The sequence below is a fragment of the Gymnodraco acuticeps genome, unplaced genomic scaffold (assembly GCF_902827175.1).
Source record: "Gymnodraco acuticeps unplaced genomic scaffold, fGymAcu1.1, whole genome shotgun sequence".
NCBI lineage: Eukaryota > Metazoa > Chordata > Actinopteri > Perciformes > Bathydraconidae > Gymnodraco > Gymnodraco acuticeps.
This window is the reverse complement of record NW_022990238.1, coordinates 12108162-12396519: the sequence shown is the minus strand read 5'-3', so window position 1 is coordinate 12396519 and position 288358 is coordinate 12108162. Positions and strand designations below refer to the sequence as shown.

At 42.0% G+C, this 288358-nt stretch overlaps 2 protein-coding genes across 2 annotated transcripts; both read left to right on the top strand.

Moving 5' to 3' along the window:
• Positions 1 to 33333: 33333 nt before the first annotated feature.
• LOC117548715 lies at positions 33334 to 47624 on the top strand (the record flags this gene model as incomplete). Its single annotated transcript, XM_034220135.1, has 5 exons — positions 33334 to 33376; positions 34146 to 34372; positions 43556 to 43672; positions 43868 to 44051; positions 47023 to 47624. Coding segments are annotated over exons 1-5 (1173 nt in total), but the record flags the coding sequence as incomplete, so codon positions are not given.
• A 29393-nt stretch (positions 47625 to 77017) lies between these two features.
• hs3st4 (heparan sulfate (glucosamine) 3-O-sulfotransferase 4) lies at positions 77018 to 219986 on the top strand. Its single transcript, XM_034219470.1, has 2 exons — positions 77018 to 78255; positions 217913 to 219986. The coding sequence occupies exons 1-2, from the start codon at positions 77660 to 77662 to the stop codon at positions 218565 to 218567; spliced, it is 1251 nt and encodes a 416-aa protein (XP_034075361.1). The 5' UTR covers positions 77018 to 77659; the 3' UTR covers positions 218568 to 219986.
• The last annotated feature ends 68372 nt before the right edge of the window (positions 219987 to 288358 follow it).

The following is a 288358-nucleotide window of genomic DNA, read 5'->3' as shown; positions in this document are numbered from 1 at the left end:
CCTTAAAACCAGACATGCAAATCTCACACAAGTCTTTATGGGTTCATCCTCTAATAACCACAAATGTAGAACATGATTGAGGAGATATTTGAAATCTAGGGAAAACAATCTGATGGCACTGGATCATAAATCTTTAAGATTCACCCTCGAGGGATCATAAATGTCATTACAGAAATTCACAGCAATCCAATCAGCAATTTAGAAATATTTCAATCTGGACCAAATTACAATTTAGGAGCCATATTGCATTATAATGTTGTAAGATTATTTCAACGTGTTTAAGTCAACATGTTGCAAGTACTTTGTAGGAATGTGTGTCAATAACATTAGCTTGGCTGCACAACAGTCAGGTTGAATGACACTGCATGAAATCATTTGATTTGTATTGGAACCCGAATCCCTCTCATTTTACTGTTATGAGAAAAATAAGCACCCAATAATAAACCTAAATCACTTGACAAGATGGATATTTCAATTCCGGTGTGAGGACTAGTGCACAGAAGCAGAACAATGGCAGCACTCATGGTGGGAAGTCGCTGCAGAGTTCTGACACACCCATCAATCACTATCAAATCATCTGCAGCCTGAATCCTATCTATCAACGGTGACAAGACGCCATTATTCCAAAGTGTGTCCAAAGTGCATAATCTATGGCAACAATGAATAGCTTTTATTTTTCCTATTGTGTCCAAACAGTACAGTATTTTTAAATGTGGATTACAGTATGGTACTGTATTTAAGGTACCTCACTGATCATGCAGCATTTAAGTTTGAATTACATCCAATGTGACCTTTTTGTTTGCCAAAGGCTAGCACACAACGGCTCAATTATCTCTTCTTGTTTACCACAATAGCATTAATTATAATGTGCTGTATTAACATAACCCAGAACAAATAAGCCATTAAGCTAAACCTATTATGTAGCTTCTGTAGAATAATTACACAACCTACTGTTGCCATTGTTATATTGTAAATACATTCTGGGACAATCAGTCACAAGCAAGCCTGCTTATTGATTTAAGCATGAAAATACATTTTGATTCATGTTTTTATTACCAGAGATGTACTCATAATTTAAGTTCAATGTTGCAACACTTCAAATAAAATGAAAGCATTTACCAGTGAAGTTTTCTGATATTTTATTATAAGTTTAAATATCAATAAAAGCATGTATGAAATGTCCAAGTATATTTCTGCATGCACAATACATTTAGATTATATAATACATCTATAATGTATTATATAATCTAAATGAAGGACTGCTTTTATTTTTACTAGGGTTCAGGCCCCTTTAAAAGGTCCCAAGATTACATCTAGGACAGGGGTCGGCAACCCCTGGCATGCGTGCCACCATTGGCACGCGGCACCGTAACCAGTGGCAGACTAGGAATAAGTGGAATAAGTGTGCAAAATATTTACATTTTAACGAGACCGCCGCCAGAGCTCGTCTCCCCGTTATCTACAGAAGGAAGCCATGCACGCAACGCAGCCCTGCTCTCTTTAACTCCAGGCGACTTTCTGCCGCTTTCCTCCGTGGTGCAGTGCTGAGTACAATTCACGATCGTCGGCAAACTGATCAAAACATTTGTTTTTAATGGCACTTCATATCAAAAAGGTTGCCAACCCCTGATCTAGGATATCTTGGTAATACAAAAAAAGGAAATATATTTTTGCTGTAAACATTTGTATTCATTTCAGCACTACTGTAGCTTTTTGTAACAGGTGACTGTCCAAAAACTCTGTTTTGAGTATTCTGAATGCTCAGTTCCTATTTTTTATTATTTAAAAACCTTTATCTAAAAAGTATTTGATGTACTGTAATATAGATTAATTAATTAAATGTCCAGTGGTGGAGAGTAACTACGTACATTTACTCCAATACAATGAGGTACCTGTAGTATTTTCTTTCTGTGGGCCTTCATACTTCTACACCACTACAATTCAAATTGAAATATTGTACTTTTTACTCCAAGTTTATTTTATAGCTTTAGTTACTTGAAAGATTCTGATTTGTGAAAACACAGAACATTTAAAGAACTTTTAACATATATGAGCAGCATGTTGTTTTTCTACAATGAGTACTTTTGCTCCAAAAGTAAATGTTACTGATCCAACTTAATACTTTTACTTTGGTATCACTCTCAAGCAAGTACTTTTACATGTAATGGAGTATTTTTACAGTGTATTTGTAGTACTTTTATTCAAGCAAAGGATCAGAATACTTCTTCCACACCTTGAAATGTAGCTGAGTATGAAGTGGCATAAAATGGAAAAGCTCCAAACTGTTTTCACTTCAGAAAATGAAGTTAGCTTCCATCACTTTATTTATCATGGGATTTCTGAAGGTAAAATGTATGGAGTATGAACGTAGCCTAAAGTGTGTGTCCTTCAAGATTCTTTCAACTTTTTACACGTGATTTTTACTCTTTCACCTGTCTTACAAAAATCACAAAACCCCAGCAGTGTTGCCCTTATGCAGAACGTTCTGTCCTTCAGCGTGAAAGTATTGAATTCAGTCCAAAGCAATGCAAACAAAGTCAGCACGCCGATGTTTCCGCAGAGTGCCTCACTCTATATTTTCAGATTTGGCCTTTAACAATGTATCCCACTCCCACATACAAAGCTAACCCGCCTGAATAACAGTGATTACATTTGGCAGACAGCTTGCTCATTATTATGGCACAAGGAGAGGGCAGTCACAGAATACTTGAAGGTGCTTAACAGTGTCACAGAACACAACATGTTCTCCGCTGATTAGCTTACGTATAGAGAGAAGAGGAGCACAGGTGATGATTATTACTGAAGACGACAGAGAGTACATGTTGAAGCCCTTCTCGCTCTATAAATGTCAGGCCAAGGATGTCATTTGGTGTTTTTAGCACCATTTCTCCTGTTGCATATTCCACCTGAAGTGAATTCACGTTTCAGCTGAAAACACGCTGCCCTTGACCATTATAGGAAATTGAGTGAAGAGTAGACTTGGCAAAGGCACAAGGGCGTCTCTAAGAATGCTAACGGATAAAAACACTATAGTTACAATACTCTGTGTGGTTAACCAGGCTAACACTAAGTCCTGAATATCTAGATTTTTTTCTGGATTAAGTGCGTGTAGCTTGCAACAGAGCTGTCTCAATAGAAAAGTGCCAATTATAATATTAAAGCTGTCTCTACCAGTGACCTTTTTGCATTTGCTCTGTATGCTATTACACTCAATCAAGAAAGGTCAGCGGTGGACGTGGGTCCCATGCAAAAAACATTTTTCTTCATCTGATCTACTGTCTGCAGTTTGTACAATTTGGATTTATATCACTGCCACAAACACATGTGACTTTGCATTCAAATGTGTTGTTTGATATGAATTGAATAATAACATGACTGTACTGTAGTTGGTGTTTTGCAGAAAAGTGTATACAAATATAAACTGCTGAATGTAATTTTGATCTAATGTAAATGTTGTGAGACAGTTATGTTAAATAATAGATGATGGATTTGTATTCAGTTATTAATGTTATGTTGAAATATGACTTGTTGGCACAGTACAAGAAAGCAACAAAACACAGAAACATAAGCTTATACTGTAGGAGGAAAACCATCTCAATAAGCATCATGAGTTTCTTACACTTAAAATGCAATAGAAAATTCAGTAGCATTGATCAAGCAGAAACGTTAAATAACTACAAAATGCATTGTACAGGCATGTTAATATGTGTGAAATGTGCGTATGAAAGCTTGTGTACTTTATTATTTTTTTTTGAACATCGTCAGTTTCAAAGAATCCATGAGTAATAAACATTATTTTAACATAAAATACTATCTTTTCTACTAAGAGAGTTTTATTGACAGAAATACAATTAAAAAATTAAAACTCTATCATACTAAATATCTTGTGTAAAATAACTACACTCATGTAACTGCACTATTTTTGTATTGATGTAATAAATCATTAAAGCCACATTTTGAAAGCTGTTTGTACAGTGTATCTTATCTGTGACTGAACAGCTCCAGAGGATAGCACCTGCTTTGCATAATCATATCAGAGTATGAGAAGGGAGCCCCTTGGTGGGCAAACTCAGAATTTCTCCTGTCAAATAAAATGTGCAGCACTACACATGGTAGATACATCTCATTCTCTCTAATCCCATAATGGCAGTCAGATAGTACAAACATTCACTGAGAACATATGAACCAAAAAAAATCAGATGTTATCATGTCCCAAAAAACTACCAGGCCAATTTTTAAAATCCTTGGCACTGTGGTAAAAAAGTAACCTGTCAGATATAGCACTGATTGGCCATTTGGATTGCCCAAAAAGGCCTCAAATAGAACCGACTAATAGCATAGTCCCGTTAGGTGCGAAGTGTGCCTCTAAAATTTCAAAACAACTACGTGGGGAAATATTATCGTCTCTTTACAATTTATCTTCTTGACTTTAGAATCACATGAAGACAGGTTTTTTTCTGGCCTTTAAAGGGGCCCTATAAAGCCTTTGGGTGGGGGGGGTGGGGTCCCTTTCCTGTAGTGTGTTATATAGATTTTTCGGCATGTACATGGTCTGCAAAGGCTAAAATCCCAAAGTTGGGATACACTCCCCCCCTGCCTGAAACGCCTCCATTGAACTCCTTTGTTTACCTCCGTAACATGGTGACAGCATTACGTAACAATTGCGCTTTTATTGGCCAGAACTCCAACACATTATACCTGATAGGCTAAGGGATGGGACATCTCTAAGTGGTTGTCCAATCACAACAGAGCTGGCCAGCTAACCAATCAGAGCAGACTGGGCTCTGGTTTCAGACTGAGGGTGAAAAGATGTGATGCAGCACAGGCAGTATGATAAAAATAAAGACCTTTATGAACATTAAAGCATGGAATAATAGGGCCCTTTAACTCAAATTAAATGATAGGACTTCTGGCTGGTCCAAAGACACATAAGAAATGTGTGGTTACCATTCAAATAAGTCTATATTTTCTCTTTCCAATGCTCTGTACTATTATCACTGTCAAGCTGGAACATGACACACATACTAATAACTATGTAGATTTATCTCTCTGTAAACATACTGTATGTTAATGTGCAAAATAATAAATATGTCTGCATATCATTTTCCAGTATGTTTGTTTATACGTTGGCATGGATGATTTGAGATTTGCTTTGATGCTTGATTGACATGTGGAAATTACAGTTCATTATTCTTACGTTATTTGTCACACACTGTACAAATGTATAACAAATATAAAGTGGATTTCCAATCTGAACAGCAGAATGGGCCAAGAATATTTCCCACATTTGTATTTTTCAGGTTCAAGTTTCATCATGTCATCTCCATATAGTTTTGGCACAGATACTGCACAGATACTGGTTAAAAAATAGGCGAAGTGATACTGTAGCTGAGTGATTAATATTATGTCCTCCCACTTTAAGTGCCTGAAAGTGATTCCTTGCGCAAGCGTTGTACTTAAATTGTATTCACGTCAATGTTATCTCAGAGATGGCTGCCTGTGGCTGAATGAACAACCCTCCACTATCGGAAAACTCATCTGTGAGCAGTTGGGCTTGTCCCCTCCATTTGTTGCTGGAGGCTATATTATATTCCTCTCTCTCTGAGAATACATTTTGTTGCTCTCTGTTAGCGGAGCACTCACTTACCGTGTCGACAGAGACTGTTCAAATTTGATTCATCATTTTCTGAGGGCGTAGATCTGTCCACTGCCAAGCACAGACTTTCATTTAAATAAAAAAGGGTGAATCTATTGGCCCCAGTGGGAAAGAGATAGCCTCTATTACAGAAATATTTTGTCAGTTAGGCGCAGTGGCGGTTCTAGACCAATTTGACTGCGGGGGCCAGGCTGGGGCCAGTTATTTTCTGAGGGGGGCACAATAAATGCAGGACGAAAAAGACAAAGACAGTATGAAGTAATTGTGCATACACCTAGGAAAACAATGCAATACAGTTATTGGTATTTGTTTCATTACACATTATTATATGCTTACCTTTGTGTACTGTTTGGGTCTGTGGGACCCGTTTTCAGTGTTTACTAAAAGAAAATGTATGCAATTTAATTATTTGAACCTGCTTTATTTGGGGGTGGACCTACAGTAACCTCCTCTAGGAGGGTCCAGGGCATGCAGCCCCGGGAAGATTTTTTTTGAAATGTTGAAGTTAAATGCATCAATCTGGTGCACTTTGAGCACAAAATGAATTTATGGATACAGCTCATATGAAATACTTTTCAATAATCCAAACATCTTTAGAATATGATCACAACCAATAACAAATCATTTATTCTTATCTTATGTTAACAATAGTTAGTATTCTTTCTTTTTATTTAAGCATATTTTACTAATCAAATCCCTTTCTAACTGTTTTTTTTTTTTTTACTGTCCTATAGTACACATTGGAATGATTTCTTAATTTTTACAACACATTAAATAGATAAAGGTGTGCTCTCTCTAGCTCTCTCTCTGTCTCGCTCGCTCACAGAGGCTGTGTGCTCCTCCGTGGCGATGACGGCTTGCGTTAAAAAAAAAAAAAAAACATATTTGTAAAGTGGGGGCTATTGAGGGCTTACGAGATACCGGTAGCTTGTGATCGACGTGTTGGAGACCCCTGCTCTAATTGGTCCGACTAGAATGACAAATATCGTTACTTCCGCCTATTCCGTCAGCCAAGAAATCGTTTAATCATAAACTTTTTTTTTTCATTTTTAGGGGGGCCACAGGGGGGTCCAAAGTCAGTGTTAGGGGGGCACTGGCACCCCTGCCCCCCCTAGAACTGCTTAGGCGGCAAACACAATCATGTTTGAAAAATCTTCTGATGCTCGAGTCAAATGTATGTTGGGTTATAAACAGGAAATCAACGTCTTGAGGGCATTGAATCATAGAGGTGTGCTTTATTTGATCTCAGTTGAGAGATTAAAGACTTAATTCCAGTTCAGTGTTTGCCACCGAGACAGAGTAAGAGGAGAGAAAAACTGAAAGTATTGTGCAGTTGATTTTCTATTTAAGTCTGTTTTTTTCTCAAAAATGAACCCCTTAATAAAGGGGACATTTTGTTTGCTTGCAGCATATATTTATTGACATATAACAATATTTAGTCTGTTACAGGAATCGTTCATTTTTAATCAGCTGATCAACATAAAAAACATGTATATCTAAAACAAACATGTATGCAACATGTATTGTGTCCATCCGTTTAGTTGTGGAAATTAAAAACATAATCAAAAGATTAACGAAACGTGTTGGTTATTAGCATGTTTTTCAAACTCCTGATGAAATCTTATGATAAAGTATTATAGAATGTTTTATTCTGAAATTGGCTTGAATTTATAATAAAATGTTCTCTCAGTTAAAACCTGTTCCTGTTATTATTAATTCATTCATTATTTTAAAAAAGTGCCTTTTATAAATACTTTATTGTGAATAAATACACAAATTATTTTAGTCAACATTTAACAACCAACTCTCGAGCTGCAGCACATTGGCCATTTTTGACCACATACATATTTAATTTCTGGAAGAAAAAAAAGGGTGTAGTTATTTTACACATTGACACGTACATTACACTTGCATTAACCCAAGCTTTTAAGTGGGTCATTAAATGAAATAGTCATCTATGATTAGCTATTACTACTCACATAAAACATGCCCTTTGAGGTACTTTGTGATAATGAACCATTATCAATGTTTCTACAATGTATTACTGGAGTTTTTTCCTCCGATATACACTACCATGAATCCCATTAAACTGTTAATTACATTACTCAGGCCGCCTGTGTTCATTAGCTGCATTTATAAATGTGCACATTCAACATACACATTTAAGTTCTGGCAATAATGTGATTATTATGGTTATTATACATTGCGTCTTTTGTTTAATTACAGCCAAACAACATTCATCATGTTAATGAAAGGAAGTTGCTGTGCTGAGAGAGGTCTGTACAATAGTTAGAAGCGTGGGTGAGAGTGATGGGCTGGAAGTAGGAGCTCAATTGTCCTAGTGTTGATTTCAGTGACCTCTGCAGGGGTTCATTCAGTCTAATCAATTCCCCGATCAGTGCAGGCTGAGCTCAGAATAACCCCTGCAACCACATCCCAGGCCTGGGCAACAAATGCCAATAGAAATAAAAGCTCCCTGACATCTCTCCACACATCAGTGTATGAGACTGCTGCTGACTTTAACACAGCAACTATCTGAGATGCCTGGACTGCTTCATACATGGCTATGTCACACGAAATGAATTGTCTCTACTCCCAATAAGCTTCAGATGAAAATCTATAGCAGACTAAACATCAACATCAATATTTCAACCCACTTCACTATCAGGATAAACAGGAAGGCGCTGCAGACACTCCAGAATGTTAGAAGGAGCCACCACGAGAAAGGAAATATTAAAAAGCCTTTATGGTCACGTCTAAATCAATAAATAGCCAACATGTTTCGACCACAGTCTTCATCAAGGCTAATAAATCAACATGGGTGTGGCCTTACTGTATGTTATCAAATCACAGGCATGAAATGAGAATAGCATGAAAAGTGGAATTCAATACATAGTATAGATTAAAAGTAAAGATAAGATAAGACAAAACATACTGTTGAATACATAATAAATGGACATATGCATATAGACCTACACTACAGTATAGGCTGTGAAAAGAAGTATGCTGAGATAAACTGGGATGCCTAGACACTACAAGAAACAACACAAAACACATTATAAATTATAGAAGAAAAAAAAGGGGGGGAGGCAAAACAATATGGAAAATATTAATGTTATGCTTGTCCCGAAGGCAAGTTTAAAAGAAACAATAGGGGTTTATTAATAACAAATACAATTTAACTAAAATAAAGTAAAATGAAAGAGACTCTGCGTATTTACCAAACCGTTATGATATGAGTGATTGCACATACATTCTCTTCACTATGTATGTGTATGTGTGTTTTGGGTCACCTGTGTGAACAAGCAGGACTGTTCCTCTGTTGATGCAGTGCCACCCATAGACAGGTACACATATTACATCATCATCCTCAGTCTGTCAGTGAAGAAGGTAAAGACATGGATACCAGGTGGAGGAATTAACATCAGCACAATGCAGAATAACTCCAGAGCATTATACAGACACAAGGTAGTAATGCTATATTATGCTATTATTTTTCTGTTTTGTTTTGTTTCTTTTTGGCATTGTCTTTGTTTTGTTTGTCTACCCTCCCTCCCAAATGTAAAGCGTCTTTGGGTTCAAGAAAAGCGCTATAGAAATAAAATATATTATTATTATTATATTAGTGTATATTTAGGTTTTGGATAGATATTTGATACAATGAATGATTGAATACATATTTAGATAGCACGATACAAAAATGAAAATATATTTTAGTAATAAACATGCACATTTTGTTTTATGCTAACACTTGAGGTTTGCAGAGTAGGGACTCCTCTGATAAGGTTAGTTTGGTGAATTGCATCAGCATTAGAACAACATTAGCACACTGAGAAAACAGTATTTAAATGATTTGTGTGCTGCTGTCCCATTCTTCATGTTAGTCTTGTTATATTTTGAACAAATAAAGTAAGACCTTCATGTTATGTGTCACGATCTGTCTTTGTGGTGTTTTGTTTTGTCTATATCTGTTTTTGGTTTTCTGTCTGCGTTGTGTCTTGTTTGGATTTGTCTGTGGTTCCCTGTCGTTAGTTTCCCTGGTGTGTCTGATTACCCGATTGTGTTCACCTGTGGCCCCTGTGTTTTCTCCTCCCTCCTCACCTGTGTCTTGTTTGTGTGATTAGTCTTGTGTGTATTTAAGTTCTGGTTTTTCTGTCTGTCTTTGTCGGTTCGTCTTTTGTCATGACTAGTTCGTCGGTGAGTGTTCTGTTTTGTCTTTGTTGTTCACCTAGCCTTGAAATAAAGGAATTTGCACTTTAATCTGCATTTGGGTCCTACCTGCTTCACACACCGTGACATTATGTTCAGTAACTGCATTCAATTCAGAATCATACGTTTGCTGTATAGGTCTCTGAACAAGTCAACACATCTTGAACTATATGGACGGAGAAGAATAGTGTTATCCTCCAATCTCTGTTCTATAAACTAAACTCCCAAAATGTTGGAGTTTTAAGTTTCGCATTAATTATTTTAATGAAATTCTCACCTAATGAATGAGGTTTTCCTGTTTACGCAATCAAACACAATACCATGTTTAGAATCTTCTAGGCTTCTCATTTTCCAAATGAGCAAACCAGTTTATCGCATTGTCTCTTAAATAAATCTTGTAGGTTTCCCCAAATACTCCTTGTTAGTTTCAAAATGTTGCTTGAGTCAACGATTTATGGAACAAAAATGTAATATGGTTTTGGATTCACCTTACCCCCAAGTCCTACAAAATACATTGTTATCGCTGTGGTTTTTTGGTTTCACTTAAGCATTGAATTGTGGCGTTAAAAAAAGTCACACCATAAGTTTCGACGTAAGTGAGACAAGATGGATGGCTTCATTTTTAAGGTAGCAACACGCAAACCTAAAAACAAGTTGATTTAAATATTGACAAAACACATGTATGCTACTCACTAAGCTTTGATATTGCTAACCACAGCTTGAAAAACACAGTTCATTTGAATGTCAAAATAAAAACTTGATATTTTACCAAATCAACACATTTTTGAGTCTGTTTTAGAGGTAACAGCATTAGAGATTGAAATTCTACTTTATTCATGCCTGTAGAATTCTAGAGAATAAAACATTACATATTACAGTGAAAGCTTCAGTGATTTGGACTTCCTGCCATGCACAGATTCCTCAGGAGAGGCATGTTCCCAGACACATCATGCCCAGAGGGTTATGTTGTTTAGCCATGCATTGTGTTGGACATCATGCCTAAACAAATGTCCACCTGGCAGTATAGTTTCCCCAAAACACATACATATTTATAGTCCATTTTCTGCACTCCCTGCATAGTGGCTATGGATTGATCTGCTCCTGCAGTAATGGGGGGGAGCGTTCACTGTCAGCCTGCAGCCTGTCTGTGGGTTCCACCACATTGGTTTTGCTTGATAGATGTCAGCGAGCCCATAGAACAAAATAGTTTTGAACGAATGCTGGCAAATTGAATTCCATCCCCATTTGTTGGATGCCGCTGTAAATGGATGCTTATTGATTACCTTCAACCAAGATGACCAACCCTCTACATCATAGATCAATATTAACTGAGACGTCTATGTGATTGAGTCTATGTGATTCAACAATAGGAAATATGAAAAAAAAGAGCACATTTCAAAAACGTATTTAACCGAGAAACAGGACGATGTTCCATATGGACTCCATTCGCCATTGGTGTTCTGTCACCTTGTTTAAAACCCTTTGATACACAAGCTATGGAAACCCCCTCTAAGACACAACATGGGTCAAAAATGACCCGTATTGACTTACAGTGTTATTTAATGCATGGTTGAGTGTTTCTTTGCTATATTTTTGGAAATCAACTTATTTCATCATTAAATATTCAAAATATTCATTAAATATCTTGTTTTTGAAAACCTTAAATCATTACTTTTGTTTCTCCTTTGTTAATTACTAAACTAAAATAGTTTTTATAATATTACATCAAGTTTACAGACATGGGTCGAAAATGACCCATGTATGCAAGTGTGGTATTTAAAAAAAAAAAAGACATACTATAATAATGATTTTGTCAAAAAACATTTTAGCAGTGATTTGGACCAAAGAATAACACAATTAATATTTGAAATGTTTATTTGTCACTTTGTCACACTCACACATAGCATACACCGTACAACTGATACAATTAATTTTGAACTTTTTGAACTGTTAGTGAATCTGTATTGTTACTGCAGTGAACTGTGGTGAATGCTGAATGTTTAAAATGAACTCATGACACTCATGAAACAAACTCATGAAATGAACTCATATGAGTAAGTTGCAATCTAGTGCATACATGCCTCACAAATCACAACAACATGTTTGTGCTCCTTGCACACAGGGCTGGTGCACTTGGAACACCAGCTGCTGGCTTTTCGATCTTTGGCAGTTGGGCAGATCTTGCACCTCTTCCTCTTCACTTGGCCCTCCTGTGGCTGGGTGGTGGCTGCGCTTGCTTTTTTTAACCCACATCTTTCCATTGCCTCTGTAATATGGGTTTGGAGGTGGGACGTGCCCTCCATGCGTCTCCTCATGTGTGGCATGACCAGCTCTTTGCCCAGCTCCTTTATGAAGAGCCGCCGTGCATTAGTCACACCACCCTGTAACCAGGGTGTTGTGCAGTGTAGCTGGTGAAGGCGTTGAGGGTGGCAACATCCAGCACATTGTGCCAGAGCACCATGGGCCACCTCCGTGTTCTCCGCTTGCAGGTGTACGTGCGAACCATTTGATCCATTGTGTCCATTCCTGATTTTGTGTGGTTGTAATATTGGATCACTTCTGGCTTCCTCTTAACACTCTGGTCATCCACTGCTGTGTCATCATGCATTGTGCTTAGCAGCACAACAGCCTTCCCCTTTTTCGGGACATAGCTCACCATTGTCATGTTGCCACAGAATCCAAATTTGGAGCTGTACTTCTCTCTCAGTTTGTTTGGCTTCATGACAGGTGGTATGTCTGGCTTGTTCTGGCGAAGAGTCCCCACAAGCGTAAGGTTCTTCTCTAGGAGCTTCTCAGCCAAAGGAATGCTGGTAAAGAAGTTATCCATGGTTATGTTGCGACCTATGAACAGAACAAAAAAAATGAATGGTCAATTTAGTCAACATGTAATTCTCTAAATTCTAACATTAAAATAAACCTGATGGAATATTGATTATTATTATTATGGAGTACTGCATTGTATTTTATTCCATTCTATGCTTATAAATTAATCAATTTCTCACAATGGTAATACAAAATGAAATAGACACTATGAGAGAAGGAAAAGTGATCTAGGTATTGTGCTAGAACTTCAAGAGTATATTCACTGTATGTTACTCTGTATTCTATATTCACCTGTGTGTCTTATTCCGCTGGACAACTCTTGGACAATATTCTCGCCAAGGTTCCTCTGAACATCCTCTCCTGGCTGTCGCCCTGTATAGATCATGCCATTGAATGCATAATGGACCCTTGCATCGCACATCCAAAAGATTTTGATCCCATATTTTGCTGGCTTGCTTGGCATGTATTGTAAGAACTTGCACCTTCCACGGAATGGCACAAGCTGCTCATCTATAGTGACACAATCACTGGGGACGAACACTTTCTTGCAATTGGCCAGGAAACAGTCCCACACATATCTGAATGCAGCCATGTGGTCTGTTTCCAGTCTAACAGCCCTAGTCCTCTTATCATCAAACCGTATGAGGCGGCGGATATCCTCATATCTGTGGAACCCCATGGTGGCCTTATACATCGGATTTTGCAGGGGATCCAGAAAGAGCTCCCGCAAGGCCACATCCCAGCTCTTGTCCCCCCCTGCAAGGAGGGTCAAACCAATAAATGCCATGAATTCCACTTTGTCGAGGCATCTCCACTCTTTTCCTTTTGCTGCTGCGGCTCTGCGTCCCTCTAAGTTAGTGCATCTTAAAACCTCCTCTATGATGTTATCACTAATGAACAACTCCCAGGCATCTTTTGGTGAAATGATTGTTGAACCAGATACGGGTCCTGGACACCTCCTCAGGATGTTATGGGTTCTTGCTCTGCCTTGAGTGGGGGGTTTCTCATTCCAGTAAGACCCCTTTTTACTTAGCCTATTGGCCTGGGTCTGAGTTTCCTCTTCAGAGGACTCATCAGACGAGTCTTCTAGCTCGTCCAAGGAGTCTTCTTCATTACATTACATTACATTGCATTTAGCTGACGCTTTTGTCCAAAGCGACTTACAATAAGTACATTCGACCAGGAAGACACAACCTTGAAGAAAACAGAATCATATAAGTATATCAGGTTTCATAGAGCCAAACATTTCAAGTGCTACTCAACTGGCTTTAGGTAATCCAGTCCTTTATTGGTATAAAAGTGCTTCGTTAATCATTCTAACGCTCGAAGTGGAGTCGAAAGAGATGAGTTTTCAGTTTGCGCCGGAAGATGTGCAAGCTATCTGCCGTCCTGATGTCAATGGGGAGCTCATTCCACCATCTTGGAGCCAGGATAGCAAACCCACGTGTTTTCGCCGATGGGAACTTGGGTCCCCCTCGCAGCGAGGGCGCAACGAGTCGTTTGGCTGATGCAGAGCGTAGTGCACGCGCTGGGGTGTACGGTTTAACCATGTCCTGGATGTAGGAAGGGCCAGATCCATTCGCAGCACGGTAAGCAAGTACCAGTGTCTTGAAGTGGATTCTAGCAGTTACCGGAAGCCAGTGAAGGGAGCGGAGGAGCGGAGTGGTGTGGGAGAATTTAGGAAGGTTGAAAACCAGACGAGCCGCTGCATTCTGGATGAGCTGCAGAGGTCGGATGGCACATGCAGGTAGACCAGCCAGGAGGGAGTTGCAGTAGTCTAGGCGTGAGATGACGAGAGCCTGGACCAGAACCTGAGTCGCTTTCTGAGTCAGCTGGGGACGTATCTTCCTGATGTTGTAAAGCGTGTATCTGCAGCAGCGGGTTGTAGCAGCGATGTTTGCAGTGAAGGACAGGTTGTTATCTAGGGTCACACCCAGATTCCTTGCAGTCTGAGTCGGGGAAACAACTGAGGTGCCGATGTTGATTGTCAGGTCAAGAGTTGGACAATCTTTTCCCGGGAGGAAGAGCAGCTCAGTCTTGTCAAGGTTGAGCTTGAGGTGGTGAGCAGACATCCACTGAGAGATGTCAGCTAGACAAGCAGAGATGCGTGCGACGACCTGGGTCTCTGAGCGGGGAAAGGACATAATTAATTGGGTGTCGTCAGCGTAGCAGTGGTAAGAAAAACCATGCGGGCTAATGACTGATCCGAGCGAGTTTGTGTACAAGGAGAAGAGGAGGGGACCAAGAACAGAGCCCTGAGGGACCCCCGTAGTTAATTGACAAGGGTCGGACTCAGACCCTCTCCAAGTCACCCTGTAGGTACGGTCTTTCAGGTATGAGGTGAGGAGGGAAAGTGCAGAGCCAGAAACTCCAAGTTTTTGGAGAGTGCGAAGGAGGATCTGATGATTCACCGTGTCGAATGCAGCAGACAGGTCCAACAGGATGATGACAGAGGAGAGGGATGCAGTTTTGGCAGTGTGCAGTTCCTCCGTGACAGCAATGAGAGCAGTTTCTGTGGAGTGACCTGCCTTGAAACCAGACTGGTGCGGATCCAGAAGGTTGTTCTGATTGAGATAACAGGAGAGTTGTTTAAAGACAGCGCGTTCAAGTGATTTAGACAGGAACGGGAGGAGAGAGACAGGCCTGTAGTTTATAACATCAGACGGGTTGAGAGTGGGTTTCTTTAGGAGAGGGTTTACTCTTGCCTCCTTGAGACTGTTTGGAAAGTGACCAGAAGTTAGAGAAGTGTTGATGAAATGGGTGAGAAATGGTAGAATATCAGGAGCGATAGTCTGAAGGAGGTTTGAAGGGATAGGGTCCAGAGGACAGGTGGTAGGGCGGGCAGAGGTAATGAGGGTAAGAACCTCACTTGGAGAGAGAGGGGAAAAGGAGGTTAGTGTGTTGGTGGAAGGAAGGTCTGGTGACCCAGCGGTGAGTAAAGGTGAGTCAGAAAAAGAAGAGCGAATATCATTAACCTTTTTTTCAAAGTGGGTAACAAAGTCGCTTGACAGAAGTGAGGAGGGGGGAGGAGCTTTTGGAGGGTTCAAGAGGGTGCACCAGCAACTTCAGCTTGACCCTGTGGCACATAGTCTACGTCATCATCAGAGAGGTCAGACTCAGAGTCAGCATCAAGGATTGCTCCATCTTCCTTATCCTGTTCTTGATGTAACATCTCGATGACCATTTCAGCCGTGAAACGTGAATGAGTGTGACGAGCCATACTCTGGATGAAGAAAATCAAAATAATATTTACAACATCAGTTGATAAATTATACAGTACGCTTTTCTAATTGAAGTTTTATTTTGTTGCCCTAGCTGACATTAGCTTATACCTTTATATGACTGTATTTAAATGTATTTATTTATTATTATGTATGTATTTCCAGATTGACAAATGGGTTGAAAATAGTATAGCGTATTTATTGTGTAAGACATGATTACATTTCATACTTGATCTGGCAAGAGAGTTGGCATGTATGCATTAGCTAATATTAGCGACCGCGATCTAGAATTGACCTAGCTAACACAAGCTAACATTAGCTAGCTAGAATAGAATATGCTAATGTAATGCTAGCTAGAATAGAATATGCTAATGTAATATTTATCTTTCCCAACAGGTAAGGATAATGTTCAAATGTTATGTGCAGTTATCTTAGGTAAAACAATTGTAAAACAAGACTTACATGAATCAGATCTGAAGACGCAGCCTGTTTCCTTCTGACAAGAGTGGAATGTGAAATGTTGTCCAGTTGTTTAGTTCTGACCAGCGTCATATTCTGACAAGTGAAAAGTTGTCCACAGTAAAAATGTTCCTAACTGCACACATTTTATAAATCAAAGGTTCCTATCAAATTCACACTTGCACGGGTCATTTCTAACCCATGTGTGGAAACTTGATGTAGTGATACAAAACCTATTTTAGTTCCAAAATATAGACAGAGAAAATGAAAAAAAAATGATTTATGGTCATCAAAAACAAGATATTTAATGAATACTTTGCAATATTAAATGATGAAATGAATAGATTTTTAAAAGATATAGCAAAGAAACACAGCCATGCATGAAATAACATAGGAAATGAATGCGGGTCATTTTTGACCCATGTTGTGTTTTAGAGGGGTAGTTGTACAAAAATGATTTTTATTAAAAAAAGTAAAAATGAAAATAACAATTTGTGATGATCAAAAACAAGTTACTTGAGGAATTCTGAATGGTGAAATTAATTTATTGCAAAGATATTTACAATTAAAACCCTGTCGGGTCACTTTTGACCCATGTTGTGTATCAAAGGGTTAATAAGTTCTCTTACTTCACCTATTTGTCTTTGTCATCTCAGTGACATTGTCCATCGATCAATAACCACGGAGCAAAGTAGTCAACATGAATAATGTGCTAAATTAGATCTTTAGCACTTATTGATTATGAGTTTGCCCCTGCCCTTGAACTCCCTCGCAGCACTTTGGTTTATATGCATAGAGAGCTTTATGTCCTTTTATCACAACAAGAGGAGCGTACAGTATAGGTCAGGCTATGCGGCGTTCCATCCATTTTCAGTATATTGTGCATGTCCTCACAGTGAGGCATCCTTAAGCACTGCCCTTTCAAAATGGGGAGGTGAGTAAAGCATACAAAGCTGCAGTGATTATCCCTGTCCTTTACCCCGGTGGTGAGTGTGATGCGGCGTGCCAAAGAGAAAGGCCTGATCAGCCCAGAACACTTTGTAGCAAACCGGCTTTGCAGCAATCATGGCATGAAGCTCCGGCGAAATGTGGCCAGAGACATGCAGTCAGAAATCATGTCTCTGTCTCCCAGGGTAAACAAGCCAGCACACATTCATTAAAGAGCTCTCTACTGGACCTCAAATGTGTATTGACCAGCTGGGGACAAATGGGAACCATTTCCCTCTATGAATTGAAGCCATTTGTTACAGTTTAGGATTGATTCTTTGTCATGGCAACCAGAGTATGGTCATGAAATAAGGAATTGCATTATCTCGACTGAAATGGATTTAAGATAAAAGAAAGCGGGTGCGTTTCGACAGAGCGAATGACCTCATCAAGACGTGACCCAGGAAACATTAACGTATGTGTTAGAAACTGAGAAAATGTTGTGATTATCACTCAATGCTAAAGGTTTTATCATCTATCCTGGACCTTCCATTCTTTCTTAGTTATTTCACTTCTCCTACGACATACTGTATTCATTGTATATTCACACAAACTATTTAAAAACATTTGATTATACTGTAAGTGAAAATTGCATATTTTCATAGGGCTCAATAGCAGCAAATAGCACAATTTGCCGACAACTGTCAACAGTCTATTGTGTGTTACACAAAAATAAAGAAAGATAAACATTATTAAAGCAATTCATTTGTGATTAACTCATTTCTAACAGTGTTAGTTAATACATTCCTGCATTTTCTTATTGAAAAGCGGATAAATTAGGTCTATAATAGCATGTTATACCCAGTAAAAGAGGATTGTTTTTAAAGAGAAATCATGTTTCCCTTCCACATTTGCCAAGTGATAGGAATATTCTAATATGTTCATGATACAGTATATGAATAAGAAAATGTATCATTACCTTGTGTTCATATGACTGGATGTACATTAAAAATCAATTTCTGCCAAAAAAAGGCTAATTTCAACCATGATGTCAGATTAAAATAGTACTATCATATCATAACATGCATACATTAATGCATAACTACAACAAACATAAATATGCATACAGTGTTTGATGTCTTCATGAAAGCTGTGACAGAAAACAGATGTCCCCATGCAACCCAATCTCACTGGAACAACATCCCATGATAAATTGAAGAAATAAGCGTTGGTGCTGTTTTTAGAGGGGGTGCGTGGGATGTGGTGGGTTATTCCCCAGCATTTCCAAAAAGGGTGCAACCCATCAGGAGAGGATCCTGGGGAAGAGGTGTTAATCCCTGTCCAAAGATACACCTTCCCTGTGACTGGTGTTTCTTTTTTTCTTTTTGCATCCAAGTTCACATTTTGTTCATGTTTATGACTGTAAATGAGCATTTATGTATGCAAATGGTCTGAGATAGGAAACAACTATAAGAACATTCACAATTTAAAATATAATTGAGAACATGGCAATGACAGAACAAAAACCTATGCAAGTATGATTTTTTTATATTTGAGAAATGCACATTTATGGCAACACATGCCACACATTCATATGTATCTGTTTATTTATTTGTTTCATTATAGACTCAAGACTATCACACTGTATGCTATCATATCTTTCATGATCCCACATTACCGAGGAATATAAGGATTTTTTTTCTAAATTGTGGACAAATATTAAAGTAATGCACAATAAACAGCAGTTATACAAGCTAATGATGTATACAATATATTGCGCAGTGGCGGCTGGTGGAAAATATTTTTGGTGGGGCTGTTGATATAGTGAGTAAAACACATTTTTTGGGGAGAAATTACCCCTTAAATTAGGACTTCTGGTGATGTAATGGCGCGTTCCAGTGCAGCGCGGAGCTCGCTTTAATGCTGCGTTCAGACCGGATGCGATGCCAATATTCGCTTCGCTCTAAACGCTCCTATCGCATCGTTCTAGTTGCTCGAGTTTCACTGCGGCTGCCAACTGTGTTTATTCGCATCATTCAAACAAGACGCGCTCGGGAGCTACAACTACAACAAAATGAACATATTTTACCGTGATTAAATTGTAATGCACGTTTCTAAATGATGCCGAAGTAACAACTAACTGATACCGGTTAGTAAAAACCATGAATTAATGCTTTGACAAGTCTGCAGACAGACGGCAGGCGAAAAACCTTTTAGAATGCTTGTTTTCTGAATGGAGCTTGGCTAAGCTAACGTTATATATGCTCCGACCATCCACACTCACAACAACGGCCTATACAGACATAAATAAACCAGCGACTGTATTCTCCATGACACACACAGTCTGTGGTTTGTACTTGTTTAACTTTTGTCTAGTTTCTGAACAGATCGTATCCCCGGCTGTTTGAAGAGCAAGCATGGGAAACAAAAGACAGCATTTACCTGTTTGCATCCAGCTAGCCATGCCTTTCTGGTGTACCAGCTACGTGAGAAGCCTCGTTGATACGTTTTGTCTTTTTCACGAGCTTGCTGCGATATACATCAGGTTGGTCCGGTCCAAGGTCTTTAAGCAATCTCCCAAACTTCTCCTTTCGAAAGGATTGGAGATTAGCTCTTGAACGGAATTGGGCGGGGACCGATGTCCGGCGACTCCACCTGCACACGAAGCCATTCACATCCAACTCATCCAACACCTTGGTCACTCACGAGTCTAAAAAACAACTCACGTCAACGCACGTAAGCAACGTGGGTGCCAACGTGAGCGCCCTCGTGACCAAAATATTTGACGGCGCTGATTGGCTGAAATTATGTTTCGGCGGCACAGTTTACTATTGAGACTTTTGCAACGTGCTGGTTGCTGCTGTTTGTCTCGGGGGCTCCGCCCGGTAATGATAAACTAATGCCATGGGCAAGGCCAGGCAGGAAACATGTAACTTATCAGTAACTTTAGACATCGTAACACAATTTTAAACGAGATTTTATTGTAGATTATACATTTTACTGATACCAATTGTATGATATTTACCTTGTTCATTAAAAATAAAAATATAAAATATATATATTTTTTAAATATATTTGTTTTAATTTAATATTTTTTTAAAACATTTTTTTTGTATGTGGGAAGAGGTGGGGTGGCACCCCTAGCGCCCATATGGGCCGGCTGCCACTGATATTGGGTAATTATGTATGATGATTAATGATATAGAGGTCTCATAACTCATGTATCAGTTATGAGACATATAGCAGTTCATTTTTAAATCCTTAAAATGTTGCACTATTGTCTATACATAACTTTATGTATAATATTGGATATGTATAAACAAATATACGTACAATCCTGAAATGTGACATATTTCATTGTTAAATGAACAAAATGCTAAAACATGCCAGGAACAATAGAACTCAGATTCCTGCGATATAAATATATATTTTTTTTTTTCTAAATCATTCATGTATGCTCCACACCTTTCTGCTGTTCACAGTCACACCTGAAACTAAAGGATCATCTCTGGGGCCCCTGTAGATCTCAGCTGGAGCTCTATATGCTCCTCCAACACCCCGGACAGAGACATCCAACAAAGCAACACTGACACAGAATCAGTATTACATTTACCTCTGGTTTGAGAAGCCATTACGTTGGCACAGACTAGACAGCTTTATTTAATCTACAAGCTGCCAGCTCTGTCCCCCTTCCCATACTGGCACAGCAGGTGCGTGTTCATTCAATCTGTAAGGCCTGGCATGGGTCTGGGAATTTGATTATATCTGGACGCCTGAAAAACCTGGCGAGGAGCAAAGTTCAAACGGGTGCCTATGTGCACAAGTACAGTGTAATCAGTATTTTGTTTTTTTGATTCGCTGCTTAAATTGAAATTGAGTGTTGAAATTTGTGGTACATTTTGAGCGAAGAGGGAAAGTGAAAGATACATTAACAATTCATCTGTCTTTATTCCCTCTGCATCTTCCTCTCCCTATCAAGCTGTGCAGACTCTAGACATATGTTTTATTCCAGTGTTGACAGGCCTCCACAGCCAATGAATAACATAGATCTTATCTTTGCGGTCACATCTGACCATTCATCTCGTGGACACAAGTGACATTTTTATTTTCAAGTTTAAAATGTGAGAGACCATGTATGGCCGGTCAGAGGTCAGAAAGCTGTGTGTGCAGTCAGGATTGGAGGATAAAATAGCACATCTAGGCTAGAGGGTTTAAAGCTGAACAAAAAGAGGTGCCAGAAATGGCGCGTTGGAGTCAGAGAGCAAGCTGCACTACAGATTAAATGGGATTGTGGTCATGCTGACATGTAAGCCTGCATCCACATAGGCTTACATGTACAGTCAGCGCATTATCCACTGATTTCAACTGATACTCAAAGGCACACCGCTATTAAATATTTTAATGACCCCTTAATCCTCCTGCAAAAGCTTCTATCCTATTTGTTTTCTGAACCCATTTATATTCTAAGTGCAACATGGTTTTACTATTGTATTACCAACAACCAGCCAAGGCATCAAGGTCACTAAATAGATGATATTTTAAGTGGGAGATTTGGCAAAGAGAAAGAGAATCTGCTCATTAGTTTGTGAGCAAGCGATCCATTTAGACACACACACATGCACGGGCAAATGCAATGAATATTTTTCCAGACACTTTTGGTTTTACACATCCAGATATTCTGATTCATGTGTCCTCACAGCCACTTTGCTCCCATTTCTGTGATAGACGGCATATAAATTGAACATTTATATTGTCTTCTGCTTTAAATCCTGATTTGTGAAAGAGGACGTTTCTCTTGAAAAAAAAAAAAGAAGAGGATCTGCTGGTGTCATTTGTCATACCACTTTTTGAATTGCCCCCCCTTGAGTAAACACCTTTAGTCCCCACTGCTCAGCGTTTGTTGGAGGATTTTAGCAGGTGTGAGACAGCAAAGTCAATGCCCAATGAGCTGCCCTTCTTATACCATTACAGGTCACGTCTCTTCTCATTCTGTTCACACTAACAAATTGCACTTGGCCTGACACAGTAAATACTAGACATAATAAGGGGCTGTTTGTTTTTCAGCGACCTCTTTCCAGACAAAGTCACGGCTGTTAAATGTTTGTTGTAGCTATAAGGTATTTCTCTGCTGACTATGCCTGAGGTCTGCTTCGTTTGAGTCGTAATTACTCTGTACCATATTTCATGCTTGTTGGTTCTGCATACAATAAAAGCTGATCACTGGGCCACTGCACATTTCCTGGAGCTGTAATTGAATAGTGAGAGGGAGAGGCAGCGCGCCGGCTGTGACAGTAGTGTGCTGCAGATGGCAGTAGTTGAACAGGCATACACAGGTGAGCCGTGTTCGGATGTTTTCAGTCTAGAACGTTAACTCCTCCACAGGTGACAGATGAGAACATAGAGCTTCCCCAACAGTGTAGTAGTACTTTTAATCTAGTTCAGATTTATGATGTCAACAGAGGGAAAATACTCCCTTGCTTCTTGTCTGAGATGAAATGGAATGTGTGCGCGGATATTAAATAAAGAAGGGGGCTGTTTTGGGTGAGTGATAGAAAAAAGAGGGTTTGCTTCATATTCACCGACGTGTATGCCCCCGTGTGATTCATCCCACAACCTTTTAGAAGTCTGACTGAGGGAAGGCAGGAGGTGAGCTGATAACCAGGCACTACATCAGACAGGGATGAAGTGAAAGACAAAGTGTAAATTGCAGCAACTCCAGGAGAGATGAAAGGCAGAGCTGAAGAAAGTTCAAATTGGAACTTAAAACAGGGCCGGGTAAAAAAAAAAGAAAAAAAGCTGATGATGAACAGCCAATATAGATTGACTCTATCTAGTGCCTCATTCAACATGTACACCCTGTGGCTGGCTTCCTCATTTCCATAAAAGTCTAGGCCTTCATCTGACAAGAGGAGGAAAAAAAACACTTGCTGCTGCTTCAAGAGAACACAAAGCATGAAGAATATTGCATCACGCCGCTATCCTGCAGACTCTCCTATGAGGTTACACATGACATATCCATCCACGCATTCATGTGCTGTATAAGGACGGTTTCTATTAAACATCTAACTGCATGCAGGAAATCACAATGCGGCTGCAGTGCAAGGCAAAGCCAATTACTGTGAAGAAGAAATGAGGAGCCAATCAGCCGAGCCAACGCCGGCCACAAATGAGGGGTCAATCTAAATAAGAAGACACATTCTTAAAAGGGAAGACGGGGCATGAAAGGTTACACGAGGGACTAGAGACGAAGATGAACAGTCCTGTCTCCACTCAAAGTTTGTACATCCTGTCAAATGTGGCAGAGCTAAATCTGTCACGATGAAACATAGCCATATCATACTGCCAAGACCTAGTGTTTGTTGCGTCTCGAAGATCAGAGCATGACCTTAATGATCTGTGCAACATTGAGTGTTGGATTACCGAGTTACTTGAGCACCCCACTGAAAGGCATGCTGCATGTTATATTTTGATTGTGTGGGCAGGAGCTGATACCCCCCTCTGACCCCCCCTCGCCCCCCTTGTGGAACCTGACGCCAGCAGCAGGACACTCTGGGGAGGCTTCGGCAGAACCAGGCATTCAGCCAAATAGCGACACACACAGCTTTGCAATTTGTCTTCCTCCTCCTCTGGACACACCTCATGAAAACAAATGAACTCTCACCTTTGTTGCTACAGCCAGGAAGCACGCAACAATTCAGTTAGAGGCTACAATTCATTTTAGGACGCCTGGGTTGTTATGGGTTGTTGAGCACCACTCCCTCAGGGGGCGGATCCTGACTTATGGACCCTGGTGATTGGATTCTGCTAAAATTGTCCCGGGTGAAAAACACAAACCGAAAAAAAAGCATGAATGAAGTGACCTCTAATGTCCTATGATGTTAGGCCTTCAGGGTTTGTGGACTACATCAAAGACATTAACAGAAAGCACGTGTTGGGAATTCACTTAAGGGTCGGGGGCCAGGTGCTGCATAAGCACTCCTGCTGCACAAAGATCATAAAGCACTGGGTGGCCTATCGATTTCAGAGCCTTTATCAGCGTTTCCATGTGGCCGTTGGCCGAAACACTGTGGGATGGACATGTCCGTCATTTCTATGTGTGCATTAACAGTGCCCGAGAGGAACAATCAGTGTTAGAGCCTCATCTATCTATATCTGTCAAATGTGAAAAGATTTGTCATTTTGCTTGTGTTTTCCTCATTTACGAACAATGATTTAGAAGAGCGTTCTCTCTGTTTACACTGGCAGCGCAATATAGTGGAATCAATAATCTGTGGTGTATTGCTCTAAATCAATTTAGAGCATGCCGTACATGGAACAAGACACAAGTAATGCTGCTAAAGCTCTTTAAGAATAATTCCAGTTCGTAAGTGATTGCTGCTTGACTATGTACAGGAAGTTGAACTAGTCACAGTGACATCAATCATTAGTCTGTGTACTATTGCTTGGAAGCCTTGAGTTTCGGTATAACTAGGACATTGTCATGGGACCAAATGGTAACTGTTAACTTTTATGATCTAAAAAAAAAACACTACGGATGGGATCAAGTTAAACAAACACACGGGGAGCAACAAAACCCTACAACTCCTTGATGGCAAAATCGCAATCATAAGGAAGCCCCCAATCACAAGGAAGCACGGCCCTCAAGCATTCCCTGCTTTGTCGACTATTTAAGGGCAAACATTTTGAAAAGGAACATCATACTGTATTGAAAAATACTTAATACTAGCCGTTGAAACCATAATCTCATTAGAAACACATTTATGAAGGTTATCAATCAAGAGAGAAGTACAGTTTTTTTTTCATAGACCTCTATACAATCAAACTTCATTTTCAACCAGTCAAGGTTGGCTTCACTATTCAGTCGTGAAGGTTGCCATTTGGGTAAAACCTATTAAAATAAGATTGAGATTGGAAATAAAACAGAGTTTTCTTTCGATACTACTGGGCCCTCTGCATTAATCTATTTGTAAGTTGAGGTAAATCAGATGCATTAGTGTGGGACTTTTATTATCTCGTCAACAACTTTAAGGTTAATGATAGGTCAACGCGGTGCTAAGTGAGTCAATATTTCCATCTAGATTTTAGATTAAATGTTGTGACGTGTTTCTATCAGCAAGTCAGTTCACTGAGAAGCCTGAGCTTGTCTTGGCAATGTCTGAAGCCGAATGAGTTCAATAACCCCACTTCATACTCAGGTTAATTATGTCTGGGTCTGTAAATAAATGCAGGTAGTAGCCTCAGTAACCTGCAGCTGCTACACCTACTCTCCCTGATTAACTTCCTCTGTAGGCTTCGGGGATTAGGTTGACCCCGTAGCCCGGTAGATCAGCTGTTCTCATTCATAACACTCCGTTCGATGTCTCACTATGGATGCGCCTCATCGCGGAGCAAACAGAAGCATCAATCTCATTACGCCAATCCTGATTGGCTGGTGATCTTGACGTCAGCGTCAGGGAATTCACCCCCTATAAGTAGCTTGCGCCACGACGCATGCGTCATTCAAACACCTCTTCTCGCTTCAGAGCACATCTCTATAGTAGCCGGACAAGCTTAACGGTCCACAGACTGAACCCAAATATAACCATTTCAGTCGACGGGCGCTCGCCGGCTACTCCTTCTGCTTTGCAGGAAGACGGTAATACTAACGCCAGTTAGTATTGAAATCGGCCTCGCCGTTCTCTTTCCCCGGAAAGTACAGTAGGTCTGATTTTTTCAAGCTAGCAACACACCTGTTGCTAGCTCGCTCCCTCACTATCGACACCACGGTAGCGAGGAAGTTTTTTATTTTCTCTTCCCCACGGAGGAGGAAAGGATTAAAAGGAGCATACTGTCACACCAGTCAGTATTCTCCGGGAATAAAAGACCCACACCGTCCTTTTCTCCGGATTAAGGACAGGGTGGTAACAATTTTTTCTCCCAACTTACCTGTTGAGAGCGGGTCCTCTCCACGCCACGAGGCGAACAAGATGGACGCCTCTCTCCCTCACACCAGAGGAGTCAGGGACTCGGTGGCTCGACTCTGCGGCTGCGGGTTGAAGATCTCGGGCACAGACACACACCAGGTCTGCTCGTCCTGCCTCGGGCTGGAACACGCCCGAGGCGCTATCGACAACCCCGGCTCGTGCGGACATTGTGTCCGCTTCACCATGAAGAGCCTCCGCCGACGGCTAGCACGCCAAGCTAGCCTGTCGGAGCAGGACCCCCCCATGTCCACTGACCTGCCGGTCGGCAGTCAAGACGCGGGGGCGTCCGCCGCAGAGAGTGAACCCCTCTCCGTGTCGGTCTGGGGCTCATTATCTGCGATGGCTGCAGAACCGGAATCCCGCGCCCTGGCAGGCCGGGACCCGGTGACGGCAAGATACGCGGGAACGGGACCCCACGCTTTACCGAGCTGGGGATCCCGGTTAGACCTCACCATGGTCTCACCCGCGGAGGATGTCCTCGAGCTGGACTACGATGAGGACGAAGAGGATGCCTCTGTGTTCCTCCTGTCCGAGTCGGATGAACATGAAGAGGACATCTTCATGTCATCGGCTCAGGATGCCAAGCCTGGAGCGAGGGCTGCTCTCCCGGGCGATAGCACACCAGCTTCGCCCTGTCTGAGCATGGACCTGCAGGCCGTGTGTAAACGCGCCGCGGCCAGACTCGACATCCCGTGGCCTGAAATGGCCAAGGAGACCTCCAGGTCCCTCTACGAAGGGAAACATTTCCCCCAAGCAGCGCGGACGAAGAGGCAACTCCTTCCGGTCTTCCCGGAGATGTTGGATGAGGTGTCGGTCTCGTGGAGAGACCGGCCCTTCAGCAACAAGGTCCCAATCCAGGGTGCCTCCTCCCTAGACTGTGACGGAATGGAGAAGCTCGGCCTGCTCCGCATACCGCCCACGGAACCGCTGGTAGCGGCCCACCTCCTACCGAAGATGGGCCCGTCACCAAGCAGGAACCCCACGCTGCCAGCAAAGTCGGACCGATTTCAGTCGACAATGACTGAACGGTCCTACAAAGCCGCAGCGTTGTCCGCCAGGGCCCTGAATGTGTCCTCGCTGCTAACGGCTTACCAAGCGGAGCTCTGCGAGGACCTGTCGGGTAACCCGGGGGCAGCCACTCTGGACGAGATGGCAGCGGTCACGGACATTTGTCTCTGTGTCCAACGCTGCGCCGTCCAGGCCACGGGCAAGGCAATGGGGATCATGGTGGTGCAGGAAAGAGCGAGATGGCTCAACCTCACCAACCTCCCAGACCGGGAAAAGGAGGATGTGCTGGATATGCCCATCGTTCCCGAGGGAATTTTCGGCTCCGCACTCGCCTCCATGCAAAGGAGGTGTGAGTCGAAAAAGAAGGAAGGACGAGGCACTCCACCTATGCCTCCCTCGAAGGGTCCAGCCGCTGCCTTCGCAGCCGCAGTCCTTCGCCCAAGCTGCCTCGAACCCTGCTCGGTTTAAAACACCGAAGACGCAGAGGTCGTAGCCCGCCCCGAGTCCCCAGCCCAGGCTGGAGACGAGGGCGAGCTGGCCTAGAAAATCTCCGGTTCCGGCTGCAGCTCAGGCGCAGCCAACCCAGAATTTCGGCCAGCAGTCGAGGAAGAAGAAGCGAGCGGCGTGACAGCCCCTCCTTCTCCCCTCTGTGACAGAGCTGGAAGTCCACGGTTCCCCAGCTCTAAATGTGTTCCCGCCGCCTCGAGAGATCCCTCAACACCATCCTCAAGTCCGCACAAACACATGTCACACATTTGTTGATTTTTCTGTCATAAAACATTTGCCGCTAACGCATCCAGGCTTCAGGCCGAGGGCGCAGCTCAAAAAAATGAAAAGAAAAACAATAAAACCAATAAACAGCCCGTCAACTGTTCCCCTTCTGAGAGCAGCTACGGCATCTCGCAAAAGGCGGATTACAGGCGGGTCTGTGAAGGCACCACCGCCACGCGCATGCGCAGTGCCGGCTGGGGCTTTAAAGGCACCACCGTCACGCGCATGCGCAGTGCCGGCTGGGGTTGTGAAGGCACCACCGTCATGCGCATGCGCAGTGTCGGTGGGGATTGTCGAAAAGGGGCACCACTGTGTTCAGACATTAGAGGGCCCCATAACACAACAAATAGAGACTCAGAGGGGAAGAGACGTGACATCTCCTCTGGCTCTAAGGAGCATGCAGTGGAAGATGCTCACATCATCTGCTTGGGTTTTCAAGACAGTAACACGGGGCTACAGACTCCAATTCGCTGTCACCCCCCCCTCGCTTCTCGGGCATTCTGCATTCGCAGGCCCGATGAGAGTCAGCCCATATTCTGGAGAGAGAGATTCTCTCACTCCAAGCCGAGCAGAGTCAGAGCGGCTTCTATTCCAAGTACTTCCTCGTTCCCAAACGGGGAGGTAACGGAATTCGGCCAATACTTGATTTGAGGGCTCTGAACAAATATCTAAAAAGATATAAGTTCAGAATGCTCACTCACACATCTCTGCTGCGGCTCGTGCGACAAGACGACTGGTTTACATCAGTCGACCTGAAAGATGCGTATTTTCACATCCCAGTATATTACCCACACAGGAAATATCTGAAATTCGAATTTCAGGGGATCTGTTATGAATACAGAGTACTCCCCTTCGGTCTGTCTCTCAGTCCAAGGGTGTTTGTACGATGTACGGAAGCCGCGATAGCCCCGTTAAGACAACAGGGTATTCGCCTGGCGACCTACCTGGACGACTGGCTGCTTCTCGCACAGTCGGAGCAGGAGGCTGTTACGCAGACAAATGTCCTCGTAAAGCACCTGCTCAACCTGGGTTTCATAATAAACACAGAGAAGAGCATGTTGTGCCCCGCGCAGACTATACTCTTCCTGGGTTTACACCTGAACTCGGTGCCCTTTTCAGCCCGCCTGTCAGCGGAAAGAGTGAAAGCTTTCAGAGCTTGTCTCGCTCTTTTCCAGCTGCGCAAACATGTTCTCTTCAGATCATGCCTGCGATTGCTGGGGCTCATGGCGTCAGCCATCCTGGTCGTACGACTGGGACGCTTACACATGAGGGGGTTTCAGCGCTGGGTGGCCGCCCTAAAACTAAAGCCATGGCGCGCGGAGAGTGATGGTTACTGTGAAATGCGTAATGGCACTGCGCCACTGGCTGCACCCGACTTTTCTAGTACGAGGTGTGCCTATGGGTGCTGTCCTTTCACGGAAAGTGGTCACCACGGACGCATGTCTGACAGGTTGGGGAGGTATTTATGAAGGTCGCCCGGTGAGGGGTCTCTGGAGCAGAGACCTTCAGCGGGCGCACATAAATTACTTGGAGCTTTTAGCGGTGTTTCTCACCCTAAAACGCTTTCTGCCTTTCCTCAGGGGACATCACCTCCTCGTGAGGACAGACAACACAACCACAATATCGTATATTAACCGCGAAGGGGGTTTGCGTTCTCTCCAGTTACACACACTGGCGCGCAAACTGATCCTATGGAGCGGTAGACGTCTCCTCTCTCTGAGAGCGACGCACGTACCGGGAGTGATGAACCTCGGGGCAGATCTACTGTCCAGAGGTATACCACTTTATGCAGACTGGACTCTACATCCAAGGATTGTGAGCCAGCTGTGGGTGCGTTACGGCAGAGCCGCGGTGGATCTGTTCGCATCGAAAGACAACGCTCAGTGTCAGCTGTTCTTTTCGATGCGCGATCTAAATGCACCGTTAGGCGTGGATGCACTCGCGCACGATTGGCCCCCGGACCTTCTGTACTCGTTCCCACCCCTGGCTCTAATACCCCCAACTCTGGCCAGAGTGAGAGAGCAACGCCACACACTTATCCTGATAGCTCCGCACTGGCCAGCTATGTACTGGCTAGCGGAGATATATCAGCTGCTGTGCGGGCAGCCATGGCAGCTCCCACTACGCAGGGACATACTGTCCCAAGCCGGGGGGGGTCGATCTTTCACCCACACCCAGAGCGCTTGGCTCTATGGGCCTGGCCCGTGAGTGGTACAATCTGAATACAGTGTGACATGAAGCTGACCCTGGCAGCTGCCAAGCGAGCCTGTGGCACTCATGCACTATCTGTACAGTCTTCATGCACTCAGTTAGCCCCAGGGCAAACAGAGTGTGGTTGAAGCACAACCCTGCCTTTATCTTAAGGTGGTTGGTTCAGGTACCACATTTGACATTGAGGCATCCTCCCCGCCACTGTATTCCTCCGGGGAACAGCGGCCGGATTTGCCGTGTCTAGCCCGTGCTGTACGCACGTACAGGGACAGATCAAGGGTGCTTCGTCATAATGACCAACCCCTTGTGTCATGGGCTAACCCTTATAAGGGCAAGCCTGTTACTAAGCAACGGCTCTCCCACTGGTTTGTGGAAGCAATTGCTTTGGGGCCCATACGAGTCAGAGTTCGCAGGCACCCTCGGGTCCTCAAGCTCTTTCGACTCAGGGTCTGGCTGCATCCTGGGCTCTGTCCAGGATGTCTCCCATCCAAGACATTGGTGCAGCGGCGAGCTGGTCCTCGCCGCTCACTTTTGTCCGCCTCTTAACAGGCTGGACGTTCTGCTCCCAGTGTGACTCAAGCAGTGCTGGGCACTTGGTTGAGTCAGAGCTCTACCTGTTAAGTTCTGGTTGGTTTGGTGATTTTCGAGATAAGCTCGTCTGACAATACGGGAGCTACAATTTCCCATAGTGAGACATCGAACGGAGTGTTATGAATGAGAACTATAGGTTACTTACGTAACCCCAGTTCTCAGAGTAACATGAAGTGAGATGTCTCACCAGACGGCCCTCCTTGCTATGGTGAAGCGAGAAGAGGTGCTTATTTTGAATGACGCATGCGTCGTGGCGCAAGCTACTTATAGGGGGTGAATTCCCTGACGCTGACGTCAAGATCACCAGCCAATCAGGATTGGCGTAATGAGATTGATGCTTCTGTTTGCTCCGCGATGATGCGCATCCATAGTGAGACATCTCACTTCATGTTACTCTGAGAACTGGGGTTACATAAGTAACCTATAGTTTCTGTGTACTTCACCGGTGTAATTATCGAGGGAACATCGCAGCTCAATTGATTGAATACCTCACTGCTGTCATAATTGTATGCAGCCATTGAATAGCCTCACTTCCTTTCTCTTGAGCAGCCTGTTTTGTGCTACCAAATTACAATGTCATCGCCATTTTCTACCCACCAATCGCAACTATCGTATTCACTTTTTTATTCATTTCATTTCATTTCAAACCTTTATTTATCCAGGTGTATCCCATTGAGATCATTGATCTCTTTTTCAAGGGAGACCAAATTCATTACAAGCCATCAGAAGTTGTGTCAATGCTACACATGCCATTACAGTGGTTATATTTAGATTACATACCTAAATCCACTCATATTGGTGGACTGTATGTATTGCACATTAAAGTGTATAGCAAGCTTAAAGACTTGGAAATCTACTAGTTATGTTATATAGTAGAAATATACAAATACTTAAACACCCTAACCCTAAATTAGTACTACTTTGTTTTTTACAGTGAAGGTGAATTCTGAGTAATAGTGCAACACAGCTAAACAATTGTGTGGTTTCCGTAGATTCATTACATAGATCCCTCTGATAGTTGTCTCCTTGACCCTTTTGTAATTCTATATAAGTAATGGACATGCTCTCAATCCCATTAAGGCGGTAGATAAGGTACTTAAAGGCCACTGAGTGTCGACTGTTATCAGATTTTAATCCTCTTCCCTGCCTATTGTAAGGTAGCTGCATGCCTGGCTTAGTAGCAGGAGACGAAAGATTAAAGGAAGACAGTAAGTACTTCATACTTTTAATGTATTTCCAGGTGTATTCCAGTGTATTTCCTATTATGTTTTACAACCGTGATTTAAATATATTTGCTTTGTCAAGACTATATTAAATCATAACATGTTTTTACTTTTGGGATATGAGAATGTCAAAATAAGGATTCCAAGGGGACTATTAATATCATTTCCAGGTTCATATTTGTCTTGTTTGCCTCTACTGTGACATTTCTACATGTTACTTCAGCACTGCTGCTCTTTTCACCCTCTTTCTTTAATTGTCGGAAATTCACAAAGGAGCCCAATGGAGGTGTTGCAGGCAGGGGAGAGTGTGTGGGAGTGAACATGAACTTTGGGATTTTAGCCGTTGCAGACCATTAACATGCACAAAAACCTATATAACATCCTACAGGAATAATAAAACCCCAAAATAATAGGGTTTCTTTAATATACTGTATTATCATTATATTTTAGATTGAGGAAGAGATGATTCACTATGAGAACATTGCTTTTTGGAGGAGTTGAAAAACATGAAAGACATGAAAAACCTTCCTAATAGAAAATGAGGAGGAAGAAAAAATACTGTTTTATCTCATCTTTTTATAGAAGTCAAAGGGAAGTTTCAACAACCAATTGTTTATTTTATGAAATCTAAAAAAGAGTCAGGATGTGCTGTTTTCCCTCTCTAAAAACTCAAAAATAGACCCAGTAACATTGAAAACATACAAACTGTGCTCCACCAATATCCTTAACAATGATCTTTAAATATCACTTGCTGGTTGTTTTATTGTTGCCTTAAGGTTAATGTACTTTGGATCAATACTTGCAAGCATGGTATTACAGGCATTATTTGTTTTACCTTAGTCACTCATAGGGCTATAGTATAGTGCTGTTTTTGCTGATGTAGACATCAACAAAACAATAATTTCAGTTTCCTTGACACCAGAAACCGGGAGAAAAACAAGGAAAAACAATGAGAGGCTCCCCAGAGAGAAAAGTCAGTGTACAGCCTTGATTGTAGGAAGAGATACCTTGCAGCGTTCGGATGAAACAAGTCTTTAACCCTGGGGTTTAATCAGCGCATTGACTGAAAAGATGTTATTTAAGTTTCTAAGATTTGCCAGTAAACATCACTCTACAGCCAAGGACTATTCTAAACATCTCTGACAAAAACAATTGAACAATTTTGTTTGGGAGAAACAATCTCATGCTCCTCACAGCGTGAAAGGAGCGCCCATGGTAAACACATTCTAATATTTAGCTTCGCTCCGTCATACCTCGCCTTCGCAATCGGGATGAATGCGGAGGAGTGGAAGGTCAGCAGTTGTGAGTGTGCAGGTGTGCAATGCATGTGTCAGAAGTTAATAGAGGCAACGGTGGCTCTGTAACAGATTACAGCATCTCTGTCAAAGGAAGACGGGAGGCAAGGCCTGCAGCCCATTCATCACCAGGCTGTCTTCTCCTCAGCCTCACTCTCCTTAAGCCATGTGATAAAGGTGCATGTCAGCTCCTCTCTGCTGCTCAACTGCATCCAGTCAGAATCCACACACACAGGATGAGGCGCCACTGCAGCCATAGTCAGAGATGGCAAAAGTACACACCGAGGGGTGAGAACCAGTGACATTTTGGTCCAAAATGAGTTATATATATCAAATGAAAGCTCTCGATGAGCTCTTTCTACTGCCAAAAGGGTGCATGTGAATTCTAAACCAATCCAGAGTTATTCATCAAAAACCAAAAGACCTAACACAGAACACACTGAACTATTTGGGGCCAAAAGGACGTAAGTGCACTTACGCCCTTTTGGCCCTGAGAAATGTATTATGGGTTAAGCCTTTGGATAGCACTTGAGTCAAAATGGCTGACACCATATGTAAGCAAGCTAGGTCAACCATGAGAAGAAAGCTTTTCACTGCTGAAGAAGTGTTACTATGCTTATTTCAAGATGCAGAAGAGCTTGATGAAGAGAATGAAATAATCCAGGATTCATTCAAAGTCAATGCTGAGTGACAAAGGAAACTTAGTTTCTACAGATCCATCTTCAACAGAGAATTCAACTCATCAGAGATCAGCACATGCATGTTCTAGTATCTGTCAACTCTTTCAGGTACTGAGCATGTGGTGCTGTACTCTGACACATGTGGTGGGCAGAACAGGAATGCTGGTGTTAGTGCCATGTGTCTCCATGCAGTCAACACATTGCCCATCTCCATTATTGACCATACATTCATGGAGTCTGGACAGAGCAAGATGGAATGTGACAGTGTTCATGCAGCCATTGAGACCGACAGAAAAAAAAGGCCTTTGTACAGTTCGGAGGGGTACTACACTCTTGTGAGGATGGCAAGGAGGAACAGGCCATAGAAGGTGATTGAGCTTGGGCACAGTGACTTTCTGGATTTCTAGTCCTTCTCACAACACACTAGGGCTGCTCGATTATGGCAAAAATCATAATCACGATTATTTTGGTCAATATTGATATCACGATTATTAAATACAATTATTCATTGACTTTGAAAACATCCATTTATTGAACATACAAAAGGGGGGAAACTGTGGACCTCGTTGCAAGCCAAAATCGTAATCGAGATTAAAATACGATTAATTGCACAGCCCTACAACACACGGTCCGAAACAGAACCAAAGATACAGAGGGACAAACAGTTTGTTGGCAGAAAATTAAATGGCTGCGCTACACAAAAGAGGATCCGAAAAGGATTCAGTTCAAATATGAACTGTCTGACCAAGCTGCAAGTTGGAAAGCAGGAGACCAGAGGTGCTCATGCAATTGAACCAAAGAAGATGCACACAGGTCAACCTGGGATCACTGCTGTGAAAAAGAAAGACGTACTCACACAAATGGGAGTATCCCTCACTCCTATGTGGACTTCTACCATTCTTTGCAAGTCATTCAGGCAGAGTAGGCTAGTATGTCCTTTCAAATCAATCTGAAACGTACATGATCTGCATGAAATATGCTGTTGTCGTATATAATTATATTGCTATATTTGACATTCCCAATGTTCTAAAGTAGTTTTTGATTTGCCAAACAGTTATTAGGCCAGGTTTAATGTAATTTATTGTTATTCAGTGAACTAATGTGATATTGATATTTGATATGATCACAATGGACTCTGTAGCCTATTTTCAATCCGTTATTTGGGGAAATGGCTAAATAATTAACTATTTGGCAAAATGGTTATTAATGTTTTTTTTTTTTAAATAATTACATTCCATGAACTAATATGATATAAGGATATTTTCATATAATATTGTTATTATAACAATTGATTACTGTTACTTTTGAACTCATAAATGTAAAGCCTTTTTCCTATTTTGATCAGATACGCCCTTTTTCTTAGTTTATACGAGATACAATTTTAGTTCCAAAAAGGCGCATGTGACTTTATTCCGAATAAAAAAAAGATAGAAGAATATTTTTTTCAATGAAAGTCAAAATATTGTTCATTAAGTATATTGTCATCCACATGTTTATGAAGTTTTCATATTAAAGATTGAATTTAATAAACAATGTCAGGACAAAGTATGGTAGTTTTTTGTTTTGGCTCTCCTGTAAAGTTGGTCAAATGTCACTTACGCCCCTCTGGTTCTCACCCCTCGACACATCCTTTACTCAAGTAGAAGTACAGATACTCGTGTTCAAAAATACTCTGGTAAAAGTATAAGTACTGACTGAACTTCTTTACTCAAGTAAAAGTAAAGAAGTATGGGCTTCAAAATGTACTTAAAGGGGACCTATTATGCAAAATCACTTTGTCATGTATGTTATACATCAACATGTGCCCCCCTCTGTGTTAAGATATTCTATTCAATTCAGAGACATGTTTTGCACATATCTGAGACCTATAATATATTGATGAAAAACAGTAAAATAGGGGACCTTTAAGTAAAAAGTACCCATAACTAACAACTGTTTTAAAGAGTACCTGACCTCCCTTTATGTTAATAGAACAATAATGTCATTATTAGCTAATGAATGTTTCGATGCTGAACAACGGCTAATTACAAAGTTTTCATTGGTCCCTCTTCTTTAGAGAAGACCAGGAAATGATGGATACACGGATTGTGTTCACATGAAAAGGCACGCAATGACTCTAAATAATAATGATCAGGCCACCAAACGCAGATTAAAACTAAAGTAACAAACCTGTTTTATATATGTAAGAAGTAGAAAGTGCAGGTATTTGTGTTAAAAATGTAAGAAGTAAAAGTCATCAGAAAAATATGTAGTGGAGTAAAGCACTGATCCCAGAAAAATGTACAGTAACAAAGTAGTCTTACTACTTTGTCACCAAAATAGTGATTTATTCATCTTGTAGCTAACTTTAGAGGATTATTAAATATCATATGGGGAATTAATCTGCAGATGCTCCGATTCAGAATATGACCAAACCTTTTAATGGATATCAGTTGTAGTGCTGACAAAGTTCCAAATGCAGCCAGCATGGATGAAGTAAGCAAGGATTGTTTTTGCCTGGCCTTTTGCTACAAAGCAGTTTTTAGTTACCTAAGGCCCCTTTCGGCCGGGTAAAGAAAAGTGAGAATTCAGCAGTCAATAATATGAAATAGTCAATAAAATATATTTGTTGCAGATTGTCAATCACTCCAACTACAAGAAGTCCTTGAGAAAAGAGTCATACATGTCCAATAAAACAATACAGAGAGATGCAGGTGCATACTCAAACCAACTAACTAACATGATCCCTAGACGCAGATAATAATTAGATTTTACCATGCGCAGCACACACCTCATGACTTCCCTATGATCGCTAGCAACAAAGAGAGGCACATCTGCTCGTTTTTTTCAAGCACAATCATCTTTTTGTATAAAGTTTCAAGATAAAAGACAAAAGCCTGGGATGTTTCCCAACAAATCAACTACCCAGGTGTCTGCTAACTGAGAGGACAGAGTGTTACCGAGCAAACAGTTGGTCAGAGTTCAGGGTTTTCACTGCTCTGCAGAACTGATGGATTTAATATTGTCCTCTACAGTAACTGTTCTTGCAGCTGTTTAAGAATGCTGCATTGTTGCCATTAAATAGAGATGAAATGGTGAAAAAAATTACCATTCAAAAACAATCATTTTATTTATTGCCATTTTTTAACCGTCACTTGTTTAGTCTTGACAATAACCTACAAAAATGATCAGTGTGTTGAATAATGAACTAAATCATGTGACTTGGTTGCATTAGATGGATAAACTTTCATTCGGTGTTAAGAAATTGACAATATGTATTTAATTTATTCAGGAATAGTCTCAGAAACCAAATCTATAATTGGTTTGGGAGAATTCCACTTAATTTCTTGGTTGTTATAGATAACAAGTGGTACTGCAAATCACACACCAATATGACCCTACAATTTTAAAAATAGGGATTATAGAACGGCGCTCTTCATTATGTGTATTGCACCAATGTACTGAAGTTTGGGCAGTTACAGTATGCACAATAGAATATACCAAACATATTTATCTACCAACCACAGAAGACATTTCCTGTTGTTTGATTTAATGTAGGAAATACAGCAGGGTATAATAATCTGGAATCCAATTACCACTTATTTTACACATTTATCCCAAGAGTTTATAAAAAAAAAGTCTAGAAAGTCTTCATTTGTATCAGAAATATATTTGTCACTGGTAAACGAAAATACCTTTGGAGCTGCATAAAACCTATGGCCATAAAAAGGTCATGATATATTGGCATACACAAACAGCTGAATAAAATCCAGCACACATACAGTATCTCATATTTACCAGGCCTCCTATAAGAGGCACATAAAAGACATACTGCTATTACACACATTGGTCGACAGTTTAAATTCCTTTGTGCTTTGATTAAGTGCACGGGACAACAATCAATACCGTCACGCTTTGCCGTTTAAAACATTGAGATCACCCAATTTGACACATCACTTCCTCTGTTCTTTATAGATCCACCAATGGAATTATTGCCTGATGACCAATATGCCGCAGAGCGTATTTGGACTGTTTTACAAATGCACCTATTTGTTTCAATCCTCCATGCGTGATGTCTTTCCATTAAGCTGGAGAAACATGGGCATTAAACTTGCAAGAACAGACATGTGTCGTGCCTTTCAATGCGGCCATAAATAGCAACAAATTGATTAACATAAAATAATGAAGACTCCTTTTCCCCAGAAAGAGATGGATTTTCCCGAAGCAGCGCTGAGGCAGGAGTGGAAGCATGATCTATATTTCAAAGGAACAACATTATGTGGCATAAAGACGGGCTGCCGTATGACGCTCATAATTAAACTTTACTTTTAATTCTACAGTCCATTTCATCTTCAACCCTCTGCTATGTCCAGGGTCCTTGAGGTGTGTTAGATGAAATGTCCCCCAGAGTGAATAAGTGTCATGCAGAATGCTGCGATCATTTGGCAGTGAGAATCCAACATAAGAAGTATTTCTGTTAACTACCCTGCCAGCTAAAATCCAATCCAGTTACTTGAAGTCTTCTCTGAGATGAAATGTCCCTGCTCCACCTTAACACAAGCAGCACATATTAAAGTCATGAGAGACATAACAGAAGTGGTGTACTTTCCTCCAGAGACAGCAGATATTTGATTTATAAAATTATAAAATGTTCGGACGGAGTGGGATTAAGCAGGATGAAACTATGTATTCAATGATGGGGATCAACCAGATCACATGAATTATTAATCAGGAACATTTTGTCCCCGATACCCTGAGGATAAAGTGGCTACTGCTAGCACAATCCACATCTTGCTTATTTTATGGACAGTTATAAAAGGGTATACTTAAAATCAAACTGTTTGTGCGAGGAAGGAAACATGAAAATAATGACTGTCATAGCCCCAGTATCAGAGAATATGGGTTTCAATTAGAGAACAGATGTACTGTTAACCTATGGCCAAACAAATAAAAAGCAAGTATTTGTTCACCTATATTTAGGACTCGGTCCATGAAACGGTTGAATCCAAAGAGTAATTTCATAGGAGGACATTCTTAAATACACCAAAGGCAGCACAAACATAACACTCAAATATTTGTATTAACACAGTGGGGATCTGAGCTAACCATAAGCATGCTAACATGGTGATATCTTTATAGTATAATATTGTTATTGTGTAATATTATATTACAATGCTAACACTTTTAAATTAGCACTTGAAACACAACGCAGCTGAGGTGAATGCTAATAGTTTTGTAGGAAATGTTTCATAAAGTACAGATTTAGTCAAACTGAAAGTGAGCTCTGATGATGGGTCTTGATGAATTATAGGCTCTCATTGAACTAAGTGGTACATTATAAACACAATGTCATGGTAATCAATGAAATATTGTCAAGAAATGTCATTGTGAACCGGAGTCATATAATAGATTATTTTATGACAGTGAAGGTCTAAATGTTGTGCAAATTGTTTTAAAGAAATAAGAAATTACAAGATTTCATTTGACCAAATCATGATAACATTATAAATTGCCTTCACCTGACACCTTTTGTTCTCAATAGAGGTTGAACACATCATTATGTAGGCATCTTAGGGAAGATATCTCTTCGCTAGGGTGTTTTAACAAGGCTCCTGTGTACCACCAGTTGTACCTGTACAACAGTTTGGGAATCACTACACCAGAGGAAAAGCCTGAAACCAATAAAGTCAGACGGCTTCAACCTCTTGGGGCGATGTACGTCCATACTTAACCTAATGTGCGTGGATTAACAGTTTGTTAAATTGATTAAACATGCATAATCAAGAAGAGAGCCTGATCATTTACTCAAAGCAACAACTGCTTTTAATGATACAGGTGCTCAGAACATCTCTGTTGAGGACTAGTGCTGTTCTCAATATTCTTCTAAGTATTGCAGTAATTACTGTACTTAATCTAAAATCTCAAAGCATATGAGTAAACCTTCGCGGCATAATAGAGTGCAGCATAACACCTCCGAACACCATTAAATCAAATAGCTGAATTATAAATGACCCTGCATTAACTGTATAAAACTACATATGGTCTGTGCTGTTCTTCCATATTCATTAATATAATAGCCTTGAGAGAAATATTAATGTGAAGCAAACATTCAATCGTAGTGGCCCAGCTTGCTTATGTTGATAAAAGCCCATGCCGCATTACAGTGTGATGTAAACTCGTTGCAATACAATTTTGTTTTTCCATATCGACGCCGTGGGCACTTGGGTCCTACATTTTTGCCAAGGAAACATCAGTACAACTCAAAGCTGTGCACTCCAGAGTGTGTTCTGTCAGCTGGCTGTCGAGGATGTGCCCTCAGCACTCGCCTGAGATGGTGGGGGCTGATGAAGAAGTACAATGCCATGGCCAGCGGTCAGCAGTGTTTATGAGGAGTGTCATCACGGCTGACAGCGTTCACGCTCTATGATTCATAAGCCTCCAATCGCAACAGGCACCTGCCGAGAGGTAACAACTTGCCCGCGGAGGAGTGTAGGACTGTTTCGAGCGAGAGGTGTCCTTGATGCCAGCAGACATAATGACACTGTTTGATGTCTGAAATTCAACTGCTGTGCAAACATTTACCGGGGGACGCATTTCAGGCACGTCTGATAAAGAAGCTGAACATGCCAGTCAATTGTATTACAGTTCCACTGGCATCACTCTTATAAAAATATTTAGCTTTTTGTGACAGCAAACTCAATAGAGTTCAGACGGACCTTGATACAGCCATGATAGTGTGTAAAGGTTACAATCTGTGTGCAAACTCAGAAGAAAATCAGTCAGTGTACAAAAGAAAAACCTTCTAAATCTTCCTTTCTAAATTGTTGTGCTGCCCATTAGGAGGTTGATTCATCTCGGCGTTTCACTCATATGAATTTCTCCTGCAGTGTGAGGCTCCAATAAGGATGAATAACACACCTACTGGCAGTGCAACACTGTGTCTATACGAGACAAACCAGTATAATTTCCCTCCTGAAAGCCATCTTTAATTGGAATCTTCGTTTGTCATTTTGCGTACAATTGCCCGTGGCACCACATAAAACAGGCATTGACACAGGCAGAGCTTTGGAATTATTATATAATTAGCTAATAAATTGGTGATATATTCTGTTCTCGATTCTTTGGACAGTTACATTCACACACTCATATCACATCTTTCTATTAAATGACACATTTCTGTCTTGCAAAGCACAGATAAGACTAATTGGACATTTGAGAGTCTCATTAATTGATGGTATGGCTTGAGTTGCTTTTCATTCACAACGTGGCATGAATTGATAAAGGTGCTTCTGCAGCTTGTGTGACTTCCTCTGTGACCTTCACTTAGCTTCAGACTGATGTTTTTGTTTTGTGTCTTTTAGATCCTTTTTAATGTGAAGGCCATTCAGAAACTCGTAGTCTACTTCACTCACACATGCAACGTCAAATATGGATTATATTTAATTTCCTATGACAATATTATAAACCAAATGATCGTATCTCACCTGTCAATGAAGAGGAACATATGGCAAATCCTTTAATAGTAAATAATTACATAATAAATCAGTATTAACAGTATTAAAAAATGTTAATAATTGAAATGAATAAAAATAATGAAGTATTTTTTTAAGTTGCTTAAAATAGCACATTTTAAAGAGGCCCTTTTTGTCAGGTTCATATGTGTATGTTGTGCCTCTACTGTGACATGTTTACATGCCTACATTGTCACAAAGGTCTTTATTTGTCTCATACCGTCTCTTTTCACCCTCTGTCTAAAACAAGCACTGCTTAGAGATGTCCCGCCCCTTAGCCTATCACTTACAATGTGTTGGAGTGCTAGCCAATAGAAGAGCAAGTGTCACAGTGATGTTAATATGACATTGAAGCAAACATAGGAGTCCATTCGAGGCGTTTCAGGAAGGGGGGGGGGGGGGGGGATTTTAGCCTTTGCAGACCATTTACATGCACTAAAACATATACTACAGGAAAGTGAAACCCCCAAAAGCATAATGGGGCCTCTTTAAATATCATGCAATTGCTATTCATGCCTCAAAACACTAACTCAATGTGACTGTAGTCTAATAATAACCAACACAATCACAGCTGCCGTGTCTTTAGAGTGCTGTTCGACAACTTTAGGCTTTCTGATTTTCCACCATGTCACACTTTACTGATAAGAACTGGGTTTATCCTGGAAGGAATGGAAAACCCAAACAAGAATTGTTATCTCTCCAGATAGCGGATAAACTTAACCTCTGTCTGGGTGTTATCAAACTGCAGTGAGCTCGACCATATTTCTTATCCATGTGAACATTTATCCTCTGGTCGTCTCTGAATGGAGAGCTACAGTATCCCCAATCTTACGTCTGGACGAATGTCCCCTTTGCACCCAGCATGCGCTGCCCATGATAAATCCTTTAAATTACTCCAAGGTTGTTCACAGGAAGAAACATAGCAGTCTTCCGCACAGTTATAGCAACGCAGTTAAGAAATATGGCTTGTTGGGAACCATGCCACAAAAACAGCAATGGGAATTTGTCACTCATAATATTCATTCAAGCTATTTCTACTATTAGACCATCATTTCATATAACCATTTGAATGACATCTTACGAAAAATGATCTTGCATTTGTGTTGCTTTTCTAACAATTGTCCTGGAATACTGTGCTGCAGCACCTCTTTTCACCCTCTGTCTGAAACCAGAGCACAGTCTGCTTTGATTGGTTAGCTGGCCGGCGAGTCCCGCCCTTCATTCTATTATGTATTATTTCGGGCAGCAGAGCGGAAATGGTGGAAATCCAAACACCGTGACGACCTCCTAACCTATCAGGCGCTCCTCTTTCTCTGCTTCGATCTCTCAGGCAAAAAGCACTTTCTTTCAAGATAAGATCCAATCTTCCTATTCCAATCCCAAAAAACTATTTTCCATCTTCTCCTCCCTCCTGGACCCCCCAAAGCCCCTTCCCCCTCCTCCCTTCTGTCAAGCGACTTTGTTAACCACTTTTAAAAAAAGGTTGATGATATTCGCTCTTCTTTTTCTGACTCACCTCTACTCACCGCTGGGTCACCAGACCCCCCTTTCACCCACACACTGACCTCCTTTTCCCCTCTCTCTCCAAGTGAGGTTTTTACCCTCATTACCTCTGCCCGCCCTACCACCTGTCCTCTGGACCCTATCCCTTCAAGCCTCCTTCAGACTATCGCTCCTGATATTCTACCGTTTCTCACCCATTTCATCAACACTTCTCTAACTTCTGGTCACTTTCCAAACAGTCTCAAGGAGGCAAGAGTAAACCCTCTCCTAAAGAAACCCACTCTCAACCCGTCCGATGTTATAAACTACAGGCCTGTCTCTCTCCTCCCGTTCCTGTCTAAAACACTTGAACGCGCTGTCTTTAGACAACTCTCCTGCTATCTCCATCAGAACAACCTTCTGGATCCGCACCAGTCTGGTTTCAAGGCAGGTCACTCCACAGAAACTGCCCTCCTTGCTGTCACTGAGGAACTGCACACTGCTAAAGCAGCCTCCCTCTCCTCTGTCATCATCCTTTTGGACCTGTCTGCTGCATTCGACACGGTGAATCATCAGATCCTCCTTCGCACTCTCCAAGCACTTGGAGTTTCAGGCTCTGCACTTTCCCTCCTCACCTCATACCTCAAAGACCGCACCTACAGGGTTACTTGGAGAGGGTCCGAGTCCGACCCTTGTCAATTAACTACAGGGGTCCCTCAGGGCTCTGTTCTTGGTCCCCTCCTCTTCTCCTTGTACACAAACTCGCTCGGATCAGTCATTAGCCCGCATGGTTTTTCATAACACTGCTACACTGATGACACCCAATTGATTCTGTCCTTTCCCCGCTCAGAGACCCAGGTCGTCGCACACATCTCTGCTTGTCTAGCTGACATCTCTCAGTGGATGTCTGATCATCACCTCAAGCTCAACCTTGACAAGACTGAACTGCTTTTCCTTCCGGGAAAAGATTGTCCCACTCTTGACCTAACAATCAACATTGGCACCTCTGTTGTTTCCCCGACTCAGACTGCAAGGAATCTGGGTGTGACCAACACATCCTCACTCCCAGGTCGGCCTATGTTGACGTTATGTCAAGTCCCCTGTCGGCTTTTTCCAACGCAAGGGGGGGGGCCTTAGCGTCCATTTTCAACGCAAGGGGGGGGCCCTTAGCGTCCATTTTCAGCTTTCCGGGATGTCCATATGCTTCTATGGACGCTCATGGAAGCACGGCGTTCGTTTGTGTCGACTGCCCTTAAAGGCAATGTGAGCGTCCATTCTCATTGGATAACGGAGAATTGTACACCCGGAAGTAAGTATTCCCCTTACTGTCGATTGAATTTACAGTGATATCTGCACTACTCATCGACTAAAAAACACCAGATTATCCTTGTTAATTACACAACATTGATTGGTTTAAATTGTGTGCAATGCTTTTGTATTTTTCCCCTTCGATTCGGAGAAACAAATGTTTTTTCGGAGTAAAGGATGGCAGAAGACACTACACTACCCAGAATCCCCAGCTATCGTTTGGACTACACCATGTGCTCTGTTTGACAAACCCCGTGATAGTCCTCAAGCTCTGTGATTGGAGAGTGTGCTCCGAGGGTTATGCCGAGCCTCGAACAGCACTTGAAATGGGATGGAATCACGGCAGACTGTCCAAAACTGGATTTGAACGGGTCCACCGCGTCCCCCCTCCCCCACCCCGTCCCCAGAACTACAAATGCTGGCTATTCTGTTTCGCAACATGTTCTGTATCTATGGCACGTCTCTACTGGGAGTTGTAGTTTTAAAAGACGTTTTCGTATTTCCCATAATAAGAAGTTGCCAGTATTAAACTGTGTACATCCCTGGAGGTTTATGGGATAGGAAACACTCACATTTAAAACATATAATTAATAAATAGGTGAAAATTGCTTGTGCCCATAATGGGCAGTATTAATATATATATATACACACATGCCAGCTAAGGTCAGAAGAGCTTTATTTAACAGCTGGTCTTATGTTTGTGACCCCTGTTGTTAATTGATAACATTACATTACATTACATTAATTGATAAGCCTGAAACATGCACTTGTTAAGGTTCAGAGGCACATTTTGCAAATATGGCAGTAGCCATCGATCAATTTAAGATAAGATATACTTTATTAATCTCAAGTTGGAACATTTGCATTACATCAGCATGTGTAAAAGTTAAATATGCAGTGGTGTTTATTTGTAAATCATTTAGTATAATTACACAAATTCTGTGTTTTATATGCAACAATTCTGTGTTCTTTATTTATTGATTGTTCAATACCTGACAAGATCGGAGATGTAATATCTACATACATCTTATAATAGTATAATACATTATGTATAATATCAGTTAAAATAAGTGCTTCAACATAGTTAACATTGCTGGAGGTACGCACAAATATTGATAGATGTCTTGTAATGCACTATTGAGGAACCTGCGACCCAAGTTTTTCATTCAATGCATAACTACACCATAGTTGTAGGCCTATATGATATGTCAATAAACCTTAGAAAATCTTGAAATCTTGAAAGGGATGTGCAAAATAGTCATTATATACAGTCTTTAATTAACTATTAGTAGAGAATAACGAGTAATTAATATACTTTATAGGGATCCTATTAATATCTAATAATAAAAATAATGAAATTCAATAACATGCTTTAACCACTAGGTGTCCCTTTATATCAGCTGTGCACCTTTATGGTGTAAATACAGCCTATCTACCAATTGGATCAAATATAAAAGTCAGCCGAATTAGTGTTGATACTGCAAGGAGACGTATTGTGTGAAAATAAATGTAAGATGTTGTTTAATGGCTGATATATTTATGATCCACGTCACGTTTTCAGTTCCTCATGTTTGTCTAGAAGTCTTCTCATCAGGGCTATATAAATACAGAACTACGGCAGATATGTAATATTTAATGCAGCCGAACCGTGTATTACCATGCCGTTATGTGATGACTTCCAAAGAGAAAAGCAAGCACACTCGGAATAAAGTATTATTGTATTTTTTTTAAATGTTTTCGGTCTGTTTCCGTTATTTGTTAATGACGATGTGCTGTGAGATGTGAGACTGGAATTGCACAGGGGAAAATAACGTAGGCTATCTTTAGATGCGGATTTTGTTAAACTAATATGTTTGCGCTGTGGACCAACACTATACATTGACGGGGAAGGGCGTAGCAATAAAGATAACACCATTAAACAGTTACACAACATAACAGAAATAATATCGATAGCAGCGTCCCTAGCAACCACCTTGGTAACAATGAAAACGTTATGGACGTAATCTTCGTAATAACTAGCAAACTAAAGATCATGTACATCCACTGCACACATAATCTGAAATAACAACTCATATTTCTCGCATCAAATGACATCAAAACGCATTTTAATGGCCAAACTAACTTTAAAATAGGCATTTTCCACCGAGAATAAAACGAAGTTCGGCCATGTTTTTTTTTTCTGCAGGGAGAAATTTGAAGATCACGTGACGTCAAACAGAGCACATGGTGTAGTCCAAACGATAGCTGGGGATTCTGGGTAGTGTAGTGTCTTCTGCCATCCTTTACTCCGAAAAAACATTTGTTTCTCCGAATCGAAGGGGAAAAATACAAAAGCATTGCACACAATTTAAACCAATCAATGTTGTGTAATTAACAAGGATAATCTGGTGTTTTTTAGTCGATGAGTAGTGCAGATATCACTGTAAAATCAATCGACAGTAAGGGGAATACTTACTTCCGGGTGTACAATTCTCCGTTATCCAATGAGAATGGACGCTCACATTGCCTTTAAGGGCAGCCGACACAAACGAATGCCGTGCTTCCATGAGCGTCCATAGAAGCATATGGACATCCCGGAAAGCTGAAAATGGACGCTAAGGGCCCCCCCCTTGCGTTGAAAATGGACGATAAGGCCCCCCCCTTGCGTTGGAAAAAGCCGACAGGGGACTTGACATAACGTCAACATAGGCCGACCTGGGAGTGAGGATGTGTTGGTGTGACCCTAGATAACAACCTGTCCTTTACTGCAAACATAGCTGCTACAACCCGCTGCTGCAGATACACGCTTTACAACATCAGGAGGATGCGTCCCCAGCTGACCCAGAAAGTGACGCAGGTTCTGGTCCAGGCTCTCGTCATCTCACGACTAGACTACTGCAACTCCCTCCTGGCTGGTCTACCTGCATGTGCCATCCGACCTCTGCAGCTCATCCAGAATGCAGCTGCTTGCCTGGTCTTTAACCTTCCTAAATTCTCCCACACCACTCCGCTCCTCCGCTCCCTTCACTGGCTTCCGATAACTGCTAGAATCCACTTCAAGACAATGGTACTTGCGTACCATGCTGCGAATGGATCTGGCCATTCCTATATCCAGGACATGGTTAAACCGTACACCCCAGCACGTGCACTCCGCTCTGCATCAACCAAACGGCTCGCTGCACCCTCGCTGCGAAGGGGACCCAAGTTCCCATCAGCAAAAACACGTGGGTTTGCTATCCTGGCTCCAAAATGGTGGAATGAGCTCCCCATTGACATCAGGACAGCAGATAGCTTACACACCTTCCGGCGCAGAATGAAAACTCATCTCTTTCGACTCCACTTCGAGCGATAGAACTATTAACAAAGCACTTATATACTAATAAAGGGCTGGCTTATCTAAAGCCAGTTGAGTAGCACTTGAAATGTTTTTGCTCTATGAAGCCTGATGTACTTACATGATTCTGTTTTCTTCAAGTTTGTATTTTGTTGGTCGAACACACTTATTGTAAGTCGCTTTGGATAAAAGCGTCAGCTAAATGCAATGTAATGTAATGTACTATTTGTTGGACTGCTAGCCAATAGAAGCGCAAGTGTTACATAGTGATGTCACTATTTACGGAAGTTACCAATAATTGCAACCAACGCGTTGCAGGCGGGGGGGGGGAGGGCATTGGATTTCAGTCTATACAGGAGATGGAGGTAAGCTCATGTCTGACACATTGAAAAGCAAATTAATTAGAAAAGGGTTCAAGAATAGTTTAATTATTGGCTGATCTGATACTCCCGGGAAGGCTTTTCTATTACACCTTCTCAGCTGCCTCAGATAAAGCCTCATCAGCCTAGCAGGCAGTAGGTCGGTTGAAAAAAAAGCACAGAGATTTAAACATTCACCCTTAATTAAGAGGCAGTTTCCAGATTTGACATGGAGAACAGTCTTTCCGGAGAAAGTATGTCTCTGCTTTGTATTTTTCATGCTCAGCAACACTATTACTCACAGGAATAGAAGTGAGGAAGAGGTGTTGAGGAAGATTCAGGTTGAGTTTGAGGGCACGCAAGGGACGAAATCTTGAATCTGGATTATTTCTGATGCCTGCAATAAACACTGACCCTCGTTTTTTTCCGACATCTGATGCAATGTGTGAACATAAATCTCAGTCCAGCAGAGCAGAACAATTGTGGAGACTCGCTCTGCATGTCAGTTATTGGTAAATCAGGTGGAGAATCAGAGACAGCTGCCTCCACTATTCTTTCTGTGCATGAAACATGGCTCCTCACAGCTGATGTGGGCCTCCATATTTCAAAAAGCTCTGTCATGCCGGATTTTAGATGCAGTCAGGAGATATGTTATTTCAATGTTTCCTTTGAACTATGTAAACAGACATTACAGTAAACTGTGGATGAGCATTTTTGTGTAGCTATTATGCTTATGTTTGTTCACTTATAATTTACTATCTGAACTTTTTTTTTACCAAGGGAAGATATATTAGAAGAAAAAATGACAAGTTGTTTTAGTTCATCTCATGCAGGTCTGATGGAACAGAATAAACTCTTTGATCAACACAGCTGTCTGCACAGGTCACTTAACATCATGCACTATAATGTCAGCCTGGTCCAAAGCTAATTTTTCCAGTTATGGTGTATTGGTGTATCTGTTATCAGCCCATTGAATGGCCATTATCATTTATCACCAGGCTTAGGGAGAAACCGATAACATGAGGCTATGTAAGGATGAAACAAAAAGGTAACTCTATGCCCTGACAATTACATACAAAAATTGATAATCAGATTACATTTACATGTCTCAATATTGTGGATCAGTAGCAGGATTACATTGTTACAAATAAAAGAGCATATATAGTGTTTGTTGTAATAGGATCCCATTTTATTTCTTCCATGTAAGCTATACTGTTCTGTCGGCTAATACTTTAATTGTGAATATTATACACCTACTGCCTGCATTTTCTTTATGGTAATCACCTTCTTTAGTCCATGTATTATTTTAATACAGTAGGTGATGTTCAAAAAATATTGTGTGTGAGCGTAACTGTATGTATGTAACTAAAACGTAAGGGGCGACTGTGGCTGGGAGGGAGTGTGGTCGTCTTTCTATCAGAAGGTTGTGGGTTAAATCCGGCCTGTGCTTTCAACATGTCGATGTATCCTTGGGCAAGATACGTAACCCAGAGTTCCTCCCGATGGCATGGCCAACGGTGTGTGAATGTGTGTGAATGTTAGCTTCCCTAGAGCAAGTGGTACTGCTTTGTATGAATGAGGTGTCAATGGGTGAATGACTGGTAGCATGTAAAGCGCTTTGAGTGGTCGAAAAGACCTGACAAAGCATTACAGTATATAAGTACAACCCATTTACAAAGTCTAAGCATTTTCTGTTGGCTCAGATTGTATTTCTGTAGTAGAAACTGTAGTATGTGCTCGTGTGTTTCATTGTTGGTTTAATATACTGCTTGAATATTCTGAAGGAAAGGCAAGTTTTCCTATAAAAAAGAAAATCGCACACATTTTTGATGCTATATATCTTGGTTTCTTCTTTTCTAAGGTAACATTGTTTTGTTGTCTTACTTACTTTAATTTTATTTTTGACATATGTATTTGCATTGCATTTGATATTGAGGATCAAAAAGTAGCGGAAAACGATCAGGTTACATTACTTTTTATAATCCTGGCTCCAAGATGGTGGAATGAGCTCCCCATTGAAATCAGGATAGCAGATAGCTTGCACATCTTCCGGCGCAAACTGAAAACTCATCTCTTTCGACTCCACTTCGAGCGATATAACTATTAACAAAGCACTTATACTAATAAAGGACTGGCTTATCTAAAGCCAGTTGAGTAGCACTTGAAATGTTTGGCTCTATGAAACCTGATGTACTTATATGATTCTGTTTTCTTCAAGGTTGTGTCTTCCTGGTCGAATGTACTTATTGTAAGTCGCTTTGGATAAAAGCGTCAGCTAAATGCAATGTAATGTAATGTTATACTTATATTAGGTTACTGATCATATATTTTTTACAGGTAGTAATTGTAATGGAATACCATTTTTCAAGTTACCATCCCGCCCCTGGTTATCACCACCATTGTGCAGTACTATGACCTACAACTGAGGAATGGAACGTTAAAAAACCAGGAAGTAATTTTTGACCTTCTTGTGGCATTAATGGAAAAGTCAGGGGATCACCAGAGTCATGACAATGTGTCCTCTGGGCATCATGGATATTAGTAGAAAGTTTAACTGAATTCCATGGAGGACTTGCAGACCAAGAAACGTATACCAGCAGGATGAGACCTTGAGACGGCTCAAAATAGCTTAGCACATTGCACTGGAGGTGCCAGGAAAACATGCACATCATAAAGAAACACCTTTTTTTATATATATGTAACGTCTATTCTAACCTGCTAACGGTGCTAACATGTAAAACAGCAAGGTGCTATATGATCTTGAGGTTCAAAGCACCTTTTAGGAAATTAGTATTCATAAAGTTATACAGTGTGCTACGATAAAAGCATGTGATAGGAAGCAGCTGATTCACACCGCACCTGTTCTCAGCAGAAAGCAGATTCCCATTGCACTTCATGAGCTGGCTGTGAAGTGAAAACTGCATTTAAAACTGTACATTATATGGACTTAGCACAATGCACAGTGTTCATCTTTTGCCATAAAAAGATAAATATGTTTAAATTGGTTGAGAGGTAGGAACAACAGTATAACTACTGTATAGGTTTTACGCCTCATTTTGTTATTGTATCATTATTGTGGGCACAGTACTTTAAACTGAGCTAAGTCAATGTTTTATAAGAAGGTCAATTATGAGCAAAGCTTCCATGAAACTACGTCTATCCTGCTCTGCCTGTGGCTGGAAGCAGTGATACAAACCATTATGAACAGCCAAACTGATCTCATAAGAAATATGTCTTAGCAGCATCTTTAAAGAAAAGGGTATTTAATAATTGCAAGGGTTATTGGCCAAGTTGCCTGCATCTACCTACGAATCATCACTATATGTGGAGGGGAGAAAAAAATACATTTACATATGGATGACCCGCAGAATGCTGATGCATTTCTCTGCCAGCACTATTAGGGCTGTTCTCCATTCACTCCACATGGCTCGTGAACAGTATAGCATTCTAATGTGGTCATTTCAGAGGTATGGAGCACACTCTATGCAGCTCAAGCCCCCGAGTCAGAGTCTACATGTCTCATCTGCTGAAAGCACCAGAATGATTTGTTTGTGAAACACATCATAAAGCCAACTTGAGGCAATGGCGAGGCAAAATTGGTTACGTCTGACACTGACTCATCTCTCAGTCGTTTTATCTTTCAACTCAAAGGAAAGATAGAAACATATGGTGCCATTCCCAGTCGCTGGAATGTCAAAGTAAAAGTGAAGCAAGAGGTCAGTTTAGTAAATAATCACATGCAGTCCTCCTGCGGGCAAAATTACTCTGTGTCCTTTTTGCAAGTTTACAGATGGTGTGCATTAACAAAGCATAAATTACTTAAACAGTGCAACAAATGGGGTGTGAACCAAGGAACAGATTTCATACCATTTTTCTTCCAGCTATTACAATTATCTTGTTAATTATAATCAGAAAGATTGCTGTTTTAAAAGCAAACATATATAAATTAGGTTACGTTGTTTTTCTTCCAGAGTGTGAAGCCAACATTTCATATCTACCTACCTACCTATACCTAACAATGTGGACAGATTCCACATGGCACTCACCCATGCACCCACACAGGCACAGAAACATAAATGCAAAAACACACACACACACACACACACACACACACACACACACACACACACACCACACACACACACACACACACACACCACACACACACACACACAACACACACACACACACACACACACACACACACACACACACACACACACACACACACACACACACACACACACACACAGAGGACCGTTTCCAAACACTGCTGCCAGATCAGATTCAATGGTTTTGTATCATAAACAGCTCGGCCTCGTAATTACACATATCTCAGTCACAAAACATACAAAAGCTTCACATTGGAAGACGTCTTGATAATAAAAAAAAAAACATATTGATATACAGCCAAGCCAATAGAAAAAAACCTGTGGCCTCTTGTTACCTTTTATAGTCCTTTTTACGGATCATTCAGATATTTTTAAAAGAACTAGGAGCAAAATGTTACGTTTTATGAGTATTCATGCTGTGCCAAGTTTCTGATGTGCTCCGCTGCGTATTTGTTTATGTCTTGGAGACAGAATATGTGATTTATAGTTAGACTGGTGGGGGTGGCAGCAAGGGAAGCTGTTATGTTCTTCCTTTGCTTCTTGTCGTGCGCCGCTGCTGTTCTCTCCTGCTCGCTGTACGTTCACCCCGATATGCACCCTCAGGCAGTTTGCCTTTCATTATTTCTTTTGAAACTTTCATCTGAAGTCTCTGAGGGATTAGCCCTCATGATTCCTGACACAGTCAATGAAAAACAAGCCTCATATACAGGGAGGCTTACAGCCAGAAAAGCTGTGCTCAGCCCTCCCCTCTCTTCTATGTGTGGAAACATATCACAGTTTACACAACGCGTGAAGTGGAGGCTCCTCTCTTTTCTGATCACTTTGACATATATATTGGCTGATGAAGAAGACGAAGTAAGCTAGGTAGCCAATATAAGACAGTACAGATACATGTGGGCTCACTATTTGGCAAGCAACCGGTCACAGTTGCCCTGTTTATCTCATGTCTTGTAAAAGCTTATTCATGATTTATAACGTGTTCACAATCTAATTAATAAATGAATTACAAACTATTGGTAAACCTTTTATAAGGGTAGTCTTATTGTAATGTGGGACTGAAATGTGTTAGATTTTGTATGCAAATATCTAATATATAAGTAGATTTACACATACGAGGAATTTGCCGTGCATACAAAGACACAGAAAGAAGAATATGTAGCAAAACAAAATAAAATTGACTATAATGACAGCTATTTAAAAAAAAAAGAAGAGTTTAAGACTATTATTATGATATAATTATGTTGTTGTCAGAAAGTCATTTTATATTTTTGATGACATGTAGCACATAAGGACTTTTTTTTGATAAAAGTATCTGCTAAATAAATATATTGTAATGTCACATTAACCTCATAGCAATATATACGCTGATGACACCCAATTAATTCTGTCCTTTCCCCGCTCAGAGACCCAGGTCGTCGCACGCATCTCTGCTTGTCTAGCTGACATCTCTCAGTGGATGTCTGCTCACCACCTCAAGCTCAACCTTGACAAGACTGAGCTGCTTTTCCTTCCGGGAAAAGATTGTACCACTCTTGACCTGACAATCAACATCGGCACCTCTATTGTTTCCCCGACTCAGACTGCAAGGAATCTGGGTGTGACCCTAGATAACAAACTGTCCTTCACTGCAAACATCGCTGCTACAACCCGCTGCTGAAGATACACGCTTTACAACATCAGGAGGATGCGTCCCCAGCTGACACAGAAAGCGACTCAGGTTCTGGTCCAGGCTCTCGTCATCTCACGCCTAGACTACTGCTACTCCCTCCTGGCTGGTCTACCTGCATGTGCCATCCGACCTCTGCAGCTCATCCAGAATGCAGCTGCTCGCCTGGTCTTCAACCTTCCTAAATTCTCCCACACCACTCCGCTCCTCCGCTCCCTTCACTGGCTTCCGGTAACTGCTAGAATCCACTTCAAGACACTGGTACTTGCTTACCATGCTGCGAATGGATCTGGCCCTTCCTACATCCAGGACATGGTTAAACCGTACACCCCAGCGCGTGCACTCCGCTCTGCATCAGCCAAACAGCTCGCTGCACCCGCACTGCGAGGGGGACCCAAGTTCCCATCAGCAAAAACACGTGGGTTTGCTGTCCTGGCTCCAAGATGGTGGAATGAGCTCCCCATTGACATCAGGACAGCAGAAAGCTTACACACCTTCCGGCGCAGACTGAAAACTCATCTCTTTCGACTCCACTTCGAGCGATAGAATTACTAACAGAGCACTTACAGTATATACTAATAAAGGACTGGCTTATCTAAAGCCAGTTGAGTAGCACTTGAAATGTTTGGCTCTATGAAACCTGATGTACTTATATGATTCTGTTTTCTTCAAGTTTGTATCTTGTTGGTCGAATACTTATTGTAAGTCGCTTTGGATAAAAGCGTCAGCTAAATGCAATGTAATGTAATGTAATACTCTTCTGCACTATGCAGGCTCATTTTATGTATGTGGTCTCTATCTATCCCATTTCCAGTAAAGAAAATCAATAATCATTATACCACAGAGATATAAGTAGGAAACTTGAATATAAAGAAATGTGACATTATCCTGAGCAGTTTCAAGGGATCACATCACAGCTAATGTGTTCATTGTTTGGCTAGAGCCAAGAAGTATATTTGCTTCACCACCTGAAGCAAAGGTTCAATCCGCCTTATTGCTTTCATATATTGGAAGAACATGGGAGGTGAATGTTGGTTTTGCAAATTTGAGTTCATCATTTCGCTTTTCGACCTGTATCTTTAGATCTCTAAACTGGAAATATGTTTTCATTTAAACAACTCTCTGAACATGAACTGCCGGTACCAAACAGCAGAGAGTGAAGGTTAGCATTTAGCTGCTAAACAGCTACTTCCCTGAGACGTTGATAGAGAACAAAAACAGAGCTAAAAGTGTAAACATCAAAGTTGTAATACTGATGCATTCAATCAATAATATAATACTCATCAGATTAGTAATGCTCTACAAAGATAGTTACAGTTTGATGGAAGTTCAAGTTGCATCCACAGATACCTGGAAAAAGCTCTGCCATTGTCTTTCTATGGAGAGAGCCCCCCGATTAGACGGAAGCGCTACCTTCTGCGATGCGTATCGCTCAAAATCTTCGCCAAGCGCTGCGCTCAAAATTCTTGCATCTTTGACCTCTTTACTGCTGACTTTTTGACGTGCAACCAATCAGATGACAACATAATGAAGCGGGGCAAGCCAGCAGGGGACAACACCATTGAAACAAAACATAACTAGCTGTTTTTACCACAAGCCTCTGCATCCAATCTCGCTGTGAACAAAGAGCAACTTGCATATCATGTGAATGCAGCCTAAGGCTCTAATTTCAATCAGTGTCTCTTTTTAAAGTTGGAGCACTTTATTATTCCCACGATCAATGTAGCCGGACTGTGCTTGGATGGTGAAATGGTGCAACCTCGACTCCTTCCGCTGTAAAAACTGTGAGTTATTAAAGAGTGTATCCGAAGCCCTTTGGGATTCATACGCTGTGTAATGCTGCACTCCCCCCTCGTTCTATTTTGAGCTTACTTTTGTCAGCAGTTTCATTACTTTGCACTTTGCTACTAAGCAGGTGGAGCTAATCTATCTATTTTGCCCTTCAGTTATGGTTTACTGTCCGGGGGACTGGACACAAGTGTCTCCAATAATCCCTTAATTAGGCAATGATGGACTATTCATTTAGTATGCAAAGCTGCAAATCTTCCCATCCACTGAGCGGAGCCCTCTGCAGTCATATGGAGGCCAGCGCTAATGATCTCAGCAAGTGGCAGCAATCCATTGGAGCGCTACAGCAAGTGCACATTAATCTTGCAGGTGATCCAGTTGATGAATGACCCTGGCCCAGAAGCACTGGCAGATCCCACCTTAATTATGCTGAGGGAGCCGCACCTGGGAGGCACCGGGGGACGTCTGGCTAACTCAGGAACAGAGACCCAGGAGACGGCCTGCGGTCCACGGGCAGCTCGCTCCAGTCCATGGCGTCACTGTAACGCCTTGGGAAAAGTAAGCCTTTTACAGAAACTCTGTGGAGTTATAGCTGGGACTAACTTACAAAGCACATGTTATGGAAGGGCAAATGGATGTCATCAGTTCAAGACATTCTCCACTGATAGGCCACTAGAGGAAAATTGTTTTTTTTCCTTTTCTGAGAGCATAAGAGCTAACTATTTCAAGACGTTGCTTCAAGACGATGATGCCTCCAACAGGACGATTTCAACACTCTGTAATTGTGCCCCATTGTTTGGTTGGAGCTCTGAAATGTTTGCAGAAAAACGCACAGAAGGCAAAGTGTTGCATCATTCTAACATCAACAGCCTAAAGATAGCTCACTGACACAATGGGAGGATGGAGTAAAATAGGGAAATGGGATCAAAATGCACGAGTAAACAATGTGAGAAAAAAAGGAGAAACCCACCAAATCCTCTTCAAACTGTAGAGTATACGGAATACTACAACATCTACAAAAAGCCTTATTTATGAGGGAACATCCTACATAAATAAGTGTTATCTCCATATTTATTAGGAAAAAAACACTAACTATTTTTGATATTTATAATGCAAAATACCGTACAGTTTTAACAATTGTTTGAGATTCACTTCTTCGGTTTTAGAAGGTTTTTCAGTTGTTGTCAGTGAAAGGCTGTGATAGTGTGAAGAGTAGATGAGAGGAGGAGATTAGAAAAGTCTTGAAATGAGTTTTTCCTCGAAAACAGAGCATTGGTCATTTTTGTGCTGTTGGAAAACAATCTACAGTATTTTCTTCTGTTTTGCTATTAGAAATACATTTTTTACTTCACAACTATGCTTGAAGTATTCTAAATGTACATTCCCTTAATGGTTATACGTAACCATATTGAAATATTCTGCAGTGACTGTAAGGACATTCCAGTGGCCTCTCACTGATCGTGTTGGGAATACACCATGTGAACTCGGAGCAGCCTTGATTTACACCTTCTTCCTTTTCCTTGCAGTAATGGTCGACTGGTCCACACATCCTCATAGAATGCTATTGAACATATGACCCCTTCATAGAGGTTATTGGATTTTCTGGCACAACATTCTCCAGTCGGGATAATTTGTCCCTTTTCTTACAGCAAAGCCACTGTGACTTATCTCAGAGCAAATATGTGAAATCTCATGAGATTGTGTTTTCAAGTGAGGATCAATAGGTATTCATGATGTGTGTTATTAATATAGTAGGGATGTGATAACTAATCCAGTGTCTCCTTTTTACAAAATTCATTATATATATTGGCTCACTTCAGGGTATGTACTGCATATGAACTGTAAGTATGGCGAGGGCCTGACGTAAGTGTGTGTGTGTGTGTGTGTGTGTGTGTGTGTGTGTGTGTGTGTGTGTGTGTGTGTGTGTGTGTGTTTATATATGTACATGTCCTGTATACGTTAGCATTGTATACTGCACTTCTTTTTCCATTATACATTATTTATGTTTAATGCACATTGTGTTGCATAATGATATGTATAAAGTGTGATAAAGTTGAATAGGGTATATTCAATATTTGACCATATAAATACCAAAGTTAAATATGAAATACCTTATTTTTGTATCAGCATAATGCATTTCATGTTAATAATTTGGCAAAAAAATGTAGTTTTTTTGTGAATTTGAATTTTAACAGGAATATAACATTAAAATCAGCAGGGCTAAAATCCTTTTATGTCTATTATATGAAAAAGTCTGACCATATTTATCATGGTAACATTTTTAGTTTGATTATATATACTGTATACTTTTTTATATGTTTGTTACCAATGCAACCTAGGCCATAGCTGCTTCACAAACATCCAGCATATTGATATAACTGCATCCACCTACAATAAAGTTAGGATGCAAAAGGTCAGCTGAAAATGGATCAAAGCCCAAAGGAGTTCTCTTAAGGGCCAGCTGAGTTTAATACACATCCATCAGGTTTTATCATCTAATTAGTCCGCTGTGTGGCAGCCTGGTCAACATTAGAGGGAAGCAGAAGTATTGATCACGTAAAGGCTAGTATCTATCATTTCACCTCAGCATCGACACCCCAGCCATTAGAAAACAGGGAGGACAATATTAGCCGCGGCAAAGTGCGATGAGAATCATGACTGCCATTCCAACCAGAGGCCATCCGTTTGGTCCTCTCAGATAGGCCATCGGCTAATACACTCAGTGTTCTGACTTTGCACTGCGACAACTACCGAAAAAACAACTAGCCTATGTGTGATTAGAATCATAATGTGAAATGTTATACTGTGGTGTTTTGATAATCACAACTTGTGTGTGTGCAAACTGTAAATAAGTGTATCACTTAAGGGCAAACTCTTAATACATATATATCCAAGTTAAACATAAAAAGTCATGGAGTCATGGAGTTCATATTTATACTACTTTTTTTACACATATATTTTACTATTATACGTAAGAGGATTAGGCCCACAATGTTAAGATCTGTCTGTGTTGTGTTTTGTCTTGTCTTTTTCTGTCTTTGGTTTCCTGTTTTGTTTTGAAGGGTGTTCACCTCCTGTTTTGCCTGTTGCCTTCTGTCTGTTTTCCCTCCCTGATTACCCGATTGTGTTCACCTGGTGCCCCTGTGTTTTCTCCTCCCTCCTCACCTGTGTCTTGTTTGCATGATTAGTCTTGTGTGTATTTAAGTTCTGGTTTTTCTGTCTGTCTTTGTCGGTTCGTCTTGTGTTTTGACTTGGTCTTCGGTGAGTGTTCTGTTCTGTCTTTGTGATTAATTTAGCCTTGAAATAAAGGAGTCATTTTTGTCACTATAATCTGCATTTGGGTCCTGCTTCCTACACACACCGTAACACACAATGTGGATATCTGAGCAAAAGTGACATTTTACTTGGAGTTCTAAGAAAAAAATCAGAATTCTCCCTAATCCTCTGCCATACTATTACACCCATTAACAACAGAATATGTGTTTAACCCCAATATAAGATGGTTATTGTTTCAATAGTAAAAGCGTCACATCTGGAAATACACCTGACAACTAAAATATTATTTCACTACTCATCATTGTTAGATTTGAGGGGAACAAAAACTGAACTTGTAGTCAGGTTGCATTCATTTTAAAGATGTTTCAAATAGAGACTTGTTATTTTATTGGTGATTCATTTTGGGAAAAAAATATTTTGGACATAAGACCTATCCAAAGTGTGCAATAACCTGAGGGCTGCCCAGAAAACAAAACATGAGATGAAACAGGAAATGGATGAGTATCATACATATTTTCCAAAAGATAAATCCAATGATTCCTCCTTAATAATTTACAACAAATTCCACAGCTGCCTTCTCTATCGAGAACGTGATATGATAAGAAATGCAAGATCTGTCAACCAATTCCTAGGCCCGACAAAAGTGTATTCTTTTAGAGGACTTTTTCTGTCACGAATGTTAAAGAGACAAAAACCAGTAGAGCATGTTGCTGGTTTACATATTGACACAATGCCAAACACCCTATAGAAATTGTATATCCCTGTGGTATAATCTAACTTTTAAAGGTCCTCTTGTATGCGCTAGTAAGTTAGGGTCATAAATGATGTGACCTCCAAATTCAGCAGAACAAGGCTTCCTTTCCTCGATCACATTGAAGTGGCCTTTGAGACAGAACAGGCCTTGTTGACATGTTATGATGTATTTGGTTTTGGAAAGGCAAATCTTGAGGGAGACGCAGCTCCTGATTTGGTACCAGGCTAAAACCATGTCCACAGAGGTCTGTAATGTTAGAACAAACAAATCAATACCGTCAATCCCAACATCAATTAGTCATCCTGACAGTTGACCCTGCTGAGTTGTGTCGGCAACTTCAGCAATTGAAAACAGCTTCCCAGCAACAATAATAGGCTGAAGTGACAGATAACTTATCTGGTTTCAAACAGCCCACTCAGGAATTCAGGATTTTTTTTGCAGCTATGCAAGAATTACAACAACAGAGGACGATGTAACTATTCTGTGTGAGTGCTCAGATACGTGCATGTTCTGCAAAACCACGCTATAAAAGTGTTTTTATTTATTGAAGGATCAGAGGAGCCGTCAGTGTGTGCGTGTTTGTGAAGAATGACCAATAAAGAGCGGCACACACAACAGAGACAAATATCCACACACACTTCTAATAACTAAATTTTCTCATCAGTGCAAATGATCTTCTCTATAAATCATGATACATTTTACATCGCACTGGAACACGCTTAATAGATAACCGAATCAATATCTGTCCGCTCCTGCAATTAGCCATCTGTAAACGCTCCACTTTCTAACAATCTGGCCTTCAATTTAACCGTCACACGTTCCTTTCTGTCAACAAACACAGACTTTAAGATTTACAAGAACTAAAAGATTTAAAATCTTGCAATAGAGAACATTTGATGTATGTTTGTCTCAAAGTTATCAAAGCAAAGTATGTTGATAAAGGCTTTAAAATTAAAAACCCCACAAAAAAATCTGTATTATGTCTAAAACCACTTTCCTGCCAAACTCTGCAAATTCATTAAGAGTGCCAAAGCATCATAAACATAACATTACAAGAGTTATTTCAGTAACAAAAAGAATAGATATAACAACTTTAAACCCAGTTATTGAAAATATATCACAGTTAGTCTTCCATGATTCTTACAGATGTTTATTTTGTTGAATTCATCAAAAATCTATCTATATAATTTTCTTTGCTTGACTCTCTTATTTGAAATATGGGGCATCTAAATTCTCTTTTGTCCAAATGGATGTCTCGGATAGAAAATGGGAGAGGACCTTTTTATGTGTCAGAAACCTTTAGATCGAGCCGTCATTTTGTGTTCCAACAGGGTGACGACCTCAGCAAACTGCTAAATCCAGGGTTGTAACCTGGAGTTAAGGGCTCAATACACTGAGAGTAACTCCAGTCTGCCTCCATCTTGTTCCCGTTCCTTCACTGACATTACTCACACTACTCACTACATATTTTTCCAACAACAACTGACTTGCCCTCATAACCAAACTTTTACTAGAAAACTGTAACAAAAACATGTTATCTTAAGTATGTTAAGAGAAGATACACTTGTAGAAGTATGCAAAGGAAAGCATTACATAAATAGGGTGTTGCTGAAATTAGCCCTGAGATTACTTAGCAGTTAACCACATCCCCCATCTCAAAGGCAATGTTTTTTGCAAATCGTTGTGGTTAGAAGCCTGAAATATTTTATTTATGATGCTGTAAGATGTCCTTTCTGTTGTTCTGTTTATGTGTTTATGTTTCATGTGGAACCTACTTGAGCAGGGGCCTATACTACGAAGTTGGTTCAACCTAACCTGGATATGTTTGAGTTAGCCGGTTGGCCTAATCCAAAACATACGCGCTCTCGCTAAACTGTACTACGACGCTGGTTATCAAGTGGATCGCTCAAGCCAGCCGTGTCCTATCTAGTTAGGTGCGCGTTCACATGAAAGGGGTGGTATTTGGAGCATTCGACCAATCACAAACATGGAGAAGAGCACTGACAGCGCAGCGTCATACTTCCTGAATGAAAAGTGAACTTTAATACTAGTCAAATATGAAGAAGTTAAACTTTAAACATCCATGTCTTAAACACTTTATCCAGGATAAAAGCCACATAGCTGCACCTGCAAGGTGAATACAGCTGGCAAAAGAAAAAGTGTTTGAATGCGTACATTAACAGGTTTATGATATCACTGCCCCGTCTAAAACACGATCTGACTTTAATTACATTTGTCTCGAGTGTTTCGTCAACTTAATGTGTTGCTTAAAATAATACTTCTGCATAGAGTAGGCTATGTGACACTGTGAGTGTTGCACGGCCAGATACGGCTCAAGAAGCTGACTCAGATAAGGAGATATATGATACATTATGATGTGATATGAATGATAATGGGATACATCGTCTGCACTCAGTGTAGGCCTACTTATGTTGTGGCAGATATTTAAGTAAGCTTTCTTAACGCTAATGTTATAATAGTCAGATTGCTCTGAAGATGGGAGGTGATATTCTATTCATTTTCACGTTCACACAGTCGGTGATTTTTGCCGGCCGTCTTTCCTGCAATGGCAGTTTTTCTGTATTTCCTTTCCCCTGTAATATGACTTGATCGCTTTAAACTCCGCACACTGAGCTCTGATTGGTCAGCAGGCGGTGCTTTCACTGAGTTGAGCTCTTAGCCTGCAACCTAACCTGGTCCCGACCAGGTTATCCGCTAAGCATAAGTTACCATGGAGATCTAGCCTGCTAAAAAGAGAACCAGCTTCGTAGGACCGGAAAGCCGGAGTTTCCCCTGAATTTAGCCGGCTAAGCGAAAAATCCTGCTTCGTAGTATACCCCCCAGGTCTCCCTTGAAAAATAGATCAATGATCTCAATGGGATACACCTGGGTAAATAAAGGTTTGAAATTAAATTAAATTAACAAGCCTAAGAGATTTTACTTTCAGTCCATACAACCTAAAATGCATACCCCACTTGTGAATGTCTAAAGCTTTTATTTGTCATACAAACAGCGGTTGTTAACAAGTGATTAAATGAGACTACTAAACGTCATTACACCAACACAAGTTCGCCATTAGCTAAGCGGGGGTGATGGGCAGCCATGTGACCATGATGTTTTTCGTCGTGAGCCTATAGTGTTTGTTTTTTACTTCTGGAAATTGCATTTAAGCTTCAAAAAAGTGGTGTTAATATGTGGAGAATATCCTGTTGAACAAAACAGGCACAGTTTCATAAATGTGTGTTTGCCACAGAGCTTATTTTCTGCAATATACCAAAATCAATGGGGAAATCCTATTGCTTTTTGTTGAGGAAGCCCTTTGCAAAGCTAACTTTGTGTCGGCCAACTAAAATACATCACTGCACCACTGTATTGTCTTATCCTTTGTTCAAAAGGGATGTGTACAAGCGTGAAATACTTTATTTAGATGTTTACTTTTCTGATCACAAAATCCATTCTAGGTCAGTGGGTAGCTATAATACCTTTTTGCAGTAAGCTAACTACTTTATATATTCAGAAAGTAGATATTAACACTTAAACTCAATTTTAGCATGTTGAATGCATATGTTTTTTATTGCTTTTATTGCCCAAACCCTCCCTTTCATTAATGTCATCCAAACAGAGGGAGCAGTACTCAGATCTCGTACTAAAGTAAAAGTAGAAGTACCAGAGTGTAGGAATACTCTGTTACAATTAAAAGTCCTGCATTCAAAATGTTACTCAAGTAAAAGTACAAAAGTGTTAGCATCACAATATACTTAAAGTACCAAAAGTAAAAGTAATCATTGTGCAGATTGGTCCATTTCAGAATATATATTATGTGTTTTGATTATAATTATTGATGCATTAAGTGTTATCAAAGCTGGTGAAGGTGCAGCTAGTTTGATCATTAATCCAAATCTGCAAAGTAGCTGAAGGTATTAAATAACTGTCGTGGAGTAAAAGTACAGTATTTACCCCTGAATTGTAGTGGAGTAGAAGTACAAAGCAGCCTAAAATTATATATTTTTAAATTATTAAAAAATGGTACTTAAGTACAGTACTTGAGTAAATTTACTTAGTTACTTCCCACCTCTGCCTGCATCCAAATAAACCCAAATCCTGTCAAGATGGTACAGTGCCTCCCCAGGGTGCACAGCTGCAGGGTGGCACACATATTTGCACATTGTGTTTATACATCCCAGGTTCTGTTTATATGCTCAGCCCCAGGCTCCAGGTCTCAGGATGCAGTGAATGCATATTTTCTCTGCACATTCTGTTGCTCGGCTTACCTTCACATGTGCATTAACCAGATTTCTGATTATGTTTGCTATGCTAACGAGAAACCGATTGCTTTCCTCAGACGTTTGTGTGATACGGATTCAAATGCATTTGCCAGGCTCTGAAATAAAAGCATGGGATTCTCACATCCCTCGTTGGGCGTCTGAATCTCAGGTCGGTTTGTCGCACTAAATGTGTCATTCCTGTTTGGCGTTTCTTTAGAAATTCCTTCTTTTCTCAGCAGTTGGAAAAGCTCTGGATCAGAAAAGTTGTTGTAAATGTAAAAAATAAAATAAACCTGTAACTTATTTTAGGAATTCCTTATACTAATGTCCCAGTACTGGCATAGTATACTGTGTGCATTACCAATCTTCCTGCAGAGGAATTCTTCAAAGTCCTTCATTAGGGAAATGCCTTCAAGTATGACCTGAGGCACTTTCCTCATAACATTTCTTCATGAATTGTTATCTTCATTAAATGCAAAAAACATGGCTGACTAAACTGAACCTGAGCCAGCAGCATAAACTGTGTGGAAAGCCTCGATTCATGCATTTTCTACTTGATATATTTGACACCTTTGTCATTACAATGTAACATGTCAAGGTTACTTTGTCATGACTGTATAGCGCATGACTCTCAGAGGTTAACATGTGTGCAATAAATTAGCAGGTCATGAAAGTATTGTGTAGATTTCCCCTGTATTTAAAGAGAAATGTGCTCCTTTTATGATATTTCCACAGTCTTTTTTTATCATTTTCCCCTGAATAGTGGGGTTTAACATAGATAGATGGGACGGTCACATCCTCAGTGTAATTGCAGTCTGATAAAGCCTCTCTGCTGTCAGTCCCAGTGGAACGACAGGGCGTGATACTGGCCAAAGTGCTCTGACTTAAATTACACTGAGCGCAGTAACAGTCCGGAAGGCAGTACTTGCCAACGCTTCCCCACGACGGCTCGTTCATCTCTGCCGCGCCAGACAGGCTCAGGCTGTGGCAGAGTTCACAATCCGGTCATTTCATATTAGACGACCCAAATCTCAAGGTGGTGCAGCAGCTCCTGAGCTGGAACTATATCGGGAAAGTGCCAGGCGCCTGATGTATTTTGCATTGACAGCACAGGAACTTCAGTGGTTCGTCTACGAAATTTGGATTTATGAATTGAATAATAATTTTCGTTTGAATCACAAACCAGTCTTTGGAGCGTTTTGCACATTAAGATGATAAGTCAGATACTGAATGCACTATGCTGAGATGGTAGGTGTTGTATAAGATGCAGTTTAGTCTTTAGTCTCTTCTATACTAACTGCCTTCAGGCTGTCAGGGCTGCACCCCCCAACGGAGCCATGCACTGACCACCAACATGATCAAAACTGAATTTCATCAATGTCAAAACTGAGGAAAACAAAAATAAACCCCGTGAACTTTGGAAATTACTCAATAACCAGCTTGGCTGCAGTAAAATCTCAAAACGAGATTTTCTAACTTAAACATAAAGACAGATAACAGGCTCATCACAGACAAACTGGATGTGGCCAAGTACTTGAACATTTTTTTCACAAACATAGCCACAACTCTTGTAAATAAATTACCCTCCCACTCAGGGCTTTTTGGAGTAGATCACATCATGACCTACTACAAACACCTAGGGGTACGCAAAGATGATTTCAGTCTAGCAAGGGTAACAACAGCAGAGGTACTCATTAAACTGAGCGCCCTCCAACCTAACAAGGCCACTGGCCACGACAATATCCCCTCCAAATTCCTCAGAGACACAGCAACCGCCATCTCACCAGTCATAGCTCACATAATTAACCTCTCCATAAAACAAGGAAAAGTACCCAAAGACTTCAAAATTGCAAGAGTAACCCCCCTGCACAAAAAGGGCAACAAATTGGACCCAGGCAACTACCACCCTGTTTCTATACTTACCTCCATCTCGAAAGTCATGGAAAAAATAGTATATGAACAGGTCGAAAAGTACCTCGCGGAAAAGAAACTAATCTATGAATTTCAATCTGGCTTTAGAACATCCCACTCCACTGACACATGCCTTCTTTATTTGAGCGACCACATCAAACAAGATTGACAAGCTAAAAGCAATTGGTTTTGATAAACTATCGGTGAGCTGGATGCAATCCTACCTGGAGGGGAGAGAACAGATGGTGGAGGTAAACGGTACTCTGTCCCCCCCCCCTCCCAGTGAGCTGTGGTGTTCCACAAGGAAGCATATTAGGTCCGTTACTGTTCCTAATTTATGTAAATGATATGTCATCAGCATGTAACTGCAACTTGTTCCTGTTCGCGGACGACTCAGCCCTGCTGGTCTCTGACAGGAGCAGATTGCAGGTTGAAAAAACCCTCAGCTCCGAGCTCGGCAGAATCTGCACCTGGCTTGCCGATAATAAATTATCATTACACCTGGGTAAAACAGAGTCCATTCTCTTCGGTTCAAAACATAATCTCAGCAAATCCGACGACTTCTCAGTTGCAGTGGGTGACATTATTGTCACAAGTAAGAAGGAAATTACATACCTAGGATCTATTCTTGAGGCAAACCTCTCCTGTGACAAAATGGCATCCAATGTAATAAAAAAAGTCAATCAAAGAACTAGATTCCTATACCGGATCTCCTCTCTGGTAAACAAAAACACCCTGAAAACTCTGGCAGGAGCACTCATTCAAGGGTACTATGACTATGCTTGCACGTCATGGTACCATAGCACCTCCAAGGCGCTAAAAATAAAACTTCAAACATCGCAAAAATAAACTGGTCAGACTACTGCTTGACCTTTCATCTAGAACCCACCTCACCTCTGCCCACTTTGACAAATGAAAGCTTTAGCGCAAGTTCAATAAGGAAGACCTAACTCGAGTCACTCACACGTCACTCTATGGCTCCCTTCCCCCCTCATTAAATATGAGGGCGTCATGCCTCAGCAGCCAATCGCTGCACATGCTAAATGCCTTAAATACCTGCTCTTCCTCCCTGTCAGTTGTCATTGCAGATGATCACACGCAATGGTAGTTGCAATACAATACTGCTTCTCGTGAGAAAAACCGTAAGAAACAACTAGCTCAAGATGTCCAACTCGGACAATTCGGAACACGAACCTTCTCTGGAAGTCTCCGATCCCGGTTCGGCTCCCCACAGCGGCTTATCAACAGAGGAAGACTTCCTCATCGCCCGGCTCCTGCAGCAGGGCTTTCCCACAGCCCCAGGCCTCACTCTCTCTCAGCGGCGATAGCTCTCGGACCAGGTCTCCAGCGTAGCTCCCCAGTCCGGGGCAGCAGCTCCAGCCAGCTTCCCAGAGAGCAGGACGAGGCCGCAGCCGCGGAGGTAAAAAAAAGGGCAGGAAGTCGAGCCCTCCAGGATCCCGTCCCCCTCCAAAAAATCCACCCCTTCTCAGGCTCGCCAGTCCGGGAGCGTCACACACCCCTATGGAGAGTAGCGCGGCCGGCTCCCTGCAATCCCTGGCTAGCTCCATGATAGCTATCGATGCTCGCCTCCAGGCTCTGGAAGACTCCGCCACAGGAGCTTCAACTTCCGTTGCACTCAGGTACTAGTTTTTAACGAAAACGTTTGCACTCGACCCTTACACAGGGTTGGGTCGTAACGGAATACATGTAACGGTGTTACGTAATCGGAAGAAAAAGAAAAAAAAAAAAAAAAAAAAATCAGTACATTCAGCTGGCGTTACATTTGAAAAAACGAGTAAACTGAGTGCAGTTACTTTCGTAAACCTGAAGTGAATACTTATTGGAATTATTGGTGGAAAGTTTCCTCACAATGTAATATTCATTACCGGCAGAACCGTGTGCACAGCGCTGCAGCGTATCTGCGAGCGAGAGATGCAGCGTGTCCGTGAGGCCCCGCCCCGCACGCAGATGAGAGAGAGAGAGAGAGTTCTCTTTCAAAACATATTGGAAGGTAGAAACGGAGATGTTTAGATAAAACGTGGAAGATAACGTTTATGTAGCATTTATGTATTGTCGAAATTATGACATTCATAACGGGATCAAATCTAACTGAATGGCCTGCTGCTGCCGAATGCATGGGGCAAGTAACTGGGAAAAGTTTTAAAAGTGATTACATCGTTTCAGATAATAAATAATAACGATAATGTATTCTATTTAGGGGCGCCTTTCAAAGCACCCAAGGACACCTTACAATGCATACACTTTTCCAAGGAAAGGTTTTAAGACAGTACAAAGAATGCAGTCTGGGTGAGTTTTTCTTTTTATGTACGGTGCAGATGAGAGAGCTGTCAAGAATGACACTAAAATGTTGTGTTCGTGCTCTTCATAAGCCATTAAAACAGTAAAATACGTGTCTCCCGTTCACCAAAACATACCCATCTGTTATGGAAAAGAAAGTATTCTAAAGAGAAAGAAGAAAGGAAAAGATAGAAAGAAGAGGAAAAGGAGAAAAGATAAAAAGAAGAGGAGGAAAGAAGAAAAAGAAGCGGAAAGGAAGTATTCTAAAAGTAATCTGCCACCGGTACCCGGCGGGATCGTGGTTAGTTTCCGATGCGCAGAAGAAAATCTGGCCCACCCTATATTTTACAGGCCCACCCTAAAGTAAATTTCTGCCTACGCTACGGTCCGCACAGCAGCAACAACCAATCACATGAATCTCTTGCCCCCGACACACAAAGCAATAGCAATGTTAAAACTAAGTAAACTGGAAAGGAAAAAAAAATCCCCAACAGGCGAAAACCTACCAGTTTCACCCACTGTCTCTGCCTCCTCCCTCCATGCCTCGCTCCTCTGGTTTGTATCCCGGTAGATGAACAGAGACTGATCATACAGCACCGGGTGATTCACTACCGCTATAATGAATTTTCCCTCACATTTTTGGAATATGAGGAATTACCTGCGTAGTCTCTCCCAACATACACGCGGTCTGATTGGCTAGCGCTTGTACCGGCAGATTTGCATAAACGGGACTTCATTGGCTGACGCTTCTGCCGAGGCGCCAAAAGTTGAACATTGCTCAACTTTTTGAAGCGAGCAACGCCAGCAAACGCTCCACGTCGCTTCCCAAAATACAGTTCTACTAAAAGTGACGTCACCCCATTCAAAGTGAATGGGCAGAAGCGTCGGAATCTGTAACGCACGCCACCGTGTGGACGGGCCGTCACAGTGGCTCTGCGCCAGAAACATAAAAAAAAAAAAAAAAAAAAAAAAAAAAAAAAAAAACATTCTGGAATATCACCCCTCCACTCCCATTAACATCCCTCAGCTAGCAGCTGCGCTATCTACAGATTCCGTGTTCGTTGACTATCTCCCGTCAGGGCTCTCCCAAGGCTTCAGGGTAGGAGTCCTCCCATCTCCCACAGTGACTTTCGTAGCAAGAAACTTACAGTCAGCCGCTAAAGAACCCAACATAGTTTCCCAGCTCATCGACAAAGAACTTCTCAAAGGATATATAATCGGTCCTTTTAGCTCCTCCCCCTTCTCAGTGTTCCGTTCAAATCCCATCGGAATAGCCACACGTAAATAAAAGGCTGATTTTCGATCTGTCCGCTCCCTGCTCCGGCCCATTCTGCAGCGTCAATAGCATCATCCCTCCAGATCAGTTCTCCCTTCACCATGCCTCAGTGGATAATGCAATAAAGATGATCAAGTTCACAGGGCACGGAGCTCGGCTCTCCAAAGCGGACATTACCGATGCCTTCAAATCATCCCCATTCATCCGTCTCAGTGGAACTTGTTCGGTATTAAGTGGGAGTCCAAACTCTATCTTCGCGTTCGCACGACCTTCGGGTGCAGAAGCAGCCCCTGCATCTTCAATTCCTTCTCGGAAGCGCTCCATTGGATCCTGCTGAACATCGTCAGAATCCCCTCCGTCCTTCACCTACCGGACGACTTCCTCCCCATAAACCCGCCACAGGACAGCTCACTGGCCAAGCTTAAACACTGCTTCAGGAGTGAGGTGTCCCTCTCTCCAAAGAGAAAACGTTAGGTCCCGTCACACGCTTAGAGTTCTTAGGCATCATCCTCGACTCCATAGACATGAAGGCGTCTCTCCCCTCCGACAAATCGCAGCGCATCCAGGACATCACCAAGTCATACTGCGAGCAACAAGTTATCACAAAACAACAGTTGCTCTCCCTTCTCGGACACCTCAACTTCGCCATGCACGTCATCCCCCAGGGGCGCTCGTTCATCTCCCGCCTCCTGGACGCAGCATCAGCGGTCGACAACCTCCATGACTGCGTTTTCTTAGACGAAGGCTGCCGTTCAGACCTTCGGTTCTGGTCCCTCCTGCTCGCCCACTGGAACGGAATTACTTTATTTTACGATGGCCTCGTGCGTTCCTCTGACTCAATGAGGTCTTCACGGATGCCGCCCATCCATGGGTTTTGGGGGGTTTCTTCCAGGGAGAGTGGTTCGCAGGGTCATGGCCCCGTCAATTTCTACCCAAGCAAGTTCTCACTAAATCCAGCCTATCACCCATATCATACCCGGGCATTCCTTCAGGATAGGTGCAGCCACCTCTGCTGCTAATCAAGGTCTCTCTACCTCATCCCTACAACAACTAGGACGGTGGTCCTCCTCCGCCTTCACAACCTTCATTCGTCCGGACATCAGCGCCGTACGGGCTTCCCAAAGATCTCTCAGACCCTAACTATGGTAGTTATACATATAACTGGTGGTGGCTCAAACACATTCACAAGTATACATGTCTCACTAAGGTTCCCGATATTCAAAACTGCATTCCTGTCCTAATTCCGCGGGCCCCGCCCACAGGGAATAATGTCTCGTCTCACGCCGCAACTACAGGTAATGGGCTTCATCTCCGGCACACAGGTATTTCATTCCCAGGCCTTGCTCAAACGCATCAGTGTAAAATGTATTTCCTGCAGTCCACGTGGACTCGGGCCACCGTACACTCCGGTGTCAGTTACAAAACAAAGGAAATAAAGAAAGAGTAAAGATATATATATATAGCCTGCGAAGTCAGGCGTGGCGGAAGGCCACCGTACACTTCGGTGTCGTAGCGGAAGGCTACCGTACACTTCGGTGTCAGTTACAAAACAAAGAGTAAAGAAAAAAAGATATATATATATATATATAACCTGCGAAGTCAGGCGTGGCGGAAGGCCACCGTACACTTCGGTGTCAGTTACAAAACAAAGGAAAAAAAAATAATATATATATATATAGCCTGCGAAGTCAGGCGTGGCGGAAGGCCACCGTACACTTCGGTGTCGTAGCGGAAGGCTACCGTACACTTCGGTGTCAGTTACAAAACAAAGAGTAAAGAAAAAAAAAGATACATATATATATATATATATATATATATATATATAACCTGCGAAGTCAGGCGTGGCGGAAGGCCACCGTACACTTCGGTGTCAGTTACAAAACAAAGGAAAAATAAATAAAGAGAAATATATATATATATATATAGCCTGCGAAGTCAGGCGTGGCGGAAGGCCACCGTACACTTCGGTGTCGTAGCGGAAGGCTACCGTACACTTCGGTGTCGTGGACGTTGGGCCACCGTTACAAAACGAAACCGCTCGCTCCTCGGCGTAGTCAAGCCCTGCTGGCCAGGCATGCGACCCGCAGGTCGTTTTCAGATAAGACCGGCACTGATTTCGGCAGTCAGAGTCTCAGCATGACCAGTAAGCTCCGGCAGTGATTCCGGCACAGTGTCGCTCATATACGTGTTAATCTATTATCTCTCCTCCCCAGATCACCAGTCACCCCACAAGGTAAGCAACTCAGTTCATCTCAGTATTCATACTTCACTGGTTTTGGGGATTTCATCGGAGCGGTGCTTTCCCTCCTGAATGATTATCCTGCAAACCGGGGGCCTAATCGCCAAACACCATTACATTCTCCTGTTGTACTATCATGGCAATCATTTCATTCATATGACGTGTAAACAATAAATATGTAATTCTTACATCACGTCTCTCCGGGTTGAAATGAAAGCTTTAGCGCAAGTTCAATAAGGAAGACCTAACTCGAGTCACTCACACGTCACTCTATGGCTCCCTTCCCCCCTCATTAAATATGAGGGCGTCATGCCTCAGCAGCCAATCGCTGCACATGCTAAATGCCTTAAATACCTGCTCTTCCTCCCTGTCAGTTGTCATTGCAGATGATCACACGCAACCCGCCTCCACCCCTCTCGCCTCCCGTCTCCTTCAGGACAAAGCTAAACCTTCCTCCTTCAGACTGGTCTCACCTACTCATCACCACCACCAGTGTCTAGACCCCGGGGATTTCATCGGAGCGGTGCTTTCCCTCCTGAATGATTATCCTGCAAACCGGGGGCCTAATCGCCAAACACCATTACATTCTCCTGTTGTACTATCATGGCAATCATTTCATTCATATGACGTGTAAACAATAAATATGTAATTCTTACATCACGTCTCTCCGGGTTGAACCTAGGATGGCTTAGAGTAGACGACAGAGTACAGCTACTTGCAATGGGCCTGGTCTACAAGATCCACTACACCTCTATGGTACCCATGTACATGTCAAAATTCTTCCCAAAGGTCAAGGAATACCATGATCATAACACCAGAGGGAGCTCCACAAATCATGTGAAACCCATATTTGGCACAAAAAAGGGGGAATACACGCAATTATGCCACATCAAGGTGGAACGCTCTTCCCACAACTGTAAAGGAAAGTAAAACTATACTTACCTTCAAAACCTCTCTTAAAGAGCACCTTCGGGGGAGAGCATTGCAAAACTGGCCCCGGTAATGGTACAAATCTCAACCTGTCGTACAATGGACAGCTTCCCCCCCCCCCCCCCCCCTCATCTATGTATATACTCGCATTTTAGACTCTGTTACTAACTGTATATCTGTAGACTTGGTATGTCTTAAATGTCCGGTTAGGATGTATTAGAACGAAATCTAAAATGAAAATTGTAAATAAGCAATCTGTATGTAAAAAACCACCTGTATGTAAATTGTAAATAAGCCATCTGTATGTCAAATATGTCTTATATGTCTTAAATGATATGATGAATTGGAAATGGGGGACCCTGATGTAAACAAGACGAAAGTCTTTCTCTGGTCTGCATCCCCTTAACAATTGTATGTTTTGAGCTGTACTGTACCCAATATACAAGCTGTTAATAAACTTTTTAATCAATCAATCAAACCAATAACGGCTGCTGAGCTGTCTGTCTCCTTTTGATCTGCACCTGGTGATAAAGAGCACAATACAGCAATAAAGTTAACCTTTTTTATATATACGTTTAATTAATCTCGAAGTCTTATTAAGATTGAGATCTCATTTACAAACTGAGTACAGATAAATGCAAATAATTAAAATGGTAATGGAATAAGTTAACATATCGTAACACAATGACACTATTTATATACAGTATGTATGACTTATTATGAATGTATGCTTTCTGAAACATCCTTGGCATAGGTATGAAAAACACATTTAAAACACGTAGAACAGTTCAACCTACAATCAATAGAACGGATCTTGACGTACTCTAACTTGAATATTATTAATATCACTATGTTAATTTTCAGTCTTCCATGTAAATCATTCTGGACAAACAGAAAATATCTGAAGGCTGTCTTTCCAAGATTAATATTTAGTGCACGGACAAGTAGTGAAAGGCAGTTCTGAGTCAGTGTAAAGTCTGAGGAACAGGAGTGACTGTAAATAGGTATTCAGTAAACAACCAACTAAATGCAAGGAATTTGAATACTCAGTATTCAGCACCAAACTGCGTCCTCCATTTTAGTTCCAGAAGACTTACAAGACTGCTTTTCTTTAACTAATTTTCCAATTTTTTTTTGTCATAACCACTGATCTAGCAATACATTTGACAATTTGAAGAGGTTCTAAAAGGGAATTTTCACAAAAGAGAATACTGAAACTCTGTGAAAGAACAATCCCATTTTGCCTTACTGTATGTAACAATTACTTATGGGCAGCACACACACACTTCAGTGGAAATTATCATATTGTTCAGTTATAACATACAACAACTTTAATGAGATCCAAACACAATTTGAATTTCTGAAATATGTGCATATTTTTTTGACAATTATTTTGGTTTTAGGTGAATTCCTTAAAAATATGTATAGGTTATTGGAGCGATCCAGGAGAGTAAAACTGTCTATCTATCTGTAGTTGCAAATGTGTCTACTCTTTCTAATATCATATTCATGAAGCATAAACACTGTATTAAAACACGATGGCCCAGATGTGTCACATGTGTATGAAAGACTCACATGTACCTGTCTTGAACAAAGTCCTGCAGCCTCCTTGAAAGCATGTGAGAAGATATGTCTGCCTTAATTCTGAGTGATTTTGTCAGGATTAGACATCGTAATTGCAGTGCAGCACCACACACTTTGTGTATTCCAGGTATAAATGTATTATGGGTCATTCTGATCAGAATACAATCTAGACACAAGCCGAATGCTAATGGCGCCGCAGAGAGGGCCAGTGTGGCTCACAGCCTCATCACGAGGAACACTTGAGTGTGTGCTGGTAGATTGTGACTGCAGAGGTTAGCTTGTGCCATGTTTACTGAAACAACGAGAAGGGAGAGTCATTTCTAACCTCCTGTGATAAGACCTTCACTAGTTGCCGGTATGTTTAGTTTAAAATGTGTATTCAATATCGACCTTTTGACACAACCAATACATTCTGTTCCTCATGATGCAGCTGTCAGGACTCAAACTACATTTCAATAAACTTCATTTTTTCCCTGAGTGACTGCTTGTTTGTAAATGCAAATAGACACAATCTGAGCACAAGCTTCCGCAGGTACAGACAATATCTGAGCGCTTTATGAATGGCTCAGATAACAGACCAAACAAAGGGAAGATAAAACGGGTCAATATATTTTCTCTCACGCTCTGATAGTAATCTATCAACTGCATTAAGTAGTGGCAGCCATCTTAACGTCACTTCACTTGTGTTGTTAACACTGACACGTCCTGCTGAGTGTCTGAGCATGCTCAGAACGCCCTGACAGGGTGGCTCTTGGACAGGTAGAGAAAGTCTGATAACAGTGAGGATTTACAAACGGAGCAGTTTGCTGTTGGAGAGCTCTCCGCTTCTCCGAGTGGCAATTTACGAGTGCAACAATTTCAACAAACCCATTGAGCTCTCCCTCCGCTCTCTTGACTGCAAAACACCCAGTCACCACTGTGCTCCAAACACTTCTGCATGCTTTCCTCCCCCTCAACCAATCACCTGCATTTCTCTGAGATTGCCAATGACAAGAGATTTCCCATTGTTTGGAATATGACAACGAAAATCAGATGCGACAAATACAGATGAATTCAGTCATGCAAACGTGTTTTGGATTAACCTGCCATCTCGTCAGTATTAAGTCTATGTCATGTCCGATTTAGCTAAGGTGTGAATATAGCCTTCAGGAGCTTTCATGTCAGGATGACTTTTCTATGCAGCTGGCGTAAAACCAGCATCCAAAGGTGATCCCACACACTCCCCCCCTGCCTGGAACACCTTGATTGGACTCCTTTGTTTACTTCTGTAACATAGTAACATAACACTAATCACTCCTATTGGCTAGCACTCCAACACATTGTACGTGATAAGCTAAGGGGTGGGACATCACTTAGCAGTTGACCAATCACAAATGAGCCTGCCAGCTAACCAATCAGAGCAGACTGGGCTCTGGTTTCAGACAGAGGGTGAAAAGAGGTAGAATAAGGCAGAATAATGAAGAGCTTTATCAACATTGAAAATGCACATGTCATCATTGAGGCACAAAAGACATATATGAGCGTAATAGGGCCCCTTTACATCTGAAATGGCTGAATTGTTTGTGATTTATTTATGCCAGTTATGTAACAACATTATCATTTCGTTGGACTATTGTTTCTGACCACCTAAAGATAAAGTCAGATTTGTTCCTCTTTGAGCACAGTTTATGGTCCAACTCTGAGAAATATCAGGCTCTTGAAAAGCTACAGTATATGCTCCACTATGATCACAAGCTAGTCGCTAGTGGTAGTACTGTGTCTGTGTGACATTTGGTGCTGAGCTGGTTGGTTTTAAGAGCTGTTTCTCTGAAAACAGCTGCCTACTGAAGCCGAAAACGGCACTATTATAGCGGTGATAGTGAACTAGAACGGTTATGTTGTGGGCTGGAGGGATAAACAATGAGCTGAACATTTGCTATAAAGCTCTACAATGTAGATTGTAAGTTTAGACAGCACCTTACTGGGTAGAAAAAGCTTGACTAGAAAATTCAGCAATGGCAAACGTCTGATTTGGTGAAAATGCACTGAATGCAACATTCTATGATAAACTGACTTCCTGGATCCCTTGGTTTGCATGCAGAGCCAGCTAAAGCTATTTATAAGAAACATATTTGGGCAACTTAAAGTCCAACATATAAATATTTCCAAACTCTTAACTAGAAATATAACAGTGGTATGCTGTACTGAAAGGCTGGAATTGCAAATATATCAGTGGGATGCTGGCTCTCCTGGTGTGTTGGAGGTTTGTGATGAATGAGATTCTATAATACTAGGAGACATTTCAGTGGCACACGTTTTGAAATCCTCATATTGCGGCAACAAAGAGTACAAGTTAAGGTCTGGTGAATATCCTCATTGGTAATTATAGTCTGCACCCATGTATAATAAATTCAGTTTATAATAATGCCTAAGCATGCGAACCATCCTCAGCATAACGCAGGATTGTTCTCTTGCATTTAGAAAAATACAGGAGAACTGTGACTCATGGATTTAATTGAACACACAGGGATGCTCATTATCCGTGTTGATTCATAAATGCTGCTTTTATATCTCTTAAAATCATACATTTTCTGTATTTTTATTTCAAATGATTATGCATTGCTCCTCAGAAAACCAGCAGGGTGCAGACATGAGCTTTCTGTAAAATATAATATCTATCAAAATATTTCTGAGATGGAGTTTTATAGTGAACTTTAAACAGTATGAAACAATTCAAAAACGTAATGAGCCCTAAAATATTCCCGCACTGTAATTCCCGTCTCTGCAAGCAGGCGCAGGAACGAGCAGGAGCAGCTTTCCACGCAACTATTTCATGAGGAAATCTGACGTTTATAGCCCTACTTGTGCACGGATAGAGGACAAAGTGGGTGTATACACACACTAGTTGTGCTGTGTGCTCTACAGTGCTTCAGTAAGATGAGCTCACTCAGCCGATGCGCACATCGCAGGATCCTGCCAATCTGAGGAGACGCAAAGGACGGCGACAGCAGCCTGCTATGGTCAGAAGAGTGGACGCTTTTGTGCAAAACCTGCGGACTTTCTGCCACACAAAGTCAGAGAATAAAAAAGGATATTTTTTGGAAACATACAATGGGGTTTTGGTTGTATCGCAGACTGATCAGGACTTCGGGCTCATGATGAGAAGAAGACTTTGAACACTCATTTTCTTTTTTCTCTTTTCCTCCTTCTTTATAAAATGCCAGGATTGTGCCCATCATACATTGTCCAGTTCAAGCCAGGCTGCTCATTTGGAAGGACGCCTGATGTCCAGCGTCTCAAATCTGCAAGTTCAGTCCAATAAATTGTGACATTCTCTGTCAGCCTTGGAATAAGAAATCGATACTCAAGAAAAAGAGGGACGCGACATTCTCCCGGAATTTTAACGATCCATTTCCCTGCTATCCTTATAAATATGCGATTTGGTTGGATTAGGTTGGTTCGGTCCAGCTTCACGCTTTTAAAGCTGGAGCTGCGCTGATAGTGACTGATTATTGCTGTTGATTTTGTCCATGCAAGACTCGGGGTGGAAACATGTCTGGCCACTTCTCTGAGAGGATCACTGTTATCAGAGATGGCATTTTGGTCCAGCACTTCGGTTTTCACCTCTAAAGTGCCCCGGAAAATCTTATTCATGTTCACCCTCTCCCTCTCTGTCACCTATTTGTTCTATAGCTTGATGAGCTGCTACAACTCGCTGCAGTTCCCTCTGCAAGAGAACTACGCGTATCAGGGGAGGCTGGTGACGGAGGAGACAACTTTTGTGACATTGAGGGAGAAACTTTACTCCACTTCCCAGGGCTTGAGCGAATTCACCGAGACCGAGAGAACCACCGCGGTTTCCACGACGAGGGATCATGCTGAGGCCGAGCAGAGGACAGTGGAGTGGATTAGGAGTCAGGCGTCTCCGACTAAATCTGCGGCGGCGTATCACACCACCGCGCTGGAGAGGGAGCACCAGGAACTCAGCACCACGGACAGCGAACTCAGGGTGAACTGCACCATGGATTATGGAGTGAAAAAACTTCCCCAAGCCATCATCATCGGGGTGAAGAAAGGGGGGACCAGAGCCCTGCTGGAGGCGCTCAGGGTGCACCCGGACGTCAGAGCCGTTGGGAATGAGCCACATTTCTTTGACAGGAACTACGAGAAAGGGCTGGACTGGTACCGGTGAGTTTCCCTTTCACTCTCAATCCAGCGCCAGTGTGTTTTTTTGGCCTGATTAGAAAAGATTAATTCTTAAAGCTGCTTTAATCCATCTTCCAAAGAATGCCAGGGGGGTTGTTTATTTCTGAATGCATTTATATTGCTTTCACATATCCACAAGTCTTGATTTCGCTTGTTGGAGCAAGAGACTAAGAGTGTTTTCTGCCAACATGGTCAAACTTAATGAATTGTTGCGAGGTAATGCAAACTTTTCACTCTCTACTTCCAGCCACACAACAGTGTTATGAACAAATTGTTCTAGCACATTTCAACAACCCCTTTTCACTCATTTGAATATGTTTGATCCAAATCCAATCTCTGCAGGTTCATTTGTATTTAGAACATTGCGACATGAAGTATGGCTGCTTGAAATTGCAGGGAAAACATTTCAAACAATCTTGGAAAAGGTTGATATGGTAATCAATGCACAAATAACTAGTAGAAGTTTGAAAAACTCTGGATTGGTCCTTTAAGATACTGTCAAAGTAAATGCAAGAAGTGAGTAATATAATCTTTCTCTAGACATTTTCTCATGAATCATAGGTTTATTATTACACACTGAACTGCATAGTTATATCAAGTTTAGACTGAAGTTTAGACCTTTAACAGAGTTACACTCTATTTGCACACATTGGGTGTCACTGTATCCGTTTAGGATTTATTTTCAGATTTTTTAAATGTCTGATAAAATGTGTTTGATGTTTAAAGTAATATCATATTTGTTTGTACACTCTACATTAGTATTTTAAAGAGGCCCCTATTGTGTTACGGCTACTTCATGTGTCCACAGTCAAAATGAAATATCATTACAATAATGTTAGTAATTTTCACAACACATATTTTGAGAAATCAAGTTATTTATTGCACAGGTTTAGGTTATTCCTAAAGTCTTATACACACATACACACATGCTAGTCATGCTTAGAGTTTACCTTAAAACAAAGGGAAAGCTTTATTTGAGTACAAGTCTTTTTATTTCCTGCCATTTTTGGATCCTTCAAGTCAGCCGGTATTTTCTCAACACAACACAGCCCATCAATTACCCGGCCAAATTGCCTATAATTGAATATGTAATAAATGCTGCCTTTTCTGACGCCCCTGTCTGTCTTCAGCTTCGCAGCTGGCTCTCAGAGGAATGTGTTTACACCGCCTCACTAAGAGTCTGGGTTTATTAGCCAGAGAGAAACCTGTTTATCATTGCCGCGTTTATAGGAGAAACAAATCAATTTAAAGGTTCATTCATGGTCAGTTGGTCATGGCTCAGCTAGGCGTAGTTCTCACATAATGATGTTTGACCAAAGGGGGGGATTCAAGATCTTTCTGATGGAGTCAATGATCTGGTGAGAATGACGCGGCGTTCAATGTCCCTTCTGTTTCTGCGTAGGTCCGTTACGCTGGTGTTTGGGTTTGCGGAACATCTGCTTTCATCTTGCTGCATAGACATGGGAGCTCTTGGCTGTTCATTTAGCCTGTGTTAATGCAAGCTGTTTCATTACGCTCACGGTGAAAGGCTCATTAGACAGGAGGATGACATGCTTACATAAATAATAATAAGTGTGCTTGTGTGTTTCAGCGTCCCCTGAGCCAAACTAATCCCTGAAGGAGCTTTCAGTTCATATCTGCCATTGTCTTTGACCGCTCACCTCAGAGTGATGCGTTCAGGAGACAAAAACACACACATTCTCAAAGTTGAATGGTTGAAAAAGAATCAGAACTCCTTCCACCTTTCCACATACTTAAAATACAAATGTATTCAGGCCACGTTTGTTTGTTTGCCTCTAAATGATGCATCATACTGCATCTCTCTTCTCTGTCTGTGCTGCCCTGGCTAATGTGGACTTAATGGAAGTGAATGTATGATCAGTTACAGATGTTGGCAACCATTTGACATTGCTGTAGTTGAATGAGAGCATTACTTTCATGAATGTGGGCCTGTCACAATAACACCTGCTCCTCATTTTGGATGGGGAATGTAACCCAAAGTTATCTTGTAAAGCGTTTACATATAGTCAAATTATCCTCCAGTCTGTTCACAACACAAAAGATCTATCGATGTGTTACCGCTCTGGAGCCTTTTTGTTGACTGCTGATATTTGTCCTTTCACATATTCAGCTTTAGTGATCTTTAGAAATAATTGGGATTGTTTGTCTGTGTCTGAGTTTTTGTTCTCCATCTGCCTTTAGGGGATTATCTTTCTTTCACTTTGCCTAATGCTCTGGAGGAAAGAGAGCAGGAGGAGGGAAAGATCCATCGAGTTGCGTGCTGTGAATTAAAAACACTTGAATCCATGTATCTAAATCATGCAGAGGTGGAAGAGGTATTGAGATATTTTACTTAAAGTAGACCTATATGCTATATTGGAAACATATATTGTAGGGCCATACCACAAAACGTGTCTGTGAAGTTTGTTGCTTAAAATACCAAACAGTTCACCCATTGTAGCCATACCTCATACTGCTCATACCCCTTTGTTGCAGCCCTGTTAGAGAAACGCAGATTTTGGGTCCTTAGCTTAAAAAAAAAAAAAGAGGAGGCGGAGCTAATGCCTGATCAGAATTCTACCGGAGACAAAGTTAAATTCTGCTGTGATAAAACGCCATCCTGTTCTAAACCACATCAAGGATTATTTCTGAAACAGTATGGAGCTCAAATGCTTTTTCTCTTGGGGGTTTATTACAAGGTGAGTTTGAGTGGTAGCGAGGCTTGCTAATGTAGACAAAGACGTCCAACACACGTCAGGCATTGTTTCTGATAGCAACTTTGAAGTCATATCGGCAGCAAATCTGTTTCCGCTCGTTGTACCCCCGTTTTTAAAAGATTTGGGTACGGAGGAAAAGAGAAAGGGTTTTATTTTCTGACGCTGCGTGAGTTCCCCGACGCACCGGGGACACATATTTATGTATAAAAGACATAAAAAAGTGCCTTTTGCATGATAGGTCCCCTTTAAGAAAACTTTTTAAATGACTGTTACAATTACAAGTCTTGAATTCAAAAATGTTCTCAAATAAAATTACTAAAGTATATGTATGAACAGATACCTAAAGTTCCAAGAGTAATAGTAACTATTTAGCATTTTGGTCCATTTCAGAATCATATATATGAATTGATATGGCTCATTTGTAAAGCTTTATACATCCCTTGGCAGCTTCAACTATAATAATACACTGTAATGTTTTAGTTAAATAAGATTTTGTAATGATAACATTAATCTGCTAATCACCTGAAGCTCTCAGATAAATCTAGTGAAGTCAATATCTGCCTCCAAATATAGTGGAGTAAGTAAAGTAAAAGTATTGTATTTAAGGACAACACTTGAGTACATGTATTTCTTTACTTTCCAACACTGGATTCATGGATTCTTTCAATTTGCCTGGCCCAGTTCAGCTCCCAGTTCTTCTTGAAATGTTTCTTATGCAATACGTGTCATGGTTTTTTCTGAAGTAAATTCAATAATTGTAAATAATGCCCTTGCACACGTTGGGCGCTTTTGCTGTATCCGAGGCCATCCGATGCATTACCCCCCCCCCCCCCCTACCTGGACCCTTTGTCACTGAAAGTACTGTACGTGTCACTGGAGGTTACGGGTAGCAGTGTTAATCTGCAGTAAACTTTCTCTGCCACTTTTCAGATGGATTTTTAACAATTTGTACAGCCTCCTGTCTGTCCGGGAGTAGGTTAGTCAATTCTTATTGTTGTTTCTCTTCTATAGGTAAGGCACATCAGGATGTAAGGATATTGAAATAATCCTGGCAAGTGTCTGAAATGGTCAAAGGTCAGAAAAAAGGAAAGATGTGCTCTAGTATGTAGGCAGCAGCTCACACCCCCTCCTATTCCTTAGCTGCTGTGTGTGTGTGTGTGTGTGTATGTGTATGTGTATGTGTATGTGTATGTGTATGTGTGTGTGTGTGGTGTGTGTGTGTGTGTGTGTGTGTGTGTGTGTGTGTGTGTGTGTGTGTGTGTGTGTGGTAAACTCCTGGCTCTGACTAAAGGATTTACATCAGAAACCTGCCAGTTTGTGCTACTCTATTGAGCAATCATTAAAATTGCACTTTATTCATAGCTTCAATAGCTTTCATTTTCAAAAACGAAACTGAAACTCATATCAAATGTTAAATCTGAATTTTACATGACGTGACTGCATATAATTGTGCCTTTAATTTTGATTTATTTTTGTTCTTTTTTATTTATTCTGGTGTATTTTATTCTACAAAGCTAGCACTTTACTGACCTTCCTTCTAAGCATAGAGGGATTCAGAAAAATGAGCTAAATTAACTCAAACTTCTTAATACAAATATTAAGAAGATAATCGGTCATAATTAAAAGAGGACATTTGAAAGTTGCCTCGTTCCTTTACAAGAAACAATGATTAAAGACCTTTTGTAATTTATTTTGTAATATGGTTGGAAGTTTGAATTCAGTCTGTAAATTATTAATTACAGTGATGGGTCCTGCATGTAGCATAAAGAAGATGTTAGCCTTCTGTAAAACCACACATTTCCATATCAATAACAAATCCAGCACACATCTGACATTCACATCAGCACTTTAAGTTTAGTCTGGGTCTGATACGAGCCTCCATTGACGTGCCAGATTGGTGATTGGTGCAGCTTTCCTGTTTTTAGCACTCTTGGGCAGTTTCTCCAGTGTGTTTTGGGCTTGCTTGAACAAGCAATTAGCAATGTAGTGCCCTCATTACCGTACACAGAGGATCTTCATCAGCCAATTGGCGACTTCGAATGTCGCCTCTATTTCTGAGTAAAGAGGATGAGCCACCACCGCGAGGATTTCACTTTATCTGTTCTCTGGAGCATTCCCCCAAGCTGCTGCAAACGCTGATCCTAGAATAGGAAACATTTGATGCATGAGGAACAATATAGCAAATGTTACTCAAGCCCTCTGCCAGCGTTCATGGAAAAGATAATGTGCCTCATAAATTGTCCTGCAGAATGTCATCGATTATCGATCATACGTGAGGATTTATGCATGCTGAGGGGGAGCATCCGCAGCAGGCGTTAGGAACCGGTCTAATGAGGGCTTATTAGTGAGGTTTTTTTCGCAAAATGCCAAAGAAATAGTGTTTAAATTAGTGCAAACAAATAGGGCATTAAAGGACCAACTGCTCGAGCAAGATACTAGAACCAAAAACCTAATAGTTCTAATGTTGAACTGCAGTCTGCTAGAAATTTGACATTATTATTATAAACAGGTAAAACAACATGGTATGATCAATACTAATGATATTTAGTGTTGAGAGAACTTATATTTCTGTCAATGATAGTAACAAATAAAAAAACATACTGTATATCTTTTTATGGACTTTACGAGAGTTGTAGTAGAGATAACTGACAGTTTAACATTGGATGTGTCTTTTTAAAAAGGTGTCAAATTGTCCGATTTAGATTAATTTCATTTGAAAAGTGTGGGTCACCAGATCAAATACTTGAGCAGGAGGAATGAGTTTTCTCATCTGATAATAAGCGATGGAATTCTGCTCTGCATAGATGTGTGAACTGGACAGGCAGTCTTTTCACAAAGAGTACAAATGTCTTTCTTCTCATTCAAATAACCTGGTATTTAGAAATGATGCTCAGAAATATGCTATGTCATAATGGAATTAAGAAATAATTATATTTTTTACAGAATTTGAGCTCAAACGTTACGAGCAAAAGCTAAGATTTGAGGTACTGAATTTGTGAACATGTGTTGGTGCTCTAACGTCAGGTTTCTTTATCAGTATATGTATCTGCCAGAGGTGCAAAAGTTGAACTGATCCTTATCAAAAGATCAATACAAGAGTCACAGACACAGACAGAACCTCAGATGCAAGACAAATGGTGTGTGAATTTATCAAAAATCAATATGTCTGTGAAACAAAGATCTTAACATGTCAAGTAACTCGGTCTCTGTGCCCTTGTGACCTGCTCAGGATGTTTGAGTGTGAGCATGCAACACAAATCTGAGACTCTCCAATTTACAATGCTTGCTGAAATCTCAACTGTAAAATATGCATCATTAGTGTAAAATAAAATATACCTGTGGCATTGACTTTGTCACATATAGTCCACATATGTAGGGGTATTATTTTGGAAAGGTAGCCTTCTTTATGCTTTTTGGCCCTTTCCACACCCAAACTGAATTTGTAGGCAACTGAAATCAAGGCTTTTATAAAACTCAGGTCTGGGGAAAGATTATCAGTTTCAGTGTTGACATGTAAAAAGTTGTATTCCCTTTCTGAGGTGTACAATTGTGCGACATTTTGCGCAACCGTAGCATAAACACAATATAAGACAGAAAATTGCAAACATCTTTAATAACTGTGCTTTCAACATGTTTACACACAAATGTAACAACTAAGTCAGGAACAAAGAGGTCAGGCTGTGTTACGGAGGTCACTGCTACATAATCCCACACCCATGCACGATGTAAACATGTCACAGGTGTGTAAGGTGTGTGTGGCCCAAACTAGCCACAGGCCTCGACAGTGCTTCAGTTGTGCTTTTACTTTGTAGAAATAGGTGAAAAATTGTTCTTGTGGGGTCGAGATTTCTTTTGAGAATGAAGGAAGGTTGAAGGAAGGTGCTGTTTACAAAAAGCACGTGGACTAATTTAAAGGGTGGCAACATACGGAACAATAGGGAAAAAATGACCTTCCTGTTATATCTGATTTGAATCACATTGAAGTAGATATGTGTTTCTGATCAGATGAAGCAGAGAATGATGTATTAAGTATTCTGAGAAGGCCAGATGCACATCCTTTACATTTTCTCCACATAAGACATCATTTTTCTTTAACAAGCCGTTTCAAATCCACAGTAATGCGTTCATATACAATCCACTAAAATGAGCTGTCTGTATGAACAAGCCAGTTAATAGTTTTACAATCACTTCCAGTCCTACAATAAAAGGCCAAAAGCCATCATTTATACTTCTCTCGTAAAGTTTTGCAGTATAAGACTTAACAGGAAACCTGATTTATACGTTGTACTTCATCAAATAACTGTCACTGCGAGTATAGTTAACACCAGAAGAAAGAAAACACAGTTAAGACACATTTGTCCCTCTCTGTTGTAGCAGTGTAGATTGTGCATTTATAACAACAATTAAGTTGTCTCTGTGTAAACCTGATGCTAGCACTCCATTTTGTTGCACCAGGAAGTCTGGATTTGACCCAGTCTGAAATAATTTATTGCCGAGCTCACCTGTTTATGAGGCGAATACATCATTTATCAAAATCATAGCCCTGCAGTCGGTGCTTGGCAACAGTAAATTAAAAGCATATTTTAAGAAGAAAAAGGCGAAGTAACATTAGGTCACGATCCAAACAACTTTAGTTTGAAGCAGTTTCATGACTTTCATCGCACACATTCTTGATACTCATTTACTGTCTAATGAATAAAGAATAGTATGATAGTCACTTGACATTAAGATCTTTATTGTCAACATGCAAAGGCCTTTTCCTGTGTGTCCTTTGTCTCGCCTGCAGTGCCAAGACATATCAGATAACTGTGAAGCAGAACCAAAGCTTTACTGAGGTTTGCTAACTCTAATATCTCTGTGTTATTAAAATGACTTTTTAACCCCCCTGTGTAATAAAAGCTGAGAGGATGTGCCTATAAATCTTTAGTGTGTGTTCTCATCCTTTCAGCACTGCTGTGCTGAGCAGCGAGTCAGCAATAGCTTCCAGCTTCGTGCTGATTAGTCCGAGCAGATATTGTTTTTTCATCTCGGCATGTTCTTGTTACTGGATGTTTCAATCTTCTCTAGAGGCTTTGTGAGACGTGGCCTTTTAAGAGCATGTCACAGAATTAGCCGTGCCATTTCTCATTGTGCTCAATCAATAGATCCCACACATCTAACTTTTACTTCAACCAAGGTCACACAATAGAGTGCACTCACTCCTCAACTTACCAAAGAAATAGGCAATGTGGAAAAATCTCTCGCTCATAAAAAAAAATAGATATTACAGTCTATTCATGGAGGCGGTGTCATTATAGTGTGTCCGATCCGAAGTAACAGTGTGTACTGCAGCATGGAGCTTTGTGTGCCTACAACCTCCAGTCATAAGGACCCGGTGACAGGAGCCGTGTAATGGAGACATGGATCCAGTGCTGAGTCGAGCTACAAAAAAAAGTCTAAATCCTGCCTTTATTCCTTGTTTAGCCCTGCTTTCCCTCTCTCAGCTGCTCCGTGGGCAGCTTAGCCCCTGACTCCTGCCGCCTGACTGGGAGCCTGCGCCTCCACTCAGAGGGGGAGATGGGGAAAGAGCAAGGTGGGCCAGATCCCCGAGCAGGCAGCCTGCCATCCCCTCCAGCTGGGCCTGTGTGCTGCTGCAGCGCCTCCCCGCGCCGCGCCTTCCCAACATGGCAGAATCTGCCTACGCCTGATAAGACGGCGCCAAGACTCACAAGGACGCACCTCCGAGTGCTCTGATGCCAATGCTGCAGTTGTGGAATTAAACTTTTTAATTAGCAGCATACCCCCGCGCTGTCAAGAGAGTGGACCGCTTCAGTCCGGTCTTTTCTCATCGCCCAGCCTCTTTCCTGATTAAACTCCCAAGCATCGCGGAGCTTCCAGTTACCACAGGAACAATCATGTTTATTTCTTGTTTAAGGATCTCTTTAGATGCAGCATAGCAAAAGAAAATGACTCATTATATCACAGCGCCTGAAAGAGCAGGCTGCACTACCTCACACACAAGAATATGAATCAATGTGGTAAACAGTAAAGCCTTTACCTTTATATTGTTGCATCAACAATATGATTAAGTCATCCTCTCCATGAGCAAATAAGTGACTTTTTATAGAATAGGCACCCCTCAGTGATTATCAAACATGCATCTGAAGGGTAATGGTGGAGTTCCTGTGAGTGCCTATGTTATCTCAAAGGTAAATCTGCGTAACCACATATCTTACACTTGATGTAATTCTATTCACATTTTGAATGGTCTCATCCTTGGGAACGGTATTTCTCTTTTAATATTTTCAATTTTATTTTCAGGTGAGACAATACAAAACACATTAGGGACACACAACAAAACATAATAAAACCCACAAAACAATGACAACAAACAACGACAAAAACAGACAAACAGATAGCAACCTAGTACTCGTGTTATGTTTACGCCCACAGTTATAACCCTTGACCATTCTTCCTTCATGTACCTTCATTGGACCAGTCCGTAACAACTCATCCAGAGTTCCTCGCTGTGTGACAGCCGCTCCAAGGCAGAATTGACATCAGTTTTTCAAACCATAACAAAAGATTAGGAGGATCTTCATCCAACCATTTCTGGAGGATTGTAAGTCGTGCTGCATACAAAGCAATACCAATAATATGCCTATGTCTACGTTCGTAATTTAAATCTGATCCGAGGACAAGGTTATATGGGTTAAAAGGTAATTCGATGCCAAACACTTTTTTTTCTTTGCCCGCTGACCGGCTGGTCCCGTGGCTCGTCTTTTTTTTGTAACTATCTCATTCTCTTTTTCAAAGTCACTGTCAGACTCAGAATTCTCAGAAATGTGATCCTCACATTCTGAAACCTCTTCCTCTTCCTCTACATCATCATCAAATGGTTCTCTCTCTTCCAAAATCATTTGCAAGGCCCTCTGAGCTGAGAATCTTTTGGTCATCTTGATCAGTTGTGATAAGCTTTATTTAGTGTGTCCCGCCCCAAATTTGCAGCTGGGATAGAATGTGATTTTTTTTTAGATTGGTTCCCGCAAGACATAATGCAGGACTGTGAGAGCAGACAGGTGTCCGTGCTTGAATTTATCAAGAATGTTGCAACCTTGTGCGGGAATGGCAGGGGCAGAAACACAAAAGACACACACACACACACACACACACCTTTGTTAGCCCCGAACATCCTGTGTGTAATATAAATGTGTAGGGGGGGGTGTACAGTCGGTGGTCATTGAACATGTGTTCTGATGTTCTTCACTGAAAATGAGCCAAGGCCATTGAGTGTGAGTTTGAAAAATGTATCATATCATTTTTCTTTAGCTAAATAATGAAAACGGGTCCCACAGACCCGAACACCATACAAGGGTTAATAGCAGGCTTGTTAACAAACATCTGATCATAAATATAACTTTCTTTTTCAAGGAAGAAGATTTGGGAACGGTATTGATAGGATATATGCACTGCATGTATTTACTTATGTGCTTATTTATTTAGTAGAAAATGGTTTAATGTTGGATATGTGCACGGATGTTTCTGGACATATTGGAGCCCATAGGCCAAACCTCCAGTGAAAACCCAGAGGGGATTAATCTTATTTTATATGAAAAAAATTACAATAATGATCATTTTGTAATATTGTTTTTAAATGTCAATGCCACATACATAATGTTTATCATGTACTATATTTCCCCTGTGTATATATTCACTGGGAGAAAAAAAGAAGTGTCCTATCGTATAGAAGTCTGTGAAAAAGTGTCCTTACTTTCACTTGATTTATTTAATTTAATATTTTCTTAATGAGGTTTCGATCTTAATTGCTAGTGTTAAGTCTTTCTTTCAAAACAGCATGATGTTTACATTGTAAATGATGGTCCCCTTCAGAGTAAAATAGAAGATAAAGCTGGATATGTGTTAGGGCGGGGCTACCTTGTGATTGATAGGTGGATCACATGCATGCTGTCATTTGGGTTTTCTACTTACAGCACAAAGGTATACAAGGGTATTGTTAGAATAAGGATAGTTCATGGCTTTGGCTAAACATTGAAAAAGTGAATATGTCTTGTCTCATGGTTAAATTAAATGTTCCTTTTTCCAGTATCTAACCAAGGCCAACTCATGTTGTATAATTTCCCAACACAGTCTCACTCCCTGATAGTCCAATAGCGACGCTTGGTCTGGGTCCTTTGGCGTGCAGTTGTGACGCGCCGAGTCTCCTTCAGCTTCATAAACGGACGCAAAGAGCTTTCAACTGATTGCAATGTATTCCCATCGGCGGCGGTATTTGACGCTTAGGGAAGCACCGCATCGGTCCATGTCGGCGGCATTTAAAGGCAATGTGAGCGTCCATTCCCATTGGATAACGGAGAATTTTACACCCGGAAGTAAGTATTCTCCTTACTGTCGATTGATTTTACAGTGATAACTGCACTACTCATCAACTCAAAAACACCAGAGTATCCTTGTTAATTACACAATATTGATTGGTTTAAATTGTTTACAATGCTTTTGTATTTTACCCCTTCGATTCGGAGAAACAAATGTTTTTTCGGAGTTTAGGATTGCCGAAGACACTACACTACCCAGAAGCCTCAGCTATCGTTCCGCTTTGTTCGACAAACCCCATGATTAGTTCTCAAGCTCTGTGATTGGTTGACCACCAACTATACCATATGAAAAAAAACGTTTCGTAAAAGATAAAATCATACTTTATTCAGCAGTGCTTGCTTTACTCTTTGAAAGTCATCACATGAATGCATTGTAATACATGGGTTGGCTGCATTCAATATTACACATCTGTCGTAGTTCTTTATTTATCTACAGAGATCGGGCTTCAGAATAGACCGGAAACTATTCTTTTACCGTTCTGTTTTAATTTCACAATAAAGTTAGTAGTAATATTTAGTTTTGATATTATTGTTTTTTACTAACTACTACCGCTGGGTTATGTTAAGACCGTCTTTTCTGTGTTGATGTGGGTTTTTTCCATCGCTTTTGTGTTACAAATATCAAAACAATAACAAAATATATCCGTCGTAAACTAAACCGGAAACAACAGTATATTTGATTTAGTTAACACTGTAAACTTGACAGCTTTTTAACCCAAACCACCTACTGGTTAAAGCACGTTATTACACGTTTAGAGTAATTGCAATGCAGGTAGATTGTGTTGCTTTTTAATGACTGTTTAAAATGCCTTTTTCTTAATGTCTTTCATTTTTGTAAAGCAAATTGCCTTGTGTTGAAATGTGCTTTATAAATAAACTTGCCTTGCCTTGCCTAAGGTCTGCAGCTGCTGCATGTTTTGTTGAATGTGTTATATTTGATGAAAACATTTAAATATTAAGAGTACATACAAAATAGGGGGAAAGTAGAAGGTCAATGGTAGAAATATAGAATAGAAAAATATCAAGAAGATACTGTAAATGATATCAAGAATAAAACAGTTTAGTGCCGGATGTCCAAATATATTAATAGGAGGATGTGCAAAACAGACAAACTAATTAGGCTTTATTAAAACATTAAATAATACTTTAGGTTAAGATCTTCTTTTAAATGCATGTAAGCAAAAAGCTTTGGGGGTATCTACAGATAAATATTAAGCCTGACAAAGCACTGAACGTCTAATATATTTCATGGTTTGTTTTGGGACTTGACAATCAACTTTCCTGCAATGTTAACTATGTTGAAGCACTTATTTTAACCGATATTATGCATATTAATTATACATACTATAATATGTATGTAGATGTTGTGTATATGATATGTAAATAAACCTTAGAAAATCTTGAAATCTTGAACCTTTCTGATTAAAGGGTTGTTTATATTTCACATCATTAATCCAAATCTTTAAAGTAACTAAAATAAATGTAGTGGAGTAAAAATACCAGGTTAACCTTAAAGAAAACCCTCATGATTATAAAAGACAAACACAAACTGTTCTGTCTGCTGCCGTCTGGCAGGCGGTACCGCAGCATCCGGACTAAAACCACCAGACTCAGGGACAGTTTCATCCCACAGGCCAGAAGACTATTAAACACCTGCACTTTGAAAAAACATCCATAACATTCATCTGGCTGCTACATAGAAATTATTTATCAAATATATCAAATCAAATCAAATCAAGTTTTATTTATATAGCACATTTTTAAAACGATTTTTGGTCGAGCCAAAGTGCTGTACATATAACAATTACCTTACAGTAAGGACACTATACAGTAAATACAACACCACAGTTTGTGCAGAATATCAGTTTTTAAAAAAACGACACCCTCTGACCTTAGACCCTCACATCGTACACGGAAAAACTTCCGGAGAAAAACCCCACAGTTTAAAGGGGAACATGGGAGAAACCTCAGGGGAAAAAAATCGAAAAGATAATACATTTTACAGCGTAGGTAGACCGAATGTTAGGAAATGCATGTGTCTATAATAAGAAGATGAATCCACGAGGATGTCAACAATCCTGTGGGAGCCATCAGGGAAGCATATCATATTCCAATCACTTATTGCACTATTTCACTATTTTTTGTTGTTGTATTTAATTGCACTATTTTTTCTGTGTAGGCCTATCTGTTTTATTGTGTTGCACTGTTGGAGGAGCCTGTGACCTAAGATTTTCATCGTCATAACTACACTGTATGTACGCATGACCAATAAAAGCCTTGAACACATGCATTTCCAAACATTTGGTCTACCTATGCTGTAAATGTATTATCTGTTCGATTTACACACGGCATCTATTGCACGTCTGTCCGTCCTGGGAGAGGGATCCCTCCTCTGTTGCTCTCCCTGAGGTTTCTCCCATTTTTCCCCTTTAAACTGTGGGTTTTATCTGGAAGTTTTTCCTTGTACGATGTGAGGGTCTAAGGATAGAGGGTGTCGTATTGTCATACTGATATTCTGTACAAACTGTGAAGACCACTGAGACAAATGTAACATTAGTGATATTGGGCTGTATAAATAAACATTGATTGATTGATTGATTGATTGATTGATTGATTGATTGAACCTTGGGGTGGGGGGGGTGGACACGTTCAAGTCCTGTTTTGGTTAGTGTGCCGTCGATGGGTTTCATTCCATTTGAAAGTGCTGTTTGACGCTCGGCGTAAACATTGCGCACTGCCACTCCAACATCCAATCACAGAGCTTGAGGACTAATCACGGGGTTTGTGAAGCAAAGCACATGGTGTAGTCCCAAACAATAGCTGAGGATTCTGGGTAGTGTAGTGTCTTCTGCCATCCTAAACTCAGAAAAAATATTTGTTTCTCCGAATCGAAGGGGAAAAATACAAAAGCATTGTACGCAATTTAAACCAATCAATATTGTGTAATTAACAAGGATACTCTGGTGTTTTTGAGTTGATGAGTAGTGCAGATATCATTGTAAAATCAATCGAGAGTAAGAGGAATACTTACTTCCGGGTGTGAAATTATCCGTTATCCAATGGGAATGGACGCTCACATTGCCTTCAACTGCCGCCGACATGGACCGATGCGGTGCTTCCCTGAGCGTCAAAAAGAACCGCCGATGGGAATACATTGCAATCAGTTGAAAGCTATTTGTGTCCGTTTATGAAGCTGAAGGAGCCTCGGCGCGTCCCAACTGCACACCACGGGACCTTGACCAAGCGTCGCTATTGGACTATCAGGGAGTGAGACTGTGTTGAATTTCCACGAGTGGATATCGGAGGATAAACAAATGACATGCAGCATTACTCAATGTTTTGCAGACACTTGCAGTATAAACATTTGGCCTCATGCTCATTAAAACAGTTCCCTCATTAAAATATGTACTGTAGCTAAACAGGTGAAAAAATATGAGGTTGCACTAAAAGGACTTTAGGTTAAATACCCTTTCTGCAGACGGAGCAGCGCGGGCTTAATAGAATGACTCGACATCGTTTGTGTTATTGAAATCTCAGATTAAAAAACTCCCCTCTGTGTAATACACTGAAGATTTGAATTTCAACAATAAACACCACAAAGCTTAAACTATTTCAGCGCAGCTAATTAGTACAGCTATAATAAGACTATTCCTCAGGTTTCTGATTTGCTGCAAATACCCTTATACTGTGGATCAACAGAAGGCACATTGGTGAATTACCTTTCAGGAGGTTTTTCCTTTCACCGGTTTTGCTTGCGCTGAATAGACGCTACTTTTTCATTCCATTCCAGGATTATAGATTGGTTGGATCTTATTGTAGCGGTCTGTATTGTAACATGGGAATTATGGAAGGAGTAATACTGCTCCATCCTTTTTGCATATGGGGAGAAAAAAAGGACCTCTTGAGAAGATAATGGGCATAGCCAATTTCATCCTGCCTTCAGTCCTGTTCAAAATGCATGTGCATTCCCCCCCTCTCACACACACATTCAGCTCTTTCTTCTGCCATGCTCTAGCTACACTCCAATGCTTTCAAGTGGAAGTCTATTTTACTTATGGTTAGAATTAAATTCATAGTTTTTCCCACCTTCCATTGCTATGAAGTGGCCGTGGGTTATGGTTCACCATCACGGCTCATATCCACTTTATTTTTGTGCCCATCAAAAGAACCGGATAAAATTCAAAGTAGCCGTTCTCCTCCATTGTCAAATAAATAGAATGGGAGGACTTAGGCTTGTGTTTTTGTTCCACGACATGGACAGATTGTCTGCAAATGAAAGACGTAGCTTCATCTGTTAAATTATTTATTTTGGACCCGAAATAAAGTATAAGCTGAAGTCATTTTATGCCTAAGGGGATTCGTCTCTCCCAAAATATTATTTGCATGCAACAGAAGTGCCGTGATGAGCCACCAGTCTGCAGGAACAATGATTCTGTTGGACGTCTTTAAATCTCTGCAAATAAGACTACCTTGGGTAAAATACGCATGTTAATCACACTTGTCAAGATTCCAATTTTCCTTCCACGTCTCCTGGAGCACTTGGGCTGCTCATGCTTCCTTATTGGCTGCGAGGGATGTGGTCTCATGACACAAGCTGATGTATTTGTTCAGTCAAAGGGAAAACCCTGACAGAAATGGTCATGGAGCCAAGATACAGGGACTGCTGGGAGTCTGTTTCAAATGTGTGTCCCTGAGCTGATAGGTGCCTCTGTAGTGTGTTATGCTGAGGGATGGGGGGGAATAAAAATGTTGGCTTCTCCCACTGGTATAGGCAGCATTATCACATAACCATTATGCAGTAGACGTATGCAGCAATATGCAGCATATGGCTTTGTTTCCATCAAGGAAGCCTTGGCCATTTTGAGAAAGCACATAAATTAGCATCTAACGCTGGCTGCTTAACATATCAGCTCATTTTTCAGGGTGGTCATTTTTCTGCAATTACATTTTTTTCCCAAGGATTTAACAACATAAGAAAATAGAAGCATTTATAGAGGTGATTTTCGGGCCAAATACATCTTGTGCTCATTGTAGCATCTACAGTTCAGCAACAATCTGACAGACTTAATTCAATTATGGCCGTGTGATGTGTTGAGACTCCGGAGGTGTGAGCTAATTCCTCTGTTTACACCCCTGAGTCCCTGTCACAAACAAAGACAAACACATTCATTGGCTTCCAGGATCTTGTTTGCTGTGATTGTCCCATCGCCTTTGAAGCTTCTCATCGCTTTATGTTGTTTACTTATTCATGCTCATTTTTTCCCCCTCAAATCACCATGGGGTGTTCCTTTGGAATCATTTTAGCACACTGTGAAACAATGTATGAGCAGAGTATTAGACGTGTTAACTGCGCTCAACACACTCGGTACATTCTGTATAGTAGAGGCGCTGGATTGTCAAAACGCATGCTAATTGCTAATGGCTGTACGAGAAAGTGATTGTTTTTTCAAGATAATTTGGATTATTGACATTAGAGATTTATGAAAGAGTTGACGTGTTCTGCCTTTATAATAGGATTGTAACCTGCTCTCCACCATGAAACTCCTTTGATATACATTGTCTCCTACGCATAGCACGCCACACACAATCAGCAATGATTTGTGATTCAGACAAATGGAAAAATAATAACACCTTTAGTTCAAACAGTGCTCATTATGCAGTGTTATTCCTCCAGGGATAATAAAGGAATTCATTTTCCCTTCAGATGCTTTTTTTCATTATGTTGTGGTGAAACCAACATTACAACAAAGCATTAGCTAAAATATAAAACCTACACTACTGCCATATTTTTATAGTATATAAGAATAGGATGATATCATAATAAACTTGAATGGTCTTATTCATGGCCATACATTCATAACATTAACCTTGGCTTCCCGTTCACCTACATGCTAGTTATATATTTACATTTGATTTAATATACATAGGATGAAGGTCTAAAAAACATTTATAACCTAGTAATCAAACTCAGACTTTTCTTTATGTATTAGAATTTGACTGTCTGAAGATAACAATATGTAACATGGAGCACCACAGACATTAGCATCTCACCAAAATATGGTTGTTTGCTCAAACGTTTAACATATTTACATTTATTGGACAACGGACTTAGGTCAGTGTTTATCATGGCCTTAAATCTTATCCAAACCATTACGCCTTGTTTCTATAGATCTGTTTACACATGCAAGTCAATCAGAAGTTCATTCATTCCTATGGGAACCTCTTTGATTTCTGATGTTTGTTTTTTTCCAGTCTAGAATTTGCCACACATTTGACACTTCACTTTAAAAACGATATTCAGTATGCACTTCATTTGAGAATGTGGCAGAGAGAAATCTGTGAAAACATGCTTTCAGGCTGTTGCAGGATATGGTTCCTTGACTTTTTACTGGGTCCTTTTTTCATGAGGTATCCGAACTGCGCTTGGTTATTCATTCCATGCATTTTAAGTACGCCCAGGGACAATCGCTCTCTACTCTAATCGACCTCTGGTTTGTTTCATGTCTACAAGACAGAAGGAGGCAGAATCCTCAGTATGAATTGATTTTTGAATGAGCACACATTTACTTTTAAACACCCACAGAAAACGTTGCTGTGCAGCAAACAGGCTTTCTTAATTGATTGAGTAATGAACAAGGACATGCTTTCTTTCTTTTGACTCAAGGTCACTCTGCTATCCCACTGTAAAGCTGTGTCTTCTAGTCTTCATAAAGGACCGACTCACCATGAAAGTGTATCTGGGCCGAGGTGAGAAGGTAGCTGCTGTAACGAATGGGTTTATTTAATTCAATGTATTGCTTCAGCCGCTGCATCATATGAGACATGCTGGTCACTGCAAGATTGAGGTTTCTTCATGAAAGAAAGAGAGATGAACCCCCTTCTCAAAAGGGCAGAATACACTCTCATGTCATGCTGTATTTCCGTGCCTAGATAATGTATGATGTATAAATCTGCAGAACTAAATGAATATAGGTTTCTGGTGAAATGGGGCTCTCAAGCTTATTTCGTACAAGCCTCCTAATCAGCGTCACAGTGCTCGCCAGGCTGGGGATCTGTAATAAATGAGTGCTTTGTCAACATGTCCACTGCTGGATGGAGGGAACCAGTGTCTTTTGATTTCAATGTGTCAGCCGAAAGGCACCCCGGCATATTTACCCAAGCAAATATTTAGCATTCATTGCTATCTATTATGTGTTTCTACGGATTGAGGACGGCATTCTGTTATCCCCCCTCAGCATATTGTAATAATTAATTCATCCTTAATACTATTATGTTGGCTACATGTCAGACCATATCTGCTTCTTAACACATTGTCTCCAATTAACATTTTCCAAATTTCTGATGCAATCTGTGGAATACAAATGAAGGTGTCTCAGCAGCGGCTGCTGGCTCCGCTTTCTCAGCTCAGAGCGATGAGCTTTCTCTTCAATTTGTTTTGTAATACACCTTCTTTTTACAGGAATAAACACGTACGCTCTGCACATTAAGTAAACTCAACAATCGCTTCAGGGTCTGGAAAAATTAATGTGCCATGATAATTAGTTAAGCAACAGAGCAAGGCTCGAGGAAGGAATTTCACACCTTGGGTTAAGTAATATATGGTGTAATTTACCAGTTGTAATGTGCATATGTTTCATGTTATTTCATGGTCCTGGTGCTGTACTGACACATCTGAGCAGATGGATCATCACATACTGTATTGGCAGGCACATATTTGAAAATATCTTTATTTGTGACAATATTGCAACATGTTAGTATGGATTTCTCATGCCGTATAAGAGACATTCAATTTAAGTGTTTTAGGATATTTACACTTTCATACTTTTCTTGGGCTGAAGAGTGTATGATATCCTTCTGTTGACTAATAGTAATGCCTTGGTTTATACATTTTTAAACACGCATCAACGCACCAGGTGAAAGACTAAACACATTTTTCCATGTGGGATTATAAAGTTGATCTGAATCTGAGAGTTCTTCAAAACCACATCAAAACATGGAATGGCTCCTTCTTTACAGAATACACCTTACAACAAGATGCTTAATGCACCAAAACCACTCATTACTCTGGTCTTGAGGACACAGTGCAACGCTTCCTTATACCCTGCCAGGCACTTGATTGCACATCATTGCCTTCACCTGGCGTCCCAGGTGTAAACCACTTCCTGATTACATGCTCAAACTGAAAAGCAGCATGCTGTCAGGTCCAGAGGGCTTGAAATGAAAAATACCGCCTTAAGCACTCATCTACTTCCAAACCCACCTACTCTAATTGCTCTCCATCAATTCATCAAATGTTGTCTCTTAAAAACACAATTTCGTTTTTTCATTCCTTCACACATGAAGCCATAACAATGTCAAGAATACAAATGTATTTCATGAGGCTTGCCACTCAGAATAAAGTCTGCATAATGTAGGTGTGGTGGAAAATGATTCTGACTTCTAATGAGACAGTGACACACACAGGCTATGCCCCGTAGGCTATCCCCCCTGCCTTAAGTGCTAACCCACAGAGTTGGATATAGCTCTTTTTCTCAATGACGTCATTGTATTTCAAGCCTTTTTTTCACTTATAAAAGCTCAACATGTGAAGGCACAACAATGTCCTCCACATGTTCTGTCAAATTGTGAAAGTTGCCAAAGAAATTGTGCAGGGAATTTAAACGCAATCATTCAGCCTCCTGTTGTTTTTTCAATGACCTGAAAGAGGAATGTCAGGTATTGAGGCTATGAGCATGTGAAAGATCCCTCTCTCCCCACTATAGAATATCTGGGACTGGAGTAAATAAGAGAACATGTTATATTATGCTAATTATCTGGTTCATGTTCGTATTGTGTGCCTCTAATGTGACATGTGTAATGAACAATGCTTTTAAATGTTCAAAAAGGTCTTTATTTTTCTCATACTGCAGCACCCCCTTTTACCCTCTGTCTAAAACCAGAGCCTAGTCTGCTCTGATTGGTTAGATGGCAGGCTCTGTTGTGATTGGTCAACCACTTAGAGATGTCCCGCCCCTTAGCCTATTATATACAATGTGTTGGAGTTTTAGCCAATTGAAGGTCCAGTTTTACCTAGTGATGTCACTATGTTATGTAAGTCAATAAAGGAGTCCAATGGAGGCTTTTCAGGCAGGGGCGGGGGTCGAGGTGAGAGAGTTTTTTTTCAACTTTGGGATTTTAGCCTTTGCAGACTATTTAAATGTAAAAAAACCTATAGAACACATCACAGGAATGGGCCTCTTTAATAGAGTTTGTACATGTGGAACATGTTTAAAATTATTTCTGGCATGTACGCTGAACTAGATTTTTTTTTAAGAAGTAGAATTCAACTATTAAAAATTGAACACAACGCACACCTTTCTAAATAGAAACTCAGTGCATGACCACCAACATTGTAAGCAAAGACATCCTTAGATTGTAACAGATAGATGTTATGTGCATATTAGGTGGTGAAGTCTTACGGCCCGTCTACACTACAGGCGTCAAAAATGCTTTCAATGCTTCGCCCATTCATTTGAATGGGGTGACGTAGGATATTTTCAAACTTCGCCGAACTGCATTGTGGGTAGCATGGCATGGCGTTGCAAGCATCGCGAGCGTCTATCGGCGTCAAAAGTTGAACAATGTTCAACTTTTGAGGCTCGATGCTTGCTCGAAGCTGGCGTCAGCCAATCAAATCCCGTTTTTGCAATTCCCGCCAGTACAAGCGCTAGCCAATCAAACTGCGTGAAAGCTGGGAGAGCCAGACCGCAGTTCATTTCCTCATATTCCAAACGAGAAATTACGGTAGCAAATCACCCGGTTCTTTCCGACCAGAACTATTTACCGGGATACAAACCGGAGGAACCAGGCATGGAGGGAGGAGGCATGAGACAGTGGGTGAAACTGGTAGGTTTTCGCCTGTTTGGGGATTTTATATCCAGTTTACTTCGTTTTAACATTGCTATTGCTTTGTATGTCGGGGGCGGGAGATTCATGTGATTGGTTGTTGGTCGCCTTGGGCGCGAGAAATCGCCAAGCCTCAGACACGCCCAGCTTCAAGCTTTTTCGATGCCTGTAGTGTAGACGGCCGTTAGAGCACATTCCCCTATATGTCAAAGCTCCACACACAGCTCCAAGCCACATTTGACATTGTCCTTGATAAAGTTTGTATACACTATATCTGAATTTCCTACAACGTGCCTCCCTTTCAGCTTTGACATGTAGCTTACATCTTTCAGAGTTTATGGGAAATCCCCAGAGCAGCATTAGTCCACAATTCACCCAAGGAAAAAAAAAAAACAGCTAATTGGTGTCACACAAACCAGGTGTTGACTGCTGAAAAATATACATTCAAATATACTGAGCATATATACATGAGCTTTATGGAGCTTTTGCTGAGTGTGTGTCTAAGTGTAAAGGCTTGTGCAAACACTGTGAGTTGACAGACAGATCAAGTAGATATGTAAATGATTCAAGAGGCGTTGTGGAGGCTGCATCTAAACATTATGTATAGCGACAGCTCTAGGGAAGGAATGCACAGTCTTGGTCATAATGACTGTGAGAGGAAAGTAGAGCAGATGGTTGCCAGGTGTATGCGCATTACAGTTGCATTTTACAAAATGACATTTACATTTTAAGGGATGTGATCTTTGGGGACATTTGTTTAAAAATCACAAATAGTGAACTCATTAAGGTTGCCATGTTTTGTCATTATATAACATAGAAATTACAATTCTTCTGTGTTGTATCTGTGATTGTTGTTTATGTCACCACTGGGAAATGGCTGCCTCTGCTCAGTACAAAACTAACAAGCACAATGCTTCTGACAGATTAGATGTACAGTTTTACGTTCTATATTCAATGTTTGAATGAGATCAGTTCAACTTTTTGCAGACAATATATTTCCTACATAGCCCTTAGGATTTTGCAATGGTGCTCATATCTGCTGTCTTAATCTGCTGCAATGAGAAAGTGAATACATTTGGCCAAATCAAAGATGCGATTTATGTGCTTTTAGCAATGCTAGCAGTGTAGCTGCAAATAATATAATATGTAACTACTTAGTTAGATTGTTATTGTTGACATTCATGGTTTACACAGGGTTTCATTTCAATGACTTTGGCGATTAGTTCATCTTTGTTTGTAGCGCAATCGTCAGGTCAAAACTTTAACTTTCCAATACAATATCACAACTTCTACACGAAGGACTGGCACAAGTTGTATAGAGACATTTGTGGTTTCCAGAGGATGAACCATAATGACTTTGGTGATTCTCCAATATTACCTCTACCTCCACCATAAGTTGGATGGATTGCAATTTATATTCACCACAAGATGTATTGTAATAACCTTGATGATCCCCTGGCTTTTTCAGGTTTTTGTTTATAAGGATGTATGACCACATTCCTGCAAAACAAATGACATCTCTATCAGCTGCGTTTTGTGTTTAGTGCTCATTAAAATGGTGGACATGGCCATCCGCAACAGCATGTTAGCATTGTCAGTGTAGGAAGTGATGATGTTAATGTCAAAGTACCATCTTATCAGCATGACATAGCTTTTAGAACTATGACTCTTACGGCCCGTCCACACAGCAGCTTTGAACAAATCTTGAAAATCTTGGAGCTGGTCGTGTCTGACAGCTTGGGGATTTTTTGCGAGCAACACGACCAACAACCAATCACATGAATCTCCCGCCCCCGACATACAAAGCAAAACAAAACGGGGATTTCATGCGAGCAATATATATATATATATATATATATATATAAACTCCCCAAACAGGCGAAAACCTACCAGTTTCACCCACTGTCTCTGGCACCTCCCTATATGCCTGGCTCCTCCGGTTTGTATCCCGGTAAATAGTCTGGTCGTAAAGAACCGGGTGATTTGCTACCGTAATTTCTCGTTTGGAATATGAGGAAATGAACTGTGGTCTGGCTCTCCCTGCTTACACGCGGTTTGATTGGCTAGAGCTTCTACTGTCAGATTTGCATAAACGGGTTTGATTGGCTGACGCTTCCAGCTCAGCTTCCAAAGTTGAACATTGCTCAACTTTTGAATCCTGAACATCCTGGAAATCCTGGAAATCTTCGCTTCGCTCCCCCACAATGCAGTTCGGCGACAAGCGAGGCAAAGTGACGTCATCCCCATTCAAAGTCAATGGGCAGAGAAGCGTTGGAAGCGGTGGAAGAATCGTCTAAAGCTGCTGTGTGGACGGGCCGTAACGGCCCGTCTACACTACAGGCATCAAAAAATCTTGAAGCTGGGCGTGTCTGAAGCTTGGCGATTTTTTGCGAGCAACGCGACCAACAACCAATCACATGAATCTCCCGCCCCCGACATACAAAGCAATAGCAATGTTAAAACGAAGTAAACTGGTTATAAAATCCCCAAACAGGCGAAAACCTACCAGTTTCACCCACTGTCTCTGCCACCTCCCTAAATGCCTGGTTACTCCGGTTTGTATCCCGGTAAATAGTTCTGGTCGGAAAGAACGGGTGATTTGCTACCGTAATTTCTCGTTTGGAATATGAGGAAATGAACTGCGGTCTGGCTCTCCCAGCTTGCACGCGGTTTGATTGGCTAGCGCTTGTACTGGCGGGAATTGCAAAAACGGGATTTGATTGGCTGACGCCAGCTTCGAGCAAGCATCGAGCCTCAAAAGTTGAACATTGTTCAACTTTTGACGCCAATAGACGCTCGCGATGCTTGCAACGCCATGCCATGCTACCCACAATGCAGTTCGGCGAAGTTTGAAAATATCCTACGTCACCCCATTCAAATGAATGGGCGAAGCGTTGAAAGCATTTTTTGACGCCTGTAGTGTAGACGGGCCGTAAGTCTTGTTAAAACAAATAAATACCAAGAACAGCTAAGTGAAAGACCTCAAAATGCAATTTCACTGCTACAATAAAGAACAAGTAGTCTCGTTGAGGCAGTTTTATTTTATCTTAACCACCACAACGAAAAAAGAGAGGCTTTGTGTTTAATGATGCCTAACCATATGCATTTGAGGATACACAGTTAGCAGCTGCTGCCATTGTACTGATACATGATGGTGGACTTCCATGTTGGCTTCCTCTGTATGAAAGGAGCCTCTGGGTGTGATTTCAACCGCCTCTATGCCAGTGTTGTGGTTTGTTTGTTTTGGAGCAGGTTCAGTGCCTTAGCTGGCCTCTTTATTACTGCGTTCTCTAATATCTTGATTTAATGCACTCTCAGAGGTCAGATATTGTGCTGGCAGCCACAGACCACTTCCTTAAACACCGCCCCATTAATAACAGCAAATAAATCAGGGCACACTGTGCATTCCCGCACTTGCATATTAGAGCTATTTGGTGGAGCTTTAGGGACATCTTTATTGCATAGAGGAGGTACACTGCCAAACACTCATCTGTTTACACCTCAATCCCGAGTTCAGAATGTGTGGTCCATGTCCAAATTAATTAAAAGTACAATTCCCTTGGGGGTGCTTACATTTGCATTCCATTGGGAGCCCTCAGAGGGTCCTAAATGAATGTGTGCAAGATTCATAAGACCAATTTTCACCCACCTTAAAAAAGGGTTTTCTTTTTGGAAGTGATTTCATGAAAACATGCAGAGAAATATACACCATTTCAAGGCTTTGGTGTTTATTTATTTTAAATAAACAAAGATAATATCAGTATTGTGCCCATTTGTAGCCCAGTATGTGTAACTAACACGCTTAAGATGTAACAAAGAGTAAAATGAGCCATTCTCTGTAAGCCTCACACAGTGCCAGTGATTTCCTTTGCTGCAGTCTGTTTTTTCTGCACATATCAGATGTTGTTTCATGATTCGATGAGATGGATGTGGTCAGACAGAATAATTATTAATGTTGTCAGCATGTGTTTGGGCATGTGTTTATCTTGATTTGGCCCTGCGTAATCAACTTTAGCCAGCAAGCATTTCATTTCACTCAAGCGCAAATGTGCCATCAAAACCCGGCACGTGCCTTTTGAAATAAAACTTTGAATAATGCCAAACATCTCCTTGTGTTTTGCCCTTAACCGTCTGATTGTTTGTAACACAGTTGCATATGAAAGATACTTTGTCGTGCTGTCTCTTTTAAATGTGAAAAGACTGAAAAGGGCCACCAGGCAACAACATGAGAAATGGCATTTCCCTTACTTCATATGAGTCATATTTGGCCAGAAAGATGGTGTTTGGACAAGTTTATCTGTTGTCGTAAAACCCAAACATGCCCTCCAAAAAGGGAGTTTTAGGTATTCATAGCAAATATTGAATCACTGAGGTCTACATGTGCAGGTGTGAGATATGTGGCATATTTCAGTTCTAGATACATTGGGGCGTAAACCTCTCAGCAAGCTTTCCGTCAGCGCATATGCTTCACATATTGCCTTGGACTACATAAATGCATAAAGATAAAGAAAAAAACACGCACAGGACACTGGTTCTATGCTTACAGTCATCCATATTGTTTACGTACCATTAATCTCCCACAGCATTCTCCCCCTTCACTTTTCACATGAAAGCATAAATTGCTCCAGGCTACTCTCATGCAACAATGGCTCGTACTGTCCATACTGTAACAGATGAAAGCAGGCACCATATTCACATAACTGCTCCCCCTGAGTAACAGAATCAGTCCAGGAGGAAATTTTAAAAAACACAGACAATTTATAATACATACGATGAGGTACAAAATAAATGTGGTCTTAAGTAGAATATTCATTTCAACCTTTTTCTCGTCTGAAGTAATCTCTGCATGAATTAACCAAATGATAAAAGGATTTTTAATGACTATAAACACTGACAATTCCTAAATGAAGTTAAAACAAATGGGATCCTTGGACAATAATTGTCTGTGTTTTAGCTGCTGGCACAAGGACAGCATTTTCTATATGGGAAGTCCATAATTCTGTAATGATTCATGCTTTTCTCAAGGGAATTTAAACATGTTGGTGTGCCCAGCTAAATAATCACATCATTAGCCATTCTATTTTCGCCCCATTGCTATTCAAACATGAACAAACCCACTATAGCATCACCACGAGGCAGAAGGGACTGTCTAGATTCGCAAGACAGCCAATGAAATGTGTTGGCGGGGGCACGCATTCTCTCAGATGTTAAGATGTATAAATAATGCAGAGAGCAGCTATTCCAATATTTATCACTCTATGTAATATTTTCTATTGCATAGAGGGAAGCAGGCGTGATCACATGTTTATATCTCCCAATTAGCCTATTGCAAACAATTGAAGAAAAGTGACAATTATCAGTTTTTGCTGTTGTTCAATCAAAAATAATCTCATTACAACGCCGCAGTCAGTTTAAGTGGATGCTAATAATTCAACAGGGAGGGTGAGAGTGAAAGGATAGTGTTCTCACTTCCATGCTCAACTAAATTATGGAACATTGTTTATTCATCAAACCAGGCCCTGTTACAACCATCCACTCACAAAAGAAATCCAGAATGAATTGGCAGCACCACAGTGAAGACACAGCAAACGGACAACTTTCTTCCTCTGTTCGTGATGCAAATAATACCCAGCAAAGGGGGAAAAGCAAAGTGTCTCGGCCCCTTCACTTCTCATGCCAAAACTAAGTTGCTGTGTGGAGTCTTTAACCTCTCCACCCCCTGGTTCCCTCCGGCTCTGGCAGGAATCGCCTGACTAAAATGAATGCAGTAGTGAGGAGCGATTGAGGAGGAAGACGAAGGATTGTGAATGACGGTCTGATAATTGGGGTCTGCTGCAGCTCTCCATCCTCTCTCTGATCTGGGGACAGGAAGGGAAATGGGAGTCGGGAAAGGAGGAGGGCGGCAGGGCTTACTCAGCAGAAGAACCCATTTGAAGTAGGGACACACATCCCCCTTCTACCTTCTGCTCTTATAATAGCCCCTTTAGTCCACTCTTAAGTGACTTGCTCAGATATAATGTGTGTGGCTTACCTGTTTTGAAAGTTACTCTTCAACATGCGCTATCAGCGGCCCTCTCGGAGAGTGCTGTTCATGCTCGAGGGGAGGAGGGGGGGGGGGGGGATGGCGGCTAAGTGGTGCACCTTGGCGGGAGCCGTGTTTACCCATGAGCACTCAACACAGTGACACATGCTTTCTCTCGGACTAATAAATCATTGAAGGTCTGATGTGCGTCGATGGGAGAGCGTTGTCAGTTTTGATACTTGATTAGCATTGCTGTCACTTCACCTTACGTTGAACATAACTCCAGCTGTGTGACTATATTCACACCGCCTATGGGCATGACGAGGCGCTCCTCACACTGACAGCCTGACGTTTCAACAGGTCCAAAAATGTGTGATTTCACATTATAAATATTTGAAACAAAGGAGGTATGTGGTAAGGGGCATTTGCATACTGTTTACAACAATTAGAAAGAGTCTACAATTGCTTTAGTCTTTTCTTTCTTAGTGTAGCCAGTAGTGTACTGCTGCCGGATTGAGCACTAGACCTGTTTTCTTTTATTGAGGTAATATCACTTCTTTTTTTTTGCGTGCTCAAACCCACTGTTGTCTATGTAGACACTCACTATACGCTCAGTGAGTACTTTTCCCAGTATAGTTCTTGAAATGTTGCGTTCACACTAGGGCTGAACGATATACCGTGTCATGGCGATAACCACGATATGCGCATGCGCGATATTCACACCGCAGGGACGTGCGGTTTTATTCATTTTTTTTAAATGCTAACGCACTTTAGCACAGAATTCAAAATAAAGATACCCTTATTACTTATCGAAACTGCACATACAATATATCCGATTAAAGCTGAGACTCCACAGATTATTTAAGTATAGTATCATCACTAAGCGATCCGATCTCGCGACAGGGGAAGCAAACACAGAGATCACAACACGTACCTTTACGGAGCTTTTACGGAAGATCGTCTCACCGTAGCTGTCAATCTGATCAAAAGACGTGTTCAATGGCATTACAACGAGAAAAAACGCGGCTGAATCGGTTAATCCATAGGTTAATAATGTATCTGTGGCTTTGAAGCAATTGTTTATAATCCATAATTCCATTTTTATGTAAAAATCGGAGCACAAAAGTTAGCTGCTAATGGTAGCCACCAGAGTGTATGCAGCTTCCGGTTTTGGCTACGCGTCACTCTTTATATATACAGTCTATGGTTAGACTGCTGCATAGCCAAGACCGGAAGCAGCAGCCACTCTGGTGGCTACCATTAGCAGTTAACTTTTGCTCTGCGATTTTTACATAAAAATGGAATTATGGATTATAAATGAAATCATTTTTTTATACAGAGACGTTAAAAACCTATGGATTAACCGATTCAGCCGCTTTTTTTCTCGTTTTAATGCCATTGAACACGTCTTTTGATCAGATTGACAGCTACGGCGAGACGATCTCCCTAGAAGCTTCATAAAGGTACGTGTTGTGATGTCTGTGTTTGCTTCCCCTGTCGCGAGTTCGGATCACTCAGTGATGATACTATATACCTAAATAATCTGTGGAACCTCAGTTTTAATCGGATATCTTGTATGTGCAGCTACGATAAGTAATAAGGGTACTTTTATCTTGAGTTCTGTGCCAATGTCCGTTAGCATTTTTCGCTCAGGGGTCATTTAGATGCTTCTTATGAGACTTGTGTTTTGTTTTGTTAAAAATGGTTTGTATCGTCAATTAGCTGAGATTATTTCCGTTAATGTGGTAAAACCATAGACTGTATATATAAATGGACGTAGTGTCCGTGACGTCACCCATAGGATTCTGCAGAGTTGCCGAGAAACCCTTAGTAGGCGGAGTCGGCCACTAACGGTTTGACAGCAACGTCAGAGTCTAATCCCGCCTGCTCCAAATAAGGGCAAAGAGGCGGAGCCGAGGCGGGACCTGCTGCCTCCGAACTGGAAGTAAACAGAGCTAGCTCAGGCTAAAAGCTAAGCGAACATGAAATACATGCATACCAAGTTACTGCTAACAGTGTAGTTCCCCTATATAAACGTTACATTCATCTGCAAGATAATTAGCTATATTTTGTCATTCTTAATGCTTGTCATTCACACGTTAAGAAAATAAGTACCGATACATAGCAGAACTTGTGGCGATGTTCAGTTTAATAAGCCTTGTTCAACATAATTTATTTAGCTAATACTACAGCAGGCGAACCAAGTCTGCGTTTCGCTCTGGTTTCGCTGCATTCCTTGATCTCCAGTTATAACGACGGACTCCACCGCCCGGACCTAACGGAGCCGCAGTGGGCTAGCTCCGGGACGCCGGCTGGAGCTAGCCCCCTGCTGCTCCGTTAGCTCCGGTGGCCACCACTGGGATAATCGGGTCCCCTATTAACATTTGCTCCCGTTTAGCATTATGGGCGTCATAGCCATAGACTATAAAAGTCTTACCCAAGGCTGAATCATAAACTAAAATGTATATGTATGCATAAAGGGTTACGTCCTTAGCTGGCTAATAAGTAACAAGCTAAGCTACCAAGCACACAAACACCTGCGAATGGGGTTAACATGTATAATATTATCATTTTAGACTTTGTGGAAGTTCTGTTAGTACATTCAAGCGCACAGCACGACATTTTAATTGTCTGGTATTTGTAACAATATTCCCTAAAAGGCACAATCACCACGAACATGGCTAAAGCTAAAGGGTCAAGTACAGTACTATGACTAACTAACGTTGTAGCCTCTATAGTTGTAGCCTAGCAGAGTGGACAAGTTGCTGTTAGCTGACAGTGAGGCATGTACATGTCCATCAAAGTGACCACGCCCTAATTTATGCAAAAACCTTAAGACCTAATATAAATAAAAGGGTCGTGTTAGAAAACAATTCACTCACAGATTCATAATCATGAAGGTGGAATCTAACTATATCGATAATAATATTTATTGCATCCATGGGTAGAAACATGTTTTTTTCTGCTGTAAAGTTGGGCATTTTAACATGGTCTATGGAAATTGTTCCTTTCTGCTGCCAGTCCCTAGCGGCCCATGTATGAACTGCAGTGTGTGGCACTTCCGTATTGGCGTCCCGGCTGTTCCCCCGAGTTTGCCGCTTGGGTATAACACATTAATAGGTTCTTAAATATTAAGATCCCCAGAGACACAGTGTCGTGAAAAAAAAAAATAATGTACCCGCCGGGACCTTGGGGTTAAAAAAAACGCAATAGATTAAGATGGACTTTTATTAATCCCTCGTGGGGAAATTGTTTCTCTGCATTTGACCCATCCTAGTGTTAGGAGCAGTGTGCTGCCATTTTGAACGGCGCCCGGGGAGCAGTGTGGGGAACGATGCCTTGCTCAGGGACACCTCGGTAGCACTTTTTCTTGCCGGGACTTGAACTGGTGACCTTCCAGTTACCAAGCCAAGTCCCTATCGACTTCGCCACCACCGCCCAATATATATTGCAGGGGAACAAAAAACCGCAATGTCAGTTTTTTTTCAATATCGTGCAGTCCTAGTTCACACCAAAAAAATCCGGAACTAGAACTTAGTTCATGAGAACCTTTTCACCCACTTTTCAGTCCCTGCTAGAGAGCAGGTACTTTCCTGGGAGTAAAAGGTTCCCATTTCTGATTGGCTGGGCGAATTGCAAACCACGCCCCGTAAAACTCAGAAAAGTTTTGTGAAGCCGCCATTTTATTTTCTGGCATTAGCATTATTAGCATTAGCCCAGCGCACCAACGCAGAGAGACTAACTTATGGCAACACAAAAGAAAACATGGGAGCGGTGGAGATGAGGAGGTGTCGGCATTCTGGCGATTTACTCGGAAGGCTTCAGTAGAAGCTGCTGGGACTCCCTTCTACTGAAGCCAGTCCCAAGCTCCGGGGACTTCCGGCCGGGGACTTCGGGTGGCAGTATACGCCGTGAAGTTGTTTGCGGTCTGCCCGTAAACCCAAAGCAGAAGAAGAAGAAGTGACGTCAGAGGCTTCATTTGCCTAATCCTCCCTCAGGGACTTATTCCGGTGTGAACGCGATCTGCTCTTTAGTTCATCAGAACTAAAGAGTTCTGATGAACTAAGTACTGGGAACGAAGTACAGCAAAGTACTTGGTGTGAAAGCGCCTCTTGGTTAACAGTATCCTAGTGTAAATTCAGGAACACAGTAGTGTGCACAGCTAGTCAGGTGACGAGGAACAACCAATCACAGCGTGAATTTATCTTTCATATCTTCCATAAACCTCAGTCTTTGGTACATTTGAGAAGTTGATTAACTTGGTGCAGGGCAAACGTTACCATTACAGTGCTAAATATCTGGACAGTGTTTCGAATGTATAGATTAGATAGGCTTCGTTGCTAAAATGTCACACGATCAAAAATGATCCCGAAACGAGTACCATCCATAAACACACAGAGCTGAGCAGGGCAGAGAGAACTCACATTGCCACAAAGTCAGACGTAGGATGATTTAACATCGAGAGGTTAGGGAAATATTGATAGAAATAAATAACTAAATGAAATTGGTTAATTGGCGATATATTTAGGTTTATATTTTAGTACTACACCTATGGCTCTGCTGCAGGGACTTTTTGAAGTGATTGAGCTTTTCATTTTTGTCCTTCAAAATAGCTGTGAGATGTGACATGTTGATATGCAACCCAGTCTCATGGCATTTCGTGTTCACCAACACGATTTTTAATCTATTGATTCGTGTTCACCAACACGATTTTCCCCTTTTTTTCGTGTTGCACAGCACAATTTTAAAAGCAATGTATTTCTACTGGTAATGACGCTCATGGAAGCACGGCATTCGTTTGTGTCGGCTGCCCTTAAAGGCAATGTGAGCGTCCATTCTCATTGGATAACGGAGAATTGTACACCCGGAAGTAAGTATTCCCCTTACTATCGATTGATTTTACAGTGATATCTGCACTACTCATCGACTAAAAAACACCAGATTATCCTTGTTAATTACACAACATTGATTGGTTTAAATTGTGTGCAATGCTTTTGTATTTTTCCCCTTCGATTCGGAGAAACAAATATTTTTTCGGAGTAAAGGATAGCAGAAGACACTACACTACCCAGAATCCCCAGCTATCGTTTGGACTACACCATGTGCTCTGTTTGACAAACCCCGTGATAGTCCTCAAGCTCTGTGATTGGAGAGTGTGCTCCGAGGGTTACGCCGAGCCTCGAACAGCACTTGAAATGGGATGGAACCACGACAGACTGTCCAAAACTGGATTTGAACGGGTCCACAGCGTCCCCCCCTCCCCCACCCCGTCCCCAGAACTACACATGCTGGCTATTCTGTTTCGCAACATGTTCTCTATCTATGGCACGTCTCTACTGGGAGTTGTAGTTTTAAAAGACGTTTTCGTATTTCCCATAATAAGAAGTTGCCAGTATTAACCTCTTAAACCCGGCCCACCCGATACCGGGCGGAAAAACACGTCACTGCAGGAGACAGCGTCTGGCGGCTTCTTAATATTTAAAAACCTATGAATGTCTTATACTCAAATAACGGGAAAAAACTCAGCAACCTAATGATATGAGCCATTTTTACCGAAACAAAACACAATTCTCACAAGAAGCGTTAGCATTAGCCCTTAGTGAAAACAGGCTGATGCTACTTCCGGTGCTAACTAGCAAAAACGATCCACTACAATTCAGAGGTTAACCTGGTATTTTTACTCCAATGCATTTATTTGAGTTACTTAGATTCTGATTAATTATGTGAAATATAAACAACCCTTAAATCAGACTTTAGTTACACCTGAGTACAATTCAGGTAAGGTGATTGTCAAGTGCCAACAATCAGGAGAGATATTTGATAGTTGGTGCTTGAGAAGACTAAACATGTATCTGCAATTGACATGAATGGAAACGAGTAATAAAGAAAAGAAATCGTGCTGTGCAACACGAAAAAAAGGGCAAATCGTGTTGGGGAACACGAATCAATAGATTAAAAATCGTGTTGGTGAACACGAAATGCCGTGAGACTGGGTTGGAATAATGCCAGCAGCGGCTGCTTTACGCACAGACGGAGCAGAAGCAGCCGCACAACCGCTCCAGCACAGCAGCAACGAACACAACACAGCGAACAGAGAACACAGCGAACAGAGAACACAGAGACAACAGCAGGCAACCCTGATTAGGAACTTCAGGAAAGGTATGTACTCTCTCTGTTTGTATCTATTAGTTGTGTATTTGGTGTAATCTATAGTTATTCCACACTCGCAAAATACAAAATGGACGCCGCTTTGTTGTTGTAGCGTTATCGTTCCGTGAGAAACTAAAACAATGGCAACATCATGTTGGTGAACGTATAAATAGATTAATTGTATTTCGTGACTATAACACGGCAGTATATAAATAAAGCTGTATTGTATATCAACCCAGTATATATATATATATATATATATATATATATATATATATATATATACTGTTATTCCACACACGCCAAATGGATGCTGTTTTGTAGTTCTACAGACATTGACTAACAGCAGTTTATAAATAAAGCTGTATTGTATATCAGTCTATATATATACTATAGCGTGTGTAAAATAACAGTATATATATATATATATACTATAGCGTGTGTGAAATAACAGTATACACATATATATATATATATATATATATATATCTATGTAGGCTATACGGTTATTTCACACATGCTATAGTATATATATATGAAATAACAGTATACACACATATATATGTATACTGTTATTTCACACACGCTAAATGGAGGAATTATTTCTGATTTGAGTTACATTTTTGAAAGAATAAGCCAGTGAAGTAATCAAAGTAATTGTTTTTTCCACATTTGTTTTCACAGTGATGAAAACGAGTATCAAATGGCTTCTGGATCACAGCCATCAACATCTGCCTCATCCGAGCTACGACGTGCATCAGATCAGCATACAGTTGCCCCAGAGCCATCAACATCCAAGCTACGCCGCCGGACGTCTGCACCAGTACTAACTCAGCCTCCCTCTGCATCTTCTGATTCAGTGGACAGACTGTCAGGAGGAAAGTGAAACGGGCTGGTGTGTGGAAGACTAAGGTTGTTACCGTTCCTGACACTGTGATGGACTACAACAGAAGCATGGGCTGCGTGGATGTGTCCAATGCTTTGATTGGGTACTACAGTGTTCACCACAAAACCATGAAATGGTACAAGACCTTTTTTTTTTACCATTTTCTGGACATTGCAGTGGTGAACAGCTTCCTTCTCCACAAGGAGCTGCACAAGATGAGGGGTGACCCCGGCAGGACGAAGCCACACACCCAGAAGTCCTTCAGGGAGCAGCTTGCTGCATCATCACTCGTATGCATTCCCAAGTATTATGGGGAAGATGCCACCGCGCTCAGGAGGTGCTCTGATGCTGGCAACACAACGGTGAAGACCTATCTACTGCACTAAGTGCCTGGTGCCTCAATTCAAAAACACTAAACATATTCAGGTTGTGTACATTTTTTCTTTTTTGCCAGTATTTACAAAAAAAATGCTTGTGGTGTTATTTTGGTTTTAGTGTCGTTTTTTTGTGTTATTTTTGAAATAAATCTGCTCAAGACAAGAGACAAGTGTTTCCTAATTATTATTGTGTAAGTAAACCTTCCTAGAAGTGTTAGTCGGGTGATAAACATGTAAGGGCTGTGGCAAAGTCCACACACAGACACACACACACCATTTACATACAAAAAAAATGTAATTTAAAAATAATTTTTTTTTTTTTTAAAACACTTGTATTTGGATGGAATGATTACCTGTAGTGATAATAAAATTATGTTTACAGTATGGTACCTGAAAAAGGTCAAATGGCACTGATAGTATCCAAATGTGCCCAAATGTGCCCAAAGGTCAGTCCGCCTGGACTACTTTTAGCTAAACCTCTCTAAAAAGGTCAAATTTAACTTGTTTTGCCTCAATCTTGATACAGGGTACTTATTATATGTTATACTTTGGATTCCTAAAGCTTTTAGTCTACTATCCCATCATTCAAGGGTAGTTTTCACTATAAGTAATGTTTTTTTTTTAGGCGGGGGTAAGAATTTACCTTTTTTTACTATGTTCCATCTGAATTTACTCTGACTGAGAAATATCTATATTGATTCTGACACTTCTACATCCAACTCACAGATGTAACCTTGCTTTGAAAAAAGAAATTATTCATATAACCCTTTTAGAAGTTAAGTTATAGTCATTTGTTTTGGGCATAGCATTTTCGAGCCTGAAACCTTAAAAACAGGCTCAGGGCTTAAGAGGTTAAACTGTGTACAACCCTGGAGGTTTAGGGGATAGGAAACACTCAAATTTAAAACATATAATTAATAAATGGGTGAAAATTGCTTGTGCCCATAATGGGAAGCATTAATATATATACACACATGCCAGCTAAGGTCAGAAGAGCTTTATTTAACAGCTGGTCTTATGTTTGTGACTCCTGTTGTTAATTGATAACATTACATTACATTAATTGATAAGCCTGAAACATGCACTTGTCAAGGTTCAGAGGCAAATTTTGCAAATATGGCAGTAGCCATCGATCAGCTTAAGATAAGATATACTTTATTGATCCCAAGTTGGAACATTTGCGTTACATCAGCATGTGTAACAGTTGTAAATATGCAGTGGTGTTTATTTGTAAATCATTTAGTATAATCACACAAATTATGTGTTTTATATTTAACAATTCTGTGTTCTTTATGTATTGATTGTTCAATACCTGACAAGGCCGGAGATGAAATATCTACATACATCTTAGAGTATAATACATTATGTATAATATCAGTTAAAATAAGTGCTTCAACATAGTTAACATTGCTGGAGGTATGCACACATATTGATAGATGTCTTGTAATGCACTATTGAGGAACCTGCGACCCAAGTTTTTCATTCAATGCAGAACTACACCATAGTTGTGTAGGCCTATATGATATGTCAATAAACCTTAGAAAATCTTGAAATCTTGAAAGGGATGTGCAAAATAGTCATTATATACAGTCTTTAATTAACTATTAGTAGAGAATAACGAGTAATGAATATACTTTATAGGGATCCTATTAATATCTAATAATAAAAATAATGAAATTCAATAACATGCTTTAACCACTAGGTGTCCCTTTATATCAGCTGTGCACCGTTATGATGTAAATACAGCCTATCTACCAATTGGATCAAATATAAAAGTCAGCCGAATTAGTGTTGATACTGCAAGGAGACGTATTGTGTGAAAAGAAATGTAAGATGTTGTTTAATGGCTGATATATTTATGATCCACGTCACATTTTCAGTTCCTCATGTTTGTCTAGAAGTCTTCTCATCAGGGCTCTATAAATACAGAACTACGGCAGATATGTAATATTTAATGCAGCCGAACCGTGTATTACAATGCCGTTATGTGATGCCTTTCAAAGAGAAAAGCAAGCACACTCGGAATAAAGTATTATTTTTTTTAAAAAATGTTTTCGGTCTGTTTCCGGTATTTGTTAATGACGATGTGTGAGATGTGAGACTCGAATTGCACAGGGGAAAATAACGTAGGCTATCTTTAGATGCGGATTTCGTTACATTAATATGTTTGCGCTGTGGACCAACACTATACATTGACAGGGAAGGGGGTAGCAATAAAGATAACACCATTAAACAGTTACACAACATAACATAAATAATATCGATAGCAGCGTCCCTAGCAACCACCTTGGTGGTAACAATGGACGTTCTATGGACGCAATTTCCTGAAGTAATCTTCGTAATAACTAGCAAACTAAAGATCATGTACATCCACTGCACACATAATCTGAAATAACAACTCATATTTCTCGCATCAAATGACATCAAAACGCATTTTAATGGCCAAACTAACTTTAAAATAGGCATTTTCCACCGAGAATAAAACGAAGTTCGGCCATGTTTTTTTTTTCTGCAGGGAGAAATTTGAAGATCACGTGACATAGACGCCAGCCATTGGAATGAATGGTGAAAAAAAAACGGGGTTTGTCAAACAGAGCACATGGTGTAGTCCAAACGATAGCTGGGGATTCTGGGTAGTGTAGTGTCTTCTGCCATCCTTTACTCCGAAAAAATATTTGTTTCTCCGAATCGAAGGGGAAAAATACAAAAGCATTGCACACAATTTAAACCAATCAATGTTGTGTAATTAACAAGGATAATCTGGTGTTTTTTAGTCGATGAGTAGTGCAGATATCACTGTAAAATCAATCGACAGTAAGGGGAATACTTACTTCCGGGTGTACAATTCTCCGTTATCCAATGAGAATGGACGCTCACATTGCCTTTAAGGGCAGCCGACACAAACGAATGCCGTGCTTCCATGAGCGTCATTACCAGTAGAAATACATTGCTTTTAAAATCGTGCGGTGCAACACGAAAAAAAGGGGAAAATCGTGTTGGTGAACACGAATCAATAGATTAAAAATCGTGTTGGTGAACACGAAATGCCATGAGACTGGGTTGTGATAATCAGCATCTTCTTTAACTACCATATCAAACCGCTGCACTTTGGCCTGCTGATCTGATGCTAGATTGATACAAAGGGCATGTTAAATCTTGAGATCACACGTCCTTCTTGTGTGAGCGTCTAGATGAACATTTGATAAACCTTTTGACCCCGCCTGTATGTTTAACAGAAATGCTTTATTTATATACAGCTCTGTGTGACTCACTGATGAAAATGAGCCGTTTGGATGCCCAGTAATATGGAAATTATGGAGCGCTGATATTCAGTAGCATGCAGTACGTGGTTCACAACTCCCCTTAGAATATTATGTAAACAGTGTGCCTCTGTAGCGATATGGGAATTAGCATCCTGCCTTAGCGTATGTTAACCTACGCTCTGCTCAGTCCTCCCCATCTGTCAAACTCCACTCTTCAAAACAGTGAAGGGGACACATCTTTCTGCAACACCTACAGACGTCAACACTCTTAGTTTAATTGTTACATCCCTGATAGTAAGGCATCCTCATGTTGCATTAATCCCACCTTCATAATTTTGTTACATTTTGGTGAATAATTCAGAAATTATTTTCAGTTAACGGAGCAAAATGATCTCTGCTCTCAGCACAAAGCATGAGCAAATAATTACGACACCCTCACAGATAGAAAAATACTTACTTAAAATACTTACTATAGCTGATAAAATAACCCCCTCACATTGTTGACCCTCCTTTTTCATAGTGAATATAAATCACAGATTGTGCTCTGAAAAACTGATTTGGACTTTTTTTGAAGAATCAAAGGTAATGTATTAGCAGGGTCGGCTCTAGAAAAAATCGAATGGGGGGGAAATCATTTACCACGGGGGGGCACACACTGCCGTCAACAACCAACACACAAACACCAACGCAACTTCAATTAAAAAAAAACATGCTGTAAAGTCTATTGTCTTTCACACACATTGAGGGGTGTAGTGCTATTTTATAGCGCACCTATGACTTGTGCCTACATGCACGGTTGTGGCACGACCACCAAAACAGAAACATATGGACATAGGCCACCATATAAAAAGTGTGCAAATGTATTTAGTATCCTATCCATGTGAACATGTTTTAGGTGGGGGTGGACCTAACCTCCTCTAGGAGGGTCTGGGGGCATGCTCCCCCGGGAAGATTATTTTTAAAATATTGAAGTTAAATGCATCAATCTGGTGCACTTTGAGAGCAAAATGAAGAGATCTATGGATAGCCTACATCTCTCAGCATCCATATGAAACAGAACTGTAAACAGATTTACTTTTTCTTCATGGATATTTTACTAATCACTCCCCTTTAAAACTGTATTCTTGTGTTACTGTCCTATAGTATTTCATACCCGTTTTTCATTTATTCTCTTATTCTTTAATAACTATAATGATCATATAAAGGTGTTCCTCGCAAATACTTGTTTACATAAATGGTGACCAAACCGTTTGAGACCCACTGAGATAACTTACACTAAAGTTAACTATCTAAACACTGAGAGAGTCCTTTACCTCACTGAGCTGAGGTTATACGATCCTCTCAGTCTGACAGGAGAGGACTCTCCTCCACCTTGGTGTAGAAACAGCTCTTTATATCCGTTAGCATAGCTAGCTAACCAGATGCTAACAACAACATTCCGCGTTACCACTCGTGCACTCACAAAATGCGCTCGTGCCACACACACACAGAGCCGTGCTTGAATTAAACACAGAGACCCAGAAGTAGGCTACTTGTACTGTACTGTATATCACATTATTTTCGATGGCTTTACTGTATAATCAGTGTAACAGATGAACAGATCGCCACTGGGCTTTCATCTAAACACACAGCCACGGAATGATAACAAAACAAAAGTCGGGGGTCATTGGTCAAGCAACACACCTATCAGAGAGCAGCAGTGAGCACACCTCAGGCTGTGTTTTATATTTGTATTTATTTCTGATGTATTTCACACAAAAAACCTTTAGTGGAAACATTTTCACTTATATGATTAAAAAAAAAAAACGGCAAAGTGACAAGGCTTGCCCACCCTGCGTTGGGGGGGCACAGTGACTCATTTGGGGGGGCATGGCCCGCGAATGACCCCCCATGACGCCGACCCTGTGTATTAGTGACCCTGGCATTCAACTGTAGTTAAATTGAAGTGCTTGGGCAACATTTTCAGACATACTGTTAATATGGTAATGAAGGGATATGTTAATATCCACCTTCACTTTTGTCCTCATTTATCGTGGCTGTAGTGATACCTGTCCATGGCAATGCCTGCTGCAGCCCTGTGATAGAGGCCAGTCAATGATAACAGTAAGGCTGGCAGGCACAAGCCACAGGCAGGATGCATTTAACCCTTCACAGACCTGAATGAGTGTTTTACCACATATTGGTATGTAATCATACAACCACTCATTGTGAGACCAGCAATTAACTGGACCCCTAAACTAGCACAAAGTATCCTAAGATCGTAAAGTATTGTAGTATAACTGTAATTTGTGTCTTTACATTTAAAAGTGTAAACATGTTCTGCATCAGTTTTCGTTTTCTAGTTTTGATTTGAAGAGGCCCTATTATGCTATTTGAGCTTTTCCCTTTCCTTTCGTGTATCGTATACGTTTTTCTACATGTAGATCTGCAAAGGCTCAAATCCCAAAGTTCCTTTCAGATGGAGTTTCTGTCCCAAACGCTCCCCTGCCTGAAAAGTCTCAATTGGAGTCCTTTGTTTATTTCGTTGTGTCTTCCTGGTCGAATGTACTTATTGTAAGTCGCTTTGGACAAAAGTGTCAGCTAAATGCAATGTAATGTAATGTAATGTAATTTCTGTAACATAGTGACATCACTCTGTACTTTCGATCTTCAATTGGCTACACTCCAACACATTGTATGTGATAGACTAAGGGGCGGCACATCTTTAAGCGGTTGACTAAAACATGGAAACATGTCACAGTAGAGGCACAAAATACAAATATGAATCTGAAAATGAGCATAATATGTCCTCGTTAAATCTTATCTTTACAAAAAGTATTTTACAGGTACATTTTGTTCTGCATCTGGTTCCGTTATCTATTGTTTATTGAAACTCTTATCTGTACTTGCAATGTAAAGGGCAAATTGTATGCTCACAGTAAGCTGTGAGAGAGTAGAAATTATGGATTGCTGATTAATACAAAAAAAGTGTAAAGAGCACTGATTGTAGATCACAACACTCTGAAAGATCATGTTTTTGCCTGTTAAATCTTAACGAACACATTAACAACACTAGAAACAAAGGCAAGTGTTAGCACACATGTTTCCTTTTTTCACACAGGGCATCCGGTTTATGAATCTTTTGAGCATTATGATTACTTTGATCCAATATCGTTAGAACTTTACTGGAGCAAAATCCTCTTTTGAAATGGTGAGATGATTAGTGTGTGCCACACAGTTTTCCATGGCAACAGTAAACCATCTATTCCGCTCAGCTAGCCATCTAATCAAAACCAGCTCTTGACACTGCCCAACAGATTAGTCAAAGAACTACACTTGAATCAAGGAAAGTAATAAGTCTCACTGCTTGCTCATGTAATGTGATGGTGGGTAAATGGAGCTGAATGCAAAATGTGCTAAAAATCCCAGGAATCTCTTCTATTGCACTCTTAACTGCGTAGATAGTGGGAATAGAGGAGAGCTTCTGTGTTCACACCTTTGAACTGTTCATCTTCTTGTTTAAAGGGGTCCTATTATGCTAATGTTCACGTGTTATAACAGTGTATTGTGTGCCTCTACTGCGACATGTTTACATGCTTTAATGTTCAAAAAGCTCTTTATTGTTCTCCTACTGCATGTGCTGCAGCACCTCTTTTCACCCTCTGTCTGAAACCAGAGCCCAGTCTGCTCTGATTGGTTAACTGGCTGGCTCTGTTGTGATTGGTCAACAGCTTAGAAGTGTTGGAAATGTCACGCCCCTTAGACTATCACATACATTGTGGTGGAGCGCTAGCCAATATAGGAGCAAGTGTTACATAGGGATGTCATTATGTCATTATGTTGTAGAAGTAAACAAAGTAAATATCAAGGAGTTTCAAGCGGGGGAGTGTGGGAGAGAAACTCCCTCTGGTGTGACTTTGGGCTTTTAGCTTTCGCAGACCATTTACATGGATACAAATCTGTATAACACAGGAAAGGAAACACTCCAGAAAGCATAATAGAGCCTCTTTATGGATGTGAGCATTGCTTAATGTGTAGACAAAGTGTTTACAGCACACTAATCGTAAATATCAACATTTCCTTTAGATAATTTGATCAATAAAGTGTCCAATCAGGTAGCAGAAACATACTAGGTGCATTTAAATGGCTTACATTACATTTAAGTTTTTACAGCCTCATTAAACTAAATGCTTCTCATCCAACATTATAAGGAATTGAGACTAGACTGCAGGACTGTTATCTTCCTACAGTAACTTACTAACTGGGTTTTTACAGGTCATGCTCGATTTATAATCAACCCGGTATCACGGTGAGACGTGAACATGTGACGCTTTACCATTGCTGGGAGACGTGAAGATGTCACGGTTTCGTCTTTTCAAAACGTGAAAAGCGTGACAGCTACACGGTATTGTTAACCCATGTTAACCAGTGGAGAAATAACCGGAAATACCAAGCAAATGCTACCCCGACGTAATGATTTATTTTGTAATAGTCACACTCGATTACAGCGATTTTCTTGTTGCCCCAGCTGGTCGACACCTCTTTTAGCATAAACAAAGGCTACATTAATGTATTAAATCGATGTTAATCCATGCGTGTGGATGTGGAATTAACGGACGTGACGTTGTGCGATTGAGTTGCCAAGCAACAGCTTCGGTTCATGTTAATTTACAAACTATTCAACTACAACCGTAGTTATATTTAAAAACATGTTAGAAGGCCTCACGAAATACTTTAATGCACATTAAAATGTAAATGTGAAGGAATGTGTGTATAACAAAAATACATCGGTCATTAAACGAAACCGGAAACAGACGTAGGCAAGATCCTCAGCTCGATGATTGGATGGTTATCCGCAATGCATGCTGGGATTTGGTGTTTATGTGATGTGAAATCTGAAAACGTTTTTTAAAAATACAATAATACTTTATTCCGAGTGTGCTTGCTTTACTCTTTGAAAGTCATCACATAACGGCTTTGTAATACACGGTTCGGCTGCATTAAATATTACATATCTGCCGTAATTCTCTATTTATAGAGCCCTGATGAGAAGACTTCTAGACAAACAGGAGGCACTGAAAACGTGACGTGGATCATAAATATATAAGCAATTAAACAACATCTTACATTTATTTTCACACAATACGTCTCCTTGCAGTATCAACACTAATTCGGCTGACTTTTATATTTGATCCAATTGGTAGATAGGCTGTATTTACACCATAACCGTGCAGAGCTGATAGAAAGGGACACCTGGTGGTCAAAGCACGTTATTGAATTGTATTATTTTATTATTAGATATTAATAGGAGGATGTGCAAAACAGACAAACTAATAAGGCTTAATTTAAACATTAAAGAGTACTTTAGGTTAAGGTCTTATTTTGAATAAGAAAAAAGCTTTAAGAAGAATATGGAGGGATGAAACCCTCTTGAAACCGCAGGTCCTTCCTTCCTGCAGCGGTCAGACTTTACAACCAGCACTGCCCCTAGTAGACCCTCCTACACACACCACAACACAGACTATAACACCCCTTGCTGCTAAATACAAACCAACTTTGTGCAATATGTGCAATATATATATGCCATTAATAACTGTGTAATTTATACCTGGCCACTAAATCAATATATATGCCGTTTTGTTTTTGATCTGTATTTTTGAAAATTATGTAACTTTTTATCTTTTTTTTAGCATATTGTTTAATATATTATAACTTAGTACTTTTTTAGCATATTGTTTATTTTATTCTAACTTAGTACTTTTTTAACGCATGTAAGATATGCAACACTAAGCTGTCTGTGGCTCTTTCCTGCTGCAACGCTGCACATTTCCCCTCTGTGGAACTAATAAAGGTATTCTGATTCTGATTCTTTAATGGTCACACATGCAGAGCACACAGCACACACAGTGACATTTGTATCTACAGATAAATATTAAGCCTGACAAAGTACTTAACGTCTAATATATTGCTTTCCTGCAATGTTAACTATGTTTAAGCACTTATTTGTTTATTATTAAACTGATATTATACATATGTATTATACTCTTATAAGATGTATGTAGATAGTATAAGAAATGTGCAGAATAGGACAGTTTAATGGTGAAGTATAAACACATATTGATAGATGTCTTCAGTGCTTGAATTGGAATGAAAAAGGTGCCAGTACTCTAAAATCAGCAACTTTTTCAAGTCAATTTTATATATACAGCCCACAAACAAGAATTTGGCTACTATAATGCTGGTGGGTTTGTCTCTTTACTACTGTATATTTTAGAAAGGTTCACTGTACTTAACATTTTTTATGATAGGCAGCGGATATGGCTAAAGCTCAGTAAGGTCAATATTAACTGAAAATATAGCAATCAAAGTCTAGATCTTCTGCTGAAGACACATGAAGCAGAGACCTTTCAGGTGAGAGCCCCTCTGGTGGTGTTCAACATTAATGACAAGGAAACAAAGCTCTGGTCAGAAGCATTTTTTATAAAAAGCTTTAACAAAATTAAGTATTTCTGTACATTTTGAATGCAATCTAACTTTCCAACTCGAATTCATCGACCAAAACACAGAGTTTTCTTTGGTTTTCTGTAATGTCTTTTGCCATTTTTTTCTTCAGCTCATGAGCTATGTGGTCGATGATTTCGCCACAGGTTATATTGGAGTGCAAAACCCTGCCCACGTTCAGCCCATTCAGTTTCTGTACATTCAAATCAATTGGCATGTCTGTGAATGGCCGGCTATGTTTGCCAATTGTATATGCCGTTCGAAAAACTCTGATAGTGGTGTCTAATTCAGATTTATGCATAGACTGCACTTGATGTTGAATAGTTTCACGTGAAGCAGATGTAAGGATGTCAGCAGCTTTTACATAGGCTTGTGATTCTTTATGTTCTTTGATTTTTTTTCTCAGGCTAGCTTGTTGTTTGCCCTTGTCAACACCGAAATGAGACACTGCACACTCACCCCATTCAGTTGACAGTTTCAGTCCTTGTCCAGTGTGTATTCCCAAAGATTTGACATCTCTGCATATCCGACATCCTAGCTTCTTATCTTTAAGAAGGAGCCATGCATTGGTCTTGCAAAAATATTGCACCTGGTCCATTGTCCAGCAGTCAGGTGCATCGCTTTGCCCGGTGTTGGTGGTGGCAGTTGCGCCAGCAGCAGCTAACGTTAGAGGCTCTGGAGGAGGCGGCGGAGCTAGTGCTAATGCTAATGCACTAGAACTTGGAGCAGGAGGATCAACCAAAGAACGCTCCCCATCAGACACAATTTCCAACACAGGCACAGCATTCTCTGTATTTGAAGTTTCTTCCGGCGACAACCGCTGTCTTTTTGCACTTTTATTAATCCACGCTAACATTTTAGAAATGCTAATTTGTGACGTGACTTGCTTTCCTTCTCTCGGGGGCGTGCCTGCTCTGTTCTATCACTCTACATAGCCACCCACTGGGTGGGAGTTGCACTGCATAAACACAACACACGTGCATCTAGGTATGTAAATTGTAAAGCATTAAAACATGGTTTTACTAACAGTTTTCAGTATGTTGTTACTTCGGCATTATTATTATTATTATTATTTTGAAACGTGTATTACTATTAAATCACGGTCAAATAGGTTAATTTTGACATAGTCGTTTCCACCACAGTATTTACATGGAGAAGATAAGCCCCGCCCCCTCTCCAGCACGTTCTGTTTGAATGACAGGAGTAAATAGCTGACAGCCGCTGTGAAACTCCAGCGGTTAGAGCAGTGGTTCTCAAAGTGGGGGGCGCGCCCCCCCCCAGGGGGGCGCAGAGGCATGCCAGGGGGGGCGCGAGAGACCAGGAGGAAAAATGGTTTAAAAAAAAAAGATTTAAAAAAAAAAAAAAATTCATAATTTTAAAAATTATTGATTCGAAAATAATATGATGCAGTACAGTATTATTACGTGTTGAGAGATGTATCCATAGATCTCTTCATTTTGCTCTCAAAGTGCACCAGATTGATGCATTTAACTTCAATATTTAAAAATGAAATCTTCCCGGGGGAGCTTGCCCCCGGACCCCCCTATGTGAGGTCCACACAGCACCTATAAAAATAGTACTTTACCCCTGCTAAGCTGATTATCGAGCCTTCATTGTAACAGTCGCGGGTACACTGTGTATATGCGTGGGGAATGTTGCAGTAGAAAATTCCACTGTAGCGACCGGTACATTAATGGGAAACCCTAAATGTTTGAGCACCCTCTATGAAACGTCAAGCTACCTGAGCTACTGAGCCTGACTATTTGTGTTGGGGGGGCCCGACTTTTTTTTTTCTCCACAGGGGGGGCCTGACAGAAAAAGTTTGAGAACCACTGGGTTAGAGCGATGAGAATGTCCGTTCGGCACCTCATGACGCATCTACTGAGTACCGGGCGGCTGTATATATATATATATATGGATGTATAATAAGAACGGCGGGAGAGTGTTGAGTACTGGCACGGTGCATGAGTACCGGAGTACCGCCAGCATGCCGGTACTGAGCAAGAAGTGCCGGTACTCCATGGGTCAGAACCAGAAGTGCCGGTACTGCGTACCGGTGAGTACCGGCCCAATTCCAGCACTGGATGTCTTGTAATGCACTGTTGAGGAACCTGCGACCCAAGTTTTTCATTCATTGCATAACTACACAGTAGTTGTGTATAATATGATATGTCAATAAACCTTAGCTTATAAAATCTTGAAATCTTGAAAGGGATGTTCAAACTAGTCATTATATACAGTCTTTAATTAACTATTAGTAGAGAATAACGAGTAATGAATATACTTTATAGAGATCCTATTAATATCTAATAATTAAATAATTAAATTCAATAACGTGCTTTGACCACCAGGTGTCCCTTTCTATCAGCTCTGCACGGTTATGGTTTAAATACAGCCTATCTACCAATTGGATCAAATATAAAAGTCAGCCGAATTAGTGTTGATACTGCAAGGAGACGCATTGTGTGAAAAGAAATGTAAGATGTTGTTTAATTGCTTATATATTTATGATCCACGTCACGTTTTCAGTTTTGGCGGCAGTTCTCCTGTTTGTCCAGAAGTCTTCTCAGCAGGGCTCTATAAATAGAGAACTACGGCAGATATGTAATATTTAATGCAGCCGAACCGTGTATTACAAAGCCGTTATGTGATGACTTTCAAAGAGTAAAGCAAGCACACTCGGAATAAAGTATTATTGTATTTTTAAAAAACGTTTTCAGATTTCACATCACATAAACACCAAATCCCAGCATGCATTACGGATAACCATCCAATCATCGAGCTGAGGATCTTGCCTACGTCTGTTTCCGGTTTCGTTTAATGACCGATGTATTTTGTTATACACACATTCCTTCACATTTACATTTTAATGTGCATTAAGTATTTCGTGAGGCCTTCTAACATGTTTTTAAATATAACTACGGTTGTAGTTGAATAGTTTGTAAATTAACATGAACCGAAGCTGTTGCTTGGCAACTCAATCGCACAACGTCACGTCCGTTAATTCCACATCCACACGCATGGATTAACATCGATTTAATACATTAATGTAGCCTTTGTTTATGCTAAAAGAGGTGTCGACCAGCTGGGGCAACAAGAAAATCGCTGTAATCGAGTGTGACTATTAAAAAATAAATCATTACGTCGGGGTAGCATTTGCTTGGTATTTCCGGTTATTTCTCCACTGGTTAACATGGGTTAACAATACCGTGTAGCTGTCACGCTTTTCACGTTTTGAAAAGACGAAACCGTGACATCTTCACGTCTCCCAGCAATGGTAAAGCGTCACATGTTCACGTCTCACCGTGATACCGGGTTGGATTTAATGCAGGTTTTTAAAGCACAATTTGTTTTCGCCAGTTTTCAACAATGTTTTCAGTAATATGTAAACAACGGCTGATAAATTATTCATTGAACATTAATCTGTGCAGGATTACCATGTTATCAGAGATTTACAGTATTCATTAAGACAATGTGTCAACATGTGAAGGTTTTTTTGAATCAGAATGTGTTCTGTGCCATGTTGTTGATTACTGACAAATAATCAAGTGTGATTGTGTGACATTATTCTTTTCTGCCTCTTTTTGTGGGTTTTACAAGCCCTGAAACGCTGAATACATCCTGGTGTTGTGAGGGGGGGGGTTCCTCTCTTAATAAGGCATGAGGTGCCCTGAAAACATGATTTATGGAATCTTGTGTGTACAATATTGACAACAAGTTTTTTTGTTTTTCTGCACCTTCATGGGTCTCTCTAACCAATGTCGATAAGGACTCAATCCCATGCCTCACATGATCTTGTTTTTTTTTAAAAATATAACGCTTGAAAATGTGTTGTTATATAAGCAGTTCTGCTATTTGACCTACCTACCTACTATGCAGATACACTACAGAATATCAATCTGCAGTAGGCCTACTCTGCGTTGTATGATAGCCTGCTGTGATGTTTGGTTTTGAGGCCTATGTTGAGGTTTGATGTAGTCATTAATTGGTTATTATAAATCAGATATATGGATCAGAATAAACCAGCCTCCACGATTGCAGCTGTAAATATTACACTGCAAAAGGAGTCACATTCAATTCTCTGTAAGCACACTGATGCTTCTAATAGATGTAAGGTTTAGCTGGTTAATCAAGCTTTGTTTATAATTAAGTTGCCAAGGGCTAACGACTAGAGAAAGATGAAAACCACTTCAATAACTAAACATATTTAAATGTATGACAAAAATACAGAAGTCCAGATCGTGTAGGGCCACCAAAAAGGGGAAACATTTCTTACTTGGCAGCCAAATGTAATTGTTTGTGTTCACTCATGGATTTATTTGTTTTACTATTGTGTGTAATAACTTAACAGAGTTTAAAAAAAAGCCCAGGAGACTGTTCTGGGTTTGGTTTCTTTGATTCGCTTCCAGATCTGGTCAGAGTAAACCCTTCGGGGCTTGACCCTTGCTTTAGGGCTTATGGCCTACATTGTATTGCACAAAGTAAATCATTTTTGTCTTCCCCTCTGAGGGCATCGGAATCAGAAACTAAATGGATACAAAAATAAATGGTTTGGTGGAGGAAAAAATGCTCTTGGGTATGGTGTCCTCTTGCTGAAGCTTCTGTCTGCATTATAATGACATCTTAGTGTGTGCTTTTTTTAGACCTGGAGATGGATCCACACGGTAAAACACTTTAAATTGTAGCTGTATTTGTGGAGACCGGCCTGTGAAGTCAGTCAGTCTGAGATGAAAGCGTGACATAGCTTTCAAATCTTCTCATATTTTGAAGAAAGACACATCAGACCGCAAGGCTGCAGTCTACTTTCTGCGGTACATCTGACAGTCTTCAAATGTAACAACAAACTTTACCTACATAATTGTCACACCGTAATCCTGTAACTCTCTAAAATCATTGCCATGAACAAGAATTACATAGTTCATTGGAAATATGCCAAACAACACATCTCATAATTTAACAAATAACATCATCTGTCAGCAGGGGAAATGGTCCACAATGAAAAATAGTGTAATGTTAATTGGATTATTTTGACCCACCAGGTTTATGACATGTGTGCCTCCGTAGCTCTCTCCGTACGGCTGTTAACTGTAGCACCAGTAATAGCGTTTTAGAGCTCGCAGCTGTTCATCTGTCCTGCTGTTACAGGTTCTGACAGGTTTAGTGGCACAACTGCATTAACCCAATACTGAAGAAAACAGCTGAGTCTGCCAGTTCCCAGCCCCATTCCCACAGGCTGATACCGGAAGCATCATACTTTGAACTGTTAAGTGAAGTCAGGCAAAATGTCTTTAACGGGCCTTAATATGCCCATTATCAGGTTCATACTTGTTTTTAGTGGCTCTATTGTGCCTGTGCCGCAGCACCTCTTTTCACCCTCTGTCGGAAACCAGAGCCCAGTGTGCTCTGATTGGCTAGCTGGCTACCTTGGTTGTGATTGGTCAACGGCTTAGAGATGTCCTGCCCTTTTAAGCTGTATTTACATGATGGCTCTGCACTGGCGTTGCCGTTGTGTTTCAAATTATTTCGACTTTGAACTAGTTACCACTGACTTTTCAAAGTGTGACCAATCATATAACAGCTGGTTGGAGCAGTGCAAGCTAGCAGAGAGTAACCATAGAAACCATACTTTTCTGGCTTTTTTCACCGCTGTTTTCAACCTCGCGGTGAGCAAAGAGCAAATCTTGTGAATGCAGCTTCAGCTTATCACGTACAATTTGTCGGAGCGTTTGCCATGAGAAGCGCAAGTGTTTCCAGACCATTTATATCCTGAAAAACACACAATCTCACACATTATAGAAAAGGAAGAACCCCAAAAAACATAGAAGAGTCTCTTTAAAACATTTCACATATTTCCCCTCTCTATAGCTCAGACTGTTTTCAAGAGAACAACAATAAAATCTTGACTGTCACTGTAACAAAAACAGCTAATGTTCATCACTATTATAATTGATGTAAATTAAATCATGTCATGCCTAGATTAACATCTGCTATCCGATTCATTAGTGAAGGTAAAAAACAAACATTTATTAGCTCAGTCAGATCATGATTGATGGTGTTAATTCGTTGGTGGTGCACACTTCATTCTAGCATGTTGTCACTTTCAAAATGCACTCACAATGACAATTTTAACACTTGAACTTTTGTACACAATTGTCATCTGTTCCTAAAGTGGCACATAATGATGTAAATGCCTTTTCAGTTAGAGACTCTGCCAGGTATTGTGCTTAGTCATCTCCATTCCAGAGAGGCCGGATCGCTCTGTACTAAAACTTCACAAACACCTCTCGCTTATCTTTTTTGCATTTGTACAAAAATATCTTCAGTATGATTTCCTCTATAATGACATACTAAAACATAAAAGCTGAACAAACCAGGGCACCAAGGTGCTGTAATTCAGGTCATTGAGGTTTGACCAGCAAAGTCAAAGAGGTGCAAATGGAATGAAAACAAAAACGGTCTCACAGTCTCTTTTATAATGTTAAATGGAGTATAATTATATTAATGAATACTTTTTTATAAGGTCAGCGCAGCTATAGACTTACAATGCCAATTTAAATACTGTTAACAGCATTGGAGGTCATATATTTGCAGTAATTGTGACTCAAGCTCTGTGTAATTATATCGTTGAATAGCCAATTAAAATCCTTTTTAGAGGTTGATATATTCCTTTATGTACTCTCTCTCTGTGGACCTTTTGCTCTTGTCATTCCTTAAAGCTTTGTCCAACCGTCTGTAAACGCACGCACACACGCACACACACACACACACACACACACACACACACACACACACACACACACACACACACACACACACACACACACACACACACACACACACACACACACACACACACACACACACACACACACACACACCACAGCCACTCCCAAGTCTGCTGTTGTCGTGCTGGTTTAATAAGAGATAGCATAGAATTAGAGAATGACAATACTGGGTGTTTGTACTCCCCCATAGTGGGGTAATGGTCTGGGGAAGCTGATTAAATACCACGGGAGCTTCGGTCCAACCAGCATAATTTGGACAATACAGAACGTGGGAGAACACTATTCCATAGAGTTCACACCCGCCTATACTAAAGAATGAAATCAGCCACACATCCCACACACTCAAGTCCTCTCGTTTGCTGCAATTTCTTTACATATTTAACTCACACGCAGTAATTATATCAATTGCAGTTTGTCTTTTGAGAGAAAGCACAGCCATCAGACACCTCAAGCTAAATGAAGAATCCTGATAATGTGTCAGCGCCTGCATTTGAAATTCACTCTCCTGGTGAAACTGTGAAGAAGTGGGAGGAGATGTGTGGATCTGAAAATAAACCAGGTGAAAAAAACTACAACAAAAAACAGACAATGTAAACGGCTCGCTCGACGTATGTGCCTTTCCTTTATTGTTTGTGACGGATGATATTTTTGAGCTGGGATTTTTATGATGGAGTGAGTTCATTTTATATTTTTAAGCAGGTGAAAATGCTGCCGTATTGCCAATTAATGTCTGAAAATCTTGATATGAGATAATTCAATACAATAATCAAATTCTATAACATGAGGCATCACTTGAATTGTAATAGTAGGTGCTTTAAGTGCAACAAATTATACTAAAATAAAATTAATATTCAATAAATGTGTACAATTCTATAACCCTGAACAGAAAGCACATGTTTGATATGAATTTGACAGAACCATTAAAGGCTTCTGTATTGGATTTCATTTAAAGCTGTCACTGTGTCCACGGCTTGATGCTTTTAAAGGTACACCGTCCTATTTATCTGTCTTTAGTCAATAACCCTCACAATGTAGGCAGTGACCCCAGGGGTTCTCCAAATAAGCCACACTATGCATGGCACCATGAAGCTTTAGAAAGAGCCAGAGCACTGCAGCTGATCCTTTCTCAACACTCAGCACGTTGGGCCCATAATGCCTTGAGTGCTTTTCTGAGCAACATGACATCACTCAGCCGGGCTGGCTCTCCAATTCTCCTCCGATATCCAGGGTAACAAAATAGAGAATAACGAGGAAAGGCAAAGGTGGAATACAGGTTTTTGACGAGAGGTGGGGTGTTGCTTGCCTGGAGCAAACCAGAGAGCTCTATGTGGTACACACTAATCCGGCCACCCACTAGTTGTAACCCATGTATCCCCCTTGTGAGCAGCGTACTCCAGGACAATCCCACCCTTCCATCACTGTCACACGCCGCACTAATGAGTGCCAGAGGGCGGCAGGTCAATGACTGGGCTGATTTTCCTGCTGATAAGTGATCGCCGGGAGGTACCGCGGTTGAGAAGCTGAAAAAAAGCAGTGCGGCTATCAGCCTCATTACATTTACTTCCCAGCGAAACGCATAGGGAGCTAAACTCAGCAAATACCCAAACCATTGCTAATATTATATATGCATTATTTAGAGAACAAGATGTTACCGTCTGTGTGATCACACCCCGGATGTGTTTTAACCTTAAGAAGTGTTTGGCGCATTAAAATCTCAACACGTTATCATTCTCCGTACACGAGTCTCTCTCATTCCTAATGGCAGAATAAGTGATTTAGAGAGTCAAATTGCCCCTCAGTGATTTCAGTATGCCATTCAACATAGGTAAGTGATATCAGCCCCCAAAAACTCATTTACATGTGATTATGCAGCTTTTACTGTAGACGGGAGAGGATAGCTGTAATTGTCTCACTTTTAGCATGTAATTACATAGCAATTTGCTTTTTGTAATCTGAGATGCTAGTGAAAGCTGTGTGGCAGAATGAATTAAAGAAAAGAGGAGTGTTGTCTTGATACACACTCCTGTGCTTTGTTCACATCTCGCCACTACTCACATTTGTCTTTTTTAATGAAGTGTGTTTTTCACCTTTAATAACACTCCCAAAGTTCTTTAGGAACGCAGGTTCTTTTATGATGTATTGGACTGCATATCCTGTCACCGGCTACATCTAACACCGCAGTGGATAAAAGGAAAGGAGTAATTATCCCATACCTTGTGGAGCTCAAAATAATTTCTTGTTGCATTCCAATGGATCGCTCCTTATCATCGTGTTTCCAGCTTATCATGCTCTCTTTTAACTTCACCAAAAGCACCATCAAGCTGTTGATTACTTTAATCTTCCCTTAAAACGAAGCCCACAATTCAAGAAGAAGATGCAGGAGCCCGGAGCATATGACGTTCCACACATCAGATGGGAATAAGCCTGCAGTCCAGGTGCAGAGCTTCACAGCTTTGTAATTGTAGATGCACACTTGATGCCTTTATTTTGGCAAGACATTGGATATTGGCAGTTCTCAGGAGGACTGGCAGAAGCCGTAATCAATCAGGTAATCTGGTGCCAGAGAGAGACAGCCGAGGTGGGGGGCACCTGTCCGTCCATCAGGGAGCGTGGCAGCCGTCCCAGGACACAGGACTACACCTGCACCGCCTCCACATGTGCATAAATGAAAAGGTTGTTTTAATTAGCCGCTGCCTCCTTGAAGTATATTCAATTCTCAGACCGTTTAGTGTCGTTCGAAGGTGGCTAAATAATGCATCAGGTACACAGAGGAGAGTAGGTTTTTGTGTCCCTACTCAGAGCATTTGCAAACATCCCTGAAAGATTGAACGGCTTGCTCGGAAGCTTTTACATTGTTTTTAACATCAGAACCGTTTCAACCTACTTCCGAGGAAACTCAGTTTTAGTAATTCACAGTTTATACGGGGTTCCGCTGGGAAAGGGGTGTTGTTACAAAGCCTCAACAAGGTGAGACCGAGTTCAGAAGCTAAATGAAAAATTCTAAATGCAACAACAAACATAGAAAAACTAAAAATGTAATCTGAAGTCCCACTAAGCTATAATCATCCAACCCTTTCTGGGGGGATTTATTGTCTTCATCGACATTTTTACAGTGCAGAGAATGTGCAGTAAAAGTCCTGCACTCATTTTGGATTTATTCTGAGATCATTGCATTTCATTTATTCTCGCAGGCGGGTGGAGGTAGCATATGCCATTGCAGGTGGTGTTTGTTATGAACTTACCCAACAGCAAGTCCATAAAACTAAATCCATTAAAATGTCCCTCTTGATTTTGTCAGAATTATACAAACACATATAAACATCTTGTAGGTGCAGCTGTGAAAGTAAACACTGCCAATACAACAATATTGATTTGTTTATGACTGTATACCTGCCATGTTGTAATACATTCAAGAAACAATTGTTTTTGTTTTTTGTTAGTGGTTATTGTCTCAGGATTTTGCACTCCAACCAAAACATTTCAAATTGAAGTCCAAAGTTTAAAACTTTGAGTTATGAGTCCTAAACAAGTCATGCTAAAACGATGTTGAACAGATGTAATGGCGTGTTCAGCCAGCAATTTTAGCAAAAAGCTATTGTTTTTTGTTGACAGGGTGTATATGATCAAAATAAACCAAAATAAAATCTTGGGTTCAACTTTGGTACAATTCGAACTTGCACTTACTGAAGTAATTTACATGAATTCTTCATGGTTCTGTCCTGCAACTTGATTGGATGCTGTCAGATTGGTTTCAACAAAGTGTATCTGGGGACATTTACAATGACATTATGTAATTTAGGAATTTAAAGGAAATGCACAGAAGAGGATTAGGGTCAAATGTAAAAAATGTTGAAATCTGAACAAAAGGGAGATTAAAGTCAGAATTATTGGATCAAAAACAGAATTCAGAGAAAAAACGTCAGAATTCAGACTTTTAGTCAGATCTCAAAAACATTTCCATTGTGGCCCTAATCCCCGTTTGTAGAAATGAGTTTATCTGCGGCACACGTTTTAAAAAATATACATTTTAATCTCATAAAGGGAAGTCACAAATCTCCAGTTTTCATCATGTATTTAGTTTGTTAGTTGTTTAAAGCATGCATGGATTTCTACCACCTGTGTTGACAAAGAGTGGTTTTACCTGTGTGGGTGTATGTTCTCATTTCTTCTGAATCTTGGCACAAATTATAGAGGGACAAAATTGTTGTTGGAATCAGTAATTACTTCTACCTCGAGAGTCCACGATAGACTGTAACACGAGGCTGCTGGATCAAAATAATCCTAGATTTTCGGGAAAACAAATTCCTTTAAGTTCAAGCATACAGGCATCTTTAAACAAACGGAAATAACATACCACTTTTTGCTCTGTCTGTATGTGTGTGTGTGTGTGTGCAACCCAGTCTCATGGCATTCGCACGAAACACATTACCAGTAGAAATACATTGCTTTTAAAATCGTGCTGTGCAACACGAAAAAAAAGGGGAAAATCGTGTTGGTGAACACGAATCAATAGATTACAAATCGTGTTGGTGAACACGAATCAATAGATTACAAATCGTGTTGGTGAACACGAAATGCCATGAGACTGGGTTGGTGTGTGTATGTGTGTGTGTGTGTTGTTGCCAGCCTGTAAATGATGCACGCACATGTAGAGCTGCAGGGGCTTTCTAACAGTGACCCCGCGTCGCCTCGCTCCCAGGCCTGCAAGAGAAGAAAAGTGGCAGCCTGTAACCGCGTTGACATTTTGGAGTGAGTGATCCACAACAAATGTCCATTAATGGTGTGTTCGTTTCATGCGAGTCTGTTCTTCTGTCCCAGCCATGCCAGCAGGGGTGATGCTTCACCATGCTGCACAAATCAGCTTTCCATTTCACTCTGCATTAAAGAAGTTTAAAAAATGATTTCCGGTTGACAAGTGGCGGCCTGCCATGACGGAAATACAAGCAATACATGTACTTCCACTTGAGCAACAAACACATGGTAATAGCCTCACATTGCCATGACGGTGAATTAACGGTCTGCCTGTGCAAAGTCTACACTGTGCAGCCCACCTTCAGTGTTTGGTAATCAGTGCTTAAGACCGGGAGAACGGGAGCTATTAAATGGAGTTTAAAAAATATGAAACCAGACGATATTGTGCTCCTTCTGTTGCTCATGAAAATATGATCTTCAAAATTAGCTATTTTTTTAACAATGACTCAGCAATTCTCAAATGAGTTTTAAAGTCTAAGACTCATCCTAAGCAAAGCTGGGCTAAAGGACTCACCTTAGTTCACCTGCTTGTTTTTGTTCAAAACCTGGAAGCCCATAGTATCTAATAAGGTTATTTCTTCCAGTGTAAACTAAACAATTAAAAAGACAGGCCACTTTGCAGTTTGACGTGACTTCAGACCACAACTTCCCCCCTTTGAGCCTCCCCTGAAAGTATGTTAAGACCCCAAATTGGATTTTTTTGGCCTACATTTGTTTAGAGTTTTGCAAATTTGCACTGTGGAAAGTCATGCTGCATTAGCAATTACAGAAAACTAGAGCTTTCAATTTGTGATAATAAAATAATGAAATTCTTCTTCGCACACATTCTGATAATTGATTAACCATTTCAGTCGAGTTTACAAAATATATTGCTAATATTAGAGCAAACATGCCCATACAGTTTGTACTATTAGCTTAGCTTAGTGCATTTTAATGTAGCAATGTGGCTCTTTAGCATATAAAGTGGACGTCTTTGAAGCATAGACCCTTATTCAAATAGAGCCATCTCACTCAACCCTGTCTCCTAAAAATTACGTTCCCACAGAACTAAACTGCATTCTCAATTACGTTTAGCTAGAAACGTATTTTCTCCTACGTTACGTTCGTTATGAACGTATCTCAAATACGTTTATTTTCTACATATCTTTGCCATTTATTGTCTTGCTTATAATAATGATAATAGTCATTTATAAATATCATTTTAGAGCACACATTTGAAATCAGTAGGCGAGGCTGTAATTTCGCCAGCTGTTACTCTCATGAGCGAGGCAGAAAATAATAGTTTTATCATGCCAAAAAGCTGCTGTGTCGTTTATTGCACCTCAAACATTAAAACAAATCCAGAGTTACGTGTTTCTGTACTTTCTCTAAGAAGAAAGGACAGTAACAGAAGATCTCTGTGGCTTCAGGCTTGATCGCCGTTCAAATGACAGCGTTGGTTTCCCCAAAAGTGGGTGGGACTGTAAAGTGACGTAGATTTTACTCTCATCTATTATTCAAAACCATTCTATTTATTCTAACGTAAATCACATGCCAGTGTTTTATGTTTTTATTTTAAATCGTATAATGTCGGACTTTTTTCGCCGTCTGTGAAGAAAATAAATGGTGCTTAGAGCCTCAAAATACTGAAATCCGTATTTTTTTAAATCTTTTTTTCCTTATTTACTCAACAATAACACACAATTATCCTTGTTTTTATTTATTCGTTTAATTCTATAATCTTGGGCTTTTTAGCCGTAAATAAAGTCACCGGAAACAGACGTAGGCCTATAAGGGACATTTTGAGGATACACACAAACCCACTGAACAGATTACCCAAGATTCTCAGCTTGAAGCTCGTTGATTGGATGTTTAGCCGCAATGCATGTTGAGATATGATGTTAATATATATATATATATATATATATATATATATATGATGTTAATATATATATATAAATATATATATATATATATGATCTCCAAAAAAAATTAAAATAAATAATAATACTTTATTCCGAGTGTTCTTGCTTTTCTCTTTGAAAGTCATCACATAACGGCATTGTAATACACAGTTCGGCTGCATTAAATATTACACATCTGCCGTAGTTCTTTATTTATAGAGCCCTGATGAGAAGACTTCTGGACAAACAGGAGAACTGCCCCCAAAACTGAATATGTGACGTGGATCATAAATAACAATTAAACAACACCTTGCATTTCTTTTCACAAAATACGTCTCCTTGCAGTATCAATAGTAATTCGGCTGACTTTTATATTTGATCCAATTGGTATATAGGTTATATTTACACCATAACGGTGCACAGCTGATAGAAAAGGACTACTAAGAATGTAAATACTGAGTTGAGAGAATAGTCAGGGGTTTTGGGCGATGGGAGACACATCTATGGAATCACAATTTCAATAGCTTACCATTAAATGACGGATATACCTTTCTGTCTGTGATGTTTTACAAATCAGATATTAATGTTTAGAAGTAAAGCATGAGAAATAGTATAGCAATATCCTGTAAAATTATGTAAAAACATGAATAAAACTAAATATCTTCAGATGTTATACATACACAAGTGTCCTACACTAATAATACAAAGTTATTATTAGTATGCTGTGTGTACCTTGTGTGCACCGCCTAGTGGTTAAAGCACGTTATTGAATTATTTTTGTTGAATAATGTTATTTTTGTTGAATAATGTTATTTGATGAAAAAAATATTAAGAGTACATACTTTCATAGGGGGAAAGTAGAAGGTCAATAATAGAAGTATGTAATGTAAAAAAATCAAGAAGATACTGTAAGTGATCTATACAATAAAACAGTTTAGTGCACGATGTACAAAGATATTAATATGAGGAGGTGCAAAACAGACAAACTAATTAACCTTTATAAACACATTAAAGAATACTTTAGGTTAAGGTCTTCTTTCAAATAAGAAAAAGCTTTGGGGGGTATCTATCTACAGATAAATATTAAGCCTGACAAAGTACTTAATGTCTAATGTATTGCTTTCCTGCAATGTTAACTATGTTGAAGCACTTATTTTAACTGATATTATACACATTAATTATACTCTTAGATAGTATTAGAAATGTGCAGAATTTGACAGTTAAATATGTGTCATCTATCAATGACACATTAAATTACATTACATTACATTGCATTTAGCTGACGCTTTTGTCCAAAGCGACTTACAATAAGTACATTCGACCAGGAAGACACAACCTTGAAGAAAACAGAATCATATAAGTACATCAGGTTTCATAGAGCCAAACATTTCAAGTGCTACTCAACTGGCTTTAGATAAGCCAGTCCTTTATTAGTATATAAGTGCTTCGTTAATAGTTATATCGCTCGAAGTGGAGTCGAAAGAGATGAGTTTTCAGTTTGCGCCGGACGATGTGCAAGCTATCTGCCGTCCTGATGTCAATGGGGAGCGCATTCCACCATCTTGGAGCCAGGACAGCAAACCCACGTGTTTTTGCCGATGAAAACTTGGGTCCCCCTCACAGCGAGGGCGCAGCGAGTCGTTTGGCTGATGCAGAGCGTAGTGCACGCGCTGGGGTGTACGGTTTAACCATGTCCTGGATGTAGGAAGGGCCAGATCCATTCGCAGCATGGTAAGCAAGTACCAGTGTCTTGAAGTGGATTCTAGCAGTTACCGGAAGCCAGTGAAGGGAGCGGAGGAGCGGAGTGGTGTGGGAAAATTTAGGAAGGTTGAAGACCAGACGAGCCGCTGCATTCTGGATGAGCTGCAGAGGTCGGATGGCACTTGCAGGTAGACCAGCCAGGAGGGAGTTGCAGTAGTCTAGGCGTGAGATGACGAGAGCCTGGACCAGAACCTGAGTCGCTTTCTGTGTCAGCTGGGGACGTATCTTCCTGATGTTGTAAAGCGTGTATCTGCAGCAACGGGTTGTAGCAGCGATGTTTGCAGTGAAGGACAGGTTGTTATCTAGGGTCACACCCAGATTCCTTGCAGTCTGAGTCGGGGAAACAACTGAGGTGCCGATGTTGATTGTTAGGTCAAGAGTGGGACAATCTTTTCCCGGGAGGTAGAGCAGCTCAGTCTTGTCAAGGTTGAGCTTGAGGTGGTGAGCAGACATCCACTGAGAGATGTCAGCTAGACAAGCAGAGATGTGTGCAACGACCTGGGTCTCTGAGCGGGGAAAGGACAGAATTAATTGGGTGTCATCAGCGTAGCAGTGGTAAGAAAAACCATGCGGGCTAATGACTGATCCGAGCGAGTTTGTGTACAGGGAGAAGAGGAGGGGACCAAGAACAGAGCCCTGAGGGACCCCTGTAGTTAATTGACAAGGGTCGGACTCAGACCCTCTCCAAATCACCCTGTAGGTACGGTCTTTCAGGTATGAGGTGAGGAGGGAAAGAGCAGAGCCTGAAACTCCATGTTTTTGGAGAGTGCGAAGGAGGATCTGATGATTCACCGTGTTGAATGCAGCAGACAGGTCCAACAGGATGATGACAGAGGAGAGGGATGCAGTCTTGGCAGTGTGCAGTTCCTCCGTGACAACAATGAGAGCAGTTTCTGTGGAGTGACCTGCCTTGAAACCAGACTGGTGCGGATCCAGAAGGTTGTTCTGATTGAGATAACAGGAGAGTTGTTTAAAGACAGCGCGTTCAAGTGATTTAGACAGGAACGGGAGGAGAGAGACAGGCCTGTAGTTTATAACATCAGACGGGTTGAGAGTGGGTTTCTTTAGGAGAGGGTTTACTCTTGCCTCCTTGAGAGTGTTTGGAAAGTGACCAGAAGTTAGAGAAGTGTTGATGAAATGGGTGAGAAACGGTAGAATATCAGGAGCGATAGTCTGAAGGAGGTTTGAAGGGATAGGGTCCAGAGGACAGGTGGTAGGGCGGGCAGAGGTAATGAGGGTAAGAACCTCACTTGGAGAGAGAGGGGAAAAAGGAGGTTAGTGTGTGGGTGGAAGGAGGGTCTGGTGACCCAGCGGTGAGTAAGGTGAGTCAGAAAAAGAAGAGCGAATATCATCAACCTTTTTTTCAAAGTGGGTAACAAAGTCGCTTGACAGAAGTGAGGAGGGGGGAGGGGCTTTTGGAGGGTCCAAGAGGGTGGAGAAGATGGAAAATAGTTTTTTAGGATTGGAATAGGAAGATTGGATCTTATCTTGAAAGAAAGTGCTTTTTGCCTGAGAGATCGAAGCAGAGAAAGAGGAGAGGAGAGCCTGATAGGTTAGGAGGTCGTCACGGTGTTTGGATTTCCACCGTTTCCGCTCTGCTGCCCTAAGGACGGTTCTATTAGCACGCAGTGCATCATTTAGCCAGGGAGCAGGAGGGGACTGACGAGCCTGCCGAGATGTGAGAGGACAGAGAGAGTCCAGAGAGGATGAGAGAGTAGAGAGGAGAGTTTCTGCAGCAGAGTTTGGTGGCAGGAGTTGGAACGAGTCAGAGGAAGGGAGGGCTGAGAGCACCGACGAGGCAAAGGTAGAGGGGGAGAGGGAGCGAAGGTTACGGCGGACAAGTGCAGGATGAGAAGAGATTAGTTTGTTATGTTTGGAAAGGGGTAGAGAGAATGAAATGATAGATATACATATTGATAGATGTCTTGTAATGCACTGTTGAGGAACCTGTGACCCAAGTTTTTCATTCATTGCATAACTACACCGTAGTTGTGTATATGATATGTCAATAAACCTTAGAAAATCTTGAAATCTTGAAAGGGATGTGCAAAATAGCAATTATATACAGTTTTTAATGAACTATTAGTAGAGAATAACGAGTAATTAATATACTTTATAGAGATCTGCAGATAAACGTTTAGTCTTCTAAAGCACCAACAATCAAATATCTCTCCTGATTGTTGGCACTTGACAATCACCTTTCCCTGAATTTTACTCAGGTGTAACTAAAGTCTGCTTTAAGGGTTGTTTATATTTCACATCATTAATCAGAATCTGCAGAGTTACTAAAGTAAATGTAGTGGAGTAAAAATACCAGGTTAACCTCTGAAATGTAGTGGAGTAGAATATATATATTAATGCTGCCCATTATGGATACAAGCGATTTTCACCCATGTAGTACTTACATGTTTTAAAATTTGTACACACCAATGTGTTTCCTATCGCCTAAACCTCCAGGGCTGTACACAGTTTAATACTGTCAACTTCTAATTTTTGGAAAAACGAAAACGTCTTTTAAAACTACAATTCCCAGTAGAGACGTGCCATAGAGAACATGTTGCGAAACACAATAGCCAGCATGTGTGGTTCTGGGGGGGAGTTCAAATCCAGTTTTGAATAGTCTGCCGTGGTTTCGTTCCATTTCAAAGAGCTTGACGCTCGGCGTAACCTTGGCGCACTGCCACTCCAACATCCAATCCCAGAGCTTGAAGATTAATCACGGGGTTTGTCAACGGGACTGTAGTCCCAAACGATAGCTGGGGATTATGGGTAGTGTAGTGTCTTCGGCCATCCTAAACTGAAATGTTTTTCGGATATCAGCTCAAAAAGCATTTAAATACCGCATTTAGAAACTGATGAACTCAGTGTGCATCTGGACCCGGTGACAACATTACCTATTGACGCAGCAACCACTGTAAGTTATATTCTTGTTTAATTAGACTTCTCGGTTTCATTTATTCGACTCTGTATAATTGTTACTGTAGCTAAAACGGCTAAATCGCTTTTGAGAGATTTTAAATCTCAGATCTGCTCAGGCGAAACCTGCTTTACAGCTCTCAGCACTCAAGCCTGCATTATTAACATAGGCAGGGCCAGTCTATTGTCGCCCATCAGCTGTAGATAGTTAACTAATTAACTTCAGCTGTGAGAACTGAGCAATCAGGCGTCCATTTCGGGTAGCTCTTTCCTTGAGCGGCAGCTTCAGCGGCAGACAGGCTAAGACTGACAAAGACTGACAAAGACATTAGAGTCCTACGGGAGTCACGAGGGAGGCAAAGAGGAGGCAAATCCTACTTTGATTGAGCTAAGTATCGTTGGCGTTTTTAATTTTTACTTTTGTTATTTAGCCCCTCATGCTATAATCATGTGTATTTTCTCCATTCCTGTTCATGTGTCTTCTCGCAATTATCACTGGCCCCGTGTATCTCCTAATCGATATAACCGGCCTGCTCTCGTCTATCCCACGTGCTCCACTGAGATCCATCATCTAGTTTCAGGTGGCCTGTGGAACTGCCAGTCAGCTGTTCCTAAGGCTGACTTCATCTCTGGCTACACCTCCCTGCAGTCTCTGGATTTCCTTGCTCTCACTGAGACCTGGATTACTCCATCCAACACATCCACCCCAGCAGCTCTCTCCACTGCATATTCCTTCTCCCATACACCCAGACCCACTGGCAGAGGAGGTGGCACTGGTCTCCTGCTCTCTCCCAAATGGAGCTTTTCCCTCTTCAAGCTACCTAACTTTACTCCTTCCACCTTTGAGTTCCATGCCGTCACAGTAACCCATCCTATACAGTTAAACATTGTTGTTCTCTACCGTCCACCAGGCGCCTTGGGGGACTTCTTGGAGGAATTAGATAATCTCCTCTCACACATCCCTGAAACTGGCCCTCCCGCTGTACTTCTCGGAGACTTCAACCTCCAGATGGGGAAGATAGACGAACTAACATCTCTGTTAACCGCCTTTGCTTTCTCACTCTCCCCGTCCCCACCGACTCATAAAGCTGGCAATGTCCTTGATCTCATATTCTCAAGGAACTGCGCTACTTCTAACCTCTCTGTAAACCCGCTCCACACATCCGATCACTTCTTCATTTCATTCTCTCTATCCCTTTCCAAACATAACAAACTAATCTCTTCCCATCCTACACTTGTCCGCCGTAACCTTCGCTCCCTCTCTCCCTCTACCTTTGCCTCGTCGGTGCTCTCAGCCCTCCCTTCCTCTGATTCGTTCCAACTACTGCCTCCAAACTCTGCTGCAGAAACTCTCCTCTCTACTCTCTCATCCACTCTGGACTCGCTCTGTCCTCTGACATCTCGGCAGGCTCGTCAGTCCCCTCCGGCTCCCTGGCTAAATGATGCACTGCGTGCTAATAGAACCGTCCTTAGGGCAGCAGAGCGGAAATGGTGGAAATCCAAACACCGTGACGACCTCCTAACCTATCAAGCTCTCCTCTCCTCTTTCTCTGCTTCGATCTCTCAGGCAAAAAGCACTTTCTTTCAAGATAAGATCCAATCTTCCTATTCCAATCCTAAAAAACTATTTTCCATCTTCTCCACCCTCTTGGACCCTCCAAAAGCTCCTCCCCCCTCCTCACTTCTGTCAAGCGACTTTGTTACCCACTTTGAAAAAAAGGTTAATGATATTCGCTCTTCTTTTTCTGACTCACCTTTACTCACCGCTGGGTCACCAGACCTTCCTTCCACCAACACACTAACCTCCTTTTCCCCTCTCTCTCCAAGTGAGGTTCTTACCCTCATTACCTCTGCCCGCCCTACCACCTGTCCTCTGGACCCTATCCCTTCAAACCTCCTTCAGACTATCGCTCCTGATATTCTACCGTTTCTCACCCATTTCATCAACACTTCTCTAACTTCTGGTCACTTTCCAAACAGTCTCAAGGAGGCAAGAGTAAACCCTCTCCTAAAGAAACCCACTCTCAACCCGTCTGATGTTATAAACTACAGGCCTGTCTCTCTCCTCCCGTTCCTGTCTAAATCACTTGAACGCGCTGTCTTTAAACAACTCTCCTGTTATCTCAATCAGAACAACCTTCTGGATCCGCACCAGTCTGGTTTCAAGGCAGGTCACTCCACAGAAACTGCTCTCATTGCTGTCACGGAGGAACTGCACACTGCCAAAACTGCATCCCTCTCCTCTGTCATCATCCTGTTGGACCTGTCTGCTGCATTTGACACGGTGAATCATCAGATCCTCCTTCGCACTCTCCAAAAACTTGGAGTTTCTGGCTCTGCACTTTCCCTCCTCACCTCATACCTGAAAGACCGTACCTACAGGGTGACTTGGAGAGGGTCTGAGTCCGACCCTTGTCAATTAACTACGGGGGTCCCTCAGGGCTCTGTTCTTGGTCCCCTCCTCTTCTCCTTGTACACAAACTCGCTCGGATCAGTCATTAGCCCGCATGGTTTTTCTTACCACTGCTACGCTGACGACACCCAATTAATTCTGTCCTTTCCCCGCTCAGAGACCCAGGTCGTCGCACGCATCTCTGCTTGTCTAGCTGACATCTCTCAGTGGATGTCTGCTCACCACCTCAAACTCAACCTTGACAAGACTGAGCTGCTCTTCCTCCCGGGAAAAGATTGTCCAACTCTTGACCTGACAATCAACATCGGCACCTCAGTTGTTTCCCCGACTCAGACTGCAAGGAATCTGGGTGTGACCCTAGATAACAACCTGTCCTTCACTGCAAACATCGCTGCTACAACCCGCTGCTGCAGATACACGCTTTACAACATCAGGAAGATACGTCCCCAGCTGACCCAGAAAGCGACGCAGGTTCTGGTCCAGGCTCTCGTCATCTCACGCCTAGACTACTGCAACTCCCTCCTGGCTGGTCTACCTGCATGTGCCATCCGACCTCTGCAGCTCATCCAGAATGCAGCGGCTCGTCTGGTTTTCAACCTTCCTAAATTCTCCCACACCACTCCGCTCCTCCGCTCCCTTCACTGGCTTCCGGTAACTGCTAGAATCCACTTCAAGACACTGGTACTTGCTTACCGTGCTGCGAATGGATCTGGCCCTTCCTACATCCAGGACATGGTTAAACCGTACACCCCAGCGCGTGCACTACGCTCTGCATCAGCCAAACGACTCGTTGCGCCCTCGCTGCGAGGGGGACCCAAGTTCCCATCGGCGAAAACACGTGGGTTTGCTATCCTGGCTCCAAGATGGTGGAATGAGCTCCCCATTGACATCAGGACGGCAGATAGCTTGCACATCTTCCGGCGCAAACTGAAAACTCATCTCTTTCGACTCCACTTCGAGCGTTAGAACGATTAACGAAGCACTTTTATACCAATAAAGGACTGGATTACCTAAAGCCAGTTGAGTAGCACTTGAAATGTTTGGCTCTATGAAACCTGATATACTTATATGATTCTGTTTTCTTCAAGGTTGTGTCTTCCTGGTCGAATGTACTTATTGTAAGTCGCTTTGGACAAAAGCGTCAGCTAAATGCAATGTAATGTAATGTAATGTAATGTAATATCATATCGCATTAACAACACCACATCTGGCGTCACAGAGATCTTCTGTTACTGTCCTTTCTTCTTAGAGGAAGTACAGAAACACGTAACTCTGGATTTGTTTTAATGTTTGAGGTGCAATAAACAACACAGCAGCTTTTTGGCATGTTAAAAACTATTATTTTCTGCCTCGCTCATGAGAGTAACAGCTGGCGAAATTACAGCCTCACCTACTGATTTCAAATGTGTGCTCTAAAATGATATTTATAAATGACTATTATCATTATTATAAGCAAGACAATAAATGGCAAAGATATGTAGAAAATAAACGTATTTGAGATACGTTCATAACAAACGTAACGTGGGAGAAAATACGTTTCTTGCTAAACGTAATTGAGAATGCAGTTTAGTTCTGTGGGAACGTAATTTTTAGGAGACAGGGTTGTCTCACTAGGGCTGTGTTTCACCGTCTGTGTGCTTTGAGAGTTACACCTTTTTTTCTTGTCTTATTTTTGCAAGTTAATCTTCTGCAAATGCCGCAGAAAGCTTTCGTGAACCCACCCCTAAATATGTTTGTATTTTGGACAGTTGCTAAAACAAAACAAGACAGAGGGGTCATCTCGGGCTCTGGGAAATTATAATGGCTTCCCACTGTCTAGCAGAATTATCAATCATGACAATATTCCGCAGTGCACGATGAAAACATGTAATTATGATCAAATAAAATAAAATCAAGTTTTATTTATATAGCACATTTATAAACGATTTTTGGTCGAGTCAAAGTGCTGTACATATAAATGATGATTATGAGATGAGATCTGGAGTTATGAGCAGCATCATTCTTCCATGATGAAATAAATGTATGGATATGTACAGTATCCACATTGGAGATGACACTATTCACATTTGACTGAGCTATGTCTCTGAGAAGAAGTGGCACAAAGCGAGCAGCAAGCTATTATTTTTGTAACCCTCTCCCGTGCCCTAGGGCAATCGCCTGTGTCACTTCTACCACAAAGCACCACTGGGTCGTCAAGCTCAGACACTCCATGAATGGGAAAGCCGAGATTTTACTTAATTTGTGCCATTTATCCTCCGGGAGAAAAATAATTCACACATTGTTTTTTTCTTCAAGAGCCTCAGATAAATCATTATAATGAGTATAATGTCGGCTTGGAATAACAATAGTAGTCCTTTTCAGGCAATATTTCTTCAATGTATCCGTTCCCATTATCATGGAATAAATGATTCTTAGAAGATTATTGATCTTACTGGCTTTAATTGAAAACCTGAGGATGTTCTTATAGTTTTTTCTGATTGTTAGAGAAGGAAGATGAAACTAAGCTCCAGGTAGCCGCTCGTTAGCTTCAGTCGACTTGGTACTGTATGTGAAAGTAATTCGGGATTTATACTTTCATGAATATAAATAAAAGCAACATGCTCCTGCCAAAGGTCCACCTGCTATTAACTGGGCTTTGTACAACCCACCTTTATGGGGAAAATCAATAATTACACACAAAGGTTGGGGGGAATTAAATCACCCGATAACCATTAGCATGAAACTGGATGAAGTTCATTAGCGATTCTGCGGGCATAGTGTGTCATATCCAATATTGGAGACAACTAGCTCTGTTATCCCTTTGTGCTCCCTTTCTATGTCAAAGGCACACACGTTTATATTCTGAGACAATTCATTACAGCCTAACACAACATGCAGTCTGATATCGCCTCAACAGCAATATGTGCTGGCTTTGATGCAACTTTTTAAATGGTTGTACTGGTGTATTTTTAGCCAAGATATAATGGTATGATTTCTTCAGGTGTCACATTTTAACAAGTTGGGTAACATTCCAAATGCAAAGGTGCCTTATAAAAGAAAAAAAAAAGTTGTGATCACAGTGTCAGGGGAGACTGTTATTTCTGTACCTCACCATTATCCTGGTGGCTTGACTGTATATGATCTGTTCATTATTATGACATATACGCCAAGCTCACAATTACTGCAGGCTTTCCATCCCTGTCATTGCTTTCAAATCATTATGGTACATTTAACGCATGTACAATATATATGGCAATGGGCTGAATTTAGGGTTTTAGGCTAATTAAGACTGTACTATAATTGGCGCCATCTGTTGTGTGGTGAAAACATACACAATAAAGCTATTTAAATGTGTAGAACCAGAAATCCAGTGTCTCACAGATACTGCGTTGTCTCTTCTGCCTGAACATGCCCTTGCTGCATGCTCTAACATTACCCTGCATGACTGGCTCCCTATGCCCGTGCATAAGAAAGCTCTTTTGAAGCTTCGGGATTGACCACACAAAGAGGCCGCGCATGCAGAAACTAAATAAATGAAGAGATAAGTTAAAAATTAACAATCTCTGCTTTTCCACCCAAAGTGCCTTAACCAGGCTTTCAATGGACAAAGTACCTCAGGATCGTCGTAATGAAAGCAAACAGAGGTGAATACTCTGATTATTTTCTGGTCAAAGGTACACTTCTTTTAAAAAGTGGACACCAAGCCCTCTTTTCTCTGTATCCCATGTGTCTGCTGGATTGTTACAGTCTGGGCAGTGAAGACCAATTTGTACCCCGTATAACCCACTGCAGTCATTTAATTAGCTTGGAGAAGCACATTTACATTTACTGAATATTTATATTGAATTGCATCTTATTAAATCTCATCAGAATGTTTCATCCATTATACTAATGATATGCACATGCTGCTCATTAAAGTAAACTGTAAGGCACAACTGAAACACAGTATGAATCCATTAGAATAAACACTGGAGAAGATCAGTGGTGGGAGAAGATCTTTCATTTAAAGGGACCGTATTATGCTTTATAGAGTTTCCCTTTTCCTGTAGTGTGTTGTATGTGTTGGTGCATGTAAATGGTCTGCAAAGGCTAAAATCCCAAAGCTTCCCAGAGTTTCTCTCTCTAAGTAAAAGTACCAATGGCACAATGTAAAAACACTCCATGACAAGTACAAGTATATAAATACCTTCTACAATAGGTATAGGAGAAAGTAGAACACATATTACTTCTATAGTATTGGTACAAAATAATTAAAGTAAATCATTGAGGTTTTAAGCATACCATACGTTTTAGCAATATGCACCAGGTATATAATGACTTTCTAAACCAAGCAAGCTTACATTTATTCAATTTGAATTAGTCTCAGACGGAACAACGCAGCATTCACACTCTTATCCTGCTCCTCTCTGTGTGCATACGCTCACAGCTGTCCTGAGGGATAAAGACATTTGCTCTGGCAAGTTAATGCTCCGCTGGTTTTCCTTTTTCAAATACCTCCTGGTTCTTGTGAACCTATTGGAAAGCACGGTCCGTGTAAAGTGTTAAATATAGAGAGCGTCTGCCACCACATGTCAGGAGCAGAGAGGAATCTTAATTTATCACAGGAAAGGCCTTTTCACCTCTTTATCAGCCGCTGAAGGGATATTACAGAACTGGGACTTTATAACAAGACATTTGAGGAGAGTATAAATCATTTATTTCATGGTAAATGTTACATTTATGCTCAGATAATTCTTGGACTAGATAAAGTCTTCAACATCACTCACAGTTTCCTACATTTATGCTGTGCAGGCCTAATTAACTGGGCAAGTTAAATAGTCTTCGAGAAAGTGTAACGACCGCCATTTGCACACAAATGGTACCGATTGCGCACTTTAGGTGCAGACCCCTTTAGAGTTTCTCATGCATCTAATGACAGAGCTGGGAAAGTGGCAATGCACTTAGGAACTTGCCTAATGTTAGAGCTAATAAGCACTTCAAAATTCTAGTTAAAAATAAGACAAGATAAGATATTTTAGATATTATTTTTATTTCAAAAAAGTAACTCTAAACTAGTTCATTTGACTCTGAAATGCATATTATGTGTACCATTATTTTCCATTTGAATGTGTATGTGTGTGTGTTTTACCTATTTTAGATTAAAGGGTATTTGTTCGTTTTTCCTTTTAGTTTTTAGCTTGTGTTTTTGTGTAATACTCCATTCTACAGAAGCGCATAGAATAACATATTTTAATTTTTAGATCTGACCAATAGTAAAAACTAATTTAGTTTGGAGATTAAAGTCAGAATTCTGATAATAAAGTAAGAATTCAGACTTTTCTCCTGGTCCTAATCCTCTTTCGTACTATTCAATTTCATGTGTTGCTAATATAAAATGTAAATATATTCTGTTTAGTGTCTGGAGCCCTATTCCAAATCTGAGTCAACATCAAGAAGTATGAGACAAGAAATGATCAGGGTGATGTGCTGAGGAATTCCACATGTAAACAGATAATGATTCTTCTACGACAACATTTCACTGTTTACAGATGTCTGTCTTTCCCAGCCACCCGATGGCTGTATTCCTAGTCCTAGTCGGGCTTCTAACTTTCAAAGTGAAAAGGATCATTTAATGTATGCCGGAGGGAAGTCTTGCTTCTCTCTAGTAAACCTGTGTCTTTCAAGTTTTCTTATTTGCACTCTCTGCAGTAAATCAAATGAGTACCCTTCACTTTTTCCACCTCTCCTGAGACACATTTGTTTTAGTTTAGTCAGGGTTTGAGGGTGTTGTTTACTGGAGGAGAAACACTGCTTTGGAGGAAACTGGTTTTGAAACAAATGTATTTTCATGCTGAAACTAAAAGGGGTTTATATATTGTGTTGTATGTTGTATAACGCCACAGTGTCACTGATGTTTAATTGTGCAGTGTGCTCATGTTGGAATGTGATGGTCCTCCGATAACCTTTCGCCGTGCTCTTTCGTGTCTGCTTGGATACTTGATGAGAGACAAAGAGCGTCTCAAGAACAGAGGGGATGTTTAAGAGCTCAGCATACCCTTCCTCTGACACTATCTCAAGAGAGACTTATTACAAGTGGACAAGAACAGAGAGCAAAAAAACATGGCAGAAAAAGGAGAGATAACATTGATCAAGGAGAAAAATAGGATCCGCATTCAGAGTCGTTCATCATCAACTCACTGTGCTACTAAAAACTTCACAGCGCTCTAAAAGGACCCTCATTACTGTTTGGAATAACGCTGTTTGAAACCTGCTTTCTCAATGAAACCAGAATAATTAAATGATTGTATCTGTTTATCTAGAATCTTTTTCAGTTCTCCATTACTGCCACTAAAGTAACCAGGAGAAAGGAAACACATCAGTCTGGTTCAGCTGCATCACAATGTAAGGCGTATTGCAGTGGTTTACGTCAAAGTCAGTTTTCTTTTTAAGTCTAAAAAACATCAAAGTTCAAAATGTGTGACTCAGTACTTACACAAAAAAATATACTATTTTTTTTATATGAAACAATGTGAGTTTTTTCTTTATATCAGTATACGAGAAAACATTGTATCGAGAATATTCAGATCATTATATTTATTTCTACATGTTGAGGCAATGTTGTTAGGTACATTTAAAACGTATTTGTAAGGGCATTTATTTAGAAAGTCATGTCCTGGAAAATGTTTTTTTAATAAAAAGATCTAATGTAAGTGCATAAATGTGACACGTAACCATCCGAAAATATAAAATACGGTTTTAAAAAAAGACGCAATTTTCCTGTAGTTTGACATTTTTTAAAACTCTCTCCACCATTAAAAGAAAGCACTTCGGTCCTGTGACCTCCTTAATTACTCAAGCACATATCAGTCGTGAGGCTTCACCATTACCAACACAAACATAAAGAAACACCAGGCCTGATTCTAAGAGTTTCCATGCCATTAAGCATACTGTGGCTCGGACTGGAGCTCTGAGCAGGACCTGAGCTTTTAGAGGCTTTTTTCACCCGGGGCTTATTGCTTACAATGGCAGAATGCAGTATTTCTATCTTTTTTTTAGAAGAGTCCTCTGTAAAAATGTCCTATAACAACTAAAACAGCGCAATAAATAAATAAAAGCACATAGCCTACTGGTTCGCAGTTCACCCCCCCGGTCTGCAGTAAAACCACTCGTACATCATCTGATCCCTGGTATGACAATTTAAGAACATCTCCTTGGCAGGGTTGTTTACTTCAAGACATGCTCTGAGCAGCAGGTAAAATTGTTTGCTAGCTCAGTTATATTCAGTGTTTATCCATTCTGCCCGCCTCCCACCCGGATTAGCTGAAAAGCTATCTGGCAGTTTAAAGAGAGGTTAGCCCTACTTGACAGTTTTCCCTATCTCCCTAAAATGACAAATGCCATCAAAGAATCTGGAAACTTATTATTACTGTTTAGCATGCAGTTTCCCTGGTAATTAAAATTGGAGGGCAGCTTCCTCCCTTATGTCAGAGGGATTTTGTTATCAGCTTCGCAAGGTGCTATGAAATGAGTCTCAGGGCGCCATAGTCTTAACCAATCATATCTGCCTCCTCACAATCCGGCGTGAGTTGCAGTTTTGTCGACAAGGTTGCCATCCTGGGCCCGTGACTCGATCATTAGAAGGTCAGAGACACACACAAAGAGACGGATTGTGTAGCCCTCTCTCAACAGGACTCGTCTCATCTCGTTTACAGCACAGTGTGTTGCTTTCACAGCGCTGTGCCCGACAATGTGACATGGCTAACACTGACAACTCGAAATGCACAATGAACGCAGCGAGAGCTGGAGTTCCGACCCGCCCAGCATAGAAGGATTTGTTCTGAGATGCTAATTTTTCCCCGTTAAGCTCAGACACACCTCACATTTCTGACAATGTTAGCACATGGCTGACTGCTGCTCCCAAAGCTTTCAGCACAATGATGATGCTGGTAATGAGGCACAGTTTGATCACACGCTATTGAACACTCAACATACAATTCACACAATATGTGCAGGGAGCTGGTGTGGAAATGGGTAATGGAAGGATGCTTTTATCAATACTATCAAAACAAAGCTTCACAACATGTAATCTCATAGCTAAACAATAGTTTTCAGTTAGAGTTGTCAATTCCTATAACCTTTTTTGGTATCAAGCGTTAAACATAATTGTAGTTAGCCAAGAAAATAAAATTAGAATGAAAAATAATTTCTGGTGTTTAGAGCATTGACAAAATTGCATCAAACAGCAACATATTTTCCAGAAATAATCTCCTTTACTCCTTTACTCCTTTATAATTTCACTTTAAACAGTTTTTACGTGAAAGACTATTATGAAATCTGTTCACATTCCTTGTTCTTGGAGAGAGTCAAACATCCCAGAGACGAATATCTAAGCCAGAAAACTGAAAACATCTGTATTACAGTAAATACAAAAATGTGTTTTTTTGGAATATTGAATGAAGCTATACCAAACAGAGGTTTGAAGAGGGCATGACATCCTTGAAGAATTCAAACACATTTGACTCAGTGTTCAGTGATCTGTAGTTAACTGTAAAGGCAGGACAGAAGTTCATCAGCTCCAGATCTCAACGGCTGTTTGACACTTTCCTCTGAAGGATGAAGACTGGAGGTAAAAGGTCTTCTGTTGAGGCAAAGCATTGATTCAGACTCTGTCAAAGAACACACACAACAAGCATTAACCCTCTCATCTCTCCGTATTACTTTCCCAAATCTGAAGCAGTTATTTACTCACATGCTGCTCACTACCATGAATACCCCAACACTTAGTCATGACTTGTAACATCTCCAGTAATGACTTTCTCGCCCGAGCAACTCCTAGCTGACGGCTCTGGTTGTTGTAATTTACACCGCAGGTTTCTGGATCTTAGTTGTGCTGAAAGTGGCTGTCTGTATGGAGCACACATAACACTGCACTGTGATACATGGTGACTGGGCATAATACCAAAACGACACGTCATCTGCTATAGTGCTACCGTACCCAAAAAAAACCCTCTTCACCTACAGCTTTGGGGAGTAATTCAACCTGTAGCGACGGAGTGTTTAATTACATCAGATGTGCACTGCGAAGAACTGCTCCTTCTGGCTGTGTTGGAAATAAAAATAGCCCCTATAGTCATTGTTTAGCAGACACTTTGTGTTACTTTTGTGTCTTTTGTTGCCCATTAATCCCTTATGTTTTCATACTTGTGTCATTTTCTGCTTGGGGAATTAGCCAAGTGGTTTTCATGGATAGTGGAGCAGGGGGGCCCAAAGCAGGAGACTGCAGGCAACAGGAACTTGGGAAAATATCTTTGCTTCAAGGTTTGGTGCAGGGAAGGCAAACTGAACATGTGTGATGCAAAATGTAGGGCTGCAGTCCAAACATCTTTTTGCTTAGTTTCTTTTGGCCGTATCCACTTGAACTCTTCCGTTATGAAGGAAAAGCTATTGTTAGCGGTATAAAGTGTATATGTATGTATGGCTTTTATTGTGAAAAGATGCTCATGTTGTCATTATTATGCATGCAGCTATTCCATTGTGTAATATTTAAGATACAATTACATTTATTACTACTTGCACAATACAGTAGCTGCAGAGTAGTTTTGGTGAAGAAAATCTTAAGTCTCAGGCTCCTCGTATAGTGCACCACACAATATAGAGGAAATGTTATGTTCACTCTCAGATTCATATTTGTGTTTTCTGGCTCTACTGTGACACTTACTGCTTTAATGTTCAAAAAGCACTTTATTTTTCTCATACTGCCTATGCTGCAGCATCTCTTTTCACCCTCTGTCTGAAACCAGAGCCCAGTCTGCGCTTTGAGACGACCCGCCTCTTCCCCTATCACGTACAATGCGTTAGAGGGCTAGCCAATAGAAGCGCAAGTTTAACATAGAAATGTCATTTTGTTACGAAAGAAAAACGGATACCTATGGAAGCGTTTCATATAGGGGGGGGGGGGGGTTGTGGGAGAGAAACTCCTTCTAGCGTGAACTTTACATGTACAAACACCTATACCACACGCTTCAGGAAAGGATCCACAACAAGAATAACAGGGCCTCTTTAAGACATAATAATAAATAAAAGGAAGTAGAGGGCAAGAGAATGGTACAAAGGATGCAATGGTAAAATGCAGAAATTATTAAACTATAAAATAGATACTTCATAGGCCTACTTTTAAATTACACAAAAATGTCTCTATTCCTACTTTAAGGCCTCATAAATAAAATGTTTTAGGAATGTTTTGTAGGTGAAAAGTGAACAAAAATGACCGTCTCTTCTCTATTGAGTTTCTATTCCCAAAGCCTTGCTTTCCCTTCCCTCTAATAGATTTTTTTCTCTAGCTTTTAGTCTTGTAGTCTGTCTTAGTCTCTGCCTCTCCTTCTCTCCTCGCTTATAACACTTTTAAACATTGATAGCGCCTGCAGAGGGCATGGGAGCCCACGTGGGAGTAGGACAGTTGGTAACCGCAGGTGATTATGAGCACCTGGCTCTCAGAGGAGACGTGAGGGAGCGCCTATACACTCTACTTTGCTTTTAGACAGACGTGAGCAGCAGACCCACTTTCTGCGGCTGCTGATGAATTCCTTTTCTTCTCCCCACTCCCAGATGTGCCTTTGATCACTGTGTCTATTTTTACAGTCTTTCATTGTCACCAAGAAGTAAAACTAATAGAAGGCATATAAAGACCATTATTTTGTAGTATGGAAATCTGGAGGAAAAAGTGGATCTCAGGCTCCGATGTTTGACATCAGTGCTGTAAATTAGTGATAGGGTTTTTTTGTATCTCTGTTTCCTGTGTCTGACTGCCTTCAGCACTTCGCGGGAGCTCAACAGACAGCACATCACAGTGTAATGAAAAATACAGGCAAACACAGCACACAGCTTATTTAGGATTTCCATCATAGTCACAGCACATTTGGAAATCGTGTGGTTGTTCTTTGGCATGCAGTTTCCCTGATTGCTGATTCTTCTTATCTGGCACGCAACCATTTTCTTCTGCATGATGCGATGTTTGGTGAGAATGCAAAGACTCTTTGTTTTCCAAAAACCCTAATGCAGATCATATTTCCAGGGATGCATTTAGTCATACCTCATTTGGTTTGAGGACACTTAACATGCTCAATTAGTTGGTGTGTTTTTGCCGTCATTCATTTTAATAATGATCATTCCCTGCTTCATTCTCAAACACGATAATCATGGCTCACACAGCGCAAACCGATGATCGCCAGTGATATTCACCCATAGGCTGTTGGAGCTGCACATTACCATTGACGCCACACGTGCTGACAAACAGAGATTTAGATGTCGAAACCGGCTCTGTTCACTAGGCTGCTGTGCTAAAGCAGCATAGGCATATTGGAGCGGTCGAGCATGGCCTTAACTTCCTAAATTCCCTGCATTTGTTGTGTTTAAAAGGATTACCAAGCAGCGCAGAGCTCAGTAATGCCCTACAATGTCCAGATTTTGTCTTTGTTATGTTCATATTCACAACCCTTTAAAAATCGGTGTTACATTATTCAGGTTGTATCAGGGGCAAACATGAGTAACAGTGCCTGAAAAAAAAAAACCATGTTATTGTCAAACAAATCCTGTAAAAGAGAAGAGAAAGATTATCTCTGTTATGTGTTTTGACAACAAATATATCTAAAATTAATAAAACACTCACAGGTGATTTTGTCTGAAAGGGTAAGGCATCATTCTGTGACTCAGCTGCTCATTTTTTTCACGCCGAGACAAGAATATTTCCATTCTAATTCACCGTGAAGGAAATTACAATGTCTTCCCTCTGGGCCTAATAAAACCATTCCCTGAGAAAATGTAAACACATTTCATAAACTACTTAATGTCCATGATCCTTTATAGCCACACTCATAAACAAACTCATGAAGGTTTGAATTCAACAACCATCCATTAAATACCTTCTCTCTAAGCTATTACTTATTAACGGTTGAGGACAAAGTCCCAGTGTTAGCATTTAAGCAGCAGTTAGCAATTAAGGGCGATGTAGGGACACACACTGAAAATTAGCTTGAGGCTATGAAAGCTATGAGATGTGGCTTTAGTCTAATCAATGAACATTCAAGTTGGGTTCTTATAAAAATCTAAATAAATAATTTCTCACAGATCACCTGTAGTATTTTGTGTCAAACTGATAAAAAAAAGGTAGCCTATTGATTTTAGATTACATTATACAAAAACGAGGAAATGTTCTGGCTCACATTTGTATGTGTTGCCTATTCTGTGACTAAACTGTAGTTACTGTGAATATGACAATAACACCTTTGAATCTTGAATATTTTTTACTACAAATGTAATCTTTTTTTTTGTTCTCTCTGATTTGGATATGTTTAGTTATGAGTATAAGCAACAAGGCACTAAAGTGGAAATGTAACATTAAAAAAGTAACATTCATTTGGAATTCCTAAAACCAAGTGTTGTGGTTAATTTGGTTGAATTAATATGTTTCTAATCTAATAATCCTAATGGGTTAATATATTTTATGTACAGCTGCTGTCCTGTCTATCTTCAGCTGTCTTTTATAATATAAAAACAACCGTTCCTCCCAAAAGTTGTGCACCTCCAATATGAGCAACAGCTGAGATGTTCATGAACTTACTGAAGAGTATAACCCTTGCTGAAAGGTTTACTTGTTTACTTTGTATAATAAATACATATTTATTCATTGAATTTACATATAATTCAAAGTATCTGTTGACGCTACACTGTATAATGAGTATACCACTATTGAACAATTAAATGCTGAATATTATATATGCACATTTCGTAGAACACTTAAATGAAATTATTCATCTTCCAATGTATACTTTAACATTTGCTGTTTTATTGTGAAATACACTTGGCCTGTTTGAACCGTACATATGGTGAAATGTTCATGGGCATAGAAACACATGTGTATTTGTGTCCTTCTTTTCTCTTCATATCTCTTTTTCCTTCCAATAAACAGATGGCCCTGGTATGATCCTTTCTTATTGTTACCATGGTTACCACACCGTGCATGTGCAAACTTATCCCTCACCCAGGCCTCGGTGGATATGAGGTTTGAGCAGGTTTATGTGGACAGGATATGTACATATATTGTTCTTCTTCTCAATATTTGTCACACCTTTTTATGTGTGGCTGTCTTTATGCGGTTTTTTTTTTATTGTTCTAATAATTTTGCCTTTCTATTTCTCCTTTCTCAGATGAAGTGATAAGAGGAAAATTGTTTTTGAATTGTAGATGACGGATAAAATTAGTGATTAAGCTCTACGGCTACACCCTTCAGACTGGCTCTCAAAGTAAAAATGAACAGAGGTTTACGTCTTGCTCTGGAGATGAAAAAGATTATATACTTAAGTATTGCATAAAACTCAGTTTTTGCTCATGATATTAATAAATCCAAAGAAGGATTTTCTTTTGTTTTTCACAAGAGATTAAATAGAAGGAAGGTTATTATAGATAATCTTATTGGGGGGGAGTTGTTATTGTAAAAAGCAACACGGAAGACAAATATCACACCTCATAAACGAAGAAAGATGGTGGCAATAACTCAAAGCAGATAAATCTATATTGATGTCACGGACATTTGACCCCATGTGGGTGGTATTGCAGCTCGATTCGCTCACCTTAAGTGAACTGAAGGAAGGCTGCGATGTGACAGTGACGCAGAGGATACCACATTAGTTAGAGGGATAGTCAATATGTTTTATCTTACACCTGAAATGCGTCAATTTTACGATATTCAGATATTCAAACCTTTTACTGTCATCACAGTAAGTGGAAAATCAATATCTTTACATCTTTGTGTCAATGGTGCAGCAGATCATTCACTTACGCCAATTAGAGGAAAGGAAAATGGAAGAGGCCCTTCAGACAAAAGCACAGATTTATATATATATATATATATATATATATATCATATAACAGCTGTAGCCAACCCTTGTCAGAAAACCCAAACCCTGTGAGTAAGTTGCAGTTTTCCCAAGCACTTCCACAGTCTCTCTGCTGCATGAAGTTTAAGATATGCACTATTTTTTTACCCCGATCATATCCTCTCAAAGGGCCATATTGTTTTGCTTGAACTGCCTTTGTGTCTCAATCGCTATGTGAACAATCCATTACTCGGTCAAATACGTTGTTTTGGAAGAGAAGACAAACATTCATATTTAATGACATTGTTTGTTTCCGACTCTCTTTTCTCTCCAGAGGGTCATCCCAGCTACAGTAATATACTGCGTGTATGGCATCAGATCTTCCACATTTTAGTGTTTCTTTTATTTTATTATATTGCATCAACCTGTGGAAATGTTTGAGTCATTAACCTGTTAAACTCCAGGCAGAATGGGATGACTGCCTCGCAAAACCGGCAAAAGGCATCAATAATTCAGCATCTGGTGCGCTGAATGCTTCAGTCTGGAGATTAATGTTGCATTATTTGTTTAGATGTAGCTACTACAGTACATCAACTCTGTTATTGCACTGGGGATATTAGGTTTTATGACAAAATAGCCTCTGGAGCATCAAGGTCCTCAAAAAATATAATGTTTTTTTTTAAGGAGCCGATGACAAGACAATTAGGAATATAATATTCAGACAGTATATACTTTACAACATGGTTAGATGTTAATACTCACAGAGAGTAGTAGCTTAAAAGGGGCGATCAGGCACAGTAAGAGCGTCCGTTGTGTGTAGGTCAGTGCAATTCAGCAGAACTGTCAAATTAGTCCTAACGCGGGTTCAATCAATAAAAACACTTCATTTAAATATCCGTCACATCCTAAGTAATCAATCAAGATTCCCCTCTTTATTCACCATGCATTTGCTACTTAGTATCTAATGAGTTTAAATACAGGCTGCATCCCCTCAGTTTAAACCGTCCAGTCTGCTTATCTTCTTTCACAATCCCCGGGGGAATTAAAGGGGCCCTGAATGCTTTTTGGAGCTTTGCCTTTCCTGTAGTTTTATATAGGGCTTTGTGCATGTAAATGGTCTGCAAAGGCTACAATCTCAAAGTTCCCTCCAGAGGGGGTTTTTCTTTACTTCCGTAACATAATGACATCACTACTTCGCTGATGATGCGCTTCTATTGGCTAGCGCTCGAACACAGTGTTCTAACTGGTTGACCAATCACAAAAGAGCCGGCCAGCTAACCAATCAGAGCAGACTGGGCTCTGGTTTCAGACAGAGGGTGAAAGCACAGGCAGTATGAGACACATAAACAGGGCTGCACATAACTGGTGCGCAGGTGCGCATGCGCACCTCCGCCAAAAAAAAGAGCACCGGGTCATTTGAAAAAAGGCGCAGAGAGAGAGAGAGAGAGAGAGAGAGAGAGAAGAGAGAGAGAGAGAGAGAGAGAGAGATAGAGAGAGAGAGAGAGAGAGAGAGAGAGAGAGAGGAGAGAGAGATATAGAGATAGAGAGCTCGGAGAGAGAGAGAGAGAAAAAAAAAAATATTTGCGAGTTGCATATGAACTCAGGGTCGGCACGTAGCACTGGCGTTATAGATCTGTGGAGGCGCTGCGCTGGCAGTTCCGGGAGGGAAACCATTTTTTTTTACCGTTGGGGCTCATCCTAATTTTCGGTCTTGATGTAACAACATCCATAATTAAGTAAAAGTAACACCCTTTTCACCCCGGTTACACAATTCATTTGCCCTGTACGATGGGCGCTGTAAGTGATGAAAATGGGGGATGTTGGCTTATCTGGCGCCCGCAGCTCACAGCCAACGTGCGAGTGAGCGTGGGAGAGAGAGAAGGGCGCACCGCCCGGTACCGGCGCTGTTGTTATTAGAATCTGGTGCTAGCTGCTTTAACAGATATAAGAAGAAGATGTTTCTACAATGATGTGGAGGGAGAGTCCTCTCCAGTCAGACTGATAACTACAGCTCAGTGAGGTAAGGACTCTGAGTGTTTAGATAGTTCACTTTAGTCTAAGTTCAAACAGTTTGATCACAATTGATGTAAACACATATTTCCAAGGCACTCCTTTATAATTATTGGGATAAACAGGTTTGAAATCATTCCAATGTATACTATAGGACAGTAGTAACCAAAAATATCCTTTAAAACTGGAGAGATACAAAAAAAATGCATAAATAAATAAATGTTAAGGTAAAATAAGATATGAATGAACAACATAAATAAAATAAGTTACATTCATTTGTTATTTGCTATGGTAGGTTATTGGTTATGTTCACATACTTATTTGATTACATCCACTTGTCTAAGATGACAACAGAGACTTTCGACCCAAACCCAGCTGTTGACTTGTGGATGCAAGCAGCTAATCGCAGACTCAACCAGAGAGAAAGAAGTAGGCCTCCATCATCAGCTACCATGTCTGACAGAGAGGAAGACAGTGAGGAGAACAGTCAGGAGGGTAGTGATGACAGCTTGTTTACTGGTCGTGCTAATGTTGTCTTGTGTTCACCTCTGCATGTGTGTTCTGTGTTCACCTCTGTGTGTTCAGTGCCGTGTGTCTGGCAAATAAAGTCAAGACCCCCTCAAAAGTTACGGTTTATTTAATTTTAAGGATGAGCACCAAGCAACATCTCCAGGTGCTCCTTTGAGAACCAGGGCAAAAAAGTTATGTGCACCCCTGCACATAAAGACCTTTTTCAACATTAAAGCATGTAAACATATAACAGCACAAAATACAAAAATGAAAACTGAATATGAGCATAGAGCCCCTTCTAGAAAACGGATATAATTGTTATTCCAGATGTTTCCACCCCAAGAAAACGCAATCTCTTCAAGTGCCAACGTTTTTGATTTGGAGGAACAGAGGCTTCACGTCACGTTGGCCTTCGTGCTCCGTACAAATTGTACAAATGTCTTTTACCGCCACTGTGTCTATACAAGCGATGTTAGCATTGTATTTTAGCAAAGGTTAATCGAGTGCAGAGGAAAGAACAGGCACGAGGAAAAACTGAATGTTCTCCCTGGCCTACATGTCGATCCCTGATAATCATGAGTATCATATGACCTATGGCTCAAGCCAATGAAATAGTAGAAGAGTATTTGAGGTTGTTGGTTTTTTTAATAAGGGAATTAAGTGCAGTGCTAATGGTGCATTACTTGAAACAGAATCCCCCAGTGTTGTGTTTTATGCCCTTTCATATTTGCTGAAAGACATTTGAGGCAAATAATTGGAACCACCAGCCAATTTGAATGGCTTTGGAAGAACATTCAAAAGGTCATAGAAGGCATTTCTTTATTTTTCAACCTTACAAAGACCCGAGTTGTAAACACGAAAGGCATCAACAAGCACAAGGTAGAGAGTGGCCATGAGGTCACTGGATCTGCCCTCTCTATGATATGTACACGCTGCAATTGTAGGAAGCACTGTAGAGAAACCTCAACAATCTCTGAGGCAGCAAAGGTCAGGGGCTTTGATGCGAGCTAACTGATGGCATGTGCCAGATCTGCAGAGCTCCTCACACTGTGCCGGGCATCTCAGCCTTCGCAAGAACTCTGACTGTACAGCAGTGTAATTGCTCTGAAATAAAAGTGACCTGATAACGTAACATCTCTTGAATCTGGCATATTTATCTTTTTAAGTCTGCATTGCAGTTTTAGGCCTTGGTCTGTCCTATATTTGAGATGACATTTAACTGCTTTGACTGACATTTCCTTCATATTTGTATTCACAAGATGTCACAAGACCACCATATCAAGATAGCTATCAAAACACTTTTGTATGCCGGTAATAGCCTCACCATCCCTTTGTGCAACCTTTAAAATAGCTCTCCACTCTGGAGGAATGACAGCCGTTTAGACAAGACTTATCCTAATGTTAAAGTATCACTAGTAGTTCATGCAAGTGCAAGAAATAACAGACTTACAGGATAACCGTGTACAAAATAAAGACAGGAAGTCAGACTTGTTCCCTTGGCGGCCCAAGAGAGGCAGAATGACAATGTGCTAATAATGCTTATAAAACAGTAGCATTTGTCTTTTTTTCTTAATATGTCTTGACGGATTTAAAAATAGTTTTGAATTTGCAATTGATATGCAGAAAAAGAAGGCTATATCAGAAAATCTATTTATGTCAAGCAGTGCTATTCCCTATAGATATCCTGATCAGTCTCAGCTGACTCCTGTTGGAAGCAACGTATTGCGCACAGAAGGTACAACTCTGAGGCCTTGGTTGATGAGTACAACTGCAATTGGTCTGGTGGGGTAAATTGCGAAACAGACAACATAGAAACAGTTGACAAAGGATAACAGCAAAGTCAATAGATTTAACACTAAACATTCTGTTACGAGTAGGAAAAGGAGAGGTTTTAGCAGTTTTTTTGTTGAGGCCTTCATGTCTTTCAATTCAACTTCTGACAGTTTTGAAAATATGCACATTTGCAGAGTTGGATCAGGAGATTGCTTTGTCAAAAGGAAACAATGTCAACCAACTATATTTAACACTGTAAATGAATAAGCTAGTTGGGTACTTGTGAAACAACATGGCGGCATACCTCTTGTAAATAATGACCTACTCATGGTAGAGGAAGTCCAGGATATCCCCCCTGCCCCCTAGAGGCAGAATCGTTGTTGGAACGATAGCCAATGGTTTCAGAGATCAATCAATAAGTGTATTAGTACTCTTGCAAACTGTCTGCATCATGTTGAAATTGGTCAATGTGTATCCATGGGTGATGAGTCAAAACCCATATACAATCACATACAGTACAGTACTCATGCTGTGATGTCATTGTTCAACCACTCTATCTGTAAATGACGTATGCCATTTAAAAATGGTTCATTGTTGGAAAAAATCCTGTTTGTTCCCATCCGCGATGACACAGCTAAATGGTTTTGACACAGATAATGAAACAGATTTAAGTGTCGGCACATCTGGTAATTATTTTGTTCTCTAAGGCATTGTCCCTGGGGTGGTGTTGAAGAAGACTAGTGTTCAGCATTTTAAGGACAGCTTATATTAATTGAAACAAAACAGTGACAACTTGCTTAATGCTACTTTCCTGCCAACAACTGTGAGTGTTTTGGCAAGTGATGTATTGAAATTCTAATTTAGAGGTCACTAGAACAACTTACACTTGATTTGATTGCAATAAAGCTATCGCTAATGGTTTTGTGTCTTTATGAAAAATACAACAAACTACCAGCTAATAAAAATATGATCTGCACGACAGGGGGTCTTGCTAGGTTGTATGAGCTTCCATTGGGTTTCTTTTGCTATTGCTTTTGTTAAAGTTCATAAAAAGGAACAACAATGATATGTCCTGACAGGTATTCAGAGCCACCTTTGTAATATTACTTCTGCTACAGACAGTACGTTGGCTCTCAGGGTCTGAACACGGCTCATTCCAGCAGAGAAAGAGTGTCAATGTCATAGCATAGGCAGATTTGGCACAGAGGAATGTGTATGCAGCCTGCAGCCATATGCCTCTGTCATGGTCAGGCCAAATGACAGCCAGACGGGACACTCTGTCACTCAGTTCACAGCATGAGGTGGAGGATTGTCTGGAGGGCCAAGAAGAGTGCAAGAGAGGGTGTGATATCGTCAAAACAGCTCTAACTGCTAGAAACCTTGGGCAGAACTTAAAACATCTAATTATGGAGAAGGATAGTTGTGTTTTGTGTTGAATAATGGAAGTAACCAAAACTGTGACCGTCCAATCACAGTTTAGCAGCCACTGGGCATTTGGATTTTTTTGTTTTTTCCAAAACCAAAAATGCCAGAGATATTTTATTCCTGGTATCATTGCTCATGTTTTACTGTATTCAAACTCTGTTTTCTTTTCTTTCTTTTTTTACATGTTCTGCCTGATCTTGTTCTGCAAAGCACTTTGGGCTGAATCCTTGCTTGAAAGGTTCTACTGTATACAGATAAAGTTATTAATATGTATTAATATTAAGTAATAACAAATAGTTTTTTACCAAAGCCCCAGGTATTCCTCATCCTCATATCATTCTTCCTGGTAAAACTGTTTTAAAAATGCAAACACTGAAGCATAAAGATAAAGGTTTACTTTACTATGATTAAAGAGGCCCTATTCTATTTTTGGGAGTTTTCCCTTTCATGTTTGTGATGGGTTTTTGTTCATCTATGACTAAAACCTCCCTCCAAAGGGAGTTTCTCTCTCACGCACTTCCCCGCTGCCTGAAGACCTCGATTGGAATATTTGTTTTCTTCTGGAACATAGTGACATTACTATTGGGTAGCGTTACAACACATACGGGGGAAAGACATCTCTATTTGGTTGACCATTCACAACAGAGCCGGCCAGCTTAAGAGAAATAAAGCCCCTTTTTAAACATTATAGCATGTAAACATGTCACAGTAGAAGCACACAATACAAATATTAACCTGAAAATGAGCATACAAAGGCACCTTAATGATGAGAATGATTTATAATTCAATTACATATATACCCATTGATTGTACCTAAATATCATGTCTGTAAATATGCAGCGCATATAATAACACATTCATATTTGTTTTGACAGCTTTTTTTTGTACTTGCCTGTGGTGCTCCATGAATCTGCACTGAACATCTGCTCTGAGAATAACAGGGAAATATCATGGGTGCACTAAACACTTCGAATCAACATAACAAATGTCTGACTTAATTACTTGCATGTCAGGGACATAAAAAAAATGGTCGAAAAATGTACAAACTGATTTGTTAGACATTTTAATCACCTACGAGCAATTAGAGACTGAGGTGTCTTTTTTCCACATGTCTACACCTCGTCTTGCCACTGCCTTTGGTTTGAAAAATGTATAAGGGTTCCAACTGTACTGAGGAGAAAACAAGCCTTTTTCAGCAAGCTTTTCTTAGTCACAGCCAACACTTCCTCTGCTTTGGAGCACTTAAGCAACATTAATAGTTACAGGCTTTATTTTGAATGTCTGACAACATGGTCAAAAGATTGGTTGTGCTTGTCACAAGCTGCGCATTAAGTCATCACGAACACGGAGCTGTCCGAATGGGACTTGTACTATATCTTTATCAATAATATAGTCCTTCTCTCAGACTTCATCATTCTGTACCAGAAATGTCTGACGCAGCCGTGGAGCCCTTTGTTTCCTCTGCTCTGCTACTAGGTTAGATAAAGATGAATTCAAGAGATGTGTACAAGAAGAATATGAAAAATCACATTATCTACGTCTTCATTTGTTTGTCATTTATACAAAACATAAACAGGAGGAATGCATATGAGGCTTATCTTCCCTCCCCCTGGCAGGCTTGAGGCAGGTCACTTCAGGGTTTTTGTTTGAGATGTCAGCATCCATAGCCGGAGAAATAATGAACGTCCACAAGGAGAATAAAGCATCTTTTAATAGCCTTCTTCCTCGCTGAGGTAAGTCAATGTTGAGACCATTTATAATGAGGCAATCATGAGGTGGACCTTGTGATAATATTGTCTCTCTATAATATGACCTGAAATTCTCCCGGCTCGCAGACCTTTCCCCCCCAGACAAGCAGCAGAACTCTTCCTGAGCGTGTTACAAGGGGAAAAAACAACAACACATTACACATCACCGTAGTGTGTGTGTGTGTGTGTGTGTGTGTGTGTGTGTGTGTGTGTGTGTGTGTGTGTGTGTGTGTGTGTGTGTGTGTGTGTGTGTGTGTGTGTGTGTGTGTGTGTGCGTGTGTGTGTGTGTGTGTGTGTGTGTGTGAATACATGCACATCACTGAGAGGTTTTACACACGACATTAAGCTGTGTTTTAAAGATTAGTAGTGACTTGAAAGCATGTATTTGAAATGCGATCATGTGAACAAGCAAGCAGAGGATTAATTGAGAAGAAAACTCTCCGTCAGGCTTTTAACCGCTGGGCCCACACATAAAAACTGTCCATTAAAAGCATTAATGACTCCTAGCTCATCTGAGATTATCCATGGTGAAACCACTCTTAATTTCCTAATTTCCTCAAAATACAAATAGAGTGAGAGGCCAACAGTTTGGTATTTCCAGTTTAAACCATGCAGCATAAATCTGTGTTGTGTGAAAGATGACTGTGGTGCGTAATAATAATTTGAAAAAACATCTGCTCAGAGGAACAGCCGGAAATGACAAAAAAAGAATGAATTGTGAATCGAATTATACTAACGGAACAAAAACAGGCATTTTCAGTTTTGCATAATGACAGTGGGAATAACATATTTCAAAATGTAGTCTGTTTCTCTTTTTGTAAAGATTCAAGGCCAATAGTATATGTAAAATTGAACATTAGAACTATGTGATTGTTGAACCTGTCATTTCACAACCATTTGTGTTTATCTGCTGCTTTTACATCCCTTGGTTCGTCTGGAAAAATGTGTGTGAAGCCTGGCTGAAGGGATTTGCTCCACAGCCACAGCAGCAGTAGTGAGGACCACCATGGATGGTGGGGATAAATCTGTTTTACAGTCAGAGTTCTAGTTCATCCCAAAGGTGTCGCATGGGCCAATCAAATCCTTCCACATCAGGGAAAAAACATTTCTTCATGGACCTGGCATTGTACAAAGGTCATTGGCATGTTGAAACAGGAACGTTTTCTCCAAAGTATTGCCGCAAAGCAGGAAGCACAACATATACTGTAACCAACCCTAACTTTTTTTTTTTGTATGTTCCAACAAAAAATCTGTGGAGGACCCCCTGCCAGAAAAAAAAAAAAATCCTTCTCAGTCAAATGTCTTAATGTATGAGCTTTACAATGATTGATATTGTATCCTGGTAGTGACTACATCCTTGAATGAAAGGCAACAATACAATTGCTAAGATTATTATTAGTGTTTTTAAGACGTGTTTATATGCTGTAGCATTTCTTTTTTTGTTGATTATTACTAAGTAGCTAAACCTATGAAAAACAAGACCGAGTGAAACAAGGTGAAGTGTCTTGCCCAGGGACACAACGACATGCTGACTGCAGTGGGGTTTGAACCTGTGCTCCCCTGAACACCAACGCACTAACCCACTGCGCCACACGCCTCCCTGTGCAGGCACTGGGAACAGGTTTGAATCTATTTACCTTAACTGTAACCGTTTTTATATGGGAAAAATCAACACAAATAAATAACCTCAAAGCGATATTGTCAAATAATGTGTTTTGAAAAATGCCTCACATTTTTTTGTGAATGCCATATTCACAAGATTATAAAGAATAAAACAAACTGCCACCTCGCTGGCAAGTTTCCTTAGAAAAGCACAGGAACTAAATTAAACAGCATTTTATTTTGCCTTTCCTCAATTACACACCGGAGCCCGTTTACACAAAATGTCTGACTGTTGGAGATAATCATACATCACTTCAATAAACTGTAAACTAATATGAATGAGCTGATAACGTCTCTTGAGAGAGCCTTTGGCAAAGTTGTTTTGAACTTTCCTTCACACATTTATTGCCAAAACAGATCCTTATTAAAGAAAAAAAAAGAGATGTCACATTGTGTTGTGAATTATATCTGAACCTCCATTACAAGATTAGAAGGCCTTACAAAAGGCTCCTATTCACTGCTTTTGTAAGCTCTCCACTAAAGCATAAGCCGTTCAGACGCCTTTTATTCTATCAGCTATCATGAGAATATAGTGCTTGTATGCACAAGAGTCATTAGGCAATAAATGTATTGTGTAACTTTACACACCCCAATGTCTAATTCAATTTATGGTAGCGGGTTGAGAGGAAATGTATAATATCCAAATGACCACAGCACTATGTTTATTTAAGGGTAGAGTCCACGTCTACTGCAGAGTGACATGAGAGTCTAAGGATTGGTCAGATCAATGGTGTTCACACGGGGGCTTGCTTTTTCTTGGATGATAAATTAGTAAAGAGCGTGGTTAATGATGTATAGTAACACAGAGGTCACTGCTTCATGAACAGGGTTGGCAGGGTTACTTTAAAAATGTATTACGATACAATTAATATTTACAGTACCTGTAAAAAATTTAACCAGAACCCTTATATGTCTCAAGAATGTGTCCTCTGCTCAGATAAGTTATTAATAGATAAACCTGCCTTTCATTGAGCATATTCAGGCAGTACCCTATACACCAACAAGTAACACATGAGCACATACAGTTTTTAAAAAAAAACAGTAAGTGCTCCATTTTAGTTACATACAGTTAAGCTTACACACACTATGCAGACTGAACATATAGGCTTACCTACTAAATGAAAGAACAAATTAACCAAAGAAAGTGAAAATAACCAAGCAAATTCAGGAAGTAGGCGTATAGATCCACATTTAAGATATTAGCCTACAGAACTGTTCAGCTTTCAAAGAAGCTGCTCCTTTTACAAAATAAAAATGGTGGTCTTTTTAGTTTTTCTAATAACATTGTAATCCTGCTAGTAATCCCCTATTTCTAGAAATGTAACACTTGTCTGATATTGTCTTTTTTTCTGTAACTGGGGAATAAAGTTACCTTTTTTTGTACCTTACTTAAACCGATACATGTATGCCAATTCTCCCCAAACCTAGTCATGAAGGAAATCTTGGCACTGACTAAGAGAAACACTTTAAAGTCTATTTGTCCTCTATATGAAATACAGAATATCACAATAACACTGACTTGTTTAGGTGTAAACAAACTCATACCGCAACATTTAGGAAAAAAGGCTGTCTTAGTAATATACCCTTAGTGCCAGATTCCCTTGCGTTACAGCGAGGGAAAAGCTGCAATGCAGTTAGCTCTCCCAAATCATTTGATCACTGTGCTTGATTGAATACTGAGGTGAAAAGCAGACAGCTAGAGATAGCCGAGAAGATTCCTCAAGTAATTAAAACATGCTTCTCAGCCCATATGGATCATTTGCTTTAAGTCATTTATCCTGTGGTGGAAGCGTACCTGCTTAAATGTTGGTTATTGATAAGAGATTTTCAGGGTCAGCACATGTTTGCAGTAAACGAATGTTGAGCAGTCAACATATGCAGTAATGAAGTTCATCCAGCTTTATAATTTAGACTTCTAATATATCCTGCACCAGAAAACAGGGAGCCATTTCCCTCTTCCTACAGGAATTAATTATATACATGTGAATGTGTTTGGTAGTGCGGAAATAAATACTTTTTATCAGAGTAAATACTGACAAACATGATACAAGGATGACAGGAACACGGATTCAACAGACCATAGAGTCTACACATTGCTTTGCAAATAAGCATTTATCAGTTAATAAGCATGTGCATGGGGAGAGTGTGGTGCACAGTATGTCTCTCGCTGCATTATCCAGTCAGCAAGTTTTCTTTGGCAGAGATGAGAGCCAAATAAACTTCCAAGCTGTGGCACAGAATTGGTTGGGAATGTTGGCAAACACTGACAGCTGGGAACACCTAATGTGTCTTCTAGCAGGGGCCGGTTGTCTGAACGTAGGCCTAGTCTTGTTCTAAAATAAAAGTTTAAGGGTTAGGGTAATGTTGTGAATCGAGTGGCCCATGGTGGTGGTGGGGTTATGGTATTGGCAGACGTATGTTATGGACGACGAACACAGGCCACTCGATTCACAACATTACCCTAACCCTAACCCTAACCCTACCCCTACCCCTACCCCTACCCCTCACACCAGATACTGACTGGTTTTCGGACCCCCCCAGACCCCCCCAATAAAGCAAAAATGCACGTTTCAGAGTGGCCTTTTATTGTGGCCAGCCTAAGGCACACCTGTGCTGTCTAATCAGCATCTTGATATGCCACACCTGTGAGGTGGGATGGATTATCTCGGCAAAGGAGAAGTGCTCACTATCACAGATCTTTTCAGATTTTTGAACAATATTTGAGAGAAATTGTTATTTTGTGTACAGTATATAGAAAATGTTTTAGATCTTTGAGTTCATCTCATGAAAAATGGGAGCAAAAACAAAAGTGTTGCGTTTATATTTTTGTTCAGTGTACTTAAATGTTCAAAAAGCTCTTTATTTCGCTCATACTGCCTGTGCTTCAGCACCTCTTTTCACCCTCTGTCTGAAACCAGTCTGCTCTGATTGGTTAGCTGGCCGGCTCTGTTGTTATTGGTCAACTGCTTGCACGTCCCGCCCCTTAGCCTATCATGTACAATATGTTAGAGCGTTAGCCAATAGAAGTGCAAGTGTTACATAGTGATGTCATGGAAGTAAACCTTTGCAGGCCATTTACATGCATACACACCTACACTACAGGAAAGGAAAATCCACAAAAAGATTAATGGTGCCTGCTTTAGAGTCTACACAGAAGAGAAATAATTGGCCGATGGAACAGCAACCGTGACGCCTAGTGATGTGACGCCTAGCGACGTAAGATCCACTCTCTTTACATCCGCTAAAAAACGATGTGTGCCAATGGATACAAAGTTGAAATTGATAACAAAAAGTAATGGATAAAAGGCTGTCCATGTTAGCAACAGTTCTCTCACCTCAGGTCAAGATAGGGAAAAGATGGTTTACTAATATTTATGCACCAGATAGGCTCAATTAGATTAGTCCAACATGATTAATACCAGTCCAAGACTAGAAAGTTGCCAGAGGAATCTCCCTGTATTAAGGATCCAATACTGTGTGGATAGAGGCAGGTGGCACCGTAGAGCAGGTTGAGATGCATTATGAATTGCCACAAGTGTGGCATCTGCATCAGGCTGCGTGGCTTCCCAAGCATATGTTACCCGAAACCAAATGGTTCCTATGGTGCTATAGGCACACTGTATACTGTATGGCCTTCAGCTGCTAGTGCTTATCAGGGCTGTGTAATGCCTCGTATCTGTGCTGTTTAATGCCTCAGACCATAAAGGAATGGTGAAACGGCCCACATGTGTTAATCCATGTCATTTGTATGCCAGTACTGTAAGTCGACCAACGTGGCTCACCAGGCTATCATTTAGACTAGAATTGTAATTGTGTCTTGTCCCATATATCAGTGCAGCCTTCAGATAAAACATCACCAGAAACACAGCGGTAGTTTTCGTTTTATTCCTTTGCCCTGCCGTCAGAGAAAATGTGACCTCATCACGCTCAAAGCAGTCTGTGGAGGCGCTCAAGTGTGACTGCTGCAGCTAAAAAGTTAATCACCGGATATATTTTGAAATTCATTATTTTTCCCCACCATGCCTTCTCTCAACTGGTGTATGCAGAATAACAAAAAACATAAACTCACAAAACCATGTGATTATGTAATCCCACTAACGCACATTACCGTTTTGAATAAATGACATTGTTTTACAATAAAAAAATAGCTCAGGAATTAAAACCAATATTTGAATTATCTGTAACAACAGGTCTACCATTTATTAAGGTTATTCTCTGCTCCACCATGATAATTAAAACTGCAATTTGTATCACTCTGCACTTGTCCAGTTGACACAGCGGTGAAGTGGCTACACATCTCCCAAGAGAATAACTTGTCGAGGGCAGCGGCCAATTTTTGTGTTCAACACCCTTGTCTTTTAAATTAATTGAAAATTGCTCTGCGAAACTGAAGCACTCATGAAATTACTTTTGGATGAAGATGACTTATTTCAATTAACTGAATGTAGTCTTAGAAAACAGATTGTTTTATATAGTGAGAACACACCTCAACCGCCCAATACATTTCCAATAAGAGTAATGCGCTGCAGGTTCAGAAATTCTGCAGATATAGAAACACACATGTGCCAAAATACATGCAAATGAAGAACATCCCTCACCAACTTGACAACAGCATTTACTAAAAGAATGCTGCAAATACAAATTGCTCGAATGAAAAAATGCAGCATGAAGCTCAAAACACAACCAAAATGGGGATTGACTTTCGGGGATTTATTGGCCAACTGTCACTGTTGGCTCTGTTTCATGATTGTTAGTGTTTCGTCAGTATATTTGATCAATAATTTACTCTATAGTCTTAAATTAGTTTACTTAAGACTATTATGATATTATGATATTACTTTATTACATCATTCTGTAATGTGTTCCTATATACTCCCAGAATAGAGCATTGCATGTACAGTAGGGACAACAATATATAAAAGCCTTTGAAGATTAAGGTTCAATATTTAGTTGTATGCTATCTATAAACATTTGACACATTTCTCTTTAAGCTCTCTCTTTGTCAGCGTGGATTACAAAAGTTAATCTGTGTATCTCTAAAACATCATCCTGCATTTGGGTTGTGTGTGTATGGCAGATTCACTTCACGTGTCACACTACCTCTGCTGGGGAGATTAGGGCTGTGCACGGGGGTTTACTGGAAGTGCTCAAAGAAGCCGCTCAAAGGGCTGAGGGCTACACCAAGATCCATTGAAGGATTACATCCTCGTATCTCCTCCCATCTGGAGTATTGAAAACCATGCAAGATGTTCAATGACTTGCAACAGCCATTTCACAGCCGAGCCGTTTGTCTGTCCATTTTTGCGCAAAGATAAAGGATAACTGCAGCAGAAATAATGTGTAACAGATGTGATAAACAGGTTAGAGGTCCTGCTGAGGCTTTCTGTACACTCATTTGAGATGTTTGGTTGGTGTTTACCCAATAATATGCTCGCAAGTCTTTGAGTTACTGGGAGTGGGAAGGCGCTTGCCATGCTTTGATCCTGAAAACTATTAAATATACATGACAGAAAGAGAGAAGTTTAATTGAACGGTTGTTTTGTCGCCATATTTCATGTGCTGACAGTAAGATCCTTTTCACAGTGTCTCTAATCCCCTCAGTTCTTGTGCAGGTATGAAACTTCACGAGGAGAAGCAGCCCGTTGTGATTAAGGCGTTAGATTAAATCTTACAGTTATTAAATAACCAACCATTATATAGTTGTAGCAAATTAATTTCCCCTGTGTCATGTCCTCCTGGGCAACAAAGTATATCTATGGAGCAAACAGTGAGCTGCTCAAATTAGCTGTAGTCATACCAGCTTCAGAATTAAATAGCTAACCTGGTGTATAGCCATGTACAAAAGTAACACTAAAAGGATAAAACAAACATACTTAAGCAGGCCAAATGTACTGAAAAATATCTCCTTAGAACCTTTAAAGGTCCCATGACATGGCCATTTCTACTGATCATAATTCCATTGTTGAGGTCTACTTGAATAGCTGACATCCTCGTGGATTCATCTTCTTATTACAGACACATGCATTTCCTAACATTCGGTCTATATGCTGTAAAATGTATTATCTCTTCAATTTACACACGGCATCTATTGCACGTCTGTCCGTCCTGGGAGAGGGATCCCTCCTCTGTTGCTCTCCCTGAGGTTTCTCCCATTTTTTCCCCTTAAACTGTGGGTTTTCTCTGGAAGTTTTTCCTTGTACGATGTGAGGGTCTAAGGATAGAGGGTGTCGTTTTTCTCATACTGATATTCTGAACAATCTGTGCTGTTGTATTTGCTGTAAAGTGTCTCTACTGTAGGCTATTTTTTATTATATGTACAGCACTTTGGCTCGACCAAAAATCGTTTATAAATGTGCTATATAAATAAAACTTGATTTGATTTGATTTGATTTACATTATGCAATTTTCCAAACCCACATTGGTGTCTCATACAGCATCTCTGTATAGTATGTGTATTCACTCTGTCCTTAACGGCTTGTTGGAGAACATTTTCTTCACTGTTAAAGAAAAAAGGGGGACAATTCTGGTTCAATTTAATTTGAACATTTTAACTGTTGGATACAAACAGAAGGACGATAGCTCATATATGAGACTTCCAAGGTCTTTTATTTTGAAACTCTACATCAGATTGTCCTGATTCTCTCTGAGTGACTAGATGGCATGTCCTGCTATCACCCTGAAGTGAAATAAGTCTTTGATAATTTGACAGTTTTTTTATTTATTCTTGTATAAAAACAGAAGGACAATAGCACATATATGAGATTTCAAAAGTATTTTATTTTGAAACTCTACATCAGATTGTCCTGATTTTCTCTGATTGACTAGATGGGGTCTCCTGCTATCACTCTGAAGTGAAATAAGTATTTGATTGACTTCAAATGACTCTTTGATTATGGACAGTTTCCATTAAATAATAATCAAAATATAGATGGACAATAGATCTAATTTGAGATTTTAAGGAGTGTTGTGAGATGGTGTCAACATATTTTGAAGGCAGTTTTTACAGGCCTCTACCGTAATGCATAGGATATTCGCGCACCGCAATACAACGTGCGGGCTGGCTTGACTGTGTTTTTCGAACTGGGGGCTGGCTTGACCACAGTCTGTTTACCCAGTGTTTCCTGACATGAAACATTTTATTTCACCTTGCTATGTGTTTTTAACGTATATTAAAAAACGGGGACATTTCCAGGGACAGTTTCAACCGGGGACAGGCCAATACAAACAGGGACTGTCCCCGGAAAACGGGGACGTCTGGTCACCCTGGTTAGCAACCAGAAAATGACATCAGTAATGACAAACAGATGAGAATGCTGCGTGGGGTCAGGGCAAGCCCACCTTAACCTGCCATCAGGCCCTGGGGCCCCCTATTTAAACAACAAATCAAAGTCATTTATAGCCTCGGCAGGCTCTGTGATCGCACTTCTCCACTCTGCTCTACGCGCGCCTGGTCCTCTCCTCCAGATGAGTGACGTATTGGCTATACGGCAACTCAAGAGGACCATCATACACGGTCAAATTCCGAACATTTAAACATAGCCTACACTTCATTCTTTACTTTGTCCGTTATTATATGTAGAAGATATTACTTTTTTCTCCGTCATGTTGTTTCCATAGCAACAACTTCAAACAGGAAGTTAACCTAAATTACATTTAAGACACTGCAACGAAAGTAACAAAAACAATGTAAAATCCTTTTCCGTTTCACAGAACACAAATTGGGTTATTTACATAATTATGATTACACTGTCGATTGTTATTTTTGGGGGACACATCAAATCACATCTACAGACCAAGACGAAGCGAATGGAAGTACTCCCATACTCCTAGCGTGTGAAAATGTTTGTGAAAAACGTGTGCAAAATCTCCGAAAACGGAGCAGTGGCTGCGATGCTGTCACGGTGTGTGAAGCAGGTAGGACCCAAATGCAGATTAAAGTGAAAGTTCCTTTATTTCAAGGCTAGGTGATAACAGACAGAACAGAACACTCACCGACAAACTAGTCATGACAAAAGACAACCCGACAAAGAGAGACAGAAAACCCAGAACTTAAATACACCCAGGACTAATCACATAAACACGAGATAGGTGAGGAGGGAGGATTAAACACAGAGGTACCAGGTGAACACAATTGGGTAATCGGGGAGGGAAACAGACAGAAAGCAGACAGGCAGGAAACGGGGGTGAACACTTTACAAAATAAAACAGGAAACCCAAAGATAGAAAAAGACAAGAAAAACACCAACACATACAGATCCTAACAGTACCCCCCCTCAAGGGACGGATTCCAGACGTCCCAAAACAAAACAAAAAGTCCAAAACCTTAAGCAGGGTGGGTGGAGGGGGTCCGGAGGAGGGACGCATCACTAAGCCACCAGGGTGGGTGGAGGGGGTCTGGAGGACGGGACTGAGCTGACCGCCCAGGAGCACAGCAGAGGACCAGGAAGGGATCTCGTGCGGACGGCCCGTGGGCAAGGCAGAGTTCAAGGAGGGGTTCTTGGGCGGACGGCCCGGGGGCAAGGCAGAGTTCAAAAAGGGGTATTCGGGCGGACGGCCCGGGGGCAAGGCAGAGTTCAAGGTGGGGGTTATGGAGGGGCGAAGGCCATCGCGGGCGAACTCAGGGGGCCGAGCATGAGGGCGAGGACCGCGGCCGGGAAAGTCAGGGGGCCGGGCTCGAGGGCAAAGGCCGCGGCAGGAAGAGTCAGGGGGCCGGGCTCGAGGAAGAGGGCAGCGGCAGGAAGAGTCAGGGGGCCGGGATCGCGGGCGAAGACCACGGCTCACAGAGGGCCGGGATCGCGGGCGAAGACCACGGCTCACAGAGGACCGGGATCGAGGGCGAAGACCACGGCTCTCAGGGGGCCGGGCTCGAGGGTGAAGACCAGAGAGCTCCGGAGGCCGGGCAGGAAGGCGCTGACGGGCCAGCGCCGGAGGCCGGGCAGGACCCGGTGTCGGCCGGACAGGAACCGGAGCTGGTGGGACAGGCCTCGGCAGGATCCCCCACGGAAGAGGACCAGGACACGGGATTGGCAGGACCCCCGGCGAGACAGAGGATTGCGGGGCCTCCAACGGAACAGGACAAGGAGTTGGTAGGACCCCCGGCAGGAGAGTAGTCGGCGGGGCCTCCAACGGCACAGGACAAAGGGTTGGCAGGACCCCCGGCAGGAGAGTAGTCGGCGGGACCTCCAACGAGACAGGACAAGGAGCTGGCAGGACCCCCGGCAGGAGAGTAGTCGGCGGGGCCTCCAACAGCACAGGACAAAGGGTTGGCAGGACCCCCGGCAGGAGAGTAGTCAGTGGGGCCTCCAACGGCACAGGACAAAGGGTTGGCAGGACCCCCGGCAGGAGAGTAGACGGCGGGACCTCCAACGAGACAGGACAAAGGGTTGGCAGGACCCCCGGCAGGAGAGTAGTCGGTGGGACCTCCAACGTGACAGACATACGATTGGTAGGACCCCCGGCAGAGGAGTAGTCGACGGGACCTCCAACGGGACAGGACATGGAGTTGGCAGGACCCCCAGCGGAACCTCCAACGGACCAGGACATTGGGTAGGGACTCGAGAGGAGACTCGAGAGGGGAACTAGAGAGGGGACTAGAGGAGGGACTAGAGAAGGGAACTCGAGAGGGAACTCGCGAGGGGAACTAGAGAGGGGACTCGAAGAGGGACTAGAGAGAGGACTAGAGGAGGGACTAGAGAGGGGACTAAAGGAGGGACTAGAGGAGGGAACTCGAGAGGGAACTGGAGAGGGGACTGGAGAGGGGACTCGAGAGGGAACTGGAGAGGGGACTCGAGAGGGAACTGGAGAGGGAACTGGAGAGGGAACTGGAGAGGGGACTAGAGGAGGGACTAGGGAAAGGACTAGAGAAGGGAACTCGAGAGGGGACTCGAGAGGGGAACTAGAGAGGGGACTCGAAGAGGGACTAGAGGAGGGACTAAAGGAGGGACTAGAGGAGGGACTAGAGGAGGGAACTCGAGAGGGGACTGGAGAGGGGACTAGAGGAGGGACTAGAGGAGGGACTAGAGAATTGACTAGAGGAGGGACTTGAGATGGGACTAGAGGAGGGACTAGAGGAGGGACTCGGGAAGGGACCAGAGAGGGGACTAGAGAAGTGACTAGAGGAGGGACTTGAGAAGGGACTAGAGATGGAACTCGAGAGGTGACTCGAGAAGAGAGATGGAACTCGAGAGGTGACTCGAGAGGGGACTCGAGAGGTGACTCGAGAGGGGACTCGAGAAGGAACTTGAGAGGAAACTGGAGAGGGGACTTGAGAAGGAACTTGAGAGGAAACTGGTGAGGGGACTCGGGAGGGAACTGGAGAGGGGACTTGAGAAGAAACTGGAGAGGGGACTTGAGAAGGAACTTGAGAGGAAACTGGTGAGGGGACTCGGGAGGGAACTGGAGAGGGGACTTGAGAAGAAACTGGAGAGGGGACTCAAGAGGTGACTCGAGAGGGAACTCGAGAGGGAACTCGAGAGGGAACTCGAGAGGTGACTCGAGAGGTGACTCGAGAGGAAACTTGAGAGTTGACTGGAGAGGTGACTTGAGAGGAATCTCGAGAGGGAACTCGAGAGGAGACTCGAGAGGTGACTTGAGAGGAATCTCGAGAGGGAACTCAAGAAGGGACTCGAGAGGGGACTCGAGAGGGGACTCGAGAGGGGACTCAAGAAGGGAACTCGGGTAGGAACTGGAGAGGGGACTCGGGTAGGAACTGGAGAGGGGACTTGTGTCGGTCGGTACGCCGACAGGACACGGGGAGCTGGCGTCGTCTGGGGAGCCAGCAGGAGACGAGGTGCTGGAGTCGGCCGGTACGCCGACAAGACTCGGGGAGCTGGTGTTGGCTGGAGAGCCAACAGGAGACGAGGTGCTGGAGTCGGCCGGTACGCCGACAAGACTCGGGGAGCTGGCGTCGGCTGGGGAGCCAGCAGGAGACGAGGTGCTGGAGTCGGGACCATGACTGCTGGAGCCGGTACTTGAGCCGGAACCATGGCTGGAACTGGGGCCGGAACCATGGCTGTATGGGCCAGCTCTGGTGCAGGGACCATGGCTGTTGGGGCCTGTACTGGACCCTGGATCATGGCTGTGTGGGCTGGTTTTGGAGCCGGAAACATGGCTGCTGGGGCCGGCACTGGAGCCGGAACCATGGCTGTTGGGGCCTGCACTGGAGCCGGAAACAACGGCCGCTGGGGCTCGGGCTGCCAGCCTGGCCCTGCGACGACTCCTCTTAGCAGCCTCCTGAATACTCCGTGGACCTCCATAAGCCTGACGAGTTCCGGAATACGACTCCTGGACAGGAGCAGGAACTGGGGCAGAAGCACGGGTTGACTTCAGGCGGAACCCACCAAGGCGTATGGTGCCAGGTTGGGAATTGGGAGAAATGGAGTTAGCATGCCTGGGGCTAGCAGGCCGGGAATCACATGTTTCAAGGAAGTCCAAAATCCAGTCGGGTAAGAACTCGATAACAAACGGGTAACAAAACATAGTTTCTCTGCTGCCAACCGGTGCGCCTCTACCAGAGCGGCCCTCTTCTGCCAAACACTGGACGCTTCCTTCCACCAATCGAAGCAGCAAGCCAGATAGAAGGTAAAATGCTGTAATTCTACCTCCCATGGATCATCTGCTGGGTCCATTTGTTTGGTCGGGTTGTACTGTCACGGTGTGTGAAGCAGGTAGGACCCAAATGCAGATTAAAGTGAAAGTTCCTTTATTTCAAGGCTAGGTGATAACAGACAGAACAGAACACTCACCGACAAACTAGTCATGACAAAAGACAACCCGACAAAGAGAGACAGAAAACCCAGAACTTAAATACACCCAGGACTAATCACATAAACACGAGACAGGTGAGGAGGGAGGAGAAAACACAGAGGTACCAGGTGAACACAATCGGGTAATCGGGGAGGGAAACAGACAGAAAGCAGACAGGCAGGAAACGGGGGTGAACACTTTACAAAATAAAACAGGAAACCCAAAGATAGAAAAAGACAAGAAAAACACCAACACAGACAGATCCTAACAGATGCTAGCTTTGCGGCTAGCGGTTAGCATTTTCAATGGAAATATACATCGAAATTACCGGTAAATTACCGTACAGCCAATCACAATGCGTGACGTCATTGGTAAGAGACGGACCCCGAACACATATGGTACCGACACCGGCACCGCTGCCGCTCGGTACAGAACTAATCTGTCCTTCCTCCTCATCCTGGCCTACAGGTTTAAAATAACCTGTAAGCTTCGGCATGTTTTGTAATAGCTGCTTGTCTCGAAACTCCTTTTCCCTCAACAATTTCCTTTTCCGAGCGCCACTCTCAAACTTGTTCTTCTCCGACATTTTCTCCTAAACAACCTTCATCTGTCACTCAATCACTCGCAATTTGAATAAATCACATGTGAATCATATTATCATTCTGATTGGCTGTTAAGTGCTGCCCACTGACTGTTTCTGAGTCATCATTTTTGAGAAAAATCTCTGGAATCCATCGATCTGATTGATTAGCGGAGCAAATGATCAAAATAGTATGGAGGGAAGATATTTTCGTTTGGATTACTGGTCTGGGGGAAGCTCACGAGTGTGTTTGTGTGTGTATACGTGTGTGTGTTTGTGTATTTTTGCGTTTGTGTGTATTGTGTTTGTTTCCCGGGGAAAACACTCACGAGAAACACAGGCTGTTTCAAATTACTCTGTTCTCCGCTTGTAATTATGCCGTGACAAGCTTCAAAGTTGTATTTATCATCTGAATTTGCCGAAACAAGTTTAATATTCTGAAAGCCAAGACTTTGTTTATTTGAAATCAGATGAAAACAAACTGTAACGGACCCTGCTGTGTTATCTATGATTACTATACGCCTTGCATTAATAATTTCAGCGGAGGGAGGGGAAGGGAGAGCTGTATTATTCCCTTTACAAGCTTCAAAAATGTATTTATCGTTTGATTTTGGAAATAAAAGTTTCATATTTTGAAAGCCAAGACTTTGTTTATTTAAAATTTAAAAAAGAACACCCGAAACCCGATCTCCGTAGGCCCCTGGGTTTCAGCCCAGGTCAGCCCGTGCATTAAGGCGGCCCTGGGTCTGGGTGCCGTGTTGGCGGGACATTGGCAAGTGGGCCGGTCGGACGATGTGGGCCGGCCGGTAACCGGCAGGGCTCGACATTAAATGGCCCGCTGGCCCGGAAGCACTATTTAGACACCCCGGGCCAGCATAACGTACTTTCCACTTGCCCGCTCGGGCCACTAAACATATTGCTTTAATAAAATAGTCCTGTGGTATTGGTATTTTGACTAGCAATTTAGTTAAATTGTTTGGTTTATCAACGCTACAACATAGGGTTCCGTGAGTCGGTTGTCGTTGTTGGGTGATCGGCATCTATTGCACGTCTGTCCGTCCTGGGAGAGGGATCCCTCCTCTGTTGCTCTTCCTGAGGTTTCTCCCATTTTTTCCCCTTTAAACTGTGGGTTTTTCTCTGGAAGTTTTTTCTTGTACGATGTGAGGGTCTAACCCCCAAAACACACTGCGTCAAGTTACGGCCGCGCCGCGGCGGTCGTAAGGATCGCGGCCACTCTAGTCAATGGGTGCTATTACACCACACGCCCCGTGTTACGGCTCAGACGCGTCCCAGAAGCGGCTCGGCGCAGCGCTTCTCTAAAATTAGGATGAATCCTATTTTTGCCGCGGCGCAGCCGTAAGGTAAACTCCTCCCCCCATCCCCCCGTAGTCTTTCAAGTAGGAGAATACATGCCAGCGTTCTCCTCCGGTTTACAGGCACTGTAAATGATATATATATATATATATAGAATCATTATGATGATGAATGGATATTTTTTTACCACTAAAATACAGCAACACATCTTTGATTCATGTCGTTTATAACTGGAATATTACAATTATTATTAACTGTGTCTGTAGTCTACAACACAACAAAATAGGAAATAACAACAATAAACACGATTTAAACAGACACAAACATAAACCATTTAACTACGTATAGCCTACTTACTTGTAGAAGTACAAATGTCCAGGAAATATTCCAAAATCAACAACAACTGCGAGGCTGCACACACGACGCTCCGCTTCCGCAACGTTTTGAAACGCGTCTGGTGTGTGTTGTCGCAGGAGGAGGTCGCAGCGTGGCGCAGCCGCAACGTAACGCGGCGCAGACGCTCCTGGTGTGTTTTGGGGGTAAGGATAGAGGGTGTCGTTTTTTCTCATACTGATATTCTGAACAATCTGTGCTGTTGTATTTGCTGTAAAGTGTCTCTACTGTAGGCTATTTTTATTATATTACAGCATTTTGGCTCGACCAAAAATCGTTTATAAATGTGCTATATAAATAAAACTTGATTTGATTTGATTTGAAAAGCAAACAGCTGTTTGCTGCGGAGCGCAGCGGGAGCAGGCTCCCGTGAGCGGGAGCGCGCTCCTTCACTACAGACTATTGCGCCACCTAACCATTCGCCAAATGTTTTTAATACCAGCGGTAACCGGCCAAGCGCCGGGAAAAAAACAATCTTCAAATAAAAGAAAGTCACCGGAGCAGTTAAAGGAGAGTGACAGGGAGTATGATATGAAAAGGGAGAGAAAGTTTCAGCCAGCTTGATCGATGGAGTTGGCTGCAGTGACGCGTCCTAAAACCCTTTTATAATCTATCGATTAGATTTATGATTCGAAAATTATAAAAGTAGGGTAGACATGTGGAGATTATCCGGCTGAACAAAACGTGCATTCATCAAACAGGTTTGTTTTCCACAGACCTTATTTCCAGCTATTTTCCAAAACCCTTGTCGAGGGAACCAGCAGCTTACTTCCTGGTTTTAGGACGCGTCACTGGCTGCACCTCTCAATATGATGCCAATATAAACAAGGTCTTCTGTCGGCTCTGTACATCAATGTCGACCTATGCTGACAAGTAAGTAAAGAGTAGACAATATAAAGGTATTGGCGAAATGTCCCAGCAGTTTAGGATAATGAAGGTTCAGGTTCTAATCAAATCAATAGCCATTACATTTCTAACTCCTGATGACAGGAAGGCAGAAAGTGCATTATACAAATAATAATACTCATAATAGCAGCATTTTTTTAACAATGACCACAATATCATTATTTTAATAAACCAAATATGAACAATTGAGGAAAATGAGGAAGAACTGATGATTAAAATGTTGTAGTATGTAGTAATGTAGTTAGTGCATAAATGACTATTGCAACAATGGTGGGGCCAGTGATAATACAAGTCCACCGGCCCGGAGGTAGACATTATGTACCCTTAATGTCTACCGCTAGTAAATTGTCTACCCCCCCGTCGACAATTTACTAGCGGTATTTACTTGTGGTACCGCGGTGGGCCGGCGGTACCGAAGTGAGTCGGTCGAGAGTCCCGGGCTGATTTGTAGTCCCAGTCCGCCCCTGGCGAACAGTGTGAGCTGGCTTACTGGTGTGGTTTCCTGGTTGCTGCGTGGGGTCGGCGAGACAGCGAGACACAGCTAAACCCAGCCCGAAACCAGCCTGAGCACACACACACACCCGCAGCCTGGCTGTGAGTCTGTGTGTGTGCTCACACACAGACTCACAGCCTCGCCGCGTCCCGCCGTCTCAGGCTGAGAAATCCGCGGAGCTGCAGCTGAGAAAAGATTGAGTGTGTGTGTGAGGAAGTCCGCCGATTGGTCCATTTGGACTAATCCGCCGACTTAACTTAACAGCTCCGTGGACGAAACGTAACGGCTCTGTGGATTGGTCCATTTGGACCAATTGGTCCATTTGGGTATGGTCACATCACCATACCCAGGAATAAAAATATGGAAGAAGAGAAATCTCCAACGAGGCGTTCTGGGGCAGCACAGACAGGTCTTTTCTGTGTACTTTGAGGGTTTTTTACTCTGCAGACCGTTTACATGCAGAAAAAGCTATAACACACAAGGGGACGGGTAATAACCGGAAAAGCATGTCATGGGACCTTTAAAGAGTCTTTGTCAGAAAACAATATTTGTGTGCTTTTACAAGTAAGCACAGTCGATCTTACCCTGCTTGCCCCTGTCTACAGTGGTAAATATAACTGTCAATCAGTGCATTTGAGTATGATGTAAGTGTGGCAGGCTGTTAAGCTTGTGTCAAATGAAAGCACGCTTAAGGCACTCTGGACTGGTCATAGCTGGCATTTATACGGTAAGCAAATAGAAAATCCACCATAAAAATGAGCTTTTCTGAATAAAAGCTTAGCATTTGTGCACATATGATACGGAGGGATAAATATCTTATAAATCATAGCAGCTCAAATGCCAGGTGAACTATTTTAGCTTCTTTTTTTCCCCAGCAGACCGTCTGAATTGAGCAATCTCTGCCAGCTAAAGCACAATTTGGATTAGCAAAAGCCCCACTGATAGGTCAGCTTAGCCCGTAATGGAGCAGCTTAGACCTTGTCTGCATGATTATAACATTCTTAGCGGCATATTCCCATGCATCCAGATGTTACATTACAAACAACTCTGCCTCCCTTTAAGCCCGACACAATTTCACATCACAGGGACATGAATGATGCACTTTGAAAATATCTCTATGATGTGTTCTGACAAGAAACCTCATTGTAACTGCGCTGCTGTTTCAAGTATCATCTTTTTAATCAACTGATCATTTATTTGCCACATTTTATTTAAAGGTCCCATGTCATGGCCATTTTTACTGATCATAATTCCATTGTTGAGGTATACTAAAGTAGATTTATGTTGTGCAATTTTCCAAACTCACATTGGTTTCTCATACAGCATCTCTGTATACAACACACTCTCACTCCCTAAGCGTCCAGTAGCGACGCTTGGTCAGGGTCCCGTGGCGTGCAGTTGGGACGCGCCGAGGCTCCTTCAGTGTTACGACTGGAGCACACAAAAAATGATAGGACCCAAATGCACGACTCCAGACAAAAGATGATTTAAAAAAAGGGTTTTTACTTGCGGTGATAAGCAAGGCAATACATTCACAAGGTTCAAAAACGATCTGGCACTGGGCACAGGGAACACACAGCATATATACACAAACAAGGAACTCTAAAGGTGCAAACAATAAGGGTGGGGCAGGTAATCAGGTCAGTGAGCATAGTGACAAGGTAGGAGTCGAACTACCTGAAAAGAGAAAGGAAATGACAAAGTAAAACAGGAAATGGCAGACAACAAAAAGGGTTAGCAGACGCGGACTTGACAATATAAACTAAACAGATAAATAATATTAACAAATCTGCCGAGACACAACATTCAGCTTCATAAACGGACGCAAAGAGCTTTCAACTGATTGCAATGTATTCCCATCTGCGGCGGTATTTGACGCTCATGGAAGCACCGCATCCATTTATGTCGGCAGCTCTTAAAGGCAATGTGAGCGTCCATTCCCATTGGATAACGGAGAATTATACACCCGGAAGTAAGTATTCTCCTTACTGTCAATTGATTTGACAGTGATATCTGCACTACTCATCAACTCAAAAACACCAGATTACCTTTGTTAATTAAACGACATTGATAGGTTTAAATTGTGTACAATGCTTTTGTGTTTTTCTCCTTCAATTCTGAGAAACAACTTGTTCTCTCTGAAATGTGGAGCGCCAAAGAGACTACACTACCCACAATCCCCAGCTATTGTTGTGACGACGCCTGTCTGCTTTGCGACAAACCCCGTGATTAATCTTCAAGCTCTGGGATTGGATGTTGGAGTGGCAGTGCGCCAAGGTTACGCCGAGCGTCAAGCTCTTTGAAATGGAACGAAACCATGGCAGACTATTGAAAACTGGACTCGAACACCCCCGGGAACATGCTGGCTATTGTGTTTCGCAACATGTTCTCTATGGCACGTCTCTACTGGGAATTGTAGTTTTAAAAGACGTTTTAATTGTTCCCAAAATTAGAAGTTGACAGTATTAAACTGTGTACAGCCCTGGAGGTTTAGGCGATAGGAAACAAATTGGTGTGTACAAATTTAAAACATGTAATTACTAAATGGGTGAAAATTGCTTGTATCCAAAATGGGCAGCATTAATATATACCCTCATTGTTACTTTGTAATTCTACTCCACTACAATTCAGAGGTTAACCTGGTATTTTTACTCCACTACATTTATTTTAGTTACTTTGCAGATTCTGATTAATGATGTGAAATATAAACAACCCTTAAAGCAGACTTTAGTTACACCTGAGTCAAATTCAGGGAAAGGTGATTGTCAAGTGCCAACAATCAGGAGAGATATTTGATAGTTGGTGCTTTAGAAGACTAAACGTTTATCTGCAGATCTCTATAAAGTATATTCATTAATCGTTATTCTCTACTAATAGTTAATTAAAAAGTGTATATAATTGCTATTTTGCACATCCCTTTCAAGATTTTCAAAGGTTTATTGACATATCATATACACAACTACAGTATAATTATGCAATGAATGAAAAACTTGGGTCACAAGTTCCTCAACAGTGCATTACAAGACATCTACAGTATCAATATGTGTGTACCTCCACCATTACACTGTCAAATTCTGCACATTTCTTATACTATCTACATACATAAGAGTATAATTAATGTGTATAATATCAGTTAAAATAAGTGCTTCAACATAGTTAACATTGCAGGAAAGCAATATATTAGACGTTAAGTACTTTGTCAGGCTTAATATTTATCTGTAAATAGATACCCCCAAAGCTTTTTTCTTATTTGAAAGAAGACCTTTACCTAAAGTATTCTTTAATGTGTTAATAAAGGTTAATTAGTTTGTCTGTTTTGCAACTCCTCATATTAATATATTTGTGCATCCAGCACTAAACTGTTTTATTGTAGAGATCACTTACAGTATCTTCTTGATTTTTGATATTCTATATTTCAATCATTGACCTTCTACTTTCCCCCTATGAAAGTATGTACTCTTAATATTTTTTTCATCAAATAACATTATTCAACAAAAATAATTCAATAACGTGCTTTAACCACTAGGCGGTGCACACAAGGTACACACAGCATACTAATAATAACTTTGTATTATTAGTGTAGGACACTTATGTATGTATAACATCTGAAGATATTTAGTTTTATTCATATTTTACATAATTTTACAGGATATTGCTATACTATTTCTCATGTTTTACTTCTACACGTTAATATCTGATTTGTAAAACATCACAGACAGAAAGGTATATCCGTAATTTAATGGCAAGCTATTGAAATTGTGATTCCATAGATGTGTCTCCCATCACCCAAATCCCCTGACTATTCTCTCAACTCAGTATTTACATTCTTATATTCAAAGAAAATCAGTAATATCTTTAAAAACGTGCATTGCGGCTAAAACATCCAATCAGTGAGCTGAGGACCTTTCCTACATCTGCTTCCGGTATTGTTCCTGTAATGAGAGTTCACATGTATGCTACATTGAAGGGTGGAATTGACTACACATCTTCAGAAACATAATTTGCTTCAGATATACAGTAACTCATAGCAAATAAAGTATAAAAATATAAGTAATAAAAAGATAAAACACTGGCATGTAATTTACGTTAGAATAAATAAAATGGTTTTGAATAGATGAGAGTAAAATCTACATCACTTTTTTTGTATGAATTGATGTTTCATTCAATCACAGAGCTTGTTGACTTATCACGAGGTTTGTCAAAGCGGACAGGCGTCGTCACAACAATAGCTGGGGATTGTGGGTAGTGTAGTCTCTTTGGCGCTCCACATTTCAGAGAAAACAAGTTGTTTCTCAGAATTGAAGGGGAAAAACACAAAAGCATTGTACACAATTTAAACCTATCAATGTCGTTTAATTAACAAAGGTAATCTGGTGTTTTTGAGTTGATGAGTAGTGGAGATATCACTGTCAAATCAATCGACAGTAAGGAGAATACTTACTTCCGGGTGTACAATTCTCCATTATCCAATGGGAATGGACGCTCACATTGCCTTTAAGAGCTGCCGACATAAATGGATGCGGTGCTTCCCTAAGCGTCAAATACCGCCGCCGATGGGAATACATTGCAATCAGTTGAAAGCTCTTTGCGTCCGTTTATGAAGCTGAAGGAGCCTCGGCGCGTCCAACTGCACGCCACGGGACCCTGACCAAACGTCGCTCCTGGACGCTTAGGGAGTGAGAGTGTATTGCTGTATAGTATGTGTATTCACTCTGTCCTAAACGGCTTGTTGGAGCTCCTGCCCCCCCCCCCTCCCTATGAAGCCCAGTGGCCGTCTGCGAGACAGCGAGACACAGCGAAACCCAGCCCGAAACCAGCCCGAACACACACCCGCAGCCTGGCTGGGAGTTTGTGTGTGTACTCACACACCGACTCACAGACTCACCGCGTCCCGCCGTCTCAGGGAGGATAAATCGGCAGAGCTACAGCTGAGAAAATATTGTGTGTGTGTGTGTGTGTGTGTGTGTGTGTGTGTGTGTGTGTGTGTGTGTGTGTGTGTGTGTGTGTGTGTGTGTGTGTGTGTGTGTGTGTGTGTGTGAGGAAGTCTTAACCTAACGTCTCCGCGGACGTAACGTCTCCACGGATTGGTCCATTTGGGTATGGGCACGTCACTGTACCCAGGAAGTAAACAATGGAAAATGAGAAATCTCCAACGAGGCGTTCTGGGGCAGCACAGACAGGTATTTTCTGTGTCAGAGTTTTACTCCCTACAGCAGTGGTTCTCAAATGGGGGTACGCGGACCCCTAGGGGTCGAGAGATTTTTATGTTAATGAAAAAAAAAAACATAAGTAATGCATTTAAACAAACTACTAAGAGTAGATTAACAACTTTATTCAAAGGTTTACAGTAATTCTGGATAATAAAATGGGAAAAATAAACGTGGTGCTCTCTTTTCCTCTCCCTCTCCTGACAGCCCGTCAGTCTCGTGCAGCTCGCTGAACCTGTAATAAGTGACCCGACAGTAAAGAATACATATATTTATAACTAGTTTAGCTAGTTCCAGAGTAGATAAACTAGCTAAGTTTGTTAGGTCTAACTCTTAGTGTATTTTGCTCAGCTCAACGGTCCGTCACAGCGGCGGAGCTGTGATCATGCAGAGCTGCGTGTTCTCCGTCAGCAGCAGCTGATTGATTGATTGATTGAAAAGTTTATTAACAGCTTGTATATTGGGTACAGTACAGTACAGCTCAAAACATACAATTGTTAAGGGGATGCAGACCAGAGAAAGACTTTCGTCTTGTTTACATCAGGGTCCCCCATTTCCAATTCATCATATAATATAAGACATATAAGACATATAAGACATACAGATGGCTTATTTACAATTTACATACAGGTGGTTTCTTACATACAGATTGCTTATTTACAATTTTCATTTTAGATTTCGTTCCAATACATCCTAACCGGACATTTAAGACATACCAAGTCTACAGATATACAGTTAGTAACAGAGTCTAAAATGCGAGTATATACATAGATGGGGGGGGGGGAAGCTGTCCATTGAACGACAGGTTGAGATTTGTACCATTACCGGGGCCAGTTTTGCAACGCTCTCCCCCGAAGGTGCTCTTTAAGAGAGGTTTTGAAGGTAAGTATAGTTTTACTTTCCTTTACAGTTGTGGGAAGAGCGTTCCACCTTGATGTGGCATAATTGCGAAACGTGTATTCCCCCTTTTTTGTGCCAAATCTGGGTTTCACATGATTTGTGGAGCTCCCTCTGGTGTTATGATCATGGTATTCCTTGACCTTTGGGAAGAATTTTGACATGTACATGGGTACCATAGAGGTGTAGTGGATCTTGTAGACCAGGCCCATTGCAAGTAGCTGTACTCTGTCGTCTACTCTAAGCCATCCTAGGTTGTCAAAGTGGGCAGAGGTGAGGTGGGTTCTAGATGAAAGGTCAAGCAGTAGTCTGACCAGTTTATTTTGCGATGTTTGAAGTTTTATTTTTAGCGCCTTGGAGGTGCTATGGTACCATGACGTGCAAGCATAGTCATAGTACCCTTGAATGAGTGCTCCTGCCAGAGTTTTCAGGGTGTTTTTGTTTACCAGAGAGGAGATCCGGTATAGGAATCTAGTTCTTTGATTGACTTTTTTTATTACATTGGATGCCATTTTGTCACAGGAGAGGTTTGCCTCAAGAATAGATCCTAGGTATGTAATTTCCTTCTTACTTGTGACAATAATGTCGCCCACTGCAACTGAGAAGTCGTCGGATTTGCTGAGATTATGTTTCGAACCGAAGAGAATGGACTCTGTTTTACCCAGGTGTAATGACAATTTATTATCGGCGAGCCAGGTGCAGATTCTGCCGAGCTCGGAGCTGAGGATTTTTTCAACCTGCAACCTGCTCCTGTCAGAGACCAGCAGGGCTGAGTCGTCCGCGAACAGGAACAAGTTGCAGTCACATGCTGATGACATGTCATTTACATAAATTAGGAACAGTAACGGACCTAATATGCTTCCTTGTGGAACACCACAGCTCACTGGGAGGGGGGGGGGACAGAGTACCGTTTACCTCCACCATCTGTTCTCTCCCCTCCAGGTAGGATTGCATCCAGCTCACCGATAGTTTATCTGATCTCTCTCTCGCGTCCGGTTATACTTCACTCGCGTTTATGTCCAAATCTATCAGATCTAGCTAGTTCTAGTTAATTATTTGACTGCCTGATTTTCAAAGGACACCTAAACAATAAGCGTTGCTTGGCAACGGCGTGTGGCCGCAAAGTATAGCGCAGCATTATGCATGTTATATGAGGGGTCAAAATCCCATGCTCATAAAATGCTCATATATTTTGTTCTCTTCGCTCCCCAAGCCCCAAAATAAATAAATAAATATACCAATTTTAGGAAAAGTAACGAAGTTTGAGCAGTGTGGGTTTTATATGAACAGAGTTACACATATTTTAAAACGTGAAGTGTAATAACTGCAGGTTGCCTCCCTGTCAGAATGACAAAGATCCTCAGTGAAGCACAAGCCCATGTTTCTCTACATTTTAAGTACAACTTATTAAAAAGATCAGTTCAATGCAACTAATGTCGTCTCAGTGTTATTGCATGATGTTAAAATTGGTTTGCCATGAATTTAGTGATGGATTGTAAACATTTGAAATGTAGCATTTAAGTGTTTCTCAGTTACAATGTTGTTGTTTTAATAAATCAGACACTGATGGTGCAGCGATGTACTGTACCTCTTTATATAGGCTTTTTTTCCTTAACAAATTGTTTTTACGCTGATCAGGGGGTACGTGGCTGATTTTTTTTTTCAAAGGAGGTACATTATTGAAAAAAGTTTGAGAACCACTGCCCTACAGGGTGTACTTTGAGGGTTTGTGACTTTGCAGACTGTTTACATGTAGAAAAACCTTCATAACACACAAGAGGACAGGTAATAACCGGAAAAGCATGACATGGGACCTTTAATATCTTTGACATGATCTTGCTCATAAAAGAATCATAATGTCAACTTTAGCAACCTTTTCACTACTTTAGATATGCCAGACATCTCAGCTGTGACACTTTATTTAGAAGTGCTAGCTTATGAAGAATGTCTTCTGGATAATTGACATTTTGCAGCTCAGTCATTTGGTTTGCACTTTGCTTTTAAATTGCCATGAATCCTTATTAAAAAAATATATTCCACCAACCTTTCCCTTGTAATTTATTTTCAACAGCTCCCTTTAGACCGTTCCAGCTGTTCTGATGATGATGATGAAGTGAATTATCCCTTGTGTGTGTGTGTGTGTGTGTGTGTGTGTGTGTGTGTGTGTGTGTGTGTGTGTGTGTGTGTGTGTGTGTGTGTGTGTGTGTGTGTGTGTGTGTGTGTGTGTGTGTGTGTGTGTGTGTGTGTGTGTGTGTGTGTGTGTGTGTGTAAACCTCAGTTCTCTTACCTACAGTGAGGATTCAAGGGTGTGCGATTAATAATCATACATACAATACTCAGCATTTTCAGCACAATCAATGCACAACAGGCCAAGATAAGGTTAACGGTCCATAAGTGGTGTTATCAATGATGGAAATTAGTTGAAAAGGAAATTACCAGAAAAATCAATTGTTTTTTCTTGCCAATGACAGTCAAAATGTGTGGTTTAGTCATTTTCTTTCAGGCAGGCTTAAACTTATCCCAGGTTCTTTGCAAATGATTCACTTTAATGATAAAAAAAAATGAAAAAATAATTAAGCGTCTAAAACATGAACGCCCCTATATCCTTTCCTTTAGTCAACACACAAACACAAATGTTGTGAGTGGGTTTATTTCCTCTTATTCAAACCGTTCTGCATTGTTTGAAATATGATGAGCAGCACGCGCAGCAGCAACACTTTTCTAGCGGATTGCTGCAGGGTACAAACTGTAGTATTTTTTTCCCAAAAAATGTATTTCTGTTTTAAGCAGTGTGTGTGCATTGATTGATGTGTTTCCAGCTATGTTACCAATGTACAAGAGGTATAATAATAAGACATTGTAAGCAATACAATAACATCTGCTTAACAATAAGACCTCCAGTGTTAACCCCCACCTCTCAACAGTGATTATAAAAACATTTAGTTATTTTGGAAAAACTTGAGATTAATAGATAAGGGATAATGTGCAGTGAGGTGGTCATTAATGAAAAAGGAACATGGTGTTTTACAAAACTAATGTTTGTTCTCCACATCTGATGTTCAATTTACCGGACTTCTTTCCACGGATTGATATTTCTGCAATCAGTCCCTTGATCCTCCCTGGCAACAGTCTGCTCTCCTTAGCAGCGGTCTGTTGGCGAGAATTAATAACCTCTGAAATGTCCAAATTGACCAATCGGAATCAAGTATTTCACACATAATATATGGTAATAATGTATAACATGGCACTGTCTATATGACCATGACCAGTCAATGGTATTGATAAGCAGAAATCTTGCTTCATTCATTTAAGTACCTTATTGGCTTCGGAAAACATCATATTCAACCTTTTTGGCTGAAGGGCTTGTAGCTTTCCTTGCAGTCATAGTTTAAAGGTCCCATGTCATGGCCATTTCCACTGATCATAATTCCATTGTTGAGGTCTACTAGAATAGATTTATATTGTGCAATTTTCCAAACTCACATTAGTTTCTCATACAGCATCTCTAAACTACGTGTATTCACTAAATTTCACTCTCTGGCTTAACGGCTCGTTGTAGCTCCAATAGCTCCAGCCCCCACCCTCCCTGTGAGCCAGAGTCCTGCACGGGTCTGATTTTCAAGACCCGCTCCCGCCCGCATCCGCGACGTGCAATACCGAACCCGCCCCGCTGCCCGCACATATTGCCAATTAGTTCTGCAACCCGACCCGACCCGTCGGCACAAGATCCGCAACCCGACCCGAACCCGCATATATATGAGCAGTGAAAACGTGCAATTATTAACACACGCAGTTGCATATTTGTCTCAAAAAGCGTGGGATGTTGGTTATTTTCTCCATCTAGGATGACACCAAAAGCCTCCCAGACGTTGGATTTCGCTCTTGAGGAAGTGTTATTGAAATGCTGTATTCTCCGCTAGAGAGCTTCACCTCAGCCATTTTGAATGTGGCGCACACAGCAGCAGATTGATGCGCTGCAGAGGTTATGATTATGCACGGTCCCGCGGGGGAGAGGTCTGCGGATACCTCGGGTACCCGACCCGATGCAGGACTCTGCTGTGAGCACAGTGGGATTGGTCGGGACGTTGTGAATCGCGCTGAGCTCCGTGGAGGTGTGGTTTCCTTGTTTAGCGATACACATCGAAACACAGCCAGGTGTTGGACGTAACGTAACGGCTCCACGGATTGGTCCATTTGGTTCCGGGTAACGCATGACCGTATCGCGTCATAGGAAGTAAACAATGGACAATGACGTATCTTCAACGAGGCGTTTTGGGGCAGCATAGACAGGTATTTTCTGTGTTAGAGTTTTATTCGCTACAGGGTGTACTTTGAGGGTTTTGACTCTGCACACCGTTTACATGCATAAAAACCTTCATAACACACAAGGGGACGGGTAATAACCGGAAAAGCATGACATGGGACCTTTAATGGTCACTATTCCTATCTAAGGGTAAACATAACAACTTTCATTCATTTATGAACATAAACAGGAGGATTAAGAATGGAGAATGAGATGCTAAACATTTGAGGTTATGTCATGTTATAGATTAGGTGTCGTGGGCCTCAGTGTTGCTGTTTTAGTGAGTTTTATTGAAAGACATTGGCAGTATAAAACAAAGCAAAAATGATGAGGAATCGGGTGATGTGGATCTGTCCTAAACAATAATGAATCCTGAATTCAAGAAGCTCTAGGGATGTTAGCTTCACCACAGACATAATACCCATATCCATGTCTTCTCTCCCCTCCATTGCAAGAGCCAACATCAATATTCTACAGTGAGGAGCGAGGTGGGCCAACAAGACGACCTGCCACAGCTGCTGAAAATAAATTAACTGGTGCCACAGTGTTTGATTGGTATTTAAGGGGCCTTGGGTGCTCTACGCACCAGTGTGCATTGTGTGTGTATAAAGCATATTTGAAATATCTTTAGGTAAAGAAATAGAGAAAGGGAAATGTAGAACTCTCATACAAAAGTAATAGATTTACGTCATGCCTACTCTCTTTTTCTCTATTGGGATTTCGGAGCAAGAGTCTTGGAGGCTTTTGCAAAGGCAGAAAAAGAGAACAAAATAACAAAAGTACGACATATTCTCAAGCACACACATGTGGGAATTATTCACCAATATAAATATTACATACACTGTATATATTGGGCCTGGATAATTTGTTAAAGGCTTAACTCATACCTCTAGAGCAGGGGTTCCCAAACTTTTCAGCCCACGACCCCCAAAATAACAGTGCCAGAGACTGGCGAGCCGCCACCACATGAATTGTCAACGGGGGGAGCCTTGCTGCGGGGACATTCTACAGATGGCCAATCCGCCCCTGAAAAATGTCTATGCACACGTTATTATTAATAATAGTAATACTAATAACAGTGTTTCTCATACATCGACATACAAACCCCACAGATCATCAACTCCGGTGTGTCTCACTCATTAAGGCAGGCAAAAACATAGTTTTTCATGCACTGGTCAATTTTGAGATGTTGTGCTATTTTGATACCATAACATGTTTTCTTTCAGGCTTTTGAAAGGGAAACGTACAAAATACACATTTAGGTGTTTATTTTACTATAGTTTGTCTTTTTGCGTCTGTAGATTTCTCCTACATTCACCAAAAGTTAGCATTCTAACCAGGGGCGTTTCCTGGACCTGGAAACATTCGGCCCACAGTGGCAGCACCAGAGATTTTATTTTGGGGGTGCTGTGGGGTAGCTTGACGTTTCATAGAGGGTGCTCAAACATGTAGGGTTTCCCATTAAGGTTTTTCTACTGCAACACTCCTCACACGCACATACACAGTACACCCGTGACTGTTACAACGAAGGCTCGATAATCAGCTCACGGCGCAGACGGACCCGGTGGAATACAGGGTCTACCGCGTTTAGGAACCGTTAAGCAGAACCGAAATTGTGTATTTTGTATAGGTACCCGGTACCCGGCATTTTCTTAGCGGTTCTCATCTGGAACCGAGTTTCGGTTCCCAACCCTACTCACGAGCGGAAAATGTGCTTTTACACGCGCATAAAATGACCCTCGCGCGCAGATTAAACCGACAGCCCTCTTTAGATCTTCAGATTAAAGACAGCCCTCTTGCTCGCTCGCGGGAGTGTCAGCCTCACTCGCTCGCGGAGTCTGTCTGCGCGCGCGTGAAAAGTTTCTGACACATTAGGGCGGAGCCACAGGACTTTGATTGACAGCTGCCAGGAAACCTGGAGTTGCCAGGTTTGATAAATGCCTGAACTACCAAGAGCCGAGGAGTGACAGCAGGAAGATCAGTTGGACGAGATTGAATGGTAAAGTTGTCCATAAAAAACTATTATATTCGTAAAGTGTACAGCTAATATACAGTATATATATATATATATATATATATATATATCAATTCATTTCATCTGCTGTACGCACCTCCCTTACTAAATGAACTATACATGAACTATAGTATTACTATAGTATACTATAAGAGTTGTATAGTGTCCTATAGTAAGTTTGTAGTGTTCTGTAGTATTGTTCACCAGCTATCGTATTACTATAGTTCTTTCTGTTGTGCCATTTTATTAGCTATAGTAGCCCTATAATATTTCAATAGTAATACTATGTATCTAGATCTTTGTAGTATTCCTATATTATTTTAAATAGTATAATATATAGTGTTTCTGTAGTTGTTTTTTGAACACACTATAGAACACTCCTAGTAATAGTATGATATTGTCATAATGAATGCATATTATTGCGGTGCCCCTACAAATATAATCAAATTATGTGGGAAACACTGGATAATATTATTAATAATAATAAATAATAATATTTTAATAATTGTTTTAATTTTTAATCATCTCGCGACCTCGGGGTCTCGCGACCCCCACTTTGGGAACCCCTGCTAGAGCACAGTGAGGAAGATAGGAAGGATTAACAGTCTAACAATTTACTGACAGTATCAACATGCTGTACTGTAACTTTTCACACACAATTCACACCATGTTCAAAATGATACACAGTGTTTACAGGAAGCTATCGGCACAGTATCATAAATATTATGGTGATCTAAAATCAAACACAGCAGCAGGTGGCCACACTCACCCACTAGCACTGTCTCACAAAGCCCTCCTCGAGAGAGGTAATCATTTACGGTTGTCACATTCAGTTGATGACCAGTTGCAGCTGGAAACGGCTGACTAAACACAATTAGATTTTTTTTTTAAAAACCCACTTTAAAGCATAATTATTCACATTTCAGGTTCATAATTGTATGTTGTGCTTCTACTGTGATGTGTTTCCATGCTTTAATGTTCAAAGAGCTCTTTATTTCTCATACGGCCTGTGCTGCAGCACCTCTTTTCACCCTCTGTCTGAAGCCAGAGCCCAGTCTGCTCTGATTGGTTAGCTGGCCGGCTCTGTTGTGTTCAAATGCTTAGAGATGTCCTGCCCCCTTAGCCTATCACGTACTGTACAATGCATTAGACTCCAAAGGACGCGTTTCAGGCAGGGGAGAGTTGGTGGGAGAGAAACTCCCTATGTGAACTTTTGGAGTGTATCCTTTACAGACCATTTACATGCATATTACCGATATAACAGACTACAGGAAAGACAAAACCCCAAAAACCATAATAGGATCCCTTTAAATAACGAGATCAATACACTAGTATAGTATTCGTTTATTAGTCCCCGAGGGGAAAATGGATTGCAGCACATCACAGAGGCATTTAAAAAGTTAAGACAATACATCACTGACAACAACATAGACACAGATAAAAACAAACAGACATAAGAAAACCAGATATCGGCAGACATGACAAGGGGCCTATAGACATTCCACTTCTGTTCGGTATCATTGTGCTACATCTATAAACAAAGTGGAAGTACAGAGCTATTTCACTTCAATGACATCAGTCCTCAGTTCTGACTCCACTACTGTTCTTTAATAAAGCAACTCAATGACTATATTTAGAACAGAATAAATTATTATAGAAAGTACTGACATTGTTTGGAATGGAAAAAGTGCAGGGATAGAATTATAAAGGCCTACATTTGCAACCAGGTATTAAACACATTATTCAAGATCTTTTGTCAGATACTCAATGTCATGAAAAACTACACTTGCTGAGGATTAGGCATAGGATTAACGCAAAGGATTAACGCAAACGCAATCGCAAAAAAGCTTCCGTCCACAAGCAATATTCACCGGATAGTGTCTGTCCACACGAGACAGCTCCGTTTAGCTCTGGAGAAGCTGCAGTACATATGCAGGAGCCTGTACGTGGCGCTGTAACTTCCTCCACAAAAGCAGCGAAGAAGCATGGTTGTCATGGTTGCCCTTCTGTTTATTCTCGCGGTGGGAGCCGAGGGAACCGGGTAGTTTTTCGCCAGTCAACGTGTATTCAAGTTTAAATCTTCCGACAAAATTATAAAAGTGCCGGTCAAAGGTCTTCTTTGTTATTTATTGAGCTTTAAAACAAATGAATAATGACTCTATATAATATAATAATAAAATACATGGAGCCTCTCTTTTTCCTCCCTCTCTTCTGACAGCGTCAGTGTCTGTTTCATGCAGCAGCTGATCCAGTAATGAGTGACCCAGCCGACAGTAAAAATAAACATATTTATAACTAGTTTTGGTAGTTTGAGAGGAGTCTCCGTCCTGTCAGATTAGACTTTACTCGCGTTTAGGTCCATATCGAGAGAAAGATAAATAATCTGAATTCAGTGTGCAGTTTACTTTGACGCGGGGGTGAGCAGCAGAGGTGGGGAGAGGCGGGGCTATTGCCTCATCATTATCAGAAAATGATGACCCCCCAGAGCGTTGCATATGCCGTTCTTTCCACCTTGGGACCCGTTATCGTTTCCGCAGTCGTTAAGTGCCGTATTCGGTCGTCCTCGTGTGGCCGAACGGTCTATATGACACTAAGCAGTAACGCAAACGACTGTTTTTGTCCTCGTGTGGCCGGGGCCTTAAATAGGGTTACATGCTTGAGAGGCACTGTTAAGGTTGGACATTCATCCATTGAGCAATTCAACCATAAAGCTTTATGTTACAGACTTTCCAGATCTTAAACTCTTCCACATTAGCTGTAATTCAAAATTACATATTGGAAAGTAAACTAAGACTGCCAAGCCTTTACTGATGACCATATATAAATATTTCAGGGCTGTGAATGAAATTTGTCATTGTCATCTTCATTTCCTTGCTCATTTGTATTCATGACAAAGCACAAGACACTCACACCATGTAAGATCCCTGCTGAGCATGGAGAATGGTGAATTACAAGTCTGTGAGAGAGCAAAATACACCATATTCATTTTTCTCCAAACTATCACACAAACTTGGGAATTTAATTTGCAAGATTTAGTTTTGAAAGGATCTTATAGTTCATAATCAAGGAATATTTACAAGTATGAGATGAACCGACTGGCAACATCAAACAGACTTTTTTATACCGTGCTGATTATTTCTACTTTAAAGGTCTCCTATTATACTGTTTTTTATCATACATTATAGGTCTCGGATATATACAAAACATGTCTCTGAAGTGTTTGGCTCCAAACACCAAACAGATCTATAGGCGCATTCACACCGCAGTACTTTTCCCACAAAGGTTCATGAGAATTTAGTTCATGAGAACTCTTTAGTTCTCATGAACTAAGTACAGATCGCGTTCACACCGGAATAAATCCTTGGGGGTGGATTAGGCAAATGAAGCCGCTGACGTCACTTCTTCTTCTTCTGCTTTGGGTTTACTGGCAGGCCGCAAACCACTTCACGGCGTATACTGCCGCCCAAAGTCCCCGGCCGGAAGTCCCCAGAGTTGGGGACTGGCTTCAGTAGAAGCTGCTGGGAGTCCCAGCAGCTTCTACTGAAGCCTTCCGAGTAAATCGCCAGAACGCTGACACCTCCTCATCTCCACCGCTCCCATGTTTTATTTTGTGTTGCCATAAGTTAGTCTCTCTGCGTTTCTGCGCTGGGCTAATGCTAATGCTAATAATGCTAATGGGAGGATAATAAAATGGCGGCTTCACAAAACTTTTTGGGAGTTTTACGGGGCGTGGTTTGCAATCCGCCCAGCCAATCAGAAATATAGCTCTTTTCTCACAAGAGAGCCGCACGAAAGTCCCTGCTCTCTAGCAGGGACTTTCGTGGGGGTAAAAAGGTTCTCATGAACAAATTTTAGTACCGGCTCTTTTTGGTGTGAACGCGACAAAAGAGTTCTCATGAACTAAGTTCTCATGAACCTTTGTGGGAAAAGTACTGCGGTGTGAATGCGCCTATTGCAGCATCCCATAATCCCCTCTGTTTCAGCCCTGTTTCAAAAGTGCTGATTCTCTGTCTGTTACTTAAATGTAGATGAAAATAAGGAGCCACTCCCCACGCCCCTCTGAGAGATATTTGGTTAAAAGCACACAATTGGTGCTCTAGGAGGAGATTCAGGTGATAAGGGGGGGGGGGGGGGGTTACCTTGGTTGGTTATTGGCTAATGTTTACACAATCCAAAAAATCGTTATGACATCACAAAGTGGCCAAAATCTGATCAGCTCATTTTCATGGATCAGGACAAAAAGAGAGAGAATGTTTTTTCCTGAAACTTCCAGAATCTCTTTACACATCACATGTTGATGTATAAAACATGTGTGAAAAAGTAGATCTTGCATAATAGGTGACCTTTAATGTAGAATTGAAGGATACTGGTTTACTTTGTGTGGAACACAAGGAGCATCATACTTTTTCTTAAATACTTCTGTTCCAAATCACATCACGCAAACATGCCTTTGTGGCTCATACTGTAGCTGCTCAGAAATGGATGCTAATGTGCACTGAACAGCTCTTTTACCTTTTGACTGCAGCATTGAGACAAACATGAGTAGACGGAGTGAAATCAGGTTGAAATGCTGCCATGAGAAGGCTTCGACTCACTGCTACCACTTCCCTAATAAACTGAAAGCATCTTGTATTATTCATAAAAAGCCCTGGAATATTTATAGTCCATTTGGTGAAGTTATATATTTGTGGCACTGTTGCATTTTGTGTTCATTGGATATTTTTCGTGCATTTACAGCAGTTTGGTAGCAACATTGATAATTTATACGAATTCCTATTGCTATATCTTAAAATACTGTTGGTTGCAAAAGGAACAAATAAGAATGATCAGTAAATGGTCAACTTAACAGGTAGCCTTCCTGTGTGGAAAGTGGAAATGCTTTATGGTTGATAAAATATGTAGACCCAGCAGTAGTATTGCTATTCTCTTGGCAGAAAGAGTCCGACGCTGACATTTCCCACCAAGTTTTATGGCACACATTACCCATTTTTGCAATATGAGAAATGGCAAAAGTACCACGTTTGCCTGCCATAAATTACCCTGATATTCATCTTGACATTTGTGAGTTACCTTACTGCCGAATTCTCTGAATCAAGTTATTTCTGTATTACTGGATATATGATCAAATGTCTGGCGCAGAGAACGAAAAGAGTTTGTGCAGCCTCCTCCTTCGTAGTGTCACACTGACCTACAGCTCCAAAATGAATTTCAAGAAAACGGAGAAGAAAAAAAGAGAGTGTGATAGATGGGTGGTTTCCTGGAAAAGTTCATGTTCAGGTGTTTAACTGATAGTGCTGCCAACAAATAACCTCTCATATAAAAAGGGTAAAAAGACAGGCAATCTTTATTTCCTTTTAAGATTTTCCATACTACATTACCTGAAGGCAGAATACAGGCAGAATCAGGTATTATACCATATTCAAAATTAAACAAAAATGATGTGCTGCTTTCTGTTGCACATAATGAAATCAGACACAGATGCTGTGTCTTTAATGACGGGTTGTATTCCATTTGTTCTTGATGATGGCTTCAGCCATATGGCTTTGCTGTGATGGAAGGCAGCTTTTATCTTCTGCAGCTACTTGTTTATCCCCACAGTAATTGATGCCCTTCAAACCTGTCATCCTATCAGAAGCTGTATCACTGCAGGCTCGGTACACATTGTGCGATTCGGAAATTGCCAGGAAAGCTTTCATACTGAGATTACACTTAATAATTTGTCACACTTAGGTTTAGCCAATCACCTCAGGTGAACCCACTTCATAAAAAATGCCTCATGAATATGTCTGCATTCCTGCCACCACATAAAAAGTGCAGATGAGGACAACTTTAGGCAATTACACAGAATAATAAACATACTTTGAAAGAGGCCTGATTATGCTTTTTGGGGTTTTCCCTTTCCTCTAGTGTGTATTAGGTTTATTTGCATGTAAATGGACTATAAAGGCTGACATCCCCAATTCTCGCCAGAGGAGTTTCTCTCCAACACACTCCCCACTTTGTAGTACTCAAAGTTTATATTGACTAGGGCTCCAACACATTGTACGTGATAGGCTAACAGGCGGGACATTTCCGACACATCTAAGCTGTAGACCAATCACAACACAGCAGGCCATTAAAGCATGTAAAACATGTCACAGTAGAGGCACAAAATTAAAATATAAACCAAAACATTAGCATAATATGTCCTATTTAATACAAGATCTCTGCTGACATCCATGGTCACCTATCTGTACCCACGAGCAAATGTAATATTGTAGAATGTGATTTATTGCAGAACTATTTTTTTTTTTTAAGCCTATCTTCCTACATCTCAACAGTGGCCAGCACCTTCATGCCAACTGGACATCCCACACAGAAAACAACAAACTCTAATACCCCTCCTTGATAATGTCAAATAAACAATCAACAATCAACCAAAACACTGTTAATTATTGGGCCTAGTGAAAAGGGGGAAAGATACCTATTTTTTTGACATTTTCATGTACTAAATGAGCATGAAAGAAAAAGAGAATTTGTGTAAAATGCTGTTTCCTATTCTGCAGTCAGGTGCGGCAAAGTTTCCTCTGCGGTCAACTTCAGTGAATTGATTGGATCCTAAAGTTGTAGCCATTTTTCTCAGACAAGAAAATCTATCATATTCAAACTGTCATATTAATTGGTTCTGCTCAACTGAGCCGGATCTGCAACATTTCCAGGATGTACATTTTAGCCTTTGACTCTGACGTATTCAGGTGTGACTTCCAATTACAGTTGACCCTTTTGTGATTTTCTTTGAGCAAAAAACACATTGTGAGAGGGCTGTTTGAAGATGAATAAAGGGATGAATGATACATTATTTTTGGTTTATTATAGCTTAAAGTCAGAATAATTCACTTAAATCAAGGTTAAGTGTCATTTAAAAAGCCAGTAAGAAGAACTGTTATTAGTCTGTGCATGCATTTAACATACTGGCTTATATGTTCTGTTTTCTCTCTGTGTTTAACTAAAATCAATAAATGACACTGACATGTCTTCTGTGTTTGCTGCCGCTGCGCAGACGGGACTAACACATCACAAATGCTTCATTTTGTAGTGGCAACATCAATAACACTGCATTTTGAAGGCAATTATGATCAAATTGAATAAGCTCTCATCAGCTCATCCAAAGGAAAATAAACAAACAAGCACAAAACAATAAAATCATTCTTCAGACGAGTGGCAGGCGGTTTTATTACAGTGCAAATGAGCCATTATGTAAGAATTTAATTTTTGGGTTTAGATAATATTAGGTATTTATTTATAGGCCTGTGAGCAGACATCAGTGCCTTTTTTTTTATAGCCAACATTGTTAAAACAAAAAGTTGAAAAAGCAATATCCTCCGAGTTTGTGATGTGAGATAAGATTGCTTCCACCTTTTCTCCGGATTTTAAAACGGTTAAAAATAGACGTAATTTTCCAGCTCATATACACTGTTATGGATCAATGATACAGGGTGGTACAGCATCGGAAACATCCCCATATTTCCTCTTGTCGCCATGCTTTATTTCATAATGTTTTTTGTCCAAAGGGCATCTAAAAAACAGTGTCAGATCTCAGTGCTGCAGCCCAGGGACACAGGGAGAAGTACCTGGCCGGCCCACTGTTGGAAGTGGGACGGTCTTTGGGGGGGGACTCAAGAGAGAGCAGGGAATAAGGTTTTGATCAGGACCAGCTGTCACTTGTGTCCTCAACTCTTCTGTTGAAGCCCACACTCCTACAGAAGGACAAGTATAATGGGGAGGATGTGTTGTGTTTTAATTAGTCTCAAAGTATTAATCTTCCTGCCATTAAACAAATATGATTAACATATCACTAAAAACAAACTTTGCTGAGGAAACACCAATAATAATAATGTAGATGATTCTTTTAAAATCCATATAGCTTAAACATGTTTGATTGAATTAATATGTGTAATCTGTGATCCATCAACATCCTCTACGCTGGAGGTGGTAGAAAGCACAGCACTGTGGCACAATGAACGACAGCAGGAATCAGCATGTTAGATTATGTGTTTAACAGTAGGAATATCAGTGAAATTATCGAAAAAACCTTTCTGATAGCAAATGTGTTGGTTGTGTGTGCCATTGAAGCTAGTTTTAAAGAAGACGTATTATGGTCATTTTCAGGTTCATATTTGTGTTTTGTTCCTCTACTGTGACATGTCTCCATGCTTTAATGTTCAAAAAGCTCTTTATTTTTCTCATACTGCAGCACTTATTTTCACCCTCTGTCTGAAACCAGAGCCCAGTCTGCTCTGATTGGTTAGCTGCCCGTTTCTGTTGTGATTGGTCAACCACTTAGAGATCTCCCTATCATTAGCATATAACGTACAATGTGTTGGAGAGATAGCCAATAGAAGCGCATGTGTTGTATAGTGATGTCACTTTCAGAAAACTCCTTTGGTCTTGATGTTTGGGATTTTAGCCTTTGCAGACCATTCACATAAACAAATACCTACTATATGTTTGTAACACACTACAGGAAAGGAACAACCTGTTTAAATAAGTATTTCTTTAGAACAATAAATATTATTGGCCTCGTAAGAAAGCATTTTCTTTTTAGAGTTAAATGCTCAAAACTCATTACATAGGTTTAATCAGGACTCTTTCTGATGTATTTTTGTCTGATTTGATGAACAGTAACCACACAACTCACCAACTGAGATCTGATTCATATATTTTCTAAATCATGAGTGGTAAAAAGTGACATCACATTTTTCCAATTCAGCCCGCCTACTCTAAACCAGTGAGAAGAGCCAAAAGAGGAAAACAAATCCCTCGAGAGAAATAATAACTTCTAGCTTTGACAAACAATCAAGTGCTTATGAATGATTCCCTCACGCATAGTGGGAAGGTGATTGAGAAAATACATTGTTGAGCCTCTAGGACAACCTTAGTTTACATTTGCCTGACGATAACCTCTGTGGAAATGAGAATTGTGTCGCCTCTTAGAAGCAATGGCAGAAATAATGTGATCATTGTGGGATGGTTTACCGATGCACTGGTTTTAGCTATTAGTGAATAAATTGGCCTCAGAGGGAAATGTGTCATTTATGTTGGAGAACATATTGGATTGGAAGCGAACAGAGAAAGGAATAGCGCATCATAAAAGATTCAGCAGGAACCATAAAATAAATAGTTTTCTGGTTACGGAATAAATGTGTCATGAAGTACACTAATTGGATAAAAGGGTTTGGAAAATCATTGAAGTGATTCATTACTCGATTACATAAAGTGAAGATAGAGACAGCATATTGCCCCTTCAGGAGTCTGCTATAGACATATGGTTTTAGCAAATGCATACTTATTGCTCTACATACCAGAGAATATTCATGTAAAAATATCTAAATTCTGCCTGCAGTAGGTTTATGTATTATTACATAACGAGATCCTGTGGATAGCTTCAAGGCAAGCGAAGGCTCCTTCCTCTACTCTCAGGTGGAAAGGTCGGATTCAGCATGAGAAAAACAAACCAAACTCTCCACCATTACTTGAGCCTGATGCGATCGCTGAGAATGGCAGCATACTCTGTATTTGTTTTTCTCCTTAAAGCTGCACCTTCACCATGACAAAACAAAGCCTCCCACTCCATAACAGACCCACTAAGACCCTTTGCGCCGGCCTGTAGGCTTGTATTTTTACGTGTGCCAAACATGTACGCATCCACTTGTTGAGAGCAGAGTGAAGAATGACTCATATGACCAATTGTTTTTTTCTTTTTCCTCCACCTCTCAGTAAACCAATGCCTTTGTTATTTTTGCTGTAATCACAATCATGTCACTCAGGGTGTAATAATGTGATTATTCATTGAAAACTGACCACAGTATCACTCACTTGAAATGTCCTGAATGACTGTGGTTGATGAATAGCCGCTCGCACCCTCGATTGATATTTGAAATCGGACTCTGAGTAACACCTCAATATAATTGCCTTTTCGTTATCCGTTCTATTGTCTGCCTGCACTGACAGTTAAGGTGCTGGTTTACTGAGGAAATGTCAGATAAAATTGACTATAGCTCTCCGTCATCTGCTCTTTTATATAAAACGTTTTGCAAAGGGCAAGGATTCCTGCACTGTCCTAACAGAGACATTACTCTCTGGCTCCATATTGACACAAAACACAAACAAGTGAGACATTCCTAGTGTATAATTCACAACTCATTATCATAATGTTGTTTTATTTTTTGGTGAGTTATTTAATTGATGGCAGTAGTCTGCCCACATCACTTGCACCGTCTCCAAAACATTCTCTCCGAGGACTAAGGAGCTTATTATGAGTGGACTCTTTTAGAATAATTGATTGTATTTGACATGACATGGAGGAAGCCTGGCGGATTGATACTCTGCAGCAGAGCCCTGATCAATCCAAATGAGAGTCTGGGGGAGCTTTTATTTCTGTGCCAGAGTTTATTAGAAACAACTCGGCTTCTCTGGAGAAACTCTCCTCCTCCAGAAACAGCTTGGACCTATTAGTATCTGCGAATGTGAATTAGCATGATCCCTCACCTCATCATGACTCGGAATATTCCCCGTACACTAGTTTGACAGAACATAATGAAACATGGAGTTAAATGCCGGGCCATGTTCCAAAGCGCTTTTGCGTTGTGGGCGTAAAGTCAGCAAGAGTTGTGATTATCTCCAAAGATTTGTTTCTGTCTTTACAAACATGAAGATTAGCTGTGATTTGGTATACGGCACATTATGAATGATGAATAAACCTTAAAGAGCTTACGAAATGCTATTAGCACCTGTTAGTGGGCTTGGTATATGATAGAGGTTGCATTTGTATTGTGAAATGTGCCATATGATTTTTTTATGATGATGTATTTTTGAATAATTCACGATTATAACAGCATACAAAAGTTGTCAGTTAGTAACAATCGTTCTTCGCGCTGGAAACAACAACTTCGGTCATTTCCGGCAGTGACGTCATGAGTAGAACACAGCTGAGCTCAGTCTGGTTCAAATGTCTTGAAGCGCCAAATATTAGAACAAAGGATGCACAGCAATAAGACGCCAAAAATAATCGGCAAGCGATGTATGGTATGGGGATGTGGGGCCGTTTCCAAATCTGGCTATGGGATGTTTTTGTGGCCAAAAAATGATCAAATGTTGCGTATATGGACCAAACAAGTGCGTCGTACGAGGGCGGATTTTGCTGGACCAGGTAATCCGGGGTTGATGAAACCGACAATTTGTGGGCAGCACTTCGAGAGATCGTGTTTCGAACAATCTACAATGCTCGCTAAGGAAATTGGATTAAAAAATAATTTCAATCTGAACAAAAATGCTGTTCCAACAATGGTTACTGCCAATAACCCAAAATGTGCCAGCACAAGCCACCACGCTGATTCCTACACGTCCCCCGATGCAGATTCCTCCACTAAAGAGACGGCGAAATGCATTCGCCAAAAGGGAGAGAGCGAAGGTAAGCCGCGCTACTTGTTGTTCAATGTTTACAAGCATAAAGCCTGAATCAAAATGACATGTAAAATCTCACACATTTATAAATTGATGAAGTCATGATACCATATATTATTGCATGCACTTTGCCCATGAACAGCATTTATAGTATCATACAACAGCTTCAAGTTATGAAACATTTCAATTTAATTACATAGGTATTGGAAATCAGCCACTGACAGAACTGAGGATAGCGACAATCTATTGGACATCCACACTGGGGAGGAAGCTGTGTATACACCAGTTCAACCCGGAGAGACGTGATGTAAGAATTACATATTTATTGTTTACACGTCATATGAATGAAATGATTGCCATGATAGTACAACAGGAGAATGTAATGGTGTTTGGCGATTAGGCCCCCGGTTTGCAGGATAATCATTCAGGAGGGAAAGCACCGCTCCGATGAAATCCCCGGGGTCTAGACACTGGTGGTGGTGATGAGTAGGTGAGACCAGTCTGAAGGAGGAAGGTTTAGCTTTGTCCTGAAGGAGACGGGAGGCGAGAGGGGTGGAGGCGGGTTGCGTGTGATCATCTGCAATGACAACTGACAGGGAGGAAGAGCAGGTATTTAAGGCATTTAGCATGTGCAGCGATTGGCTGCTGAGGCATGACGCCCTCATATTTAATGAGGGGGGAAGGGAGCCATAGAGTGACGTGTGAGTGACTCGAGTTAGGTCTTCCTTATTGAACTTGCGCTAAAGCTTTCATTTCAACCCGGAGAGACGTGATGTAAGAATTACATATTTATTGTTTACACGTCATATGAATGAAATGATTGCCATGATAGTACAACAGGAGAATGTAATGGTGTTTGGCGATTAGGCCCCCGGTTTGCAGGATAATCATTCAGGAGGGAAAGCACCGCTCCGATGAAATCCCCAAAACCAGTGAAGTATGAATACTGAGATGAACTGAGTTGCTTACCTTGTGGAGTGACTGGTGATCTGGGGAGGAGAGATAATAGATTAACACGTATATGAGCGACACTGTGCCGGAATCACTGCCGGAGCTTACTGGTCATGCTGAGACTCTGACTGCCGAAATCAGTGCCGGTCTTATCTGAAAACGACCTGCGGGTCGCATGCCTGGCCAGCAGGGCTTGACTACGCCGAGGAGCGAGCGGTTTCGTTTTGTAACGGTGGCCCAACGTCCACGACACCGAAGTGTACGGTAGCCTTCCGCTACGACACCGAAGTGTACGGTGGCCTTCCGCCACGCCTGACTTCGCAGGCTATATATATATATATATATATATTTCTCTTTATTCTTTTTCCTTTGTTTTGTAACTGACACCGAAGTGTACGGTAGCCTTCCGCTACGACACCGAAGTGTACGGTGGCCTTCCGCCACGCCTGACTTCGCAGGCTATATATATATTTTTTCTTTACTCTTCATTTCTTTTCCTTTGTTTTGTAACTGGCACCGAAGTGTACGGTGGCCTTCCGCCACGCCTGACTTCGCAGGCTATATATATATATATATATATATATATCTTTACTCTTTCTTTATTTCCTTTGTTTTGTAACTGACACCAGAGTGTACGGTGGCCCGAGTCCACGCGGACTGCAGGAAATACATTTTACACTGATGCGTTTGAGCAAGGCCTGGGAATGAAATACCTGTGTGCCGGAGATGAAGCACATTACCTGTAGTTGCGGCGTGAGACGAGACATTATTCCCTGTGGGCGGGGCCCGCGGAATTAGGACAGGAATGCAGTTTTGAATATCGGGAACCTTAGTGAGACATGTATACTTGTGAATGTGTTTGAGCCACCACCAGTTATATGTATAACTACCATAGTTGTTAGGGTCTGAGAGATCTTTGGGAAGCCCGTACGGCGCTGATGTCCGGACGAATGAAGGTTGTGAAGGCGGAGGAGGACCACCGTCCTAGTTGTTGTAGGGATGAGGTAGAGAGACCTTGATTAGCAGCAGAGGTGGCTGCACCTATCCTGAAGGAATGCCCGGGTATGATATGGGTGATCGGCTGGATTTAGTGAGAACTTGCTTGGGTAGAAATTGACGGGGCCATGACCCTGCGAACCACTCTCCCTGGAAGAAACCCCCCAAAACCCATGGATGGGCGGCATCCGTGAAGACCTCATTGAGTCAGAGGAACGCACGAGGCCATCGTAAATAAAGTAATTCCGTTCCAGTGGGCGAGCAGGAGGGACCGGAACCGAAGGTCTGAGCGGCAGCCTTCGTCTAAGAAAACGCAGTCATGGAGGTTGTCGACCGCTGATGCTGCGTCCAGGAGGCGGGAGATGAACGAGCGCCCCTGGGGGATGACGTGCATGGCGAAGTTGAGGTGTCCGAGAAGGGAGAGCAACTGTTGTTTTGTGATAACTTGTTGCTCGCAGTATGACTTGGTGATGTCCTGGATGCGCTGCGATTTGTCGGAGGGGAGAGACGCCTTCATGTCTATGGAGTCGAGGATGATGCCTAAGAACTCTAAGCGTGTGACGGGACCTAACGTTTTCTCTTTGGAGAGAGGGACACCTCACTCCTGAAGCAGTGTTTAAGCTTGGCCAGTGAGATCCCTGAGCTGTCCTGTGGCGGGTTTATGGGGAGGAAGTCGTCCGGTAGGTGAAGGACGGAGGGGATTCTGACGATGTTCAGCAGGATCCAATGGAGCGCTTCCGAGAAGGAATTGAAGATGCAGGGGCTGCTTCTGCACCCGAAGGTCGTGCGAACGCGAAGATAGAGTTTGGACTCCCACTTAATACCGAACAAGTTCCACTGAGACGGATGAATGGGGATGATTTGAAGGCATCGGTAATGTCCGCTTTGGAGAGCCGAGCTCCGTGCCCTGTGAACTTGATCATCTTTATTGCATTATCCACTGAGGCATGGTGAAGGGAGAACTGATCTGGAGGGATGATGCTATTGACGCTGCAGAATGGGCCGGAGCAGGGAGCGGACAGATCGAAAATCAGCCTTTTATTTACGTGTGGCTATTCCGATGGGATTTGAACGGAACACTGAGAAGGGGGAGGAGCTAAAAGGACCGATTATATATCCTTTGAGAAGTTCTTTGTCGATGAGCTGGGAAACTATGTTGGGTTCTTTAGCGGCTGACTGTAAGTTTCTTGCTACGAAAGTCACTGTGGGAGATGGGAGGGCTCCTACCCTGAAGCCTTGGGAGAGCCATGACGGGAGATAGTCAACGAACACGGAATCTGTAGATAGCGCAGCTGCTAGCTGAGGGATGTTAATGGGAGTGGAGGGGTGATATTCCAGAATGTTTTTTTTTTTTTTTTTTTTTATGTTTCTGGCGCAGAGCCACTGTGACGGCCCGTCCACACGGTGGCGTGCGTTACAGATTCCGACGCTTCTGCCCATTCACTTTGAATGGGGTGACGTCACTTTTAGTAGAACTGTATTTTGGGAAGCGACGTGGAGCGTTTGCTGGCGTTGCTCGCTTCAAAAAGTTGAGCAATGTTCAACTTTTGGCGCCTCGGCAGAAGCGTCAGCCAATGAAGTCCCGTTTATGCAAATCTGCCGGTACAAGCGCTAGCCAATCAGACCGCGTGTATGTTGGGAGAGACTACGCAGGTAATTCCTCATATTCCAAAAATGTGAGGGAAAATTCATTATAGCGGTAGTGAATCACCCGGTGCTGTATGATCAGTCTCTGTTCATCTACCGGGATACAAACCAGAGGAGCGAGGCATGGAGGGAGGAGGCAGGGACAGTGGGTGAAACTGGTAGGTTTTCGCCTGTTGGGGATTTTTTTTCCTTTCCAGTTTACTTAGTTTTAACATTGCTATTGCTTTGTGTGTCGGGGGCAAGAGATTCATGTGATTGGTTGTTGCTGCTGTGCGGACCAGTAGCGTAGGCAGAAATTTACTTTAGGGTGGGCCTGTAAAAATATAGGGTGGGCCAGATTTTCTTCTGCGCATCGGAAACTAACCACGATCCCGCCGGTACCGGTGGCAGATTACTTTTAGAATACTTCCTTTCCTCTTCTTTTTCTTCTTTCCTCCTCTTCTTTTTATCTTTTCTCCTTTTCCTCTTCTTTCTATCTTTTCCTTTCTTCTTTCTCTTTAGAATACTTTCTTTTCCATAACAGATGGGTATGTTTTGGTGAACGGGAGACACGTATTTTACTGTTTTAATGGCTTATGAAGAGCACGAACACGACATTTTAGTGTCATTCTTGACAGCTCTCTCATCTGCACCGCACATAAAAAGAAAAACTCACCCAGATTGCATTCTTTGTACTGTCTTAAAACCTTTCCTTGGAAAAGTGTATGCATTGTAAGGTGTCCTTGGGTGCTTTGAAAGGCGCCCCTAAATAGAATACATTATCGTTATTTATTATCTGAAACGATGTAATCACTTTTAAAACTTTTCCCAGTTACTTGCCCCATGCATTCGGCAGCAGCAGGCCATTCAGTTAGATTTGATCCCGTTATGAATGTCATAATTTCGACAATACATAAATGCTACATAAACGTTATCTTCCACGTTTTATCTAAACATCTCCGTTTCTACCTTCCAATATGTTTTGAAAGAGAACTCTCTCTCTCTCTCTCTCATCTGCGTGCGGGGCGGGGCCTCACGGACACGCTACATCTCTCGCTCGCAGATACGCTGAAGCGCTGTGCACACGGTTCTGCCGGTAATGAATATTACATTGTGAGGAAACTTTCCACCAATAATTCCAATAAGTATTCACTTCAGGTTTACGAAAGTAACTGCACTCAGTTTACTCGTTTTTTCAAATGTAACGCCAGCTGAATATACTGATTTTTTTTTTTTTTCTTTCTTTTTCTTCCGATTACGTAACACCGTTACATGTATTCCGTTACGACCCAACCCTGTGTAAGGGTCGAGTGCAAACGTTTTCGTTAAAACTAGTACCTGAGTGCAACGGAAGTTGAAGCTCCTGTGGCGGAGTCTTCCAGAGCCTGGAGGCGAGCATCGATAGCTATCATGGAGCTAGCCAGGGATTGCAGGGAGCCGGCCGCGCTACTCTCCATAGGGGTGTGTGACGCTCCCGGACTGGCGAGCCTGAGAAGGGGTGGATTTTTTGGAGGGGGGACGGGATCCTGGAGGGCTCGACTTCCTGCCCTTTTTTTACCTCCGCGGCTGCGGCCTCGTCCTGCTCTCTGGGAAGCTGGCTGGAGCTGCTGCCCCGGACTGGGGAGCTACGCTGGAGACCTGGTCCGAGAGCTATCGCCGCTGAGAGAGAGTGAGGCCTGGGGCTGTGGGAAAGCCCTGCTGCAGGAGCCGGGCGATGAGGAAGTCTTCCTCTGTTGATAAGCCGCTGTGGGGAGCCGAACCGGGATCGGAGACTTCCAGAGAAGGTTCGTGTTCCGAATTGTCCGAGTTGGACATCTTGAGCTAGTTGTTTCTTACGGTTTTTCTCACGAGAAGCAGTATTGTATTGCAACTACCATTGCGTGTGATCATCTGCAATGACAACTGACAGGGAGGAAGAGCAGGTATTTAAGGCATTTAGCATGTGCAGCGATTGGCTGCTGAGGCATGACGCCCTCATATTTAATGAGGGGGGAAGGGAGCCATAGAGTGACGTGTGAGTGACTCGAGTTAGGTCTTCCTTATTGAACTTGCGCTAAAGCTTTCATTAAGTATACAGAACGGACTGTGTAAAAATACAATTTGTATCTTCATCACATGCATGTACATAATGCATATATTTAATTGTTTGATTTGATAGCATTGCTCTCTCAATCAATTCAACCACATGTGTTATTATGAATGTTATTAGATATTACATCATGTCCAAACTTGCAATTCAATTTCAAGCTAGTTCAAAAGATGTATTAGTAAAGTTGTGCTGTGTTTTGTACATTTCAGAATGAAATTGCTGTGCAAACGAACCCCCCTCCACGAATGTACCACAAGTCCATGCAGGCACGACCATGTTTCAGGTCAGCTGGACAGCAAGTTCGAATCCATGTTGGTTGTTCCAAAGGTCAGCATCATAATATTTAAATATTGATATACAAATACACATACATACATACATACGTATATATATATATAGTCAAACCAACTGCGTGTACTATTGGGACACAAACACATGATACAAGTACTGTGGATGCTGGGATCCAGTGCAACCTGCAGCTAAACCTCCCTGAAAGGGACATAATTGATGAGGAAAAAGAGCTTGAGGCCGACAATAGCCAACATGAAGAGGATAATCTTTATAGCCCATCAGACGTGGAATCTGATTCGTCAGCTGATGAGTATCGTTTTGTCATGTTTTTTAAATGTTGCTACATTATCATTATGCAGGGTCGGATCCAGCCATTTATTGCAGACTTGATCATTTTACTCTTTGTCCATTTCACAGGGACAGTGACAACCAGGACGACAATGATCCACTTAGGAGTAAGCTTCTGCTTGTGTTCATGTCTTCCCTGATGTCACTATTCACCCATTGTCCGATGTGTAAAGAGAACTCGCCAGGTTGCCTTCGGAGAACAATGGGTACATTTGTGGAAATCGATCAAAACTGCAAACATTGTGGTTTTCAAAGGTAATATTTTAAAATGATGACCATGCGAAATATGTATTTGAGAATGATATTTGTGGCCATGTTTGACAGGTGGTCATATTCATGAGATACTCATACAGGTTGTATAGTATGATAGACAATTGAATGAATATATTTTTCTCACAGGTCATGGCAGAATCAACCTTTTATTGATGAAACTCCTGCTGGAAATCTGCTGTTGTCAGCAGGAATTCTTTTTGCGGGTACATCACCAACAAAAGTGCTGAGGGTACTTAAATCCATCAACTCCTACACCATGACAACAAGGACATGTATGAATCATCAGAAGAAATTCCTTCAACCTGCAATCAAGAAAGTCTGGACCAAGAATCGGAACAACATTGTGCAGAAACTGAAGGAGACGAACAAACACAAAGAACCGGTGTTAGGAGGGGATGGACGCTGTGATAGCCCTGGTCACTGTGCCAAGTATGGATCCTATACCATACAAGACCTCACAATAAATAATGTGTTGGATGTTCAATTAGTGCAGGTCAGTATTAGTGAATGTATCCTATGTTATGAATAGCCTCCTCCAAATACTTTATAGCCAAACACAGCTGAGAATATTTTCTATCGAACACAACAAAATATAATTTCAGGAGTGTTTTTTATTTGGCCGATGCATTTCAAGCTCATAGCATTAACCATGTTTACAAATATGACCGCTGAAAATCAAATGCTCTATGATAGTCATCTTTATACTGTAAAATATATTATGTGTGTTCTGAATGTATTTCCAGAGTAATGAAGTCCCTTCAAGTGTCCACATGGAAAAAGAGGGGCTTGTGCGATGTGTCCAGTTCTTGGAGAGTGAAAACCTCGTCATGAAGATAATTGTGACAGACAAACACACACAGATCAACTAATGGCTGAGGGAAAACCAAGAACATGTAATAATAAATGTAATTTATATAGCGCTTCTCATCTGCCAAGACAAATCTGTGGACTATCGGTTCGACGTTTGGCACCTTGCAAAAAGTAGGTTAATTTTTAAACAATAGTAGAATTATAATTCTCCAATTCACTACAATTTAAAAAAAAAAAGAAGAACTTTCTATTTTACAGGCCTAAATAAAAAACTGGTAAAGCTTGCAAAGGACAAGCAATGTACCGCTATTGGGGAATGGATACAATCCATTCTGAACCATCTATATTGGTGTGCCGTATCAACTCCTGATGGAAATGGAGAAATGATTGCTGACAAATGGCAGTCCCTCAACAACCACATTGTAAACATTCAGTGTTCGAGAAATGTGCCCAGGTCGGCTGCCTATAGCTCAGAACCGCAAGAAAAAAATGTCTCTAAGCAGGTAATAATATTTTCTACAACTATGGACCACACATCAAATTTTTCACATAATTATATGTTAATACACTGTGATATTCCCCAAAGCAAAGAAAGGTGGTCATTTAGTTAGATGTGTGAATACAGCAGCTACATATGGTAAGAAAGTGAAAGTGAGAGTATAAAAAAATTAATTGTACCGTTTTACCAAATTAATGAAAAACATTCAATCTTGGACAATATTATTGTGTAAATATTGAAACTTGAGCAATGTGAGAATGGAGTGTACAGTTTCAACTACAATGATGAATTATGCCAAGTGCCTCGGGGAATGCTATGCATAATTGGGGCACTAGAAAATATGGTATATCATTCTTGATTATAAATTTGTTTTGCAGAGTATGTTACCGAACTCTTGACCGAGACTCTACGCTTGTGCGAAGACAATGTCGAGGAGGAACCTTTCTATGTCCCAGATCCACTCAGCAGTCGGTGGGAAAAACCAGACAAGAGAGAGGCTGTTGTGCTGTTTAGAAGCAGATTTAATCACTGAACTGACAATCTGTTTTGTTATTGACTCTAATCAAGTGCTGGATACTTGAACGACGTGTAGATGTCAGATGGAAACTTCGCCTGGATCTTTTTAATGGCACATGATGGCAGTGGGATTCTGTGGTTCTTACCAAGTATTCCCCAGCAAAATCTCACTAGCTGGCGGTATGCCACATAGCGATACATTCTGTAAAATACAAGATCATAAATGTCAATGGTAATCACTTCCACCTTATTTGCTTATTTATCTATTTATTCTGTAACTTTGCCAGAGTGACCATTAGACTTCCCAACATTACATCAAAGTTTCTGAGCTCTACACATTTGTGAACACAAGTAACTTACTCATTACGTGGCTGATCACCTGCTTGTTGTCTGTCCCTCTTTGAATAATTATGGTAGGCTGTCTGCAACACCCAAACATCCAGACAATTTGATTGGAATCCTGGGTGATCTATTACGCAGGTTATGTTTGTACCATCTCCCTCATATTCATTGAATTCCTCCATTTTGGCCACCATGACATCCTTTTCTTGGCAGCATTGGCACTCTTCAATTGTTTCCATGATTGTACATTCTTCACATGTACAAAATTCTAAATGTACAAAAAATAGTTGAGAAATAATTGCATTTTTAGGAGGAGACCTATTTCTGTGGTGAGTTCCAAGCCTAGCAGAGTCTGATGCAGTAATATCTGCTATTTATTATTATTTATTTACTATCTATGAACATTTCTATGAATTCTAATCAAATGTATATACCAGTCTGTGTTATGTTGCCTGTGCCAAGTGTGCCTGCTATTTATTATTATTTATTTACTATCTATGAAAATCTCTATGAATTAAAGTCAAATGTATATACCAGTCTGTGTTCTGTTGCCGCACCGGATCTCCGCCAAATCCAGGATCATCATCCCCATGTTCACTCCTGTCTGTATCTCTACCGCTACTTGAATACTGTGGCTCAAACTGGTATGGTTCCACCACGTTTGACTCGCCTGCATGATCTGATTCAACCACACCGGCATCCTCTTCCATAAAATCCTCCTCTTCTTGAAAGTGCACCGAGTCTATTGACGACTCACTGTCACTCGATTCTGTCGAAATATCCGAGCCAGAGTCCGACATCAGCCATATAGGTAGTGTATTATTCAAAAAGTGATCTACTCGTGACGTGCGTGACGTCACTAACCGGCGAAAGCTGTTTTGTTCGGAGCGGTCGTGTAACATCGGAAGCGAGCATGGAAAGTTGTAATAAATCACGATTTATAAATACAGCGGGCATATTGTCATTAATGACAAATGATTTTCCATTAATAATAGTATATATTATCGTAATACGAACAGTATTTTTCCTTCATTTCGTAAGCTCTTTAAGAGTCAACTGGGTATATCTGCCAGATCTGAATTTCATGTACACAACCTTTGAACGACTGGAATAAAATATAGCTTAAACGTTTACAAAAATAAATAACCTTTTTTTTCTTCTGCACAGCTCTCCACTTTAAATTATAGTATTTATCATGTGTACTATGGTTATCTTTGTGTATACTGTATATAATAGTGTATATAATTGTATAATTGTTCTATGTGATGCTACTTTCCAAAACGTGTTCCTCTTGCTGTGTCTATGTAAGCACCATTTACACCAGAAGCAAAGTCCTCTGTGTAAACCTACTTGGTCATAAACCAGATTCTGATTAATTTTGTCTTATATTGTTTTTATTTATCCAACTAGTGTACTGTTGATATATTGAATGGATCTGGTTGCAAGGGATATATTTGTTTCTGTACAAAACAGTATTGAGACTCAGTATCAAAGATAATTAAATGGCTGTCATTTTGTTCAGTGAAGTATCTCAGATTTATGAGCCGCTAAAGTCTGTCCGTATTATTTTATTACATCAACTATATATCTGAAAGCCACATACTGTAGATAATTCTTGCATGTATCCCGATGTAGAGATCATTAAAGGTCTGCATGCATAAAGTAGGAATGCCTTTATCTTCACACCTCTATGTAAATAAAGCCTTGGACAGTTTAATGTTATGTGCTATGTCCTCGGTCTGAGGCAGTAAACAGCAGATGGTTTCGCAGGGCCTCTTTAGCGCTATGGATTTTATTTACCTACCCACCTGAATGACCTGTGCTGAGCTGTGCCACTGATGAGAAAAAAGAAGAAGCGAGAGTTAATGGTTTGCTCTTGTTTACTCTAGTTCCAGTAGACTGCAAGGCCAGAGGTGTCATTTGCCACGCACGGAGAAATTAGCTTGTTTATCAGCATTTTGATTTCCGTCCCGCCTCATCGTCCCACTGACATTTGAGACGTACATGATCCATGACTGATTCCCAATCAAAATGGAGCCTCTGTAATATAACAAAGTATTTGGCCTGTGCAGTTTCCTTTGTCTTATAATTGAATGCATTATGATTAGCGTTGCGCCCAAGAGGACGATAGCTTGTTATGTGCACGCCTTGGAAAAGGTAACCTTGAACATCTGTCCTGTCGATTGGATATGCATCAAAGACGCACAACACATTTACCAGTGAGACGCTGCAGCTCAGGTCCATACACAGGGAGATCGTTTGCTCCAAGGTGATTTCCTGTGGTATATTTGACCTTTTTTTTATTGCAATACATCATGATGTTGCATTCTTGAACCATCTACCCTCTTTGGAGTTGAGTTAGATGGTAAAGTCCTTGAAAGGTTACACAAATCTTTATCCATTCACTACCGTAAGGGAAGAAGTGTGAAATATAATGAAAACGAATACTCCTTCTCATGACTATGCCATTAGTTGATATGTTTAATATCCCATTACAGGTCCAGAAGTAACCACAGTTCTATGCTGTCAAGAGACAAACATAATCCAGAGGGAAATTACCCATCAGGAAGGCAATACTGTTACTGAGATGCAATTACCAGACCAGTTGTGAGACTTTCAGCCCAGTATCCGTGTGTGTGTGTGTGTGTGTGTGTGTGTGTGTGTGTGTGTGTGTGTGTGTGTGTGTGTGTGTGTGTGTGTGTGTGTGTGTGTGTGTGTGTGTGTGTGTGTGTGTGTGAGGGTGGTCGATATGTGCATAACAGCTCTTATGTTTTGCCGAGTAAATTGGATTCTCTGCTGGAGAACAGTTAATTTAGAATATGTCCAAGATGCAAATGATTGATGTGACTATATCGTTACAACTGTAGGTTTGTGGTGCAGGGCAGCGTAATGGAAACAAAATATTGCAGGGAAAAGGAAAAGCTTTTATCCCAGAAATTATAGAGAATTATTCTGCACCAACTCTGTAAGTCTCCTCGTATAATCATTTGGATTTTGGACTTGACTGATTATACATTAATTTTCATGCAAACATCACCTAATTTGGGGAGGAAAAACTGTGTCTAGCTCGGATTATAGTTTCACTTTATATTTTATAGTAAAGCTCCTGCACTCGTGTTTGTTGGGAGTGAAGCAAACAACGTGTCTCGCAGAGGATTTAATGTACCAATTTAGCACTGAATCACATAGCCTACAAACAAAGGAAACAGCACGGATTGGAATTAACATCAGTGTAAACATTTGATAAGGATTTGCTTGAGGCGAATGCTATGCTTTATTACTGATACAGAAATAGAAAGTGTTGAAACAAGACTTGCTTCTTCTATGCACGTGATTTACTCTGCATTGTATCCTGTAACTCATCCTCATGAACCCACAAATATATTTGTGGCGATGGCAAATGGCTTTCCTTTCTTCCTGATATAAAGGACATTTCTATTGTACCACAAATTATCACGTGAACCTCATAATTAATCACTGCTTCCTTCAATGAACAGCCCTAACCTTAAACACATCACAGAGAGGAGAAGCAAAGCCTTCATCCAGTGCAGAGGAAGTGCATAAGAAATAAAACTGCCTGCACAGAGTGTGAGCCTTGCATGCATAATAAATGTATGACAAAACAATACCCCAGGCACCCCAGTATTAATGATATGCAGCGAACTCATTATTAAAGTTCCAAAACAGCTCCTGGAGTAACACAGATGGAGTCAATTAAGCAATGAGCATACTTGCTTGCCTGCCGTTTCATCTTCTTTCTTTTATCTCTCGCATATTACTCCATGGGTGTAATTAGCTATATGTTTCTCCCTGCAACATAATGTCCAGTGATAATAACAGCTATTTTCAATTGTAATTTCAAATAATGGACTGCTTAATAAATGTACCAAATTTGCTTTATTTCATTAGCGCTGGGAGAGGTGTTGAGGATAATACTTTGCTAAGCAGATTTTCTTTCTCTCTCTTCCCCTGTTTGTGTTCCCAGAGACCTGATGCCTTCAACGCTGGAGGGCCAGATCACTATGGAGAAGACACCCAGCTACTTTGTGACTAACCATGCCCCCAAGCGCATCCACACCATGGCCAGGGACATCAAGCTTATTATAGTGGTGCGTAATCCCGTCACCAGAGCCATTTCGGACTACACACAGACTTTGTCCAAGAAACCCGAGATCAACACCTTCGAGGTTCTGGCTTTTAAGAACCGGACGCTGGGTCTCATAGATGCTTCGTGGAGTGCGTTGCGCATTGGAATATATGCGCTCCACTTGGAGAGCTGGATGCAGTATTTCCCTCTCTCCCAAATGCACTTTGTCAGCGGGGAAAGACTCATCGTGGATCCCGCGGGCGAGATGGGCAAAGTGCAGGACTTCCTGGGACTCAAACGCATCGTCACAGACAAACACTTTTACTTCAATAAAACTAAAGGATTTCCTTGTCTGAAGAAGCCAGAGGACAGCAGCACTCCCCGATGCCTCGGCAAGTCAAAAGGGAGAACTCACCCTAAAATAGACCCGGACGTGATTCGCCGGCTGCACAAGTTCTACAAACCCTTTAACATGATGTTCTACCAAATGACCGGACAGAACTTTGAGTGGGAGCTGGAGGAGGACAGTGGGTCTCGTAGCTCTCAGGACTAGTAGACTGCGGCATGGCACGGCGCAGCCACACCACCAGCCTTCTTCGATACAACTTCTATTGTCTCGCTTTCGTTTCTTCAGAGAGAGTGCTTGAGCACGCCAATCAATCATGGCTGTCTTTGCAGTGTCTGTATCCATTAGCAAGAGTTTACTGACATGCTTTTCCCTTCAATACTAATGTCTTTGATGATGGTGAATCATTATTGTACATACTAAACATAAAATATATTTATATTTGTGAAAAGGAGATGATTTATTCCTTTTGTTTTTAAAAGCATAGAGCTGATATAAAAATCATGTTGACTATGGCAATGCATGCGATAAGTTAAGTGTCCTTACCTCATGAGCCCTAAGGCTGAAATCTGCCTGTTTCTTCTCCCTTTACTTTCCTTCCGTCTGTTTCCCTCACACCCACTCACCAGCATACGGTACAAGAAGATATTCAATTTAAACAGCTAAGGCCAATGCAGTGCTCTGTATAATGTCTTTTCACACTATCCTGCTGCTTCAGAAGAGACAGGAAAGAGAAAAGTGAGAGACAGTACAATAATCCTCTGACGTTTGCTTATCTTTTTCAGTTTTTTGAGTGGAGACAGTCGTGTTTTTGTCTGTCTAAGTTTACCAAAGTGTTAATTTACTCAGTGTTCTGGTTGCTCTGCACTCATTAATTGCACACAGATTCAATAAGAGAGCTGATGGACAGTGGCCCTCATTCAATAATTGGATTGTTTCTCTACATCGTCGACATTAGCATACTGATGACCATGCACTCAGATGTGGTACAGTCTCAGTGATTTTGGCATAATTCGACAAATGAATCCATGTCGTGCAAATAGCAAAGGGTGAGCTGTGGACTAAACAATCCGGCATCTTGACAAAAACAAATTATTGTTGTCAAAAGGCTCCCGAAATAACAGTTAACACTCAAAGTCCTCGACCGTTTGAGTCGTGACCCTCTTGACGCAGTGATTCATGTCGATGAGGGTGAAGAACAACACGAGGGGGATTGAGCAGAAGTTTGTTAACAAACATCTGCTGCGACACGGTCTTCTGTCGGCAGAGATTAATGGGGTGTTAAATAAACCGCTGCTGCTGGAACAATGTCAATGTCAGAGAGAAGGAATAGCAACATACATGCCCAGGTAAATTACCAAGCCATTACTGTATGTACTTAATGAGATGATGTGTGGCAGGGAAATGTGTTGTAATCAGAGGTTTACTTTGACTAACTGGGCAGATGTGTGTGGAAAATAACAGGGTGTTGCTGTGAAATGCTCCTTTACTCATGCAATGGAAAAAAAAACACATGACCCATTATATTTTTCTTTATTCATTATATTTTGCATAACTCGCTGTGCGTCTGTGTGTTGTCTCTGGACTTTTCATCAAATGAGACAATCAATACAGCCAATGAGTCAATAAATACAGTCTGCTACACATCACTGGTTGCTACAGCTATGATGCATTGCTCTGTTAATCCTCCCTGTTCTCTGGCCACAGATGGCTGGATTGGTTCACTCTCCGCGGACCTCTCTGTCACCCTGGGGAGGCCGGCACCAGCAGCTACTTACACAGAGCAATTGATTCAATCAAAGTAGGCACTATACTGCCCTTTGTAGCGCCAAGCCTGAACACTTACCTCCAAGTCTCACTATCCCAGAGTCACAACTTCCACTTTAAGGCTTTTATGTGCAGCCGTTTCGTGGTGTTTTCTTGACAACCTTTCTACCTGCTCCCTTTTCTCTCTTCACACCCTGAGCAGATATGGGGAGGCATATCAAATAACTGCGAGCAAGACATGTTAATCATACATTAAGGAAATGCCTTTATCATTATTTATTTATTCACATGTTATCCCCCAAGCTTTGTAACATGTATAATCCACCTTCAAAACCAGACAGTCCCTCCTACTCAGTGTAGAGACGCTCACAGACATCAGCAGAAAGCACCCTACAGTGTTATTAGGACAGATGAGGACTCCATTTTCATATGAATATGCACTCCTGCTGTCATTTGCATTTCCACGTTCGCACGCAGGAGGGAATTCCTCTCTGAAGCTAAAACTTGGATCCAACCTCTCATTAACCGAAACACGCACGCACACACATACATATACCTTTTTCTTTCGCTTGTTTTAGGAACAGGCGGAGCACTGTGATACATCTTGCGAGAGTCACGACGCATGAAAGGCATGCTCAGCTGTCCTTCATGTGTTCCTCCCGGTGGGGGTCTATGTGGTTCATCAGCATCAAGTAAAGAGGATTGTGATGATAGATGAGCGTCGCCTGCTCATCAAACTGTCACTGCTTAAGTGCCATGGTGTGAAAATGTATTTGTTAGTCATTACAGGCAATTTGGCAAAGAGCTGAAACTGTTATTTATGGATTGAAAAAAGCTACCTGAATGCACCGTGAAAAGATTTGCAGTTTGCAGCTATGTGTTTATTCTAGGTTGAAAGGCTGTGATCTATGTATGAAAGGTGTTTTAAGGTGCACTTTTCTGTTATATGATCTACAATTATATGCCACTGCGGGGCATAATGAAAGGGTACAGCGAATGTGCTCGATTTGAACCAAACAAGTGTGAATAGTTTGGCTGTAAAGTGGGAACGGATAGATCTGCACGCAGAATAACTCAGCGATTTGAAGGTTCTTCCTATGAATTCAGTATTCCTTTTGAAAGCTAGCATAGCATAGAATTGCTAACGCTAATTAATGATGTGCGAGAACCCTGTTAGAGAGAGAGAGAGAGAGAAAGAGAAAGAGAGAGAGAGAGAGAGAGAGAGAGAGAGAGAAAGAGAGAGAGAAAGAGAGAGAGAGAGAAGAGAGAGAGAGAGAGAGAGAAGAGAGAGAGAGAGAGAGGGAGAGAGAGAGAGAGAGAGAGAGAGAGAGAGCCGTTTAGGGTTTGATTTTTTTATCTGTCCGCAAGCAACGGACGGCATCTGCGATCCCTCGCTCTACCCCTCGCTATCGCGTGACGGGTCTGCTTTAAGCGGCCTTCCGCACAGTAACCCGCTGCGATGGCTCTGGCGAACAGTTCATGAGCGTGCTCACTAGCGCACTTTGTTCATAAAGTCAAGAAACCCTCAAAAAGGTACAGTTTATATCATTTTAAGGATGCGCAGCAAGCAACATCTCCAGGTGCTCCTTTGGGAACCAGGGCAAAAAAGTGATGTGCACCCCTGATTATAACCTATGACAGTTTATGGAGCAGGATGTTAAAGTTGTCAGACCTTGACCAAGCAAAGGGCTGATTAGCTTGCCAAAATAAGAGATAAAACACACAACAAAAAATGTAAAGATTACATTTTATTGAAATATTTCTTTCTATAGATATCACAATAATATATTGCTTTTCTTGTGGTCAGGATAATTCTGTACTAAAATCTGATATTCTGACAGCCGTATTATATGCAACTAATATTTTGTAACTTTAACTGAGAGAAGCAACTTTCCCCTCATCCACTCAGTATTAGCATTTAACGTGCATCATTACATGACATCCAAAATCCTAAAAGAGAGAAGCCTGTTTTAACTAAGGTTTAACATTCATTGAAATGAACAAAAACAATATGTGTTTGTTCACCGTTAACAACAGCTGTGAATCATTGCAAAACAAAATATCCACATAATGAAATAAGCCGGAAACAAGATGCAACTGTACAATCTCCCACTGCGCTCTTCTTTCTCATCCGTAATAAAATCATTCATTTAGCCATACGGCAATTGTATCTGCATGGAAATGTTCCCAAGGTGGCTTAGTCACTCATTGAATTTAGCTGCTAGTGCGCCAAAATGTTATGAATCAAAAAAAAAAAAAAGGATTAAGCAAAATCCTTGCATTGCTCTCTAAAGTTATGTCTTTTCCTTATTTTTCAATATATCTTTGTCTTCAGGTGTATAGGTGTTAATGGGGGTCAGGAAATGAGCACAATGCATTTAAAGGTGGGGTAGGTAATTTTGGAGAAACCAGCTCGAGTGCGCTAGAATTTGAAAATACACAACTGGAAAAAATCTGCTACTTCCTTACAGAGCCCCTCCTCCAACACACACGAACGCGCACATGACCAATGAGGGCACGAGATAAGTTTGTGCACAGATGGAAGGCTGACAGGCAGGTAGGCCATCCAGTTACTTTAGCCGGGCCGGCTCAAATGATTGGTCGTGCTTTTTACAGTACTACGGCTTCCACAGATGACATTTTTGAATGGATTTGTTGTCAAAGCACTTAAGATATTCATTGCTATCGGGATGTTAAGAGCATTCCATGGAATATAACAAAAAGTGTATCTCGAGCCGGTTTCTCAAACTTACCTACCCCACCTTTAACGGTTGCTATGAACAATCACATTGGTGACTGCACATAATGAGATTCACAACCCAGATATGACAGCTTTTCCTCCTCATCTCTCTACCACCTAATGCCTTGATTGGTGGAAATACAAGATATTCCACCCTATTACCTTTCTGAAGCTGATGAGTAAACTAGGAGTGCAGCTGCTGTCCACAACAACAGAACTGAAATTATGTTTCGAAGTGTCTTCAATCACCAAGGGTTTCCTTTATCCTCAGATCAACAGTTCCTGCAATTTCCACAGAAAATAGTCAGTACCAGAAGTAATAATTTCATCTGGTGCTGCTTCCTGAATCAGGGAAGTCCTCTTCAACCACCTCAGGAGAGGAACAGCATCCTGCCATAAATCTTCCCTCAAAAGCTATTCTCTCTCCTCTGTTGGTAGGATTTTCCATCACCACTGCCCCTCTTTACAGCCACTCAAATAGGTTTTATTTTGTGTTTATGAACAATGGCCTGCAATAATCTAACATACATATTTGAGCTCCTTGATCAAAATCATTCACATGCAGAACGATATTACAATTAGAAAAAGTGTTCAGAAATGACTAAATGTACGGTGGCCGAAAGGGGCACATGTGCCACAATGGCCAAAAACAATTACATTAGAAGAAATACCCTGCCGTTTAAAAAACAATGTTAATATAAGAATACAAATGTGCCAAAACTCATCGTATAAATAAACAACTTTACCAACTTGAAAGCAAGTGCGCAGTATTTTATGAGGGGCCGTACAGGCCATAATTCATACTGGTCCTCTCACGCACATACATTCTCCTTTTACATACATATATTTTCACTCTTACATACATACATTCTCCTTTTACATACATATATTTTATAATATGCATGTCTGAAGAGAATATATGTATGCAAGAGAAGAATGTATGTATGTGTGAAGACAATATATGTATGTGAGAGAAGAATGTATGTATGTGAGAGAGAAAGTATAGTGGAAACGGAAGGAGTATGGTTGAAACGGAAGGCAGGTCATTCTTGCGCTGTGATTGGCTCAGAAGGTCGAGCGGGGCGGGCTCATGTTCAGAACTTCTGATTTCAAATCAACATAACATGATGGAGGGAGATGAATCGCGTAGATTGCAGCAAGCATTAGGGGTTTTAAGGAACATTTGGTCAACCCCTGAAACTGTCACATCCCTGGCCAGGTGTCCTTGCGGGTGCGTTCGCTTTACTTATCAGAGCGTGCCGTAAGGGCGGTTACTCTTTGGTTTATAAACTCCCGCCTGGGACGGACTGATGCATTCGATTATGTGCTATATGGAGGGGACTTTGACAGAGTATTTCTCACAAAGTACACAGTAAAAGTACTTCAATGTATTGTTAGTAGCAGTCAAACTAGTAGCGAGTCCAACAGTGTCAGTTTTATGAAGAACTTGTGGTAAAATATATTTGTAAAAAGAAAATGAAGAGCTACTGATTTGAAAAAACGGCTCTCTGTATAGTTTAAATCTCGTAACAATGTTGTCCATTTATTCTTCTCCCCTCGAGTCCAACAGTGTCAGTTTTATTAAGAACTTTCAGTAAAAAATATTTGTAAAATATGAAGAGCAGCTGATTTGAAAAGACAAACGCGAGAGACGGCTGAGTGACCGCAGTGCAGAATCGCTGTATAGTTTAAATCTTCTAACAATGTTGTCCATTTTAGACACATGTTTATTATATTTACAGCCTTAATAACATTCATTTTCTGGGCTATATGTGTGTCTTGGCCGTTTTCGTTGTGATCGCTAAATTCACCTTGTTTCCCCTTGTTTATAATTATGTTCAACGTTCCAAGCAAACGAGTGCTTTTGTTTTGAAATCACTTCCGCGAGTATCGCGCCCCCCCCCTCGCTACAATGACCATTAGACCATTTAGTAAGGTAAAAAGCAAAAACGCCTCGCAGACACTCTTCCGTTTACTTGTTTAATAAAGAAAAACAAGTGGTCCGTAGATACACGGAGTCATCTAACCCTAACCCTCTCCCTCCATCATGTTGATTTGAATCAGAAGTTCTGAACATGAGCCCGCCCCGCTCGACCTTCTGAGCCAATCACAGCGCAAGAATGACCTGCCTTCCGTTTCAACCATACTCCTTCCGTTTCCACTATACTTTCTCTCACACATACATACATTCTTCTCTCACATACATATATTGTCTTCACACATACATACATTCTTCACTTGCATACATATATTGTCTTCACACATACATACATTCTTCTCTTGCATACATATATTCTCTTCAGACATGCATATATTATAAAATATATGTATGTAAAAGGAGAATGTATGTATGTAAGAGTGAAAATATATGTATGTAAAAGGAGAATGTATGTATTTAAGAGTGAAAATATATGTATGTAAAAGGAGAATGTATGTATGTAAAAGGAGAATGTATGTATGTAAGAGTGAAAATATATGTATGTAAAAGGAGAATGTATGTATGTAAAAGGAGAATGTATGTATGTAAAAGGAGAATGTATGTATGTAAAAGGAGAATGTATGTATGTAAGAGTGAAAATATATGTATGTAAAAGGAGAATGTATGTATGTAAAAGGAGAATGTATGTATGTAAGAGTGAAAATATATGTATGTAAAAGGAGAATGTATGTATGTTAGGGGTGTAACGGTATCCGTATTCGTCCCGTACCGTCACGGTTCGGCACACGCAGTCACACGACGAATACGCCTTTTTTTATGAGTGGGAAAAAAGTCTGTCATTCAGGGCAGTATCCACTACACTATATATAATCCAGGGGGCGGTATTGCGCCTAAAAGCTGTTTGCCAGCCGCCCTTAAACAACAAATGAAGAACAAGAAGAAACACAACAACAAAACGAACAAAATACAAGAAGAAAAGTTAGTATGGCGATTTCAGATAACACACAGGAGCTAGAACCCACCTGCTTCTTTTAAATCAGCTGTGTGAGAACATTTCGGGTTCCCTGTGGACTACAATAACGATGGAGTGTGCGAGTGGTGGATCGGAAGTGGACGGTGTGTCGCCGTTGTTCTACAGTGGTGCGCTATGCTAATGGTAACACACGCCAAACATGCTAAATCATATCAGAAGGCATCAGCCAGATTTGCCAATCACCGGAGCCCAGCAAAAGACAGCAGCAGTTCAACAGCTGATCCCCGCTGTCTTTAAGAAGCCAATAGACATGAGAGCCGAGAGACCAAAATAAATAACGGAAGCTTTTGGCATGTTTTTCAACGACTTTGCGCTCTAGAAACACGTTCTTATTATTTAGGATGTAATATTTTCAAGACATTCTTTTTAGTTTTACAGCTTGATGAAAACTTTTTGTTTGACATCAGCCATTATAGATAATATGGCCATCTGAGTGTGTGTGGTTTGTTTTTAACTGTTTAATACAGTTAATTATTCAAAATGTTAGAATTCTTTATTTTTAAACTGAAACTTGCACTACTGTTCAAACATAAATAACAACAAACCTGGAATTATGCATTTGGGACTTTTTTTTGCTTTTTCTTGTTGTACCGAACCGTACCGAACCGTGACCCCCAAACCGAGGTACGAACCGAACCGTGACTTCTGTGAACCGTTACACCCCTAATGTATGTAAAAGGAGAATGTATGTATGTAAAAGGAGAATGTATGTGCGTGAGAGGACCAGTATGAATTGGCCTGTACGACCCCTCATAGTATTTAGAACACATTCAACAACTGCACATGTAGCGTGGTACAGAGTGAAGTAGCCCTCCACTACACATTTAATTTGAAAGTCTTTTATTTTGTTCTGCAAAGAGCCAAAATATATTATATATATTATCACAGTTCGCCACACACACACACACACCGTGACTTCACTCAAGTGTATGTTTACGTTCTCTGCACGTATTTACTATACTAACACAGAAACAAAATGAACATCTGCATCAACATCCAAACAATAATCATGTCTGTTGCATTGCTATTCCAGACCAGTTTCATCTTGTACATTCAATATCAATTTGTTGCTCCGATACACAGTCAGCCAATCATGTCTACCTAACATTGTCACATTAACCAAATGACTTATGTATCTCTTTTAACTTATTTATTTATCTATTAACTATACACGAGCAGTCCGGGCTCTTTAGACCGGCTCATTGTTCTACTTTCCCGCCTCACGCTCGCTCAAGCTAACAAGGCCACCAGTGCTAACTACTGGCTAGCCATTTTCAGTACGTTACGTTTGCTGAACAAGTAACATTCATAAACACTACTACATAAAGTCCAACCGGGATCATAAACTCACACATAACATATTCACTCATCAATTACACAATTCCAACTCTCCGTTCTTACCTGCAAAGAGCCAAAATATATATATTATTATCACAGTTCGCCACACACACACACACACACACCGTGACTTCACTCAAGTGTATGTTTACATTCTCTGAACGTATTCACGCGAGACTTCTCTTTGTCCCCAACACAGTGTAGCGACATACACTACACACTACACTACACTACATACTGCTAGATAACACTACATTTTTCCAACAATAAACCAACCATTCCTTATCAGAAAACACACAGACAATTCTCACCACACTCTGAACATGAGCTGTATTAAATGCAAATCATGTTAACCATGTAATTACTAATAATGTAGGTATATCAACCCACTAATGGCTCTGTATGCCACACTCTCCCCCCCAATAATAAATGTCTCCAGACATTTCAGATACCCAAAGTGTACCTTTTCAAACATTGCATTTTCACACTGAAAACATGGTATTACTTATTTTAAAGTGGCACTTGACATTCAATTGAATTAGTACCCATTTATCCAAGTATCTGACCCATTTAGACCTATACCACTAAACATCAGTTACTGTACTCTGGATCCCAATCAGATCAACTCTCAAATGTAACAGAACTCATATCGGCCCCGGTTCTTTTAGTCTGTTACCAGTCTCTTCTTTTGTACAGTACCAGTGCAATATGTTTTCCCGGAATTGTCTCTTCTTCACAGTCCATATACATTTCACCATTTTACTTTTCAGAGTCCATTTTCTCCGAACTAGGGTAATGTTCGTGTAATGTGAGTTCAACCCATTACCTCAACGTCTAATGATGCCCACGGTCGCCACATGACCGGTGGGTGGCAGGCTGGTGACATACTCACGATGTGCAGACTCTCGGCCGCCGCTTCCTCCCACGTCGGCTCACCCAAAGCGTTGTAGGTCAGCTTTCGGGGACGGTGCCTGTGTCGCTGCGGATAGCTGGTCGCTGGCGGAGGGTCAGGATCATCTTCCTCTGATGACTCTTGTAGACTTTCCCCAGGCTCTGCCGTGCGGTTCTCACCATCTCCATCAGCTGTGATGCCTCTGTTGTCAGTCTCTGTCTCCTCTTGAGCAACCGTTGCATCTTCCAGATCTGGAGCTCCGTCTTGCATCGTCAGAGCTGGTGCAAATGTCTCTGCCTCTGGATTCAAATCTGCAGCTGGATTAAACTCTGCAGCTCTCTGACTTAGTTCTTGGTCGTAAGGGAAACGGCACACCAGCTTAACTTCATCACTGCTTTCGCTGTCTGAATCTTCCTCTGGTTCGCCGGTTTGGTGTTGTCTTGTTCTTGTCCGTGTCTGTATTTTCCTCTCTTGTTTTGCAGGGGCGGGTTCCGGTTTCCCCAAGGGCAGACTGTCACATGGGAGTAGGAGGTTCCTGTGCAATACGGGACTCTTACCTCCTCCCTCTGGCGCTACTTCATACACCGGGCTGTCACTGCTCCTTCTCTTCACCACCACATGCACTTTAGTTTCCCAGTAGGACCGCAGTTTACCAGGGCCGCCCCTCTCTGACAGGTTACGCACGAGAACCCGTCCACCAGGTTGCAGGTCTGCTCCATGTGCTCTTTTGTCATAGCCTTTCTTGCCCCGTAGAGCTTCCCGGGCCGCTGTTTTGGATGCGATCTCATAGGCTTGTCGCATTCGGTTTTGCCAGTTCTGTACATATTCAGTGTAAGTCTCTTTTGCCTCTCTGGGCTGTAGGTTGAAAAGCAGGTCTACTGGCAAACGAGGTGACCTTCCGTAGAGCAAGTAGTAGGGAGAGAATCCTGTGACCCCACTGCGGGTGCAGTTGTACGCGTGCACCAGTTTTGTCAATGAGCTCTTCCAATCAGCCTTCTGTTCACTTGTGAGGGCGCGGAGCATTGATAAGATAGTTCTATTGAACCGTTCACACTTCCCGTTGCCTTGGGGGTGGTAACATGTTGTGTGGGACCCCCCCCACGTCACAGCTCTTCTGTAGTTGGTCCATCAACTGGTTGTCAAACTCTCTCCCCATGTCGTGGTGAATTCTCTCTGGAAATCCGACGCGGAGTGCAAACTCATTGAACAGCTTGTCAACAACAGTTTTAGCAGATTTATTTTTCGTGGCGTAGGCTTGGGTGAAACCAGTGAAATGATCGATCACAATGAGAATGTACTCAAACCCCTGTTTGCATGTCTCTAAGTGTAAAAAGTCAATGCATACTAGCTCACCTGGGCGTGTTGTGACAATGGTTGTCATGGGAGCCCTGGTTGCTTTGTGAGGTCGATTTGCCTTGAGACACTCACACTCTTGGGTGACAAACTGTCAGAGTACATACGGGCCCAATAGAATCGATCTTGGATCAGGTTCCAAGTTCTCTCGACCCCGAGGTGTCCCATTTCTCTATGAAGCTCGTGGAATACTGTTTGACGATGCTCTTTTGGGAGGATAAGCTGTTGTTTATCTCCTACTTTCCTAAAGAGAATTCCCTCCTCATTGACATTCAACTTTGCCCACTGTCTCATTAATACTCTGACGTCCGCCGGTTCTGCTTTCAGAGCTCTCCTGGACGGGTGCTGATTGTCCCTCTTATAATGCAGAACTAGGCCTATGACAGGATCTCTCTCCTGACTGTCTCGTATCTGTTCTGGTGTCAGGGACTTGTATCGAGGGTGTGCACTCGCATCTCTCACTAAGTCTAGTGTCTCTATGGGGACTGTTGCTACCCAGACCGAGGGGGTGTCTCCCTGCACACTGACTCCCTGCACTGCTGCATTGAACACCTCCTGACCCACCTCCTCTGTACACTGTCTCATGAACGCATTAATGTCTAATGGCATGCGGGATAGGCCATCCGCATCTGCGTTACTCTTTCCCGGCCTATACTTAATGGAAAAGTCAAACTCGGACATCTCACCCACCCACCTATGACCTGTAGCATTAAGCTTAGCTGTTGAGAGGATATAGGTTAAGGGATTGTTATCTGTATATACTACAAAGTGTGGGGCATGATAAAGATAATCCGAAACCTTTCACATATTGCCCATTTTAGTGCTAAAAACTCTAATGTTCCCGAGTGCATGTGATAGTTATTTTCCGGTGGTGTTAGAGTCCTGGAACCATAGCCTATAACTACCAGCTTACCATGCTGTCTCTGATACAGTACTGCTCCCAATCCCTCCTGGGATGCGTCTGTGTGGAGAACGAATGGTTGGGTCATCTCTGGGTACCCCAGAAGGGGAGGCTCTACCAGCTTGTCTATGAGAGAGTTCAATGTCCTTTGGTGGTTATCTGTCCATTGTATAGGAGTGTTAGGTGGGAGGTTCCCTTTCTTCCTGGTAGTGGCCCTGACCTTCTCTCTGTTCATTTGATCAGGTGTTGTTGAGAGCAGCTGGTAGAGAGGCTGGGCTATTCTGGAGAAGTTTGGGATGTATGTTCGGTAGTATGAGAGGAATCCCATTACTCTTCTCAGCTCTCTCACTGTTGTAGGCGCTTTCTCCTTTAAGGCTTGGACTGGAGCCCCCTCAGCTGGGTCCATAGTGTAGCCCTGTCCAGACACCATCCGTCCCAGAAATCTCACCGTCCTCTTCAACACCTCACACTTGCGGGGACTGAGTTTAACCCCGTGCCCCTGATATCTCTGTAACACAGTTCTCAGGTGCTTAATGTGGTCCTCAAAGCTGGGGCTATGGACCAGATTGTCGTCCAGATACGGTTGACACATTTCATCTCTCAAGCCACGCAAACAATCTTCCATGTTCCTCTGGAATTCCGCGGGCGCCGCACTCAACCCGAACGGGATTCGGACCCACTGGTACAGACCCCAGGGAGTTATGAAAGCTGTCAGGGGCTGGCTCTCCTTGTCCAGGGACCCCTGGTGATAGGCCTTCCCCTGGTCCAGTACAGAGAACCAAGAGCTGCCCGTGAGGGAGTCCAGCATGTCTTGGATTCTGGGTATGGGGTGGCGATCAGGGACTGACTTTTTGTTCAGTTCTCTGTAGTCACAACACAGCCTTAAAGTCCCATCCTTCTTCCGTACGCACACGACCGGTGAGGCGTACGGAGAGCGTGAAGGAGTAATCCAGCCCCGATTCAATAAATCCTGGATATACTCTTTCACCTCCTGGTGTAGTGGCTTTGGAACTGACATGTACGTTTTTCTTACTGGGGTAGTGTCGTGCAGCGTGATGTGGAGTTTCAATGAGGGGATTGAGCCGATGTCGTCATCGTCGTATGCAAACGCGTGACACTCCTCTCTTAGCAGCTGTTTTGTGATCCTCTTTTGCTCCTCGTTTAAGTGACTAAGATCGACCGGAGGGTCCCACCAGGCGGGTTTATGTTTTTTTGAGTTGTCACCTGGGGCTGATGCGGTGTTAGTTGGTGATTTTAATCCCTCTCCTCCTCAACACTGGCCGCATAGGCGGTTTTGACTGTTTGCAGGTGACCAACAACAGTGCGCTGAGTCAGAGTTACACTGTATTTGTTTGTGTTGGCGATGGGGACTGGTACATAACCTGACCTTTTTCTGGGGACCCTGACTAGACCCTCCTCTATCACCACCCCCTCTGGCAATGTCGGCTCTTCACTTGGGACTAGAAGCAGGTCTTGGCCATGATACTGAGCCCCAGTGTTGACATTAACATACACTGTGGTGATCTGTTCAGCGCCAAGTGTGATTGTTCTTTTTCCTGTGTGTACCATTCCTACATCTTCCTCACTAATAGGGGCATGGATAAGCTGAAACACTGCTTGTGCTGTCTTGACTGTTATCTGGAAGGCTTGACACACAGTATGGATGGTCTCTGTCTTTGTTGTCTGACTACCCTCTCCTGTTATTTCCTCTGGTGTCGGCTTCAGAGAGGCCAGGTAGGACAGCACATGCTGCAGATACTGCTGATACGACTCTGCGGACTCTTCATCCTCCTCGATTTCATCTAATGTCGTCTCCACCAACCTGTTGAGGGTTCATCTTGTTTTACTGGCAAACCCCCCAACAGGTGCATTACACTTTAGATGCTCACACAGGGAAATGAGCTCCCTCTCCTCCAGCGCCAGCAGTATCCTGCTTACTTCGTCCCTTGCTTCCTCCATGGTCCTCCTCTGCTTGTCCATCTATGCTTCTATGCAGCTGGGCGTGGGGCTGGATCTAATCATCCTCTGCTACCAAAATATGTAGCGTGGTACAGAGTGAAGTAGCCCTCCACTACACATTTAATTTGAAAGTCTTTTATTTTGTTCTGCAAAGAGCCAAAATATATATATTATTATCACAGTTCGCCACACACACACCGTGACTTCACTCAAGTGTATGTTTACGTTCTCTGCACGTATTTACTATACTAACACAGAAACAAAATGAACATCTGCATCAACATCCAAACAATAATCATGTCTGTTGCATTGCTATTCCAGACCAGTTTCATCTTGTACATTCAATATACATTTGTTGCTCCGATACACAGTCAGCCAATCATGTCTACCTAACATTGTCACATTAACCAAATCACTTATGTATCTCTTTTAACTTATTTATTTATCTATTAACTATACACGAGCAGTCCGGGCTCTTTAGACCGGCTCATTGTTCTACTTTCCCGCCTCACGCTCGCTCAAGCTAACAAGGCCACCAGTGCTGGCTAGCCATTTTCAGTACGTTACGTTTGCTGAACAAGTAACGTTCATAAACACTACTACATAAAGTCCAACCGGGATCATAAACTCACACATAACATATTCACTCATCAATTACACAATTCCAACTCTCCGTTCTTACCTGCAAAGAGCCAAAATATATATATTATTATCACAGTTCGCCACACACACACACACACACACACACACACACACACACACACACACACACACACACACACACACACACACACAACACACACACACACACACACACACACACACACACACACACACACACACACACACACACACACACACACACACACACACACACACACACACACACACACACACACACACACACACACACACACACACACACACACACACACACACCGTGACTTCACTCAAGTGTATGTTTACGTTCTCTGAACGTATTCACGCGAGACTTCTCTTTGTCCCCAACACAGTGTAGCGAACGCGCCCTCTGCTGGTCGGAGTTAGACATTACATACTGCTAGATAACACTACATTTTTCCAACAATAAACCAACCATTCCTTATCAGAAAACACACAGACAATTCTCACCACACTCTGAACATGAGCTGTATTAAATGCAAATCATGTTAACCATGTAATTACTAATAATGTAGGTATATCAACCCACTAATGGCTCTGTATGCCACACACACAGCTGGGATTGCAGCACCTTTTGACGTTTAGGGCGTATAAAGTTAGCCAACAATCAACTCACCTAAAATGTAAGTTGAATTGGCTTATTTGAACAGTGTACGATTCCTTTTAAAGGTGGGGTAGGCAATTTTGGAGAAACCAGCTCGAGTGCGCTAGAATTTCAAAATACACAACTGGAAAAAATCTGCCACTTCCTTACAGAGCCCCTCCTCCAACACACACGATGGAAGGCTGACAGGCAGGTAGGCCATCCAGTTATTTTAGCCGGGCCGGCTCAGATGATTGGTCGTGCTTTTTACAGTACTACGGCTTCCTCAGATGACGTTTTTGTATGGACTTTTTGTCAAAGCACTTTATTCATTGCTATCGGGATGTTAAGCGCATTCCATGGACTATAACAAAAAGTGTATCTCGAGCCGGTTTCTCAAACTTACCACCTTTAATATTAATGTAGATCTGCTGTAAACTGGCTAGCTAATACACTAGTCAATTGAAATATATTATGAAACACACTAACTCTGGTAACAGTGACAGTTGGCCAATTTAAAATTTCCAGAACGTCAACAAGTGCTCTGGTCCCAGCTGTGTGCATCACTTTTTAGTGTCCCTGTTTCCTTTGTGTTTTGAGCTGCCTGCAGCGTTTCTTTTATGTGCTGGGTTTATTTTTTTGCAGCGTTTTGATCATGCAGCGCCTTTGGTGAAGATGGGCGGTTGTAGCGCGTTTGTCCGTGTGGGCCACAGTAAAGAATGTCAACTTGATTACTAGCAATTTTGCAGAAATACAGATTGCAGAAAAGTCCAGCACACTTAGAATGATCTCCCAAGCTATTTTCAGCCTTCTTGTGTTGTTTACTATGAATTCACTTTCCCCTGTTCTTTTAAATAATGAGATGCTTTGTGTTCAGTTAGTGCTTGTACTTCAGGATGTTAAAAAAGAAAGGCCTGCTTGAGCAAACATGATTTTAAAAGCAAATAAAAAGAATGGCTGCATGCAGCGTCACAGTTTTTAATCACCAATTAAACACTAATTACTGAAAGATAAACCTGTTGATAATGTAGACTAATACATTAGACATACATAATTAATGTATATTTAATGAAATCCGCAGAAAATCACCTTGGCTCCTCAAACTGTGCTATGGTAATGTACTGTAATCTGGTTGCATCTGAATAATATTAACCCAGTACTCACACGAAAAGTACTAAAGTGTACAAAAACATAAATATACTGAAGTATCAAAAGTCCAAGTGCTCATTACACCACCTTTTCCAAATGATAAATCACTGGATTCTAATTACTGACCAAATATTGTTTATATAACTTTAATGTTGCAGCTGGTTTTAACTTCTAATTACTTTTCAGACTGCCAGGTATCTCAATCCATAAAATTATGTCATTTATTTTTCGATTTGAATTTTGAATTAACATTAACAAGAAATTAGGGGAAAAGGTATCAAATTAATCTAGTGATATTTGAGTAGAAGTATAAAGTTGTATCAAATGGAAATATTCAAGGAAGTACTTCAAATAAATACTTGAGTGCAGTACTTGAGTTAATATACTTAGTTACTTTCCACCACTGACAACTGGTAAAAGCTGACACTTTCACTCCAACTTTGGCATCGTTTCATCATTGTGACTTTAGTGGTAGTGGAAGAAATGTACACAGTATACATATTAAGAAAAGGAAGTATTTGCAACACTAAACCACTGTTCACCACACCAAATTTCTCATTATTTTTTTTGTTTTTAAATCAGTGGATTCATAGCCTTAACAAAAAATAACAAAACACAATAAGATGTATTTTCCCACCACTCAAGTCTACGTGATTTAATTCATGATCCGTTGCTTTTAGGTGTTTTGCTTAAAAATAAGATGAAGTTGACACTCATGAGGAAGAAAACAAACAGAAAACAAATTATGTTAAGGCTGCAGTGAAGAGAAAATAAATCCTTTGTGGGATGCTCATTATTTTATCCATGGATTAAGATTCAGCCTACTGAAATGAAATATCTCTCTAGCCAGAGGATGACAATTCCGTTTCTTATCCTCTGAAGAAGTCTTGAAGTAAGTGATACCTTTGAATGTAGATGAATGTGACTTAGAAACAGGCAACTAAAGCTTTCCAAAGACATGTTTTCCCCTATTCTCTGTAGGGAGGAATGCATCATTCCTACTGCTAAAGCTCCTATACCTTAGTCTGTTCCTCTGGGAGCCTGTGCCCTGCACATGTTTGATCCTTTTTGACAGCTACCAATCCATACCTGGTAGGTATCTACTCTACTTGGCACCAAGTAGCGCACATTGGCTATGAAGTAGGATCAGAAGAAGGATCAGCAGAAACCTGGAGGACACGAGGCCTCGAGGAGAAGAATTGAGTGTTTTTGGCTGCAGGCCAAAACTAGGGCTTGTCATAAAGCCCAGCACTCCACCTGAGCTCTTCTAAAGGTGGTGCTCTGTCACCTTGAGTGGAAGGCCTTCATACTGCAGAATAGAAAGCAGGAGTGTACTTGTTTTTTCAAGGTCTTGAGAAAATACGCTGCAGAAACAGAAACTCTGGTGAGCTGAGAAAGCTTGGCACCAGCCATGGAGTTTGAGTGTGTGCTGAATGGGGTAACTATTGTAAAAAGTAAGAATAGAAACATTTAGAAACAAATTGTAGGAGTGAATAACTTTTAGAATAAGTTTCTATTGGTTTTTCTTAATTCTGATAATGGTGAGCCCTCAGCAGGCGATACGTGTTGGCCTGGGGCAACTACGTCTCAGATGGATTTAGCTAGATTCAGAAGCCAAGCCTCAGTGTTAATGAACATGCTCAGAGTTGGCTGAAGGACGGCGGTGTATTTATGAGCTGCAGAATAGGAAAATCCAAGCCAGAGGACAAACAAGCAAGCATCAGTGTCAAGAAAAAGGACAAAAACAGCCCAAATGCAGCATTAACATTGAGCATGTGTTCATAAACAAACTGATCAGTGGTATCAAAGCTGAGCAGTTCCGGGGATCTGTGAGTTAATGGGTCATTATTGATTGGTAAAAACATCAGCAGTCTGTGAAGAAAGAAATGGGACATTTCCTCTAAGAAATGAGGATCCCAGCAGGCATTCACTGAATACTGATTATACAATTTGAACATTTGCATAACTGGAATGATTCGACACAAAACAAATACTCAAGTGAACCGGATGTAATAATAGTGGAATTAACTTGATCAATTGAATTAATTTGAGCGTTATTGGGCCAAAACAACAGTGGAAAACAATTCTGGAGGACAGCTTTAATTATGTTTGTGTCGCAAATGTAGAAGAATGAACTAATCCAAAATGTGGAAGCAATGCCATCACATCCTAATAAACTTTTAGCTAAAAGGCAACTGTAGCTTCCAATAGTTAACATGGGGGTTGGGGCAGGCTTTATATTTGTGGTACAGATGTAGTTATTATATGAAAAGGCTAGATCAAAATAAGTTATAGAAGCAGTTTCTTTCTAAAAACAAGGTTTCATTAAATATAGTTGTCTAAATATAAAAAATTAAACAATGCAGTGCAGCTGTATATCAACATTTTAGAAAATATAGATTCAAAGTCCATCCCACCAAAGTCTGTAGTCTTTTTATGATACTTTCAAACACGGTAAACAGAACTTATCAGCACCAAGTTGTTTCTAGGAAAAAATAATGGGAAAGTTAACAGGAAATTAAAGTAAAATTGAGCATTTTCCAAAATCAACACATAAATGCTTTATTTGTACCTATTTTACTGGGATAAAAGTAATCAAATGTAATGTAAATCTTCCAGTGTCTCAAAATATATATATATAACAAGACTTTATGATCTTGTGAAAACTGTAAAGCTACAGGATGGTACTTATATAGATTTTTTAGCAGTTCTGTTGCAGACTCACTTTGACTGGTTAACTTTAAAGTGCTGCTCAAATGAAGAATTGAAAGATGAATCAACTCATCTCTGGAGTCTTCTCTAAGTACTGTCGGACTCCCTGCCAATTAATAACCCAACAACAGTTTTCAGCAGAGACATATTTCATGTGTATGAATCACTCCTGAAATTACTGTGGGGACCTGCTGATAGTTTAGCATCGCAAGACAGCAAAAACAGGAAGCTGTAAAAAAAAAAAACATTGATTTTCTTCATCAATACTAATCAAACGTGTTATTTAGAGCTTAGTTTAGTTTAATAATGTTAATGTTAATAATGTTAATAATGTTAATAATGTATGTTGTGCCTCTGCTTTGACTTGCTGACAATGCTAAAGAAATGCTGAATTGTTTTCCTAGTACTGTCTGTGCTGCAGCACCTCTTTTCACCCTCTTTCTGAAACCAGAGCCCAGTCTGGTCTGATTGGTCTGATTGGCTCTGTTGTGATTGGTCAACCACTTATGCGGCTTTCACACCAGCGCTTTTCCCTTTCAAGCTCCGAGTTAGAGCTTTTCTGGTTCAGCTCCGGTTTCCCTTTTCTGCTCCCGCTCTGTTCACACCGCCCAGCACCCGACTGGTGCTGCCGCTGCTGCGTCATGACGTCACCGTTTACATCGCTGATTTGCTCCCCAACGGCATTACGGCGCTCACAACAACGGGGAACTGCGTCGGGTCGATGATCGTGTTGCTTTTAATCACACGAAGCCAGATTAAATTGAATAACGACTTCTCCACCCTTATACTTTGCTCCAGAGTGCCGTGGTTCATTGTTTATTAATGTGTTTCTGCAGCATTTACCGACCGCTGCAGTGTTGGTTGCTCTTCCACGGGAGTTTATTCTCCTCCGTTAGCTCCCGGTTAGCTCACACTGCTGCGGCCGCTCTAAAGTATTCACTGTCCGACAAGCAGCTGATACATATCCCCAGTTCCCCTTAGCCTAAGTGAATGTGTGTCAGTCTGAATTGACGCTGTTTGGTATCACAACGCTGTTATGAAAGTTTCTCTGGTATAAAATGTGTGATGTTAGCATAGCAACCGAAGCTAAACTGACTACTTGCTATTGCTATCCTATTGTGGCATAAACCGTTTTCTACAGGCACATTTTACCGGCATATTTTTATTATGATTCTACTTGTGATAGTCGGACACGACAACCTGTGCAGCCCATGTATTGATTCCATCCGATAGCTGCTATAATACAAAACAAAACGTCTGCCTCTCTCCACAATGATCAATAACAATGAACGGATGGTCAAAGTAAGGTACAAATAAACAGAATCACACGAAGCCTGGTTAGTGTTGCCTGACTTTATAAAGTATGTTTATAAGCATTACTGCTTGTAGGCAGGCATGACAGTCGACCCATGTTCAGGGGAGGAGGGTTTAGTTTCCTGCACGCCTCGACGTAAGAGAGACGTAAGCGACGCCACCTCTTAGCTCCGAAGCTCTTGCCTCTAGACCGACAATTTTTTGGAGTTGGAAGTGAACCCGATTCCGGAGCTAAGAGCCGGCGCCGCTGCGGTGTGAACAGGAAAAACCGGCGCTTTTCAGGCTCCGAGCCGGAGCTGAAAAAGCGCTGGTGTGAAAGGGGCATTAGAGATGTCCCGCCCCTTAGCCTATAATGTACAATGTGCAGGAGCACTAGCGAATAGAAGCACCAGTGTAACAAAGGGAGGTCTATAGAGTGGTGCAGGGATAACGTATTTATGACACGGATGACCCGGAAGTAAGCTTCACATGGGTTCCCTCGACAAAAAAGCTATGGGATTTCAGAAAATAGCTCGAAATAAGGTCTGTGGGAAACAAACCTGTTTGATAAATGCACGTTTTGTTCAGCCGGATAATATCCACATGTCTTCCCTACTTTTATAATTTTCGAATCATAAATCTAATCGCCAGAAGCAAAATGCTAACTTATGCTATAAATGAACTACAGCCGACAGCAACGTCACGCCAACATCAGATCCATATTCAAAAATACAGATTCAAAATTGTACAAGTTGAAGCGTTTGTTTTAACAGTTTGCAAGAGCGCAGGTACTTGCTTTCAAGCAGAATAGGGGAAACAAATTTAGCGGGAGTGTTTACGTGTTCGGCGTAATTTCGTACTGTCCTCGACAACTTCTGTAGTCCTATTCAGCCACTTGTTAACAACCATCGTTTCAGACACGTAAACTCTTCAAAAATCACCAGTGGGGTCACTGCTGATGTATTTAATGTCATAGAACGAAACGTAATCCGTCTCTTACATGTGTGTCAACCACAGACCTTATTTCGAGCTATTTTCCAAAATCCTATGGAGAAATCCCATTGATTCTGAGACGAGGGAACCGGTAGTGGTAAAATGCTAACTTCGGGTTTTAGGACTCGTCACTGCACCACTCTATGGCCTAATTCCAAACCACGCCCTACCCCTACACACTACCCCTCCGTTTGCGCGTTCGCGCGGAGGGTCCGGCCACATTAAGTGCTGTTCCAAACCAACGAGTGTGGAGGGGGAGTGGGTTATCAAGCCAAACAGCGAGTCTGCATCGCAATGCTGTGTGTGTCCGTCAGGAAACTATAGGTTACTTACGTAACCCCAGTTCTCAGAGTAACATGAAGTGAGATGTCTCACTATGGGATGCGCCTCATCGCGGAGCAAACAGAAGCATCAATCTCATTATGCCAATCCTGATTGGCTGGTGATCTTGACGTCAACATCAGGGAATCACCCCCTATAAGTAGCTTGCGCCACGAAGCATGCGTCATTCAAAATAAGCACCTCTTCTCGCTTCACCATAGCAAGGAGGGCCGTCTGGTGAGACATCTCACTTCATGTTACTCTGAGAACTGGGGTTACGTAAGTAACCTATAGTTCTCATTCATAACACTCCGTTCGATGTCTCACTATGGGAAATTGTAGCTCCCGTATTGCCAGACGAGCTTATCTCGAAAATCACCAACCAACCAGAACTTAACAGGTAGAGTCCCGACTCAACAAGGTGCCCAGCACTGCTCGGGCCACGCTTGGAGCGGAGACGTCTAGCCTGTAAAAGCGAACAAAAGTGAGCGGCGAGGACCAGCTCGCCGCTGCACAGATGTCTTGGATGGAAACACCCTTGAACAAAGCCCAGGATGTAGAGCTCATGATTGTGGCTCCCAAGACGCAGCTCCAGAAGGTTGGAGACCTGCTTCTCTCCATTGACGGCTGCTCTATCTCCCCGTCCACTGAAGTCCGCAACCTGGGAGTCATCCTGGACACCACCCTCTCTTTCCAGGCGCATGTCAAATCTGTCACCAAATCCGCCTTCTACCACCTAAAAAACATTGCCAGAATCCGGCCTTCTCTCTCTGACTCTGTGGCAGAAACCCTGGTACACGCCTTCATTACATCCCGTCTGGACTATTGCGAGTCCTGTCCGGGGTTCCCAGCAAAACCCTGGATAGGCTCCAGTACGTCCAGAACTCTGCCGCCAGGCTTCTCACCCACACCAAGCCATGGCACCATATCACCCCCACCCTCATCCACCTACATTGGCTGCCGGTCAAGTCCCGGATTCAATACAAAACACTCATCCTCACGTACAAGTCCCTCCATACCCTCGCCCCCCAGTACTTATCGGACCTCCTCCATCCCTACACCCCTTCTCGGAGTCTGCGGTCCTCAGACACGGGCCTGCTCTCCATCCCCCGCTCTCGCCTCCGAACTGTTGGTGACAGGGCATTCAGTGTTGCGGCCCCCACCCTCTGGAATGCACTTCCTGCCGAGATCCGTAATGCTGCCTCCCTGGACATCTTCAAATTATCACTAAAAACACACCTGTTCACCCTGGCCTTCGGGCCCTAGCCCTTTTCTGGTCCCCTGGCTTCCTTTAGTTATTTCTTTGGTTTGCCCGTTGATTGTCTGTTTGTTTTTTTTGTCCACCATGTACAGCGACCTTGGGTCCCTTGAAAGGCGCTATATAAATGTCATTTATTATTATTTATTATTATTATTATTATTATGTAGCCAGGCCCCGAGTCGAGTGAGCCCGCAGACCCGAAGGTGCTTGCAAACTCTGACTCGTATAGGCCAAAGCAATTGCCTCCACAATCCAGTGGGAGAGCCGTTGCTTAGTAACAGGCTTGCCCTTGTGAGGGTTAGCCCAGGACACAAAGAGTTGGTCATTAAGATGAAGCTCCTTTGATCTGTCCATATATGTGCGTAAAGCACGGACTGGACACAACAGATCCTGCTGCTGTTCCCCGGAGGAAACCAGCGGCGGAGGAAATGCCTCAATGTCAATTGGGGTACACGAACCAACCACCTTTGGTGTAAAGGCAGGGTTGGGCTTCAACAACACTCTCGTTTGCCCTGGGGCGAACTGAGTGCATGAAGGATGTACAGACAGTGCATGAATATCACTGACCCGCTTGGCGGATGCCAGGGCCAGTAACAGCACTGTTTTGAGTGACAGATGTTTCATGTCAGCTCCTTCCAGGGGTTCAAATGGGGTCATTCTGAGCCGATTTAAAACCACTGCCAAGTCCCATAAGGGCACCAGTGACCTGGAGACAGGGAGGAGCCTGCGAGCTCCCTTCATAAAACGGCAGACCAAAGGATGTTGGCTAGCCGTCTTACCCTCAAAGCCCACATGGCATGCAGCAATAGCAGCCAGGTACACCTTGATCGTGGAGAAAGCTCTGTGTTTATCGATCAAGTCCTGTAGAAATGATAAAATCACCCCGACAGGACATTGAAAGGAGATGTGTCCTTCTTGAAGGCACCACTCCTCAAACACCCTCCACTTACAGTCATAAAGAAACCTGGTGGAGGAAGCTCTCGCACTCTGAATAGTGTTTATCACCTTCTGAGGGAGTCCCACTGTATTCAGATTGTACCACTCACGGGTCAGGCCCATAGTGCCCCGCACAACAGCTGATATATCTCCGCCAGCCCGTACGTTGCTGGCTAGGGCGGAGCCATCAGGATAAGTGTGTGGCGTTGCTCCTTCACTCTGGCCAGAGTTGGGGGTATCAGAGCCAGGGGTGGGAACGCATACAGAAGACCCGGAGGTTAATCGTGTACGAGTGCGTCCACGCCTAACGGTGCGTTTAAATCGTGCATTAAAGAGAACAGCTGTCATTGAGCATTTTCTCTTTATGTGAACAGATTTAACGCGGCTCTGCCGTAACGCACCCACATCGGACTCACGATCCTTGGATGTGGAGTCCAGTCTGCATAGAGTGGTATACCTCTGGACAGTAGTTCTGTCCCGAGGTACATCACTCCTGGTACATGCGTCGCTCTCAGAGAGAGGAGACGTCTGCCGCTCCAAGGGATCAGTTTGTGTGCCAGTGTGTGTGACTGGAGACAACGCAACCTCCCTTGGCGGTTCATACACGATACTGTGGTCGTGTTGTCTGTCCTCACGAGGACATGGTGTCCTCTGAGAGAAGGCAGAAAGTGTTTTAGGGTGGGGAACACCGCTAAAAGCTCCGGGTGATTTACGTGCGCCCGCTGGAGGTCTCTGCTCCAGAGACCCCTCACTGGGCGACCTTCGTAAATACCCTATCAGCCTGTCAGACATGCGTCCGTGGTGACCACCTTCCGTGAAAGGACAGCACCCGTAGGCGCACCCCGTACTAGAAAAGTCGGGTGCGGCCAGTGGCGTAGTGCCACTACGCATTTCATAATAACCAATACTCTCCGCACGCCGTGGCACGCGGGGTTTAGTTTTATTATGAGACCCATGTTGAGCAGGTGCTTTACGAGGACATTTGTCTGCGTAATCTGACTCTGCTAGGCGGGCATTATAGATAAAACCCTCCTTTCTAGGAGAGAGAGAATCTCTCTCTCCAGAATATGGGTTGACTCTCCCCGGGCTTGTGAATACAGATAGCCCGAGAAGCGAGGGGGGGTGACGGTGACTTGGAGTCTGTAGCTCCGTGTAACTGTCTTGAGAAACCCAAGCAGATGTCGTGAGCATCTCCCGCTGTATGCTCCTTAGAGCCAGCTGAGATGTCACGTCTCTTCCCCTCTGAGTCTCTATTTGTTGTGTTATGGGGCCCTCCAGTGTCTGAGCACTGTGGTGCCCCATTTCGACAATCCCCACCGACACAGCGCATGCGTGTGGCGGTGGTGCCCTTACGGCTCCAGCCGGCACTGCGCATGCGCGTGACGGTGGTGCCTTCACAACCCCAGCCGGCACTGCGCATGCGCGTGACGGTGGTGCCTTTACAGCTCCAGCCGGCACTGCGCATGCGCGTGACGGTGGTGCCTTCACGTCCCCAGCCGGCACTGCGCATGCGCGTGACGGTGGTGCCTTTACAGCCCAGCCGGCACTGCGCATGCGCGTGACGGTGGTGCCTTCAAAGACCCGTCAATTGTCCGCCCTTTGAGAGAGGCCGTAGCTGCTCTCAGAAGGGGAACAGTTGACGGACTGTTTATTGTTTTTATTGTTTTTCTTTTCATTTTCTCGAGCTGCGCCCTTGGCTCGAAGCCTGGATGTGTCAGTGGAAAATGTTTTATGACAGAAAAATCAATAAGTGTGTGACATGTGTTTATGCGGACTTGAGGATGGTGTTGAGGCATCTCTCGAGGCGGCGGGAACACATTTAGAGCAGGGGAACCGTAGACTTCCAGCTCTGTCACAGAGGGGAGAAGGAGGGGCTGTCACGCCGCTCGCTTCTTCTTCCTCGACTGCTGGCCGAAATTCTGGGTTGGCTGCGCCTGGGCTGCAGCCGGAACCGGAGATTTTCTAGGCCAGCTCGCCCTCGTCCCCTGCCTGGGCTGGGGACTCGGGGCGGACTGCGACCTCTGCGTTTTCGGTATTTTGAACCGAGCAGGGTTCGGGGCAGCTTGGACGAAGGGCTGCCGCTGCGAAGGCAGCGGCTGGGCCCTTCGAGGGAGGCAGAGGTGGAGGGCCTCATCCTCCTTCTTTTTCGACTCGCATCTCCTCTGCATGGAGGCAAGAGCGGAGCCGAAAATCCCCTCGGGAACGATGGGCATGTCAAGCACATCCTCCTTTTCCCGGTCTGGGAGGTTGGTGAGGTTGAGCCATCTAGCTCTTTCCTGCACCACCATGATCCCCATTGTTTTGCCCGTGGCCTGGACGGCGCAGCGTTGGACACGGAGACAAAAATGTCTGTGACCGCGGCCAACTCGTCCAGAACGGCCGGTCCAGGATTACTCGACATATCCTCACAGAGCTCCGCTTGGTATGCGGTTAGCAGTGAGGAAACGTTCAGAGCCCTGGCGGACAACGCTGCGGCTCTGTAGGACCGTTCAGTCATGGTCGACTGGAAACGGTCCACCTTCGCTGGCAGCGTGGGGTTCCTGCTTGGTGACGGGCCCATCCTCGGTAGGAGGTGGGCTGCCACCAGCAGTTCCATCGGCGGTATGCGGAGCAGGCCGAGCCTCTCCATACCGTCGCAGTCTAGGGAGGAGGCACCCTGGATTGGGGCCTTGTTGCTAAAGGGTCGGTCCCTCCACGAGACCGACACCTCATCCAACATCTCCGGGAAGACCGGGAGGAGTTGCCTCCTTGTCCTCGTTGCTTGGGGAGAATGTTTCCCCTCGTAACGGGACCTGGCGGTCTCCTTGGCCATTTCGGGCCACGGGATGTCTAGCCCGGACGCAGTGCGCTGACACGCGGCCTGCAGGTCCATGCTCAGACAGGGCGAAGCTGGTGTGCTATCGCCCGGGAGAGCAGCCATCGCTCCCGGCTTTGCTGTTTGAGCCGATGACATGAAGATATCTTCTTCTTGCTCATCCGAATCAGACAGGAGGGACTCAGAGGTGTCCTCTTCGTCCTCCATGTAGTCTAATTCCAGGATATCCTCTGAGGGCGAGACCATGGTGAGGTCTCGCCGGGAGCTCCCGCCTGGTGAGGCGTGGGGCTCCGTTCCCGCGTCTCTTGCCACCACCGGGTCCCGGCCTGACACGGCGTGGGATCCCGGTTCCGCAGCTGCCGCTGTTAGTGAGCCCCAGACCAACACAGTGAGGGGCTCAGTCTCTGCGGCGGACGCCCCCGTGTCTTGATTGCCAAACGGCAAATCAGTGGACATGAGGGAGTCCTGTTCCAACACGCTAGCTTGGTGTGCTAGCCGTCGGTGGAGGCTCTTTCGGATGAAATGGGCACAATGCCCGCACGAGCCGGGGTTGTCGATAGCCTCCTGGGCGTGTTCCAGCCTGAGGCAGGACGAGCAGACCTGGTGTGAGTCTGTGCCTGCTATCTTCAACCCGCAGCCGCATGACCGAGCCTCCGAGTCCCTGACTCCTCTGGTGTGAGGGGGAGAGGCGTCCATCTTGTTCGCCTCGTGGCGTGGAGAGGACCCGCTCATAACAGGTACGTCGTTGAGAGAAAAGTGTTACCAACCCGTCCTTAATCCGGAGAAAAAGGGACGGTGTGGGTCCTTTGTTCTCAAAGAATATTGACTGGTGTGTCAATATACTTCTAATCCTTTTCTCCTCCGTGAGAGAGAAAAAGAAAAGCGTCCTCGCTACCGTGGTGTCGGTAGTAAGGGGAAGCTAGCTAGCAACAGGTGCGTAGCTAGCTTGAGAAAAATCAAAACCTTACCTTACTTTCCGGGGAAAGAAATGGCGAGGTCGATTTTAATACTAACTGGCATTAGTATTACCGTCTTCTTGCGAAGCAGAAGGAGTAGCCGGCGAGCACCCGTCGACCGAAATGTTTTGGATTTGGGTTCAGTCTGTGGACTGTTAAGCTTGCTACTGTAGAGATGTGCTCTGAAGCGAGAAGAGGTGTTTGAATGACGCATGCGTCGTGGCGCAAGCTACTTATAGGGGGTGATTCCCTGACGTTGACATCAAGATCACCAGCCAATCAGGATTGGCGTAATGAGATTGATGCTTCTGTTTGCTCCGCGATGAGGCGCATCCCATAGTGAGACATCGAACGGAGTGTTATGAATGAGAACAAGCTGTTTACAAACAGTTCCTGCAAACATTCACTGATAAATTGCGATGTTAACAACCTCATCTTTTTTTAACTTACCTGTGTTTAGCCATACAGTACCTATGCATTTTATTATAACGTTGTTGCAAAAACTAAGAAGCTTATAAACATCAGGTGTAAAACTAAAAGAGCTTTAAACACAATTAAAGATGTTTGGAGTTTTATTTTAGTTATTAATTTTATTTTTTGTCTAAGAGATGCTGATTTCAAACCGTTGTTACATACAGTTACGGCATTTCCTGTTTCTGCCGGAGAGAGGGGAGGCCGTTCCAAAGCGTGCCGCTGTATTTACTCCCTCACATCTGACAGGAGGGAGCCTCGTTTAGTTGCGAGTATCACTCCGCCACGGAGTGGGAGTGGGAGTGGGTAGGGTGTGATTTGGAATTGGGCCTTAGTGTTTCCAATGGAGGCGTTCAGCCAGTGGGGGGGAAGGGGTATGTGAGAGATTCTGTGATTTTAGCCTTTGCAGACCATTTACATGCACACAAACCTATATAACACACTACAGGAAAGGGACAACCCCAAAAAGCATAATGGGGCCTCTTTCATACAAAAGACCACACAATGATAGTAGGTTTTAACGAGTATGAAGGACATTTCATTCCAGCCCTAATAGGTCTTTCATTGGCTGCAACCTCCAGCAGTCGGCAGAGGCCATCTGGTCAAGGTCTTCCCCAGCACATGCGTTATTCCTCAAGTCAATACCTCCACATCCCAGAAAGTCATGCATTGAAAGAACACTATCGTGCAGGTAATGATCTCATTAATTTGCTGTTGATTCATTTTCAACTGAGTGGATATTAACCTTTTGCCAGTAATCATTAATTTTCTGTGGGAGAGGTGTAGTATGTTGTGATTGGAGCTACATAAATAAAACAATTAATAGGCTCCCGACGTTAGAGGTCCTTCACGATGTCCAGCTGACTCCTTACACTCAAATGATCGATTTATCGACCTCCCCCCCCTCCCAAGCCACCGACACAACTGCTCTAATCTCTCACCTCACAAGGAGCTTGTGTGCTCAGAAGTGACGCTGCTTGTTTGTGTTGTTTTGTGAAGTCATGCATGTGTTTTGAGGACAATTATCATGCTCTGAATACTCATAGGTCTGCAGCGGGCGATCAGGGATTACTGAACAGCACCTGGCCACTGCTTCTGTTAGCCTCAGACTAAGGGCACTTTTATTAATAATTTAAGAAGTTTAAAGGTTTTAATTAACTTTTTATGGTTCTGAAAATGGCCTCTTATTAAGGTAGCTGAGGAGTGTCAAACAACTTCAACAAAACCTCAATGAAAATACAAAAGATAATCAAAAACGGAAAAACCTGAAGTGAGCAACAATGGATATTGACAATGAGAAAGGATCATTATTGCTTGCGGACTATTATTAGGCTCGTTTGAAATGACCCTGCAATAAGGTGAGAGTTATTGTCTTATGCATTGTTGTGATGGCTCGCATTTGTTTGACACTTTTCGGCCAAAACGCTAATGTGAATATCATCTCTATAGAGTTAATGCAACCTTGCCCCTCTAGCCTTAAGCTTCGTCAATCACATTTTCACTATTTGTTCTTTCATATGATTAACCAAGAAGGTAATCTGTAGATTATTCAATATAATAATAATAATTTCAGCCCCACTCTGGCCACATTTCTCTTTACACAGATGTTTTTTCGTATTTATTTCGTATTGGAAAAAAAACACCTATTAAGGGCCAATCTACCTGAGAAAACATCCTTGTAATCTTATGTTAACTAAAAATGAATATGTGGGCGATGCAGGACTTTTAGAGGCCTATTAATTGATCAAAAAGCTCAATCTAGCCACTAGCTCCCCGCTGTAATTCAATATACAGTAGAAACCTTTGCCCTTAAAATGGCTTTTAAGTTCTGTCAAACTGTGCTGTCCACTTACTGTCACTAGTACATAAGTACACTGCATGGCTTGCAAGTGGCCTGCCAGTCACTAAAATGTGTCTCCGTGACAAATCCATTGGCTCTTAAATAAACCTAATTGATCCTATTGTAACGGTTGGTTCTGTGCTCTTTTCCTGCTACCAGCATTAGGATAGGATAATATGCTTACTGAACTAGCATGGCTCCTAACATGAGCCTCACTCACTTCAGGCTTCCACACTCATTCACTTTAACTGACTGCTCCGAAAAGCACCTACAACAGGAGTCCAGTAAATCCTACACCAATCTGAGAGATTTACAAAAACAAGACACCTGGAAGAAAGGTGTACACACTACAGTGTATGTGCTCAGAATGGTAAGGCTTGATATGGTGCAGTCAATAAAGTACATAGTGGTGAATAAAGCAAGCTGGTTGTATGTGGAACAGAGAAGTCATGTCATGAGGGAGAACAATGAATTCTTCAAACAAAGTGCTATGTTTTGAAAATATTGAACATAGTGTATGTCTCAGTGTAGATATTATAGCTTAAACAAAATCAAAAGACAGTGTTTGGGCGGAGGAAGAACACTTACTGCGTAGGTAGAATAAAGAAGAGAGTGTGTTGCTTTACAAAGGGAGACAGAAACGTTCACACTTGAGGGAATCAGCGCCCAGTGGCCCACTGTCTGGCACTAATGAGGGCAGTGTGTGTGGGGAAAGGTGTCATTAGTGTATGCCTTCATTTCCAAGTTGTCTTTTTTTGTAATTTCAAAATGAAGGCATCCAAAATGTCCAGTACGGTACTCAAAGTATTGGTACATTATAAATTGTAGATTTCAGTTTTCATTGGCCAATATTGTAAGTCAGATGTATCTGTGAAGGTATGTTTGAATCTTGATGTATTAGTTATATTAGTTTAAAATGTGCAAAACAAAATGATGTCACAACATTTGAATAGCAAGGGTACAGGAGGAATGGGGAAGCATAGTTGTAACATATTTATATTGTAAGAAATAGTGAATAATACTATTATTATGAATAATGTATTATTATTATTGATTATATATTATTATTATTATCATTGTCATCATTTGTATCACTATTATTACTGTAATTATTTGTATTTTAGTCATTATTATTATTATAAGTGGTAGTATCATAAATATTAATATAATTATTGTAATTATTATTATTATTATAATTTGTATCAATATAATTATTACTGTAATTATTTGTATTTTAATAATAATTATTGTAATTATTATTATTATTGAAATTATTATTATCATTATTGTTATTACCTCATCCATCCATCCATCCATCTTCTCCCGCTTATCCGTGGTCGGGTCGCGGGGGTAGCAGTTCCAGCAGAGAGCCCCAAACTTTCTTTTCCCTGGCCATATCAACCAGCTCTGACTGGGGGATCCCAAGGCGCTCCCAGGCCAGCGAAGATATATAATCCCTCCACCTGGTCCTAGGTCTACCCCTTGGTCTCTTCCCAGCTGGACGTGCCTGGAACACCTCCCTAGGGGAGGTGGCCCAGGTGGCATCCTAACTAGGTGCCCGAACCACCTCAACTGGCTCCTTTCGACGCGAAGGAGGAGCGGCTCAACTCCGAGTCCCTCCCGGATGACCGAACTTCTCACCTTATCCCTAAGGGAGACACCAGCCACCCTGCGGAGAAAACCCATCTCGGCCGCTTGTATCCGCGATCTCGTTATTTCGGTCATGACCCATCCTTCATGACCATAGGTGAGGGTAGGAACGAAAATGGCCCGGTAGACAGAGAGCTTTGCCTTCTGGCTCAGCTCCCTTTTCGTCACAACGGTGCGGTAAAGCGACTGCAGTACCGCTCCCGCTGCTCCGATTCTCCGGCGCATCTCACGCTCCATTGTTCCCTCACTCGAGAACAAGACCCCGAGATACTTGAACTCCTTCACTTGGGGTAAGGACTCATTCCCTACTTGGAGTGGACAGTCCATCGGTTTCCTGCTGAGAACCATGGCCTCAGATTTGGAGGTGCTGATCCTCATCCCAGCCGCTTCACACTCGGTTGCGAACCGATCCAGTGAGTGCTGAAGGTCGCAGACCGATGAAGGCATAAGAACCACATCATCTGCAAAAAGCAGTGGTGCAATCCTTAGTCCACCGAACTGCAGACCTCCTCCCCCATGACTACGCCTCGAAATCCGATCCATGTATATTACAAACAGGATTGGTGACAAAGCGCAGCCCTGGCGGAGGCCAACCCTCACCGGAAATGGGTCCGACTTACTGCAGAGGACCCGGACACAGCTCTCCCTTTGGGAGTACAGAGATTGGATGGCCCTGAGTAGAGACCCTCTCACCCCATACTCCCGCAGCACCTCCCACAGTAACTCCATGGGAACTCGGTCATACGCCTTCTCCAAGTCTACAAAACACATGTAGACCGGATAAGCATACTCCCAGGCCCCCTCCAGGATCCTTGCGAGAGTAAAAAGCTGATCCGTCGTTCCACGACCAGGACGGAATCCGCATTGTTCCTCCTCAATCTGAGGTTCGACAATTATTACCTCATATTAAATATAACCTGAGTCAAAGCTGGTCAAGAGTGCTGACAGCTGCATCATTTCATCAGGTTTGATAGCACTCTTTTTCTCTTCGTAAGGAAAACGTTTACATTTCCTTTTGACATTAATCCCCCGCCTAAATGTTACTAAATGATAAACTATCCACTTCTGCAGCAGCACTACCTCTGTCAGCCTGGAGATAATATTTGAGGGAGTACACTTGACCCTGCGTGTGGCAGGCATAAATCAAAGAGTGATGAAAAGTATTGCGGGCTTGAATGCAAATAAGATCAGAATCATGATTTCAGGCAGCGGGAGGCTTAGAAACTCGACATCTGACACACAGTATTTCTCTCACCAGACAGTCTGACACTTAAACTTTTTTTTCTTTAGTTTTTAAAGTGTTTTATAGTTTGAACATTGGACGAACAGTATAACAAAATAATATTCTACAATTATGTAGTGGATTGTATTTCCAGAATTATTTCCATTTTTCTTACAGATTGTTCAGTACAGCAAAGACAAGTGCAATAGAACAAGTACATGTTTATGAATGACCTATTTCCATTTGATGTAAAGGTGCAGCCATCAAGGGCGCCAGAAGCGGCGGCAGATGCCGCGGAACACTGTACAAATCCCGTTTCAATAATTCCCCTCTACTCTAAAGTCGCATCTAAAACGCGATCTGATCTAGCTGTGTATATTTTGTTATTTTTGATTGTTATATTCAATCTCATTAGCTACAGGCATTTTTGAAGCTTGTAAAGGGAAGAACACAGCTCGCCTCTCACTCGCCACTCTGCTGTTCCACAGCGCCGCTCCCCCTCCCTCCCGCTCAAATTATGAATGTAAGGCATATAGTAATCATAGATAACACGGCAGGGTCCGTTACAGTTTGTTTTCATATGATTTCAAATAAACAAAGTCTTGGCTTTCAGAATATTAAACTTGTTTCGGCAAATTATGATAAATACAGCTTTGAAGCTTGTAACGGCATAATTACAAGCGGAGAACGGAGTAACGTAACCTCACAGCAGGCATAACAACAGCCGGTGTTTCTCCTGAGAGTTTTCTCCGGGAAACACAATAGGCTACACACGCAAAATACACAAACACACACACGTAGCTCGGGTGAACTGGGAACGTCTGGAGGAGGCCCAAGTTCAGGAGGCCTTCAACTCGCACCTCCGGCGGAGCTTTTCGGGCATTCCTGTGGAGGTTGGGGACATTGAACCAGAGTGGTCGGTGTTCAAAGCCTCTATTGCCGAAGCCGCGGCGGGGAGCTGTGGTCTCAAGGTCCTAGGTGCCTCAAGGGGCGGTAACCCTCGAACCTCCTGGTGGACACCGGTGGTCAGGGAAGCCGTCCGACTGAAGAAGGAGGCCTTCAGGGATTTGTTATCCCGGGGGACTCCCGAGGCAGTTGCAAGGTACCGACAGGCCCGAAGGGCAGCAGCCTCATCCGTGGCCGAGGCAAAGCAGCGGGTGTGGGAGAAGTTCGGAGAAGACATGGAGAAGGACTTTCGGGCGGCACCAAAGTTGTTCTGGAAAACTGTCCGACACCTCAGGAGGGGGAAGCAGGGAACCATCCAAGCTGTGTACAGTAAGGATGGGACGTTGTTGACCTCAACTGATGGAGTGTTAGGGCGTTGGAAGGAACACTTTGAGGAACTCCTGAACCCGACAACTCCGCCCTCTATGTTAGAGGCAGAGCTGGAGTATGACGGGGGATCAACACCAATCTCCCGGGGGGAGGTCACTGAGGTCGTCAAACAACTCCACAGTGGCAAAGCCCCGGGGGTGGATGAGATCCGCCCGGAAATGCTGAAGGCTCTGGGTGTTGAGGGACTGTCATGGTTGACACGTCTCATCAACGTTGCGTGGAAGTCGGAAACAGTACCGAAGGAGTGGCAGACCGGGGTGGTGGTCCCCCTTTTTAAAAAGGGGGATCAGAGGGTGTGTGCCAATTACAGAGGCATCACACTACTCAGCCTCCCCGGGAAAGTTTACTCTAAGGTACTCGAAAGGAGGGTCAGGCCGATTGTCGAACCTCAGATTGAGGAGGAACAATGCGGATTCCGTCCTGGTCGTGGAACGACGGATCAGCTTTTTACTCTCGCAAGGATCCTGGAGGGGGCCTGGGAATACGCTTATCCGGTCTACATGTGTTTTGTAGACTTGGAGAAGGCGTATGACCGAGTTCCCAGGGAGTTACTGTGGGAGGTGCTGCGGGAGTATGGGGTGAGGGGGTCTCTACTCAGGGCCATCCAATCTCTGTACTCCCAAAGCGAGAGCTGTGTCCGGGTCCTCGGCAGTAAGTCGGACCCATTTCCGGTGAGGGTTGGCCTCCGCCAGGGCTGCGCTTTGTCACCAATCCTGTTTGTAATATACATGGATCGGATTTCGAGGCGTAGTCATGGGGGAGGGGGTCTGCAGTTCGGTGGACTAAGGATTGCACCACTGCTTTTTGCAGATGATGTGGTTCTGATGGCTTCATCGGTCTGCGACCTTCAGCACTCACTGGATCGGTTCGCAACCGAGTGTGAAGCGGCTGGGATGAGGATCAGCACCTCCAAATCTGAGGCCATGGTTCTCAGCAGGAAACCGATGGACTGTCCACTTCAAGTAGGGAATGAGTCCTTACCCCAAGTGAAGGAGTTCAAGTATCTCGGGGTCTTGTTCTCGAGTGAGGGAACAATGGAGCGTGAGATGGGCCGGAGAATCGGAGCAGCGGGAGCGGTACTGCAGTCGCTTTACCGCACCGTTGTGACGAAAAGGGAGCTGAGCCAGAAGGCAAAGCTCTCTGTCTACCGGGCCATTTTCGTTCCTACCCTCACCTATGGTCATGAAGGATGGGTCATGACCGAAAGAACGAGATCGCGGATACAAGCGGCCGAGATGGGTTTTCTCCGCAGGGTGGCTGGTGTCTCCCTTAGGGATAAGGTGAGAAGTTCGGTCATCAGGGAGGGACTCGGAGTTGAGCCGCTCCTCCTTCGCGTCGAAAGGAGCCAGTTGAGGTGGTTCGGGCACCTAGTTAGGATGCCACCTGGGCGCCTCCCTAGGGAGGTGTTCCAGGCACGTCCAGCTGGGAAGAGACCAAGGGGTAGACCTAGGACCAGGTGGAGGGATTATATCTCTTCGCTGGCCTGGGAGCGCCTTGGGATCCCCCAGTCAGAGCTGGTTGATGTCGCCAGGGAAAAGAAAGTTTGGGGCTCTCTGCTGGAACTGCTACCCCCGCGACCCGACCACGGAGAAGGGAAGAAGATGGATGGATGGACACACGTAGCCTATTACACACACACACACTCGCGAGCTTCCCCCAGACCAGTAATCCAAACGAAAATATCTTCCCTCCGTAGTATTTTGATCATTTGCTCCGCTAATCCAATCAGATCGATGGATTCCAGAGAAGAGAAAACTTTAAAGGCCTTTTTCTCAAAATGATGACTCGGTGACAGTCATTATATAATGTGACATATTTTTGCTTGATATTTGGAGTACAACAACAATCCTGATATCATCAGAAAGCTAGGAATCAAAATGTGTCTTCGGGTCAATGCGACTGATTTCGATGGAGCAGGTCACTTTGCATTAGGTAAAATAAAGCAGGCAGACATAACAGGAAGAATATGTACATTTTAACCCAATCAAATAGGACATTGTCACACCATTGAAATGTATCCATGTAAATTACAACCAATACAAAAGCTTAGATTTGTTTATTTGTTATGTTGTTTACTTTATTTGTTACGGTGTTCTATGTGTGTCAGCCGTTAACAGATATAAAGAATATATACACTTGCAAACATGTCAGAAGAACCAGCGCAGAAGAAAACTAAATACAGTCAATCTAAACTTACATTTAACAACTGGAAGGTCACATCCCTGACATCCACATCTCCGGAGCCTGGACCTTCTTCAATCATAGAAACAGCGAAGCCAGATGAACCCAAAAGCAGCAGCTCTGCGGCCGCAGAAACTGTCAAAACCGCCGCCGCCCCCACCGCCGCCGTCGTTGAACCGAAACAGGCTGGTTCCGACTGCATGGAGGTTTGTTGTCGGGACATTGAGGCGGGTAAAGCTGTACAGCTAACTGGTGGTTAATTATTTGCAAACCCACTAAACGATACTGATAAATTGCGATGTTAACAACCTCATGATAACCTCATATGTTTTTAACGTAGGATCAAACCTGTGTTTAGTCTAGAAAAAGGTAATTGTGTGCATTTTATTATAAAGTTGTGTATATTTACAGACTGTTGCAAAAACTAAGAAGCTTATAAACATCAGGTTTAAAACTAAAAGAGCTTTACAAAAACACAATTAAAGATGTTTGGAGTTTTATTTGAGTTATTAATTTACATTTTTACTGATTTGAAACCGTTGTTACATACAGTTACGACATTTCCTGTTTCTGCCGGAGAGAGGGGAGGCTGTCCCAAAGCTTGCTGCTGTATTTACTCCCTCCATCTGACAGGAGGGAGCCTCATTTGTCACTCCACGGAGTTCACTCCGTCACAGAGGGGGAGTGTACAGTGTAGGGGTAGGGTGTAGGGCGTGGTTTGAGATTGGGCCATACACACGCACTTTTGTGGCCCCCCCACTTCTAAAATGAATCCGGCGCACCTGGCAGCCATAACAAAAGGATGCATCGCTTCAAATATTTAAATCAGGTTTCATTTTAAATCAAACGTAGGCTACTGCAAACTAACATGAAATGCAGGACAGTTCCTTGATATCATTCCTGTTGACCGAATCCCTTCCCAAAATCCAGTTCTGACTTCCACCCTTTTACGAAGAAGCAAGTACCTGTCAAGTTGTCAACAATGATTTTATTTTAAAAACAGATGTTTAGACTCTCATGGCCTTTAGCTCAGACTGTCTTTCACAAACATAAATGTACAAGATGCACACTGAAACATCCTCCCGGCCAACAGAACACACTATGTTCATTGCATGTGCACAGATGCAACTCTAACAACATTACTTCCCCCCAATCTTTGTTTTTAGTCTCAGCTGACATTATAAGACTTCAATGTGGAATGCACCTTTAATAAAAAACTGATTTGTTTTCATTGAAACGACATGGAACGGGCGATTGCTCTGATTTAATCTCTTAGTGTGTAGCAACATGTCAATATGTGTGTTCACCGGACTGAGTCAGGTGCAAACATTGCATCCTGATGCTGACAATACATAAATGATGCAGGACTCAAAGTCCTGTCAGGTTTTCGCCCCGAGCAATCCAACTGCTAAGCAAAACACTGCCGACCAATGCTAATGTGAAAACTACGGTGAGTGCATGAAAACATCATTAGTCGCTTACAGAAGCAGGACTCAAACGGCTCATGCTTGGTCATACTAAGAGTATTGTTTTCATTATTTAGCTTCATATGTTGCAGTGCAGATGTGAGCTAGTAAAAGAGCTCTTTTTTACTCTCTTTTTTGTACTATCTTTAATATAAAGACCGTACAGCTTAAAATATTGAGCAGTCGTGTGCATTTCTAAGACGTGTCCCACTGGGAATAAGGTTTGAGCTGGTTTAGAGTAATGAACCTTCCTGGGATTACTGCTGTATGCAGGTATTCTCAGCCCGCTGTCAAATAACAAGCAATATGTTAATTTCTTCAACAAATCAGACCATCTCTCGTCTGCTGGAAACACCAATTTGTGTTTCACACGGCAGAAACCAGCCCTCAAAGTCTTTGTTTGCAATCAAGACTGAAGAAGTGGATCCATATTACCGTAGAGTCCCACACATTGTGCAGGAATACAGCTTGAAAGAAAGGCACAACGCCTTTTACAAGTAAAAGCAACTGAGAATTTTTAGGGGGTTTAAAGTTAAATCCTTTTGAACAAAGGACTTTAAATTGAGGTAGAGTAACCTCTGTTCCTGACATTTTTTTGGACACTTTACCTTCATTTGAATAGTGAAAAAAAGGCTTATCATTTAATTGAATAGGAAATTGACAGCATATGACATCACAGCAGATAGGAAGATGAGGACGCTGTGCAGAAAAGACAAAATAACTGCATGCCATGAAAAGGAAGACAGAGCAGCTGGGTTTTATGATCACAAACTCCACTACATGTGATATAGAAATATATGGAATACATTATATGCATAGTCTAGCAGGCTAAATAATCTGCAGTTGTTTGAGAGATATGCAAACAAGATATACAACGAAGAGAATCTGTCCCTTGATTTAGACCAGATTCATTTGGAGGAAGCCAGTCTGCAGTGGACTGAATATAGCTAACCTGAGCGGGTGTCCAAAGGCATTTACAGTGTTGTGACTTGAATCCAATGGAAGCCTTAAATGCCGGAGGCCATGCACAGACAAACTAAAACATTTTGAAAACCATTTCAGCTCCTGAAAAATAAAGCACCCTTCACACTTTCAAATGTGATTTATTTTCTGACCTACTTTTTGAAAATAGCCAAACTTGACGTCTGGGGAAGGACAATGGTATTGTCAGAGAAAAAATGCCTTTTGTATGCATGTATTCACCCTGTAGGGAGTGATATATAATTATAAATAATAGCACTCCAATATCATGACCAGAAATGAATATCCATCCATGTGGCACCACAGTTGAACCAAGCAGGACACAAGGCCAACATTTCACCTTTCTATTTTAGCACTGACTCACCGGCAGCAGCTTCTAATTTTAAGTCTTTGATTTGGCAGAGAATCAAACCCCATGAATCCTCCCACAGATATCCATTTCCTGCTGTTTGGTCCTGCATATTTGTGTCGTCATAGTTAATAATATATCTCAAAATGGCTCAAGCAGGAATGATACCATGTTAACCTCTTAGCGTGTAGTAATGGTTCACAACGAGGACGCCCTCTCATGCCGTGTTAACCTGGGAATATGGAAGATTGATGAGTAATATGGTTTGCTTTAATCTGCGTGGACCATGTCAGTGTTTGATTAACTGTGAAACACTGACATGATCGTGTTGGCAGGAGAGCTAAAAAAGCAGCATAAAAAGGTTTCCAGGTCTTTCAAGGGGTTAACATGTGTCTTCAACACAGAAGGAAACACTTCACTGCTCATAGGGTTCAACAGGAAATAAAAGATGAGGATAAACTCATAAAGAAGAAAAATAAGCCACCTTGAAATAAATGTTTGTGTATATAGTGCTAAATATTGTCAACCAGAAATGGTCTTTGTGTTTTTCAACTATTTCTAACAGCCCCTTGTTGTATTTGTATGCATGTATGGGAATTATTTATGTGGATTTTTTATTATAACTTGCTTGCCTTAACCTGTTAAACCCCAAGTCTGTTTTTCAGGTCTAAGGCTCGAAAATGACACGCCCAGAACAAATGACTATTATCTACACTTTTAAAAGGAATAAATTAATAATCTTTTTTTCTCAAAGCAATGATACACCTGTGAGTTGGATGTAGAAAAGTCAAAATCAATAGAGATGTTTTTATTTTAAAGTCAATTCAGATTGAACATAGTAAAAAAATGTAAATGATAGTGTCCGTCCAAAAAGAAACCATTACTTATAGTGAAACCACCCTTGAATGATGGGATAGTAGACAAAAAGCTTTAGGAATCCAAAGTATAACATATAATAAGTACCCTGTATCAAGATTGATGCAAAACAATAATAATAACTACCTGGACTACCTATGTTGCAAATGTATTATCTTTTCAATTTACACACGGCATCTATTGCACGTCTGTCCGTCCTGGGAGAGGGATCCCTCCTCTGTTGCTCTCCCTGAGGTTTCTCCCATTTTTCCCTTTAAACTGTGGGTTTTCTCCGGAAGTTTTTCCTTGTACGATGTGAGGGTCTAAGGATAGAGGGTGTCGTATTGTCATACTGATATTCTGTACAAACTGTGAAGACCACTGAGACAAATGTAACATTTGTGATATTGGGCTATATAAATAAACATTGATTGATTGATAATAATAATAATCCTTATATTTATTATAGCACTTTATCAATGACTGAAAGCGCTTTACAAATACACATTACACATACTGTAGAGATCATACATACATGTAATGGTCTACTGTGGACAATACCCGCAGGAGCAAGTTCAGGTGAAGTGTCTTGCCCAAGGACACAACGGCTTTACAGACGCAGCGGCGGGTTTCACCCCCTTGATCTGATAATCATTGCACAGCGCACTGCGCCACACCGGCCATCTTCACACCTCGAAGTCATCGAGGCGCTTTTACAAGTACACATTAATATCATACATGTACTGTGGACAATACCCACAGGAGCAAATTCGGGTGAAGTGTCTTACCACTGCGCCACCCGTCCCTGAAAACAAATGACAGTTGAATTTTAACAGAGGTTTAGAAGAAAAAAAACACTTCTGGGGTCATTTGGGTGTATTTGCCCTCTGGAACTCATCACTCGATCTTGGTGATTGACACCACTTTTGAACCGTTAGAGCCAATAGAATCGAGGGGAAGTTCCTACATCCATCTAAACATTACCATTGGTGAATGAGAGTGATGCGCAGCCAGCATGCCCAAAACCGGAAGCTCTCATACACTCTATGGCCCTTTTTAATTTCTCTAATTCCCCTCCTCGACTCCCCTCCTCGACTCCTATCCAAGGCTCCCCCCGCCCTCCCGTAGACAGTTCACGAGCTCAGTCACTTCATAACACCAAAGATGGGTCGCGGTAAACGGTCTGAAGTGAGGCTCCACTACACTAAAAAAGAAAAAGACAAGGCACAGTGTAATGCCACAGGCATTGCTCAGTTAAAATAAAGCTCAGCTATTGTGCAATACATTTGTATTGCATGTATATTTGTTATTTGTAAACATGTCAGTTAAAGCTTAAAAGAATAAAGATATGTTTTTTATCTAAACGTTTGACCTCTTTCTTTTACAATTTTGGAATCGAAACGGGGAATTGATAAGAACCGGAATCGATACATTTCAAACGATACCCATCCCTACCTGAGACACAGTTTCGTGAATATTGTTGTGTTTTGCCCCGGCCCCCGGCGGATTAATGTATTTTAAATGTTATTAAATTAAAATTTAAAAAAGTACAAGTACAAATGTTTTGAAAAGGGATAAAGGGTCAATCTACATAGAGATTGAACATTCATTACATAATGAGCAAATAATTAGCAAAATACATATTCATTTTACAGTCCAAGAACAGAACCAAATCTAAAGGAGAAGTCTTGATATTGTACTAAAACTACTTAGTCCTTCTTGCGAAATTTGTAAAATACGACTCATGGTCCAAACAATGGGCCTATCATTTTACTTGTGAGAGAAAAAGCCACTTACATTAGAGAAGCAATTAATAAATAAAATGTATTTCCATTCATATCCAAAAAACATTTGCAATTTCAAAAGTGAACAACACAAAAAGGGCCAATAAACTATGTAACTAATTGAATAACTATGCACATATCAATGCAGATGAACCACCAGCAAGTATTCTATATTGTGACTACAAATTAAACTAGAATTGTTTTTGCAAAAGATTGATCTGGCATATAATTACTTATGTTGAGGCACAACATCCCCGTATTGTGATAAACCCTACCGTTTCCAAGGGAAGGGAGTTTCATATGAATCTTTTAAAGTGTAAATGTGTCCTGAAGCTTAAATCAAATGTTTGTGCAGGCAGACCAAACCGTCTGCCTGTTGTTTACGAGGCTTACAGATGAAAGTGCAGAGCTTTTCAAGACTCGGGGAATCATTCTGTGCATACGATAACTTGTTTATCCTGTTGCTGTTACAGAATAATATTTGATTTCAAAGCAGACGTTTTATCTGCCTAACAAATCAAGGTTATACCGAGCGACAGAGGATAAGTCATCCATTTTCTGTGGAAGAAGGGTTTTGCTCTTTGGAGGACAGAAGAAAAAAAAACTCTCATTGGCTGCAGCCTGCTAGATGACGAGGTCAAAAGGAGATGGCAGAGGAGTCTTAATTAAAAGTCGCTGGCGATACGTCCGAAATTCAGCCTGTCCCATCATTTCTTTACTGACAAAGAATCATTACATTAGACGTCAGAGCGGATCAATATTCTGACAGGGTGAGGTACCCTCATTCCCGTCTCTCCCTCCTCCAAACCTGTGCTCTGACTGCAAACCTGGAGCAACAAGAACGATGAGGTCAAAGATTTGTTCAAATCAGCACCTCCATCCCCACATCTAAGACAGGGGGAATCACTCTTCGTTTGTCGAGGAAGCCTGTAGCAGCGAGGCATCATTAAATTCCTTCTCACTGCTTATTGTGCATAATTCATATTCAGCCGTTGAAATATAAATGTTGCTGTATTGCAGAAATTCTGCAAGAGCGAGGCACAAGATGAGGGCCAGAATCAAACCCCATGTGGGACCTCAGGTTGTAGGGGAAAGGTACAGCGAGGACTGCTTTGGACAGCTCAGGATCGCCTGCAGCAAAATCAGTTCTGAATGTAATCCCGAGACAAGCATGGAGAGGGTAAACAAAGATGGCCATTTAATTGGTCATTACGTGGAACATTCTTTTTATTCGGATTATGCTTGGAAAAAGATCTCAAGTAAGTGAAAACACCAAGAACTGCTAAGATATTAAACCCATAGCAGTGCTTCATACAAAATGCATTAAAGTGGAATGTGTTGAATCAATCTTTTCAATACTGGGATGTTCTGATGAGCAGTCTGAATTATTTTGTCAGACCAAAGACGTGCCGCGGACAAAGCAGTGAACAAAATGGTGAAACTTGTGCAGTTTAACAGTGATATGAACGAAAATAACAGACAGTATAAAAATGCTAAAATCTCAAAGAAATCACCATTTCTCTCTGGTTTAAGAATAATGCCTTACCCCTATTGGAGAGACTGCATTTAGAGAATAATTAAAGCTTTTGACACATGTAAGATACCCATAATAACTTCAATGAACATGTCTTGTATCGTATATTGGAAAATGATTCACACGCAACTATGTGGTTAAGGGAAGGGACAAATCATGCACTATTATTATGTGGACAGTGGGTGGAAGTAAAACATTTCTTAATGATGATTCCACAAATAAATATCATCCAACTTTGCCAAATCTTCAAGGCTATTTTAGCTTTAAGCTCATTATTTTGGTTTTATGGCTTGCGCCCTAACTGTTTTGGTCTTTCCTCTCTTTTTAGCATCAATCCAGATACAGTATAGCAGGGAGTTTTAAGCAAAAACCCTCTGATATACATTATGTAAGCAACCATTAGGGAACAGAAAAGAACATTTACCATATATAGCGTCTGTGATGTTCTCACGCAAGTTCTTGTCCTGCCCCTTTCTAACTCCTTGTTGGAAATCAGTACAAGAGAAACTGTCTTTTAAGCAAGCTTTTGAAGCCCTCATGTATTGCAGATTTAGTCTTTCTTCCAACACCAGATACCTGCCTGCCTCTTAAGACGCCTTGTACGCCTTTGTAACACTTTTAGTCAGGTGACTATCAACATTATTGGTAACTTGCCATTCTAGATGGGAAGCTGATCAAGATGAAGAAAGTGAGACTACATGCCTCTATATCGCCAAATAAAAAAAAAGAGTGGTATCATTTTATAGACATACTGAGATCCTGCAAACTCTGTATGATGTTGATGAACCCTGTTTATTTTTCAACACACACCTTATTTTTTTCCTTCATTTTGAATTGGTTTTTGCTAGTATTATTGTTTACTTTGTTTTATGCCTGCCATGACTTGCTGACATTTTATTAGGATTTTTTACTGTCATGTTTTTTCTGAGCTACTTCATTATTTGTATTGTATCTCACTGCCCAAATTTTACATTTAGTGAAAATTCAAAAAATTAAATCGCAAACAAGACATTTCCCACTGGAGATGATGGACGCAAAAGACAGAGCTAGATACAAAAAATGGACTTACATTAATCAGATGGACACAAACATGAGTGTTAATGTTGTTTTGTGCTGCTGGATGTGTAAATAGGCAACAATTTCTCAATATTTGGATAAAAAAAAATAAAAAGTTACATCCATGAAAAACGTAGGCTCCAGTTACCACATTCCCCACCCCAACCTCAACAGCTTTACCTTCCATCTGCCTACATAAATGGAGAGACCAGTCTGCATTACATACATGTTACGTAAATCCCGTAAATCCTTACACATTGCATATATATCATATCTCGCTCGATGGCTCTTCACATTTTCCAATTGGACCCTTAATCAAATTTTCTTCCGTTCAATGTAATGATCAACACATCCTCACTCCCAGGTCGGCCTATGTTGACGTTATGTCAAGTCCCCTGTGTCGGCTTTTTCCAACGCAAGTGTGGGGCCTTAGCGTCCATTTTCAACGCAAGGGGGGGGGGCCTTAGCGTCCATTTTCAACACAAGGGGGGGGGCCCTTAGCGTCCATTTTCAACACAAGGGGGGGGCCCTTAGCGTCCATTTTCAGCTTTCCGGGATGTCCATATGCTTCTATGAACGCTCATGGAAGCACGGCATTCGTTTGTGTCGGCTGCCCTTAAAGGCAATGTGAGCGTCCATTCTCATTGGATAACGGAGAATTGTACACCCGGAAGTAAGTATTCCCCTTACTGTCGATTGATTTTACAGTGATATCTGCACTACTAATCGACTAAAAAACACCACTTTTTTCGGAGTAAAGGATGGCAGAAGACACTACACTACCCAGAATCCCCAGCTATCGTTTGGACTACACAATGTGCTCTGTTTGACGTCACGTGATCTTTAAATTTCTCCCTGCAGAAAAAAAAAACATGGCCGAACTTCGTTTTATTCTCGGTGGAATATGCCTATTTTAAAGTTAGTTTGGCCATTAAAATGCGTTTTGATGTCATTTGATGCGAGAAATAAAATATGAGTTGTTATTTCAGATTATGTGTGCAGTGGATGTACATGATCTTTAGTTTGCTAGTCAGGAAATTGCGTCCATAACGTTTTGATTGTTACCAAGGTGGTTGCTAGGGACGCTGCTATCGATATTATTTCTGTTATGTTGTGTAACTGTTTAATGGTGTTATCTTTATTGCTACCCCCTTCCCCGTCAATGTATAGTGTTGGTCCACAGCGCAAACATATTAGTTTAACAAAATCCGCATCTAAAGATAGCCTACGTTATTTTCCCCTGTGCAATTCCAGTCTCACATCTCACAGCACATCGTCATTAACAAATACCGGAATAATAATACTTTATTCCGAGTGTGCTTGCTTTTCTCTTTGAAAGTCATCACATACCGACATTGTAATACACGGTTCGGCTGCATTAAATATGACATATCTGCCGTAGTTCTGTATTTATAGAGCCCTGATGAGAAGACTTCTAGACAAACATGAGGAACTGAAAACGTGACGTGGATCATAAATATATCAGCCATTAAACAACATCTTACATTTCTTTTCACAGCAATACGTCTCCTTGCAGTATCAACACTAATTCGGCTGACTTTTATATTTGATCCAATTGGTAGATAGGCTGTATTTACACCATAAAGGTGCACAGCTGATATAAAGGGACACCTAGTGGTTAAAGCATGTTATTGAATTTCATTATTTTTATTATTAGATATTAATAGGATCCCTATAAAGTATATTCATTACTCGTTATTCTCTACTAATAGTTAATTAAAGACTGTATATAATGACTATTTTGCACATCCCTTTCAAGATTTCAAGATTTTCTAAGGTTTATTGACATATCATAAAGGCCTACACAACTATGGTGTAGTTATGCATTGAATGAAAAACTTGGGTCGCAGGTTCCTCAATAGTGCATTACAAGACATCTATCAATATTTGTGCATACCTCCAGCAATGTTAACTATGTTGAAGCACTTATTTTAACTGATATTATACATAATGTATTATACTCTTATAAGATGTATGTAGATATTTAATCTCCGGCCTTGTCAGGTATTGAACAATCAATAAATAAAGAACACAGAATTGTTGAATATAAAACACAGAATTTGTGTGATTATACTAAATGATTTACAAATAAACACCACTGCATATTTAACCGTTACACATGCTGATGTCACGCAAATGTTCCAACTTGGGATCAATAAAGTATTTCTTATCTTAAGCTGATCGATGGCTACTGCCATATTTGCAAAATGTGCCTCTGAACCTTGACAAGTGCATGTTTCAGGCTTATCAATTAATGTAATGTTATCAATTAACAACAGGGGTCACAAACATAAGACCAGCTGTTAAATAAAGCTCTTCTGATAGCTGGCATGTGTGTATATATATTAATGCTGCCCATTATGGGCACAAGCAATTTTCACCCATTTATTAATTATATGTTTTAAATGTGAGTGTTTCCTATCCCCTAAACCGATAGTTACGGCTGTAACTACGGTTCTATGAGTCCCGGATGACCGCCAGAGGCGGTGCTTTAGCACTGGATGTGTCCATCGCGCGCATGCGCAGCTAGAGTACCAATACCAACAAAGTCACCTGTGACTCACGTGACACCGGCTATATCAGCCGGTGTCGTCAGTGGATCTGTTCCCAGAATCTTCTCGCGAGCACACAAGAATTCTGAGTGACAGGATACTCTGGCGGTCATCCGGGACTCATAGAACCGTAGTTACAGCCGTAACTATCGTTCTATTTCGTCCCTACTGACCGCCAGAGGCGGTGCTTTAGCACTGGATGACCTATACCAACCATGTCATGAAGAATCCAAGCACTTACTCACCTAGCTGGAAGCAGCGGAGCTTGGCAACAGGACCACACCCAGAGGGTGAGGAGTGGCGACATTGACTCGGTAGAACCTGGAGAATGTGCCAGAAGACGCCCATGATGCCGCGGCACAGATGGTCTCCAGGGGCACCCCTCTTAGGGCAGCCCACGATGTTGAGATGCTTCTTGTAGAGTGGCATCTCACCCCTGATGGCAGGGGACAGCCACTGGCCCCATAGGCATGTGTGATGGTATCAACCACCCAGTGGGACAGCCGTTGCTTAGAGAGAGCACGACCCTTCTTAGTGCCGCCATGGCAAACGAAGAGCTGCTCTGACTGCCGTTATACCGGCTGTAGCATCAATATACGCCCCTCAGGGCACGCACAGGGCACAGCAACTCAGGTGTGCCGCTCTCCTGTGGAATGTTTAAAGCGTGCCAGCTGGATAGGCCGATTGGAGTGGGCTAGTGGAAGCACCTTGGGCAGGAACGCCACATTCGGCCAGAGGGTAACGCCCGAGTCATCGGAGTTCCACCTCAGGCATGTACTGCTTACGGAGAGGGCATGAAGCTCTCCGACTCGCTTCCCTGAGGTTACGGCAAGCAGGAAATGCTGCCTTAAGGGACAGCCACTTAAGCCCGACCTCGGCCAGGGGCTCGAAGGGCGGAGATTGATAGGGCATTCAGCACTAGGGGCAAGTCCCAAGCCGGGGCCCTTGGGGCGCTAGGGGGACGCTGCCGTAGAGCCCCTCTTAGAAAGAGGGGCACCAAACTGTGGCGCCCCACTGTGGCGCCATCGACTCCGACATGTCGGGCAGAGATCGCAGCCATATACACCTTCAAAGTGGAGTGAGACATCCACTCTCCAGAAGGGACTGCAGGAACTCCAAAATGGTGGCCACGGAGCAATGCCCTGGATTCTCAGCCTTACTCACACACCAGTGGGAGAAGAGCTTCCATTTGCACTCATACTGTGCCCGAGTGGATGGAGCTCTGGCATTCAGGATAGTTTCCCTGACTGATGCCGTGACGCCGCTCAACAGTGGGTTGGGCCCTGCAGAGGCCAAACCCAGAGCTGAAGGTGGTGAGAGTCGGGACGCCAGATCTGACCCTTGAGCTGTGACAGAAGGTCCTTCCTGTCGGGGAGACGCCAAGGTGGGCTGCAGCAGAGACTGCGCAGCAGTGGGAACCAGACTCTCCCCGGCCAGCGGGGGGCGACCAGAAGGAGCCTGTGCCCCTGAGTAAGGACCCTCTGAAGCGTCTGCAGTATCAGAGGCAGCGGCGGGAAGGCATACAGGAGAGTGTCCGGCCAGTCGTGCGCCAGGGCATCATGACCCAACAGGCTGGTCACCTCCGTCCAGGAGAACCAGAGGGGGCAGTGCCTCGACTCTTCTGAGGCAAAGAGGTCCACCTCGGCCCTGCCGAAAAGGCTCCAAATTGTCTCCACCACCTCTGGGTGAAGCCTCCACTCCCCCGGTGGAGGCTTGCGCCGTGAGAGGAAATCTGCGACCTGATTCAGGTCTCCTGGCAGAAAGACTGCCTGCAGACTGGCGAGGCGGGGGAGCGCCCAAGGCAAGAGGCTCTGTGAAACACGGAGCAGCTGTGTGGACCTGGTGCCCCCCTGGTGGTTGATTTGGGCAACGGCGGACATGTTGTCCGAACGAATGAGCACATGCCTGCCCGCCAGTTGGGGTAAAAAGTGCATGAGTGCGAGCAACACAGCCCGCAGCTCCAGCACATTGATATGGTGTGCACCTTCCTGGGCAGACCACTGCCCCTGCACAGTCCTGCCCTGCCACACCGCACCCCACCCCGAGAGACATGCATCCACAGTGACCATCTCCCGGCGGGATGGGATGGCGCCCATAGGCACACCCATCAGAAGATAGGCCCTGTCCCTCCAGCGGGACAGAGAGTGGAGGCACCGCTGAGACACCCTGACTCTCTTGTGCCTGTGCCGCTTGGCGTCCAAGCGAAAGTTGTTCAGCCACATCTGCATGGGGCGCAGTGATAGCATGCCCAAGGGCACAACGGCTGAGGCAGCTGTCAGTCTGCCTAAGAGCCGGAGGAACTGGATGTAAGGCACCCTCTTGCCCAGTCTGAAGATGCGAAGATGGTGGGAAATGTCGTCCACGCGACGAGGTGTCAAGTAGGCCCTCATGGCGACCGAGTCTAGGACCATCCCCAGGTAAGTGACCTGTTGGGAAGGGTCCAGGCAACTCTTCCCGGCGTTCACTGTTAGGCCCAACCGGGCTACATGGGATGAGAGGCGCGCCGTATCCTGGGCCACTTGGGCCCGGGACGGCGCGCAAACCAGCCAGTCGTCCAGATATGGCAGGACCTTCATGCCCTGTGCCTGCAGGGGAGCGAGCGCTGCCGCTACAACCCTGGTGCACACCCTTGGAGAGAGGGAGAGACCAAAGGGAAGCACCTGAACTGATAATGTCGGCCCTGAAAGGCAAACCTCAAGAACTTCCGGTGATGGGATGCAATTGGCACGTGGAAGTAGGCGTCCTTCAAGTCCACGGTTGTGAACCACTCCCCCTGTGTGACAACACGAAGGGTGTCTGCTGTGGTTAGCATATGGAAGGGCAGTACCCTCAAGAATCTGTTGATTCCTCTGAGGTCCAGAACTGGACGGAATCCGCCAACTTTCTTGCTCACAAGAAAGTATGCCGAGTAGAACCCCCCGCCCTGAAGCAAGGGGTCCACTGGCTCGATTGCACCCTTGGCCAAGAGGACGGACAACTCTTGGGCCAGAGCTAAGGCCTTCGCCGGGTCGTTGACAACTGTCATACTGACCCGGCCGAAGGCTAGGGGCCGGCGTCGGAACTGCAATTCGTAGCTCTGGGTTAGGGTGGAAATCACCCAAGGGTCGGAAGTACAGGCAGCCCAGTAGCTGAGCTGCTGCTTGGAAAAACAGCCGACGACCGGCCTCGGGACTTCAGGGCCTAGCCCCCCGGCCCCTGGGGCCCCCTGGGGGGCGCCGGTAAGGCTCTGAAGCACGAGGCCGCCTGGAAGCCAGGCGACCTGGGGCACGAAAGCCATCGGCCGGTTGAGTGGGCCGCTGGGACCTCTGCAGACCACCCCTGTAAGCCGGTGGCTGAGTGCGGCTGCTAGAGCGGCCCCTGGGCCTGCTGGGAGTGGCCACGGGTCTGCGAAGACCCGAGAGCTGCTGCCTGGTCTGCCTAGCTTGGGCAGCGCGCTCCAGCGCCTCCAGGGCAGCTGACCCAAACAGCTCCCCTGGCACGACTGGCACGCTACAGAGGACTCTCCTACATGTCTCCGTCAGTGGTGACTGAGCCAGCCAAACCTGGCGACGAGTCTGTACCAGAAAGGACATAACTCGTCCCAATTCCCTAGTCATTAGGGCAAAGGCCTGCAGTGATGCATCACTGAGGCCCAGCAAAGAAGGCTCGGCCGGAGCCTGCTGCAGCGAGGCGGAGACGGCCAGCATTAGATGGGAGAGGGAGTTCCCGATACGACCCATGCGTGCTGCTGTGTCGTAGGCCCTACAGAGCAGCCCATCTGTGACCCTTCACTGAGGCTGAGGGCACCTGACCACAGGCCTTAGAGCCTCGTCAGGAGCCAGAATCAGGGAGGCGATGGCAGGCTCAATGGGTGGCATGCCACCCAGCCCCACCCTCGCCGGGTCCTGCATGGCAGCCAAGGTCCGGGCATCGGAGCCAGCGTGGCCGAGGGCCCTGGTGTTCCTCCAGCATGCCTGGAGCTCCCTCAGGTACTCCTCTGAAGGAGGAACGGTGAGGGGGACAGGGGCTGGGCTACGCCTGAAGAAGGCACTAGCCTGAACTAAGTCGGCCTGCGGAACCGGAATCTGCAGGTGCGCCAGGGCCGTACGAATAATGGCCGCCATGGAGTCGTCATCCACGCCCTGCCGAGACCCCTGAGCAGAGGAGAGGGAAGCCTCCTCGAGCGGGACCTCGTCCTCCGTCTCTTCATTGAAGAGGTTAGCCGAAGCCGCTAGCGACAAGGCATCCTCATACAGAGGTGCAGCAACAGAAGGAGGGGCGGCAACCGAAGGAGGGGCAGGCGGCACACTAGCAGCACCTATACCGGGCCCTGGCTGAAAGGCCAAGAGGAGCGACTTCATTGTGACCATGTCGGTAGCCAGCTGATCCACTTTAGAGGACAGCCTGTTTCTAGTCCTCATATTGGGGGGTGCACCCATGGCCATCGCTCCCTCAAGTCGGCGGGGACGGCCGAACTGATCTGGAGGAGGATGTGACCAAGAGAGGTGTCCGTTGGCTGCCGCCAGCTGTTCCACCTCCGTGAGTCTAGCCATTCTGAGTGCCCGGGGCATGCAGCTACAGTTCATGCAGGCCCCTACCGTGAGAGCCTCCCTTAGATGCTCGAGGCCGAGGCAAGAGGGGCAGCGGTCATGGCCGTCCTCAGAAACCATACAGGCGCTACATGCATGAGCCGGGAGCGGGTGCGGGAACACAGCCTTCACCAGCTACCTGCTTCACAGAAAGAGTAGAGCCGCGCTGCTACTCGCCAAACAGAAAGAGGGATGTAAGTATACCCACGTTACCGGCAGAGGGAGCGGGAGCGAGAGCACTGCCTTCACCTAGCTGGGTTAATAAATAAGGTAGTTTACCAGGAGCGGGGGCGAGAACACTGCCTTCACTGGTTGAGCTAGAGGCGAGTGCCAGATGCAGCGTAACCAGGAGCGGGTGCGGGAACACAGCCTTCACCAGCTACCTGCTTAACGGAATAAACGAGGCAATTTAGAGTCTACCAGGAGCGGGGGCGAGAACACTGCCCTCACTGGTTAATTCAAGACAAATGCCAGATGCAGCGTAACCGGGAGCGGGTGCGGGAACACAGCCTTCACCGGCTACCTGCTCAACGGAATAAACGAGGCAGTTTAGCGTCTACCAGGAGCGGGGGCGAGAACACTGCCTTCACTGGTTAATTTAAGACAAATGCCCGATGCAGCGTAACCGGGAGCGGGTGCGGGAACACAGCCTTCACCAGCTACCTGCTCAACGGAATAAACGAGGCAGTTTAGCGTCTACCAGGAGCGGGGGCGAGAACACTGCCTTCACTGGTTAAATTAAACACGAGTGCCAGATGCAGCGTAACCGGGAGCGGGTGCGAGAGCACTGCCTTCACTGGTTAAATTAAACACGAATGCCAGATGCAGCGTAACCGGGAGCGGGTGCGAGAGCACAACCTTCACCAGCTACCTGCTTAAAGGAATAAACAAGGTAGTTTGGCGTCTACTAGGAGCGGGGGCGAGAGCACTACCTTCACTGGTTAAATTAAAGACGAATGCCTACCTGCTGAACGGGAAGAGTAGAGCGGTGCTGCTACTCGCCGAACAAACAAAGGGGATGTAGCTACACCCCAAATCAAGAAGCTTTACACAAGCTAAGACCGGAAACTGGCTTCTAAAGAAAAAACAGCACGGGAAACTCCGGTGCTTAACACGGCGTCAGCCGAGTGGCTGCAGCGCTACTGCTAACTAGCTCAATGCTAATGAAGTTCGCAGAATAAGTACAAAAGCACAGCAAGGGCAACTCCTGGGAGAGGGAGCGGAAACACCTCCGTCACCATAAAAGTTGAAGCCCAAAAAGCAAAACAGACAGTAACGGGACAACTAGGCTGGGAGAGGGAGCGAAAACACTGCCATCACCAACCAAGCCGACACCAACCTGTCCGAATGAAGTCTCTGCGCAGCCAGCCACAGCTCCTGGAGGATGGGTAAACCCGCGGCCCCGACTGGATGAGTCGCGAAGCTGCAGGCAGCCAGCTGTTTGCAGAGAATCCTTAACAAATATTCCAACCGAACGAACGCTGTAGGCTACAAAAAATGTACTCTCGCGCAGCGAGAAGATGAAAGGAACAGATTCACTGACGACACCGGCTGATATAGCCGGTGTCACGTGGGTCACAGGTGACTTTGTTGGTATTGGTACTCGAGCTGCGCATGCGCGCGATGGACACATCCAGTGCTAAAGCACCGCCTCTGGCGGTCAGTAGGGACGAAATAGAACTCCAGGGATGTACACAGTTTAATACTGGCAACTTCATATTATGGGAAATACGAAAACGTCTTTTAAAACTACAACTCCCAGTAGAGACGTGCCATAGATAGAGAACATGTTGCGAAACAGAATAGCCAGCATATGTAGTTCTGGGGACGGGGTGGGGGGAGGGGGGGACGCGGTGGACCCGTTCAAATCCAGTTTTGGACAGTCTGCCGTGGTTCCATCCCATTTCAAGTGCTGTTCGAGGCTCGGCGTAACCCTCGGAGCACACTCTCCAATCACAGAGCTTGAGGACTATCACGGGGTTTGTCAAACAGAGCACATGGTGTAGTCCAAACGATAGCTGGGGATTCTGGGTAGTGTAGTGTCTTCTGCCATCCTTTACTCCGAAAAAATATTTGTTTCTCCGAATCGAAGGGGAAAAATACAAAAGCATTGCACACAATTTAAACCAATCAATGTTGTGTAATTAACAAGGATAATCTGGTGTTTTTTAGTCGATGATTGGTTCAGATATCACTGTAAAATCAATCGACAGTAAGGGGAATACTTACTTCCGGGTGTACAATTCTCCTTTATCCAATGAGAATGGACGCTCACATTGCCTTTAAGGGCAGCCGACACAAACGAATGCCGTGCGTCCATGAGCGTCCATAGAAGCATATGGACATCCCGGAAAGCTGAAAATGGACGCTAAGGCCCTCCCCCTTGCCTTGAAAATGGACGCTAAGGGCCCCCCCCTTGCGTTGGAAAAAGCCGACACAGGGGACTTGACATAACGTCAACATAGGCCGACCTGGGAGTGAGGATGTGTTGTAATGATGTGTCATATCGCCATGAGACTTATGGGCAGTGTTGCCAACCCCTCCGGCTACTTATTTGTGTCAAAAGCGACTAACGACTAATCTAATGATTTATAATGGTGTTATTAGCGACTTTTCTGGTGTTTGGAGACTCACGTATTGTTCTGCAGTTAACGAGCCGCGGGTGCTGCCGTGAGCCCCGCCTCCCTCCCATAGTACTCACAGGCGCTCAGACTGACAGTTGCCTGGCCGCAGCAGAGCTGCTGCTGCAGTCAGAGCAGAGAGGAGACAACCACACTCCCCCGCGTTGAGACTGCAAATGAATTGCGCAAATGCGCATGCGCCAACACCTCGTCCACTGTGTGTGTGCCTCTCTGTGACAAGCTAAACATCTCTGTGACAAGCTAAACATCATGATGCTTTCCTGGAGAAGTCCAGAATTTGATCCTTGAAGGATTGGGAACGTTTTTTGTACTCCCCTCTACCATGCTCTCTCCTACAGCCGCCATTACATGATATGCAAATTAGGCGATGACGTCATTTAGCGACTTCTGGCGACTTTCCGAACAGCCAATAGCTACTTTCCTTACTATGGAGTTGGCAACACTGCTTCTGGGTGATGTGTGCTTTTCTCTCTGCGGGGATGACTGGTGGATCAATGCAACGTCGCTGTATTCTTGCCTTATTCACGGCGATCCAGCCCCCCCCAGCTTTGCTTGCATTCAGTTGAAGCTGCTCCTCTTGTGCAGCGATCCCTGCAGAGTGATTCAATGTCCCGTCTCTCCCCTACATCCTCCCAAATCCCTCTAAATTGGCCTGCTTTCAACCTCCCTGAAACATTATCAGTCAACAAGCGTCGGATTCACCATCAAGCGGGAAACATCATTTACGGAAACATTACATTTTCCAGCTGTTAGTGCTTTCCCTCACCAAAATGAGAAACGTCCAAGGATTAAGTGCCACCTGTACCCACGATAATGGACTGGAATTGTATATTCTCAGGGTGATGGGAACAAAAGATTTTAGAGATCGTTTTTTGTTGTTGTCACATCCTAATATTAGACACGCCCTCATGAGGATTAGTTTGCCATGTTTCAGTGTGTGTGTGTGTGTGTGTGTGTGTGTGTGTGTGTGTGTGTGTGTGTGTGTGTGTGTGTGTGTGTGTGTGTGTGTTGTGTGTGTGTGTGTGTGTGTGTGTGTGTGTGTGTGTGTGTGTGTGTGTGTGTGTGTGTGTGTGTGTGTGTGTGTGTGTGTGTGTCACTGAGCAGTGGCCTTGAGAGCAGGTTACTTCCTGGCTGTATCATTAATGATGGCAGTGCAGGTTGTGGTACTTGATCCGATCTATGGAGCTCATTCTTTTTACCTTTCCTGTCACAGCGCTGTGTGGGGAATGCATGTAATGAATAATATACCAGAAGACTAACAGCAGGGTAATTACAGGAAAATGAATGCACCTGCATTTTGCCCACAATGTCAAGAAAAAAACCCCAGATTGCCATTATGTTGGAGGGAGGCTTATGCTTTAGGTTGCGTTTTACTCAGCTGGGCAGTTGTCTGTCAAAACTGTGTTTTTACCGTTTTGCCACAACCATGTTATATGTACCAATTAGCTTTTTGTTTTATTTTTGATTGCAAAAGAGTGACCAGAAAGTATGCAACAGGGACCCTTGGCAATATAAACAGGAACAATAAATCCATATCGACAAAGGTATTTGGTTTTATTTAAGCGCAGAGTCCTCTGGGTGTGCGGGCCACTGGATTTAACAGACGTCCTAAATCCATACATCACTGCAACATAAACATACTCCCAGGTTTTACTCATCTAATAAAAAACAACAATAAATTCAACCCATGTGACATAAATACATTAGTAGAAATACAGCCAGAGAGCACGTACCTTGGTTTATTTATTATAGAACATTAAATCTTATGAGAAATAAATGCATCAGGTACGCATTTAATATAAAATGGTTAATTTACCAATATTTATTCTAAAAAGGGGCCCTATGCTTTTGGGTTTTCTCTTTCCTGTTGTGTGTTATACAGGTTTTATGTGCATGTAAATGGTCTACAAAGGCTACAATCCCAAAGTTCCCTCTGGAGGGAGTTTCTCTACCACACACTGAAACACCTCGATTGGACTCCTTTCTTTACTTCTGCATAGTGACATCACTATGTAACATGCTTCTACTGGCTATAGCATCCCAACACAATGTAAGGGGGGTGGGGGGGTGAGACATATCTAAGTGGTTAACCAATCACAACAGAGCCGGCCAGCTAACCAATCAGAGCAGATGGGCTCTGGTTTCAGACAGAGGGTGAAAAGAGGTGCTGCAGCACAGGCAGTATGAGAAGAATAAAGAGCTTTTTGAACATTAAAGCATGGAGACATGTCACAGTAGAAACACTAAATACAGATATAGATATAGATAGATAGATAGATAGATCTTTATTTGTCATTGTACAGGTACAGTACAACGAAATTACAATAGACTCAAGGTGCCAACACGCAACAACAAGACAATATAAAAACAACAAGACAATATAAAAACAGCAAGACAATATAAAAACAACAAGACAATATAAAAACAACAAGACACTATAAAAACAATAAAAACAATAAATGGGACTTAAAAAGACATGATAGGGAATATGTACATAAATAAATAATAAATAAATTAAATTGCACGATTCCCCTCGTATTGCACGGAAGGCTTATATCATTTAAATATTAGCAGCGTTTAGTGCACATATGGCCCTGGGGAAAAAACTGAGCTTGAGTCTGTTTGTCCGGGAAGACATGGTACGGAAGCGCCTGCCTGAGCGCAGCCGTACGAAGTGCTCGTTACCCGGGTGGTGTGGGTCCTTAAGGATTTTGACTGCCTTCTTAAGGCAACGAGAGCTGTACAGTACCTCCAGGGAGGGGAGGGGGCAACCGATGATCTTCTGGGCCGAGTTGATGACCCTCTGGAGCCCACCCTTCTCTGCGGCTGTGCAGCTGAGGAACCACACGCAGATGCAGTAGGTGAGGATGCTTTCCACGGCGCAGCGGTAGAAGGACACAAGCAGATCCTGTCTGAGGTGGTAATTCCTGAGTATTCTCAGGAAGTAGAGTCTCTGCTGCGCCTTCTTGACGGTTGCCGTGGTGTTGGTCCTCCAGGACAGGTCCTCCGCCAGGTGAACGCCCAGGAATTTGATCACTGAGACTCTCTCCACACAGCCTCCATCAATGTACAGGGGCTGCATGACGGTCTTCTTCCTCCTAAAGTCAATGATCATTTCCTGGGTTTTCAGCTTGTTCAGCTGCAGGTTGTTTTTTTTGCACAACGCTAGCAGTTGCTCCACCTCTTCCATGTACGCGGTCTCGTCACCCCCTGAGATACAGCCCACCACGGTGGTATCATCAGCGAACTTTATGATGGAGTTGCTGGTGTGGGCGGGGACGAGATCATAGGTGTAGAGGGCGTATAGTAGGGGGCTCAGCACGCAGCCCTGTGGTGATCCGGTGCTGAGACTGAGGGACGTGGAGGTGTGGGTGCCAATCCTCACTCTCTGGGGGCGATCAGACAGGAAGTCCTTAATCCATAGACACAAGGAATGGGATACTCCCAGGACTGATAGCTTTGTCACCAGTCTGTCAGGGAGGATGGTGTTAAATGCAGAGCTGAAGTCCACAAAGAGCATCCGTGCGTAGCTCCCCCTACTCTCCAGGTGAGACAGGGTAGAGTGGAGAGCTGTGGCGATGGCGTCCTCCGTGGACCTGTTGGCCCTGTAGGCGAACTGGTGGGGGTCCAGACCGGGAAGGAGGGATGAGACGATGTGGGGACGGACCACCTTCTCAAAAAACTTTAGCGGGGGTGGAGGTGAGTGCCTGGACGGTAGTCATTTAGGCAGCCGATGTTGTTCTTTTTCAGCACCGGGATGATTGTGGATGTTTTCAGGCAGGATAGGACGATGGCCTGGGACAGGGACTGGTTGAAGATCTTGGTGAAGATCCCCGCCAGCTGGTCAGCGCAGTCTCTCAGCACCCGTCCCAAGACTCCGTCCGGCCCTGCTGCTTTCCTCGGGTTCACTGCCTTCAGTGTGCGTCTCACCTCGTGCTCCGTGAGGGTGAGGCTGCTGAGGGCAGGTGGATGTAATGGTGTGGCTGCTTCCGATAGCCCTGTCTCGTAGCGGGCGTAGAAGGAGTTCAGCTCCTCCGCCAGCTGAGGGTCACCCCCGTCGGCCGAGGGGTGGCTGGGTTTGTAGTTGGTCATTTGCTGGACCCCTTGCCACACCGGCCTGGAGTCGTTGCCCCGGAAGCAGTCCTCAATCTTCCCCTTGTAGTCCATCTTGGCCCGCTTGATCCCCCGCTTCAGGTCGGCTCTGGCAGTGCTGTACAGCTCCCTCTCACCAGTCCTGAAGGCAATGTCCCTCTCCCTGACCAGGCGCTGCACTTCTCCAGTCATCCACAGCTTCTTGTTGGGATGAACCCGGATGCGCTTATCCACAGTGACGGAGTCTGAACAGTGCTTGATGTATCCCAGGACCGCTGATGTGTACTGTTCCAGGTCCTCATGTTCGAAAACCCCCCAGTCGGTGTTCTCAAAACAGTCTTGCAGCTGTGGAGTGGCGTCTAAAGGCCAGGTTTTAATTGTCTTTATAGTGGTGGAAACACTTTTCCTGATGGGGGAGTAGGCCGGAATTAGGAGAAGGGACACATGATCTGACTGGCCTAGGTGCGCTAGCGCTTTAGCTCTGTAGCCCCCCTTAATATTAGTGTAGACCTTGTCCAGTGTTTTATCCCCCCTCGTGGCACATTTAACATGCTGGTAGAGTCTGGGAAGCACTACCTTTAAGTTGGCATGGTTAAAGTCCCCCGCAATGATGTGGACAGCCTCAGGATACATGCTTTGTTGACAGCTAATAGTATCATGTAGCTGACTTAGCGCCGCGCTAGCATTGGCTTCTGGTGGAATATATACTGCCGTTATCAATACAACATTGAACTCCCTCGGAAGGTATCTAGGTCGGCATTTAACTGTCATAAATTCTAGGATCGGGGAACAGTGGTTACTCACAGTGATTATGTTTGTGCCCCAAGAATCCTTAGTGTATATAATGAGGCCACCACCTCGCGTTTTCCCCGACAATTCTCGGGTCCTGTCTAGTCTATGGGAGGTGCGGCCAGCTAGCTCGATAGCTAAGTCCGGGATGGATGGATGGAGCCAGGTTTCTGTGGCTATTAGCACGCAGCTGTCCTTCACAGTCCTGTTTGTTGCAACCTGTAGTCTTAGTTCGTCCATCTTGTTAGCGAGAGATCTTGCATTTGTTAAAAATATATGAACCTGGAAATGAGTATCGTAAGGCCCCTTTAATCATAATATGGCTCTGTTCCACCAAAAGTATTCATTTTTAAAACACATTATTTTATTATCAAATATTTTTATATATTTCTAATTTATTCAAATCACTTCAAGAAAAGTATGACGACACCATGAACCCAGGATGAACATTAAAGATAAAAAAAGTACTTTATAGTGTGTGCTCAGGAATCTTCACAAGTATTTTCCAATAATACATCAAACAGCTGTCTAATATTACAGGCCTGCCATTCCTTATCACAAGAATGAAGCTCAGCTGCAGTTTTTAGACAGGGATATAAAGAGTGTGTGGGTATGTGTGTGTGTATGCGTTTATCTTTTATTTCTTGTCAATTTGCCTCCATAAAAAGAACACACTTCATATGATTTATAATGTAATACCACACCACAAACTCCAAATCTTTACAATTACCACCTACTGTGTGTAAACTATTCTTGACGTTGCAGCGAGAAAGCTGTTAACGATCCAATAGCAAGTATTCAACCACCAGCACATGAACTGAAGAGCCAAATCACTTCTTTGTTAAATCAATGGGTATTTCTATATATTTCTAGACATATCCGCTATTATTACATGATTGCAAGATTCATTATTGACGTTTAAAGGCCTGCTGTGAACATTTTGCAGTATCATTTGGAACAAACACATATATCATGCTGAAGAAAATCACTATATGCAAGCTATGCTCCTATGGATCAGTCTAATAGAGTGAAAGGCAGAATCATTATCCCCAAGTACAGTCCCCACTACACACTGGCAACATCAAGCCACCGCTGAGAAATTGGATGTTTTGCTTTGTACTGGAGGCACACTGTGCTATTCGGGTCCACAGTCTCATTGACTTAATCAATTACATGTTTTCTTTCAATCTAAGTAGTGTTTTTCTTTCAATCCAACCACTTTTATTTCCTTTTATATTGTGGCTAATCCATGTTTTTTAAAACCAGAGTGGACTGACGGGCCTGTGTTGTGTTTCGCTGTAGGATCAACATAAATTCCCCAGGTAATGGGTTCACAATTGCTCATATCCTTGCCAGTCTTTCATGCTGTAAAATTGTATTTCTATTCTACCATTTCAGAATGATCTTTTAAAATGCAAATTATTTTAATATGGTTGGTTTGAAAAAAAAGAGAGATGCAGAGAATGTCGGTAATTGAAAACCAAACCGGTGTTGCCGAGGTAACATTCATGAGGTGTTTGTGGCTCGGTGGTGGAAATTGTGTTTTAGCCGTGTGAAGGGCATGTTCACCATCTGCTTTTGTTGCATTGTAAACCAAAATCAAAAGCGTATGAGTGTATTTTTTAGAACATGTTCACTGCCCCTCTTAGCCATGCTGGCAGCAAGAGGAATATTAATGTCAATGTCACTTTGGTCCAGACTACAATATCTTGAGAAATACTTTCTGGATAACCATAGAAGTTTATATAAATATTACCGGGCACCAGTTAACAAATCCCTTAGTCTTCAGTGATATCCATATGTTTCCTTCAGTACCCCAATTATGCCAAAACAAAGACTGGCACACACGAGAGAGAGAAAAAAAAGAAACAAGAACATTTAAACAACAGCAGCGAAAGGATAGTCTAGCCACCAGTACTTCTACGAAGAGCTGTCACAATTATAGAGTTTGTGTGATGAGGGAATACTGCAAATGTAAGGTGATTAAAAACTAATTAAATTGTGAAAAACAGTTCAATAAAAATAATACTATGATACATTTAAAGTTAAAAATACACATCAAAACAAATATAAACGTATTGTGCAACGTCTGACATTCCTATGAGCCTCATCTGTACATAGTGTTTAGCTCATCGAATATGAGCATACTAAAACTTACACTAATACATTGAAGTACAGTGGTAAACACCATGGTCAGAAAATAAGTTGCCAAAGTCACTACTAGGGGGGCGTTAAATTGGGAAAATATTTTTCCAGTTTTTTTTATTCGTGTCAGCAAAGACACACACACAGATAAAACTCGCACAGCATGGTTGAGATCTGCAGAACTTTAATAAACCCTCAGGAGTACTGTATGATGCACTGATACACTTCACTGCCTTGTAGAAGAGTGCATTCAGTAAATGACAAAACTGAAGTTTGCACTGTCACACTTTTGACAGTGCTTTCCGAGTCCCTGCTAAAGGGAGACAGAGCCGAATGTTTATTGAATCAGACGATGGTGTATGCAGCAAAGTAATGACACACAGCATAGTGTTACCTGTGAGCAGAAACTCAGTGGTGTTTCCTGAATGTAAACTCAGCATGAATCACTCTCTTGAGTTGCAATATATCAGATATGTATTCAAAGTCACTTCTCCTGTCAGAAGCTTTGCTGGCAGTTTCCTGTTAGGTCACACAAACAGAGCTTGTATTAGAAGAGGGGAAATATAGATATAGTTTCATATTTTTTCACACAGATCCCAATGTCATACATTCTAAGAGAAAATGAATGTAGACTTAAAGAGGACATATTATGCTAATTTTCAAGTTAATATTTCTATTAAGTGCCTCTATTGTGACATTGCTTTATTTTTCTCATACTGCCTGCCTCTGTTGTGATTGGTCAACCGCTTAGATATGTGTTGGAAATGTCCCGCCCCTTAGCCTATCACGAACAATGTGTTGGAGCGCTAGCCAATAGAAGCGTGAGTGTTACTTAGTGATGTCACTGGGTGGGGTGGAAGAGAAACCTTTTGCCTTTGTAGACCATTTACATGCACATAAGCCTATACAACACACTACAGGAAAGAGAAAACCCCAAAAGCATAATAGGGCGTCTTTAATGAAGGTTCTGAAATGAGGACGGTTAAAAATAAATCTATAATCAAATATAGATATCACAAGTCTCAACATACTCCTTCCCCCTCTATGAGTGTGATGTCTTTGTCGCTCCACACACTGCAGGGAATTGGTCTGTTCATCCAAATCTAGTTTGCCTGCCACAACAACATGTCGAGCATGTGTTTGATTGTTTCTACCTCCTTACAGCTCCCTGTGATCGCAGGAAGATCGCCTGGAAACGAGTGGGACACGGTGACTGAGGACTGACCTTGTCCCGGACAATCTTTCAAAGTTATTGAGCCGGGGTGGCGATGACAGTTGAGAAATGCTGGGCTGAGCCACAGAGGATATATCACTGGCTAAAATTGTCTTCATATTGACCTCCTTGAAAATAATGAACTAATTCCCTGCAGTGTAGGGGCGGATATTCTAATAACTAGAGAGGGATAGGAGAACACCCAGAAACAGCCAGTGTGTGTGTTACTGTATGCAACTCTACATTCAGTATTTGGATGTTTCTGAGTCACCCTAGCAACATTACAATGACGGAAAACTTAAATTACGTTACCAAATAGTCTCATCAAGGTTCAAGGTTCTTTATTTGTCATACGAACATAGCTACAGAATAGTTATGTCGATGAAAATCTTAGGTCACAGGCTTCTCCAACAGTGCAACACAATAATACAGAAAAACAGAAAAATGTAGTGCAAGTAAATATTGTCATCAGTTGGCAGCGTGTTGGCCTTTGATGTTCATTGTTTTTATGCGTCTGATGAATTCCCTTCATGAGAGCTGTGTTGTCAACACCCTGGCATTTTCATGTGGGTGAAGGCAAGAGGAAGGAGCCTGTGCCGTGTTTCTTTCCAGTTTGTAATGCATCATGAGCCTTCACCTGCTAAACAAAAATAACTGTAGCACCATATTGAACGCTCACAGCACTGCTCCCCACCCACCCTCTGTACAGTATGACCCTGGCTAAAAGTTAATGGCGTACAGTGCGAGTATAAAAGTATTTATGAAGTATATCTTTACAACATCAGGAAGATACGTCCCCAGCTGACTCAGAAAGCGACTCAGGTTCTGGTCCAGGCTCTCGTCATCTCACGCCTAGACTACTGCAACTCCCTCCTGGCTGGTCTACCTGCATGTGCCATCCGACCTCTGCAGCTCATCCAGAATGCAGCGGCTCGTCTGGTCTTCAACATTCCTAAATTCTCCCACACCACTCCGCTCCTCCGCTCCCTTCACTGGCTTCCGGTAACTGCTAGAATCCACTTCAAGACACTGGTACTTGCTTACCATGCTGCGAATGGATCTGGCCCTTCCTACATCCAGGACATGGTTAAACCGTACACCCCAGCGCGTGCACTACGCTCTGCATCAGCCAAACGACTCGTTGCGCCCTCGCTGCGAGGGGGACCCAAGTTCCCATCGGCGAAAACACGTGGGTTTGCTGTCCTGGCTCCAAGATGGTGGAATGAGCTCCCCATTGACATCAGGACAGCAGATAGCTTGCACATCTTCCGGCGCAAACTGAAAACTCATCTCTTTCGACTCTACTTCGAGCGTTAGAACTATTAACGAAGCACTTTTATACTAATAAAGGACTGGCTTACCTAAAGCCAGTTGAGTAGCACTTGAAATGTTTGGCTCTATGAAACCTGATGTACTTATATGATTCTGTTTTCTTCAAGGTTGTGTCTTCCTGGTCGAATGTACTTATTGTAAGTCGCTTTGGATAAAAGCGTCAGCTAAATGCAATGTAATGTAATGTAATATCTGATTGCCTAGTCACGTCGAATAGACAACTGTGATGCTGTATCAGTACGGTGGCCGACACGTACAATCCAAAACATTTCCAAAATGTGCAGCATTAGAAGTGTTTTGTCAGTATTTGAAATGACTAGGTTAGCTAGGTTAGCAAGTCTCTACAAATATCGGAAGGAATTGTTAAATTATATTTTATTTACATTTTCAGTGACAGTGACAGTTGGCCAACTTTGTTTCTCCTAATGGTAGTATTATGGGCCGTTGTAGCACAGAATCAGTGGCGTTTTCTCCCGGAGGCCAAGGGAAGCCAGGCTTCCCCTGTTTTTTCGGATTGTAGTTATAATAAATAAATAAAAACACTTTGTTTTGTTTCGATAATTCTCCTTTGCTGTGTGTTGCTGCCGGCCCGTCTCTCCCCCATTCTCATTGAGTATTTTACAAAGAGTGAAACAAACAGCGCCCCTCTAGATGTTATGGTGAAACAGTAGATTGCACTCACTGTTGTGAGAGGAGGCCAGCCGAATCTGGCTTCCCTTGGTGAAAAAAAATTGAGGGATTGACCAATCAGATGAGGCCCACGTGATGCCCCTGCCAACCTGTGATTGGTCAGGGCCATGCCAAGGGAAGCCAGACGCCTCTTGCTTCCCTTCAGAGGCGGCTGGCGGCTGGCGATTTGATTGGACACTGCCATCCAATCAAATCACATCAACATCAGTTTTAATACTGTAACTGTCATCACCGCCGTTAGAAATTATCAAGAAAATGAAGCATTATGGAGGGTGGAGATTTGGCATACTTAATCAAACATAACTTTACTAAACTTCCGCTACAGCAGCAACTACAAATTAAATCAGATGACAGACCAATGCCCGCACTCGAGCTGTGTGTACAAAAGGGAGAGAATCGGACGTTCAATGAGGACATTTATGTCCGCACGGAGTGGCTAACTGGAAGTGCTAAACTTCAGCGTCTATTTTGCTGGCCATGTCTTCTTTTTGACAAGGATTCGTGCTCCCTGAACAATCCTTGGGCAACTTCAGGATTCATCGACCTTGCCAACCTGTCACGGGCAATTGAGAGGCACGGTAAATCCAAAAATCACATAGATTGTGTTATTGTCTGCATACATTAATAAGTAAAATGCTTAAATTAATAAGGAGAGAGTTTCAGCTGGAGAGTGCGTGCGGACCTTTTGGTTAGATAACAGGCGTGTGCAAGTCCTGCATCTGTGTGATACAAATGTGTGTCAAATGATACCGGGCGCTGTAATCACTCATCTGGTTACGTTATTGACCACCCCCCCCCGACCCAAAAAATGGGCTTCCCCTACATTTTCCCCCATGCCACGCTACTGCACAGAATACAGACAAATAAACAATTCCAAACACACATGCTTTTGGACACGACTGTAATGGTATCGTACAATGTTATCGGACTCAAATATGTATACATGTTCATTTAATTCCTGTCTTGTTTTAACAGTTACTTATATAATTTGAATTGTATCTTTAATATTATTATCCTTGTGTGAATCTGTACTGTCCTGCTTTTCGCTCTCACTCTGTTGCTGCTTAAACTCCTGAATTTCCTGACGGGGATTAATATAAACTTTCATCTTATCTTATCTTAATCTATTGTATTTGATATGAAACGGATGCAAACTATCTTTACTTTCAGGGTGAACAGTGAAGGACAAAAGTATTTTTATTTAAAGTCTTGTTAACTTTTTTCTAAGGTGCTGTTTACACGGGAACGAAACGGGTTGTATCCGCTACTTTTCTCTTTTGTGTAGCCGTCCGTTCATACGAGGCCGTAACGGACCCCTAAAACGATAACGGGTCTAAGGTGGATAGATCTGCGGACGGAACGTTCTGGGGGGCCAAACGGCTCCGTGTGTACGTCCTATACAATCATTTCCTGATGACGATGAAGCCATAGCCCCGCCTCTCCCCACCTCTGCTGCTCACTGCTGTAGCATGGTCAGTAGCTACTGTCAGTAGCTACTGCTACTGCTACTGACCATGCTACATATGTTAGTGCAAAATCTACAGCTCCTCTACCACAACCATCAGTAACAAGTGGACATGGAGAACTACATGAACTACATGTTACTAAATCCACCGCGGAGAATAAACAGCAACCAGGCCACCATGGCAACCATGCTCGGGGTCTTCTTCGCTGCTTTTGGTGTATTTTGTGGCGGAAGTACAGCGCCACTTACAGGCCCTGCATATGTACTACAGCGTCTCCAGCAGGTCGAGCGGTCTCGTGTGAAGGGACGCGTTTATTGAGCCGTATCCGTGTGAACGGAATACTTTTTTGATATCGAATTCGGTTCGTTTGCGTTCCCGTGTAAATGGGGCATAAAGATAGAGTCATTGGAAAAGCTTAACTACAGTCATCATATTTGATTGCAAATCCTTGCACTGTTCTCTGTACTGCAGATAAAGAAACAAATGTGCCATAATGTAAAGTGTGGCAACTACACAAGAAACCAAGTGTAAATGGTGTAGGAAATGAGGATGTCGGTATAATTCTTTCAGTCGGGTATCATTTGGTAACACTAATTAAATGTTCCATGAAAAATAAATAACAGCATGTTGAAGTATTATTATTTTAAAGATTTATTCAGCATCATTTTGATCTTTCATTAGTGCACCTGTGATTAAGGAAGAAACATTTTCAAGACTAAAAATAAAATAAAAATAATATGATTGTTTGCCTGCATGCTTTCAGACCGTGCTTCAAAATAAATGGGACAAAAGAAGAGTTTCTTGCTCCTGTGCTTAATTTTGAATATTCTATGTTGATCACTAATTTATTATATCTGAGGCCAGTTTTCCTTTTCCTTGCGCCCTGTGGCTCCGCTCCACTGCCCTGCTGACGGGGAAGAGTTCTGTTCTGACTCCACACTGCTGGGGTGTTGTTTCTCACATTGCTCTGCACTACTGATCTCTATTAAATGCTACTTGAAGACATTGGACAAAGGCATACTATTCAGAGATAAAAGCCATTCATTCCAGCAAGGACAAGGAAGATTACTTCTTTGCTTATTTAAACAAGGACATGCAAATGAATTTAAAAAAAAATGGAGGTTAAATGAAAAAGGACTTTGCCAAAATAGTTTATACAAATCCCCAGAAAATATAAAATAAAATATTGAATGGCTATTTTTTAACTAGGATTGCCGTTTCCCAACAGATGCTTAGCAGTTAAGTTTATAGAGTCCATAATAAGGATACGTTTCCTAAATAAGGATTTGCTCAGGTACGCAGCATTTGTACGGCATTGGACATTGCATTTCCTTGATAATAAATCTAATTTATATTTATATAATATTTACCATTCCATTACAGTTTCTCGATTGCTAACACACTAAAATGCTACATAAAGCACAATTATTTTAACTGACACTCAAATCTCCAAAACTCTAAACACGTTTTCAGCTTTTCACACAATTTGCAAATCAACATGGCACTTTTTGCAAACCACTGCACACGTTTCTCCACGTAAGACACAGGAATCTGACAAAGTCACGTGTTAGCAGGTTTAAAACACTGATATTCAAAAGGCCTCACACATGGACCAATGATCAAGAAACACGTTCCACCTGACCAAACACCTGATAGCATAATTGTTGGCTCATCAATCAGGATGTTAGCACTATAAAAAGACCACAGGTGAGTACTTTCTTACAGCAACAATGGAAGCCAACATGGAAGCAAGAGCAAGAGCAAGGCTGAGAGTGAGAGGAGGAGGAAGAGGTGGGCTGAAAGTGAGAGGAGGAAGAATGAGAGGTAGAGCTGGAGGGAGAGGACGTGGACAAAGAAGAATACGTTATCAACCATGGTTTGACGATGAGAGGCTGGACAGAGGGTTCAGCCTAATCTAAACCGATTTACTATCGCCTCTGTAATCCGGACACTTAGACTTGAAAACAGGTTAGTTACCAGTTTTTAGCTCTGCCTAACTCATGATATATCAGTGCTTATATCTGTTGTGTGAAACGTATTTACTTCATTACTGTAATTTAATTGTTGGCATGTTGCAGACTATAACTGTACAGAAATCCTGCACAATGTACTGTGGTAAACTCACTTTTATGCAACACAGACACTGACCAACCACTATGTCTTTGTTGTTTATCTGAAGGACTGAGAAACAAAGAGGTGCAGGTGGAAGGCTAAGGATTTTCAATGAGGCACAGGAAGCAGCATGTCAGGGTTGAGTGAGGCAAGCAGGACCCAAATGCAGATGAACAGAAAAAATACCTTTATTTCAAGGCTACTGGAACAAACTTCGACAAAACAGTACTCTCACCCCGTGAACAACGTCTACATACGACAAGGAACTCACAAAGACTAACAGAAAACACAGAACCTAAATACACCCAGGACTAATCAAACAAACAAGAGACAGGTGAGGAGGGAGGAGAAAACACAGGGGCACCAGGTGAACACAATCAGACAACTAGACACACCAGGGAAACTAACGACAGGAGGAAAAACACAGGGAAAAGGACCAGACAATATACACGGAGGAAAACACGACAGGGAGAACAGCAAAACACCCAAAACAAGACATACAAAACGTGACATAACACAATAATCGTAACACAGCAGTTACAAACTGGGTTTTGGCAAACAATCACACATAGTAACTATGTGCTGAGATGCATGTTGCACAATGTTATTTTTGAATAAAATGTGATTTTTTTTTTTCATCAACTCATTTGTATTTCTTCCTTTACTGTATTTCTGTAAACTCAAGCAATCTTTCTCTGCAGAAACCTCTATGTACAGAGCATAGCCCATAACAGATAAGAGTGCTTTAGATTACGCTCAGCAGTGTGTAGTTGGGTGGTCAAACCATCTAGTATTATGAATGAAGTGTGTTATATTTGGTGCTAAAGTTTGCACTTGCTAAGTGTTTATGTAGTTTTGAGTGCAGTTCTTCACTTAGCAGGAGAAATTAGGTGTTTTGCACTTTGGGTGTGTGGTTTTGTGAATTGTGTTTAGTGTTCTGAGAAAGTGAGCAATTAAAAAAAAAAAGTGTGTTAGCAATCGAGAAACTGTAAAAACATACTGAATTGATACTTACTAATTGTTACGTAAATAAGTGTACAGTGTACTGTGCCATATCAAATTATTATTACATGACTTAGTTGAATACTCTGGTCAATTTGGACACCCAGGGTTGTTAATTCTCGCTAACAGACCGCTGCTAAAGAGAAAAGACTGTTGCTAGGAAGCATCAATGGACTATGATCAAGGGACTATCAATTCGCAGAAAGAATTATGGTTGATTTGACATCAGCTTTGCAAATCAAACATTAGTTTTTTCCATCGGAAGAGACCACGCAACACTTTTTAAATATGTATTTATATTATTTTCTATGAAGTTTGTCAGGCATGTCACAGCTTAAGGCAATGCAACATCAGGCCCACAGTACCAGACAGTGCTGTCAAAATCCTTTCCCGTATGCACTGTGATGGATTGTTACGTTAAATTGAGAGAATATGTTCAGCTGCTTGTGTCGATACTGAGCCTAAACTCTGCTCTGCAGAGGCGGAAATGTGAAATCCACTGTAAATCCATGAGGCCAATTAAGATGCACCAAAGAGAGTTCTTGCCAGGATGTGTTTGTGATAAAACCGAATTTAAGAAAAATAAAGTATTGAACAAAGCTCTTGTTCCCAATATAAACATAACTCTGAGATCCTTTTGTAGTACACTGACACATCCATCCAAAATAAAAAAACAGGCTTATGCATGTACTTTTCTGTTCAAAATGCATTTCCAGTGGTTTGCAATCCCAAACCAGGCAAACTGAGATGGCAAGAGAAAACTTGCCAGTCATTGTGATTGGCAAACAAAGGCATACTCAAGGTAACAGTCTTGTGTTATGCTGACCTTGAAATCAAATCAAAGTTAGTTCTGAGAAGAGTTGAAGCGTTCCGCCCGTAGCTGGTCACTGAGTCTGTGTTCATCAATATAAAACAGATAGCAGGATATAAATGCAGAAACCGTAGACAGCGGGAGAAGATTTCTGTTCTGTTTAACGTTTGTAGTACAAGTAGTATTGACCAATCAGATATATTTGAGCCGGCTTTGC

Bases quoted from the DNA above. Each gene is read 5' to 3' on its own strand.
- hs3st4 (XM_034219470.1), top strand. From the start codon at position 77,660: ATGGCATTTTGGTCCAGCACTTCGGTTTTCACCTCTAAAGTGCCCCGG. The intron at 78,256-217,912 runs GTGAGTTTCCCT...TTGTGTTCCCAG, and splicing joins AAAGGGCTGGACTGGTACCG to AGACCTGATGCCTTCAACGC.